At 51.8% G+C, this 282500-nt stretch overlaps 2 protein-coding genes across 3 annotated transcripts; one reads left to right on the top strand and one right to left on the bottom strand.

Moving 5' to 3' along the window:
* The first annotated feature begins 69299 nt into the window (after window positions 1-69299).
* Window positions 69300-200308, top strand: PBX1 (PBX homeobox 1). Of its 2 annotated transcripts, XM_084211588.1 has the most exons (9): window positions 69300-69689; window positions 72203-72276; window positions 171360-171604; window positions 174373-174563; window positions 176810-176945; window positions 179957-180116; window positions 187316-187428; window positions 188920-189009; window positions 195836-200308. In XM_084211588.1, the coding sequence occupies exons 1-9, from the start codon at window positions 69499-69501 to the stop codon at window positions 195926-195928; spliced, it is 1293 nt and encodes a 430-aa protein (XP_084067714.1). In that variant the 5' UTR covers window positions 69300-69498; the 3' UTR covers window positions 195929-200308. The 2 variants fall into 2 exon arrangements, with proteins under 2 accessions (XP_084067714.1, XP_084067715.1); XM_084211589.1 differs by lacking the exon at window positions 187316-187428.
* A 38265-nt stretch (window positions 200309-238573) lies between these two features.
* LMX1A (LIM homeobox transcription factor 1 alpha) lies at window positions 238574-279549 on the bottom strand (the record flags this gene model as incomplete). The annotated part of the gene is made up of 8 exons (XM_084211651.1): window positions 238574-238734; window positions 239343-239516; window positions 239637-239706; window positions 239809-239886; window positions 240392-240561; window positions 244426-244658; window positions 278696-278882; window positions 279474-279549. 8 exons carry the CDS (start codon window positions 279547-279549, stop codon window positions 238574-238576), a joined length of 1149 nt encoding a protein of 382 aa, XP_084067777.1.
* Window positions 279550-282500: the final 2951 nt, after the last annotated feature.

The following is a 282500-nucleotide window of genomic DNA, read 5'->3' as shown; positions in this document are numbered from 1 at the left end:
GCTCTTCCAGGTCTTCAGGTCCAGCTCTCACTCACATGAGATTTAAACCTTTTGGGACAACCATTTTTATCATGGAAAAGCTCTCTGGTGGCACATAAAAGGTCTGTGCATTGGGCTGCATGTTTATGGTTCAACTTCTGCCTGGAATAACCTGCCCAGGCTGGTCTGCAGGCACCTGTTTGCAGCTCAGGGTGGCTGTGGTGCCTCCTCCTCTCTTCTGAATAGCCCTATAGTTTCCTTCACCCTGTTTTCTACCCTTCTCCAACCAGTTCACTAGTGGAAGGCAAGCCTTTAAATCCAGTTTGGCTTCCTAAGAGCTTTTTTCCTCCCTCTGTCGTTGTGAAGAGTGGGAAAAAAGAGAAAGCAGAGTATTCTTACAGCTAAATGACCCATGTTTGGAAAACTGAGGCTGAGGACTTGGGGATCTTTCCTAAATGGGGTTTTATGGAATGGGAAACTCACGTCAATATTTGGGAAACACTGTTTTGTCATGAGCCTCAATGCAAACAACAATCCTTGTAGCAAAAGATTTTACCAGGCTTGTAACACGGAGATAATTTGACACCCAGTGTGGGACAGCCAAGAGCCAAAACCCTCCTCTGTCCTCACAGCTTTCTCAGTTTGCCAAACCACGTATTTGGTCCATGCCTCAAAACAAAACTGGCCAGGGCTGGCAGGCTGGGCAGCTCCTGCTCCACGGCCCTTGTGCTGAACAATCCAGGGTGTACAGCCAGCTTCCAGACGGGATTTTCCTGCAGATCCCTGGCAAAGTGGCATCTGGCTGTCCCCGGGCAAGCTGCTTCCCACCAGCACCGGTGGAAGGCAGCGCTTCAGAGACACTGAGACACCAGGGGGAAAAAAAAAGGAAAAAAAAAAAAGGGAGGAGGATCAGCTCTTCATCTGGGATGGAAATAAAGCTGGTGAAAGGATGGATGTTTTCTCTTTTGCCTTGAGGTTAGAAAACAGCAGGAAACCCTTGCTTGAAGAAAAGGCACATGGCCACCAGTGTGACTTGTGCAGGCTGTGCTGCCTTGAAGTCGGTCTGGAAACAGGGTTTGCGGCGGATAAAATTTCACAGACTTTCCATGATTTCTGACTGCAGTTTCTCTTGTGCCTGGCTTGCAGCTAAAGTGTAATTTTTGCCACATTTGCACAAGCCTGGAAGGTAGCGTTCATGCCATCAGGATCTTGGAGCTGAGTGGGACAAATACTGGTTTATCTCTACAGCTTTCCACGTGGCAATCCAAAATGGGAAAGAGTTTGTAGGAGCAGCCAGAGCTCCTGGTTTTGTCCAGGCACTCAACTCCACAAAGTCTTTGGGAAGTAAGTGATCCTTTAACCAGTGACCCCACAGCCTGCAGGACTAACTTTGCCTTTCTAGCTTATTACTAAGCACCTTTTGTGAGTAACCAAGATGTATTGAGTTGGGAGTCCCCGAGTGCGAGCAGCCAGAGATAGCTTTGACTTGTCCTTTCTTTAATTTACCTTGTGGGGCTGTGGGAAATGAGAAATCCTTCTGGCTGTCAATATTGCCAGCAGTGCTACCACTGCCATGACAGGGAAAGGGGGGTCAGTGGGGGCTGCAGGAACCAGGCACCCCTGGACCTGCATCTCAGCCTTGCACCCAGCCAGAGCTGCCATGGCCAGTGTGACAAGACTTGTGTGGATGACCTCTTGAAACTCCCATAAAATGTCTTTTTCTTCAGCTCTTGCTCCTTTTCAACTTTCCCAGGCAGATTATTCCTGTTATTTATCCTTCCTCAGCCCTTCTCCCTGACTGAAGGCTCCTCCTTTTGCAGAGGGGCTCCTTTTTGTGTCTTTGCAGGGTAAACCTCCACATTCACAAAACACTGATGGTAATGGGGAGCAGGGTGACCTGAGGGGGATCTGCTCTGCCCAGTCATGTAGGGTCTGCTGATTTGCTCTGCATCCCTGCCTCTCCCACCATCTCTCTCTCCCTTGCAGTAGCAGCCAGGACTCTCACTGGGAATGGTGCTTTGGGGTGGCCTGGACTTCCCATGCTTCCAGGACATAGAGAAGGCATCTTGGGCTGCCAGGTGACCAGGGAGAGAAGGGAACCACGGGTATCTCAATTGAGTGATACTGGAGTGATGTAAAGCAACTCAGCTGGTGTAGCTGGAAGGAGGAAGGTGATGAGAAGGTGATGTAAAGAGCTCTTGGCGTTTCCTTGGTTTTTTTCTGCCTCCCTTTCTTTGTGGCAGAGAGGAGTGCCCTGAGGGTGCTCCATGTCCTGGGAGCTTCTCTGTGCAGCACTGGAGACCTGGGGGAGCAGAGCCATTGGCCCCATGGGGACCATTTTCCTGCTTGTGCATCACAAACCTTGAGTGGGGTGTTGTGGGGATGGGATGGGGGGTTGTTGTGGGGTGCTGCTTGGTTGGAGAGGGGGTTGTTTTGGGAATGCTGCCTGGGTTCCTATCGCTCTGGTGCATGATGCTTGACGAGTGTTTTCCAAGCATGTGATATTTTCCTTGCCTGTTGGAAACTGTTGGCTTCCCTGCTCAGACATGGAAGAGCATTTGGTGCAATTCATGTTTCTCTGGCTGGGAGCAGTGTGTGAGCCCACTTTGCTGGCACTGAGCTGGGCTGGGCAATAGGGGCTGCTTTAGCTGGGGCTTTGAGACCCCCAGAGTTGAGGTTTGGAATGGAGAAGGACAGAGCCAGCCTGGCTTGCCAGGTCAGCTCTGGGACATCATTCCAGGCAGGCTGCAATGTGAGAGGCTGATTTCTCATTTATTTCCCATCCTGGTTCTGCTCACCCAGCTGCCAGCAGACACCTGGGAGAACCTTGTCACCACAGGTGGCTTCGGTCACCTCCTCTGGTGGCTCCTGGAGGGAAAGGCAACATGTCTCTTGGTTGCTTAATCATCCTGTGCGACCACCGCGGCGGGGTCGCCGCTGTCTCGTGTCCCTCCTGCGGCGGGAGGCTCCGTCCTGGTGCCATTTGTCTTCCCCACATTCCATTTATCTCCGGTGAGAAGCTTCAGCCCCGACCCATCCGAGGTGATCTCCGAGAGACAGTGATGAGTGCCTTCCCCCATCATTACGGCTCCATTTTATCACGGTGGTGATGGCAATAATGGCGCTCGTAACCCCCATCAAGTCCACTTAGCGTGGTTCATTTTCAGAAGTCACTCGATGCCTGCTGACAGGGCGGCTGGGCCGTATGAAAAGATCATTTAACCCTGATGATCCGAGGGAGCTGAGGAGCGGGAAGAGGAGCCCCGGCAGCCGAGAGGGGCTGGCATGGGGCGGGCAAGGGAAGGCCATTGATTTTGTGACAAGGGGCAAAGCCACTGTCAGCACGGCGCAGGGGGAACGTTTCAATTAGCACCGCCGGCAGAAATCCCAGGGAAGGCAGAAAAGCCTGGGCTGCCTCACCTATTATTTTAATTTATTTTATTTTTTTCTTCTTTTTTTTTTTTTAAAGCGGTGGAAAACGAACCCAAAATTAGAACCCCTATTAACAATTAGCATAATTAAAGGCGACACGTTGTAATTTCAGCAGAGAGGCGCTTCCTGATGATACGGTGGCCTGAGATAATTGCAGCCAGCGCTCGGGAAATGGACGGCGCGCTGGCCCACCTGCCACTCAGCCAGCCCTGCTATTATCCTGCCTGATGCTGCCTCACCATCAAAAGTGAAGCCATCCTCTGGTGACCTCGGAGTCCCTGGGAAATTGCCCCTGAAGCATGCTGGGTTCCAGAGGATGGGGAGGGGAACGGGCGCTCTGCTCCGCTCGGCAGCCACCAGTGGTTGCTGCTGTTGGGGCTGTGTGGTGGGGAAGATGAAACAGGAAAGCCTTATAAATATGATTTTGAGAATACAGAAACTATAAGCAAGATTGAAATGAAAGCAAGCTCTGAGATACTTTAGTTACTGAACAACTGGAAAACAATGGTCTGGCTGGCTGAAGGTAATTCCCTTCTGATCAAACAACACCCTCTGCTTGCAGACAGGTCCAAGGTCAGAGCAGACCCTGCTGGCTTGGCAGAAGGGGCCCAAACAAGAGTTTTTAGGGTTTAAAATGTAACACAGTGTGGTAATGTGATGATTCTTACAGGCTGTATGTAAATGCTGTAGGATTTGTATCTTGTACTAGATTGGTTAGTGAGAATTAGAATGTTCAGCACAGAATAAGATTTATGGTCCTGTAACGGGAACTTCTCTCTCTTTTACTCTTCCTCACTCTCTCATCCTCTGTACCACGCTCTTGCCTTCTCTCTCTTTACTTCTCTGGGGCTGCTCTGAGCTGTGTCTGGCAGCTCCCAGCAGGGCCCTGCACCCAGCCCTGTGCAATAACCCACAAGTTCCACGGCCTGGCTTCAGAGATCTCTGCTCTCCGTCCGTCCCCACCGTCCCAGCCCCTATTGCTCCTACAGCTGTGCTGAAGGCTGGGCTTGCAGTGGTGGAGGAGACCCCATGGCCGAGATGAGCCTCCCTTTTGCCTCCCTGACTCGCTGCCACGCTCAGCACAAGCTTCTCCATCCAGCCCTCTCACCGATGCCAAATCTCAGCCCCAGCATCCCTCCCTGCGTGGGCTGTTCCTCCCCAGACCGAGAGGGGGTAAAGCCAAGCCCTAGGTTAGGAGCTGTCCCCCTTTCCTTGCCACCCCACAGCCCTCACTGCCCACCAGGGACACCTTGGGGACGTGGCAGCTGTCACCTGTGATGAGGGAAGCGCCTACCAATGCTTTGAGAGCAAAGTCGCTCAGATTTGGCAAAGGACTCGCTCACGCTCTCGCTTTCAGGTTAGTTTATCTGAATAATTACACGAGAGAAGCTATCCCAGAGTGTCTTGGAATATGCAGAAATGCATTCCATCTGTGTATGCCACAGCATCAAAGTCAAAGAGCTCTCCGAAAGGAGGTCAGTCTTAATTTTGGGGTGGAGAATGGGGGAAGAAACACTAAAAATCAGAATTATATGCTGCCAAAATGACCCATTTGGGTCTGGGCCCAAAAGCTTGATTTTATTTGGGGTTTGGGATCATTTTGGATTGTAGTTTACACGAGACACTGAGAAGCTTGAAAGTGTTCAGCTGGAAGCAGAGCTGTCAATTGCGTGGCAAAGAAGTGCTTTGATCACCGGGAGAGGAACCATTTGGAGTTTTTCCTCTACTGCAGATCTAGAACTTGCCGGGGAGATTTCATCCCTGCTCGGAGGAAAGTCAGGAGAGTGGATTTTTTGCAGCCCCCGAGTCTCTAGCCGCATTCCCTGGGCTGCAGGAGGATAAATACAGGAGCTCACAGGGGAATCATGCTGCATCCCAGGGTGGGGAGTGGGGCTGGAGCAGTTTGCTCCTGATGGAAGGCAGTTACTGGCAATTTACAGCACGTTCAAGGAAGTCCCTCGGAAGAGGCTTTCAGAGTTGTTGAGTCAACACGAAACAATATATCAGTTAATGAAGTTTAATAGCACTGAATAAGAACTGCACTGCGGCTCTGGGATCCTCTTGCAAATGCAGTTAGGGTCTGGAAAAGCCAGGCTGGGAAAGCAGTCCCTTGCTCCTGTCCATATGTTGTTCCCTCCGTGCTTTGCAGCTCAGATGCCTTTAATAGCAAGCCAGTCCCACAGAGGTGATAACAGGAGCTGGCTGGTATCTCTCCTGCTCCTGCAGCATCAGCAGGATGAGGAGCCCTGGGCATTTCAGCCAGGCCTTCTCCAAATTACCTCCAAACCCCAGCTTTTTCTACTGTAAGGCCCAGGGCGGAGCTCTGCTCTCCTCTCTGTCATCCCTCTGGAAGACTTTGAGTTTTGCAGGAAAGGATTTATATGAAATTGAGGTTTCCCCTAAGCACATGTGCTCAGGAATGAAGGTTTTGGCATCACAGACAGAGATTTGCTGGTGGTAATTTCCTTTTCCTTTTCCCTTTCCTTTTCCTTTTCCTTTTCCTTTTCCCTTTCCTTTTCCTTTTCCTTTTCCTTTTCCTTTTCCTTTTCCTTTTCCTTTTCCTTTTCCTTTTCCTTTTCCTTTTCCTTTTCCTTTTCCTTTTCCTTTTCCTTTTCCTTTTCCTTTTCCTTTTCCTTTTCTCCTTTTCCTTTTCTCCTTTTCCTTTTCTCCTTCTCCTTTTCTCCTTTTCCTTTTCCTTTTCCTTTTCTTTTTCCTTTTCTCCTTTTCCTTTTCTCCTTTTCCTTTTCCTTTTCCTTCCTACCTTGCCTTTTCCCTTTTCCCTTTTCCCTTTTCCCTTTTCCCTTTTCCCTTTTCCCTTTTTTTTCCTAAAAATCTAGAGATGTTTCAGGACATCTGCAAAACTAGGGTGTGAGAGGGGAGGAAAACGAGAGATATGACAAAGGAGCTACAAAAGCACTTCCAGGATGGCAGATCCTTCCTCTGTATCCCCGTACAGATATTGCCCTGTGCTGTCACACACAGCTGGTGACTGCCACAATTCTGAAGGACTGGGGTGGGTGGCACCACCCAGGGATGAGCCCTAAGCCAGCCTCAGAGTTTTCCAATCTAATTATTTATTTTGAGCACCAACCATCCTTGGAACACCTCTGGCTGCAGAGAGGAAGAGTTTATCACATCCCCTCTCCCACTGCTCCATCGTGTCTGGCTGTCCTGATGGCAGAGCCCACCACCCCTGCTCACCTCCCACCCTGCTGGGATGCTGCTCCAGGAGCACTGAGCTCCTGCCTTTGGGCAGCCCTGACCCAGTTTTCTCTGGAGCACTGGGAGGCATTTAAGGAGTGCTGTGTCCCTGCCAAGCTCCTCTGCCAGTCTCCAGAAATCCCTGCAGGAATTTCTCTGTCTTGAGGAGGGCATTGCCTCTCCCAGCCTGGCCTTGGCTATGGCAGGGCTGGGCTGTTCCTGCAAGAAATGCAACCAAAAATATCTGTGTCAGGCAGGTCTGGTGGGGGTGGGAAAGCCACAAGGAATGTTTTGGGTTGCTCTGGTTTTGGAAGCAGCTGGTGCATGCAGGTGCTCTTTCCAAAGTCTATAGCTTGCCCTGAAGTTCTTTTTTCCTCTCTCATTGCTCCTGTGACCTCCCTCAGAAGGAAAACTGGGCCTGGTTCATCACATCTCTGTTCAAGAGCTGGGGAGGGGGACAAAGCCAGTCCCCTGAGCAGTGTCCCTGCTTGGGAAACGCTGACCAAGCAGGTGCTTGCAGGGCAGGGGGGCTCAGGGGAGCCTCGGGCAGGGCTGACTCTGCTGCTGCCCTTGGCAGGTGGGTGAGAGCAGCACCTGCTCCAGCACCACCTTACACCAGGGCTTCCAAACTCACCTGGCCATCCCCTCATCACCAGCACAAGGAGCCACCTCCAAACTCACCTGGCCACCCCAGGACAAGGAGCCACCTCCAAACTCACCTGGCCATCCCTTCATGCCCAGGACAAGGAGCACCTCCAAACTCACCTGGCCACCCCAGGACAAGGAGCACCTCCAAACTCACCTGGCCATTCCTTCATCCCCAGCACAAGGAGCCGTCTCCAAACTCACCTGGCCATCCCTTCATCACCAGGACAAGGAGCACCTCCAAACTCACCTGGCCATCCCTTCATCCCCTCTCTCTCTCCAAACTCACCTGGCCATCCCTTCATGCCCAGGACAAGGAGCCACCTCCAAACTCCCCTGGCCATGACCTGGAGCCCTCTTCTGCCTTGTGCAATCTCTTCAGCTTCCCCTGGACACCTGCAGTGGGTGTCCCTGCTGCAAACTGGCACCAGTCTGGCAGGCAGGGGGGGAGCCCAGGAGGCCCTGGAGATGTTTTGCTGGTGCTGCAAGGGCTGTGAGAGTGTGGCAGAGCCAGGGGAGGCCGTGGCACGTCCAGCACCCCAGCAATTTCAGGCAAATCCACGGATCAGAGGGGGAAAACACCCTCAGGCGCTCTCAAAGTTCAAATATTTAGAATAAATGATGCCTGACCCTTTCTCCCTCTCTTCCCTTCCCTCTCTCGCCTTCCCCAGTGCCAGTTCCCAGTAACCCAGGTCCAATAATTTGGCTGTAATAAAATGTGACTGCTGGGGCTATTTTTACGGAGCTGGCACTCATTTGCATGCCGGCTCTGTGTGGGGCCCCAGGCAATCTTTTTTTTTTCCCTCTCTCTTCCCCCTCCCCTTCCCCCCCACTTCCCTCACCCCGCTGGCATCCCTCTGATCAGAAGTGACAACAGAAACACAGCCGTATTTCCCGGAGATTTACAGAGTTAGGAGATGAAAGCTCAGAGGAACAGTTACAATGGGAAGGGGGACTCGGAGGGAAGCAGCGGGGGAAGTTCCTAAACTGATCGTTTTCAAATGTCAGCTCTGCTCTCGGGGGCTCTGGCGGCTCCAGGAGCCAGCCCGTGGCTTTGGGAAATGCCAGGAGGAAGATGAGGATGGAGGGGGCTGCTGGGGGTGTGTCAGAAATGGCTACTCACTTTTCATAGTTTAGGAAGGTTTATTAAACCTTATCAAAAACACAACAGAGGACTGAATAAAGAAAAAAGGTCACGGCGCTGGGAGCAAAAGATTTTCCCCGCCATGTGCTCAGCCCCCTCACAATGGAGGTTTTTCCTTTTCAACCCTTTAACCCCTCCCAAAGTTCTGTCCATCAACCCCTTCTTCGCTGTCCAGTAGTGGGGATCTCTTCCTCAAATCCTGACTGGAGCTGAGATGTCACCACAGTGACAAGCCAGCCCTCCCAGCTGTCCCTTGATAACCACACGAGGGGGTACAGCATAACTATAAATCTAGAAACTTTTCTTAACCTATACCCATGATGTTTGTCCATTAATTGTGAGAGTCAATCATGGCATGGCTCCTCTATCACAGGTGGAGCAGGCCAGCCCAGTCCTGCTGGGGGCTGGAGAGCCACTGCTGGCTCTGGTGGCTCCATGGGGTTCCATCCTTGGCCCCGTGCTGCTGTTGCCACCCCATCTTTTGGGGTGCCACTGGGGCTGCTGCCCCTCTGCCTTTGGATCCATCAAACAGCCCAGGAGCAGCTCCTGGCTCAGGAGCTCTGGCCTCCCTCACCCTGCCCAGCTCTGGGGCACTGCAGGGAGGAGGGTGGTGGGGACCAGGTTGAGACATGGCAGGAGCAGAAGGTACAGGAAAAGACAAGGGCTGGATTTTTGGAGAAATTCTCAGTTTGTTGCGATTTCTCTTGGGCTGGGAACCAAACAACACCCAGATAGCCTTGGGAAATAAGTGCTGCTCTCCTGATGCCCAAGGCATCTTGGAGCAGGGCTTCAAATCCACATTTAAGGGTGCCAGGAGGCTCTCTGAGGTGCTGCTGTCACCAGGCTGCAGGAGATGAGAGGTGGGGTCCTGAGGGTCCAAATTGCTGAGACCCCTGAGAAACACAAAAAGTCTCTTTTCCCAGCCCAGCACTGAAGAAGGAGTCAGAGCTCTTCAGTTCTCGGTCTCAAGGTTGTTCATTGTTCCTTATCTATAAAATTCTTTCTCCTGTCCAGCTGAGTCTGTTCAGCAGGACAGACAGAGGCACTCTGCCTGCCCTGGGGCACTGTTATCTCTTTATACTAAAAACTACGTGTACAATATTTACAATCACTTCCCAATGCCATCACCTGTGTTAGACAGTGAGCTTCTACTCTAAACCAACCCAAAAGTGCCACCATCACAGCAGAAGGTGGAGGCCAAGAAGAAGAAGGAGAAAGGCTGGACATGCCCAGATTCCTCCATCTTGCCCCCTGAACCCCCACTCTAAAAACTTTAGCAAGCAGATGGGGACAAGGGGGACCTTCCCAGCTGGGGGCTGCAGTGCAAATGCTGGGTGCCCCCTTCCTCTGGCCTGTCCTCACTCCCTCTCCCCCCACCCCCATCCCTCTCTCCTCTCTGTTTCTCTCCTCAGCACCACTGTCAAGCAACTTGATCACCTGCCAGCCCGTATTGATTTTTGCTTCCCAATCTCCAAGCTGGATGGAAGGAAAAGATTAAAAACAGTTTGTCAGTTTGAAGTTGAATAAGAATTCAGCACAAGGGATATCACAGCAGGGTTTTTTTTTTTTTTTGGGAGGGGGGCCCAAGGGGTCAAGGCCAGGGATGGTATTGGGGAGGGTGGAACCCTTTGGCACCTTCTGCTCTGGAAGGGACCTGATCCAGCATTCCTACAGCCTGGATGTGACCTCCTGCCTGCTGCTGGGGGGCTGCCTGCATCCCTCTCCCTCTGGGTGTTTTTCTGGGGGTGCCAGCAGCCCCCACAGCAGCACGTGGGACGCCTCTCCTTCCTGCTCTTGCTGGTGCCCAGCCCCAGCACTCCTGTCCCCACGTGTCCCCTCACTGCCATTAGTATTCATGTGCTGGGTCCCCTGCTGTCCTTGTCAAGACTGAGTGGGCAGAGGAAGGAAATTTGCCCTTCAAAAAATGAGAATTGTTTGAGGCGGGGAAGCTCTTCCCTCGTGCGTGTGTGTGGTTTCTTTGCCAGCCCTGGGGATGGCTGGTGGCTCACAGGCATCCCTGTGAGGGGATAAAAGGGCTTTTTGGTGGGCAGGGGCAAGGGCTGGGCATGGCACTCACATTCTCTGGAAAAATTCCTCCACCCAGGGTTTTTCTCCTGGGAAGCTGAAAGGCAGCGAGAGAGGCCTCAGAGAAAAGGGAAACAATTCTTATTTCATTTGCTTCTCCTGTGTTGTGCTCATGTGGAATGTGTTTGGGGATTGTTTACCCACAGGTGATTGTTTCACTGGATTCTGCTGTGAGTTGTTTTCACTCTTTGGCCAGTTGGTGCCAAGCTGTGTTGGGACTTTTCATTATTATATTTTTAGCATTCTGTAACTATCCTTTCTGTATTCTTTAGTATAGTATAGTATAGTATAGTATAGTATAGTATAGTATAGTATAGTATAGTATCACAGAATCACAGACTCACAGAATCACAGACTCACAGAATCACAGAATCACAGAATGATGAGGTTGGAAGAGACCTCTAAGACCATTGAGTCCAACCCATGCCCTGACACCTCAATGAGACAATAGCACCAGGGGCCATGTCCAGGCTTTTATTAACACATCCAGAGATGGTGATTCCACCACCTCCCTGGGAAGAGCATCCCAGTGCTTTATTATTCTTTCTGTGAAAAACCTTCTCCTAATATCCAACCTGTCCCTTCCCTGATGTAGCTTGAGGCTGTGCCCTCTGTGTATAGTACAGTATTCTTTAATATAATATAGTATCATAAAGTAATAAATTAGCCTTCTGGTAAGATGGAGTCAGCTGCATCATTCTCTCCCCTTGCCATGCCCTGGCAAGGCTGGGCTCTGGGAAAGGGGCAGTGTGTGCTTGCCCAGGGTATGGTACTGCAGAGGGTGATGGAGAATGCTCTGAGGCAAGAAAACCTCTTGGCTGCTTGGCTTCCACAGGCTCAGAGCTGCACTTCTTGCCAGAAATCTCCTGAAAATTCCCCACGGGGTGGGACAGGGATGGAAGTGCAGTCCTTGCTGATGTCCAGAGAGCCACAGGCCTGTGCTGCTGCCCTGGGTGAGGGCTGCTTGGCCCATCATTGCTTTTCCTCCCTGGTGAGAGCTGGAGGCTCAGGAGCCTCCTTGCTGCTCCTATTTCTGGTCAGCTGCCGAGATATATTTGCCTACTTAAAAAGGAGGGTGGATTTCCTTCCATTTATACCTGCAGGTGTGTTTTCCTTAGCTAAATAATAGATGGTTATGTGCTCAGCCAGGCTGGGCTGGCAGAGCTCCTCCAGGTCAGCAGAGCTGTGCTGGCTGACATCCAGAGGAGAGGGCCTGCTCCTTCCCAGGAGGATGGGCAGGGAGAGGATGGAAAGGAGGGTGGCCCCGTTCACAGAGGTCTGGATTGGAGCTCCTGCCTCTGTCCCAGGAGATATGGGACAAGTGATCTCAGCCAAAGCTGTGGTCTGCCCCTTGTGATGGAAGACATTGATTTGGTGGTCAGTGGGAAGAAAGTGGCTCATTCTGGGGGCCCCTCTGCCTGCTCTGGGTGGTGTGGGAGCTGGGGCAGCTGCTGGCTGTCACCAGTGGGTGGGTTTATACACTGATGTGCTCTCTGGATAAATCAAGGTGGTCTTTGGGGAGCCTGGGGCAGCGGTCCTGAGGACCTCCCCTGGTCCCATCTCTTCCCTGGAACCCCTGGACCTGTCACCCTGCTCCTCAGATCTGAGTCCCAGGGATGCTGTGGCATCTCCTGGGCAGGGGCAGAGCAAAGGAGAAGCCCTGCCTTTGCCAACATCCCAGGTGAGCACGTCAGCTGATGTCAGTGACAGACCCAGGGACCCCTGGGCTGGGAGAGCTGCAGGGCATCCTCAGCACTCAGGGCTGGCACCTGGGAAGGGGCAGCTGGACCTGCTGCTGGCCCTGGCTCCCCTCTGCCTGCAAACCAGGCTGCTGTGGGGGCTGCTGGTGGCCAGGAATGGCCAGGGGACACCAGCTGGGCTCAGGCTGAGCTGGGGAAGGCAGTGAGGCGCTGGCTGCGTGGCCCCAGCACTGGGGGAGGAGTGCAGCACTGGATCTGGGAGGCTGGCTCACCCTCTCCGTGCTGCTGGCAATCCACAGGTAAAGCTGGACCCCAAAAAGCCAGCAGTGGCCTTGGTGGATGGATGCTGTGCTTGCCCTGCTCCCAGGGCGAGGGCAAGGTGCTCTGGGGGCGGCAGGCAGGAGATGCCAGAACGAGTGAAGCACGAGAGGCTCACAGGGAAAGGTCATGGGGAGTTTTGAGTAGAAATGTCACTGCTGTTCTGTCACAAGGATCACAGAGCCAGGGTGCAGGAGGCTGGCTGGCTGAGGGCAGCCTCACCCAGCTCTGCTTGCCTGGCCCTGGGGAAGGGGCTGGGCTGGATCCCCTCCACCCAGCACCTCCCTGACTTTGAGCTGCCTTTCCCCCCCTCTCCTTCTCTCTTTTCCCAGTGCTCATCTGCTCATGGCTTTCCACCCTGGTGCCACTGAATGTGAGGTTGTGTGGAAGGGCAGTGGGGAAATCCTGCATTTGCCAATCCCAGCCAGGCTGTGCCTGCACTTTTTCCCCCTAAAAAGCACGGGCCAGGTGAGCCATTGCCCTTTGCTGAGTCTGTGGCTGCAGCTGCCAGCCTTTTCCTGTCCCTCTGCCCGTTCTGGAGTCCTCTGTGTGAGCAGAAGATGCCCCAACCCCACCACCCAACGGCAAGGAGAGCATGGGGCTGTGGAGCTGCCACATGGCCAGCACCAGCTCTGGAGCCTGCTTCTGATTTTTTTTTTTTTTAATTTTTTTCCCCAGCCTTAATTACTGAATTTCCATATCATCAATTCCCTGAGAGTCAGCACTTGACAGGGAAGGCTGTGGCTACTGTCCTTGCTGCTGCCATCAGAGAGCACCCGCTCCGTCCAGGGGACAGCTCTCAAAACGTTATTTTTATCTCTGTCTCATAAAGCCTGTTCTGTATAAATATATTTTAATTAATTAATAAATGGGATGTAATGAATTCTGGCAGGGTGACATTTGAGCATAAAGCAAGGCTTAAACAGATCCTGACATGTGTTAGCTGGGAAAACACAACACACCCGTGTGTGCACCACACACACACATAATAGATACATATATATATTATTTTTTTAAATTTTTTTTTTTGCTCATTGGGATGGTTATGCAATGTAGAGATTTGTGAGGGTCACTTTTGGGTGAGAGGTGAGAGTCACAAGTGCTGCCTCTGCCAAAGACCCACGTAGGCAGTCCCCTGGGTTGCCTCTGTCCTGAGCTGGAGAGGAGGAGGGAATAGATTGCTTCCTCTCCCAGAGACTGATGAGATGGCTTCAAAGAATGGAGGAAAATCTGGGAAAACCCCGTCTCATCCAGCCTGTGCCACTGGCCCTGTGGCTCTGCTGCACACTGGAGGAGGGGGGACCTAAATTTGTGCCAATGTCTTGGATAGGTTCCTTGTGTTCCTGCTTGCTTGTGGTCACACTCCAACCCAAGCCAGAAATAAAACCAAGTGGTGCCACGTTGGCCTGGGGAGGTGAGGATGCTGAGGGTGATGCTGTGGTGCACTGAAGAGTTTGGGGCTTTTCTGTTTCTCTAAAATGTAAGGTGGGGCAAGGAGTAATGGGTTCAAATAGAAAGAGGGAAAATTCAGGTTGGATATATGGCAGAAATTCCTGGCTGGGAGGGTGGTGAGGCCCTGGCACAGGTTGCCCATCCCTGGAAACATTCAAAACTAGGCTGGATGAGGCTCTGAGCAGCCTGGTCTAGTGCAAGGTGTCCTGGTCCATGGCAGGGAGGTTGGAACAAGATAATTTTTCAGGTCTCCTCCAACCCAAACCATTCCATGGTTCCATGAATACAGGGAAAAGCACAGAGCTCTGCTGGGGCTCCCTGCCAGCTCTGGCACTGATGGGAACTTGCTGTGGATCTGAGGGGTGGGGAGCACTGGAAACCTGAAAGAATGAGGAAGATCCCATGGCTGGTTGGGTGTTTTGGTTCCAGCTTGGTTCCAGTGGCACCCACTGGGGGAAACACCCATCACAAGAAGTCCTGTGCTTGCAGGGTGGGTAGGGGATGTGTGACATGGTGGAGTAGTGGAGACCTCACCTGCAGTTCCTCTGTGCATGTGGGGGCTGCACAAAGCCAGGAGCAGATCTGCTCTTCCAGGACTGGGCTGCAGGTCTGGATCCAAAAGTGAAGAACCTTCTCCAAGGCACTCACTGCTGTCTGAGTGCAGCCCACCTGGTGGAAGAGCAGGGTCCAATGGTGAACATTTTCCAGTCTCAGATCTTTATGACAGAAATCTTCTCCCTTCATGAAGTTGGGGCTGTGGATTTATGGCCCTGCTCTGCTGTAGCTCAGGTCAGAAAATGATGTTAGTCCCGACCATCTGTGCCTTAAAGCAGAGGTTCCACCCACGTGTATCAGGGTGTGTGAGGAGGTAAATGCACTGCAGAGGAGTCCTCCAGCAGCACAGGAGGGCTGGCAAAGACCCACAATCCTGACAGAGCTCACAATCCCTTGGGAGCAGTCCCTCTCCATGCAGCTGCCCTTGGTTATGGCCAGTCACTGCCCCCACTGGCTTTTCCTTCCTCTGCCCAACCCACCAGGACACCCACTGGGCTTTTCCCAACTCTGCCTGGGGCTTTGCAGCACATTCCCTCCATCCTGGGTCATCCCAGCACTGCATCTGCATCCTGATCTGCCTTTGGGGAATTTTGGGGGATGAAAGGGCACGTCCAGGACTCTCTGACCCGCTGCAGTTGCACATGTACACGCGCCTGATCAAAAAGGATCAAAATTGCTGTTTGATTTTCAGCTTTAGTTATGAGTTTTGGCTGCTGGAAAGATCGCAGGGAAGCAGATTTGAGGCTGGTCTCCACGTGGGAGGGGGAGGCTGGGGGGATTTTAGTGTTTTTCCTCAGTGGAATGGGTCAATATTCCTCCCCTCTCCCTCGAGTAGCTAATAATATAGTGGTTGGCTCTTCTTCGCCCAGCAGGGTTATTGTCATCCTTGCTAAAGTTTGACATTTTACACTTTAGCTAAGCACAGCCTTAGGCAAGAAGCTGCTAAGAGACAGATTTCCTTATTAAAAGAAGATGTCACCAAAAGAGCAAGTCAACAAATATGCCACTGCCCAGAAACAGCCCTGTGACTGGGAGAGCCGAGGAGGGCGAGCAGAGCCGGGGGGCTCTGGGGGGACAGCCCGAGCCATCTGGGGACACCAGGGGCCTTCACCCACTGCTGGAGACCCCCCCATGCTGTGGCACCTGTTTGCAACGAGGCTCTGGGGGCCTCATGCACAGTGAGACCATTCCCACTGTGGTCTTTTAGCTTCAGGGTGCTCATCCGGGTGTTTCTCTGAGTCTGAAAACATTTACAGGGATTTTTTTTTTTTCCCTCAATATTGCAGTCACAAAAAAAAAAATAAAAAAAGCCAGGCACAAATAGAAAGCTGCAGGCAGCTCCTTTTTGTGTATTTTTTTTTTTTAAATGTATAATCTGAGCATGCCTGGTCATGTGCCTCCTTCCCTACGCTGCTGACAATGGGGTTTTTTCCTCCCCTTTATGGAGTTTAAGGATAATACACTTAACAGCAGTTAGTGATGTCAGTGCTCTTTGGTATGGCAAATCTCTGGTGTGAGATAATCTTAGTTAATGATAAGCATTAAACAGATAGAGGTCAGTATTTTAGCATGGCTATAAATCCCACATTTACTGTGATCCAGTCAGAAGGAGGCGATCCCATTAACCTTTCCATCGTATTGATAGGATCCGTGTCCTGCCCTGGCCACTCGGGCTGGGTGGAGGGGCTGTGTGCTTCAGCCCTGCTGCCATCCTCCTCCTCCTCCTCCTGCAAGGCTCAGGGTGGTGTCCAGGGGGTGGGTGTCCCATCTGCAGCCTGATTTAAGGTGACACCGTGGGATGGGAGAGCAGCCTCTGCCACAGCAGGAGAGGGCACGGAGGTGCTGGCAGCTTTTACCCTCTGTTCTTGGAAAGAACAATGGGCACCCAAGCCAGGCATGGGGTGGGGGAGCCCCTGTGGTGCCAAAACTCTGGGATCACCACCAGTTGATTTTGGTGGGATTTTGGTGGGTCTGGACAGCTGTGAGCCCACCTTGGCTCCAATAACCGGGAGGTCCAGGCAGTGTGGAGGGGAAAAACAAGATAAAAAAAGTCAATGAAGCATCATGGTTAAGAATCAAATTGCATAAATAAAATATTTAAAGCCTCCTACAGGGCTGTTGAGTGGGGGAAGGCTGCACTTATGTACATGGGCACAGCTTTCCCTTGGTGGGGGCCTGATGGGCAGTGCCTGGGGTGAACCCACTGCTCCAAGCACCACTGGCAACCTCGGGGTCCGTGCAGAGGGGCTGGGGTGACGGGGTCTCTGCTGTGGAGATGACCCTGAGGTGTTGGAAAGTCTCTTTTCCCCAGCCCTGAGGCCAAAGAAGAAGACAGGATTCCTTGGCTCTCGTTTTCAGGGTTGTTTATTTTCTGTTATCTATAAAATTCTTCCTCTGCCCTGCTGAGATCTGTCCAGCAGGTCGGGCTGTGGCACAGTCCCTGCCCTTGGGGTGGTGTTGGCTTTTTATACAAAGAACTACCTGTACTTTATTTACAATAATTCTCCAATACCCATCACCTATGTCAGACAGTCTGTCTCTACTCCAAACCAATCAAACAGTGTCACCATCACAGCGGAAGGTGGAGAACGAGAAGAAGGAGAAGAAAGACAGGACACACCCAGATTCCTCCATCTTGCCTCTTGAACCCCCATTCTAAAACCCCAAAATTCTACTTTTTCACCCTGTGACAAATTCACTATCATTCTACTCAAACCCCTGTGGCTTGTAACTCCTCACACAGAGTTGGTAATTGTTTCCATGGGCTAAAATCGAAGGCACAGGTGTCTTTGACTCTGTGCCAAGGTCTCTGAGCCCCTTGCCAGGGTCTCAAAATCACCCAGGGCAGCCAGAGGAATGTCCTGGGTTCTGGCACATGGGGCAGGATGGAAAAGACCCGTGTGAGGATGGAGGGATGGCCACGAGGATTCCTCCAGAGGATCCCTGCAGCACCAGCCCTTGCAAACCCCCCCTGCCTCCCCAGCCCTCTCTGCTCCCAGCCCACAGCCAGGATTTGTCCTGCAGCATTACTCAGAGCCCCGGGGTTTTGCTGCACTTCAGACCACACCTTCTCCCCTTGATCAGTTCCCTTGGTTGTAGGGCAGCTCTAATTTGATCAGAGCTGGAAATCAGTGCAGGGCTGGAACCTTTTTCCCTGTCTTTCCACTGAATGGATAGAGAGGGCAGAAATAAAGGCTCCCTCGGGTTCTGGTTCATATGTCACCATGAACTGCATTAATGAATCACTGGTCCCAGAGCACATTTGTGGCTTGTTACCAGCAGATAATCCTGCACTGTGACCCAATTGCTACTTGGCTGCCCAAGAGGAGATCTTCCTCCCAGGCCCTGAGGAGCAAAGATGGGCTGGGCTGGAAGTCGCCTTCAGCTTTGGAGCTGGAGCTGATGCATTCATTAGTGAGGTTTTTCCTGGCTACTGCTTGGCTTTGGTGGGTATTTTTATTTTTTTTTTTTTAATCTTATTTTTAATGGAGAAAGGTTGGAAAAACAGCCCTGGAAAACTTGCTGCCATATCATCCCCGCGTTACTGTACAGGAGGATGCCTTCTGCCTTGATCAGCTACTGAGAGGCTCCCAGGTTATAATTTTGACATTAAGGGGCTCTCAGGCAAAGATATGGGAGTGGGAATTACAGTTCCCAGTTGCTTCAGTTGGCATGGGAAGGTGGGGCTGGCACAGGAGGGAGATGGAGGTGGTGAGGAAGCTGAGGCAAGGAGACCACGGGATGTTTGAACTCCAGAGGAGCTGAGGGGACCCCAGCAAGGGCAGCACAGCTCACCTGAGCTGTCCCCAGGCTGTTCTGCTCGGGAGGGAGCTGCCATGCCTGGTGCCCAAAAAAGTGTGCTCTGGTTCCTGAGAGCTGGCAGATAATCCAAGGCAAGTCTGAGTGCTGCTCCTCCTGCCTGCCCTCCAAAAAGCAGCCACACACACTCTCCACAGAAAAGGGACAGTGTTTTCAGCTAAGGCAGCTCTAATCCTGTAATTAGATGTTTTTTATCTGGCTCCTTATTTTGCTGGGAAGGGTGATGTTATCTCCAGCCCTTACAGGGAGCTCTGGGTGCATTTCCCAGGCCTCAGGCTTCTTCTCTGACCTTGAGCAAAGTCCCTTCATCTCCTCTCGCCCCAGTGCCCAGCCTGAGGAAAGAGAAGGGGCTGTGGATGCTTTATTTCACCCACTCCTCATCCTGCCTGGCTGATCCGTGGGCTCCCCATAAACTGATGCACCTGGCCCGTGGTGCAGCAGGAGCTGGGCAAGAAAGTCCTTCTCAGCCTCCAGGGAGGTGACTTGTCCAAGGAAACTCACAGTCCACTAAAACCAGAGGAGATCAAGGTGTGCAAGCAAAGACTGACTCACTGGCAGATAAGCTAACACTTTCTTTTATAAGAAACACCTTCATGAGTGTTTTGTCCGTGCATAGTGGAAGTGATGCAGGTCAGGAAAGTCACCAGGAGCCAGCAAATACAAGCAGCCCTTATTTACTGGAAAGTAAATTTATCTCTGCATTAAATTTTCACCAAAGAGGGTTTCATTAGGCCCACCAGGCTGGTATAAATGGGGTGCTGGAGCAGTGTTTCTCACAACCCCAGAGCTAATTTCTCACTCTGTTTTTTTGTTCCCGTTGATTTTGCACTCTGGTGCTGCCAAGTGCAGTGAGAGCAAAGCCTGCATTCAAGTCAGATTTTTTTTTTTTTTATTTCCTGCATTTGAGCAGGCCAGAATTTATACTGCTGAGGTCTCCTTAAATTAGTCCAAGAGGATTTCATTTTACAGGCCTGCTTGACTGGGATCCTTTTGGCACGATGGGCTCAGCTTTGTATACAACTGAGATTCATATTTTATGTGTGTATAAAAATCCCAGCCATGAATCTAGCAGCTTAAAACTTCACCTTCATTCTTTACAGCTCAATTCAGAGCACTCTGCACATTTCCAGCCACTTGGTCTTGCAGTTGGCTGAGCTGCAGGAAAGTGGCAGAGAAGGCTCCAAAGGGATGCTTTGCTCTCCTTGGTCACCAGTTGTGGCCTGAGAGCCCTAAAAGCCTAAAAGAACAGCTGCAGCAGTTCATGATGGTGCCTTCCCTCTTTGGGGAATCCAGTTCCAAATCTGAAGTGAGACCTGGGGGATGTTCTGGGGACTTGGGGCTGTGGCAGCAATTTAAGACTTTAAGGCACTGGGTTTCATCTGTGTCTTTGCTGCATTGGGGAATGCCTGGAGATCACCTGGAGCTGCTGTTCTCTGCTGGTGCTGGCAGCAAATGTCCTGTGGTGGCCTGTGAGCCACCAGAGCTGGGTGTAGGGGGTGCAGCAATGCAGGGGTTGCTGTGGAGTGTCCAAGCACCAAGCTCCAGTCAGGATGAACAGGCTGAATGTCCTGCCTGGGAAGAGCAAGGTTCTCTGCTGCCCAGGGCTGTGGATGGCTGAGAAAAGGCAGGTGCAGAGGAGATGGATGGTGAGAAGTGCCAAGCTGAGGTATTTGAGTAGTCCTGTGTGCACCCAGCCTGAATGCTGCTGGGCTGGTCCCAGCAGAGCTGGCTGGTTTGGGCTGAAGGCAGCCAGGCTGTGCCCAGACAACACCACCCTCTCACCCTGATTTTTTAAGATTTTCTAAGCCTTCTGATGTTGACATTATTGTAGCGAACATTCTCTCATTGTTTTGCATTCTTTTATGGAAAAGGAGAAATTTGATGGACTGCTGGTTTGTCCAGTGTCATTGGAGAGGTGGCACTGTCACCCTCCAACCCACTGTCACTTTGGGAAATCTATAAATGTTGGAGTCAGAAAATAAACTTCCTTTTTCTCCTCACCTTGAGAACAGTGGTGTGCACCTGTGTTCTTTCGTGTCCTGTAGTGACACAGCCCTGCAAGGCTGAGCTCTGGGGAAGCTGCACCAGAGCAAACAGCAGCTGGGCTGCTGCCAGCTGCATCTGGTACTGCATGGGTGGCCCTGGTGCCCATTTCCCTGCTCTCCTTGTCCTTGGATCCTGTCTTGGTTTGGAGAGCCTGCTAAGGAAGGCAGGAACCTCTCTTGAAACAGAAAATGTAAACCCCCTCCCTCTGAATTATTGTAATTTTGAAATTAAGGGGCTCTCAGGCAAAGGTCTGGCAGCAGGAATAACAGTTCTTTACTAGGAAAAATAAAAGTAAAAATAAAAGTAAGAATGCAGTAATACAAAACCCCACTGCCAGAGTGAGAGCAGGCCCTGTGCCCCTGTGTGTCAGGGTGGTGGCACAGTCCCATCCCAGGGGTGGCACAGCCCCATCCCATGGGGTGGCACAGTCCCATCCCAGGTGGTGGCACAGTCCCATCCCAGGGGTGGTGGCACAGCCCCATCCCAGGGTGGTGGCACAGTCCCATCCCAGGGGGTGGCACAGTCCCATCCCATGGTGGTGGCACAGTCCCATCCCATGGTGGTGGCACAGTCCCATCCCAGGGTGGTGGCACAGTCCCATCCCAGGGGTGGCACAGTCCCATCCCAGGGTGGTGGCACAGTCCCATCCCAGGGTGGTGGCACAGTCCCATCCCATCCCAAGTGGTGGCACAGTCCCATCCCAGGGGTGGCACAGTCCCATCCCATGGTGGCACAGTCCCATCCCATGGTGGTGGCACAGTCCCATCCCATGGGGTGGCACAGTCCCATCCCATGGTGGCACAGTCCCATCCCAGGGTGGTGGCACAGTCCCATCCCAGGGGGTGGCACAGTCCCATCCCAGGGGTGGCACAGTCCCATCCCAGGGGTGGCACAGTCCCATCCCAGGGGGCTCAGCCCTCCTGCAGTGCCAGCTGTGGCTCTGCTGCAGCAGGATCCTGCACAAGGGGGGAGTTTTCCTCTGCAGCTCCAGGGCTGCTGGAGCTGGGCCTGCTCTCCCTCTGGGAATGCAGGGCAGGAGAAAGCTGCTCCTCTGGGAATGCAGGGGGCAGAGGCTGCTGTGCTGTTCCAGGGCAGATTGGATCCAGGTAGGAATGCTTGGCTCCTGCCCTGGGCGCAGCATCTCCCCATGGGATGATGGAATTTGATCAGCCCTGCAGGGACACTCACTGGCCATGGACAGGAGATAATCAATAATGAATGGCCCATGAACAGCAGAGATCTCCTGGAGGGAGGATTGGCTGTGGGAGAGATAAAGAAAACTGCCCAGTGAACAGCAGAGAACTGCCCCAGCTCTGACAGATGGGAACTGAACACACACCCCAGCTAAATCTTGCATTTTCAGCCTAAGACAGACAGATCCACACACAGGGTGCCTCCACCTTCCCCTTGATGAGCTCAGTGGTGCAGAAGGACCAGGCTGGTATTGCTGGCTCACCTCTGGGACGATGTGGCAGGGTGAACTGGATTGGGGAACAGCAATGAGCTTGGTGTGGGGACAGCAAAATTCCTTCTGTGTGCAGACAGCAAGGATCTGCAGGGTCTGTTGGGGCACAGAGATGCTCCAAGTCTGTCTCTGTATGAGATAGCAGGGTGCTGTGGGATGCTGCTCCACAGCTCTTGCTGCTGAGATGGGGAGAGATGAGTCCTCATCAGTCATTCCCTTCGAGGTTTTCCTCTTGGCTGTGACTTCCAGCAGGGTTCAGCAGAATTAAATTTTAAAGAAGATAGGATTTAAGAATATGGATGGCCAAATGTTGGGTTTTACTTCAGGCTTTTTGGCAGTACCTGGTCTGCATTTGGTTGGCAAGCTCCTCCGTGGTTTGGCTGGGGAGGTGTGAATCCCCTCAGGCTCCCGTCAGCCTCGGCAGATCCTTCCTGGTCCTGGGAGACTGCAAAGAAAACTGGAACAAGAGCGGAAAAGGGACAGGCAGCAGGTCCCTGGTGCTTGGTGTAGGATGGTGTCGGAATTCAGGACATCCCTCTGGCTGTCCTGGATTGCCAGGACCCCTGCCAGAGCCTGGCACACAGCCCAAGGTGCCTGTGGTTGTGATTATGACCCATGGAGCAAATTACCAAGCTTAGATGAAGATCTGCAAGCCATGACAAATTCAGTAGAATGATGGTGAATTTATCACAGGGTGAAAAAATAGATTTTTGGGGTTTTTAGAGTGGGGGTTCAGGGGGCAAGATGGAGGAATCTGGGCATGTCCAGCCTTTCTCCTTCTTCTTCTTGGCCTCCACCTTCTGCTGTGATGGTGGCACTTTTGGATTGGTTTAGAGCAGAAGCTCACTGTCTAACACAGGTGATGGGCATTGGGAAGTGATTGTAAATATTGTACATGTAGTTTTTAGTATAAAGAGATAACAGTGCCCCAGGGCAGGCAGAGTGCCTCTGTCTGTCCTGCTGAACAGACTCAGCTGGACAGGAGAAAGAATTTTATAGATAAGGAACAATGAACAACCTTGAGACCGAGAACTGAAGAGCTCTGACTCCTTCTTCAGTGCTGGGCTGGGAAAAGAGACTTTGTGACACATCTGGGGGTCACTGTGAGCAGCAGAGACCCGAGAGGATGGCTGTAGCAGGAATGTCACTGCCATGTGCTCTGGGACCAAGCAGCCCATGGCCTGGGAGCGTTTTCCCACCATGAGAATCCAAAGCACACCCACTCCCTCCCCACCCCATGTTTGGTTTTCCAGTGGTTGGGTTTTATCGAGCAGTTCTTTATTGGATTTATCATGCCAGTTGTTAAAGCTTCCAGCTGCTTAAATTTACTTTCTTGTTTTCTCATTTTCTCATCTGTCTTTTCTGTGTTCTTTACAACAAAATCCACACGGCCCCCTATATCATTAACTCCACGGGCAAGTTAATCAAATTTACTGTCAGGCACTGCTATAGCTGCTGGAATGTTTCTAATTTCTTCAGAGGGGGATATTGGGCTTGCAAAGAACCAGACAGCGCCTCCACTTCTTTCTCCATAAGGCACCCTGGAGTTGCTGCAATTCCCAAGCAAGTTCAGACACTCTCTTTCCCACTGCAGCCTCTCCAGTCTCTGCCACAGCCAGCTCAGTCCAAATTTGGGGTTTGTATGATTTTCCACGGATGCCACATCTCAGCTGGGGTGATCCAGGAGACCATCCAAACTAAAGACCAACTTTTGAGCAGGAGGGCTGGGAAGTTTATCCGAACCAGAGCAACTTCCATGGGTGCAAAGAGACTCTTCAGCCTCATCCTAGGCTGGCACTTGCTGGGCAGTGGCTGCACGAGGAGCACTGTTGTTTAATTCCCATGGCATCCTTGGGCAGCTGTATTTATGGGTCACAGTGGGATGCAGAGGTGGGATGGAGGCTGTCTGGAGGGCTCGGCTGTTTGCTGCTCACTCACCCTCAGCATCCCAAGGCTGTTCTGGAGCAAGGACTCGTTTGGGTGTTGTGGCAGTCGCAGAAAATGTGGGGAATGGATCAAGGCATGGATCAGAGGGGCCTGACCCTGCTGCTGCAGGCTGCACATCCCTGGGAGCTCCTGGGGATGGAAGTGTGCTCCTGCAATGAGGCTCCACGGAGATTTGGGCCGTGCTGCCTGTGGCTGACGTGATGGTGCCTCACAGAAAGATGCTTGGGAGACCTTGTGTACCTGGGGCAGCTGCCCAGGGAAAGGCTCCAATGAACTCACATCTGCAAACGCTCAGGAGCGAGGTGGTGGGTCTGTCCAGATGATGGAGCAGGAGCTGTGTGGTTTAGCTGACTGCTGGACACTGCCTGGGGACACTTGGTGTCCCATCCCTGAGAGATCCAAAGGCAGGAAAATCTCCTCAGGTGCACGGGCTGTGGGGTTTGAGTGGGATGGAGGCACCCTGTGCACGTGTGGAGCTCTCACACAGGGAGAACCTGAGACCTTGGGGCATCTCCTGCATGTTCGAGGGGTGACACAGCTGCTGTGGGAGTGACACCTCCCAAATCACCACGGGAAAGGGAGCAGAGAGGGGCTGGGAGTGGGGGAAGGAACAGGAGGGAGAGGGCAAGGGGAGGAGGGATGGGGAGAGAGGAGTAAACAGGGATGGAATTGCAGGTAAAAATAAAGCCGAAGAAGAAGCCCAGGTGGAATTCATGCAAAGTCTCCTCATCAACACTGCGACTCCCTCCTGTCACGGGAACTGTCATCCGGGCTCGGCTCGTAATGAAAGGGAAAATATTTTATTCAGATTTATTAATTTGAAAATGAAGCCCGCCTGTCGAGAGGGGGACAGTTCTTCTCAATCTGTCATCGTTGAACCACACGCTCCTGACACCGGGATTCATTTGTCTTGTCGGCTCTGACAGTCGGATTCTCCCAGAGCTGTTCCTGGTGGATCGCCCTGGGATTTTAAACCGGATGAAACACATTCCGACAAGGAACAGCCTCTTTATTAATGCAAATTACACGAGGAGGAAAGAGCGTGAGGGAGGGAGAGAGGGAGGGAGGGTGACGCCAGCAGACGCTCTGGTTCCTCTCCCTGTATCAGTCATTTGTTATTTACATTTATACACATTTTTCAGGTTTAATAAAAGGAGATCGGGATTTTCAGTGACATTTATGGATGGATTGTTTGGGAGGGAATAAAAAAAAAAAGGGATCGTCACTAGAAATGTGTGCAAAAAAAAAAAAATTAAAAAAAATCGATGTAGGTATACATACTCACAGAGGTATGTGTGCAACTCTCTTTCCCACGGGCAGAGCTGGGTTTGGGCAGGGAGAGCACGTGGGCTTTCCCAAGGTGCAGGAGAGGTGGCTCTGAGCTGGGAAGGAGGTGGATGTGTGGCAGTGGCACCAGCCTGGTGACACTGCCCAGGTGGCCGATGGCAGCAGGGCTGTGGCATCTCCCTGCATATCCACCCTCGGTTCCAGGTGACTTTTCTGGGGTTTGTGGGGTAAGGTTTGTGCTGCCTGTGCCTGTGCAGGAAGGGCAGGGGCTGGAGGCAAGGCTCCCTCGCACCCATGGGCGATGTCCCTGCTGGCACTGTGGTTCCTGGGGATCAGGGTGACTGCCCAGGGCATGGCTGCACCTCCAACCCTGCTGCTGCTGCTGCTCCTCCACAGGGGAGACAGCGCTCACTAAACACCAGCATCCCCCAAAACCCTCCTGCCTCCCTCTTTTGGGTACAGCAGGGCTTCCAGGACAGGTTTTTGCTCGCAAGCCCTGCCTGCCCCAGAGGATCCCAGCTGTGCAGGAAGGGGGGGCTGGCTCCAGCCCCACCCCCGGGTCCCCCCAGCTCATTGGAGCTGCAGAAAACAAATGCCAGAGCCGGGAGAGTGGAGAGCCTGAACGTGTGTGTGTAATGATGTCTCCACAGTCTATAGAATGAATATTTAATAGGGCTTGTCAGCAAGATCTTATAGAGGGATTTCTGCCCTAAAATGCTCGTTAGCTCTCGCCATCTCCACGGCAGCTTCGGTGCTGGGGGTGGCTTCTGGCTGGTTCCTCACCTTCTGCCTGGATTCACCCTCCCTCCTCAGCCAGGGCTCAGCAGAGACCCCCGTTGTCACCACTGCCACCATCCGTGGTGACAGCACAGGTGCCAAGCAGCAGGTGGGAAAGCCGGAGCTGATGGGTGCCCTTCTCCCCAGGGACAGGTGGGACTCCCTGGTTTAGTGTCCCCAAATCTCACCAAGGTGGCTCTGTGTGTCCTGCAGCCCCCTGTGGGTCCCATTCCCTTGTCCCCAGATTCCCCCACCCTGCTCAAGCTCTGTCAGAGACGCTCAGGCTTGACTTGAAGGCTGCAAGTGATGGAGAATCTACCACGTTGTTAGGCAAATTGTTCTGCTGGTTAATTAGCTTCACTTTTAATGTGCTTGGAGCAATGAGAACAGTAATTCAGGGTAGGAACAGGGATGTGCAGTCAGGGCCTGGAGAGGTGTGGGAGAGGAGAATGGAGAGCCAGAGAAAAAGGACTCAAAATTAGAGCAGGGACATTTTTCAATGAATCTTGAGAGAGACAATGAGAAAAGAGAGGAGGAAAAAGAAAAGTGAAGACAAAAGGGAAAAAAAGCATTTCAGAGGGACCGATGTTATTTTTGAATTTGGGTTGAGTTTTGTGAACACTATTTTTATGACAGAAAACTAAAGAGCAGAAATAACAAAATGCCATTTGGTAGCATCCTAGAAATGCCCTCATGCACTTTTCGTTCCGAAATGGAAAGTTTTGAAATCTAAATCTTGGTCTAAAACCATTTTCTTTTAAGGAAAGGATGGGGGGAGGTGGTCACTCGATGCTTGAACCCTTCCTCAAAGGTTTTCCTGGAGTCAGTGGACTCCTTTTGGCTTGCCTACCCCTCTCTTGAAATGAGGCATGTGCCTGCCCAAAGAAGAGCCCATAACAAAGAGGTCTTGGCTCCTGCAAGTTCCTTTCTTCAGGTGGACCCACAAGTTGCTCTGAGAACAAACTCGGGGTTAATCCTCGTGGTAAAGGTGCTTAACCCAGCACGGTGGCCTCAAAAAAGCAGATTTTGCTGCCTGGGGAGCACAGGGACACTCTGGAGCTGTGCCTCAGCCGTGCTCCCCAAGGTCTGGGCCCAGGAAGCAGCAGGGATGTGTTTGGTGAGCCGTCCCCAGAGCTGCTCACCTGCAGGACAGAGCCAAGCTGGGGGCAGGGAAATGTTCCTGCAGCTGCCACAAGGCTGGGCTGATCATCAGCTGCCAGAGGTGACAGGGACATGACACCAAGGACAAGCCTGGGAGCACCTCCAGGAGCCACCTGGAGCCCTGGCCCACGCCTCAGCCCCGTCAGAGCACCTCTAGGTGCTGCTTTCAGGGACTGTCTGAAAAATCACTTCTGCCCTTGAATTCCCATTTCCTTGCAAACCCCGTGGCTAGGGCTCAGCCCTGGTGTAATAGGCATCTGCTCGGAGTAATCTCAACACCCCTCCCCAAACCTACTTAAAAAATACTGTACACTGCACCAATTTTATCTGTGGCATCGCATAAAAAAAAAAAAATCCATTAAAAGAAATAAAAGCAGGTGCAGCCTGGTGCTGCAAACACTCCTTCACTCTCATTCTCTCCCCTTCGCTCTCCCTCTCCTTCACTCCCGGTGTTTGCTAGTTTGTATGATTAATTTTATCAATTTTCCTGACCTGCTTTGCCACTGAAATAAATATGACAGCTGCAGTGCTGCCTCAATTCGTTCTCTTGCCAAGTGAGCTGCTGAGATGTGTTTTCTTGTTGATCGCAGACTTTGGTAAATATCAAGTAAATAGACTGAAGAGGATTCATTTCAGCAGCTTGGATTGTCAGGACTTCAGCCCGAGAGCACATCCTTCACCAGGGAGACAAAGGGAGAAGGAAAGCTCCTGTCCCTCCCCAAAAAAGCAATCAAGAAATCCTGGTGGTGCACCAGCCTGGCCTGCAATCAGCACTGTCAGCAGATGTCTTGGAGGAGACTCCTCAAGGCTGGGTCCTGCAAAGTCTCGGGGTCCCTGCTGCTCACAGTGACCCCCAGATGTGTCACAAAGTCTCTTTTCCCAGCCCAGCACTGAAGAAGGAGTCAGAGCTCTTCAGTTCTCGGTCTCAAGGTTGTTCATTGTTCCTTATCTATAAAATTCTTTCTCCTGTCCAGCTGAGTCTGTTCAGCAGGACAGACAGAGGCACTCTGCCTGCCCTGGGGCACTGTTATCTCTTTATACTAAAAACTATGTGTACAATATTTACAATCACTTCCCAATGCCCATCACCTGTGTTAGACAGTGAGCTTCTGCTCTAAACCAATCCAAAAGTGCCACCATCACAGCAGAAGGTGGAGGCCAAGAAGAAGAAGGAGAAAGGCTGGCCATGCCCAGAATCCTCCATCTTGCCCCCTGAACCCCCACTCTAAAAACCCAAAAAATCTATTTTTTCACCCAGTGATAAATTCACCATCATTCTACTTAAACTTTTGTGGCTTGTAATCCTCCATATAAAGGTTGGTAATTGTTTTTTCCAAGGGCTAAATCAAAGGCACAGGGGTCTTGGGCTGTGTGCCAAGGTCTCTGAGCCCCCTGGGCAGGGGCTGGAGCCCTCCAGAGGAATTTCCTGGGTTCCAACACAAAGGAGCCCCATGGCCACTCAGCTGCTGTGGGGTGTGTGGGTCAGGGGGGCAGCAGAGATGGATGTGCTGGGCACTGCCATCCCAGTCCTTTCCTACATCTCAGAACCATCACAGGGACAGTTCCTCACCTGATTTTCCACCATGGCATTGTCTCCTGTGTGGATAAAGGACACCCTGTCTCTTCTCAGCAGAGGGTGGGTTTAGGGAGCACCAAAATCCTGGCTGGTGTGGGTGATGTGAGCAGGGAGTGTTGGTGGCAGGGTGACAACCTGCCTTCAAATGAACAGGCAGTGTCCAGTACCCTGATTTACCTCTCCCACTGAAATTCAGCCAGCAGTGAGCTGAAGGCTTCCTGCCTTCCAAGGAGTCTCTCCTGGAGATCTCCTTCCATGATCAAACAATCCTTCCAGCCTGATCAGATGTTACCTGTGAGTGCACACCCAGCACTGAGCCCTGGACAGGACCCTGGAATCCCACAATCCCAGCCCTTGCACGTGGCTTTTCACAGGCAGCTCTGGCTGCTGCAGGGCTGTGGCATCACCCTGAACTCTGGGGGACCCTCCCTGTTGGTTGTACATATGGTGTACATATTGTGGTGGAGAATTTAAAGCACTAGGAGGGGAATGGTTGTGTTAGCACACCCACCAGATGGCCCCTGTGGCTGTTGTGGCAGCAGAGAGAAAGGGAAGGACTGAAATATCCCTGCTCAGTGTTCCTCAGTGATGGGGGTCTTTGCCCTCAGGACTTTTTGGTGCCTTTCAGAGAGATTTGGGATCAATCTCAAAGCCAACCTCACAGCAGCTGCATCTTCCCCAAGTGATGTTTGTGCATTTTTTTTTTTTTTGGGCAGGACTCCCCTGTGTCAGTGCCTGGAGCTCCAGAAGAAGCCAGGGCCAGAGCATCCAACCTGATTAGAGCAATGAGGAGGTGATATGGGTGTAATTTCTGGAGCAATTCCTAATGGTGGTTGTGGACAGGAGTGATGTTGCTGGGACAGCATTCAAGCACTGTGTGCTCTGCCATCTAAGAGGGGCTTTGGCTCTTTGAAAGTATTTAAGGCTATGCCTGTGGAAAAAGTAGGCATACTCCCTCAAGCATAGGAAGTATGTTTTTACAGGTATTTTACTGTAAAATACCTGTAAATACCAGTTTTCCTCCCAAAGCAGTGCTGCAGAAGAGTGCTGAGCAGAATTTAGTAGTATGGAAACCCTTGCCAGCACTGCCCCAAAAGTCCCTCCTCAGTGGGATGATGTGCTCCCAGTGTCACCAGCCCCAGCAGTACAAGTGGGCCTACTCCTCCCCAAGAAATCATGACGCTGGAAAAATTGAAAACATCATGAGGGAAATGGTTGTGTTAGCATTGGAATAATGTCAAGGACATCAGAATAAAATCCAGGTGCTGTTTTGTGCCTATGCAGACTTTGGGTGCAGTTTATGCATAAACTTTATTCCCATAAATAAAAGCCTTTTGCTGATTTCTAACAATTCTGTATCTTTAGAGACCCTGCCAGCAAGGAATGCTGCACAGAAAGTTTTGCAGCCTGATGGGAGGTAAGGATGAACCAGTTAACCAGCAAGCAGTAATTAACCAGCACAGCCCTCAGCCCTCTGCCCGCTGCAGATCTCAGCAAAGCTGCCTTCAGTTGTCACATCCAAACACAGGGAGAGAGGGGAAAAAATAGAAACTCCCAGCCTCCAAACCCAAAAAGAGAACTTGTAAATGTGACCCAAATAAACACGATGCAGGATGGCATCCTTGAGTCAGCAGAGAGCCTCAAACACCTGCTGATGCCACCTCCTCCACCCTGGAGGAGACTGCAGCATCCCAAAATCATCCCCCCAAACCTGCCACAGCCTCCAGCCAGGCTGGGAGTTGCTGAGCTTTGGCTCAAGAGCCTGAAACCAGACGGCAGGATGAAGGGGGCACGGTAAAATACCTGTAAGTGAATATAAACCCAGAGACAGAGGGCTCCCCTGCTGCCTCTGCTCCAATTTCCTGCAGATTGACTGCGCTCCCGTAGCTTTACCTTTCGGAATTATTGCATTATTACCATTACTGAGGTGATAATTTTCATTAATGACTTGCTGCTGGAAGCTGCAGAGCCCAGGACTTTCCATCAGAACCAAGGTCTGGCTGGCTGCAGGGACTCCCCTCTGGTCTCTGCACCAGCTGGGGCACTCGGGAGCCAGGGAAAAACACATCCCTGCATTTGCTGCCCTTGCACAGGGCTCCAGGTGTGTGGTGGGGCTGGGTAAAGGGGTGTCACACTGCTGGCACTCCTTGGAGGTGCTCATGGACAGAAAGGCCAGGCTGCAGCTCCAGGGTTTGGTGCAGGGCTCTGTGCTGCTGCCAGACCCGGGCTGTCCCGGGTAAAACCTCTCTGCTAGGGAACATTTTTTTGGGAGGGGATGCTGCAGCCCACTGCCAGGAGTGGTTGGACCTAGGTGGGCTGAGGTGCTCTGGGAATTGTGCTGTTGTTCTCCTCTCTCTCTATTTTGTAGAATCATTTATGTTGGAAAAGACCTCTAAAATCATCGACTCCAACCAATGCCAGGCCCACCACCAAACCATGGCCCTAAACACCACCCCTATGCATTTTTTGATCACTTCCAGGGATGGTGGATCCACCACTTCCCTGGGTAGCCTGTTCCACTGCTTGATCATGGAAGAACTTTACCTTTCCATAGCTCAGCCTTTCATGGAAGAACTTTATCCTAACACCTAAGAACTTTACCCTAAACCTACCCTGGCATAACTTGAGGCCATTTCCTCTTGAATCCAGCCAGGTTAGCGCTGCCCCAGCCAGGGCCACGGAGCCCAGTGAGTGTCCAGCACAGAGCTTACACTCAGTGTGCCTGTGCCAAAGGTCCCTGTGAGCTCCAGGGGTCCCTTCTGGCTCTTGGTGGAGCAGCACAAGGGGCGGCAGCACCACGGTCGGTGCCTCCCAAGGTGGCTCAGCAGCACCAGCCCTGCTGCCAGTGCAATGGGCTGTGCTGGCCAGACAGAACTGGGATCATGAATGCCTGGGAGCATCAGCAGTCCAGCAGGGAGCAGAGGGCAGCAGCACTCCCCTCCTTCCCACCAAGGGCTGCTGTGTTGACTGGGCATATTTTTCACTGATGCAGATCACCTTGGTCCAGCGAGGAGCTCCCGCAGCAGCTGCTCCTCATCAATTCAGATACCCCCCTCCCCTCTTCTCAAGGACTCCTGAGAGCAAGAGGCTTGTGGCTACAAAGATTTACACCCCCTCAGCAAGGGTTAACCTCATCTGGCAGCCACTATTGTCTCAGGACAACTTGTCAGTCTGTGAGAACGTGCCGTAATGGATTTGAAGTGGATTGCTTAGCCCACGGAGAGGGTGATGCTGTATTTATTGAATAGACATTAAAAAGAACATTTCTCAATTTCTCAGCACTGAACTCGAGGTCAATGGATCTTTTTGGCACTGACATGCTGAGTCAACTCCTAGCTTAAAGCTTTTAGAAGGACCAGGGTTAGATGAAAGGATTAGACTCCGTCTTTAGCGTTTCCCTGGCAAAATCGTTGGGTGCTAAATCATTTATGTTGCTTTGCAGTGGCCTCTCACTGTTACCTTGGAAAAGAAAAAAAAAAAAAACCCAACATTCTTCCCTTTTTTTGGATTGAGATGACACAGGTTGATTATTTCCCCTGTGCTGCACTGAGATGAGGTGGATCCCAAGTGAGTTGGGCTCCTAAAGCTGCTGGGCAGCTGCTGAAGGGGCTGCAGGGCCCTTTTCCCTGGAGAAGGAGGTGGCTCTGTGGAGAGATGTGGTGCCAGCCCACCCAGCTGATGCTGAGAGGGCCCATGGCTCGCTGAGTGATAACAAATTCCCTGTGCACCAGCAAGAGGGACTTTTAATAATGAGCCAGGGATTGATCACAGCAGCCCTGACAGCAGGGCTGGCCTGGCAGTCAGTCCAGAGCTGATCCCTGTGGGAGCAGGAGCTTCCCTCTGCCCCTGCCTGTGGGGCAGGATCCAGCCAGGGCTCCCTCAGGGCTCAGGGAGGTTTTGCCTGCGTGCCAGGCAGCAAACAGGATTAATTCCAGGGTTTGGAGAGGAGGGGATGAGGTTGTGCTCCACTCACAGGGCTTAAGTGGCTGCATGGCACTGGCTGCAGGAGGTGTTTCCATAGATTCCAACCTCCCTGGTGTCATCCCCATCCCTGCTGTCCCCCCACCCTTGGCTCCAGGCAATTTTGTTCAGGCCCATGAGTGTCACACTAAGGGTGGACAGGTGGGCTTGGTTCAGCCTGTCTAGCCTGAGCCAACCTCGGGAAAGGCATTTTTGGAAAGGGTGCCGGCCACCAAGAGGGTGGTGAGTGACAAGAAGCTGCTGCTGCGCATCCCTGGTGAATGGGGCTGGCTGCTGGGCAGAGACACGCTCCTGCATCGATTGCAGCTCCTCTCAGCAGGAGCTGGGAGCAGCATTCCCTGCAGCACCAGGGGAAGGCAGCCCTCTGCCAAAGCACTGCCAGATCCAGCTGAAGGTGTCCCTGCCCGTGGCACGGGGGCTGGACTGGATGACCTTTAAAGGTTCCCTGCAACCCAAACCGTTCTGTAATTCCACGAGCCTGCCTTCTCCTGCAGCCTTTCTGCCTGCAGACAGCACATCCCACGCTGGCAGCTCGTCCATGCTCTGCAGAGCCCATCCCTCAGCCCTTTTCCCAGGCCAAATCCCTGTTGCAAGCAGCACTTCCCGACCCTTCCAGGCCTTCTGGTAGCGGTGCAGCAAATAAAATGCAATCCGCCTGTATCATAAAGTCCAATAAAAATGAAACTGAACATCCACTTTGCAGACAGCAAGTACACTGTAAATTTATGAGATCATATCTCGTGGAGGACAGGGTACTTAAGGGGGGAAGGAAGGGGCTGGCAAAAATGGGAGAGAGCGGCCGAGGGGTAGTAAATATGTTTTCAATAATGAAGAGGCCCGATTACCCTCTTTGCAATAAAAACGTGCACAAGGCAGAGCTGCCGTAAAAATTACTCCCGAGCAGCCTGGCGTATTTGCACCTTGTCATCTTGTCAGCTCCGTGCAAATTTCCAAGGCGCCGGCAGCGGGTCGGCTCTGCGGGGCTGCCGAGGAGCGAGGGACGCTCCTCCCTCCCAAAAAAAAAAAAACCAACAAAAAAAACAAAACACCAGGAAAAAAAAAAAGCCATTTCCTTGACAGCCCCGGCACCACAGGTCCTGTCCGCCGCCCCCTCCCACCCTGCCACACGCACCGGCTCACCCGTAACCGTGGCAACCAGCGGGATGCAGGGATGCAGGGATGCAGGGATGCAGGGAAGGATCCCCGGGGGGCCACGTGTCCTGAGTTTCTCTCCAAACAGACGAGGGCGGTGGGAAGCACAACGGGATTGGGGATGTGGCTCCTTGTGGGCTCCACGGTGCATGGCCAAGAGCCTCGGTCACGTCAGCAGGTGACATTTCACTTTTTTTGGGAGGTGTGACGTGCCCTCCCTGGGCTGGATGGCACCACGGGCTCTCCAGGGCACACCAACAGCACTGGGTGCCACTGAGCTTCATGTGTTTAAAGCAGAAAATAGGTATTTTGTCTTGTCCCAGAAGAAACCAGAGCAAAGGCGGAGGCCTGACCTCTTCCAAGGTGCTATCTCAAGAGGTGAGTGTTGAAACTGATTGAGAGGAGGGGATATCAATAGCACAGGAGCAGCTTCAAGTAGTCTGAAAATCAGCCTGAGCTGTCCTCAAATAAACCACTGCTGGGCCCAGAAGAAAGCAATTACACAGGGGCTTAGCTGAGCTGATTTAACAAAGCTGCAGTAATTAAACCTCATACACTTCAGGCAGGGGATTCAGCTCCGAGTGCTATCAGGATCCTGTCTCGGAAGGTAAATCTTTTTGGTGTGAGCAGCTGAGAGGATTTAAACTGAGGTAATTCTCCTTTCCCTCTTTCCTGCCTCTTGGCTGAGACACTGCCCTGGTGGATGTCAGCGGGGTTAGCAAGGATTTCTTTTGTGGAGCAAAGACAGAGCAGAGCAGAACTCCCAGCCTGGAGCTGCTTGAGAGGACCCAGCAGGCACCTGACTGCTGAGGACAATTTACTGACTCGACTCTGGAGCCTCAGTGAAGAAAATCCCATCCTTTGGGGATCACAGCTGTAGGAGTGAGGGTGGGTAGGACGGTGGGAATGGACAGAGAGCAGAGATCTCTGAAGCCAGGCCGTGGAACTTGTGGGTTATTGCACAGGGCTGGGTGCAGGGCCCTGCTGGGAGCTGCCAGCCACAGCTCAGAGCAGCCCTAGAGAAGTAAAGAGAGAGAAGGCAAGAGCGTGGTACAGAGGATGAGAGAGCGAGGAAGAGTAAAAGAGAGAGAAGTTCCCGTTACAGGACCATAAATCTTCTTCTGTGCTGAACATTCTAATTCTCACTAACCAATCTAGTACAAGATACAAATCCTACAGCATTTACATACAGCCTGTAAGAATCATCACATTACCACACTGGGTTACATTTTAAACCCTAAAACCTCCTCTTTGGGCCCCTTCTGCCAAGCCAGTAGGGTCTGCTCTGACCTTGGATCTGTCTGCAAGCAGAGGGTGTTGTTTGATCAGAAGGGAATTACCTTCAGCCAGCCACACCATTGTTTTCCAGTTGTTCAGTAACTGAGGTATCTCAGAGCTTGCTTTCATTTTGTTGCCATCTTCTCAAAATCTTTTGCCAGGCAATCATATTTATAAGCCTTTCCTGTTTCATCTGCCCCAACACACGACCCCGACCGGGAGCCTGCTGAGCTCATGGGATCCTTTCTCCGGCCTTCAAGGGGCTTTGAGCCACACTGCTGAGAAAGCACCGAGTGTTGGGGCCCCTTTAGGGCCAGGGGGTGGCCAGGGCTGGGTGATCCCCCCAGAGGCAGCCCCACAGCCCTGCTGGGGAGCACGAGCCCTGACCCGCTGCTGGAAGCCCCGTCCGGCGTCCCCAAGGGAGCCGCGGGCTGTGCGGACGGAAAAAAGGAACCGTGGTGGTGGAGCTTGACCTCTCCTATTCAAACTGAGATCAAAGGAGGGCCAAGAAAGAGCAGAGGAGGCTGTGGTGCCCAGGAGCTGAATGGAAGATGAATGGGAAAGGGGTGGGGGGGAGCTGGGGGCTTGGGATTGCAACAAAGCCGCGGGATTCAATTAGGGGAGAAGTTGTTGGCGGAATTGTGGCGCTGAAGGGATGCGGTGGGGCAGGGAAGGCAGGCAAGGGGGGTTTTCCATGTCAAGGGTGCAAGTGTTTGTGTGGAGGGATAGGAAATGGTGGGATTAGGGTTCCTGGAGCTCTCCAGCTGGGGGTTAAAAGGGAAGCACTGGTGAGTGTCCAGAACACCGGGTGAAGGAGGCTTTAGTGAGGAGTTGGTGGCATCATTGGATTAATGTGGGATAACTGTTCCTGGGGAAGGAAGAATCTTTGGAGGTGTGTGGGTGACCCATCTCCATCACCAAGGTGGGGAGAACAGGGAAGAGCCTTTTTCTGATGGCTGCTCCTGCAGTAGAAGCTGGCAAGGGATGTGGAAGGTGCCGTGTTGGAACTGCTGGGAAATGACTGACCTGGTGCAGAGGTTCAGGAGAAAGGAAGGAGAACCATGTCGAGGCTCCTGGACCCCAGCACTGGCTGACCATGCCCAGGTGAGGCCCCCAGTGAAGCTGATCTGGAGGGGTGGAAATCTGTGAATGAGAGGAGAGCCTGTCATAACTTCTTGCAGGCACAGCTCAGGCCACGGTGTTGCAGGAGAAAGGGAGCGCAGGAAAAGAGCTCAGATCTGAGAAAGAAACCTGGGGGAGATGAAAAGTAGGTCAGGCCATGAAGATCAAGTACAGAAGTGCAGCATGCACACACAGAGACAAGATCAGAGAAGCCAAGGCACACGGTGAGATGCAATTAGCAAGGGACATCAAGTGTAACGAGAGGCTGCTCTAGCAGTACCTCAGCAGTTGCTGGAGGACCACAGAGGTGTTGGGTTGGTATTTGGGGACAGGGATAGCACTCAGCAGACGATGCCAAAAAAGCTGCATCACATTTGTTTTCCCCTAAGAAGGTCGGCTGTGATCCTAATTAAGAAAATACACTCAGGGAAAATACACTTAAAAAGGGAGAGAAGTAGGAAAGGGATAGTGATGAAGATTTCAGTCTGACTGCAGTTCCTAGAAAAGTACTAGGGCCTGTAATCAAACTTGTAAAAACCTAGGAGAAAACAAGGTTATGAGAGCAGGTAAGGGAAATTCAAGGGGAATTGTCAGATCTGTAGGCTCCAATTGCCTTTGTCCAGTGCAGCTGTGGCTGCCCCATCCCTGGAAGTGTTCAGGAAAGGGCTCTGAGCAACCTGGGACAGTGGAAGTGTCCCTGTCCATGGCAGGGGTTTGGAATGGGGTGATCTGTCATGTGCCTTCTGACACAACCATTCTGTGACTCTGAGTAGCAGGTCTCAGGCAAACAACAGAAGCTGAGCATCCTGAGTTTGCCAGATGCTGTTGGCAGGGTGGTCTCACAACTTTCTCATCTTCATGAAATTCTAGAGGCTGAAAAAGTGGCCAGAAATTCTGGACTTGCACAGAAAGGATTTTTTGAACAAGTGTGCACAGGGCAGCTCTGGTACCTGCTGATGCTCCTTGTTTTCATTCATGACCCAGGATGGTGGAATGGGGCTGCAGTTATTTCCAGCTGACACAAGCCTAGCTGAGCTGGAGAACCAGACTAACAGGCATAATAACTCAAATAAATGGGAAAAAGACTCTGGGGAAAGAAAAATGTGACTGGAGCAGTGCTGGTTTGGGGCTTTTAGACAGAAGCTTAGTGGGGAGTTTGGTCTGGCAGGGGAATGGGTGCTGCTTCCACACAGGTGAGCAGAATGAGATGATGGACTAAAACACATAGAGGGGGGGCTGGCCAACAGAAAAAGGGAATCCTGTAGGGAGAGGAGAGCAGGTGGGAATGGACATGGTCAGCCAGCAAACAGGACAAGGAAAATGGCCCAAGTATCCCACTTCAGGAAGGACTGGGGGAAAAAGGTGAAAAACATGCAGAGCATTAGGAAATGTTCAACAGGTTGTGCCTCACACCAGAGCTGCAAAAGCCTGGGCCAGGGGGAGCTCTCACATTTTCGTAAACCAACCTGGTGCAAGGCTAAGGGATGGAATTCTTCCCTTTCCCATCCTGTCAAGTGCAGGTCCACCAGAACTGATGGAGACACTGCAGTATGAATCCAGATCTGGGAGTTGGGAAACTCTGACAGCCCAGGAGCATTTTGGAGGGAGAGAAAGAAGAAGAAGCAGAGGCAGAAGAAGAAGAAGCAGAAGAAGAGGCAGAAGAAGAAGAAGCAGGAGGCAACTGGTTACTGAGGTGGAAGGACAGTTTTGTGATGGGCTGTGTTGGCATTTCGGCTGTGTCCCTGCTGGGTCACTGACCTACTGCACAGCCCTGGCCTGGTTCCCTGGTGTTTTCCAGTCCCCTTGCCCAAGCAAACAAGGGTCTCTCCTTGCAGGGAGGAAAGGACCTGGAGTGAGACCATCCCTTGCTCGTGCTGCACCTGGAACCAGAGGGGTCTCAGCCACTTCTCAGGCTTTTCATTCCCAATGTGCTGAGCAAGCCCCAAACCCCACGTTGTGGGAGAGCCTGGAGGAGCAGTTTCCACCAGGACACAGCTACTGCACTTTTGCAGGGAGAACATTTAATTTCAAAGCCCACCAGATCGAATGCAGCTGGGGGGTGGAGCTGTGCTTATCTCCCGCCTTGTCCAGAAGTTTGAACAGCAGAACAAACGATCTGATGGTGTTTTTTATTTTATCGTGCCTCTCCCCCTCCCCTCTACCGTGGAGACATAAACCAGAAGAAGAAGCAGAAGAGGCAGGGGCAGAGGAAGAAGAAGAGGCAGGGGCAGAGGAAGAAGAAGAGGCAGGGGCAGAGGAAGAAGAAGAGGCAGGGGCAGAGGAAGAAGAAGAGGCAGGGGCAGAAGAAGAAGAAGAGGCAGGGGCAGAAGAAGAAGCAGAAGAGAGGCAGAGGCAGAAGAAGAGGCAGGGGCAGAAGAAGAAGGAGAGGAAGAAGAGGCAGGGGCAGAAGAAGAAGGAGAGGAAGGAGAGGCAGGGGCAGAAGAAGAAGAAGGAGAGGCAGGGGCAGAAGAAGAAGAAGGAGAGGCAGGGGCAGAAGAAGAAGAAGAAGCAGAAGAGGCAGGGGCAGAAGAAGAAGGAGAGGCAGGGGCAGAAGAAGGAGGAGAAGAAGGAGAGGCAGGGGCAGAAGAAGGAGGAGAAGAAGGAGAGGCAGGGGCAGAAAAAGGAGGAGAAGAAGAGGAGGCAGGGGCAGAAGAAGAAGGAGAGGAAGAGGAGGCAGGGGCAGAAGAAGAAGAAGAGGAAGAAGAGGCAGGGGCAGAAGAAGAAGGAGAGGCAGGGGCAGAAGAAGAAGGAGAGGCAGGGGCAGAAGAAGAAGAAGAGGCAGGGGCAGAAGAAGAGGGAGAAGCAGAAGAGGCAGGGGCAGAAGAAGGAGAAGCAGAAGAGGCAGGGTAGGAAGAAGGAGAGGCAGGGGCAGAAGAAGGAGAGGCAGGGGCAGAAGAAGGAGAAGAAGAAGAGGCAGGGGCAGAAGAAGAAGGAGAAGAAGAAGAGGAGGCAGGGGCAGAAGAAGAAGAAGAGGCAGGGGCAGAAGAAGAAGGAGAAGAAGAAGAGGAGGCAGGGGCAGAAGAAGAAGAAGAGGCAGGGGCAGAAGAAGAAGGAGAAGAAGAAGAGGAGGCAGGGGCAGAAGAAGAAGAAGAGGCAGGGGCAGAAGAAGAAGGAGAAGCAGAAGAGGCAGGGGCAGAAGAAGAAGCAGAAGAGGCAGAACCAGAGACAAGAAGAAGCAGAAGAGGCAGAGGCAGCAGAAGAAGCAGAAGATGCAGAGGCAGGAGGCAACCGGTTACTGAGGAGGAAGGACAGCTTTGTGATGGGCTGTGTTGGCATCTGTAATTCTCCCTGCCTAATTGTGCTGCCCGGCCACCTGAGGGAGGAAATTCCTTCCCTGTTGCCGGCAGGGACACGGGGCCAGCGCCGCTGCCCTCGCAGCTGGCTGCCAAATCCCGAGATCCAAGCGTTCCCCGAGGTGATCATCCCCCGGGATGCTAACTGGGCTGGCCACAGAGTGCATTAAAAGGACATTCCTCCACCGCCTTGGAAGCTGTGGGAATCCTGTGGCTGTGCCCAAAGGGAAGGGGGGGAAATCACAGAGAAGTAACTGGAGCCTGGGAGCCTGTTTGTAAGGAAATTAAACTAAAAATGTGCAGAAAAACAGCCGTGGGGCTTCACATTTCAAACTCAGAGCGGTATCCAGTAGGTCTGAAAAGCTGTTTAGCATGTGAGTGCTGGCTCACAGACGGCAGGATCTTATTTTTGCTAAAATATCAGTGCTCTTCCTCTTTTGTTATAACAAAAGGGAATGGAAAGGTGACCAATTGCAAACACCCAGTGCTGGGCAAGGCGTTTCTTTCCCCATTCCTTTCCCCCCTCCTCTCACAAAACATCTCTTTTCAATAGGTTTAACCCAGAACTGCGTGTTTTGCTATGAGCGGCCGGAGAAGAAAAAAAGAAAAACAAACAAACAAACAAACCCCTCCCAAATCACAAGAACTTTAAAACTAATACTTTATATTGTCCGGGATTTTTTTTTTTTTTTTTTTTTTTTTAAAGAGAAAAAGCTCAACACTTTTGATGAAAAGGTGTCAGCCCTGCCCGGCTCCCCGAGGAAGCTCCCTCTACGGGCGATGCTGCGGCAGCGTTGCTCCAGCTCCACGCCACATCCTGCTCCAGAATGCCAGGGGTCAGCCCTGCACGATGGGCACCGACACCGCAGGAGCAGGACTTCCAGACCGTGAAACTTTTAGATTAAATCCTCTCATTTATTTTATTTTTTAATAGATAATATAGAAAAATAATGTAGATATAATTATATTATATACATTAAAATATAACATATATACTTTATGTGTGTGTATATACAATTATATTGAAAATTTTCTATATTATATAGAAAATATTATTATACGTTATATAATATATAGTATATAGTATAGAATTGTATTATATATTAAAATGAACATATTATTTTATTATATAATTCTATTATATATAAAATATATAGTATGTAATATTGTATGTAATATATTCTATATTGTATAATATATATTATATTATATTATATTATATTATATTATATTATATTATATTATATTATATTATATTATATTATATTATATTATATTATATTATATTATATTATATTATATTATATTATATTATATTATATTATATTATATATATACATTATGTGTAATAAAATATAATATATTATTGTATTATATCATTATTTTATATGCAATCTATATTATATATTATATCATTATATTATCATATATATCATTCTATTATATATAGAAATATAACATATATTATATATATATGATATATATATATTATAAAATGTATAATAATATTTTCTATATCACATAGAAAAATCACAGACCCCTTGCATTTTCATCAGGAGCAACAGGGTGCTCTAGTGCCCCCAGAAATGGTATCAGCATGGGTGCCAGGGGCTGTGCAAAGGGATGGATGTGCTCAGCTCTCAATGAAAATTTGTGTTTTGTGATGAAAATCTGCCTTTTTGTGTTGGGAAAGTGCTTCTGTATTTCTGCTCGTGAAGGAAAGGGGGGCACGGTGCCTTGGTGGGGGAAGCAAAGTCATTTGCACATTTTGCTGTCCCTGTTCAGTCCAAATTTAACAGACTCATGTGGAATACACTGGATTTTCCACCTCAGGTGCCCCTGTGATCTCTGTTAGTGCAGGTCTTTGCTAGGCTGTGGTGGAAAATGTTGGATTTTAACCCCATAGAAAGATTTGGAAAATGCTTCTACTCAGCAAAGCCAAAGTTCCAGAGCCGCCGTCAGAACGGGCATAAAACGCTACAAAGATATTTTGATTCTGAAATATTGGCACGTCCTTAGAGTAAGTTCAGGGTCAAAGGGAGAAATGCTGTAGCTGTGAAATCAAAAATTCCCTGCCTTTGTGGAAGACTTGGAGTTTGCCAGGGGCGGGAGATCTGCCAGCGAGCACTTTGCAGGGCAGAGCTGAGGCTCAGCGAGCTGGAGCAGAGCAGTCGGTGTTGGGGGCAGAGCTTTGCTCCTCTAGGGGAAAGAATCACTTTGTAAGTTTGCTGGTTCCAAAGAGAAAATTTGGGTGTGTTTTCCTGGTCTGTCACCCTCCTCCAAGAGGTGATGTGACAGCATGGGCTGGACCAGAGCTCCTCTGAAGGGTAAAACCTGACCGTGGGCCACTGCAGGATGTGAAATAAATCTGTGACTGCCAGTCCAAATCTCCCTGAATTTCTTGGGGTGTTAAGGAAGGGATGTTGAACCCCAGAACTGCCATAAAAATGCTCGCCCCCCGCTGTGGTTGGTGGTCTGTGGCCCTGGGGGTGGCAGGACAGAACAGAGGGTGCCTGGGCTCAGAGATGTCCCTGGCAACTCTGCAAAGCTGAGCTGTGTGGAGTCCTCACATTAATGTACAGCCAGGGAGAAAGGGAAAAATACTGCCATGCACAGATCCATGTTTTAAAACACTGTGTAATTTTATCTAGTTACTTTAAAACAGTTTATAGTCCTTGTTTATTAAAAAATAAAGCGGGGGGAATCCCCCATATTTCATCTCCTCTACTGACAGGCTATGGAGGAAAAAATAGATGGTTTCTTCTGCATTTAATATTTCAAACCAAGTAGACCAAAAAAGAAAAGGCAGCAATTAACCACAAGTACCAGCAATGTGTTCCTTGTGTTTCTTCTCTCTGGATTTGGCTACAAAGAATCAGTTTAGTACAAATTTATTTCCAGTCGTGTTAAACGTTTCAGCAATAATTTTCCAAGTTAGGCAGGAAGGAATTTTCCAAGTTAGTGGAGTCATGCTTGTCTTCCAGACTTCTGAGGTGGGACCCCCATCTCACATTTGCTCAGGTTTTAAAATCCTGTACAGGATGGTGAGGCGATGGTCAGCACATATCTGACCGTATGTTGGAGTAAGGGAAGGAAATTGATAAGCCTGGCAGAAGCCAAAAAAAGGGGCCAAATGGTGAAATGGGCCTTGGCTGTGATGGAGGTTCTCTAGCTATGGACATCCATATTTTATACATGCAGGGTGATGTGTTTTCCCTCTTCCCACTGTAAATTCCAGGTGAGCCCTGCCCTGTGGCTCCTGAGCACCACGGCCGAACCGTTCTGCCATCACTGCTGGCTTTCTTGCCACCTAAACAGCAGGGTCAGCTGAACCCTCGTGGGGAATGCAGCAAGGAGAGGGAGCTCCTTGCCTTCCTTCTCCACACAGCCAGCACCCAGGCTGGCAGCATCCTGTGACTAACTCTTCTAGACTGGATTTCTCCAAGGGACGACCGGCGCTTAATTTGGCTGACTCCGCGCTCTGCGGGAGCTCTCATCCACGCCAGCTTGAGTCCTAGCAAAAACCCATCATCATTAGCCCTCCAAAGGCGCAGCTCAGAAATCCTCCACCCCCGTTCCTGCAGGCTGGGCTGCTCTGTGCGTTCCCACAGACCGAAATTCCCCTGGTGGGCTCAATTACAGCAATCAGCCTTCATGCTCTTTTCCATGGCACCGCTGCCTCCCGCTCCGCACGGACACCCTGCTGGAGCAGCGGCTTTCCCACAGGTGCCAGGGGAGATGACACTGCTCATGCAGCTTCACCAGGCTCCCTGCTCTTTGGGGGCTTGTCCCTGAGGGGGTTGTCCTAACTGGAGCCGTTTGGGATGTGCCCTGGCTCTGCACTCCAAGGAGTTGGATGGAGCGGAGCGCCGAGCACGGGGCTCTCCTTGGGCAGGGTCTCCGCTCCAGCTCGCAGCAGATTTTTTTTTCCTGGTGCAAGGCAGGGCTGGGCTGGGGAGGATCTGGCCAGTGTGCATTTCTCTTTGCTAACACTTTGGCAGCCTCTCAATGAACAAACCACTAGAAAACAAATCTGGAGCAGCCCTCGGCTGCGGTGGCCAGACCTCGGCTGTTAACTGGGCTGAAGAGTACCAGCTGCTCTGCTCCTGCCCCAGGGAGGAGAGGCCCTTCTGCTGTGGTCTGGGGATGAGAAACACGCCTGAACCAGCTCCTGCAAACTGGGATGGCTTTTAGACTCCAGCTCTGGATCCAAATCTAAATTTCATGGCTTTGCATGCTGCCTGAACCAATGTCTTGGCTCCAAATATCTCTCTGCTCTAAAAGGGCAAATAATACGGTGGTGACAAACTCTTTTTCTGCCTTTGGCTCTGTGTAGCACCGACTTTGAGGTGCTCTGGCTTGGGCTTCCCCAGCTGCGCTGCTGCAGCCAGGACAGTGCTTGAGTTTAATTCCCTTTTTCCACCCCTCTGGCAGTGGGTGCTGACTGGGCAAAGTGACACGCCTGGATTTGTGCCTCAGGCTGGGAATATGTGGGTCCTGTTGCTTGAGCTGTGGGTGCTTCCCCGTGGCAGGAGCAGCTGTGCTGAAGATGGACAAACCCTCTCTGGCTGGGCATGGAGAGCCAGGATGGCTTTCCCAGCTCTCCCTGCATTGCCCATCTGACCAGCTTATCCCCACTCCCCCCTTCTGCCTGTGGACCCCCCATCACACCTTGCTGATGCTCTGTTCCTAAGCTTGGCCCCCTCCCAAACCCCATAACTTGTGTCTGTATGTCAAGCCTGAGGATGTTGTGGAGCTGACCTGTGTGGAGATGGTTTCTGGTTTGGAAGAGTTGGGTGGGTGATGCTCCAGTCCCAGGAGGGGCTCGGCAAGAGGAGGGAATGTGGTATTTTGGCTCTTGCAAGGCACTAACTTTTCTTTCTTGGAAAAGGACTGAAAAAACCCTCTCACTCTGCCTGTGTTTTCTAGCAGTGCCTGTGCAGCAGCAGGGTAATGCTGGTGCTCAGACACCAGCTGTGGTCATGCAGGGCTCTGCATCTGCTGGGTGAAAAAAGAGATATCCCTGTTATAAATGGGAAGGATTGGGTAGGAGAAGTGTATTTTCCTATTTGCATAAATTTTACTTTTTAATTTTGCTTTGCCGTGGGTGGAAGAGTGAGGGAGGAAGATTCAAAAATCTTCTCCATCCTCTTCAAAGGGGAAGCACTGGGTGACAAAGCTCAGCAGCTTTGTCCCACGTTTGCCCTTCGTGCCAGTGGCTGCAGTGGTCCCCAGCTCTTGCTGGGCTGTGACAAGCAGCAAGAAACATTCAGGGTGTGACAACAGCCTTGCCTGTCCCCTGTGCCTGGGGACACGGCCATCCCTGGACAAAAGGGTCCAGCAGCACTGAGCCGTGGCAGGGTAGGATATTACAGATGTGTTGCAAAACCCATTGGTGGGGAAGGAGATGGGTCAGCTGAAATCCTGACCAGTCCTCAGCAGCATCTCCGAGGGGCCACCACGACCCCAGAGCTGCTGGGGGAGGTGGGCTCGTCCCTTGAGCTGTGTTCCCTGGTTTGGGGCTCAGCTCCCACCCTGCTGCTGGCTCCCACCTCTTCTCTCCTCCTAGGATTCCCCTCCTGAAGCCTCCTCAACCTGCTGTGGCACCTTCTGTCAAACGCTTCACACGTTTGTCACCAAAATGTTTTGGCAGCAGCAGCATCTCTAGGTTTTGACATAATCCCGACAGGAGACTTTCTCAATTATTACTAATGGAACATTATGCTCCTCTTTGGGAACTCCTGCATGAATAAAAAGGGTCATTAATGACATCTGCACAGAGCCCGGAAATTATTAGTCAATGCTGATACAGTTTTATTTTATTTTTTTAATTTTTGCACATATATTTTCTTAAGCTCCTGCTAATTTCCCACCTTGCCTCCCACCCCCTTCTCCGAAGTCTCCCGTTCAAAGTGGAGCCGAGTGGGTTATTGTCAACGTTCTTGCTTTTGTGCAGGTAAATGCTCTTCCCCTCCCACCCTTCCTTCCCTTTTATTCCCTCTTGGCTTCTTTAAAGATTGTAGCTCTTGTTTCAGTCCCAAGAGATCCCATCACGCCTTTCTCTGGGCTAGATTTTATTGCCAGTCAAGCTCAAATATTTCTTGGACTTGGAGAAATCAATATTGCCCTGCTCCTACCAAGGCAGAGCTGGAGAAGGAGCAGCAGCTTGTGTCCTGCTGCCTGTGGACCTCAGGCTGGCCTGTCCCCATTCCTGCAGGAGGCTGGTGGCACACAAGAGACACTGGGAGAGGGCCTGGAGGTGTCCCCAAGTGCCACATAGCGTCACAGAACAGCTCAGCTTGGATTGCTCTAGAGGACTTCCTAGGCAGCGAAATCATTGGGGTTTTTTCTGTCCTTCTGCCAGGTATTCCTCTGCTCAATGCCCCTAAAAGCCACTCAGAGAAGCCTTTTTCTTCACTTATTTCCCCCAGATTTCTGCAGCAATTTGAGGAACTGGGACAGAGCCCCACAGAGATGTGACAAACAAAAGGTGTCTCTGCCCTGAGCCATATCAAATGGCTCTGCAAGTCATGGCTGCTGAGGAGGGGACAGGCACAGATGCAGGCTGCATCTGTCCCTTGTCCTGTGTTGATGACTCCAATGGCAGTGGCACGTCCAGCAGGACAAAACCCTCAGGTGACTCCTCTTGCTGCGTCACTGTGCCAGCACATGAGGTTTGGAGGCACAGGTAGGGCTGGATTTTATTCCCAAAAAGAGGAAAGGGGAGGTTTGGGAGGATGGTTAGGCTTTTGGTGGGATCTCTTGTGTCCTGTGATGTCTTCACTGACTCCAAGTTTTTCTTGTCTGAGTTGGTATCAATCAAATACAGAGCACAGAGGCTGAAGGTGGTGTTGGTCTGTACCCAGCAGGGAGGATCTCGGTGTCCTGAAGCCACTCCAAGATCCCCAACTCCACAGTGAGTGTGTCCAGTGCTGCTCCATGGCAGACTCTTCCCAAGCCGTCGGCTGTGACCTCGGGAGATGTGACTGCTGTGGGGCTTTGCTTGCCCACCAAGGCACACAAGGAGCACCAGCTGGGCCACAGGATGGGGTGGGAGATGTGGCAGTTGTCCCATGGGGCCTGGACTCACTACATGTCCCTGGGGAAGGGCAAGCAGGAAGGGCAAGGCCAGCATCCGTTCACACCTGGCACCTGGGTTAAAAGGTCGGCGTGGCAACTCTAAAAAGAAAACAACTAAACAAGAAATAGACTCCTTCAAAAGAAAAAAAAAAAAGAAAAAAAGTCCCTCAGAGAAAAGGTATTTCAACCCCTTTTTGATTTATGAGCTACTATAGGATATTGAGACGTTATTTACAATCGATATACGCTCCTGCAAGGCTCCCGCCGGAGCCATAGACCCCGCCTGCCGGAGCGGAGCCCGGTCAGCCTGCTCCTCTGGAAGTGCCAGCCATGTCCTGCTGGAGCAGGCTATAAAGCTGCACACAGCTGTATATCTTTCAGAAAATGGACCTGGTTACACGTGTCTTTGGGCAGCTGACACAGGGATATAGTTTAGGGCGAAGGCAGCGGTTCAGGAGCGGGAATCAGCGCTCCTCAGCCTCGCCAGTGGTGAAATCTCTTGCGCTCCATGGAGCGCTCCGTGGCCTTAAAGGTGCAAAATGGACTCGTTTGCTTGACTTATAATGGAATTGGGCCAATTTCGAAGCAAGCACTGGGTTTTATTCTGGGATTTTATCTCTAAAGGGGGATTTGCAAACACTTTACGGAGGTGGGGAGGGGAAAAAAAATTCATTCAGCATAAAATTGCATCCTGGCCAAATTCCAGTTTGGGTAATTACGTTCTCTTTCTGTAGTGGCTGCAGGACAAAGGGCCATTCATCACGCTCCAAAGTGCTGCAAAAGGCTCCCATGTTCCACCAGGGAAGTGCCCGCGTTTGAATCCAAGCGAGGAAGTTTTCTTCCCGTGCTCCTGGCCACTCTGGAGGGTAATGGAGCTTGGCTCTGCTTTTTAGGATCCTTTTGGGTGAGATAGAGGGGCAAGGACCTTGTCAGGAGCCGCTCAGGCTCCAGCAAATCTGGGTAAGTAGGGCGCCGAGCAAAATAGATTCCTCGCAGCCTCCCGTGGCTCGCCTTTCACCCCAAGGACATGTTTGTCTTTGCTGAGTGCCACCAGAGCTCCAGGGGATCCCGCTGGAGCAGAGGAGCTGGATTTCCTCGCTGCAAACCTCTCGTTTTGGAGAGGCCTATGAGCAAGAAACTGGGTCGCATCCAGCTGAGCAGGGCTCAAGGACTTGGGGTGCGCTCAGAAGTGGTGCAGGGGAGCCTGGGGGGATGCGGGTGCTCTGCCTTCGTCTTCCCACATCTCCATACAGCCAGAGAAGAAATATTTGCAACGCTTTCTCTCCCCCTGTCCGGCTAGAGATGGTCATGCTTAAGTAGTGCACCACAGTTTTCAGTGGAGCATTGGATATTAGGAAGGAATTCTTGACTTTGAGGGTGCTGAGGCACTGGCACAGCTTTCCCAGAGAAGCTATGGCTGCCCCATTGCTGGAAGTGTCCAAGGCCAAGCTTGGAGAAACCTGGCCCGGTGGAAGGTGTCCCTGCCCACAGCAGAGGGATTGGATTAGATGGTCTTTAGGATGCCTTCCAACACAGACCTGTGATCCTGGGATTCCTCAGCTCCCTGGTAGCTCTCTTTGCAGCCACTCCCTGTCCAGGCAGAGTGACACTCGGGAAGAGGCCAGGTGAGGAGGCAGCAGCAGGAGCAGCAGCATCTCCACGGGGTGAAGGAGCCGTGTCTGTGTGCCCCCCACCAGCTGACCTGCCAGGGAGCATCCTTGGCCTATGTGCCTCGAGAGTGTCCCTTTAAAGCAATTTGTAGACTGTTATCCTGTATCATTAACCTAATTAGTGTAATTGCCGCCATTTATGTAATGAGTATAAATACTGGAGGAATCCCATAATTAGGAGATGTAATTAGGTAATTAATAGATGACATGGTAACAAAAATCCAGGGGAAACTTTGCAAGGTGGACAGTGCCTGCGTGCGTTCCGTGCACGTGTGTGTGGCTGCTCTCGCCAGGCTCTGGCACAGACGTGCTCTGGGCTTGGCCTCAGCCTGGAGCCCCTCCAAAACCCCTGGGCAACGTGAAGGGACCTCCAGGTGACGTGAGAAGGCTCTCTTGGAGCTCTACAGACCTTGCAGAGGGGCTCTGGAGAGCCAGGATTTGCTCGAGGGGAAGGGCAGAGCTGTGGCCGTTGCCTCGCCGTACGGACACGGTTTTCCTTTTAGATCCCGGGAGAAGCAAGGTGGGTTTGGCAAGGTCTGAGATGTTCCTCAGCCCTGCTGGAAGTCCCATTTGTCCCAGAGTGCCTCTCTGCTAGGAGCACTGCTGGAAATAGCACGACAGCCAGCTCCTGCACCAAGAACCCAACCAGAGGCATGATAAGGAGCCCCAGGGTGAGCTCGGCTGCCTGATAAACTCTCATTTTAGTTCTCCTGTGGGTTTGGCTTAGAAAAGCGATTGGAGCTGGAAATCATGTCTGTGCTGTGAAGAGCTGATAAAGGAGCTTTTTTTTTAGAGTGTCATGAGTTGTGAGTGCTTGAGCTGGACCCTCTCTGGTTGTTGAAATGTTGGCTTTTTCCTGCTGCTCTCTGTTTCTTGCTCCTCCCAGCCTGTTCACACTTCTAGAGAACTTACATGTCCAGATGTATTCAAAGACAATAAGCTGCAGATAAGGAAAGCTCTTTTCTGTGTTGTTCTTTTGGTGTGTTGCTGTTGATCATCTGGTTGGCACCTGCCAGGAGGAGTCACTACCACCGGATTTCAGTACCTGAAGGGGGCCTGGAAAAAGAACTGGAGGGACTTTTGGGAAGGGGCTGTAGTTGATAGGACAAGTGGTGATGGCTTCAAATTGACAGACAGCAGGGTTAGATTGGATTTGGGGAATAAATTCCTTCTTCTGAGGATGATGCAGCACTGGAACAGGTTGCCAAGGGAAGCTGTGGATGACCCATCCCTGGAAGTGCTGAAGGCCAGGTTAGATGTGGTAGTGGAAGGTGTCCCTCCCCACAGCAAGGGCATGGAACAAGATGATATTTACGAACCCTTCCAAATCCAAACCATTCTGTGATTCTGTGAAAAGCCATACGTATCTTGGTGTAGGATGCCTCCCCTACAGAGGGCCCTGGGCTCTGCACACCACCTTGACCAGCGTACACTGGCAGATTTTGGAGAAGCCACTGACTTTGTGGCTTTGACTCTTGGCCTCTCCACCTCCCTTTTGCAGTCTGTTCTCCCCAAAGGACGAGCTATTTGCACACACAGTGGAGGAGCACTGCAGCCAGCAGGGAGTGTCCCCAAGGTGTGCATCCCTGGAAGTGCCAGCCCGCGGGAGAGGCCGGAGTTTGTGCAAGCTTTGGGTGGTCAGAGGCTGCAGAGTCCCTGGGACCAGCAGCTAGAGGGAGATATGACCTCACACTGAGGGCCAGCCTTGCCTGTGCCGTGGATTCCTGTCGTGGTGCCAAAGAAAATCCTCCCTGCTTTGGAGTGTTCAGGGTCCATGTAATGAACAGCCATAATGCAGACTTCGTTACGGAGCATCAGGAATTCTCGGGATTAAAGACTTTGAAATGGCTCCTGCTGCACTTTCTGCCAAAGTATTTCTTAGTCCCTGTCTACCTGGGAAGTTTTATCAGGTGTATCACCATCAGTGGATGTAGGTCCAGTTACACTAGAAAGGGTCTGTCTGGACATTTTAATTCCAGTATAAAAAGGGCCTTTCTTTCCTTTAGCTTGAATTTGCTTGCACATGCCCTTCACAAAACCTACTTCCTCAGTGGAAGAGCCTGCATGTTATGTTTAAATACCCACCTAGACTGCATCAAAGCCCCCTCTGCCCTAGGCCAGCAGTTCCAGCTCCTGCAGTTTCCCTGGCTCATGGATGGGGAGGTGGATTGGTGCCTGGCAGCTGCTGGGTTGGAGGTGGCTCTTTGTGTCCAAAGCCAGCACAGGGTCTTGCAGGACACTCCTGCAGTCATTCAGCTTCACCTTCCTCTGCCCCCCTCTGCTTCCCAGTCCCTTGTTCTGTGCTCCCCAGCCTCCCACTCCAACGGGATGTGTCCCATGGGGCACCATTAGCTGAAGTCTGATCCTCCTCCTTTATCCTCTTTGGGGATTTGCCTGCTGAGACACAAATTTGCAAGAACAATGTTGTGTTTTGGCTCGTTTTCCATGCAGTGAGTTCTGAGACTCTTGTGATCTCGGCTTCAAACCTGTTTGGAGGCCTTGCAGCCCCGTGCCCTCTGCAGAGCTGAGTGAAGGTGCAGCAGCTGGTCCCTGTGATTATGGAGGGTGACGACGTTTCTACATTTTGCCCTCATTTTGCCCTTGTCTTTGCCCTCGCCAGGCACCAAACATTGATTTATTCTTGTTGCCATCTCCAAGCTACTTTAACACAGACTTCCACTGTTGGTGGAGAGGGGCCATACTTTCCTTGTTCTCCTTTCATGATAGAACCCCTTTTTGCTGTGTTTCTGTCTCCCCTTCAAGGTCTAACCCTGCCTGAGTCCTGCCAACTTTCATTTTGTTCCTGTATTTCTTGATTTCAGATGTGTCTTCCTTTGCTGGTCTCTCCCCCATCTCATTTTTCCCTTTGTAGTCCTGATGATGTGTGAACACACTTTTCCTATCAAACATTGTTCCAGGCTCAAAGCCTTGTTTGAGCAGTTGTCCCACCTGGGTTTCACACTCTAAATAATAAAAAAAAAAAATTAAATTACATTTCCTCCATGTTAAAGCCCTTCAGCTCTTCAGTTGTGCCGAGTGCATTAATAGTTGCAGTTCTGCCCTAAATTTGTGCATCTTCTCTAGTGAGCTTCATTTATCTCTCCAGGATCAACCTGAAGTTGAAGGAAGAAGGACCAGCTCTTCTCCCAAGCTGTGGCCAAACAGGCATCCACAGAAAGCTACAGGTGTGAGTGCAGACCTGGGTGTAAGTACCCTACTGGGAGCAGTTGTCTGGAAGAGGGAGCAAAGCTTTAACTGGGAGCAGTGAATTATGTCTCTCTTAAGATTTCTCCTGCTTCTGAGCAAAATGGATCCAAGGAAGTCACGTGGCTCATGTCAGGCAAGAAGATTCTAATGTTGTGATTTTTTTTTCCCCTTCCTAACCATTTTTTCCTACAGATTTCTTGGAAGACAGGCTGCCAGGACAGAGTTACCAAATAATTATCCTGTGCCTCCTTAGAGTAACCTCTGCAAGAAAGTGTTTAGATAGAGAAACCATGTGAACTAGTCATTAATATCTTATAGGTCAGAGTTACGGATGTTGCATTGTGATGAAATATGTATTTCTTCCTATTTCTTAGGAAAATGGGCTTGTGAGACAGAGCAAGATTTATGATGATCTTAATTAGTTATTTCCTAGCTTTCAAAATGTTTGGGTTTGAGAGATGATATGATAGATAATTAACTTGTTGTCAGACAGCGACTTCTGAAATGAAATGTTTGTTCTCTAAATATTATTTATCTCTGTGTGCATTGTATGCATGCCATAGTGCACACACACATGTACATACAGATAAATATGTGGCTAAATATGATAAAATATGTGGATATGCACCCCTGCAGCCAGAGGAGTTGGGAACATGGATTAATGCTTCCGTGGAGGGCATCATTCCTGGTTCCCTGTCAGGCTGAGGGAAGCACACAGGATCCCAGCCCTTCCATGGGGGTTGCTGCTCTTCTTGCCGTGCTTATCCTCACCCCCCTGCTGCAAAGGTGACCCACAGAGAGTAGAGAGCCTGTTGTCCTGCCCTGCCCTTTCCTCTGGAGGGTTATGGGCTAAGGTGAAGGCCAGAGGGGTTTTCACAAACTGAGAGATTTGGGGTTGTTCATCCTGGACATCAGAAGGCTCCAAGGAGACTTTAGAACTCTTTCCAGCATCTAAAGGGACTAATAAAGAGCTGGAGAGAGAAACTGGGAGCGATAGGACAAGGCTGAATGGCTTTAAGCTGACAGAGGGCAGGGTTAAATTAGATATTAGAAAGAAATTCTTTCCTGTGAGAGTGCTGGGGCACTGGAACAGGTTGTCCAGAGAAGCTGTGGCTGCCCTATCCCTGGAAATGTTCAAGGACAGGTTGGACAGGGCTTTGAGCCACCTGGTCCAGTGGAAGGTGTCCCTATCCACAGCAAGAAGGACAGGATTAAGGTGGTTTTCAAAGTCCCTTCCAACCCAAATAATTCTGTTTCTAGGACAAGTCCTCCAAACCAGTAAGTTCCCGATACAACTGCCACTAACGCGGTGCTCGTTAAGAGCAGGGGACTTGTGATATTTTTTGCTAAACTAGTAAAGCTTAAATGAAGGGAATTATATCCTTCGTTGCTATATCCCTGAAGGACAGAGAGGGGGCTGGGGAGAGCCTTCAGGGAAGGCAGAGGGCAGGATTGCATTGACCCCAAAGGATGCTGGATGTGCTCCCTGAAGCCCTGGCTGCTGCGACGCCTCGTTGCTGCGGGGGAGCAGAGCTGCTGCAGAAGAAAAGAGGTCACCTGGAAGTTGATTTTTTTTTTTCTTTCTCTTTCTTTTGCATTTTTTCACCAGAGCTTTATAAATAACAGACAAAACCTCTGGGGAAAAGCCTCCCAACCAGCTGCCTGTTGCAAATACTCCAGGAAATGGGAGGTGGCGGGGGAAGAGGGAAGGAAGGCTAAATTTGGTGGCTTTTATTTTTAACAAGGGCTATTTCAATTGGCTTTAAACCCATGTAAAAAAAAAATTAAAAATTAAAAAATAGAGCCATGGAAAACTTTTGCCAGCACCAGAGGGGCCTGTGGAGCTGAGCACTCGCTCCGGCCAGCGCGGCACAGACGTGGGGTCTGTGCCAGCCCTTGCTCCAGGACTTGACAGCTCAGACACTGCCAAGGCCGTCACAGGGACAGGGAGCTCAGCCACAGAGATGAGGAGATATATTTCAAGGCCTTGCAAGATTTCTCCAGCAAAGCTAACAGAGGCTCAAAACTTTCCAAAGCTACCAAAGGAGGCATCTTCAAGTCCTCGCTTTTCTGCAGGACTGCTGTACTTGGTCCCTGGTGCAGCACAGTGAAGCTCAAGGTAATGAACCCAAACAGCCAAGCAGAAAGCAAATCCTTTCTCTTATTTCGCTTTTTAAAAAAAATTCTGTGACAGCTCTTTCCCTCCTGACTGGCCCTTGCTAAATCTTAAAAGAATAAAGAATTTATTCCCAATGTTTGCAACACCTGAAGTCGAGGCGTATCAAATGACTTGGCATCATCCCTCTGACGTTCCCCTGGCACTCTCCAGAGAGCAAAGGTGTTCACCTTGGTGTCCTGGCTGCATGCCAGGGTAAGTAATTACATTTGGCCTCTATAAATTAGCCCATGCTCGCAGCCAGGGAGCTGCAGCGTCATTTCCTCCTGGCTGTGCCGTGCCCGACACGCTCCACCTGGGCACTGGTTGCATCTCAGTGGAGGACAGGCACGGGGAGCAACGTGGGTTTGCTCATGGTAATGCTCCCTTAGATTGCTCTGAGGGTACAGGTGTGGCTCTCGTGGGTTTGCTCATGGTGATGCTCCCTTAGATTGCTCTGAGGGTACAGGTCTGGCTCTCGTGGGTTTGCTCAGGGTGATGCTCCCTTAGATTGCTCTGAGGTTACAGGTCTGGCTCTGAGTGCTCCTGTGCTTGGAAAGGAGAGCACAGAGCTTATGGTAAAATCAGGACCCCCAAGGCAGGAGATGATTGGCATCTGACTCCTAGGCTTTGGAATGCTGAATATTCACTTTATTAAAACCATATCATATTACATTATACTACTATTACTATTCTACATCATACTTACTTCTAACTAACTACTGAAAAACTCGTGGCTGCCTGCCACGTCCCGACACACACCCGTGGATCCAACTGGTCAATGGATCAAAACACCATCACCAGAATCCCATCAAGCAATCCCTTCAGGTAAATAATCTTCCAACACATTCCACATGTTCACTAACACAGGAGCAGCAAATGGGGTAAGAATTGTTTTGATCATTCTTTTCTCAGCTTCTCTCTGTTCAGAGGGCATGTGAATACCACAGAGAGCTGAGTGGGATCGGGCTCCCCACCCCAAGAGGGTGACCTGAGAAATCGCCACCAGTCAGCTGAACCTCAGGGACTGCCTCTCGGCTGGCAGCTAAAATTAGCTGAAATGGCACGAGGAGAATTGCTGAAACCTCCAGGAAAGTGATTTAAGGCGAGGCATGTGAGCGTGCGTTTGTCACGGGCCGCGGCACGCGCGGGCTGCTGGCACGGCGCAGGTGATGCGCAGGAGCGTGCTCAGCCCCCGAAGTCCTGAGCTGGAACTCCGTGGCTGGATTGCACACTCCACCTGTGACCTCATCCCACTGGTCCCCAGCACTGACCCAGTTTAACCCCTGCAGCTTTAGGGATCTCCAGCTGGTGTCTGGGTACAGCTTTGGAGTGCAGTTCATTTATTGTATTTTTTTTCCCCCAGAATGAACTATGTTGGAAAAGACCTTTTGAGGTCACCAAGTCCAGCCTATCGCCTAACACCTCCTCATCAACTAAACCACGGCACTGTGTGCCACATCCAGTCTTTTTATAAACACACTTCAGCACTCTCTGGTGACTCCACCACCTCCCTGGGCAGAGGATACCTGATTTAAGGTTAGGTACAATGTGTTGTTGGTCAGCTGTGTGTATTTCCCACTGCAGACACCAAGATAACCCTGTCCAGTCTGGGCTGAGATGGAGAGTGCCTTCATGGGGGAGATGATAAAGCAAACAGGGCTGGAAGGTCTAAGCAGGAGGAGATGAGATGCTACATTCCAGACTCATCATCATCCCTTTCAAAGGTCATCTGCTTGGTCTTTAATTTCTGTGGAACTGCTGGATTCTGCACCTGGGATGGGGAAATGCTGGATGTAGGGGAAGACTGTGGAGTGAGATGCTGGAAAGCAGCGCTGCAGGAGGGACCTGGAGGTCCTGGTCCATGGGAAGTTGAATGTGAGTGCCCTGGCAGCCAGGAGGGACATCCTTGTCCTGGGGAGCATCAGAAAAAACACTGCAGGCTGGGCCAGGGAGGGGATTGTCCTGCTCTGCTCTGCTCTGCTCTGGCACGGCCTCACCTTGCCTATTCAGTGCCACAACATATGAAAGATATTAAGCTGTTAGAGAGCATCCAGAGGAAGGCAGTGAAGATGGTGAAGAGCCTTGAGGGGAAGCTGTATGAGGAGTGGCTGAGGGCACTTGGTCCATTCAGCTGGAGAAGAGGAGGCTAAAGGGAGGGCTTATCACAGTCTACAAAATCCCTGTGAAGGGAAGAGGAGGGACAGGCACTGATCTCTTCTCAGGGTGACCAGTGACAGGACCTGAGGAAATGGCCTGAAGCTGTGCCATTTTTGGCACAGAGGGAGGTTTGAGTTCAATATTAGAAAAAGGGTTTTTCCCCAGAGGGTTGCTGGGCACTGGAAGGGGCTCCCCAGGGAAGTGGTCACAGCACCAAGCCTGACAGAGCTCAAGAAACATTTGGACAATACTCCTGGGGATGGTCCAGGAGTTGGACTCGATGATCCTGGTGGGTGCCTTCCAATGCAGGATATTCCACCATTCTGTGCTCCCTGTTCTCCTCTCCCCTGGATGCAGCTTCCCCAGCGTGGGTGCCCTTTTCAGGCTGGCAGCACAGGCTGTGGCTCCCCTGGTTGCCCACAGTGGAGCAGTTCCACCTTTGCATGGCTGTTCTGTGTGTGGGAAAGGATTTCAAGACACAATTGACCAAATGAAACCTCCGTAATGCTTCTAAATACTCAAACACATTAGACATGCCTGCCCAGCTCAGAGATAAATTAGAGCTATTATCACTAGAGCCCAGACAAACAAACGGAGGGCTCTCTCCAAACAAGCCATTCACTCAAGAGACTGGATTTACAAGGGTCATGGAAGCAGCATGAGCTGCAGGCCCCTGCTTTCTGCAGAAACCTGTTTAAATTGGCCATATTGACTGGTGCAGAAGGAGGGGAGAAAGCACAACTCTGCCCTTTGGGATGTGGGGAGTCACCTCCAAGCAGGGGCTGTGGTGCTGGGATGTACTAACTGGCATTTTGCTGCCTTCAGTCAAAGCTGGAAGTCAGGGACTGATGCATTTTGCTTTTCTCCTGTGTGATGGTTGGGAGATCAAAGTGTGCAGGAGCATGTCAGGGATGCCAAGGCTGCTTTGCTTTGCCCTTGGATTTTTGTGTCTGTTTCCAAGGAGGGATGGGGAGCCAAGCTGGTGGTGAGGTGGCATTGAGAGAGAGGCCAGTTCAAATCAGCACCTTGGGCAACAAGGAGAATGCCCGAAAAGGTAAATGGAAGCCAGAGCGTGTATTTTGGGCTGGGGTTTGCATGGCAGCTACAGGAAAGGAGCAGATGCAGGGACAAAAAGGAGTAAAGAAAGAGATAATGATTCTGCTGGCTGGCTGTGCTGGGCAGGCAGTGCCCTGGAGCAGGGTGGCCAGCACAGCTTGCCACGGTGGCCAGCAGCACCACGCTGGGGCCGAGCGTGACCGAGGCCGTGACTCGGAGCCTGGCCCAGGCAGGGTGTCTGGAGAAGGGCCACGGTCAGTGCAGGGTTTCAGGGCTTGGCTGGGCCCCCAAACCGACCTGGGGGAGCCTGGAGGAGCCAGGCTGGGGGGAGAAGCTGGGCTGTGACTGCAGCACCTCACCCACCCACCTGGCAGCTCCGGCAGCCACCCACGGAGGATGGGATGGAGGGTGGTATTCTCTTCTGAGGGATGCTCTTGAACACAAAAACTTGTTCCTCCACCAGAGTGGTGCTTTTTGGAAGACATCCAGTCCCCATGCACGACCTCTGACTGATGATGAATTTGCCATTTCCCTTGGTAACTGGAGCTCCTGATTAACTATCCTCCCTGCTCAAAATTGTCTTTTATTTCCCATGCAAGGTTCCCTCGCTCAGTGTTGTCAAGCCTCACTATTTATTTTGGGTTTTGCTGCTTACTGTGCCTTTTACCTGTGAGCCTAACGAACATGCCAATCTCAGCTATTTTCACTCTGTGGGTATCTGGGATCAAGTCACGACGAAGATTTTCTTTGACTGCTGAGCAGACAGAGCCCTTTCAGTCTTTTGCAGGGTTGAGCACAGGCAGAGCAGAAGCTGTGCTCACCACTGCCTTGAGCATCTCCCAGTGCATGGGATTTTATTTAAAGTCCCAGCCTCTGGACTTGCACCATTACAAGGACCTTCCTTTTTTATCTCTTTTTTTTCTGTCTTTTTTTTTTTCCCAGAAACCTGAAAACGCAACCTAAAAGACAAACAGAAATAATAATATATTGGGGATTTTTTTTTTTTTTAAAGGCATCAGGGGTTCTGTGGGTTTTTTGTTTATTGTGAGCAGAAGAGGGAGTAGATGCTGGCTTGGTGACTAATTTGCAAAGATGCAAACTTGCTGAGAAGACACCGTGGGGCTCAGGGGTATCTCCTTCTATCCTGTGTGGTTCCTGCAGGCGAGGCAAACACTGACCTGAAATTCCCACAGCTCTTCTACCTGAGATTCCCACAGCTCTACTGTGGTTTAGTTAATGTGGGTGGCCTATATGGCCTTGACAGCTCTCAATTTCTAGCCTTCATCATCTGCAGGTTCTTCTGTGTTGCTGGGCAGGCTGAAAGGCACAAGTGGCCTCACCATCAGTGTCGTGCACATGGAGAGAGATGGAGTTTATTTTCTGGCTTCCTTCGAGGGTCAGAGGTGCACTGCACTGTGTCAGCCCCTCTCAGCTGAGCTAATGTGCTTCAGTAATCCCATGGATTCGGCTTGCTTTGTCCTCCACTGTGTTTGTCACCCTCCCCATGTCTCCTGGTACAAACCAGGAATGTTTCACACTGAAACAGCAAGATGTCTTCTCTGAAAGTATTGAAATTATGTCTTCCCCCTAAATTCATTCCTCTCTTTATACTTCTTCAAAGGAAAGAAATTTGTGAAGCTGGATCCAGAGCAATAGTAGCTTTGGTGGCTGAACCAAGCTGTTTTTTGGTTGATTTAAAGCAAGTCTTCCTGATTGCAGCCTGCCCCTCTTAAATTTCTCCAGCCCTTGCAGTGAAGACCTACTTCATTCACCACTTCTAAACTTCAAGATTTGGGTACCATTATCTGTCATTTCTGCTTCTTAAAGAACTCTGGAGACTGGGAGTTTGGGAGCATTCTCCAACCCCCTGTAGATTATGTGTTATCCCTCCCATAAAAGAGTCAAGGTGGTGGTCAGGCCCTGCAATGCTTGACTGTGTACTGAATTAAAATAAAAGCTGCAGCAAACAAGGGTTTTTGATGCCTTAGGGCCTGGAAAGAAAAAAGAGGGAAGGATGTGTGTGTCCATGTGTTCCACGTGTACAGGTTCATGTTTCCTAGGAGGTGAAGGAAAACCCTGTTTGTAGCCTGTGGTTATTGTGTTTGCCTCAAACTTATCACACGAGGCCTAAATGAGGGTGTCAATAAAATATTCCATGGTGGGCATGTAAGACAGCAGTGACTTGTGTTTTATGAAATGACCCAAGGAGCAGAGAGGAGATGGGTTGTGTCCATCTGGCATGCCTTGATGAGCCATGGAGAGGCTGCTATGCCCTCATTTTCAGAGAGGAATGCTTGAAGATGCCCAGCTCTGCTCCTGTCCTGGTACCCAGGGGCTAAGGGGCAGGAGAGACACTGGCAGGGGCTTAGCTCCTTGGAAAATTATCTTGCTTATTTATGCGATGGCAAGGGAGAGCTTTGTGTTTAGAGGCCAGTGAATTAATGAATCAGAACACAAAGAATCAAACTTGTGTTCATTATTTTCTGTAAAACAAACATAGCCTTGACTTTCATTTACTGCAGAAGCGTTTGAGAGGTTATCCAAGCAGAGATCAGAGCTCCAACCCCGTTAGAAGGAGCCCGTGCCTCAGGCAGGAGACAGACAGACAGACAGACAGACAGTGTAAGGCAAACAGAAGCAGTGACTGGTGTTTGAGCACATTTAAAAGAGCCAAGGAACAGGGCTGGGAACCCCAGGCCATGGAACTACCCTCCTTCCTCCCACAGCAATGCTCCTAACGTTGACCAAGACACGCTCGTTCATGTGTTGCCCCTGGAGTCAGCGGCTGGAAAGCGCTTTATGAGGCAGCACAAACACAATGGGCTATTATTTTTAGGCTAGAGCCATTCACACATTTTCTCTGCAAAATGGGTACCCTCCCTCTTTGTTGTGTTTAGTTGTTTGTGCTTGCCTAATATTCCCTGCCCACCCAGCATCTAACAAAATGAGATGCTGGTCTTGTCTGGGGAGGTAAAATAGTGCAAATTACCCTCATCTGGAAACCCTTTGGGTCTGAACCTGAGCACTTCTGCCGTAGCTCGGTGTCCAGAGCACAGTGGAGCTAATGACCTGAGGCTGCAGGGAAGTTTGGACGCAGACTGCAGCTCCTTCTCCCAGAAATGCTCTCCTCAATGGATTAGAAGAAGCTTCCCTGGCAAACTGGGAAGGAGTCCAAGCTGGGAGCTGGTGTGATAGGAACTGACAGGGCTGGAAATTTGATTTCTGACTCTTTGTGCGTGTATTTCTCATGAAAGAAGAGGGAGAGGGAGCCGGGGGTACTTTGAATCCTGCAATCATTAAAACCAATTCCACTTTTCCTGCCCCTGCCCACCTCCTGATATGTGTGTGAAACAATCTTTACAGCTACACAGCCATCAGATGGTATCGACCCTGCGGTGGAAATTGCTATTGACTGCTGCTGGTGCTGCTCTCTGCACTTCCGTGGCTTTTAAAGCGACACTCTTCAGGTGATTTCACTTTGCACTTGATACAGCCCGAGAAGCACTGCCTGAAACGGGATGGGAAGAGCCTGTGGGGGATTTGTGTGTGCAACAAACACCGTCACCACCCCTTGGCCACAGGAAGGGTGTTTGAGCAAGTGGGAAGAGATGCTCCTGCAGAAGCCCTTGTCTAATGGGAAGATTCAGAAATTTGATTTTTTTTTTTCCCCTTAGTCCATCATGAAAGGATTCCTGTGTGTCACTACAGTTTTTTCCTGCTGCAATGGTAACACAAAGCCAAGACCATTCTTCTACCCATGTGAAGGATCCATCCACTTCTACATCAGCTGAGAACTAGATTCACTGATTTCTTGTTTTAAGGGCCACCTCTGATTCCATATTACAAATTCTCTTTCATCTGCTCTGTGTTCCAACAAAAAAAAAAAAAAAAAAAGTTGGACATCATATTTACCTTTGATGCACGTGTTTTGTGCAGCTTAAAGAGCTCCTCTCTCTGACAGAGCTGTGCCTTTGCTCCCTGACTTCAGCCACAGGGCATTGCCTGGGAGCAGCAGCTGGCCAGATGTGTCCAGTGCGTGTGCGCAAGGAGTTCCCTTTCTTGTTATCTGGAACAGTGACTGCCTAAAGCTTCCCAGCCAGCCCCTTAGCTTGAATGCAAATAACCACTGCTATTAGCTCTGAGCACTCCCTGACAGCCTTGATTTCAGGTCACAAGACTGGCAGGCTGCTGAGGTGTCAGGAGACGTGCCTGGCATTTCCCCATTCTCCAGCCCAAGCCCTAGGAACTGCTCTCCCTGCTTTACGCTGAGCCTTGATGTTCATGTGGGGAGTGTGGCTCTTCTCAGCCTGGCTCTGCCTCAGCTGAATGGGAGGAAGAGGTGGGAATAGAAAGGGCTGAATGTTGGGAGCATTTCTTGGTAGGACAGTTTGTATTCCCAGCCCCAAGCACTGAGCAGGCTGGGAAGGGAGATGGGCTTAGCTGGAATTCAGCAGAGCTGGGCAGAGCTCAGGGATTTGCTGTAGAGGCAGTAGAAGGCCTGGCCTAGGAGGGGTTTAACATACCAAACACTGCCCTGCATGCCTGGGGAGAAAGTACAGGACACTTGGGGTGAGCACATGGCCCTTTGCTGCTTTTGCATGTGCTGCTCACCCCTGGGATGGCCACAGGTGTGTCAGCTGTGAGAGGGACTGATGGCCTTTGCCTGTCTCATGGCAGGTTGCATCTCCCAGCACACTGCTCCCATTTCTCTCCTCCCACCCTGTTCCCATCCAGCTCCTGGAAGCCTAGCACTGCCTCTCCCATGGAAGCAGTGGGGACCTGGGATGACTGTTCTCCTCTCTGCTCCTCCTTGGACTCTGTCACTTTCTCTCTGTCCTGTTTAATATATTGCTCCAGACCCAGATTATCCAACCAGGGAAAGAATACTTAGCTGGGAGAAGGGGCTGGACAGCCTGGAACGAAGGAGTTGTTTCAGCTCTTTTATTTGAGGCCAGGGCAATGTGAGCCAAGTGGGATCTTCCCAGCCCGGACCTTGAAATCCAGGTCTTCTGTGAGTTAAATTGGGACTTCTAAAAATTAGAAAGCCGGGTTTTTACTGTGAGTTAAATTGGTGCTGCTTCAAATGAGATTTATTAATTTACATCCTTTGAGGACCTTCCCCAGTATGAGACTGGAGGAAAAGCAGCATTTTAGAGTTGTCAGTAGCTTTTTGATTGTTTTGTGTCCTTTTGTCTTTCCCATTGCCAGAACCACAACACCACCATTATCTTTCCAGCCCCCTGTCCCCATCCCTTGGGCACCTTGACTTTTGTGCTTGTTAAATGGAGGCTGGGAAGGATGAAGCTGCTGCTAAATAGGCCAGTGTGGGAGGCTGAAGGCTCGTTCCAGAGCAGTGTCCAGCAGCTCCACCTCCTTTGGTTGAACAGGACCTCCTTCCAAAGCCACAATCCCAGTGAACTGGCCTTTCCATTCTCAGGGCTGTGGCTCTCCCTGCCCAGCAGCTGCTGAGCTGATGGGGCTGCTGTGCCACTCCTGGAAGGGGAGTGTGGGTGGCTTTGGGCTCACTGCAAGATGTGAACAGTGTTTGCTCTGCAGGCTTTGCTCAGCCTCAGAGGCGGTGACAACCTGTCCCTTTCTGGCTTCCCCTCTGGAGAACAGTGCCTAGGAAGGGCAAGCTGCTCCCCCAGCCCAGCTTCCAGCTCCACATGTCCCACAGTAACCAGGTGCTGCTGGAGTGTACGTGTGTCCTTATCAAACAAGCAGCCTTTGATAGTTTTTCTTTCTTCCGGGCTTAACCTGCCTAAGTCTTTTTGGGGTGAGATACGATATGCGACTTGACAGCAATTCGAGGTGAGATTTTTTCCTCCTGGGAAAGCATGGCAAGAAATTAAGCTTTGCAGGTTTTCTGCCCAGTCGACCAAGCAAAGCAAAGTCCTTGGTGAACTTGGGTTGGGTCTGGGGACAGGAGAGCTACTGCTGTGATTTGTGGTTATTCTCTCCGCAGCATTGCCTCCGTAGTCACAAGTGAGAGGCAAGTGGTTTTGACACCTCTTTATGACCTGGGAGCCACAGGGAAGTAGTGGTGACTTGTGTTCTGGAAAGACAAGGTCATTGACGAGGGTGGTGCAAGCAGCTTTGGGTATGCTAGAATCCAAATATTTTCAATTCACGGGAATGAAAGTGAACATCCTACTTTTAGGCTGCTGGGTATTCGAAAGTGGGTGCTTCCCAAGGTGGTGTGCAGAACAGGGATATTACAGGGAAAGCTGTTGATAAAAGCAATAGTGAAAATGGATGTCTGGTTTGAAGCCTATCTGTCCTACAACCTTCAGGGCCTGCCAGGGGACGTGTTTCCTGGGCTGTGAAAAACCAATATGGGACACAATCATATATCAGTGATTATATCGATCACTGTCTCAGACCCGTTCAGTCCAAGGACACCAGCACCTTTTGGAGGAGGTGTTGCTCCTACTCCTGCTCTGGGAGTCTGGGGAGGATGTGGGATGTGTGGCTGGTATGTGAAGGGAGGTGACTCTCCTTTAGGGGATGCTGGGTCCATACTCAAACCAATTAGTAGAATGGAGCTGAGCAAAGTACAGGAGGGACCTGACTGATAATAAGCAAAATGCTCATATATGGGAAGTTGGGGAAGAAGCCAAATGAAAATGAAATGAAAGGCTAAGGTCCAACTACAGCAAAAAGGATGGGACAGCTGATAATAGGAAAGCCTGCAGGAACAATGGGTCAACCCCCCGGGAGAGAGGCTGAAGGAGTCTGTGAAGAAGCCAAGCAGGGGCGGGGGGAGGTTTATGGAAAAGCGTTTCAGCAAATTGGAGCTGTTGGCTTGCTCACCCCCACAGAGAGCTGTGTCTCTCACTGTGACCTCTTTGCTCAGTTCTTTGTGCTGGTGGCCAGCTTGAGAGGAGCATGGGACAGTAGGGACTACGCTCCTGACTCAGGGAGCAGCAAGGGGCTCCTTGGCACACCTCTGTATGGGAGGACACTTCTCACCAACTGTGGTGCTGCAGACGGGCCAGAGGTGTTGGTTTTATCCCTCAGCCCAGGGCTGGTGAGAACTGTCTTTGGGGACAGCCTCAAACCCCTCTTTTATGAAGGTGACACCAGAAACCTGTGGCCGAGCTTCTTCAACAGCAGCCTTTCTTAGTCTGGGAAATCCATGGAAAACTCAGGAGAGGAAAACTGACTTCTGACTGCAGATGAACTCCATAAAGACCATTTGAAGGGAGATGATGGTGTGGTGGAAAATATATCCCAAAAACCGTGAGTCTGCCTCTGAAATGCAAACAAAGTAATTCTGGTTAGCTCTAGCTCACATGAGGGAGCAGGGATTTCTCTCACAGACACTGTGCCCGAGGCAATTCCATGAGACCTTGGAGTGAGAACCTTGGCTCTTGCTGGTGGTTCCCAGAGGTAAGGCCTTAATTTCTCTTGGCTCTCCATGTCCCTGTCTGTACAAGAAGTCTGGGGATAAACCTTCTCAGTAAATCATCTGAAAACAGGCTTCCCACAACAGAGAGCCCATCCTGATGGTGGTGAAGAGGTCTGGAGGTCTCATTAGGAGTCTTGGCTTGTGGGAGCTCATGGAGAAGCTGTGGAATACACTCATGTGTTCGTACCTCTAATGTGGCTTTTTCTCTTTTTTTAAGCACTGCACAAATGTGAGACTCTCTAGATAAAAGTGAATTTAACAGCTATTTGTATCCTTTGAGGAACATCAGTACTGGTTGAAAGAGGGTAAAAGACCTTTTTTGTTGAGTCTGGAATGGACCTGCTTTTATTGGAGGACTCTATGACTGCTTTTGTTGCTATTTCCACTGACAGCTTTTACCTGACTTGTTTTCAAAATCCTTCTTGGAGGTTTTTTTATCTGTCTTGAAAAACTGCATTTTTTTGCTGAAATTCAAGTTTGGGGTCTGGAGAAATGTCCAAAATTATTTTGCAGATGGCTTGCTATGATATAGAAGTCCCAGAAATAGGACATTCCGTGGGGGAAGTCACCTGTTTATTTCCAGGAGGGTAGACAATTTATTTTAAACAATGCCATTTTCTTTTCAATTATAGACGTTTTTGTGGGAAAAAATTGCAGCAGTCTCTAAGAAGGAGCACGTGACCACAATTAAAGGATGTGCTGTGCTGTATCAGAAGGTAGTATTTAAACCAGGGAAAGTCTGAATATTGGCTATAACTCATTGTAATTATACCATCCATTTCAAACATGTAAATATGTTTGGTAGCACTTACATGTTTATGTCAGCTATTGGGAAAAGACGTTTTTCTTTTTGGTAAACTTCTGGTGGTAGGAATTTTGTTACTTGTATTTGAATAAGCAACTAACAATTTATATACCACAAATTTTTGTGTGAATAGAATTTGTTCCCCTCTCTTGTAGTTTTAGGATTTTGCCTGTGGTCAGTTTATTTGGGATAATTTCATGAATAGATAATATTAATAAACAATGTATTAATTAAGAGATGTATTTCTTAATAGAACAGACCATGGCCATGGCAGAGTTGGTGTGACACACGGGTTGAAGGTGAGGCTGGGAATGGAATGAGTGGGAATATATTTCCGGCTCTTCCCATCTTTGCTGGGATCAGTGGAATTTAGCTCATTTTGAAAGGGCTTTGAGATCCCCCAGTTGAGATCCCTCCAGAAGACCTAAAGTCTAATACACAAACCCTGCAAAAACCTGAAGGCTGATTTAACCTGGCACCTGGAGTGAAGCTGTGTCTCTGCTCAAATTGATGAGAAAACTCCCTTTGCTGCTGGGGACTGGGATCCTTCACCAGGGGAAATCATTCTGAGCCTATTTCCCGTCCCTTTGACATTTTCTGTCTTATCAAAAGCCAGAGGAGTAAGGAAGGTTAATGACTAAATTGACAAATAAACAATCAGTTCAAAGCAAGAAGATATTTCCAGGAAAATTTTAGAATTTCCTCTGGAAACCAGTTAGGAATGTAAACACTGCCACACTTCAATATAAGGGAGACCATCTATATGGCACTCATTGTGTTACAGGGACATAGAACACTCATTGTGTTACAAGGACTGTTTCTGGGAAACAGAAAGGGCTTTGGGTTTTCCATGGAAAATTTCCTGTTAGAAGAAAATTGCAGAAGAGAAAAAAATTAATTTGGTCACGGTGAATGAAGAAGGGCACGGCCAAAGCAATGCCTTAGGTAGAGCCTCTCTGATGGTGGGAGGTATGATCTGTGCACCGGCTGGCTCTGGGAGGTCAGGTTTGGGACAGCAAAGCAAAGGAGTCTCTCTTCAGCAAAAAGGAAATGTTTAAGGAGTCCCAGGCCAGGAAATTGCTTCTCATCCTAGTGGCTTTGTGAGTGTTGAGCGATGGTGACAGTGGGATGCTTCCCTTGCGCTCGGAGAGCGAGAGAGAGTGTTTGGCCTTCATTTCCAAGGGCTCCACTTTGCCACAGTAATGGTGCATTAACAACAGCTTGATTTTCATTTAATAAATAATAGGAATTACTGGCTGTGATGCGGCCAGGATTTTAAACAAGAGGCTCCCATAAACATTTTCTGCAGGAATCTGTGATAAACCAAAGATAGCTCGACGTACTCGGGGGGAGTGGGGACGCCAGACTTGGACGCTGTCCATCTGCTACGCCATTGAAACAAAACCACTTTACAATAACCACAGAGGAGAGGAAGCGAGGCAGCTTGGCACATACACTTACACTATGTGTGGTGGAAATGTTTATTCTTTATTTCAGAAAGATTTAGTGGGTGTAGAGATAATAGAGCATAGTGCTCACTTGTGTCTTGGGGAAGGAGGGGTGATGGTGTTTGGGTTTTAAGGGAGTCCAGTGTCGGCTCCCATGGGGAATATTTTTGGTAATACCTATTGCAATCTCACGCACTTGGAAGGCAGGAGGAGACAGAGGAATGAAATGTGCTTTTCAGGAGAGGTGTTGTAAAGGCCCCAGGATTAGCTATCTCTGACAGGAAGGATTTTACAGACTCCAGCAGACAGCAGAGGCAGAATCCTGGCCATTTCTGCACTGGCACGTAGATCCTCCAAGGTCCTGTGCCGGGATGCTTCCCTTGGAGCAGCTTGGAGGGTCTCCTGGCTCTTGCTTTCTCCAGCCTGATGTGCTGAGGCATCACACTGTGACTCAGAAAATAGGGAAGGATCTTCAAAACAAGAGCCAGGAGGGTCAACAGGCCACGGCACCCTACAGTCCCCAACATCACTGTCACCGTGCTCCCTTTCCCGGCGCGCATGCTCAGCTCTGCTGCACTGCCTGTCCTTGGAGCCGCTCAAAATCAAACCCAAAAGACCCTGGGCTGACCTGTGGGGGTGGGAGATTCCCTGCCAGGGTTTGAGACAGCAAACGTCTAGACTTGGTATGTGAGCAAGCAAGTGAAGGGATGAGTAAGTGTCTGAAAGTTTGGACCTTTGGAGAGGAGTCCCTTGGCTCGTTTCTTGGATACAGTTCTGCTTCCTGTGGAGCCATGGAGATGATAATATTTTTTCTCTCTTTTTTTTTTTTTCCCTTTTCAGAAAAGTAAAAAAACATACAGATATGTCTTGGGCGAGAAAGCAGAAACCTTTGAAAAATTTTGGCAAATCAAGACACATGAAGAACGTGTTGAGTGAAACATTTCAGAGCGACAAAAATCAAAACATCTCACTGCGCCTTCAACCGCTTTAAAACATTTTAATGGTTCGAAAGGAAATTTCAAAATGAAAAGTCGTGTTTTGCTTAAAATACTAGAAAGTGTTTCATTAAAAAGGAAGAGTGGAAGCAAAACAATTGCCTTGTATATTTTTTTCTCGCCAATGAATCTGACGGGTCTTTCCCCAGCCGATGGTGAAGTCAGGAGCTGGGACTAGACACATCTTCTATTGTGTTACAAGGTGCTTGGAGCTGGCATCCTTGGATCTGAGAAAGGGACAATCTGATGAAGCAATCTGCCATTGAAGAAATTCTTGAATCGCCATAACTGTTTCATTTATTAATTTTTAAATGCAAGTTTGCAGGCCAGCCCAGTCCCAGAGCCATGCTGCTGATCAGCTGGTGCCTACAGAGATCTTTCCAGACACAAGACAGACTCAAGATGCTAGGGAATGAAGAAAGGGGCTGAGGAAGTCCTTCCTTGCCAGAGTGCTGTGACATGCAGGTTGGAATGGTGGTCTTGGCGGCCTTGGGATCTCTGCTGGCTGTTGCTGTGCTGTTTGAGCAGTTGAGGGGCCATCAGATGTGGGATGTGGCACCGCTGGCCTGCGTAATGTGCTTGGACAGGCTCCGCACCCGGAAAGAGAAAGGAAAGAATCACAGGAGCAGTCCTAAATTGGAAGGGACCACAGTGGGTCATCCAGTCCAAGGTTCAGAGAGAGAAACAGCACCATGAAGACGCGCTGGTGGCTGAGATGAAAGGATCTCCCTGGGGGCTACAGTGGCCGGCAAACCCTGCTCATTCCTGGGAGATCTGGGAACAGCGTGGGGACCGACAGCCAGCTGGATGGCAGAGGGGCACTGGGGAGACACAGAGACTGCCTGGGGGGCACCAGGGGACCGAGGGGATGGGGAAGGCCGACAGGAGGGGAGGAAGGCTAAGGGGAGCTGGGATGGCTGGCTAGGGGGAGGTAAGGAAGGAGAGGCTGAGAGGAGATGGGGATGGCTGAGGGGAGGCAGAATGGCTGAGGGGAGGTGGGGGGCAGAGAGGAGCGGGAGCAGCAGCCGGGGGGCCGCGGTGCTCCCGAGGGGAGGCGGAAAGGCTGAGGCAGCGCTCGGAGGGGCGGGGAGCGCGGGCCGGGGCCCGGGCGGGGGCTGAGGGCCGGCGGGGGGCCCCGCATCCCCGGCCCGGGCCACCCCTTCCCCCCGCGGCGCCGCGCTCGGCCGGGCTCGGTCGCTTTAAGGCGCGGGCGGGGCGCGGCCCCGTCCCACCTCTGAACCCGGAGATTGACGGGCGGGCGCGCAGGGGGCGGCGCGGCCCGCGGGCCGTCCCTCCCGCCGCCGCCGCCGCCAATGGGGCCGGGGGGGCGGGCGGCGCCGCTGCCCCTTCCTCCCCCCGCCCCCGGGCTCCTCCGTGCCAGTTTGAGGAGTCCGGAGCCGAACAAAAGCAGGCGGCGAGGGCCGGAGCGGTGCGCGCAGGCCCGGCGCAGGGGGGCCCAGCCAGCCCCGAACGCGGCCCCAGGGTGGGGGAAAGTTTGGAGCCCTCCCCCGGTGCGCGGGGGCTCCGCCGCGCTCCGGCCGCGGTAGCTCCGGCGCTGCCATCGCGGGCGGCCGCCCCGCCGCGGCCAGCGCTGCCGCCGCCGCCTCCTCCTCCCCGGGCGCAGCCCCTGCCCCCGGCCCGCCCGCTGCCTCCCCGGCGCGGGGCTGAGCTGCCCTGCTTTTGGAGTCGCCGCCGTTTCCCCTCCCTTCCCCGGAACCCCCCCCTTTCCCTCCCTCCTCCTTCCCTCCCTCCCTCCTCCCTCCTCCTCCTCCTCCTCCTCCAGCAGCCAAAGGGATTTTTTCCCCTTTCTTTTTTCTCTCTCTTTTTTTTTTCCTTCCCCCCCCCCCCCCCCCCCCTTTCATTTTTCTCCTCCTCCTCTTCCTCCCCGCCGCGGAGCCGGGCGCCAGCGTGAAGGATAAATAAAAAGCGAAGAGGAAGAGGCTGGGGAGGAGGAGGAGGAGGAAGAAGGGGGGGGAGGAAAGAAGAAGAAGAAAGCGAGCAAGAAAAGAAAGCGAGGAGCCAGGCGGCCAGCCCAGCCGCGCCGCTCCCGGCAGCCAGGGCAGGAGGCGGCGGCGGAGCGGGGCCGGCGGCCGGCGATGGATGACCAGCCGCGGCTGATGCACACGCACAGCGGGGTGGGGATGCCGGGGCACCCGGGCCTGTCCCAGCACATGCAGGATGGACCAGGCGGGGCGGAGGGGGAGGCAGGCAGGAAGCAGGACATCGGAGACATCTTACAGCAGATCATGACCATCACGGACCAGAGTTTGGACGAGGCGCAGGCCAGGTGAGAGCGGCGGGGAGCGGGGGGCAGGTGCCGGGAAGTTTCCCCCGCGCCCCGGCCCGGCCTTTGTTGTCCGGCGGGGGGAGCGCGCCCGGCCGCGGGAGCATCGGGGGACGGGGGTGCTGCTGCTCCTGCTGCGGAGAAATGTGGCGAGGGAGGAAGGGGGAAAAGAAAGGGGACCGGTTAATACCCCCCCACCTTCCCCTCCCCGTTTATTATTTCCCATCTTTCTCCCACCTCCCAACTTCGGGGCGGTTTCGAGGGGTCGCCGCGCCCGCAGCCTCCCCCTCCCTCCATCCACAAACTGGGCCTGGCTTTTCCCAGCCTTTTTGGGGTGGGGGGTGTTCAGCTGCGGAGGGCCGTCGTGGTTGGGGCTCCGCTCCGAGCTCCTCCGAAAGAGCCACCAAGTGCTGCTCCGCTTTCAGGGCTGCTAATAATGTTCTTTCTTAGGCCCCTGTAGTGGTGTTATTTTTTTCCAGCGCGTTTCTGCGCTTTGAAGATGCTCATAGAAGCTTTGCCTTTTTTCTTTCTTTTTTTTCCCCCCTTAATTGCAGATGTATTTAAAAAGGAAAAAATAAGGCTGTAAGAGCCGGTATCTGAACTGCCCTGAGCTTCGGGGAGTGCAAACCTAATGTGCACCTTCCAAGGCACTACAAAAAGTTCAGGGAGGGGAGGGAAAAAAAAAAACCTCAAATGAAGGGATTGAAACAAAAAAGTTGCCCTGAATTGCCTGGGTTACACTTGATATTTCTTCTGGGCTGCAAAGCTGCTTGGTGTGTTGTCCTTCCTCCCGATATTTATGCCCCGAGTTGAAGCAGATTGCTAGAATACATCGTTCCTGGAAAAACGCACCGCACAGCCCCAAAACTCGCTGAAAAACTTGCAGAAGGATAAAAGTACCCCAAACCTCAGCTTCCATCCTCCCTGCCTCCACAGTTTCTAGAGCTCCTGCTTACCAAAAAGGCTCATTATAAGGTTGATCTTACTCATTTTCTTATGTTCTTGCAGGGGCAGAGTAGCTGTGAGGAGGAGGAAATCATTCACTTTCTCCCCGGCCAGACCCGGGGCAGTGAGGGGCTCTTCCTTTGGAAAGTTGCAGGAATCGTGTGTGTTCCTGCCTGGATAATTTAGTGTAGTTAATCAAATCAATAAAACCAAAGCAGAACAGAGCTAGGAGAAGGCTTTATGGGTTTGTCTTGCTGGTCTATTTCAGCTGCTTCCTCACAGTGCTTATTTTTTTTTTTGTAAATTATTATTATTATTATTATTTTTAATTCTGAGCTGGCAAACATGGTCTATTTATCAATAACATTTGGCTTTGCATTTCCTCCTTCCATCCTACTATTGCACGGTTGTTTTCTTGCCTTTTTTTTTTTTTTTGCTTGTTTGTTTTTTTCTTCTTTTTTTTTTTTTCCTAAATTAAGTTTTTGGAAGATGCAAAGTGCCAGCATTATTTGTAAGAGGGCCCTTACAGCGTATGTACGTGATTTGCGTATGCCCAAATGTCTGCGCCCATCTGGGTGTGCTGATAAGGGAACACTGTGGTTCTGCAAGGGTATATACCTTTGAGAGACTTCATCAGATATATAAATCTTTTTAACATGTTGTGGGTGGTGGGGTAAGTAGTGTGAATGTTTGCCAGATGTTCACATCATCTTTCGCGTGTAATTTTGGTTGGTAAACAGAAATCCCCGTAACCGGCGCCGGATAGCAACAGCCCTGTGTGCAACTGAACCCTTGGCTAAATCACCCTATGGCTCAAGAGAAAAAATTAAATCACGCTGTTTCTTCGCCTCGGCGGGCGCGTGGTGGGTTTTAAAACCAGCCAATTAAAGCGCCCCCTCCCCAAAGTCTCTCCTCAAAACCCACAGGAGAACGGTCAGCTCTGGAATAACAGCAGCCGAAAGGAGCAGCGTTGAATAGCATTCCCTCTCCTTCCCAGAAGCAGCCGGCTGTGATTTTTTTAATGTGTTTACTGGCCCTATTGTAAAGAACTAAATTTTAACACCTGCAAATAAGCTGGATGTAAGTAGCATGGAGGCAGAGGAATGGGGTTCTCTCTCCATGTGTCTTCCTGTGCTCCACGCTGGGCGCTGAAATTCCCTGAATTGACAGCTCTAAGCAGGGGTCGTTTCCAGCACTGGGGCAAGGAGGAGTTTATTTCCCCTCTGCCTCACAAATAAAGCACATGGCCTGCTGTAACATTGGAGGTGGAGGACAGGGAGAGCCCAGTGCTGTGTATGGAACGAGACAGTTGATCCGAGCTTGGCTCCCAAAAGCTGCTGGCTCTGCCGTGGAGCATCGCCTGCCTCGCGCTGGCCGTGGAGCTGCTCGGTGGTAAAGGCGCTTTTCATTCCTAAACTGGTGACATTCGTGTCCCTTGCCTTGGGTAGGTGGCTGTTTGCAGCACTGGGGGCTCAAAGCTGCCCTCCCTGCACCAGCCAGAATGAATTTGGAAAGTTGGTCCTCACGGTGACATCCTGAGCTCACCCTGCCCTCTTTTCTTTTCTCTCCAGGAAACATGCTTTAAACTGCCACAGGATGAAGCCGGCGCTTTTTAATGTCTTGTGTGAAATCAAAGAGAAAACAGGTAGGAAATCAATGCTGTTGGTTTTGCGTTGTTTTTGTTCTTTGGGGATTTTATTCCTCAAGTTTGTGCCCACCCCCCACCCCAATGCAGCACTATTTAAGTGGGGAGAAATAACTCGTTGGTATTTAATGCTTCTGGCAGTGGACTTGCATGATGTGGTTTGTGTCTAGAAGAGAAAATATCGTGGTTTAATTTCTATTGTATAGCCTTTCTTTATTTATTGCTTTTTCTGGGGAGAAAAAAAAAATCTACCCCCTTGCAATTTCTGTCTTGCTCTAGTTTCTTCTTTAAGACATGGCACTGCTTAAAAAACAAAAAAAAAAAAAATCTGAATGCAGAGTGGGTGTGTGGGAAATAATCCCAACAAAATGAAACTGTGCAGTTTTATTGCCATTAGTATTCAGGTAAACACAAAGGTTTCTTACTTTTTTTTTAAAGAAAGAGTTAAAATGCTCTTGTCTGCCAATCATCCAGGCTAGCTCATGTAAGAGCGAGTTGTCAGTTGCCTTTAGTGAAAGCAATATATTAGATTGTTAGTTACTTTAGGGTACTGTTGTTTTATGGCATGGGGTGTTCTCAGGCTTCTTTAGAAGCTAATGGCATGAGAGCGTTGGTTCTGCTGTTTCCCACTTTCCAGACCTCCTACCATGTACTAACACACTTATAACACATCCCAGGGGGGCATTTAAATTTTAAAAGCAACAATTAAAAAATAGCAGTCATCAATCAAGGGTGATCTTAAACAACAGATGCTCAGGGAAGGACATTTAGCAACATGCACCACTTATTTATGTATTTGTTGGAATCTCTCTTTTATTTTTTTTTTTTTTATATTAATGTAAAAAAAAAAAAAAAAGTGGGGGGAATGATGGAAATTTGGGGGGGTGGTTCATCTCTCCTGTTGGCTTTCTGAGCTGACCAGAGTTGATCTGTGGGCTTTCCCAAGCCGCCGTAGCTGCCTTATTTTAGCACGCTGCAAAGTACTTGACTTTTCCCCCCCTTCCCCCCTCTTTACAACAAGGACTGAAACAGTCAATAATTCATATCTAAGCCATATAAGCAAGGGCATGACATGAATGAAAGTGACAATAAATATGATTGCACACCCAGTTGATATACATTGATAGTTACACATAAAAGGGGAGCAGCTTTCAGAAACCTGAACTGGGTCTTTTTTTTTTTTTTTCCCCCCGTTCTTAAATATATATATCTAAAACCTCCCAGCATGAGCAGCTGATTGAAAATACAATTACTTGACTCCTGCAATATATATAAAATGACTAAGAGGGCCCTTTGTTAAGCGTTGTTTGTGCAGCGTGTAGCCCAGACAAAGCACCTACCGATGGCATTCGGCTCTCCCGAGTCCTCCCGGCTGCGGGGCCGCCTCTGACCTTCCCGAGGAGTCCTTCCCTACAGACTTCCCGTAAGAACCAGCAGTGGGTTTGGTATGGGAACCTCCAAACTCTTCTTTTGCTGTTAATGTGAGAGAGTCTATGTAGAGGGAAAGGTTCAGGATTTTATAGCGTTCCCCCACGCGCCTCCACAAAAAAAGGGAGCCACCGAGTTCCTTTCCCTCCTCTCTCTTTCTGCTTTAATTTTGTGTGAGCCAAGGAACCTTTGCCTGTCTCTTCTCTAAGTGTGTTTGATGCTGTATTTGATGCTCCATACGTTGCCTGTGCAGGGACACTTTTTGGCTGGGATAACTGTTTAATCTCTGCTCAGCTTCGCTATCAGCGCAGTGGCAAAGTTAGGGAGCAAGGAATCTGCTGGGACCAAACTTGGTGGGGAAAGCCGGGTAGGCTCAGGGATGCTGTGAGGTCCTGTTGAGTTGGGGAGGCATGAGGAGCTGTGCATAGCCACAGTGACAGGGTGTGATAATTCCTGTCTGCTAAGGAAAATGGAAAGAGATGGTATAGGGTGAAGCATGCTGCTGGAAATAAGGATATTCAGGTGTGAACTGGGGCTGTTTTACATTTTTATACATGCTGTTTGTTGATGTTGTGCCTGGATTGCTTGGCTTCTGTGGCTGTGCTGTGGAGGTCTCCAAAGAGGTTGATTCGAGATGGCTTTTGGAGCGTTGTTTATCTACCCTTGGATATGTTTGCGGTGAATTCTTTCACTTTGCAAATTCAAAGACCTCCTCCCCTCTCCCCCCCATCTGCATCCCCAAAAGTCACACTTCATAAGAAAGCAAACAGCCAGATGGTTTTGGTTTATTTTTATTATTTTTTTTTAATCATTGCTTTGTGGGCCCAATGCTAGGAGGAAGTTTGCCTTGTTTTTTCTGGGGCCGAGGGTACCGCCTGCGTCTGTTTGCTTACCCCTTCCTTGCGGGCAGTGGCGTGAAAGTTGAGCCAACTTCTCGCTTCCCACTTTCCATTTAGCTTCCCAGATTTTTGCATGTGTGGCGTTTGAAATCCTGGTGATTGTTTGTGGTCACTGGTGGGTGTTTGAAAGTGCGTGCGTACATCTTCCCCCCGGCGTTATGATGTGCAGAAATGTGCGTTCGGTTACCCCGCTGCCTGATTTAAGTGACTCCAGAGCCTTACAGAGACTTTACCACCATCTCTCGCAACATTATGGCTACTATTTCATAGTGTTAACCTTGTCTTGAGCAAACCCAAAGTGTCCATAAAGTTCTTACAAAAATAGGTCATCTCTACTGGCCAAAGAGTCGCCTTTAGCATTTGGGCTCTTAAGTTATTTTCAAGTATTTATTATCACTTTTAAAATTTATAATGATTTAAAAAAAAAAAAAAAAGCTCAGGGGGTTGTTTTTTGTCTGCAGACCTTTAGGGTGATATCTGTTTAAAAGTAATAAAAGTTGAGAGGTCTGATCCAGGCAGGAGTATGTAGGGGAGGAAAAAAATTGCTGCTTAAATATACATCGAAGTTGTCGGCGTTCATTTGGTGTGTTTTCACTTGCTGTTGGTCGCTTTGTTGCGAGGGAAGGGGCAGGACTGCCTTCAAATGGCTGGCTGGCTGGCTTTTTGGAATAATAATTATGGAAATGGGAGGCATTGTTGTCCTAAATACAATTGATTCCTCCATCAATAGGGATTGAAATCGGAAATTGCATTCCTGATTTATAAAAAGTTTGAAGGCAGGGGTAGGGTCTCTGTCTTTATGGCTGTTTATTTTTTTTCCCCTTGTTTTTTTTCCCCTCTCTTGGTATGTTTTTTTTTTTTTAAGCTGTTCTCTGCATGAGCAGAATAGCTAAGCAGAAGAATCAGGCAAGGCGTACGCAGACGTGGGGTCCTTGGATGGCAAACTGGAAAATATCTGCTGTCAAAATGCAGCAGCATCTATTTCAGCTGTGAGCCTTTCCCAACTCCCATCTCGTTCGGCGGGGACCGGTGGGGAGAGGCTGAGCACAGGATATATGACCATTTAATCTGATTCCTCCTCCTTAAGAGCTTTTCCCATCGTTTCACTTTCTCTGCTCATTTGGGGGAGGTGAGGGCATCGGGCAAATTCTACTTCTTAAGAAGACTCTGACTTTGTATTTGAAATCTCACAATTTTTATTTTCTTACCCTCCTCTCCCTCCTGTGTTGAAGGAATTCAGGATTAAAAGAAAAATGTACATAGCATCAATGGGGGGGATTTACAAAGTGGAATATTTATAGACAGCACTGATTAGCCGTGCAATTGTTGTTGAATAATGGGTTTGTTGTTTTTTGGGGTTTTTTTTAAATTTTAGAACATAATAGCTATATAAGGTGCCTCTTAGCTACCTTTCCCTGTGCATTATCTTCGCCAAACTTAACTCAAATCAGATCTTTGGAGGAGGTAGGATTTTTCCCCTTCTTCTCTTCCTTAACACCCCTTTGTTCTCTCCAGCTCTGTGTTCAATTAACACCCCCATCGCAGAAGTGTAGTCTTTTTTTTTTTTTCTTTATGTCTGTTACTGTATTTCACTTCTGACACCTCTCTTATTATTCTTGCCTGCTATTTCTCTCTAATATAGCAATTATGATATGGGGTTTCTTTTCTTCCTCCCTCCCTCCCCTCTTTTCCCCATGCCCCAAGTAAAACCCCACCAGGAGCAGTGTGGGGAGAAGAGGGGCAGATGTGGTGTGTGCAGTGCTGGGGTTTTTGGGGTGTGGGGCAGAGCTTTAACAGGGGTACACTGGCAAGCCCAGTGCCCCTTGGCTCAAGCATTCCTCCCGGCAGGATGGGGCAGCTTGCTTTCCTTCCCCCCAGCCCTTCCCCAGGGTATCAAATCCTGCCCTCCTCCTTATCCTGCCTTTCCACTGAGGAGGTTTCCCAAGGCGCAGGAGAGAGTTCAAAACCCCGATTTGAATTTCAATGCAATTCTTGCACCTAAGGCATCATTCTGCTGCTTGGAAAGAAAGCTCATCAGGAAAGTGCTCAGTCCTCCAGCCCTGCAGGATCCGGGTCCTTGCTCAGCTTGCTCAGCTCTGGGCAGGTCCAGCCCTCACCCGGCTGCTCTCCCTCCTGCCCTTCAAAGGGGAGGAAGCCTTTGCTTTGATATTTGTTATTACTGATTTTTTTTTTTTTTCCCTTCCAGTTGAAAGGCTTTGAAGGCAAAAGTGATGTTTCTCTCTCAGTGCCAGGCAGAGTCTGCAGGGTCCCTGGTGTGGCTGCCCTGGGGGGAAGTGAAACATTTTGGGAGAGCGGGGCCTCCAGCCCGATCCACCCTGCCTGAGGAAGCCTTGCTATAACTCACAATTAAATTGCTTCCAGAAACCTGATGTCTTCAAGGGAAAGGAGGGGAGGGAATGTGCAAGGGACTGGAAGATAGGGATGGTTTGGTAGACCTTGTCTTGGTGGAGGAGTGGCTACCTATGGGACTGGAAACCAGCCATCCTGATGGAAGGTGGGACATGTCCCAGTTGGTCCTGGCAGCTGGAAGGAGCAGGGTCTTCAGGGCTGGACCTGTCTCTAGAACAAGTCAGTTTTCTGGGCTTTTATCTCCCAGTATGGTGGTGTCCATCAGGGCTCTGCTGGGGATGGGTGGCTTTGGAGGAGCATGCTTGCAGGCAGGCTTCTCTTTTTTACTTTTAATTTCATATTTTCTTCTTCTCCCCTGGTAGCATGTGGTTGGAGCTCTTTGAATGGAGCAGGCTTAATTAGTTTAATCAAAATTGGCCTCCTGCAATCCTCCAGGGGGGGAGGTGGGAAGAACAGGGCTGCCAGTGGGCTCTTCTTCCCACCTCCTCTCCCTCAGCCCTGCCGTCAAAGCAGAGAAACCAGGGTTGGCTCTGGCGTAACACTCCTGAGGGACTCGCCATGATTTGGGCTGTACAGGAGCAAACCTTTTGCTTTTTATTTCAAAGCTTGTTTTTTGTGGGTGCCTGATGTTGAGCAAACTTGGTTGTGACTGCAGCAGAGCAGGAAGGTGCTCTTGGAGGGTCTGCTGTGTCCTGTTGCTCCCAGCCCTGTGTTTTTTCCTGGGAGATGGATGAGCCAGTCTTCCAGCTCTTGATCCTCACGCTCCCAAGTTTCCAAGCCTTTGCTTGCACTGGCTTCCCAGGTTTTGGGTGGCTTTGGGTCCAGGAGGGTTCCTGGAAGCAGCCCACTCTTCGGGTAGTTCCTGCTGACAGCACTGAACAAGGCACAGAGAAGAACAAATCTGCGTTCACTATTAATGCAAGCTGTAAAAATACCTGTATTAACCAGATGTGGGCATAAACAGCAGCTAACCAGAGCATTCTCTTCCATAAATGTTGGGTGTTTTCCCTGCTACCATGGGCCTCTCTCCAGTCCATATCCCCTCGCCTCTGCATGATCCTGGCAGCAGTCAGTTTGTGGGTGAGTCCAGGGAAAGAGATCCTGTTATTGGGCCTTGTAGCTCCAAATGAGAAACTCAGAAGATCTTTCAGACCTAAATTTCTCCTGGGAAAAGTGGTTCAAGTTCCCTTATTTGAGACCTGCAGAGGGATTTCCTCCTTGGAACGCTGAGTGTCTGCAAGCAGAGCTTTTCTAAATGCTCTCAAATGTGAGATTTATTCTTGTTAGCAGGACTCGTGCCGGCCCTGGGTTTGAGGGCAGCGGTTGTAAACAAAACACAGAGAAACTCTGAGACAGTTTCATCATGGTTTGTTTTTTTTTTTTCCCCGTCACAAGGAAATTACTGCATGCAGCAATCCTTGAGGGGAGTAGGGTGGTGGTTTAAACATAAATGGGTTTGTTTGCAGTGAGATATAGTAGGCTGTGCTGCTGCTGGTGCTTCTGCTGAATCAGAGCTGTGGATTTTGGCAGGGAGAAGGGAGGAAGACGGGATTCCTCATCTGCCTTTGCTTCAGCACCTTATTCCCCAGTTCCTCCTTTAATCCTGGAACTGCTGCCTGCTCTGCAGAGGGCTTGGTGATCCCTTGGAAATCTGCTGAGAAGCATTTTGCTACTATCTTTTTTTCCTTCTTGTGCTTGGAGCTGGGATGCTTTGGGAGACAGGAGAGCCTTTCTTGTCTGCCCTGTGCACTACAGGGGTGGTTTGCAGTTGATGCAATATATGAGGAGCCCAATAGGAGCAGGGGCTGAGTTTTCCCCTGAAGATGTGCTATTATCTATTTTCCACCTTTTTTATTATTTGTAATTTTCTTTTTTTCTTCCTGCTTTGCATTCCTATGGCAGTGAGTTTCTCTGGTAACATGTTTTGCTTTTGGGACTTGCTGTGGGGAAGGTGAGCTGCACAAAACTAGCTCCATGGCCCCCAGAGCAGGATGCCCACACTTTTGGGCTGAGTCTTCAGGCTTTTGGGTGCCGTGCAGGAAGAAGTGATGCTCCCTTGTGCTGCAGGGATGTGCCCTGTACAATGCCTAGCACAGGGGGACTCCGTGCTGGGTCAGGGTTTGGAAGGAGGTAATGTGATTTACAGCAATGGATCTGGTTAATAATCTCCAGCAGCTTCTGTATACTCAGGGGCTGCTCGTATTCCCAGCCAGGTGTTTGCAGACCAGATCAATATGGCCCTATTTGCATGGGGCTGTCTGTAATCTAATAAACCAACCTCAATCTGCATCCTTTGCTTTCCCCAAACATCCAGCGGGTCCTGGTCTGGCCAGTGTTCCCCGTGGTGGGAGAAGGTGTTTGTGAGCACTGCCTGGCTCCTGGGCTGCCATCCTGGGGTCACACATGGCAGCCCAAGGCTGCACCCTCTGCCAGAGCCCAGGCTATGCGAGCACCCCAGATTTTTGGGTGTGCATGGTGCTTTGCAGGTGACCACCTCCCCAGTGTGCCCCTAAGGCATCAATATTGGGGGTATTCAATGTGAAATCCACCTTGCCTTTGGGGAGCATCTGCTGGGAACTCCCTTGGAAACCAAAGCTGATGGTTTGGTGGGCTGGATGGTCGGCAGCTTCTGCTCAAAACTGCCTCGGAGGTGCTGCATCCCCCGGTGACTTAAATAATCCAGGGTGGCGCGTGCTATAGGGATAAATTACAGAAAGCTGTGGCCTGAGGAGGCTGTGGACTGAATACATTAGTGTGTGTTGTCAGGCCAGGCTCAGGAGGGACTCAGGTGATGCTTTCTCCCAGTGCTGGGAATCGCTTGGCCTGAAATTATTGATTTGCAACTGTGTCAAGTAAAAAAAAAAGGAATAATAATATCTCTTGGCCTTGCGTTTGTGAGCTGTGCCCCTCTATGTGTGTGTATATATATAATTTTTTTTTTTGAGCTGGAACAGAAAGCCACTTCTCCTGGCTCCTTTTCCTGGTGGGGAAGGCAAGGCAGCCAGGGAATGGGCAGCCCAGTGGAAGGTTTGGCTGCCAGGGGAGCCGTGCCCGCCGAGGAGCAGAGTGCTGCTGGTGACGCTTTGCATTTTGGGGAGCCACCACGGATAATAGAAATCCTCTGTGACACCTTGAGGGAGCCGTACATTGTCACTGTCCCCTCCCTTCCCAGCCTTTTATTTATAGGAGAAGCCTTACCCAAAATAGCTTTTTTGCTCGCCCTAAGCTCTTTCCAGCCCCCTCCGCCCTTTTTTTCCCCTTAAATCTACTGATAAATGGAAAACCCTCGGAAGAGTCAGTGCTGTGAGGAGCTGCTCTAATCTAAAATAATAACTTTGCCATTTTACTTCAGCCTTGTTGAAAAACGAGCAGAGCTGCCTTTGCAAGTGGGATCAGCCTGCTTAAATGCTGGTGCCTGGATTTTTGTTTCTCACCCGAGTAGAAGCCTGGAAACTCAGTTCATCATTTCCACATCCCATTTTTGGTTTTGCACAACCTGGCTGGCCTGCCCATCCTTGTTACCAGAAGAGGAAAATCAAGTTTCTCTCCTGGTTGGATAACATTTTCAAATTCCAGAGTGATGTCGATTAGCAGAATTAGCAGTGGCAGGTTACCCAGCAAAAATACCCTTCCAGTTGTGAAGTGTTCCTTGCTGGTTGCTGCTTCTTTCCCAACTCCAGCGGTCCCGATCCCAGATATGTCTGCACAGCATGGAGATTTTTCTCTCTTAACTCAGTGCAGTTGTTTCTTTTTGACATTTGATATTTACAAGGCTGGAGCCAAACTGAAAGTGAATCTGCCCATAACTCTACTAAATGTGCCTTTCTAATTTCAACATTAATGTTTCAAAACCCAAGCTGCTGGTGGGTGTACCTTTGCTTGTTTACACATATCTCTTTTTTTTTTTTTTTTTTTTTTTTCCCTTGTGCTGTGATTCTCTGGTGGAACATTAGGAATGATACAATACCTGGAGCCTCTGCATGGATTGGTCTCTGGGTTTCAGCTGTAAATTTGGCTTTTAACCCCTAAGTCTCTAATTTTAAAATGTTGGAAGTGTTTTAGGTTTTTTTTTTTTTTGGAGGAGGAGTCTGCTTATATGCAAAATTATTATTGTAATATATGATTCATTACAATAATATTGCATGAATTTTCAATAATATGATTGCAATATTGCAGTAAATTGCAAAAATATTATTTCAAATACTGCGATAACGTGATGAATTTGCAATACTCTGATTATTGCAAATCTCTAGACAAAAGGCTAGAGATTGCAGATCACAGGGTAAAAGGAATTAGCTGGAAAGAGTTGTGGCTGTCAATCCTGACTTGATAGCACTGGACACAGCCCTTCCCCCGGTAGCTTTAGCGTGGAGCTGGTGCTTTCCAGAAGAGTGCCTGTTCGCATTTAGGGGAGTTACAGGCAGTGGGACACGCTGCATGGTTGGAAGTGTGTTTTGAGGGGTTTTTGACCCTTGCTTTGAAGGGGTCACCTCTTTATTTCTGATCCAGATTCACGGGGGTGCAGCGTGGTGCTGTGCATGTGCCGCAGAGAGCGAGGAGCCGCTCCCGGAGCGGTTGCGTGTTTGGGGGGAGCAGGTGGCAGGAATGGTGTTTTCACTGAATGTATTATTCCCCCGGAAAATCCTGGCTGTTAGATCTGGTCAGCAGATGTGAAGTGTCGATCGCTATCGGCGGTGGGAAGGCACTTGCAATATACTTTGCTAATGGAGAAGAACCCGAGGAGCAATTCCCTGATTTACGCTTTCGGCGATGTGAAATGAAACCGTCTGAAGCGCTTTGCTGGGCGAGCTCGTAGCAGACCTCTTCTTCCTCCCTGCTTGATGCAGATTTTTCCAAAGAGGCTGTTTCTTGGCTCTGTTGCTGGGTGGACAGAGGTGGCTGAGAGGCATGGACCCCTTAAATGCGTCTGGAGGCACAAAGCATCCAGCATGGGGGAGCAGGGAGCAAGCAGCGCCTGCTGTAGCTCAGTCCAAAGCCCCGGTACAATTCTGTCCCCAAGTGGCTGAAAAGGTCATTTAGCGCAAGAGCAAACGTTTATTTTTTTTTTCCATTCCCTCAAATAGTCAAATTAGCATCCCTCCTCTGCCACAGGAGCTGCTGGAGGGGGCATCCTGAGCAGGATTATAGGTAGGAGCGCCTGGGCCTGGGCTGTTCCTCTCCCAAAGGTCCCCGGCTGCTATTTGCACATCCCAGTGTCTGACTGCGGCTGGCATTTCCCCCGTTTGCTGGAATTTACTTTCTGCCTGGCGAGGGCATTGGGTAACATTTGCACACCTGGGCTGCTTAAGCTGCGGAGGGGCTGGGGGGATGTGTTGGAGAAGGTCAGGGGTCTCTGCTTTCCTTATGGGCAGGAGGGAGCAGGGAGAGCAGCTGCTGGTGCTGTGTCCTCCCAGAGGCAGCAAGCAGGAGGGGGAAGGTAGTGTTGTGTAATGTCACAATATCTGTGCAACTGTCTGGACCTGCTCTGATGTTGGGTGGCTGCAGGCTTGGCCCTGGCTCTCAGGAGCTCAGACCCTGCTGGGTTTCCTCTTGTGCGTGGATTGGATGGGCAGTGGGTGCCTGGTTGGTTTTTATCGTGGTGGAGGGAGCTGTGTTTCCTTTTGGATAGGATTGCAGTGCATGTCTCGCAGGTGCACAGCATGGGGTGGGAGGTTTCCTTAGAAATAACTCTTCTGCACCAGGTCTAGAAGGTCCTGGGATCCTCATCTGTGGACTCTTGAGGGTAAGGATGTGCAGCAGCACAATGTCGTGGCTGGAGATTTAGAGAGACTATCCCAAGGGCAGACTGGAATTGTTTACCATGAAAAACTCATAAGTAGCATGGAAGGAGGTGAGGCACAGCAGAGCGTGCTGGTAGGGGAAGTCTTTGGTTTTTTCCTGTGTCCTGAGGCAGTGGCAAATCCACATTGATAGAAGGGCAGAATTTTATTTCCCTTTTCGTGATGTTTTTGGCTAGGCCTTACAGATGTCCTTCTGTCAAGGGGTCTGAGGGCAGGGGCCAGGACAGCAAGTGAAGCCCGTGGTGCCGCAGTGCTCCGAGACCCCGTGGGGAGCGGCGGGCACGGCTGGCAGCGCACGCCGGTGCTGCGGGCAAGGGCAGCCCGTGGACCTGCTGCATCATCCTGGGCTGGGATTGGGAAAGGAGCTGTGCAATTAGGAGAGGTCCCTGCGGTTTGTGTTTGAAAGGAGCTCCATTAGGGTAATTTTTAAGCTGCTGTTTAATCAGAAGGCTGTCTGCTAATGAGAGGGAAATGCTGGGTGGGTCTGTGCTTGTGCTGCATCCCCTTTTCCGGGTTCCTTTTGCTTTTTTTAAATTGCTTTTGCTTCACCCTTTGGGAATGCTACCCCAGAGGCACCCAGGTGCTCATCAGCACCATTGGGTAGTGCTTTCCAAGGATTTCCTTGGCCTCTTGCCTATTGTGTGTAGTGTATCCTGCTGCCTTCCTCTTGCTGCATCTCCTCCCTGTGCACAGGCACCGATGCTGGGTCTGACCCTGGTCAGGGATTGCCCTTGCAGGTTCCTGAGGGAAACCAGATCTGATGGCTCCATGGAGGGCTCCTAAGAGTCAGCAAGGAGCATGGAGGAGACCTAAATGAAGAACAAATGAGAACCATATAGAGACAAATGGGAATCAGATTTAGGAAGCAGACGAGACAACCCTTGGAAGGGGCAGGGGGGATGTTTGCTTTAATCAGTCTCCTTGGGTTTCAAGCAATAATAAAGCAGATTTGTTTTCTTTTCTTTTCCCCAGGCCCCACTTTTCCCCTCTGTTTCCTCTTGCTCTTCTCAAAACAGCCCTGGATTCATCAGCACCGACATCTCCTTCCCAAGCTCCCAAATAGGAGCTTGGGAAGGAGATGTCTACAAATAGGATTGCTGGCCAATCCAGTCAACATCCTGTCCATTTTTCCCCCCCTCTTTCTGTCTGGTTCACACTGGTGGGAACTTACTGCCTTGGGACAGGCTACCTTGGCTGAGCTGCTGGGTGCAGGTCCCTCCCACTGCCAGATGAACTTTTTGGACTTTCTGAAGCGAGCAGGAGAACAAACTCTTCCAAAAGGGCTGTGGTTTTCTGTGTGGAGTCGATGTGCCCTGGCATGCTCTGCTGTGTGCTTTAGAGGCAGTCCCCAGGGACTGGCTGTGCTTGGAGGACATCAAAAGTTTCTCCATCAGAGGTCTTGGGCAATGCCTCTGAGATGCTTGAGTGACCTCCTCACGTGTGCTCCTCTGGGATGCAGTGGTGGCTGCAAGGGAGAACCGTGCTTTTGCAGCCTTCACAGGCAGGTTGGTTCCCTGAGAATTGTGCTGCCTTCCCCTTTTTCTTCCATTTTTCCCTGGTCATTGTCTTGGTGCAGAGCTGGTGGATCTTGGGAGGGCTGGGGCCGTGCGTAGCTGTGAGTCAGTGAAGCTGAGCTTTTGATCTGTTCCACTTGCTGGTTTTGGTGGTGAGTTATTACCTTCCCAAACAGAGAGGCCTGACTGGAGCTGGGATTAGAGGTTGCTGTGACCATCTCTGCAGCTCTCCTGTACTGGGCATCACAGAAGGGATGAGATTTCACCCACCCTGAAAGAGAATGTGGGCCCTGCCTGCTGCTGTGTACCTGCTTGGGGAGATCTCACCAGTGCCTTCTCTGGGCTGCTGTGTTTATTTCCAGGTAGAGCTTTCTTGTTCAGAACTGTTTCTGTTTGCTGGTGTTTGATTGAGGGACAAGGCATCCGGGGTCATCTCCAGCATGTTCAGTATATTGCTTTCAAGCGCTCTCCTGGGTTTTGTAACCCACTTACCGTCTTATGTAGGATTCCCCATCCTGGAGAGTACATTCACCCAGTCTGCTGGGATTTCCAAGGTAGGCTGGTGGTGAACAGCCTCCAGTATATCCCTCAGATTCCCAACTGCACATGCCTCTGGCAGAGACTTCCAAGGTGGCAGAGCTGGCATTCCCAGCCAGCCTGTGGGCTGGGAGTCCCCTCTGGTGTTGAGTGGGTGATGCTGGTGCAGCGTGGTGGGGTGGTTTGTGTGGGACACCCTTCACCCCAGCGCTCAGCAGGTCTCTCATGAGTAGCAGAGTTGCCTGTGGAGTTGGAATCGTTTTCCTGCCTGGCTTGGCGCATCTTGTGTCGAGGCTTTGCCGGTCGATAATCCTCCACGGATGCTGTGTCCCATCCCAGGGCAGGCACCTTGGCTGCTGGGCAAGAGCCATTCAGGAGAAGCTGTGTGGCGGCTCTGCTGCCCAGGAGGAGCTGATTTACCTAATGTCTGCAAGAATACCACAGGGCTTTCCAGTTGTAAACTGGTTTGGCTTAGCCCTGAAAAGCAGAGTGAGGCAAAGGAGCCAAGTGTGCCCTGTGGTGGCTTTTCCAGGTCCCAGAGGTTACCACGAGGGAAATCACTTCTGCCCCGACACAGCCTGAGCCTCCTCCCTCGCTCAGAGCAGCAGAAATCATAGTTGTAAGCCTTCACCCTGGTACGTGACTGTGCTGTAGGCAGTGTTCTCTCTCAGCTCCTCCGGGTGGGTGCCAGGGGAACTCACGGGTGCTTTGGTGCCCTGGCCCTGGCTGCGTCCCAAAACTCCCTGCCCTGCACTGTATTTCATCTTCCCATGCTTCCCAGAGAGCTCTGTGTGCAAAATACTTCATGTTGCTGCCAGCAAGCTTCCCTTTACCCGTGCCACGGTGGGGCTTTTTAAAAAATTTTATTTTATTAGGAAATTCCCATTTGGTTGCTTTAAAAAGCAAGCCCTTGTGGCTGGCCCCTGGCCCGCCGCTAACAGATTTGTTTGAGAAAAGGCTGCGTTGGCATCCTGCTTTATTGAACATGCCTCCTGGGAAGGCGGTTTGAATATCCTTCTGTCTCCTCGGAGCAGGGAGCTCTCAGGACTGCCTGCCGCCATGGGGATGGGGAATGCTCTCCTCTCCCTTTCCCTCCCACCCCTTCCCCTTGTTCAAGCCTCCCTTTTCTTTTTTTTTTCCTTCCTTTTTTTTTTTTTTTTTTTTTTTTTTTTTTTGAGGAGAGAGAGCGCTGTGCACGGTGCGTCCCGCTCCATGCGGCTTTTCTCTTTCCCCACGGAGTTCATCCAAAGTTCGTATCCAGACGATGAACAAAGTAGCTCAGACCTTTTCCTGACTCCTCACCCTTTGTCCTCATCACTTAGTGACAGACAGGAATCAAATGCCACAGACAGGCTGACGGGACAGGGCTGTGTGAAAGTCCTTGGAGGAGGAGGAGTGAGTAGTGCTGCCTACATGGGGGACTCATGTTTAAACTCATCTCCCCCTCCCTGGGGAAAGACCAGAGCTACTTTTAATTTGAAGGGCAGAGGGGAGGTGCAGTGTTTTATTTTTTTTTTTAATTTTTTTTTTTTCTGTCAGAAACCGGATAAATTTTTAGCCACAATAGACGTGGGGAAGGAGGACCGGATGGAGTTAGGCTGAGTGTTTAGCACTGGGTGTGCCTCCCATTGGGAGCAGGGGAAGGAAGGGGCTACAGGCCATTATGGATCAGAGGGATGCAGGCTGCTGGTCTGCCTGCATCACCTCTCTGCCCTAGGAGCAGCCCTAGGGAGGAGGGGGTGTGTGGGGTACAGCCTGACTGTTCCTAAAGGCTGGCTTGATCTTCATTTCCCTGGCTTTGGAGCTCTCCTCTGGGTGCTGGGTGGTACCCCCTGAGGGGGCAGAGAGCTGGGCAACTGCCCAGGGTGGGCTTCTCCTTGCTGCCAGATCTGGGGAGGGACTAGACCTGCTGTTCTGGGTGCTCTGAGACTTACTTTGGCCTGTCAGGGAGGGGAAAGGAGCAATTTAGCCTGTTTGTCTAACTCATTCAGCTTCAGGACTGGGATGACTCCTGATAGGAATTTATCCCTCTTCCAGATGTCCTCCCCAGAATTCAACTTTTTTTTTTTTTAATGGAAAATAATGACAAGTCCCAGTCAAGGAAAGGGTGGAAGCACCTCATGGCAGAGATTTTGTGGAGGTTTTTACAGAAGCTGGGTTGGCTGTAGCCCAGATCTGGCAGAGTTGTGGAGGGTAAGACTTTTAATCATCCAGGGAGAGGAGGTCTCTACAAAACGTGTGGGGACCCTTTGTTCAGGCATGTTCCTCGTGAGGTGCTGTGATCCAGCAGATGTGCTGGTGCAGGGGCCACCCTCTTGTCAGGGAGATGTGAATGTCCCTTGCATAAACCAGCTGCATGGTATGAGGCACGAGTATGTCATTGGGAGGGAGGGGAAACACTGCTGTCAGAAAAGGACTTTGAAAGGACCATTTACATTTGGCCCTTAAATCCTGGGAAGTGCTGTGGGTGAGGGGTGGTTCTCCTGAGTTCATTTTGCATGTGGAGAGAGGCTGCTCATGGCTTAAATGAGCACGGTTAACTTTGTCTTCCTGTGTTGGCAGAGGAGAGACAGAACTGCTCAGCAAGCCCCAGGACTGTGTCCCTGTGTTCCCCAGGGAAGTGAGGCGACCACCTCCTTGCCCCAAGGCATAGCAGGCAGAGCCTTTATCCCAAGCCTGGCTGCAGCATTCCACATGCCTCTGGCTGCTCTCCTCAAGCCCACACTTGTGGGGGTCATCTTGGAGGCAGCAGGAAGGGGCCGGGGTGGTCCAGGGTTTGCCCTCTTTTGTTTGCTGATGTTGCAGAGCTTGCTGATCTGGGTCCTGGCCAGCGAGGCTGACTCACAGAAATCCTCTCACGAGTCTCCTACACCCTCCATTACCTGATCCGAGTGCTTCCTGGCGTGAAGGGAGCTGTGCATTTGTGCAGCTCGTGTCTGCCTCAGGCTGCTGCGGGCAGGGACCGCAGCCTGGCTGGCCCTGTCACCCTCTGCACTGCTCGCTGCCATCAGTGGTGACCATCTTCCTGACCCCGCAGACAGTCCCTAGGTGTCTTTAGAGAGGCATTTGCTCTGCTTGAGAGGTCAAAGGAAAGACCTCCTTGCTCCTTTAGTGGGGGGGGGGGTGTGTGCAGTGGAGTCCACGTGCCTCTTTAGTTGGTTTCTGTAGGGCTGCTGCCTTCCTGTTCATCAAGACAACAAGTTGGACCTAGAGGAGGATTGCAGCAATGAGGGAGTTTTTAGAATCCACAGGCTCCTTCCAGCATTCCCTATCTCTGGTCAGTGGCAGTGGGTCTGCAGGAGGTGACCACAATCGAGTCAAAATTCCCACGTTTGGTGCCGCGAATGCTGCGGTCCCCGTTGAGCAAAGGCGGGTGTGAGACTCTTGCAAATCCCCTGCCTTGCAAGCTGGGCAGTCTCCTGGAGTTCCTGCCTTGCCAGTCGTGCTGTGAGGCTCTTTGCACGCAGCTTTACCTTCTCAGGGAAGCAGCTGGGGCACGTTCCCATCTGAAGCTGTGCCCCTGTGAGGTGCTTGGGTTGGCAAAGCGCTGCTGTTGCATCAGGCTGGGCTGTGCCCAGTGAGCTTCTCATGCCTGGCAGGAGCATCGCTCAGAATAGTTCCATCTTGTGGCTCCTCTGGGGGCTTGGGGAGGTCTGTGGGTTTGTGGCTTGTTTGCATGTGCTACTCGTGGGTTTCTGTCCCCTAGGTCCTGCTGAGTTGCAAGATTTGGGTGTTAGGTGGCTTTGTGGCCTGTGGCTGCTAAGCTGTGTGTGATGTTGGGCAAGTGGTTTGCATCTTGTGTGAAGTTTGCAGGCACTCTGTGGGGAGCTGGAGAGCAGGAAGGTGCTGGTTTGGTACAATCAGGGAATCACATCCTCACTGAACTGTGGAGCAAACCTCTCTGTGTGTTCCAGGGGGCAGCCTGACCTGGTTACAGTGGCAGGGAGGCATTTTTGGGGTCTTGCAAGCCATGTCCAGAGGCTCCCTGGACAGGGGGCCATTGAGGGGCTTCACTTGACTGATCCCTTGCAGGGAGGAGCGTCCTGGATGTCCCTGGTGCCAGAGGAGTGGGAGCAGACCTGTGCAGGATTGGAGATGGAGGAGCAGTGCTCTCCCCTCTTGCAGTGAGGTTATGCCAGTGGTGGGGTAAACTCCTCTAGGATGGTGGCGGAGTTTAGGTCTCCTCTAGCCTGAGCTTCCCACTTGTGGGGCCTTGATGCAGCCTGTTGCAAAAAGAGGAAGGTGATGTCCTCAAAATGCTCTCCTAGGTGATTTAAGCACTGAGGTTTTATCACCTTTTCAGCAGAGCTGGAGTCCCACTGCTGGTAAAAATTCGCCACTTGTTCGGGTTGCGGGCTCTCCCTTAGGCAGAATTCTGCGTGCATGGGTACAGAATGAAATTGGGGGTGTTGCAGGGGAGCACTGCTGTGTGCCTCGGTAGATTCCCCATCCCAGTGAGTGTGGCAGTGTCCCCCGAGGTGTATGATGGCTTGCTGAGCCAGCCCCGCTGCCGTGTCCCCCTTGCCTGCTCTCTCCTCAAAGCAGAGCCTTTGTCAGGCGGCCAGGACTCCGCAGCCAGCCTCCCTCCAGTGCCAGCCATGCGGTGCTCGGGTCCTGGCCCCACTCCTCGCCTCTGCCCCAGCATTTATCAGCAACCTCCCTTCCCTCCCAGCCGCCAAATTCTTTCTCCGTGCCGTCATCCTCCAGCCAGAAGCCGCCCCATCCCACTCTCTCTTCCCCCCCTCCCTCCGAAACCAGCCCAGAACTGCTAGGCAAACATTTTGCCTGTTGTTATTACAGTATTCCCATCTGCATACTTAGTCATAAACCCCTTTTAATTCCAGCCTTTTTCTGGGGCGGGGTTAAGAGTTCAAACCCATCATTTTTCTTTTGGGGCTGGAGGCTTACAAAAGCAGCCCGTGGCGAGATTGTTCTGTAGGATGGGGCCGAGAGTGAGTTTAGGGAGAGGGACGGGGGGAGGGGGCTGCACACAGAAGTACTGGCTGTGCAGCCCCTCATCCCCAGGGAAGGCTTTGGATGAGGTTTGTGTGGGGCTGGCTGGGACAGGGGGTGCTCTCTGCCAGCCCCCCCTTTTCCCCTTCCAGCAGCTCCAAGGCAGAGGTGGATGTGGCTGCCCCCTTGGCGGGGCGGCGTCAAGTCACGCTGCTGCTGGTCTTGCCTCCTTTGCTGGAGTCTTTGGATAATGGAATGCCAAAAGGAGAGCTCCTGACTGTGCAGGGAGAGGAGCAGCCCTGTGCAAAGGTCTCTCTGGAAGAGCTCCCCAAGAGCAGCTCAATATTGCTGATCGTTTAGTTATCCAACAAAGATTCAGAAATCAATCAGGTCAAAATCATTCTGCCCTGTTCTCGTTCACCTCCACAGACACGCAACACCTACTACCTCCAGGAAAAACCTAAATAAAATCCCTTTTCCTCTTTCCAGAGCAACAGGCAGTGGGTGATAGTTGTGAGCACCATATTTGGCCTCATGTTCAAAGATTAAATCTGAGGAGAGAGGCTTCTGAATGGTTTTTTTGAGAGCAACTGAGGTAGCAGAGCTCAGTGAGGAATGAAGACCTCAGCAGAGAACAGCGAGATGCTAGGAGCGGGTTAGCTTGGAAAGCACGATGGGACTTCAGGAGTTCTGATACAGGTCTGGAGGGGTAAAAATAAAGAAAGTTAATAATTAGCACTAAGAACTCAGACTCCCTTTGTCAGAGTCCCTTTGCCCAGCTCTCTAAGCCCTTACTTGAGAAGGCTGTGCCCTCCGCACTTGGGGTGGTGAGGGTCCTGCTGTACGCTCTCTGGCTGTTGCTGTGCTCACCTCCCACCCCGTGCAGGCATCTCCAGGCTGGATGAGCCTGGATGTCTCTCCACATCTCCCAAAAAACATTGGGGTCCATTGCTTGTGAGCCTACCTGGACGTAGTAGGTGGCTGTAGTAACAGTTCCCTGTTGCCTGTGGGGTGTGGCTGCTTTTAATTCTCTCTGTGGCAAGGGTTCCTAGGTGCTGGCACTTCCCACCAGCCCAGTGCTACCCCATGGTGAGGAATTCCTGCCCTCCCTTGGCTTCCCTGTGGCTTGGGTGGTGCGGGGGAGGCAGAGAGCTCCTAAGGGCTGTGAGTAATTCCTGTGCAAGGTTTGGTGCCTGCATCCTGCCCCTAGAGCTGCTGCTGGACCCCTAGACTGGCTGCTGACCTGAGTCTAGTGGGAGATAATCCCTCCTTCCTGTCTGTTGCAGATAAAACACTACATCCCTGTGGGATGGGGTATGGACCAGTTATTGGATTGGAGCTTGAATGGCATTGGCATCTCCCTGTCTTTAGGCAGGTCAAGGTCTTTCCCTGCTCCCCTCCAAATTAAAAGGTCTCAAGGAGGAAAAAAAATAAGAATGTGCATTTGGGTTGACAGAAATGTTGTACAGATTTGTGCAGCTCAATTTCCCAACGTGTTTCTGTAAAGAAGAATCTCTTGCTTTGCTTTTGAGAAGCATTAAAAAAGATGGAGGCATCTCATGTTTACATATTTGAAATTAAGCCTTTACCTCCTTTATTGGAAGTATTTCTCTGAAATTTGACTTCAGTTTTAAATTACAAATACCTTTAATGACAAACGCAGTGCTCAAGTGACGCAGTTTAAAAAATCCTGAAAGAACAGGTATTTGGGTAATTGTGTTGGAAAGTTACTCAAAGGCAGGAATGAAGAAACAACTTCCACTTCTCTCTACATATCCAAGCATTCCATCTGTGGTTGTTACCCCACATGGACTATGTGATGGCTTCTCATTGTAGTTTTTCTGCCCTTTCCACTGCTTTTCTTAGGTTTATCCATGACACTGTGGATATTGAAAAGGAAAATAATCTAAACAACATGCTCTGATTTCTTAGTGGATCGGGTAGGAGCTTTCTTAAAAAGTCCTGTGGTCTTGCAGCTGTACCCAGGTGGTGGATCCCTGGCAGGATGGGTGGTCCAAATTTGCATCTAAATTTTCTTTACTGCTTGATCCCCTAAATTGCACTTCTAGGTGGAGAGATTTTAAGTTTTCTTCCCTACATGGATGCTGAACAGTTGTTAAGCTGCTGTAGAGGGAAGGAAGCTTGTCACATGAGAAATTTGGTTTTAGCCCCCATTAATCTTGGAGGCATTCGTTCTGCTGGCCTGAACACTTGGGTCTCTTGATGTGATAAGCCTCAGCCTGTGTTAGATCGGCACTTTTCTCTTTGCAAGTGCAAGGGTGGAAGGGGAAAGGTCCCGCTGTGAGCCAAAGCAGCTTGTGAGCCTTTCCACACGCCTGTGCCTGTGTGGGGAGCAGGAGGGGGGGCTGTGGAGGCTCCTTCCAGCTTCCAGCATGCCCGGGATTGTGTGCTCCTCTGCCTACCTGGCCTCAGCCTGCCTGGCAAGCCACGGCTTGCAGGGCATGGCGGGTCCTGCACACAGCCTGCCTTGCTCGCTGCAGCCTCCCCCGGCTTTGGAGGGGAGCTGGGCAGCTCACAGGCAGTCACCCACCTCTCAGCCTTCCTTAAGGGGTGCTGCTCTTTCCCTGCTGCCACGTGGAGGTTTGGGAAGCAGCTTTCCTCTCCACAAGCAGTGCTGAGCTGTGCTGGCTGCTCAGAGAGGCTCTGCAAGGTGCACACAGCGTTAATTAGACCTGTTTAACAGGAAGCTTACATCTCCAGAAAGGACTGGCTGGGCTGCCTGGTGCAGGGCAGGAGAGCGGCTCAGCCCTTGTGCAGGAGCCAAAGGAGGTGTAGGTTTGGTTTCTGGGCATGCCGTGCTGCTGAGTGATGCTGGTCAGGTCACTGTGCTCCCCTGCTGGCCTGCCTGTGCTGCAGGGACATGTGTATCTGCAGATCCTAGGGCTCTTTGATCGATTACAGCAGCTCGGGTTGTTGCAGAGGAGGGAGCCCGCCTGTTGTCCTCTGCCTGCAGCCTTGCCTTGTGCAGTGAGGGTTTTCTGGCAAGAGGAGAGCACTGCTGGAGTTGGTTTTGAGTTTTCTTCAGGAGAACAGAGACCCCACTGATCCCAGAGGTTGTTTGAGATCTTTTCTCTCTTCCATATCTCCATCCTCAAGGTAGATGCATCCTCAGGATTTGGATGCTTGCAGGCGTTGCTCCCTGCAGGTGCCAGCAGGGACATTGCAACACCATGTCCTGCCTCCCACACAGAGCTGCTCCAGCAGGAGGGGAGCTGCTGCGTGGAAGGGCACTGGGGTTACATGATCTGTGTTTGAAGATTTCATTAAATCAGGATTAATTTAGTGCTGTTTCTGTGTACAGTTTCACATTCTTCTGCAAACGGGCACCTTGTCTGTGCCAGGAATTGGAAACATGGAGTATGCACGCTCTTCCTCTTCCCGTCTCCTTTTATTTGAAAATGAGAGGGCTTGTGAGATTTTTTCCCCCCCCACCCTGTGCTCACCTATGCCTTTTGCCTTTCTGCTGCCTAGTGCCTTAATTGCAGCTGAGGAAATGACGTGCCAGTAAATCCTGGGAGAGGTTGGCCGTGCCACATGCCAGCCCCAGGACGTGGACGCGCCATCCTGGCTCCAGCTCCCTCCCGACCACGAGCACGTTTCCATCACTGCTCCTTCAAGCTCTCTCCCTCTCTCCTTAACGTGCTGCTTGTGTAATTGTTGGCTGTTTGTCCGCTAATGATTATAAATTAGCGGCCGAGTGTATAAAAAGTTAATGAAGTTCTGTTGGTGGAACCATTACGCCTTCCCAGGCTGGCACGTACAGGTCGGCCGAGCCGGTAAGAAAAGCCAGACACCGAGTCCGGCCTTTCAGGGGATCAGGTTTCAGCTCGCTTGCTCTTTCCTGCTGTGTTTTTTTTTCTTGCTGGATGGAGCCAAAGTTGAGCGCTGGGAATGCCAAAAAGGTGGCAGGTGATATTTTCTCCGCTGTGGAGCGCAAAGAATCACCACAGTGCTTGGATTCCTCCTGCCATCACTTATTTCCAGCCCTCTTGTTCCACTGTCCCAAGGGCACATCCTCTGCTTGTCTCAATCCTGGCTCTTTCAGGACAAGGGTCTGAGGATACCCTGGACTCGTCAGTTCTGGCCTGTAGCACATGGGCTTTTTGGGTTGAACCCAAATATCTCAGACCCCTTCAGCTTCTGCTGCTTTGCTTCTTGAGCATCTAACCATGATCTGGCAGTAACAGTTTCTTCTATCACAGAGCTCGTGTACAAGGTGTAGGATGGGTGTTGGAGGAGATGGCATGACCATACAGGTATAAATCTACCTGCTATAAACCGCCCACCCCCTTAGTTTTTTTTCCTCAACACTCAGAACTTGGCAGGACTTTAGGTGTGTGCCCTGGCATTTCTCTGGGTGGAGGCAGGCTTGGCATAGGGCTTGCTAAAATGAGCCGAGTGGCTTTGGGAAGAGAGTGCTGATAAAAAAAGAAGGCGTCCTCCTTGCTGTGGTGAGATTTTTTTGGAGGTGTCTCTTGGGCTCTGGCACCCCTTTCCTGAAAGAGCTGTGGAAACTTGGCAGGAAGGCTGTCTTGTGTCATCCTCATGAAAATTCAGTTGAATTGGGAGCAGATACTCGTCTGCTCGGCAGGTCTCCGAGGAGCCCGCACAACATTTTGGCAGCCAAACCCTGGAGAGTGGCTGCCAGCCCCGTAGAGCTGCAGGAGAGGGGTCCCCTCTGGTCATTCCTCAGTGGAACTTGTTTGGAGCAGTGGCTGCTGTGGAGTGGGAAGAGGGGGGAAATGTAGCTCGTGTAGCTCCTGGGAGACAGAGCAAGGTCTGCAGGGTCAGAGAGACTGTGGGATCCTGCAGTGGATGCATGATCTGTGGCGTGGCCATGCCATGTGGTGCCTGAGTGCCTTGGAGAAAGTGCCATCTTTTCTGCCAGACTCTGTTTTTTCCCAGATGAGATGATCTGTGCTCTTGTGGTGCTCAAAGTGTGAACACCAGTCTCCTGGCCTTCTTCCAGGCTGAGTGATTGCTTTCAGCATCCCTTATTTTTCCCCTGCTGGGCTGTGCTCAGCAGGGCTCCTTCCCGGGCCTGGTGGGTTTCCCTCCTCCTTCTCCCAAGGAATGGTGAAGGTTGCAAGGGTGCTGGAAGGATGGCAGGAGGAGCATGAGCCTTGCCAGACCTCCAAGGGGTGTTTTGGGGTGGGCTGGAGCCACTGGCCAAGCTGCCAATGTGGATAGCCAGCACAGGGCTGGGGAGAAGCTCCTTGCAGTTGGCAGGAGCCTTCCCTTTGACTTGGCTGGGGCTCGGATAGGCTCTGATTTTGGGATTTTGGGAAGGACTCAGCGAACCTCTGTGTCCAGCTGCTGGCACGGGGATTAGCGGCGGTAGGCGTGGGTGAAATCTGGAGCTGAGCAGTGTGGCAGCAGCCCGGTGGCCTTGGGCACGTGGTGGGGATTAGGGGCAGGAGTCCTCCCTGCTGGCTGCATCCCTGCTGCTGGCTGGCTCTTCAGGGCTGGGCCGGGGGTTTTGGGGTCTGCACATCCCTCCCTCAGCAGGGGAGACCCACGGATTTGGTTGGAAAACGCTCCTCCCGTGGAGGAGACGACAGCCAGGAGCTGCTGCTTGTTGCTGGGGAGCTGCCAGTGCTGAGGAGGGGTGACTGGGAGAGCCCCCAGCCCCTGCTCCCAGGGCTCATGCCTGCCTCTGCCCTGGGCTGGTTTTCCGGGGCGCAGGCATTCCAGGAATTTGTAAGGAATTAGGGAGCGGGTGGGGAAGAGCGGGAAGACTCCTGCAACATGAACCATCTGGCCTCTTCAGTCTCTGCGCGCGGCAGTGTCTGGGATGAAGGAACTGATCGAAACCAGACATTGTTTGAGACAATAAAACCGTATTACACGTTAATGAGAAAATACATCGGGGAGCCGAGGGCCTGGGGCGAGCTGGGTGTTCTCCTCCCTCTCCCCTCGACCCCTGCCTGGCCTGGTGCTGTGCTGCCCACGGGCAGGGGCAGCTCCTTCTCCTCTGCCGTGGGGTTGCTCAGCAAACCAGAGTGCTGCGAGCAGGCAGGGTTTAGGCAAGGCATGCTTGGTTGGGGCACGTTGTCCCGTGTCCCTGTCTTGGAGGGGAAAGCACCATCCCAGCAGGAAGGCAAAAAGCAACCCTGCAGCGTTTCTGGTCATGGGGGCTCCATTTGTGCCTCCTCCACTCTCACTTGCCTCAGGCTCCTGTGTTCTTCTCGAAGTAAATGGAGTGGGTTAGGGCTTGTTCCCTGGCTGTGAGGCGAGTGGCCCAGCCTGCCTCCCATCCACCTGGCCCTGCACGCCCTGAGTGCTGTGGGAGAGCCCCACAGCCTGTGCCTGGCCCTGCTGCATTCACAGCCTTGGGGAGCCTGGAGCTCTGCTGCTTATGAGACCCTGATTTCCTTCCCATTCTTCAACTCCTGCCTTTTCCTGGGGTGGGCAGATGCTCTCTGCCTCAGGATGTGGGGGCTTGCTTCAGTGTGGGGGCTTGGCAGAACCCCTCTTGGGTTTCCTTCTCACCCTTCAGAGCTGGGCTCCCTCTGGGCGTGGGGCTCTGCATGTCCCATGCCCCACATCCCCTCCTGTGAGGGAGTTGGGTACCCTTGGGAAGGACACCAGGATGGATCCTCACCTGGAGGAAACTATTGACTCATCCTGGCTTAAAGTCAGGCTTTAGTGATAGTGATCCAGTGGCTGGGCTTTCAGGCTTCCTGCCACCTTTTTTTTTTTTTTTTTTTTTTTTTTGGGTTTCTCTTTTTTTGTGTTTTTTGTTTTTAATCCTAGGAGTGGCCAAAATTTATAAGTAATGGAGAAACAAGAGTTTTGAAGGTGGGGATGGAGAAGCAGAGTGGTTGTGTGGGGGGTGACATGTCTGGAGTCTGCACCTCCCAGCCGAACATTTTTGGAGATCTTTCTTCACCTCAGGCAGGAGCAGGAAGCTGATGGTCCATGACAAAGGCCCCTTTTCTTCTCAGGGCTGGTGTTTTCATAGTGTTGGGTTACATCCCCCTCACTTTGGGGGTGGGCGGGAAGGGGGCATTGATAGATCCTGACACAGCTACATGATGTAATGTTATTTTTTCGGTACCAAAACGAGGCAATTTTTCACTCAAGGTCAGCAGAATTTATGTCAAGCCCTGCTGGAGGGAGGGAGCCCGGGCTGGGGGTACAGGATGGGGTGTCTGACCCAACCCTGCACCCCCACACCCCCTCTAACCCTGCCTCAAACACTGCTGCAGAGGTAACAAGGACATCACCCCCAGACTTTTCCCCACTCCCCCTACCCCTTGCCTCGTGCTTGAGCTAAAATATTTTAATTAAAACGGATTCTGTTGGGAGCGTGGAGCCAGGGAAGCCCGCTGCAGACCCTGCTTTTGGTCACTGGGCCCTCAACATCTGTTTCCTATTGAAAGCTCCTTTGGAAAGGAGAGCTGGCCCCTCCTCCCATCCCCAGATTCAGTCCCTTTGGAGACCAACAGGCAGCCCAGCTTTCTAAGGGTTTGTCCCCCTCCCAGCCTTCTTCCAGCCTAGCCTAGCTAAAGTTTAGCTTAAATAAAAATAAACAAGCAGAGTTGATTGCAGGCAGCAGGGAGGCTCACGTCCTGTTATCGATGTGATCCCCCCCCAGTGTTGCTGGGGGTGAAGATGGGGTCTCCACACTCACCCAGCAGGGAGGGAGAAAAAAATCAGTAGCTTTGATGCTGGGGGGCTGAAAAAGTAGGATTGGTTGTGGGGATGGGAAAAGCTGTTTGTGTGTTACGAACAAGAGATCTGCCTATTCAGGATGCCACCGGTGTGAGAATTTTGGCTCATTGGTGTGGTGCCTGCCCTGGCTGTGGTTTGCATTTTGGGCATCAGTGAAACTTTGTTTGCTCTTTCCAGCTGAGGTGGTCTCAAGATGTGGAGAGCTCTGGAGTAGCTGTGGTCTGGGTGGGAAGATGTTAGGAAAAACCACCCCACGTGGGTGCAGTGGTTGTTTGTGGGTCCTGCTGGGGTCAGGTCTCCTGTTCCTCAGGACCATCAATGCAGTCTTCCACAATGTGCTAAAATTGTTGGTGTTTTGGGAGAGGCAGTTCCTGTGAAGAAATGTGGCTGTGTGAGTTTTGGGGAAACTGGTGCACTTTGGGGAGGGAGCACTTGGACCCCCATATGTAGGAACATGATGTGATATCAGTGACCATCATGGCTTGGAAAAGGCAGAGCCTGGACCACCTCATGCTGAACAGTCTGGGGAAGGCAGAGGCTGTGTCAGGCAGTGTTCTGCTCAACAACCGGGTGAGATCTGATGGACTTGGTGCAGCGTGGGAAGGAAGAAAAGTCACCAAGGCTTTTCCAGAGCTCCAGCAGAGATGGTCATGGGCCTATAACCTGTCTGGCCTGGTTGCATGACAGATATACTGGTAAAGGCACTCTGCAGGGGATAGCAAGTGAAATGGGTGTAGGATTTGAATGGATTTGTTGATGTTAAGGCTGTTTGCCTTAGTTATTTTTATTTTATAGCCAGCCAGTTTGTAGTCTGGATCCTCTTCTCCTTGATCCCTCCTTCAGTCTCTGGAACTGAAACATCCTGGGCTGGGGGCTGTGGGAGCTGTCAAGGCCAGGCCTGTCTGGAGGAGCTGCACCCCTTGTGAGACAGTGCCATGTCCCCAGCGTGGCTGGGAGGGAGTTCAGCAGAGGGACAGGAGATGGGTGGGTCGGAGAAGGGAGGTCAGAGGACCACGATTCCGGGAAGGTCGCCGCACTGCTGGCGTTCGCCCTTGAAAGCCGGAGGTTGCAGGCATGTCCAGATGTGGAGAGGTCAACCCAGTGCCCTCCTGCACAGGGAGGGGAGAGGTTCCTCCCTGGCCATTTTAGGGGTGTGCTGCCGCCATTTGGAAGCATGGGAGAGGGGGGTAATGGTGATTGGAAAACTAGAGGGGAAAAAAATATAAACCTGTAACCTGTGAGAGCTGATTCTCACCATTTTAAAGGGTTTTAAAGAAGGTTGTTTCTCTTCCCTTTCCTGGAACTTTTTCCTGACCTCTTTCAAATTGAACAGCTTTATCAAATGTTAGTGGTTTTTCTTTTTTGTGGTTGTTGCTTTTGGCTTGAAAGGCAGGAGGCCAACAAAAGCAGTTTGTGCTGTGCTGACTGCCATAACCCCCCTCTCCCCAAAACAGTGGATGCTTTCCAGTGTCCATATTTGAGTGCAGTGTTCTGGTTGGGGTGGCAGGGCAGGGATTCTGCTTGGGACTGAACAAATACATCTGCTTGTTTAGGGAGACCTCCTGGTCTTTCTCTGGAGTGTTGCTGACCTCCTTGCAAAATGTCTGGAGGTGGGTGGTACCCAGTTGTGTGGTGACTGAAGAAGGGAGATCTGGCTGAAATGATGAGATGAGCAAGTCTTGGTTCCCCGGTGCCATTCCATCTCCTAGCACAGGTCAGGCTCCTCTAACACTCTCCCGATGGCAAGAGACGGGTCAGGGACACCCTGTGACTTTCCCAGAACCATTCCCAGACATGAGTGGTAGGGAATTAAGCCCCTTCCTTAGGATTCCTGCTCCTATAGGCTACCATCCTGCACTCTGCTGCCCTGTATTTTATCTTCTTGGTGATAGTTTCCTGGCTGTGATGCTCCTCTGATATCGAGACCAGCTGCCGCGTGAAGGCGCGCGCATGTGCAGGCTGCGAAGGTTGTGCGTATGAATGAGTAAAAACTTGGAAAGAGTCTTTAACACCGCCTGTATCTCATGGAAGAGGAATTTTTTGATGAAGACTCACAAAATCATCCATCTTCCCCCTGTTGTTTTGGCAGTGGTGTTGCCCACGAGGATGCGTTCTGCGCGTTCCTTAGGGACCTGTGGGGGTCTCTCCAGATGAGTGCGTAAAAGCCCCCAGGCTGCCTTTGCCGAGTTTGTTTTATGTCTTTGTTCTAATGAAAGTTGTGTTCTGCTTCCCATTTCCAAGCTGTTGCTGCGGTGGTGGTGGTGTTTGCTCTCAGCAGCTGAAGAAAAGCTCTTGGTTGTTTCCTCCCCCCCCACCTTTGCATTAACATCTGGACAAAGATAAATGCACATGCGGGCTGTTTTCACTCACTTCGGTATCTTTGCAGCTTTAATGAAAAGATCATTTCTGCCGTGAAGGAGCAGTGGCCTGGATTGCAGAGGGGTTTGCTCCCCACCTCTCCCCAGACAGCGAGGGAGCAACGTGTTGGGAACAAACTCTGCAAACTTGGCGCAGGCGGGGGGAGCGTAAGTGAAAGCTAATTGGAAGCAGCCCTGACTTGCACTCTGCTGGAGCTATTTACAATATCTTTCATGCGGTGACTTATTGAGTTATTCTCTCAAAGGGAAAAAAAGAAAAGGCCCTGCTTATTTATAGCAACGGTGGTAACCACTGATACATGAGCTGGCTTGGGCATGGAAGCATCTGTCCTGGTCAAAGCCTTGCGTGTTAATTCACATCTCTTCCCCGGATGCATTGGAGCACCTCTGCAGGTATTGTCCCATCTGAGCACTGGAGGCCTCTCAGGCTTTTATGTTCTTGACCAAGGTCCTGTTCCTTGTACCATCCCAGGCTGTTGTGTCCAGCACCCTTCATCTCCTGCTGTGTGATGCTGGTGGGTGGTGGTTTTCCATCCTCAGGTTAGCGGGGGTGGTTGCTCAGTGCTGTGCAGACTGAGCTGCTGGGGTGAGGCTGGTGCTTGGCAGTGCCTCAGACCGCTTTTGTCTTGGGGCTGGGGGGAGGGAGAGCTTAATGCTGGTTTCAGGAGGGAGGAATATGGGTGGTTTGCACTGGATTTTGGGTGCAGGGTGCTCCTTGCAGGGAGCGGGGCTGACCTGAATAGGTGTGAAGGGTGTCCTGGAGTCAGCCAGACAGGAAGGGTTCAGCTGGGGCCACAGATCTGTGCCATGGGCTCCTGTGGACCTTGGCCACGGCTCCCATTTTACCCAGATCCTGATGGTAATGGTTCAGGTCTGTCATCCTGACTCATCCATGTACCTGTGCTGTATCCAGATCATGGGAATGTTATCTTAGTCTGTGAAAGACACGCAGTGTGTGTATTTGCCCTCCTGGAAATGCTTGTTTCACCTTCCGCATCACCCTGGTTTCCCAGCAATCGGCTTCTGCCCCTGCTTCTCGCTGATCTTGTTGTTATTTTTTTTTTAAGCCTGGCACTGATGCTTTTGATGTTCCCAGCCTCCTATCTCTGCACGGCTCCTGCAGTACCAGCCCCGTGCCTTTCATTACCGCATTAACAAACTCGAGTCGTGCCTAACGAGGACGCCTCATACGTTATGCTAATGATCAAGAGACATGTTAATGATATTTTAGAAGCCTAATTAGTGGAATATATAACTATATGCAATTTGGTAATGGACTGTGACAAGAAGTTGTTAAAAGGGGGCTTGACAAATCCAGTTGCATGTGGCCTCAGACAAACAGTTGCTGAGAATAGATGAAGAGGAGCGGGGTCTCTGCATGCGTGCGGGTGCTTGCGTCTCTCTTCCCCATGCTAAGGGGTGTGTTTCTTGGCGCCTGCACTCGTCAGCCTGACTGACACAAGCTGGTTTCTTGGCTCTAAATTTTCTATTCTGCTTCTTGAACTGACGTGACCAAAGCTTCAATTTATGGGCACAGTAATTTTCTCGCTCCATCTGTCGATATCTGCACGAATACGTATAAAATACAGTCGGTCTGTCTGCGCTGAGGGTGGCCAGAGCTGTGGTTCTTCACTGCTTAGGAAGAGGCAGAGGAGTTTGTGTGCTGAATGTGCCCTCTGAACATCTCATTTAATGGCAGCTCTTCCCAAGAGCTGGGCTATGGGAGAGACCCACAAGTTGTGCAGGACTTGTGTCAAGCAGGTCCTGAAAGCACCACCTTTGATGTGAAACCTCAGCAGGAGGTGAGCTCCTTGGTTTCTCTTCCCTGAACAGTGGAGAGCGTAGTCTGGCTGTAGAAACCTCTCCATGGGCAGTGCAGGATACTTTTCAGATGGTTTTGGCTGACGTGCTTTGCGCCAGCTTTGAAAGCTGCTTGCCTGGTTCAAGGCCAGTGCTGAGTGCTTGGAGATCTGAAGTTCAGTCTTGGCTGGACCAAAGGTAGTTTGAACCTTTAAAAAAGGCAGTCTGGATATAGTCTTGAAGAAGTTCCAGCTGGAGGGTGTGATTTGGTGGCATCTCTGAGAACTGGTTCATGGGGTCTGTCCAGTGGGGATGTGAAAAACACAAATCTGTGTCTCATGCTTCCCATGTCATGGATGGGAGCAGAGACAGCAGGCGGGTGGTTGTTGCCCATCCCAGTGCACACCACCTGAGGTGGCAGGCTGCTTCTTTGTGTGTCGGACATCTCCTCTGCTTGGCAGAAAAGGAGCTGCCTTCCTGCATCCCACGGGAGAGGTGAAACCTGGTTTCTCTTCCAGCCTCTGCTCCATCACTGCCGCATGACCTGCGGCAACTTGTGTTGCTGCTGTGCTGGAGCCTCTCATGTAGGGAGGAGGTGGCTGTCCTTGTCTGACAGCAATGGGGGCAAAGGGTTAACGGTATTAATTCCCATTGCTTATGAAACAGTGCCAATTATTAGATCTTATTTCATGATATCAAGCCTAATTTTTGTCTGTCCTTAATGACTTCCCAGTTTTCCCAGCTGTATCCTGAGACCTGCACCGTTTCATTACTTTGTGCCTCTTCACATGTATGAGTTATGTACCTGCCCTAAAATCAAGACTTTAATAAGATTAAATTCCCATTAAAACTCACACTTTCTTATTATGTGAATATATGCACTGTGCCTCTCTCTGGGAGGAGGTGCCGAACTGGAGGGACAGGGAAAGAGGTGCATGGCCTTTCAGAGGGTTTCCAAGTAGAGGGCTGGGTGAGAGGAGTGGGATCACTTGGTCCTGCTCTGAGTGGGGGTGTGCTCCCATCCCAGGTGTCTCTGTGGTCTGGGGGACACTGCCTGTTCCATCCAGGAGCACAGATGGATCTGTGATGGGAATCTGACCCCAGAGCAGCTTACTGCCAATGGGGCTGCTTGAAACATTTGAATTAAGAATTCGCAGCTGCTTTGAAGCTCAGAAAACTTTCATCCCGTTGATTTTTCTCCTCCCTTTAAAATACATTTTTTCAAAAAGATGTTAAATTTCTTTTACTTATTTGGTTTCTTTTCCCCCTGCTAATAACTAAATTATAATGAGGCTCCCAGTGGGATTTAAAAATATTAAGGAGAAAAAAAAAAAAAAACCCTGCAGAAATTATTCCCCCCCTTATTTTCTTTCCAGTGCGATCCGTTCTGCATAATAGCTCTTTGTCTGGCTGGCAGATAGGCACGGGGGAGGCCAGGAGCTGTGGCGATGCAGCAGAAGAGTTCTGTGCCATCCTCAGCCAAATGGCACAAAGTCCCCTTTGGGGGGACAGTGCAAACTCTGCACCAGGGGGTTTTTGTGCCTCGGGACCCCCCTGCCTAGTCTGTGCTGAGGCTCAGATGAGCTCACCTCGCCCAACATTCCTGCCACGAGACAGGTATAATAAAGCAGGGGAATCTTTACACTCCGCGATTTCATTCCACGGATCAAAGATCAAAGCAGAGGAATACATAGTGACCATAAAATTAACTGCTTTTTCAATTTTACAATGCTTTCGGTGATAAAGAATCATATAAATTTAATATTAATTAAACACTTAGCTTTTAACCTCCTCTTGCATCTACTTTTGGCTCCTTGTTGGGGAAAAATTAATTGGGCATCTTAAATCTTGTGTTACTAAATGCTTTGACAGGGGGTTTCGAAAGCACTTAGAACTCGAGCAAAATGTCTTTGCTCCATTCGTCCTTCCACTCACCTAATTGAAAATCTTAGAGGGGAAAGGGAGGGGGCAGGGAAGAAGAAAGGGGGAAAAAGTACCATTTTATGGGTTTGTTTCTTGAAAGGCAAAAAAAAAATAGGGGGGGAAGGAGAAAGGCATAACTTATAGCTGCTCTTACGTTCTTGGCTTTAATTCAATCCCCGTCACACTTAACACCTTGCAAAATGGAAGCCATTGATCTCCTATTGCAGATGGCCTATTGATCGGGAGCTGCCGCTCGCTCCCGTGCCTTCCTTCCCTCCATCTCCAAATTCTCCTCTGCAGAAACCTCTCCCTGTGGCACATGGGTCGTGTGGGCAAGACATAAACACGAGTCCGTGCCTCTCCCTGCCGTGTGGGGATGTGTATGATCAGCTCCCCACCATTGCAATGCATCTGCCTTTGGGGGAGAGCCCAGCAAGTGGCTTTTTAGTGGCAAACGGCAGCACTTCATGAATGTGTGAGGAATGAATTGCAAAATAGTACCCTCACGATCCAAACCGGAAAGATTCAGTGGGAGGAAAGCCCTTGGAAATCAGTAATGTTGCACAAGACCTGAGGAGCACAGCGGAGAGCAAATTAGATGTGTTACTTGCAGTGTGGTTTGGCAAAAAGGGTAGCAGTGGGCTTTCTGGGCTGCAGAGGCCACACTTGATAGAGCAGGAGAGATCTTAGTTCCTTTTCCTTACTGGCTATGGCATGTGTCTCCAGACATCTTACTAATGCAGCGATACTGGTGAAATGAAGGGAGTTTGGAGAGCTCCAGATGTGTGGAATCAGAGCTAGGAAGTTACAAAGAGCAATTCTCCCTTGGTGGTGGAGCCTCATTAATTTCTATGGCAGAGCAGGAGACCCACCAGCAGCCACTCTGCGAGGGGGTGTTAGGTGCTTGTACATGGTAGGAAACACCTGGATCAAGAAAAACCAAGAAAGTCAATTAATGAGCAACAGGATGTTGAGTAGAAGCTTGTTGGACAAATGATGCTTTACCTGTTTGTACTGATTCTTTGCACAGCACCAGAGTTTCATAGGATTTTTTGGGAAAACAAAAGTGTAACAGCGACGAAGACCTTCTAGAGGAATCTCTCTCATGGTCTTGGCTGCAGATTGTGGAGAGTCACATTCATGGAGCTGCACAAGCATGATGCAGTAGTTGGTACTCTATTTGGGATTCTCCATCTGAGTTGGAACCCAAAACTCCCCCTTGATTTTGGGGATGCCTGAAGAATTTTTTTTCCAAAAAAAGAAGCAGCCCCCCTTTTGCCAAGTTCAAGGAGCGAGTATTGCTGCTTTTCTTCTCCCTGAATGAGCTTGATGGAGTGTCAGATAGTGAGGAATTATTGAATGAGTAACACAGACCTACCCCTGGACTAGGAACTGGACAGTGAAATTCTGGATGGAGAAAAAATGATTGAAAAATGGGGCCAGAAACAGGGTCTGAGTAGACTTGCAGGGGATTATACTGTGGGGGGCAAAAGCTGTGAGGGGCTGGGGATATTTTGCAGCACACTGTATGATTGACTCTGTTCTACATAGCTCCTCTTCCGTGTCAAGATCCCAGTTCCTGGCAAGGCTCATTTTAAACTGGGGAAATGGAGGGAAGCAGAATAACCTGGTGCAGATCACCATGGGCATATCCCTGGAGGATGGTCTCTTGATTTATTTTCTCTCTCTCTCTCTTTTTTTTTTTTTTTTAAATTGTTACTAAATTTCTTTGAGCATTTTCCCTTCCCGTTCTTGGCTAGTTGTACATTTTTAAGAGGGGAATCTCATGCTTGATGCTGAGAACCATGTGGTCCAGCAGAGCAGTTTAAGGACTCATAGTTTAAAGTGTGCAAGGCTCTTCACTGGAGGCTTGCAGCCTCTGTGTCCAGCAGTGTTAGGATAACAAGGTAGGGCCAACAGGATCTCTCCTCTGCCTCTTTAGGCTGTTGGAAAAGCCACCACAGTCATGGCACTGGTTCTCTGTGGCCAAGCAGTGCCCTCATGCCTCTCTCCCAGGCCATACCCTTGGAGAACAGGAACTGCACCTCATTCTTTGCTGGCTCCCTCAGTTCAGCCCTGGGAGAATGAGCTGTGGTGTGTCTGGACTTTGCCTGATGGGGTCTTGCCCTTTACTCCTGAGTGAAAGGGCTGACACTTGGACTCAGTGTTTTCATGGATTGATTTACTCTAAAAAATGTCTTGGGTTAGATGGAAGGCATTAGAGGAGGACTGGGGAGTGTACATGCTGCAGTGACTCCATGTGAGCTCTCACAAAAGGTGTTTGGGAGGGATAAGGGACGTTCCCATCTTGAGGTGTGTAGACAGATCCGAGGCTCTGTGTATTTGGGATGTAGGACTGTTTAATAAACACATTGCAACTTGGCATGTGTTTTCAAACAGGACTAGATGAAGAATGTGGCAAAGACACCTCTGAAGTTTGGTGCTAAGCATCCCTGTCACCATGGGCCCTTGCTTGCTTTTGTCTTAAGCTCAAATACTACCAGTGCTGGGCTAGAGGCTGCAGTTGCTTAAATAAAAGGTTTAGGTTACCCCAGCTCTCTGTATGCAGCTGTGGAAATGCTTTGATACGGCTTATCCTCCAGGATCCATAAGAAAAGTCATTGAGAAACAGCATTGCTCCAGCGAGGCTTTTCTAAGTAGTCCTTTGTGCTTTGGAGTGTGAGATAACGTTAAGGGGAGAACACGGAGCGCTGCCGTCCCCAGCAGCTGCACTGAATACAGGAAAGTGCTGCTGGGCCCTCCTTGCTTCCCTCTCCCCAAAAGCTCCAGTTTTAAAGTTTCCCATGTCTTTAGGATTGCTGGCAGCAGAGAGAGGTCTCCTGGATTAGAGGTGACCTCAGGGCATGGGTGAACAACACCTTGCTGTACCCTGCTGTGTCATAGAGAACATGAAAGAGCCTGGCATGATGGCACAGCTTGTGTGGGAGCTTTGCAATGGTCAGAGGGGCAATGCTGGAAAGGAGATGGGGGGGGGGAAATACAATGGGGGATTGACAGGGGGCTTAAACCAGGCTGTTCCTGCTGGTGGTGGAGCTCTACCCATTTACACTAGCTGGGACTCTCATGTTTCTCTGCCATGTGGCCGCAGCTGTGTGCGGGGACATCAAGCGCAGAGCTGCTGGGTTTGGCTTGTGTTTAAACCCCTCTGGTAATGTTCCTGGATTTCCCAAGTCTTGCTTTTTGGAGAAGCTGCATCGCTAGCCAGCTTTTAAAAGGAGGTTTGAGGTCTTGAACGGCTCAGCTGCTTTTAAAAATGTTGGTGTTTCTTCAGGATCTTAGTTCCTGATCAGAGGTGTGCAGAGTGTGTGCCTACAGTGTGCCTATGTGCACGTGCAGCCTGTGGTGGATGTAACTCAAGCCTTGTCAAGATGATTTCATGCTTTAACAAAACTTTGACTAATTTGGAGTTTGGTAAGAAGAGGAAACATTTCAACTTTGCTCCTGAGGCAGAGCAGCTTTGGGTGGTGGGTTGCTGCGGTGCCAAAGAGGCTCTGAGCAGCATGGAGATGTTCGGGGCATGTTTGCAAATGCAGAAAAGGTAGACCTGCAGTAAGGTTTATCTAAAAACCCCAAACCTTTGGATTTCAGCAGCAGCAGGACATAGACCAAGCCTAAACCTGCTCATCCTGTTGATCCCCTGGCCTGCAGTGCTTGGGATGAGTGTTTGAAAAGATGGCATGGATCACCCTTGCCTGTACCCTGGATGGAAGCCTGCCATCCTGGCAAGGCACTCCTGGCTGAGCATACCCCCACACATTTTCATTCTGGGGGGCTATAATGAACCTTCAAGTGCTGAGTTTTTGCCTCCTGTGTTCAGGCTCTCATCAGTGCAGCGCAGCAAGGGCCTGAAGGCAGCTACAGCTCAGCACCGGTCACTTTGCCAGTGCTGGCAGGAGGAAGAAAGTGTTTGAATTTGGGTCAGTCACTCACCAGTGCTCCTCAGGGAGACTCTGGTTTCTGTTCATACAAGAGTGGGATTGCCCGGTTGTGTTCAGAAAGGCTTGAGAAACGTGCAGGAGTTCTTGTTACCTGCTTCAGCCATGGAAAATTAACTCTGAGCATGCATTTTGCTCTGGGGAACTTTGCAGTCTTTTGCTCTTAATTCATGGTATTTTCTAGCTAGCTTCCCCCTCTAGTCTCTTTTCCATAAAAGTAAGTGAAAGAAAAAAAGGCAGTCAGTGGAGAGAAGAGGAGAAAGTGGCTGCAAAAAGGCTGATCCACCAGCAAGGGGCATAAACCTGTTTGTCAAGCCCTCGGTCCTGCTGAGAGCTGGAATGGGCTGTTCAGTCCTCTAAGGGGGATTGAAACCACCCTTGTTGGGGCTGCCCTGCCCCTTGGCTGTTCCACATTTCCATCCCCATCCACCCGAGGCCCATTTCTCTGTGGCCTCAACACGTGCGGCATCATGTCCTTCTTGTATTCTCATGCCTTTGTAGGGTGTAAAAAGCTCTGTTCTGTGACCAGGCACATGGAGAGGAAAGGAGACCCTGCCACCCTTCTTGGGCAGCTTGTGGGGACATCATCTGGCCTCCCCTGTCCTCTTCTTGCCCACCACCCCCCTGCTCCTGCCATCGGAAGGAGGGAAAGAAAAGGAGAAACAACCATATGAAAAAAATGTTAATTTATTAATCACGGAATATATAGCAGTTCATCTGAAATGCTGTTGCTATGCCAACACCCTGGGAGTTTATTTTCTTAATCCAGGAGCGAAGCGTTTGGTCCCCCGCTCTCCTGCTGAGCTATTTGAATATGTTGCTGCTGCCGCCATATCTGTTTAAAAGGGAGAAGGAGGGGAAAAAAGGAGGAAAAAAAAAAAATAAAGTAGGCTAAACCACCAAAGCAGTCAGATGCAAAGCAGTAAGAAGCCTTTCTCAGTACGACTTAGTAAAAATGACACAAATTAATATACTCTACTTAAACCAGACCAAGATTAATGCTTCTCTTTCAGAGCAGCTTAGTCCAACTGTCACTCGACAAGCGTTCGTCGGACAAAATCAACACTAATCAACATTTATTCCTCTCTTGCCCTTGGGTCTGAGGAGCGTAGAGCGGGCTGCGCCATTCTCCGGCTCGTCTCGCCACGCTTTTCACCCTCCATCCAGCTTCGCCATATATCACCCTTCCTCTCTGTGCTTCTGCTTGTACGGATCCACACGCTCAGCTATCAGGCTACATTAGAGGCATGATAGATTTTCTGTTTTAATTTACATCTATTATATTACAACATAACAGATCTTGATTCAGTGGAGATCGGTGTCTCCTATAGCCAGACTCTTTGGGAGGGTTTCTGCATGAACTTTTTGAGGCCGGTCTCAAAGTGGCTTCAGGTGGACTCTTCTTCCTCTTCTCACTTGTGAGTGCTGAGTGAAGGTGTTGGGCACCCTGCTCAGGGAAACCTGTGCTTGTGTTGGCTGACTTGTCATGTTGCTGCGAGGTGATGGCTTTGGAGGGGACAGGCAGTTGAGTACTGGATTCTTCTTTTTCTCTGAGCTGCTTTGTGACTAAAGCCTGGAGGAGCTCTTGCTGATGCCCTGTGCCACAGACCCCTTATTGGGGTGGAGGGGAAGAGGCTTGAACCCAGCTGTTGATGTTGGGAGAATAAGGTCGCAGCATACCCATAGGGCATCCTCCCATTTCCTGTGCAGGGATGCTGAAGCCATGAGTGTCTGGCACACGCAGGGTGGCAGGGTTTTGTGACGATTCATGGCTCATTCCTGGTCACCGAGGTGCTGCTTCCTGCCATCCCTTTGGAGCAGGGAAAGGACAGGTCTGACCTGAAGTCTGGCTGATTTCTCAAGATGTTGGTGCGGTAATGCTCCAGCTGGCTTTGCTGTTGAGCATTACATTTGTCTTCTCTGGTTGTCTGGAGGGTCAGTGGGGAAGAGAAAAAGGCAGAAGAGTGGAAGAAACTGGAGCACGTTGTATTCATTTCCTCTCCGATGAGCGGAAAACCGGTGAAGGTCATGATGCTGCTGTGCCCAGCTCTGTGATTTTGAAGAGCTCTTCCTGTCCTTGCAGCACTGGGTTATTAAAATGGGAGGTGGGGAGTCCCTCCTCCACCTTCCCATTTCTGCACTTTGTGTTCAATGGTGATTTTTTTTTTTTTCCCCTGATTTGTTTCATAGAGCACTCATTTGGGGTTTGGGTGGTCTGTATTTGACTTTTTTCCAGGCCCACATAGCCACAAGCTTGGGTAAGACTTTGTCTTACAGTCACCTAGATGGGAGTGTGTGAGGTTTCTGGGCAGACTAAAATCAAAGTGGTTCTTGCTCTCCTTAGTAGCCTGTTCTTCAGGTTGTGTACAGGTGTAAATCCATCTGATTTGAAGGTGGTAGACTCAGCTTTTCAGTAGAGTCTAATAACAGTTTAAAATATCCATCAAGGGTGCTCCTGTTCCAGTGGTAGATAAAGAATCATTCTGCAGGTGTCTGCCCCAGCCCTTCCACTGTTGATTTAGGGTGTGAGGGGCCAGTGGGGTGTTGAGCCTCCCAGTAAGTTGGTGCTGATGTGGTTTCCATCCATTCTGCTCCTGCCAGTGGTGGGTAACATGCTGAGGTTGCCCTTTATTTGGATGGTGTTATGGGTAATCCTAAATCTAGAGGTTACTAGAGGTTTTGAATTCATTGCCTTGGGGTCCAACATATAATATCTTGATTGCTATGGCTTAGCTTGTCTCCATAGCATGCTGTGGATGATGGATCGGCAGTCTGAGGGATGGGATCCATGTAGGAAGCTGCTGTCAGGTCTCCAAAATCAAAGCAGAGCTCCATGATCTTGCCAGGAATTCTGTGTTCCTTTTCCGCTGTAGGTCCCTTGTGCCCTGTTGCTACAATCTAGGTTGGAAAGTTGTGATTTCTCCTTTTATCCTGGGAACACTTAGGTCTGTGCAGGCTGTGGCACAGAGGTGCTTCCCTATTCAGCCCTTGTGGCACCAAGCAGAGGCTGCTGGCTGGCAGAGCACCGGTGCGCGCTCCTTCCCAGCCCGGGCTGGACTCAAGGCTGGGCTCAGGGAGCTGGTGGGATCTCCCTCTGCCTCTTCCCCTCTCTCTCTCTCTCTGTGCTGGTGTGAATGAAGATTTGATTAATGCGGGCACTTTAGCACAAGTGCCATTTTCCAGGCTGTAGCTCTTGGCACGGGGAGCGCTGCCGGGCCGGAGCGGAGGAGAGCTGCAGCCGCATCTGCGCGCGCCGGGCGCTTTACGGCGCGCCTGGAGAGGAGTGCCCTGCTCCCCTCCCTGCTCCTCATTGCCGAGCTGTAAAGTAAATGGTGCTTGGTATAATTTTGCACTTACAGGACTGCAACTTAATTTAAAAACAGCCCCAAACTCCAGGAACAGGAGGGGGCTCTGTAGCCAGCTCGTCTCTTCAAACCCACCTCGTTAATTTTAATGGTGGGAGAAATTCTCCAGCCAAGGAGAGAGGCGAGGGAGAGATGCTGAACTTGGAGTGCCAGCAGCCCTCGGGGATGGGAGGACAGCAGTAAGCCCCAGCCCGTGGGAGACTGGCCAGGGACAGACTTCTCTGTCAAGTCCTGGCTCTTCTGATGACTTCTAAATTATCCAGGCTCCCACTCCAGCTCCAAACAATGGTCTGGAGCAAAGGCATGGTGGCACCATGAGCCTGCGTGGGGGATTGGTTGCTCCAAGGCTGCTCCAGGCTGTGGGGCTTTGCCAGCTCCTCGGGGAGGTTTTGGAACGGAGATAGCGTGTAGGAATTAATGCTGTTTGTAAAGCACTTGGTAGATGGGAAGAGCTATAGGAGAGCTGTAATTAATAGAAGCTGGCTAATTTAATGTTCTGCCTTGACATCATCTCAGCTGATATATATGTAAAGAAAAGCACCTCCATTAGTGCTGGGGAAAATCATTCCCCCTCCAGTGCCGAGGGTAAAGCAACCAGATTTATTTCTCTTTATTGTGTCCAGGAACCGAAATCCACGCATCTGAGTCTTGGAAGAGGCTGTGCCTGTGAGAGAGCAAAGCTTTGCAGAACATTTTTGTTTTGGACAGATGCCCAAGTGTCCTATGGCTGAGGTGCTGCCACTGCAGTGGCAGAGGACAGCCCAGCTCAGGGTTGGGGGAGAAGTTTGGGGCCATCATGATCAGTGAGCTCTTTATGAAGGCTGCATGGGTCTGGAATAAACTGGTTTTTACTGGGAAGAGGGGCAAATTTGTTAGGTGGATGGCTCTGTGCCAGCCAGGTTTGCCATGGGATTGAGCCTTTTATCCAGGTCCTGGGGAAGCTGAGGAAGAGGGCATTTCCTTGATGGCAGCATATGAACTATCAACTGAGGGATGACGTTTCTCCTGCCCTCAGTGGGATTCCCAAGGAGATTTGGAGGCAACCAGTATGAAATGAGTGAAGGGAAACTGGTTCTATCTGCTGTGCATGAATTGTTATTGCAAAACTGAAAGATCTGGGTGCTGATTCTTTTCCTTCCGGGATGTCTTGTGTTAAGCCAGATCTGGGCTGTTGGGAATGCCTGACGCTGCAGTACTCTTACTGCAGTAAGAGTTCAGTGACATATTTATACTGCAGAAAGTCTTGCTTTTGTTTTGTTTGAGGATCTAGTGTAAGCTGCATCTCTTTAATCCATGCTCTCATTTACTTTGCTGCTCTGGAATAGGGTGAAGTGGAGGAAATCTCCACTTTTTGCTTTTCTTTTAACTGCTGTAAACCCATTCTCTAGTTTTCTGGTAGCATGCCCTGTAGCTGTGTCTGAAGAGAGCTGGTCAGCACAACCCTCCCACCCTCTTCTCCCAGGGTAAACCAGAATCCATATATAGCTCTTGGAGAGGCTTTCTCTGATGCTGGCTGGTTTCTGTCCAGCTTTGGATGTGCTAGGCTCGCTGGGAAGCCGGGCTATTTCCTGCACCTGAATATGGCATTGGGGCCTGCCCAAGTCTGAAGCCATTGGCCTTATATGCATAGAACAGGCAGCTTCTATATAAATGTTTTTATAAGGGCTATAAACCGTAGTGCTTTGGAGTGTGAGCCAAGCTCTGCATGCTGAGCTTGGAAGAAACTTCCCTGTGAGCATCTCATCCCGAGCTCCTTCTCCATCGGCCTTCTTGTGATGGCATGTGCAAACTGGGGAGCTGCCTGCACCAGGACTGGCGTGGCAGGAGCAGGCAGAGGGGATGGGGAGTCAGGGCAAGGCTTACCCCGCTCTTGTTGGATGCAGCCCTGAAGGAGCTGGGGTGTGAAACCAGACACCTCGCCTGGAAAGTTTGTGGGTGTCTGTGTGTGTGCACATAGCCACGGCCCCCCAAGGGCATCAGCTCTCTCAGTGAGTGACCTTCTCCCAGGTCACCGCCTGCCAGGGTCACTTGGCTGCTCAGCTGCATGTCAGGGATGCTTTTCCCTGCTGCTGAAAGAGCAAAGGAGAGATCCTGCTGGAGGAGGGGAGGGCTGGCATCCCCCACTGGCCGGCTGTGTCTGGACCTGGTCCAGAGGAGGTGTGAGAGGAGCTGGGGAAGGGGGGGGTGGCTGTGCAGCAGTCACACTGGTTAGTGCGGCATTTCATGAGCCTGAACTGGCCCCCAGGGCTGCCCGCGCCTCAGTTTCCCCAAATGTAAAGCCAGTGATCTTGCAAACCAACTCACCCCTTTTTCTTGGTGCAAAACACCATTGAGACTTGGTTGAAAAGTGCCAAGGGAGCCTGTGCAGCAGGTAAGCCATGAGTGATGGTCTAGGTAGAAAGCCTAGCTGCCAAGGCTGACTTTTTCCTGATGGAGATGCAAAGCCACTGCTGGAGCAGGTCTCCCTGCAGGAGGCAGTCCGACCCATCTGTGTTTAATGGGGACCACACAACACGGCAGCTGGCCCTGGGCCCAGAGATATTCTTGTAACTTAATAGCGCCCTGCAGAGTCAAACACTGCTGTAAAGTGGGGGTACAGATTTTTTAAAAGGTATTTAGAAGCCTGGGGCTACTGAGAGGGGTCCTGTGGACTGTTTAAAAGCTGTATGCTGCCCACCTTGGTTGTCTGTCCTTACGTATTCCCGAGCCACCGGGATCATGTTCCTCCAGTGAGCGCCTGGCTCGGGGCCGCAGGGCTAACAGGTGCTGTCCTCTGCCGGGGCCTCGCCTGCAGGCAGGGATGACTCAGCCTCAAAAGGTCTCCAAAATGAGTCAAAGTGATTGGGGAGCTTGTGGTCTAGGGTTTCCAGCAGGACAGGCGCTGGATGATTTTGTGTAAGATGGATAGAGGTGTTGGCCCTACGCAAGGTCTTCTCCACAGCAGGCGTGCTGTGTGTGATCTTGGAAAAATTAGGTGATCCATGGGGGGACATTGCTCAAGGCCACACATTTCTCCTTTTCAGTAAAGCAGGGTAGGGGGACAAGCCTTCCTTGGCAGAGGGATCTGTGGAGAGGGTTTGACAGTGCTCTGAAGTGTGCTTGGGGTATGGAGGGGAGCTGGATCTGCCTGGTGGCCCAGCACAGCTGCTGCAGGCCATGTGCCCTGAGTGTGAAGGGGAAGCTCTTGGGAGGAGCTGGAAGGAGATGTGCCCAGCCTGCCAGGTGGATGTGTGGAGTGCTGAGGCTGGGAGCTGGAGGGACATCCATCACCCTGCCCAGCTGGCTGCTGGAGAGGTGTCAGAAGGCAACAGCTTTCTGTCGCCACTGACCTGGGCTGGGGTTGAACTTCTGACCTGGAGATAAAAGCCTTTCCCCTCCCTCCCTGGCTCCTGTGCCATTTTCCTCAAATTGCCCAGGCTTTCCAACCCACATCCTACCAGGCTTACAATGGAAAAAGATGACTTATCGTGCTGCTGCCCTTCTGCATCCCATTCCCCTGGTACCTTCACCATGAGACCATTTGCTCTACCAAAAACCTGCCTGCCTCCTGCTTTCCTTCCTCATCCTCCACTTGCCACGGCTTTAGCACTCATTCCACAGAAACCTGACAGCAGATGTGGTGTGCCAAGGTGAAGAGAGAGGGGCTGGTGGTCCTTTGGCTCTGGCGGGAGCTATTGGAGAGCACTGGGGGATAACGTAGTTCCATGCTGCAGAGGGAACTCTGTGAAATCTGTAGAGATTTTGGCTTTTGTTGGGTCCTCGGAGCCCCCAGAGCTGGACAGGCATAAGCATGAAGGTGGGAGAGGCCTCCCTGTGCTTCCCCTCCCTCTCCATCCTGCAGAGGGAAGGGATGAGCTGGGGAGTGAGAAACAAAGTCCATGCAAATGTGCGTTATGTCTGCCGCTAATTTTGTGATTGGAAACAGCAACAAAGGGAGGTGGTGCAGCATGAGGATGGTTTAACCTTGATAAAACAGTGATTTCACCAAGGATGATGTTCTCCCATCTATCTTCATCCATCAAGGCGCTGCTGAAATATGCTGATGAAGCCTGTGGATAGGAGTACAGTGCAGTTAAATGGGGCGTTGCAAACTCTCTCTGTACCCCCGTGACAAGGTGGCGTTGCTTAGTGTCCAAATGTAGGGCTGGGAACAGCACGATCCACTGCCTTTTGCTCCATGGGCTGGGGTGGGATGCAGCCAGGGCTGCGTCCCCTCTGTGGAGAGTCAGAGATGGCAGTGGCACCTCAGCACACGGCTTAATTTCCTCCTTTCCTCTAGTGCCACGGAGAGCCGGGAGCGCAGAAGCAGTAAACAAATTCAGCTTCACTGTAAAAATGCCTTGCCCTCCCTAGCAGAGGGAGACATTCGTTCCTGAGCGGTACCAGGTGTGCAGGTAAGGCAGGCAATGGTCCTGTTGGCTTCAGCAAAGCATTAACTGGTGGGTCTGGTCTGTGGGGGAGTCAGGAAATCCCAGGGCTTTGCTGTTTGTTCGGCTACCGCGCGTTTCGCCTGCGCGTGCTGTGTCGGAGGAGCAGCAATTAAGCTTTATTTATCTGGGCTTTCCCAGCTTGCCGGTGGGAAGTGGTGCTACGTGGGTGTGAGCACCGTGTGTGAACTTCTCCTCAAGTTTGGGGATTAGCAGCACGGGCCAAGTGCCACAGTCTTTTTTGGTCAGGTATCTGGGGGAGGTTTGCTGGCCGTGTGCGAGTGTAAATGTTGATAGGTCAGTGGTAAACTGAGCCCTGTAAGCCAAGCTGCTGCTGTCCCCAATCCCTCTGGGACTATGGCCATGGACGTGGCTGCAGCACTTCCAGCTTGAGTTTCAGCAGTGGTGTCCCCGTGTCTGAGCTGGGCTGTTCCAATGCTGGAGTGAGCCGGCATCTCCTCGCCTTGGGAAGGTGGAGCTGGCAGGGAGAGTCGTGCCATTCCTGCCATGCTGCAGAGAAATAATCTGGTGCTGCTGGTGGCATGGGCCCATCCTGACTCTAGGAGGAACTGAGGGTTCAGAGTCCTCCCTGAGTGCAGGCATGGCTCATCTCCTGCCAACTTCTCCTTTTGCAACTGGGTTTATCTTCCTACGTTGTGCTTTCAGGAGCTGGCAGGGTGTGAGTGCTACCTCCAGGCCTCCTTCCAGACTTGAGCTTGCAAGAAGGTAAAGCTATGTGCAATGCTTCTGCAGTCAGCAGGGCTCTGACACTGCTCCAGAGCTTTCCTCCATAAATAGCCCAGACAGGCGGATGCCTCCTCACAGACCAGACGTGTGGTGAAGGCTGGAGAGCTGGCTCTGGACCTGCAGAAGGGACATGTCCATCCAGAGCATCACAAAGCTGGCATAACCTGCCGTGAGAGGGTAGAAAGCCTGAGCAGAGCTGCCACCCCCACTGAGGCAGTGACCGGAATGCTGGGATTTCACTGTTGAAGTTCCCTCTGTCTTGGATCTTTTGGGCATCCTGGTTTTTCTGCTCCATGCCAGCCTTGGAGCATTCTTTGGGCTCTCAGGATGCTGAGTAACATACACTGAGACCATCCTCAGCCTGACTACTTCCAGGCACAGGCAACAACATAGACACAGCAAAGATTTTGAGCACACAAGGTCTTTATCTCACTAGCAAACTCGCTGCTTGTTGGTAGCTCAGAGTTTGTGGTGGCCTCCCTCCTCCTCAGCCATCTCGTGAGACACTTTGGGAGTTGGAGTGATGTGCTGGTCAACTCTAAGCAAGGCTGTTTCTTCCCCTCCTCAGCCTCTTGTGTTCCCATTCTCCTATTGCTGCTTCCACTCCTGATGCTTTCGGGAGCATTTGGGGGAAAAAAAAAAAGTTGACAAAAGAAATGAATTATGCATAAGGAATTAATTTCCTTGATGAATAGGGACTTACAAACTCAATTGCCATTCGCTTTCAAGGAATGCTTGGGGGAGGGGGGGGGCAGAAGGAATAAAAGCAGAGGATGGAGCAGTGGCTGAGTGGCTGAGCCTGGAAGTGTTCCTGGCCTTTAAGTGGACTTTGGGAAACAGCCCTGGGTCATTTAAACCATATGATGGGTCTTGTATTCCCATCAACGTGGGGGGTTATTTGCTGGAGTAAAAATCAGGGTGGCAAAGATGCAGCAAATCTTGCAGTGCATGTGTTGGTAAGTGCCATTTTTGATCTGGAATGGAAGGAGAAGAGGGACAGATGATGATTTGGATATTTTAATAGATGGAGAAACGGAGTCAGGTGTGCACATGTGAGTTGTTCAGATTAGATACAGGCCAACAGTCAATACAGGAGTGGTACTCAGTGCTCTTGTTTTCCAGAATTTTGCCTTTTTTCCCTCGTGTGCCCTTCCCTCCTGCATGCTGCTGTGTCCTGGGAGCAGAGCCAACAACTGGGAGCACTAAAAGCAGTGGAGTGAAAATGCTGTAAAAGAGCCTTCTGGAAACTTTGCCCAGCCAGAAAAACTTGCCCCCAAACCCAAGCAAAAAATTCAGATTCCTGATGGGAAGAGAGCGTCTGTCAACCCGAGTGATCTGCTGGGCATTAAGCTCTTGTGCTGTGTGTCTGTGTTCATGGGAAACACAGAGGGATGAGGCAGGTCAGTGTTTTGGAGGACAGGAAACCCTGGTGTTGCTCTTGGGCTGAGAAGTATTTCAGCTTGCAGAGCATCAGGAGCATTGCAGGAGAGTCTGACCTGGCTGGCTTGTGCTGGCAGGAGAGTCTGGCCTGCTTGTGCTGGCTGGTGCATTGGAGAAGTGATGGGCAGAGCGGAGGCACCGAGAGGAGCTGAGCTGGGCCCTGAGCTAGACAGAGATCCTTCTTCTAGAGGATCCTGCAGCTTTCCTGCCCTTTGCAACTTGCCTGTTGCCCCTCAAACATGACAGTCTCCGTAGGAATGATGTACCTGAGTACTCGTGGACTTGGGATGAGGGTTTGCAGTAAGGCATTGCACACCTGCTTATTGCATATTGAATGCTGCCAGGATCAAAGAGGGCAGTGAGCGCTGGCAGAAGCTGTGCCAGAGCCATGGATTCCTGTAGCCAGAACACCAACCCTGTGACACACTGGAGTGTGCTCCTCTCCCCCTTGGTTGCTGCTGTGATGAGCCTGGGGGATTTGTGCCATACTTGTCTCACCCTGTTCCCCCTTCCCTGGGCTGTCTGGAGGAGGGAGAGGGGTACCCCAGGCATAGATGGCATCCCCAGAACCCCCACCCAGCGACCAGGCACGGAGTTTGGGATCATGCAGGCTGGCTGGGAGGAGGTGTGACTGCCTGGGGAAGGGTGCTTTCATCACGGGAAGGGTGGTTTAATTGCTGCTTTTCTTTCCCATCCCCTTCTCAGGCGCCCTCCCCTTTGCCGGGCTGAGGGCAGAGGGGATCCGCGGGCAGGGGGCTTTGGAAGCTGTCGCTTTGCATTGCACGGCTGGGGAAAGGTCTCTACCTGCCTTATTTTGTCCCTTTTGCTGTCAGTGCTGACAGTGCTCATGTTTATTTCATCCTGCGTGGCGGCTGTCTCGTTTCCCTATCCTCCGATGTCATTAGCGCGCCGAGAGCGGGCCCTGCAGTGCTCAGCCTAATGAATTCCGCTGTGGCTCCTCTCTCCCCACCTCGTTACCAAAGCTCAAGGTGTCAAATTAAACCTGGCCGGGGAAAGGAGAGAGGGAACAAGGCGCTAAAGGAGGAGGGGAGGGGGAGGGTGTGTGCTGTAGGGGTTCCTTTGATTCCAGGGTTTCCCCTTTTCCCAGCTATTTTTCCTTTTAAGCTGCTTCTCTTGCAGCTGGGGTTTCTCTTAGAGGTTGGATGTGTTGTCACACCTGAGGTGGTGACTTTGTCCTTGGTCCTGAGTCCTCTTCTGTGGGGGTGGAAGGAGGGATGGCCTCCTCTGCAGGGTACATCTTGGCTTTGAGCAACCTGGGCTAATGGAACGTGTCCCTGCCCATGGCAGGGGCTTGCAACGAGGTGATCTTTAAGGTCCCTTCCAACCAAAACCATTCTGGGATTCCTCAGCCCCTGCTCTGTCTTGTCCCCACAGGAGACAGCAGTGAGTGTCAGAGTGCTGTTTTAAAAACCAAGTGGCTGTTTCTCAGCTCCTGCTCCACCTTCTGGGCTGTGCCCTCAAGCTGGGATGTGTTTTGCAAGTGGCTGTAAATGAAAGCTGCCATCCCCTGTCTCTGAGAGCTGGTGAATTTGAAGTGAGCTCCTGTCTGCCTTGAGAGTAGGGGTACTAAAAGCCACGCTGGCAGTCTCCCATCAGCTCTGAGGCCATGCTCTGCTGGGTCATGTTTCATTTTTCTTTGGTATTACTCATCCCTGGTTTGCCCAGCCCCTGGCACAGAAAGCTTGGGGATTCCCTGCCCTCCCTAACCAGGGAGTCCAGCCCTTTGGGGATGACTGGACCATGGAGGACACCTGGAGTGATGGCAGCCTGTCCCCAGCACCCCCCCTACCTCATCCATCTTAGCTCTCATTGATTTAAAATAGTTTTGTAATATAATTATCTCCTCGTGGATGGGCTTTCTCATTATGTCAGCTGCTTCAGCTGTGGGGAGCATATTAATATGGGATTAGTGCCATGGTGGGGCGTGCCAGCAGGGGCAGGGAGGGACAGCCCTCTCCACTGTGACTGTTTCTGGTGTCCCCCCATGCTGTGGGGTGACCACAGGCTGTGCTGAGTCTGGGATCACCTGGGGACAGAGGAGCAGAGCAAGAGCCAAGGCAGGGACAGGGCCTTTCTAGGATAGCTGGGACCCTTTTGCAACCCAGGTTTGTCTTCTCAGGGCCACTGGTGGATGCTGCTGGGAGGATTTGGCTTGGAGAACACCAGCTTGGGTGACAAAGTGGCCCTGGGGTCCCTCCAGTGACCTCCTGCCCTGGTGTCCTCGCTGGGTGTGAAGCTGTGACAGTCTGTGGCATTTGTTTTTGCTTTGCCTCGTTTGCTGGAAGGGGAGCACATGGTGAGAGGGGACAACAGGTTTGTCCCTCTGCATGAGGTGGAGCACTGTCACTGCCTGCCTGGGGAACCTGGATCCTGGTCCCCCATCCTGGAGAACAGAGGAGGGACCCCAGACCTGCTCTACTGCCTACAGCAGCAAATTTTGGGTGAAAGGAATGTAAGGGAGAAGGCTCAGATTGGGGAGAAGGCAGAAGTGTCTGTGTCTGTGTCCTCACAGCTTGCTGGACACGGGACTGTTTTAACTGGTGGGCTCAGGACCCATGGCCTGGAGCTGTGGCTCGTGGCAGTGGCTTTTAACCCTGTGCTGGAGTCCAGGGCACAGCTGGGTGTGCCGGGAGGTGAGGAGCAATTTCACGTGCAATTGGAACTGCAAAGGGACAGCGGAGGGAGGCTGGATTTAATCACCTCAGCTGGCCCTGGGCCAGGACCACCAGGGTTCAAACACCTCTCCATTGCAGGAGATGCCAGGGGAGTATAAATTGACATAATTCATTAACTGTTTGGTGCTTCTTGGTGTGTTGTCCCTGCAGTGTCTGGGTGCTCCCGACTCGGGGGGAGCATTTTGGGGACCTTTGAGGCTGTTTAGGAAAGCAGGTGAAAGCCAGTGGGCCTGGGCAGCTCCTGAGGCCACCATGTGTATTATTTGAAGGTTCTCCAAAGCTGCCTGCTGGTGAGGAAGGTGTTCTGGGATGGGTTGAGCTGTGGCTTCTGGTACACTGGGCACTTCTTCAGTAAGTTGGTGCAGGAGGTGAATGGATCTTTCAAGCCCAGCTCAGACTCTCCCCATGCCTGCTGCTTGAGAAGGATTTGGACCAAAGATGCTGTGGAGGCCAGACAAGCCCCTCTGGCAGCACCTGGCTTGCCAGCTGCCATATTTAGTTAGTATGGGCCTTGATGGGCTCCCTGGACTGGTATGGCACTGAAGATCTGAAGAGGAGTTAAGTGATGTGAAAACTTGCAGAAGGTGCAATCTGAGATAAAGCAGAAATGTTTTCCCTGCACTATGCTGTGAAAAGGCAAGAGAAAAAGAAAAGCACTCATTCAGTCTGATTTGCCTCAGCCACAGATATTATGGACATACCCCTTTTTACTATGCAGCCAAAAGGGGTAAGTGTGGCCCAAACTGGACTCAGCATGACTGTCAACCTGGTCATGGAGGGTATTGCCACTTTTCCTGGCCACAGGAGGTGTTGAAATGCAGCCAAGCCATCTTGATCAGCTGGCTGGTAATGGTGCAACTGTCTCCTCCTCCTCTGAAGATGTGGAGAGTGAAAGCTCACGAGGTCTGAACAGCATCATTTTCAGGGAAAGCCTGAAGGCAAGTACCTGTGTGGTGTGGGTATCTCAGGCTGGCTGTTCCACCAGGCTGAAGGTGGACCCACCTGTGTCAAAGCCTGGTGGCAGCTGCCTGAGGAAGAACCAAAAAAAGGAGAGAGCCAGAGTGAAGTCCCCCTTTGCTGGTGTACCTCCCAAATCCCAGCAGTGAGCAGCAATGTGTTTGGTGATGCTCAGCAGAAATTCTCTCACCCAGCTTGAACGGCTTTTGTTTGGCTCTGTGTGTAAACCTTCTTGTGTGGCTGGGGACAGGTCCCTCTGCACTGTGCCTCAGTTTCCCCATGTGGGCAGAGGGGTTGGTAAGGGTTTGCTTCTGCTGTGGAGTGCAGTGGAGACCAGTTCAGTCAAGCACTTTGAAGTCCTCTGATGAAAAGCACCGGAGAAGGAGAGAGGCTTATTAATTGTTGTTGAGAATTATCTGTCAGCCCCACGTGAGGAGCTGCTGGCTGAAATTCTGCTGTCTGCTCTTCCTAGCAGAAGGTAGTGACAGTAGTGAGATGATGAGAGTGGGGCTGTCATTCTCACAGAAATTGGTCCTGAAGGCTGAAAACCTCCAGATTTCTGGGAGCAGAATGTCCACGTTGTGAAGGGCGACGTGGCTCTCTCCTGGCACACCACTGTGAAGACTTGGCCGGCATTTCCTTTCAGGTACCAGTGGAGCCATGAAATACACAGGTACTTTTTGGCTGTTGGTGGCCTTCCTCTTCTGGGATGGAGCTGCTGCCTGGGTTTTGGGTGCTTGACACTTGTGTTGATAGCAGCTCATGGGAAACTTAGGCGCAGGTCTGTCGGCACAAACAGGGAGTTGACACTGTGTGCAAAACGGATGGCTCTTTGGAAGGCTGGGTTTGTGCCTGACTCAGTGACCTGATCAGCTCCTCCAGAGTGTTAAAACACAGCATTCTCTGCAGCTGTGAGACCCGTGCTGGAGCAGCAATGAACCTCTGGTCTCTCTCACACTCTGGTTGGATTCATGCGCGTTGCAGAGTCCGCAGCGCTGCTGGAGGGGAGGTTGGGGTGGGAGCTGCAGGTGCTGTGTCTGCATCGGTGCTGCTGCCCAAAGAACCTGTCCCTTCCACCTTGGGGAAGGAGGCACAGACTCCTCTTGGAGAGCCGTGGAGGAGATTGCTGGGGGACAGAAGGCTTTTCTTCCCTCAAGCCAGCTCATCATCACCTCTGTGCTTTCATCCTATTGAAGGGCTGGAGCATTGGTTTGGCCTGCAGGGTCTGACCTTTCTGGTGGGGTGGGTTGTCTTCCTCAGCCCAGAGGGAATTTGGAGCTGGGAACTTGACTGTTGCAGGCGATGTATCCCATAGTTTGGAAGCAGGGAGATCTCCGCGCTCAGAAGCTGAGGCAGACAGGGAAGAGCAGAAGTATGCGCTGGTGACAAACCTTGGTAGGACAGCACAGCCCCTGGCAGTGAAGGCCTTGGAGAGCTGGCTGACCTCAAACAAGGTGTGTGGGTGAGCACTGATGCTGTGATCAGAGTCTGGGCCATCCCCTGGCTCTGCTGAAGCACCAACTTCCTCCCTGCTTGTGCTGGTGCCCATGTGCATTCCTGTCCACCCACTCTAGCCAGGCTCAGCGGTTCTTTTCTGCTGCAGACTGGGATCTCCCAAACCTGTCTCCTCCTTGGGATCTGTCTCCTTCCCCCAGCCCTGTCCCGTGCTTTCACACCCTGCCATGACACTGAACATCTTTCTCATGGACGAATTTGGCAGTGCCAGGCCCAGTTTTCTTGCCAGTGTGGCAACAGACACGGCTCTCAGCTTGTTAGACTGAAAGAATGTGCCGTTTTAATTAATGATATGTAAATATCCTTGAATGGGCCGCATTTGCATATTAAGAGAGATTTGCGGAATCTGCGGAGTAATATATTTTAATTAAGGATTAATTAAAAATAATGGGAATTTCATTTCGCCTGGCAGAATCTGTTTAGATCTTCGCACACGTCTGCTCGGGAGCCCGGCCGGCGCGCGCCGCCGGTGCCGCGGTCCGCGATGGGGCCGGCCCCGGTGCCGCTCCTGGCCGGGCCCGGCACCGCCGGCACGGCCCGAGGCCGGCGCCCCCTCGGCCGCACGGCTTTTGGGGCTGCTTTTTGATATTCTTTATGGCAAAATAAGCAAATGGCTGTGAGACACGGAACACTAGTTGTGTTGGCAATTATGTTAATAGCATGCTATTAGGCTATGATTCTATATGAGCAATTGGGGAGAAGAAATGCCTTACTGAGAGAGAATGATACAACAGACGTCTGTCTTATTGATATAGCTCCAGAGGAGCTTTCTGCGTAATTACACTCGGCCACTTTTCGGAGGTGGGAGAGAGGCTGTGGCCACGGGGTGGAGGGGAGAGTGGCCCCCTGCATGTGCCCGCATCTGAGGCAGCGATGTGTTGGGATGTCCCCATGATGGTTCCGGGAGGGATTTGTTACCCAGCTGCAGTGGGCTGGGTGTCCGACACACCGAGTGTCCGGTGAGCTGCTCGGTGCTTTGCTCTGCGTGGTCTTGCAGAAAGGCTTTGTCCTGCATGAGTGGCCAAAGGGTCACAGGGGTGCTCTGGGGACCTTGACTGGACACTGTAGTTTGGTTGTTTTGATGCCTCAGGTTTGAGCTTTTGTGTTTTTCAGGTTCTGTGCTGCTTTAGTGTGTGGGTCTGAGCTTCAAATGAGGGGATGGTGAGCTCTGTGCACAGAGCAGGGAGACAAAACAATTCCTGCTCCAGCTGGGCACCAGGGACAAATGATCCAAATCTCAGGCCCAAGAGCACAAACAATGTGGGCTGAAGGGAGAAAAACAAGGATGGGACTGCATGGACTAAAGCTGGAGTTGGACAATTGTGCTGCCCAAGGTGGATCTATTGAGGCTTCCTAATAAATACCTCCTTTATTCTTTAGCTCCATCTAGTCTCTGTTCTAGGTCAGCCTTCACAAGGCATCGCTTTAAACCATGGCGATGGGGAGCATCAATGGGGAACCTCGTGGCTTCTTTAGGAAAGTTGGCTGCCAAGCCAGGCAGGTAGACAGGCGGCTCTGGTGGGACTGGCGTGGCTCTTGAGGGCTTGAGGTAGGTGGGGAGCAGCAGAGGAGAGCAGGGAAGGGCTGGGGTGCTGCTCCCTCCATCCCACCGCCTTTTCCCGGCGCTAAGCCGGCTGCAGCATATCGAATGCAAATGGAGAAAATGCAGTTTGTGGTAAGTGTCCGCTAATAAATAACCTCAGAGTCTTCTCCCTATCAGCCGGTGACATCCTGCATTTCTCTTCCCCGCCGCACCAGCCCAAGACATTTAATGATGTGGTGCTCCTTACGGGATGTGCCGCCCATGCTAAATACCTCCAGCCTGCACAAAATGGTGGGCAGGGAGCCGGGCCGGGCCCCGCGGCGCTCCCCCGCCGCCCCGGGCACGGGGGTCAGCGCTGCCGGCCCCTCCCGGCCCCTCCTGGCCCCTCCGCCGCGCTCGCCCGCGGTCGCTGGAGGATTTCATTAACTGCGCCAAGTAAAAAATAATCAATTTCAGATGTTCCCAGTGTTTGTGGTAATGGTCTCTCTAACCATTCTGATTAGCCGAGTGAAATGGAATTTTTCTTTTAAATTACAGCGCGTTGACGTTAAATATAGGGAAACTTTGTGTGTGCAGGGGGAGGGGACAGGCTCTCCACATTCATCCCTGTCCTTCTCCCCCCGACTCCATCACTCCCCTTATCTTTCCATCACCCCCTCCCCAGTCACTCCGAAATCTCCAGTGACTTCTTTCTGCTGCCCACCAGACTGGATTGTTTTTCTACACTGGGCTTTGTGAAACGTTTTCTGGTATTTCAAACTGGTGGGGGTGCATTTCCCCCTTTTTTAACATTTATTTTTTAAATTTTTTAATATTTTTCACAATGCTTTTGGGCTGGGGCCAGTGCTGCCACCAGGCTGGGCTTCTTCCCTTCATCCTCCTGGCTTCTTCCCTCCATCCTCTGGGCTGTGCACACAGTGTTGCTTCAGTGTTGCTACTCTCCCGTTTTGCTTCCCATTTTCCTTTTGGATCCTGAGCAGTGCAGTCCAGAGTGAAACAGAGAGAGTCTTGACCATGTGCCTTGGGGATGATGCTGGGCTCCTTCCTCCTCGCCTTCACTCCCTGCACCCCTTCTCTCTCCCTAGGCTGCGTTTTTCAGACTCCGACCAAGCCTGCAGCAGCCCTTCCATTATTAATTCTATTTTTTAAATTTATTTTTCATGTCTTTTGCCCCCACCTCCCTCTACTGGCCCTGTGGCCAGCACATGGTGGAAGCCAATGTGGCAGGGCTTTGGACTTCTCCTTTTGATAAGCTGTCATCCCCTGGCCTCGTGCAGGGATTTGATCAGAGCGCTCTCTCGACCCCGTGGAAGACATTAAACACCCTCCCAGACCCTTTTCTCTGTCTCCATCTCTGAACCTTTCACTCTCCTTTAATGAGAATTTCTCCTAATTATTTCAGTGGCTGCAGCACAGGGACCGCAGTGTAGTTAGATCTTGATACCAGGACGTGACTGTTATGCTGATAAAGGCAAAAGATCAATAATTTAGGCCCTAGCGTTAATGGCAGAGCTGAGAGCTTAAGTGTCTGTATTCAGGTTTAGTCCTGAAGGTTCCTGGAGTATTAATGATTTCCAGAGGAATTCCCCCCCTTTCCCTTTCCCTGTGCTGCTGTTGCTTTTTCCCTAGTCCTGTCTTTAAACCCCCTTTCTCCTCATATTTTTATTTAATTTTGTTTTGTTTTTCCTCATTGTTTCCCTGCTCTGCAGCCATTCTGCTTTACTCTTGGGTCGCCCTTTCCACAGTTTGTCCTCTGTGTTAGGAAGCCAAGGAAAGAGGGGAACCTCAGTCAGGAAGAAGCATTGGAGGGGGGAAGCAAAAAAATGATCAATTCCTTTTCGTTTTGCTTTGGAGACTGCATGATTGCCTTCTGGAGGTCTCTGTGATGGAGGTGGTGGTGCAGGTGGGGTTCTGCCTTCTTGCTTGCTGGATTTTCTCCCCCAGGCCAGCGTGTCTGAGCAGATCCAGAGCCTACTGGAAGTGTTTGGAGGCCCAGGGTGGAAAGGGGGAAGTCTGAGAGAAGAGAGAGGGGTAGGAAACATAAACCAGTTTTCTAGTGGTCTCTAAGCACTTTCTTCATAGTTTCTTTTTTTTTTTTTTCCAGCCTGTTAGTACTTGAGAATTCAGGAAATACTGAGTTGATTTGAAGAAAGATGACAAATGATGAAGGGAAATTGGGGGATAAAGACTGTAACTTAGCCATGAGGAGCCCTGCCTGGGAAACACTGCTACATGCATTAGCTGGTTAATAGGAATTTTGCCTGGGTTATCTCCGTCCTGATTAGGGAAGTAAGGCTTAGGGGTGTGTGGATGTTATGGCTTTTTGGTTTGTTTGGCACCCTGGGGTGTCCTTTGCTGCAAAGGGAATGGGAAGGATTTCTTTAGAGTTGCAGAGCATCCCTCTCCTGCAGTTCTCCAGGTCTCTCCTGAGGACCTCTCCTTCTCTGCCATCCCCAGTCCAAGATCTGGGCAGGAAGTGGCAGAGCTTCCTCTGTCCTAGCAGTGTCAAGAAGCATCTTGTATGTCCTGAGTGCCACAAACCAGCCTCCCCAGAGGAGCTGGAAATACTGCTTTGTGTTTTCTAAGGGTGTCTTGAGCCATGGGGAAAACCTCACTGCTGAGTCCTGCTCTTTGCTGAGGATCAGCACTGCTCTGTGCCGTGCTTTCTTTTCTGATACCGTGTGTTGTGATTCTTATGGAGCTTTGAAGGGGGAAAAAAAGTCCAAAAATGCAAGTACTGCACTGAAGCTGGCAGCACTGCCAATGCCACTGAGCTCTTTGTTCCAGCTGCAGAGCTGCTATCTGCTCTGGTTTGTTCTCTTTCTCTTTGCTGGCAGCTGAAGGGTCACGCTGGCATCCTGGGCACACAGTGCTCCTTTGCATAGCCACCAACAGGCAGAGCAGGCTGGGCCTTGCTAAACACTCCTGGAGCTCCACGGTCCAGCTGGCTCCTCCTCGCCAGCTCGCCTTGGCAGGGCGAGCCTGAGTATAAATTAGTTTCAACTTATTGTAGTCACTGAAGTATAGAAATATAGCTGGGGACATGCAGGGAAAACATCTGGGCAGTGCAAAAGGGCTTGTTGGCTTTTATGGGATGGCATTAGTTGGGGCTGGGAGTGAGTAACCTCAACAGCAGGTTTTTTTGTTTTGAAAAGTAAAGAAGTGCTTGAGTGCTGCCTAGTTCTGTGCTGTTTACAAGAACACGTTTATTTATTTTTGTGCACACTCATCATTGCATGTCTAGGAATACTGATGTGGAATGAGGGGAATGTGAGCTGTTGGCCTGGTGTATGAGAAGCTGTGTTGTAGAGGTGTTCCAGGTAGTGAAGGAACCTCATTCAGGGTAAGGGGCCACATGTTACACGTCCTCATGGAGGGTAAGGGGTGATTTATCCTCATCCCAAATACTTCCTTTGATTACTGATAAAAGGGACACTGACCTTGTTGGGATGTGACCACCAGGGCCAGTTCCCTGGTGTCACAGGAGGTCATCTCCTTATTGATGACAACCTGTTATCCAGGCAAGAAGCTTGAGCACCATCTTCAGTGTCACCTTGTATTTCCTCCTTGTTTTTCCAAGCAAGTCCCCGTTCTTTCCCCTGGGCAGGAGGTACAACAGCCACCTGATGTTCCTGCTTGAGTTAGGTGTTTACCCCTGGGTGTTTGATAGCCAAATCCAGTTGACTTCAGTAGGAAGGTATCTCAGGCTGCCCAAGGTGTGTGTTGGATTTGCCAGACTCACTTAGGAGGTTGGTTTTTGGATGCTCTGGCCATAGGTTGAGTATTTTTAGCAAGCTTTGGAGAGAAGAATACTTCTAGGGACAAATATGAGTAGCTGTAGGTTTTTCAAGCCACCAAACTGGTGGTGGAGTAGGGGGAGGATTGCCCAAAGCTCTGCTGATATTTGTGGTGGGTAGCCCTGGGGAGCAGGTATTTGTATCAGAAATGTTAATAGAGAGGCTGAATTGAATCGTGCACGCTGTCGGGGGAGCAGTAAAAGCCATTTACAAAAGAAGCCAAGAGAAGATCAGTAGAAATGCACACAAACCCTAAAAATCCCAATGTGACGCCTGAATAATCACCCATTTGTCTGGGGAAAGAGATTAATCCAGCCAGGGTTCAGTTTAACAGGATTATTGAATGGGGTGGGAGGGAAGCAGAGGGAAAAAGGCTCTGGGATTTTTCCATATGACTTCAGACCATGGATCTTTCTTTTCCAATGGCCCCAGCAGGATGGGGAAGTGTCAGGAGTCGGGCTGGCTTTGCTGGATGTCAGTGGGTGAGCTGTGGTGGCACAGTTGGGATCACTGAGGTCTGGCCTGGTCCTTCCCTCTGTGTTGCCTCACCGGCCAGTTTGGAGCTCTTTGGGGGTGCCTGATGGAATATGCTCCTTGTGAGGAGCTGAAATTGGCAATTCAGCAGGTTTGAACCCTACCCAGCCAGCAATATGAAGTCCAGCTGTGTCACTGTGGGGGCTGCCATCAGGTCATCTGTGTCCTTTGCAGTGCTACTGAAAGTGTTTGTCTTTGGAGAGGTCAGGACAGAGAAATGGGGGGAATTTTTGGGAGGAACACAGACCTTCATCAGCCTCTGCTGAAGGGTATGGAGGGAACTTCTGATGGGGCTGGAGTAACCATTCAGTCACCAAGGGACCATCCTACCTCGTGAATCACCTGGTGTTGATGAAAACCATTTCACTGGTTTTGGGTCCTAGAAGGTGTTTGGGAACAAGATGTTTTCTGTCTGTCAGTGCTTGTGCCCCTGATCATGGCAACTCTCCTGTCATAAACTCCTTTCTAGGCATTAGTGTGTTTTCTTCTTAAAGCAGCTTTTTACCCTTAAAAACAGAGAGATGCATGGATGAGAAAGGAGACAGTGCTGCTGCCTCCACCATGTCCCCACAAAGCAGATCACACAAAACAAAGCAAAAGGAGAAATGTTCTTGTGTCATTGCCTACATTTATGTGTGTGTCTGTGTCCCTTTGTGCATGCTTCATGTTAAACAGCTGCAGTTGCTCTACAGTGCTCCCAGAGAGCTGTTAATGTATGTCAGGTACTGAAACTTCTTAAAAGCCTACCTTATGTGTGGGATATCTGGCATATTTGGTGATCAGGAAAAGAAGCAGGAGGATAAAAGTGCAAGGGAAAACAAGGGGGCAGCTGTGGCTGTCCATTGTGCAGCATCTTCCTCCCTGCCCTCCCCTGTCCTGGCTCTTCAGGTGAATATCTATTTGTTAGTCTTTTGATGGGATCTCTCTTTTTTGGAAGAGGGAGAGCTGTGCTGGAGTTGCCATCTTTTGGATGGTGGTGGATGTGTTTAGGCTGGGGTGGGATAAGCAAGTTCCATGGCACTCACACCTCACTGTTTCTTAAAGGCATCATTTTCCTGTTTCTGTGCATCTTAATCCACAGCTTACTTTAAAAAAGCTTTTCTGCAAGCAGCATCACCTCTTACAGGTGTGTGAGAGGAATAACGTGGTGTTGCCTTCCTTTCTTCAGCATGTCCTGCTCTCCTGTGCTGTGCAGCAGAACCCTGTGTCCTTTTCCAGGCCGTACTTGCTTCTTGTTTTCCCACTCCCAGATGGCTCTGGGACTCTGACACTTCCCACTCTCCATGCCCACCTTGCTCCCTCCACTGCTCAATTTTGCCAGCTCCATTTATTCAGCCATGCCTGCAATGAGCTGAGGGCTGGGCATGGAAAGAAGACACAGCCATCTGCATCCATACCTGCATTTCCCTGGGGAATGCTGTGAGCGTTTTCTCACAGTGTAGCCTGTGTATCTCCAGAACCCCACTGACCACAAATCTGCCCAAATGCTTGAAGCTGGGAGCTGGTGGAGGTGTTCTTCCTAGAACAGTGGTTGTTCTGGAAGGAGGTCGCTGTGGTGGAGCCTCAGCAGCACATCTGGTGCCCTGTCCCTACAAGGCCAGCCCTGTGCACTGGGCAGGATGTTTGCTTTTGGTACCACACTGAGAATCCTCTGTCTTCAAGATGGGGATACAGAGGTGGAAGGCTGAGGAGATTCCTGGAAGATTCAGGAGTCTTCCAGCACTGATACTGTCCTTCCAGCTCTGGCACATCCCATGCTTCAGTGTAGTTGCTAATACTCCTCAGAGCCTGTTCCTGAGGAACAGTGTTTCCCTGCCTTGGCTGGGAGCTTTCCTTCAATGATTCTGTGGGATGCCTGAAGACTGCACCCCAAGGCAAGCAGCCAGGTGGGGCTGCCTCTTTCCTAATGTCTGCTCCTTCTTAAGTCATTTAAATAGCAAATGAACTCCAGCATTCTCTGCAGAAGGGTGAGGCTGGGGCTCTGCTTGTCCGTTTTTTTCCCCATGCCAGGGATGTGCTGAGCCAGGGATGAGTGATTGGGAATCAACAAGGTGTTTAAACACCAGAATTGAAATTAATGTCCCCTCATTGCTGGTGAGGTTGCCAATACATTACAGCAAGCACCTTCCCAAAGTGAAATGAATGCTTGTTTATCCTCATGAAATATACATCAAAACATGTTGGTGGGAGAGGCTGCTAACGAGAACCGGACGGCTTTCCCTTAACTCCCATCTGGGAGCAGGCACTGCTCCACTCCTTTCCTTCCCTCTCTGGGCCTGAGTTTTGAAGCCTACCCTATCCACAGCTGTGTATCCAAAAGCATTAATACAGCCTTAATGAAAACTCTGGTTGATCTGTCCAAAGATATTGATGAGTGGTCCTCAATGGTATTAATCTTCTCATTGCGGGAGGAAATGAAGGCAGCGAGCGGGGCCGTCAGGTGCTGCAGGAAGAGGAGGGTGAGCCAGGAGCAGGGATGGTCACAGCCAGCCTGGCCCTGCCTCCAGGGCTGCACCTTCTCCTGCTTCTGCCTGGCTTTTTCTTTTTTTTTTTTTTTTTTTCTTTTTTTTTTTTGTTTCTCTCAGAAACTGGAAATGAAGGGTGGACTGCGCGACGCAATTCCAGGCCGGTATTTAACATTCAAATCATTAAATTTCCGCCAATAAATCCATTACTGTTAATTATATTGAAGGGGCTAACGATCCGTCAACAATATTCCGCCATCGATTCCCATTCCCGTCCAATGGCTTCCTCACCTCCAGCCCCTGCCAGGACGTGTTTTTGGGGGGTTCCCCCCCTGCTTTGCAGCTTTCCCCGTGGCACGGTGCTCCTGCCATCCCCTTCTCCCCGAGCGCAGGCTGCTCCTCGATAGGAACACGCTACACTTCTTTATGGCTTATGGCAAACTGCCTTGATTACTTCTACTGTTGTACCCATTATGTGAATTAAATATGTATTCAGTTGCATGCTGCTTGCGTTGTTATTGCAGGGTGACATATGGTAGTGACTCAATTAGAATGAAACTAGCATTAGATAACCCTTCTGATTACATGCATCCCAGCCCGCTCGGCAGCCTGGCTGCTGCTGCCTCGCCTGATCTCCCGTTAGCACCCGGCTGCAGGTCCCATTAGCCATCAGCAGAGCCAGAGGTGGGTTTCAGGCAGGAGGAGGCTGTGCAGGATGAGTCTGTGGCCCGTGGGTGCCGTGGTGCTGCCTGCAGCAGGAGGGATGCTGGCACCGATGCTCGCAGTGATGCTCACAACGGTGCGGCGACGCGTTGTTTGCACACTGGGCTTTCCGTCCCAACCCGCTTTACCTTTCCTCGGCAGCAGTGCCTGTGTGTTTCAGAACCCAGAAATTCCCAAGCACAGGGTATGTCCACTAATGGGAAGCAGTGCCACCCCTTCCAAGTTGGCATCAGGATGAAGCTTCCAGTGTTTGATGTTGTCCTCAAAGCAGCAGCGGAAAGCACCTAAGTTTGGTTTGGTACGTGGCTGCTTGTGGCTGCTGAATGGCACCAAGCTTTCTGTAAAGGAAAGGGATCAAATGGTCAGTGGTGGTTTTTTCCTGCCTTCTCTCTCTCTGTGAAAGTGCCTGGTGGGAATGTCTTGGCAGGAACTGGGTTTATATGGCTTTCAGCAGGGCAGTGCTGGGTGGCTTTGGCACTGCTGCCCTCTGGTGCCACACTGGCTGCTCCCTGGGGAGCCCTGGTGCACCTTCATTGGAACTAGAGCATCTTCTGCCTCCTCAGTTTCCTTGTGCCCTGCAAAAAACAGCCTGAATTTTACATGTCTTGAAGCTAGGAAGGCTGGGTTTCCCTGCACGCTGCTTCCATCACTTCTGTCCATTGGAGGGCTCTGCTGCAGGCACAGCAGAAGATGCTGCTGGTCCTGCAGGCAAGTCTCCAGCCTTGAATTTTGGTAACCAAAACCTGGAAGGTTTGGCTTTTCCACACAACAGCCACACTTGCTGTGTCTATCCACAGGGCATTGGGTCTCCCCAGAGCTTGGAGACTGAATAAAACCAACTGTGAGCTCTCCCCCTTGCTGCAAACCCACTGATTTTGCTTTATAGCTCTGAGAATTGTTTGTCAGCAAATCCTGATGCAAAAGTAAATAGGAAATGGATTAATTGTATAAGCATGTGTGGGTTTCAGAAACAAATCCCAGCCTGTTTGCAAACATTTCTCTCTAGGGGTTGCTCTCTGGTTAGTCCCAGCGCCCAGTTTCCCCTCTGGTGTTGGGCAAAGGAAGGGCCTTTTTTTTTTTTATTTTAATAAAGCAAATAATGGCAGCAATCAACGAGGAAATAACATACTTCCCAGTGACAGGACTGAGCTAAATACAAATTTTATCTGGGTACATATATAGCTATTGAGAGGGATGTTTATGAATGGGAAATAATACAGCTCGACAAAAAAACCCCCAAACATTTGTGCGTTTTTCCACATCACAGCTCAAGTGTTTGGTTTGCACCTTTCATTCTTTGTATTTCTCGTGCCTGTTCCCTGTGAGCCTGTGTGGGGGTGTGTGTACACAGGGGCTGCACACACATTAGGCTGTCAGACCACTGCGGGAAGCTTCATTCTTGCTTTTGCCAAGTGGGAAGTTTCTTTTCGCAGCGGAATAAAGGCCTTTCCCAGCAGAGAACCAGCAGGCTGTGGTAAGGTGGTTGCTCCTGGAGCCCTAATCCTTTAGCTCATTTCAGACAGGAGCCCAAATCCCATTAGCATCCTTCCAGGCTCAGGGTTTTCTGAGCAGCTCTGGGGGCTTTGCAGCTTAGCGGAGCTCGTGGTGCAGAGGACAGGCAGGGTCTGGCCTGTGAACCACAACTGTGGTGGGTTCTGCATGAGCCCTCCCAGCTCTGGGGGAATCGTGGGGAGGATGCTCTTGTGCAAACATTGTTTCTGTTTGAGGTCAGTCAGATTTTGGGTGCTCAGCAGAGCTTGGTGCTGGTGTTACTGTGGGGTCCTGAGGTGATGCTCTCCCTTACCAGGAGTCAGAGCACCAGCTTCAGTTTCCAAACCCTGGTTGCTGCGTGTGTTTTCCTCCCCAGGCAGAGGTGGCAGGGTGAGCTGGGGTTGGTATGGAGCTCTCGGAGCAGGATCTGTCCCTTTGTTGCTTGCCTTGCTATTGCTCGGGTGGCTTTGGGCTAGAAAACCGTCAGCTCATACAAATGACTGACAGCAGCCAGCGTCAGCCCTTGGCAGGTATGTAAACAAAAGAGGGAACTGTTTTCTGCTTGCTCTTTTCTTTTTTCCTTCTTTTTTGTTTTGTTTGTTTTTAATTTTTTTGGTTTGTTTTGTTCACTTGAAAGCGATGTGGGGTGATGTCACCCTCTGCATATCCCCATTCCGGGCTGATTGAGGGCCTTGCCTGGTGTCAAGCTGCAGGGTATCAGCTTGATTTTAAAGCTGCTTTACACAAAGGAGTTGGAGAAGCAGGTAACTGGGGGGCTGCAGGGACAGTTACCTGCTCCCTGTGTTTTCTGAGCCCTCCAAACCTCCCTCTCCTCTGAGCATCCCCTCCAGCCTCATCCTTTGACTGCTGGCGGGTGCATCCCTGCTGGTTTCTGCAAAGCTGCCTGGTGAGCACTGCTCCCAGATCTGCAGGCTGTCAAGGGCTGTGTCTCTCTCCAATTGATTGGAAAAGTTCTTGTGCATCTAATTATTTTTAAATTCTTTTTTCCCAGTGAAGATCACCACCTGAGCAGGTCTCTGTTTGTCAGGTTGGCGTGGCTCATGCAGAAGGGAGGTGAGCTTGAAAATAGGGACTTAAACACCAATGCAGTCCTATCAAGGAAAAGTGAAAATACTGAGAAAAGTGCATTTTTTTTCTGCTGGACTTTTGCTTTCTAAAGTGCTAGGCAGTTTCCTAAGGTGGTATTTATTATTTTTGAGTTTGTTATTTTAAGCTGGCAGTACTTACTTGGGTGGGTTCCCCATTGCCCTCCGTGCTGCTGGGTGCTGGGGCCACCTGTGCAGCTGCAGAAGGGAGCAGGCAAACCCCTGGCATGGCAGCCTGGTTTCAACCCCAGGGAATTTCACAGGAGTGAAAGGAGATGGAAAACACTGTGAGGCCACTGAGCCACGAGCTGGAGTGGATTATCTAAGTGGATTAGGGATTCCTGACCGGGGCTGGTGTGCAGCAGATGGGCTTTTGCCTGCTGCTGCTGTGGGGTTATGGTGGCCAGTGGTGGGTTGAATCCTCCATCTCCAATATCTGCAACCCCTCTGCCCTCGCTGCCTGGCCTCCACTCCCCCCAGAGAGCTTTTGTGACTGCTGCCCAGCCTGTTCCTGCCCTTGGCTGTGGGCAGCTGCCTGCACTCACTCACCTCAGTGGTGTTGAAGGGCAGCTGGGCTATGGTGCCCTGTCCCCCTGTTTTAAGCCATTGTGTCCCCAGGGGATCTGGGCACAGGGTGAGGGCAGCAGGCTGCCTGTTCCATTGCACTGAAGCACCGTGCTCACCTCTGAGGATCTTTTAGGTGGGAAGGAAACTCAGTCCAGTCTCTCTCCACATGTAAGATGCCTGCACTATTTCCCCTTTTTTCCTCTCGCTTTCCTATTTTTTCCCTTCCTCAAAAAAAAAAAAAAAAAAAAAAAAAGAATAAACTAAACCCCCAGCAGAAAGCAAGCTGTGATACTGTCGGGCCTGGCGTTGATGTTATTTATTTTCCTCAGTTGCTGCTCTGGAAGCCTGGAGTTGACAGAGCGGTTTTGTAGAATAGAAACATTATAGACTGTTACTGTCAGAGTGTTAAATGTGATGGATAGAGAAATACAGGGGAGGGAGGGGACTTTACACTAGCCATGTCTGCCAGCGAGGGTGCTCATGGGAGAATAAACCATCCGCATATAAGAAATGAATGAGGTAATGTGGCGGGAGGTAATGGACTCTTGCAACAGAGATGTGCCTTGCTGGCTGGACTTAACCCTTGCCACGCCACCCTGGTGGCACAGGGGGCCCTGAGGGTGCTTGCCCTGCTCACCTGTGGCCCTGAGATCCGGCCAGTTCTGGGCCAGCACGTCAAGGTGTGGTGGGAAGAGCTGGGTTGTCCCTGTGGAGCAAGGGAGCTCTGCCTGAATCCATGCAGACCCTGTAGCTGTGTTGTGAGGGCTCCGACAAAGGAGGAATGATGAGGAGTCATCTATTGATATCAGAAAGTTAATTAATTATTTTATTACATTATCTTATTCTATGCATCTAAAACTGAATTTGTTAAGTATTTAATTTTGTATACAATTGCACATGCTGCAGTGAATTTTGTGACTGTCACGCTCAGTCCCCCCACACACACACACGCACTCTTGGCCCTGACAGGCCAAGGAAATAAAACACCATCACTTTGGGTAAACAATCTCCATATTGCATTCTACTTTTGTACAAACACGGGCACAGCAAATGATAAGAATTGTATTTTCTTTCTCTGAGGTTCAGAGAATGCAAAACCCAGAAATATTTTTGGTAAGAATTGTGCCTTGCTTTTCTCTGTGAAGAGAAATGTGGGGCTACAGACCCCGCTCCCCCCCAGCAGTTTGTCACAAGCCCAGGATGGAGAATCTTTGGTGAGCACCAACAGATGTATTGATCACCCATTAGCAAAGGAGCCTGTGCAGCTGTTTTTCAGCAGCAGCCCAGTGGCTGGCTTGGGATCTGTCTGGGCTTGGAGGGTGGGTTTGGAGGTCCTGGAGTTCAGCCAGCAAGGTGAAGAGCACAGGGTGGGAGAACAGGTAGCCCTTGACTCTTGGCAGTGGAGAGGTGCTGGGAAGCTGAGGGGCTTCACCTGCATTCATGGCTGGCTGTGCAGAGTGCTGAGTGGGGATCCAGAGCCAAAACCCCACGGTGTTTGTTTGTGTTTGAAATGTCATTTCTTGTGTTTGGAGGGATGGGCTGGGCGGGGAGAGCCTGTGGTGGTTGGTGCCCTCCAGCTCTGTGGTTGTGTCGTGGGAGGGAGGGCAGGCTGTGTGTATCTGTGGCCTCTTTTTCTGGTTCACACTGATGATTTTTCCAGTCATCTACGTAGCTGACAAATTGTGTTTTGAAGGCTAATGAGAGCTTGGTGCTTGTTTCCCTCGCCCCTTCTCACAGAGTCTTTCCGTAGTTCTCCCTGTGAGGAGATCCCATGGATGGCGTTTCCTCAGGACCACAGGCGCAGAATGGTTTGCCTTGGAGAAGGGACCTTGAAGATCATCTCATTCTAAGCCTCCTGCCGCAGGCAGGGTCACTTTCCAGGAGATTAGTCTGCTCAAAGCCTCGTCTAACCTGCTTGAACACTCCCAGGGATGCAACAACCTATGCCAGGGACTCCCCGCCCTCGCAGCAAAAAATTTCTTCCCAATCCTTAGTCCAAACCTGCCCTCTGTCAGTTTGAAGCCATTCCCTCTTGTCCCAGCCCTGGAATAAAGCCTCAGTCTTTCTTCCAAGGCGGCTGGGCTTGCAGGGGTGAGGAGCCCCAGGGCGGGGGGCAGCCCTGGCAGCTCTCTCTGCCCCTTCCCTTCACGCCTGGCTGGGCGTCCGGCCTGACTGCGCAAAGTTTGTCGTAGCCAGCATGTGTGAGTAATCCAATTACTTCCTTGTGCATTTTACCCTTGCTGACACCATCTTATCTCCAGCTCATGGAGATTCATTCATGTCCTTGAAGGAGGCCCTCAGCCTCCACGAGTCCTTGCTAGTCCCCGTTGCTCACGTTCTCGTCAAACCCGGCGCTGCTCACGCTCTGAGCCTGGAAATAAACTTATTAAACAGCGGTGGGCAAACCTCCTGCATCGCTGGTCTTGTTGAAAAAGCCGTTTATTTCTACTCTCTGCCACCTCTTAACCAACCTTTAGTCCTTCCTTCTTTATAGAGGAGTTAAATTTGTCAACCGATGGAACTTTGGGGGGCTCCGAACGATGCCGGAGGTGCCTCCTGTTGCTGGGTGCACAGCAACTGTAATAGATTAGCCAGGTACGTTTCTTCTTCCTTACGGGCACTGCTAGTTAATCTCGGTGGTATCGTGTCCATCTCAAGGTTTTATCCTATCTATTTATCATCTTAGCCTGTACTGAAGTGAGACTCAGAAGTCGGTGAATCTGTGGCTCATCTCACTCCATTTTTTAAAAATAGGGTATGACACTTTGTGTCCTCTAGTGTAATGAGAGATTGAGCTGCTAATGAAAATATGCAATCATTTTATTTCTGAGTCCCTGCAGAACTCTAAGGCAGGTATTATCTGGTCCTGGTGACTCCTCATTTTTCATTTTCCAAACGTGCTTTACCATCACTTCTTCTGACATCTCAATCTCTGATTGAGCCTCATCTTTGCCACCTGAAAGATGGCCCCTGCTTGTGGATCCTGTGGTGTTGAGGGTAGGGTTCTCCTGCATCCTTGCACCCAGTGGCCACTGCCACAGCCCCTCCTGCACCAATAGGCCCTACATGGATGATGCCAAGGTCCAGCCTTGCTGTTGGTTTTTTGGCAAAATTTATCCTCGTGTTCATTTGTGAGCTCCTAGCTAGTTAAAGAGTAAAACTGGTTAAAGCATCATCTGTTTGTGATATGAGTGAGTTTGAGGATTTCACTTTTATTTGCCTGCTGCTTCTTTGAGGTCTGGATCAGATTTCTTAGGGGTTCAGTGGGAATCCCCAGAATGTTTCTGTCCAGGAGGTGTCTGTATACTCTGGCTGCCACCACTTGGACCTGGAGATAGTGGTGCTGGACCTGCCCTTGCAGAGATGCAGGAGGAGCTGATCTCAACTCAAAGTCTCTTTCTTGTGAAGAAGCAGTGAGGGCTGCCTTGCCCTGGCCTGCAGCCTCAGTGTGAGCCACAGGTACATCACCATCCCTTGTTGGATTGCAGCTGCTCTTACCCCAGCAGCCAGTCCACAAATCCCTTCTCCTCTTTTTTTTTTTTTTCTTTTTTTTTTTGAGTTTTGCTCTCCAAATCAGCTTGATTTGGCAAAAGGCTTCCATTGCAGCACGTCACAGGTAATTTATTCCCGGGTGCTGTAATCTGAAGGAAAGCAGAGCGAGGGACCTCCAGTCACGCAAAAAGTTAAGTATTCTTGCTTTCGCTGACAGTACAAAGGTGTCATATACGAGAAGGATTGACACAGACCAAAGGGTCTTGTGGGAAATATGATAATAACTATAAAGAAGACAGATTATTCCCCAGTTGCCAACATTCAAACCTTTTTACAGTCAGTTCAAACATATAAAACTTTATTGCTGTAGCAGAAAGGGGAACAATTTCTGGTTGCACAGCTTTCCCAGGGCTGGGTTTATACTGTCTGTGTTATTGCTCTATAGTGGCATTTTAAAGTTTATTGAACAAGACTTTTACAATTGAAGGAAGTATATAAAACTGTAAATTTATTAGATTTTTCAGGATAAGTGCCCTTTCTAGTTGTGCTCAAGAATTCGGAGCTACAAGAAACTGCTAGTTACAAGACTTATTAATATTAAAGACTGAGAGAGTGCACATTTTATACCTTAACTGATCTAAAAAATAATATTATGATATTACTGAAAATCTGAGCTGTCACCGAGCAGGGTGCGTGGAGCATTTGTATGGTTTGTGTATGTATAAATAGTTGCTACCTACATGCAGATAGAGGGGTGTGTGTGTGTGTCTGGGTACGCCTCCGGGGGTGTCCCTGCTCCAGGAGGGTGTGTGCACACACCACGTGGAAGCACACAAGTGCCTGTGTGTGTTTGAGCATATATGTATATATAAATCTGTGTATTTCTGTGCTATATTTTATTTTTATACGGGTTTATTTCCCGTATCCTGCAGCGCTTTCCAGTATGGAGCCTTGGTGTGCACGGAAGGCTTTAGGTGATGCATAAATACAATTAATGAGGTGCCTGGGTGGGTTTGATGGTTTTATCATGCTTGGTTGATGTGGTGTTCACAGGCATCTCTGTGTAACTCGGGGATGAAGGCCTCTAGTATGTAAAACTCCACAATTTATAGCATGTTCAACATTCACCTGGTCTTTTGTGCCTAAAATCAGTGAGTACACGAGTGACAGTGGGGCAGTGTGTTCCTGAAGGAATGCCTGCCCCCCATCCCTTCTCCTTTGGGCTGTGGCTGACTAACACTGATCATAAATTCGCAGGGACTGGATTCTCTGGTCGGCACATTTGCTCGGGGCTGCTTATGCAGCAAATCTGGGCTGCAGTGCTGCCAGAGACAGCCCTCGGAGAGCTCAGTGCAGTCTGAGGGGAAGCCTGCTCTTGAGGGGTTCCTGCTGTAAGCTTGGAGATCTTTTCACCTAAATGTGTGAATGGAATTAAAATAAGCCATAGATCTGCTCTTCTGCCTGTGGTGCATCACCTGCCCGCTGTGGTGGCCAGTGCCACCGTGGGGACATCTGAGAGGAGTTTGCTGTGGGCTGGGGGTACCTCGCTGGGGCAAAGACCCTCTTTAGGTGCCTCTCTGCAGGGCTTGGGGCTGGGAATCCATCCCCAGCTCAGGAGGAGAGCTTTTCTCCACTGCTCTGCACAGAAGTAGGTTCAACTTTGGCATCTGTGGTGGCAACTTGCAAGGGGCAGCAGTGGGTGCTCTGAGGCTTAGCAGGAGCACCACGGACTGGCAGCGAAGGCAAGGAAGTCAATAAGCCCTGAATCTTTTATGAGACCTTGGATATTCTGATCACAGCTCTGCTGGCACTGAGATAGGAATACAGATTATCTGAGAAAGCATCCGTGACTTGAAGCTCAGTCCTGGGTCTTCCTGAGGTTTTTAGCTTGTCTCCACAACATTTTGCTGTAAAGTTGTCTTTTTTTGGGGGGGTGTTTTCCCTTTTCTTCTGCTTTTTCCTGCAGCAGGAATGGAGCTGAGGTGGGATTTCTAGAAGCTAGGTCTGGCTGGAGAAGAAAAGAAGGTTAGTGTGGCTAATGGGGCTGTAAGAGTGTTATCTCTGAGTATTGTTAATAACAAAACTGAGCAGCAGCACCACACGCCGGGAATTGGAAGAAAAGGAAACCCTCGGATCCCTTGTAATCCCGTGTTGCACAGCGCTGGAATTGCAAGGGTTCTCACTGAATTCATTTCAGGTTTGGAGAGAAAAGAAGGGAGGAAAAGAAGGAGGATGGGGAGGGGAGAAAAAAAAAAAAAGACCCCTGCACTGAGATGAATTTATGCCTAAGCTTGTCTTGGGAATGCAAATGTGTTTAAGACTCTCTGAGCTAAACCACCCCTTTTGGGAAGAGGGAGGGAGGAAAGGGGGAAAAAAAATAAGTATGACACAGAAGGGACACTGAGAGAATATGAAATGAGGGTTTGCCGCCCCTCCTCCCATGCCCTGCCTGCTGCCGAGCTGGCACACGGGCAGGCAGCGGGGGGATGTGGCACCCGAGGGGGATCCAGGCCCCTGGGTGCTGTGCTCTGACCTCCATCCCTGCAGAGGAACGGGCAGGGAGGTGTCCCCCTTGCATCACAGCAGCCTGAAGCCCCCAGCCCCTTGCAGCCTGGCTGGGAGGTGTGACAAGGCCACTCTGGTGTCACCGCGTTCCACCTGCAGAGAGGTGAGGGTGCTGCCCGCCCGTGTCCCACGGGAACCGGGCAGGGTGGGACACCCTTCCAGGGATGCTCATCCAGGCTCTGCACAGGCCAGGGGAGCAGCAGGGAGAGGAGCAAAGCAGCAGCAAGCAGGAGGGAGGAGGGCTGCAGGAGGAGATGGAGCCCACTGCCAATTGGGCAGTTGTGTGTGTTGTCTGGAGGCTGCTGCTAACCACTCGTTACAATTAAAATGAAGTGTCCGTCAGCGGCTATCTTCGCTGTGTGGCCCATATGTTTCTGAGCTGATACTGTCCGGATTATTCTGTTTGGGAGAACGATAATGGCTGTTTATAACCTTGGCAAAGACTGAGCCCTAATCAGGCTGGAGCACATTTTCACCGACTGGCTGATAACGGGCTGTTAGCTGCCTTATCGCTGGGGAGAGATAGGCCAAAATAAGCAGATCTGTGAGCACAGGAGCCCAACCAAGAGGCACATACCCTGGCCTGGCCTTTATTTTTAGATGCTCTTTTCTTTTTTCTTTTTTTTCTTCTTTTCCTGGCTGATTTCAGAGAGAAGAGGAGATTATTTCAGCAGAAGGGGAGGGAGGTGATGGGTTTTGTTCACTTCAGTAAATGAGGTGGCGAGAAAGGCATGAAAAAATAACACGGGGGGGTGGTATGGCTTTCCATGTGCCCCTCAATTACCCTGTGGTGCCCCCAAGCCTCTGAGGGAATCTCCTTCTTTGGGAATAAGAGTGGAGTACATCCTTCCTCACAGCATCCCTCCTTCCCTTGCTTTCTGATTGCTTGGTCCTTTTTTCTCTGGGGCTGCCTCTCCCAAATGGAGAAGTGGGCTGGTTTTGGGGTGGAATTGGTTTTGTGTGAGAGGGAGGGAAATTTGAAAGAGGGCGGTTCTGCTGATCATCTTTTCTGAGAAAAGATGATTTATAGCAGCAAGACCTGTGCATTCCTGCTGCAGACACCATGTTGGGCCAGAGCATCTTGAAATCATGGGTGATTGGATACCTAAAGAGCCCAATTTCCCTGAAGGAAGCCTCACGTTGAGGTTGGCTGGAGCATCTTCCCAGCAGCTGGATTAGCCCAGTGCTGTTTGTGGGGCAGGTGCTTTATCCCAGCCATGCCATCCTCTTCCTTGGCATAGCCCGAGTCCTGCTCCATCGCACCTGTGTCACTGCTCTCGAATCTTCCAGGGAAAACGGTCCAGATCTCCCAGTGCTGCTCCTCCCTCCCTCCCTCCCTCCCTCTCTCCACTGCTCAGGCTGCATTCTCTGCCTTGAAGTCTCAGGCAGGTGTTCAAATAAATAATGCAGCTAAAAATACCTTTTGGCAGCAGCTGGGAGTTGTTGCGAGTGGCGCTGCCGGAGTGGTGGGAATACAGCATCCCGGCTCCACGGGCAGGTGTGTCTGTGTGCTCCAGAAAAACCAGAGCAGGCGCTGCAGGACGAGGCTCCCTTGCCTCCTGGGCCCACTGTGGCCCCACTGACAAGGAGGTGGCATCACCTTCACTGTGGTTGGCTTCCAGGGGTAGGAAAGGGACCCAGCAGCTCCATCCCAGCTCCTGGAGGAGTGTCACACCAGCCCTGCGCTCTGGCTGTGGCAGGAAGGGATAATTTGCTCTGTGGTAGCATCTCAAACCATTTGCCCTTTGGGGAGCGCTTAGCAGGCTGGATCACGCAGCTGGCTCCAGGGAAGGGTGCTGAGCCCTTCCCAGTTGCCTCCAGGTGCTGAGAGAGAACCCAGCACCTCAGGCTTTCAGTCTGGTCTGCTGAAATTGGCTGTTTAAAAACCTCCCCCAAAAACCATTTGCTGGCTGCACTTTGCTAGGGAGTCAAGCCAGCTGAATGTAGCTCCTGATGGATTTTCCTGTGCCCTTCACCTGCCTGGACCTTGATCTGGCAGCCCAGGGGGTGCACAGGACTCCCTGTCCACTAGCTCTCATCTCCTGGCACTGCTTGGAGACCTTTTGAGAACTGCCCTGGCAGCAAATTGTTGGACGACAGATTTAATTATTGCAACAGAAATGTTGCTGGGGGCAGTTGGCCACAAACAAAACTGACCTTGGTTTTTTCCTCTTGCCCAACTGGTAACAAACCTTCACTGCTCCCGAAGGTCAGAGCTGCTCCTGATGCGCAGAGGGGGAGGAGGAGGAGGGATGCTCGGCTGTGTCCGTGCATTTTTGGTGAGGCCTGGCCACTTTCTGCACCACTTGTGGGCCTTTTGGTGGGTCACCCTCGTGCTTCTCATTTTGTAGAGCAAAGTGGTGTGCTAATGAATCCTAGAGAAGTCATGCAGGAGTGCAAGGACAGGGACTGGAAAAGCTGGGGTGCTCCTGGGTTTCATGCTGCTCTGTGAGGGCTGAGACCTGCTCCTGATCACCCTTCAGAACTTGCAGGTGCCCTTGCTTTTCTGGAAGCAGGGGAGCTGCAGGTGGGGCTGACGTGGTGGCTGAGGGTCACTGGTGGTCTGGGCAGTGCTGGAGTGATGCTCGAGTCCCGCGGTGCTGCCGCCTCATTGCGGCTTTGGCCACAGCTCCTTTTGAGATCCGAAAAGATGAAGCCAAATGGCGTGTTGGAAAACCTTCCCAGCTCTGAGGGAGATGCTGTCTAGGAATTGCTGGCTGCTTTTCCCTGCTTCTCCATGCTTTTTGGGTGTATTTGACCTGTTTTGACAGCAGAAATGCAATCCCGGTGCAAAATCAGCTCAGGGTTGGACAACTTTTGGAGGGAAAACACGGTCCAGCTGTGGCATGGTGACCCAGCTGTGGTGTGGTGGTCCGGTGCGTGCCCCCCCAAACCCGTCTGCTGTGACTTATCTCAGTCCCCAGGGCTGGGGGGTTTGCTGTGGCTCTCCAGCCTGCTGCTGGCCCATGAAATGCAGTCAGAACTCCGCAGATGCCACGAGCCAGGGCAAGCTGACTCTTCCCATCTCATCCTGCAGAGAACAAACAGAGCTCAAGGTAAAGCGCTGAAATTTCACCGTGACCTTTTCTTAAAGCATTATAATCAAGTTGAACGTTTCCAGTTGTCCCACTAATGTTTGCCCCATGGGGGAAGGCGTCCTGCTTTGAGGGAGGATGTTTGTGGCGACGAGCGTGCCGGCCCCGGGAGCTCGTGGCGCTGGATGCCAAGTGCCTGCTGGGGCTGGGGAGGCGGGGGGCAGAGGGGCTGCTCCCTGCCTCCTGCTGTAATGCAGCCAGGGGAGGGAATCTGCTGAACGCTCTGCATCTGCTCCAGCCTTTGCTCAGGGCTCTCCAACACATGGATTGTAAAGCACGCAGCGCCTGGCGTGTCGCCGGGCACCCGCCAGGCCTCCCACGTGTGATTCCTGGGCTTGGCTGGGGCTGGGGGCTTGGCAGCTCCTGCCTTGGGGGGCAGCTTGGGATGGGATTGTGGGCAACTGGCTCAGTCCAAGGGTGCGGGGGCAGAGAGAAGTCCAGTTTGGACATCAGAGGAAGCGTTTCTGGGGGGAAGGGATGAGTTGTATTTATGCTGCTGTGTCTGCTAGACCTGTCTTTCTCGTGTGGTCGTGGGCTCTTTCTGCTGGTGCTTTGGAGTGCTGGGTCTGGGGGCACAGTGTTCAACCTTCAGCTTGAGCAAGCAACTGCTCCTCCTGTGTCCCCTGGTCCCTGTGACTGGAGTGGCACAGACACTGGAGTTTCAGTGCCCTCCAAGTGAAGAAGGTGACGCTGTCTGTCTCCATGATGAAGTCTCCCAGAGTGAAACAAGGGGTGACTAAAGTGCTCCCTGAAGGTTTCCCTCCAAGCACAGCGTGTTTCCTCTAGGACTGAGAGGGGAATCCAGCTCACACCGTGGAGGGAAGATGCTTTTGCAGACCCTTCCCCATTCCAGATTCTCTCACTGGGTTTGGCTCAGAACGCCCTTCACCACCTGGAATGGTTTTCAGGTCCCCACCTAATTTTTGAGAGATAATAGAGGGATGAAGGATGGAGACAGTCATCCCACATGTGTGGGGGTGCTGATGGCTTGAGCAGCAGCCCTGGAGGAGTTGCACGGGGCCTTCCAGACCCAGCCAGCCACCCATGGGGCTGCAGACTGCCCTTGGCTCTCACCAGCCTCCCCAGCTTGCAGCTGGCCCCGGAGCAGCTGGGTGCCCACAGCCCCATCCCTGTGTGGGGTGAGCCCTTCCCTCCCCTGCACTGTGCCTGCTGTATCCCAAAGCACCTCCCTTTGTCCTGGGAAGCAGGGTCCCCTCGGGCTGCCTGGCTCTGCTGACATTTAGCTTGCACCATGCATATGGATGAGGAGCAGGCGGAGGGTGATGGGGGGCTGGCCCCGCGACCCCGCAGACACCAAGCTGCTGCTGCTGCTGCATGTGGCTCCAGGGGGCTTTGGTTTTATTTTTGAATTCTCTCTTTGAAATGTTCCAACAATCCCCGTTCAGATTTGGCCGGGAAGGAAGGCAGGCTGGCTGGGTGGGGTGCTGCTGCTTCCCAGGGGCTTCCTCCAGGCAGCAGCTCTGTTCACACAAGGCATTGGATGCAGCTGTAGTGTTCCCAGCAAAGCTGTGTTTGAAGCATGGAAAATCGAGTTCATCGCACTGTTGAAGTCTTGTCTGAATCAGCTGCCATGCAGTTTTTTTGGGTTTTATGGTCTGGGCGATGCTTGGGACCTTTGGGAGCAGCATTATCCTGTCTGGTTGGTCCCAAATGGTGGCTCGTGAAGTGCTAGTGTTGGGGGCTGCATGCTGGGGGCTTTCAGGGTGGCACATCCTGGGTGATCTTGCTTTCTTCTCCTCCTGTGCATACCCAGAGTGTCTGAAGACATGATTGTGCCCTACTTGATGGTTTCCAGAGTGTGCATGGTGCTCCTGAGCACAGCATTCCCTGCTGCTGCCCTTGGAGCAGAGTCCAGCCTGGTTTTCGTGGGCAGGTAGCTTCACATCCTGGAGCTGAGCTGTGGGCACAGCGATTTGGCAAGCTGCTGCCATGGCTCAGCTGCAGTCACCCCCTGGGAGGTGGGATGGTTGGGAAACCAAAGCTTGGGGCTGCTAAGTGGGCTAGGATTGAAGGCAGTGGTCTCCGTGAGAGCCCACAGCAGGGCAGGGAGGTGAAGCATGCCCTGCAGAGCCGTGTGACAGGCAGGCAGGTCTGCTCTGTGCATGTGCCTGCTCGGGTTGTTCCTCACTCCCAGACACTAATTGCTGATGGAGCAGCAGTGTCCCCTCCCCACATCCCTGCCCACCCCCATGTCCCCGAGCCGGCTCCGGGTGCCTTCCTCCCCGAGGTGACACCGCTCCCTCCTCCTGGGCAGGTCTCCCTTGCACAAAATGGCTCCCTCCGAGCTCCCCCCGCTGCCCCTTCCTCCCCTTCCCCAAAACTTTCTTGCTCTGGGGTTCGCCGCAGAGCTGTCCTCCGTCTGAGTTGTTCCCGGCTGTCAGAGGTTATATATATCCGCTCTGCTCATGCTCATCCTCTGTAACCATTTTCTGCTACAGAATCTTCTGGCTGCTCGTTGAAGCCTTAATCCGTAATGCAGCGATCAATGGGTGTGCGCCTTTACCACTCGGATGCTCATTTTTTAATCCCCACTGCCTCCTTCAATGTCATCCCTTCCCATTTTTCTTTATAGAATTTCAGGTCTACTGTACCTGCTGATTACTTAGCGGAGACCGCTGGACATCTCCCTTAATTAATTCCATCGATTTCTCAAATCCCACAAGGTTTGGGGTCCTTAGATTTCTGAAGCAGCTAAATGGAATGTCTAAATTCCGACATTTTCCCTCTATAAATTGTTTTGCCAGGGAGACGCTGGGAGGCAGCGCTCCAGCTTTATTTATTTGGAGGCGACGTTAGCCCCGGAGCCCTCCCCGTCCTTGCTGCGGGCGTTGGGAGGGGATGCTGCTCACCCTCATCGCCCTCATCCCCGGGGTGCTCCTGCAGAACCCCAGTCCTCTGCTGCCGTGCATCCTTCTGGTGAAAGGAGCGGGGTGGGACCAGCCTCAGGAAGGGAATAAAGCTCCTGGAAAGGGCCTATTAACCAGTTGGGCCCTCGCCGCGTGCGGCTGGGGAAGACTCTGTTGCTATGCGCAGGGAGCTTAATTTTATTATTACTCTCTGCTATTTAATGTCTGTCTCTCAGGCAGCTGGTGATGTTTTAATGAAGCTGGAATTGCGTAGTCTGTAGCGCTGGATAATCGTAAGCTGCCGAGTCAGAATCAAATTAATAATTCATGAAATTAAAGTGTATAATTAATTTGAACCGTGCAGATGAGTAGGGACCCGAGTCTTCGGCCTGAAAGGAGCGCACACATGTCTGTGAAACGTGCGTGTGCTGGTCTGCAAGGAGGGGCAGATCTGCCACCTCTTACCTCCCCAGCCCAGGGCCTCGGGCCACGCTGCCCTCCTGGCCTGTATGGCATTGGAGGCTCAGTGTTAGTTGGTTTTATTTGGGGTTTGTTTATGTGGGGTTTATTCCCCACACACACATTTTATTTTCAGGTTAAAATTTCGACACTAGCATTCAGTCCAAAAAAAAAGGTGGTGTATTGATGGCTGGGGAATGTTATTGGGTATGGCTGCATCTGCCATCCCCTGGAGAGAGGAGGAGCGAGATGTGCCTCTCCCTTTCCTTGGTATTTATGTGGTTGTGTTTGTTTTCTCTGGAAATGGAGCAACCACTGGGTCGTTTTTTGAAGGGCTCCTGCAGCAAAAAGTCCTGAGTGACTGTTTGGGTCTGAAAAGATGGAGAGGGTCAGCTCAGTGTGGTTCAGTTACCCAGCATGGCAGGGATGTTTCCCATGGTGGTTCCCCGGTAATTTCTAGTGCAAAGAGCAGCTTTGTGTCTTCCCAACACCTTAAGTAAAAGCCAGAGGGACTCACAGGGCCACCATGAAGGATGCAGGCTGGGAATTTTGTTGCAGGCAGGTTGGGGCAACTGGGCTGAGCAGCACTGGCTGCTTTGGGAGCTTTTGGCTCTGTGTTTAGTTGGATCCCATGGCAGCGTTGTTGATCCATCTTGCAGGAGGCACTGACCCAGTCCTCACATTCCTACAAGTCTTTGCTGGCAACCAGAAGAGGTTTCACAGCTTCAGCCGTGTTGTCTGCTGGGGAGAGGGGTCTTGTTGCACCCTGATCCAACATGGGACAGTTCATAACTGTCTTGGGAGCCATTTCTCTGGAGCTTCTCAGTGCACAGGGAAGGGTTTTCCTTGTGTGTGCAGAGCACCAAGTAAAATTGGAAGAAATTTGGATGTGGGACATGCACAAGCTGAAATGGAACATCCACTTGGGTCTTGGGAAATGCCAGTCCTACCATGAGTGTTGAGTTGTCCATGCACTGAAAACTTGATTATTCACCCAAGCTGAGATGTTGAATATTTTGCAGCTTTGAAGGCTGCACTTTTAGCATCCATGGTCTGAGGGGAAACAGGCCCAGCCAGGCTTTCCTGCCTTTACTATTAAATCATCCAGGGTCATCATTGCTTCTGCAGCAGAGTAATGTACTGCTCTCTTTCTGCCTGGCCAGAGCAGGCTTTGCCCATTCAGTTACAGCTTCCCAATTTATGTTATTTTTGTGCAAGGCAAAATGTTGGCACTGTGGATTTGGGGCATGAATTTCTTGAAGACATTTGTGAGGCAATCTTTTATTCATACGAATTTAAATTTATTTTTTTTTAAGCCAAAAATCTGGCTGCAGCAAGATAATGTGATTTGCTGTAAATGCCATGGCTGTGAAGGATCTCAAGCACAAAGCTGATGGAATATCTACTTAGAAAACTATTGAATGAAAGCAAAATTGCACTGAGAGGACGGTGTGAGTTCATTTTGGAGGAGTGTATCAAGACCCCTCCCCACTTTTTTAAGTTGGTTGCAAAGTCCTTTTTCCCCTGATGGGCACACAATGTTCTTGCTCCAGGCACAGCCATCTCGAGCAGTATCCATGTCTAGGGACCTGCCTGGGTTGGGAAGGGGAGATTTCATGCAGCATCACTTCAGTTTGCTTGATCTTTCCTGCTCTGTTTGATGGCTGGTGGCCATGGTGGCTGAGAAACACCACATTTCTTCTTAAAAGGGGAGGAAAGCTGTGAATTCCCCTTTCTCCAACCCAGACAGGGACAGCAGGGTGTATTTCTGTCTGGGCAGTTGGTGGACACTGACTGCTTTGTAGCTGTTCCAGTGTTTCAGTGGTACAGGGCAGTCCTGCCCAGTGCAGAGTAAAAGCAGAGGTGGAGAAACCACCTTTCTTTTTTTTTTTTTTCTTTTTTTTTTCTTCTCTTTTTTTTTCTTCTAGGCTCTTGTGCAGGCAGGAAATTCAAAAGGTTGCTTTTATTTTGCAGTCAGAAGCGAATGTAACTCTTTTTCATGTTTCATTAAATGAGGTTCTTCTGATCATTTCCAGGGCCTGTTGCAGCTGTTGGCTTTGGCAATTCTGAATGGTTTTAGTTCCAGAGGAAAGACAATATTTCAGTATTGAAGGGGTTTTTAACACTGCCTGTCTAGGTTTCAGGAGCTTGAATACACCAGCCATGAACCCTGTATGATGGAAAGGCAAGATACACAGCACCTTCATGCTCATTAATTGCATGCAATTAAGCCCTGAAGCTTTTGCAATACCTACTGAAATCAGGCAATTACTTTTGGACCATCATGGTTGCAATTCTGCTTTTGGAATCTCATTTCTGCTTTTGAAATCCCAGTCTCCCTGCCTTGGTGGAAATCCCAGGGTTTGGGGTGCTGGTGAGTGGCGTAATTTGAGGACCAGGAGTGTATAAGATATTTTTATGAATTTTCCCCAATATTTTTCTAGCAGCTCAGAGTCAGCCATACATCCTGGCCATGTGGGAGGAAGGCATGAAGGCAAGTCAGGCCACCACAACTTGCTCCCTGAGCTTTTGTTCCAGTGTTCCAACACAACAAGCCGTAGCCTGTTTCACCTCTCTGTCTTGTGCTTTCTCCATTGTAGGAAGAAAGGGAAGGGCAGGATTTCCCCCTCCCTCTGAGCATGGCTCAACATCAGCAAAGGCACTGGGTAAATGCTGATTGGTATTAATAATAACCTGCCCTTTTTTGCTAATGTGCTCCCCTTTGGAGTTCTGGTCTTCATTATTATTATTATTATTATTATTATTATTATTATTATTATTATTATTATTATTATTATTATTATTATTATTATTATTATTGCTGTAGCTATTACAACACAAGGTTCAGGGAAGCTGAGGAGTTGAGCTGGCTGCCTCCATCTCTCTGCCTCCATCCTGCTCCATCATCCCCTGCCTGTGGGGTGGGTGGTTTAGGTGCCAAGCCCTGAGCAGTCCCTGCTCCCTGGAGGATGTGAAGGAGCCCGGCAGCTCCCTGGCCCCGTGCTGGTTCCCCACCAGGTGGGGATGGTGGGAGACCCTCGGCTCTCGGCTCAGAGCTGCTGCCTCCTCCTCCTCCTCTCACATCCAGGCAGCTCTGCGGGGGCAGCTGGGGAGGGAGAAGGGGGCAGGGGGAGTGAGCGTGGGAGGGGTGCCCGGCAGAAGGGGTTAGTGCCAAACACAAATAAAAACACGATGCAAATGAGCCGCTTGCAACAGGTAGCCTTAATCAGATGCTGTCAGATGAATTCAGCATCTCTCCGATTGTCGCCTGCACTAGCCTCCCATTCGGAAGCCCTCATCTGCTCCAGATGTGGTTTAATTTACTGCGACTTGGCTAATTACTGTAATTAAGGATTAATTACTGTTAATTACTTTCACATAAACTCAACGCCAGTCAAAGAGCGGAGCCTTATGAAGCCTGCCACGGCAGCGAGCACAGCCGCGGCAGCCTGGGTGGGCCCGCCGGCTCCTCGGGGCCATCCCGAGCCGGTGCCCACCGTCCCCGGCATCGACCCCTGCCCCACGGATCACCCAGCCCCTGCCCGGCCCTCCCGAGGCTGGCAGGCAGACATGGCAGGGCTCCAGATGGCATCCGGCATGCCAGCCACCGTTATTATCGTTAATAATTAGATAGAGCGGGGATTTGCTGCGCAAACCCTGCTTAGGAAGGGGAGGCCGGCGGCGTCTCCGGCAGGCTCTGGAAAGATGCAACAGATTAATACCTTTGCCATGCTCAGCCCTTGCCAGTGCTCCCACCTGCTGGGTCTTCCACCACCCTGTGCCCAGCCAGGGCCTTCCTCCAGTGCCTCAGTAGGGACTCCCCTTCCTGAGGTCCTTCAATAAGAGATGCAAAATTCTAATGCTTCCCCCAGCGTCACGCAAGCAAAAGGTGTTTTGGCAAACAAGGGAAGGAACCAGCCCTGTATCTAAGGGAACAGGAACAGGGAAAACCTGTGGTGGGTGAGGGAAGGAGCGCCAAAATGATTCATGGACAGTGCAGCGTGTAGTGTTCCCATGGGGAGCAAGTGTCTGCTGGTGCTGCCCTGCTTCCCTGGCTCACTTAGACTTGTTAGGCTCCATATCTATTGGCCTTATTAGTTTTAAAAGTCCTGGGGCTTTTTCCATTACAGCAGAGGGAGGAAAAGCCTTGGAAGGTGGGATGTGAGGTGTGATGGTGGCAGCAGAGGCAGGAGTGGGCCGTGCCCCGTCCTCACCCGTCGCCTGCAGCCCTGGCCTGGTCTCATGGCCACGCGTGTAATATGAAGGCAGGATGGGAGAGAAAAATTGGCATGATTAGATGGGTATTGTTCTATTAGATCTCTGCCTGCTTGCTTTTGTGTCTCAGTATTTGAAGATGAAACATATTCATTTAGCTCCCAGGATGAATGGTTTTAATAAGGGGAGCAAGATGAGGTGGGGTAGTCCTGATGACTTCAGAGACCCATCAGCTCTCCCCCTAAGGCCATTTTGGTGATGACATGGGCCACACGACCATTAATGCTGCAATCAGGACAAGTTTTCCGTGTCCATGCGAATCCTTCAGCTGGGAAGAGCGTGTTTTGGAGCCCAGGAGGAGATGTGTATCAGCAGTAATCAGATTGAGCCTGCAGGGAGGGCAGGCAGGGGGTGAAGCTCCCTGGATGTGCTTCCTGGGGGCAGGCGAGGGGAAGCAGAGATGCAGGCAGACCGCCCAGCTGGAGTCTGCTGGATTTCCACCTTGCCAGCATCCCAGCCCTGCACTGATGCCATCCTGATGAGGGGCTGAGACCTGGCAGTGCTCATCAGTTATTTCAGCAGCACCCACCCTGTGCCATCCCACCCGGCCCCATCCGCCTCCAGGCTGGCTGTGGCCTGCTTAAGCCCCGAATCAAGATCATTGCCGTGATCAGGAGCGTGTCTGGGGGCAGGGCAGGGGACACCGAGGGGGCTGTGGTGCCCACACAGCCTGGCCTGGCCGGGTGGGAGCCGGGGATGGGGGAGCACGCTCCGGTGAGCGAGCGGGGAGCCGCGGCTGTCAGCTCTGCTCAGCCCTGCTGTCAGGCACAGGCATGCCCAGGCCCTCATTGCTTTAATTGACACCTTCCTCTGCCATCCCACGCTCCCATCCCCGTCCTGGCCATCCCAGCCCCATCCTGGCTTCCTTCTCCTCTCCAGGAGGAAGCTGGGGTGTTGTTACAGGACACAAAATAAAACGACACGCACACTGGAACCTCTAAGGTAAAAAGAAGGGAAATTTATTTTTTGATTTTTACGTTTAGAGATTTTTTTAAAGTGACAGCGGATTGGAGGATAAAAGAGCTACTTCTCTGTTGACACTGGACAAATCAAGAGTCTATCAAATTTTTCTTTTTCTAGAAAAGAATGTAAAACAATAATCTGCATGAGAATCTTCATTACGAGAATGTAAACATCAGAAGGTTTAGAAGAACAGGGTGACAGGGTATGGTCCAGCCCTCTGCCTTGTCACCATGCCCCTGGAGCCAAGGCTGGGGGAAAAGTGAGGAGACCAAGGGCTGGACCAGGATGGGCTCAGGAGGGTGGCCAGCATCCCTCACGTGACAGTTTTGTACATGCTGATCTTCCCAAAGGTTGGAACATCCCCTGAGGATTTCCTTGCCCCTTTCCTTTACCAGGGCACTGCAGAAATGTCTCGTGGCAGCACTCTCAGGTAATTGCTGCCCATGGAAGGACCAGAGCCTGAAGAAGACCCGTAGGATCTCTGGTCACGCTTTGTTGTTTTGGAGATGTGTCATAAGTGAGGAGGAGCAAGGGCTGGTTGCTCTTGGAGCATGTTCTGGCTGTGCTGCAAGGCTTTGTGAAGCCCATAGGAGGGGAGGAAAGATGGAGGTGGAGGAGCTGGTAGGATGGCTCCATCTTCCCCAGTCATCTCCTGTGCAGATCGTGCCAGACACACAGGTTGTCCTGCTGAAGGCCAGGAGAGTTGGCCACTTTCTGGGCCAGGAGCAGGGCAGATGGCCATGAGGTACTCGTGGTTTGGGGCTGGTGTCCCTTTCCTGGAGGGGACAGCAAAGGCATCTTGTCTCTCCCAAATGAGCAGGAAGCAGCAGAGCTCATGTTGGTCAGGAGCTGCAGGCACAGCCTGTGACACTGCGTGAACAGGACAAAGGCTTCCTCTAGAAAGTTGCTGTTTAGGGGGAAGTTCCTGTTTGGAAAATGCCACCTCACAAGCTCCAGGTGTATTAGTTCTGGGGAAGATGAGGTGTGCAATGACTGGAACTGGTGCTTGGACCAACCATGATGGCAGCCACTGCTGTTAGGTGTGTGCCAGTGAATCCTGTCCCATCCTTTTCCATAACTTGACCTCTACCCAGCACCCCACAACTCGCCTACCCCAGGCTGCAGACAGATTCCACAGCTGGTCCTTCTGTTGAATGGGGGCTTCAGAAAACTTTGCTGGGACCATGGTTGGTCCTGCAAGGAGCAGCCCCAGCTCTTTGCCTGGGCCTGCTGGGAGCCTGCCATGCAAATAAAAACTGTGCCCTTCTTCCCCATTTGTCCTCATTGGGGGGGTCTTGTGAGCTGAGGTGCCTCCAGCATTTCTCCCAGGTGGCCAGTGCAGGCAACAGGGAGAGATCTCCCGTGGACTGCTCCGTCTTTGCTCTCTGCATTAAAGTTGGGAGCCCTTTGATGTCTGCTTCTGCAGCTCAGATTCTGCCAGGAGGCTCAGAGCAGCCTGTGTAATTAGCCCAGAAAAATGCCTCTTTCATGTGGGTCGGGGGAACCCAAGCAGAGAAGAGATTTCCAAGGGCTTTGTTCTTCTGCAGGGAAATGTTCAGGCTTTGGTGGGTTTCGAGAGAGCTCTTCTCACCCTTCCCTTTTTCTCCCACTGTGGGTTGGAGCTCGGGGTGTTGGCAGGGAAAGCACTCGTGGCAAGCTGCTGCTCCATGGGAGACAGGCCCTTCGGTGCTGGACTGCAGTTTGGGTACATGCAGAAGCAAGGGATCAGCCGGAGCCATGCTCCAGCTGGCCCAGGGGAGGAGAAAAAACAAGCCAGATATTGCAGGATTGCTTCCCACAGCTTCAGTTTTCTTCCTTATTTGCCTAAGAATCACTCAAGGCAGGCCCTGCTCTTCCAAGCCCTGCTGGTCCCTGCCTGCAGGCGCTGCTGCTGCACCAGTGCAGGGGTGTAAATCTTGGGGGTGTAAATCAGAGCAGGGTGATCCCTCTCTGGCAGTGGGTTCGTGCTCCTGATCAGCTCTCCAGCTGGTTTTTGCCAGGGCTGGGTGGTGGTCGAGGATGGCAGCTCCATGTTTGCTGTCCTGCTGGGGTGTGGAGAGCCATCGTGGCTGTGCTGTGACTCCAGACATCCTTTCTCACACCAGGAGTTTGCTAAAACACAGGAGACCCTTCAGGGTTGCTTTGGCACAGCAGGTTGCAGTTTTCAGCCTCATCTTTCACCTGCCTTTCCCTCTGCCCTTAAATCAGTGCCAGCAGATCCATGGCAAACAGGCCATGGGCTTTCCCCTTGCTTTTGGTACAGGTAGGGCACCTCACTGCCTCCACCAAACCTTTTTGCTGCCCTGGATGTGCCTTTGTCCCTTTCTTGCCTTTTTATGTTGTGGGGTTTTTTTATTTGTTTTGTTTTGTTTTGTTTTGTTTTTTTGAGGGAGGCAAATACATTGCTTTTCACACCCTGTAGGGGACCCATCCAGGTTGCAACAGGAAGTAGCAAAGAGGTGCCAGTGATGCTCCAGCAGCAAAGGTGATGCCCTCCTGCCCTAGGAGGAGGATTCATTGGCAAAGTGGTTTTCAGGATCCTGAGGACTTGGTTTGGGAATAAATACCTATATCAAGGTGATAGTAAGGGTGTGCTCTAATCTCCCTTGTGTGACAGGATCTCCCTGCTATAAAATCAGCAAAAGGCACAGACATACTGAAACCTGAGCACTAAATGGATTTTATTTTCCCCCTGCATTTTCTTCCCTGGGATTTAAAGCAACCCCAACCCACCTCACCCAACAAACCCAAAACCAACAGATTTCTCCTCAGACCAGGACTGTGCCATCTGCTGGGGCCGATTCTCCCATTTATATCTCTTGCTTAAAGACCTTGTGCCATGTTCCTGCCTGGAAGGGAGCCGTGGGGCCTCCCTGGGGATCCCCCTTCTCTTCCTGGGTCTGATTCCTTTCATCTTTTACTCAGGGATGAATGGATGCAACGGAGCCCCCTGCATGTGGGGTCCCAGCACCGTGCATGTGAACCTACAGGGTGTGGGTTATAGATGGGATTCTGGTATTTAGATCACATTAATGAGCATACAGGAGAGCAGGGAAGATGGATCATTTATGGTTACGATCTGGCTACTGTCAAAATAGGGTGTTATTTTGACGCTCGCTTTGTCTTTGCTCTCCGAGCAAAATGAAGATAGTTTCTTAGCAACAAAACTGTTGTTCGCAAACAACGCCGGTGAAAAACAACCCCCCAGGAAAAAAGGAGGCAGCCTCAAAAGCACTGCTCCTTGTGTGTGTCCCCTGACCATTAATTAAGTGCAGAATGTCCTGCTGGGTGCAGGTACATGTCCATGGTCGTGGTGTCGTGCCAGCACTGCCCTGGTCCCTGCTGGCATGGGGTATGATCGCAGTTCCTTTGGCAGAAGGGTAAACTGAGGCAGCTTGGCAAGAGCATTACAGGGTGGTCTTTAGGTGACGTGGGAGGGTTTGAGCTTCTGCTGGGTTCTGCTTGCCACGTGGCAGCTGGCAGGCTCTGCCTCAGACCTTTCTTGGTCAAGGTCTTCTCCAGGGTCTTGTCCCTGCATCTGAGATGGATTGCAGAAGGAGGGCGGGAGGGAGCTCTGCCCCGAGCCATTCTGGCAGCAGCTCTCCCCTGCAGTTTGGAGCATCTCTCCTTGGAAGGAGGCGCTGGGCCTGGTGTCTGTGCTGACGTTGGAGTCCATGAGAGCAGGCGGTTCCTCCAGCCAAGTATCTGCCAGGCTGTGTCGGGAGAACTTTTATCATTTCTGTCACAGACATCACAACTCGCTTGTCTTACCATACATCTTCCTAAATGTGACAGAATATTCAGCTGTTATTAATTGAATACTCTCTAATTTAACTGCTTAGCAGGACAGAGAGCGACTGGTTTGTCTCAGCACCGAGAGCTGCTGTCAGGCACGCAGGAGGTTTTGGGGTGCAGAGAAGTTATTTGGGGAGCGAAATGGGGGCTTTTTTTTTTTTTTTTTTTTTTTTTTGCATCTCCCCCCAATGCCACCTTGCATGGGACTGATCCTCATCCTGCCAGGGAGGGGCTCCAGCATCTGCTGTGGCTCCCAGTCCTGGGGCACGTGGCCAAGCCTAAGATGGAGATGCTGATGGCATTGCTGCCCCTCCGTCCCATCCTGACATTACCATCCAGGGTTAGAGAGGAAGGGACATCCTGGGAGCATGGCCAGGAGCTGGTGATGCTCCCTGGGTGCCCTGGATGGAAGAGTGATTTGGACTGGCTTGTCCCAGTCTCCATTCAGGTGGGTAAATACCTTCTTCTCCAGAGAGCTGCTGGAAGCAAAGCTCAGTCCTTGCCTGTTCTCCTTGATGGAGTCACATGCCCGCTGTGGCCTGGCCATCCCCTGGCAGATCCCTGTTACAACTCCTTGTCTTCCTCCTCCTTCTTTACATCCACATCCAGAGATGTCCCATTTGCAGACTGGATGTCATTTTAGGGTTGCTGGGTTATCCTTTGGAGGATGCAGGAGGCAGCTCTCCTTGCTGTCACCTGGGCAGCGGGCTGGTGGGGGACCGTCCCCTCCACCCTCCCCAGGCCCATGCCTGCTTGCACACACACGTGTGTGTCACATCTCTCTGCTGCTCTCCCAGAAAGTTCAAACCCAGAGTCAAGTTTATTGTTTCTATCTCGTTTATTTTAAGTATAGTTTTACACTTTATTATATGCTGTGACATCTTAAATGGAGCCTGTCACTCTATCTTGACTACTGCTAGGGGCTACAGCCACTTACTGTGTCAGGCTTTTCGGCAGCCCTGATTAACGATATCAATGGATCCCAGCACAGGCACAAGCACCAAAATCAAGGGGTGATTTGCATACTCAAATGGTGCAACACATCAAAAGGCTGCAGCCCGTGCAGGTATTGCACTGGCACAGCCCAGGGATGCACATTCCTGCTGTCCTGTGCAGGGGATCTGTACGTGCTGGTAAGTGCTGTGCACACCTAAGTCTATTTATTCAGTGTCTTCAGCCTAAAGGAAAAGCCTTGCCCTTTCTAGCAGGAGTTTTTTCACTTCCCTGGACAACATATCAATTAGGATAGTGAAATGGAATAATATTGTTCTTTCTCCTGCGCCTGTTGGGATATGTTGCAGAATTACCCGTGCAAATGCTTTTTTTTCCCTGAAAGTAACATTTTGTTAGGTTAATTCATGCACTGGAGAAACAAACTTTCTGTTCTTCCAGTCCAATCTCCACTTACAAGTCAGGTTTTTGTAACCCTGTCATTGAAATGCGAGGTAGCCTACAGTAATTTGAATATTTCATTCTGCCGGCTGCTAATGCACTCTGCATTACAGATGGTACTTGCTCCATCCTTCTGGACTGGGTTCAATTATAAATGAAAGTAGGGAGCTGAGATTTGTCTTTTTGTCTGTGCTTAGTTGGAATAACACAATAAAGCTTGATGGGTAAGAATTCCTCAAGCTGCCTCTTCTTTGCCTGCGACGTCTCCGGTGTAGCTTTCTTCTCTGATAGCGGATCCCGCTTGCCTTTCAAGTCGAGCTTGGAGTATTAGGCTTGGCAGTGGTGGGGTTTTTCACAAGGAATTTTTGGCTCAGATGTCTCCTTTTTGGAAGTGCTTAGTTCAGTCCTCTTTCTAGCTGTTTATTTACCGGGCTCTGCATCCCCCTGTGCGTCCCAGGCCAGGAGTGGTGGGAGAAGCCTGCTCTAGGCTATGCAAGAAGGGTCGTGCGTGGCTTTTGGGGTGGTGGGGTTGCCTTCCCTCCCTGTTGACAGGGTCAGCAACCTGGTCTGCAGCCACAGAGAAGCAGTGGGGATGCAGAGCAGCCCTCCTCCATCCCAGGGTTGCTGCCATGGACTCTTCCCAAAGGCCCTAGGAATAAAAGGGCCCCTAGAGATCCAAAGAAAACATTTACCTCTGCTTGGTGATTAGCAGAAAGGGGGGTTGGAAGCCTCCAGCCCAGCTGCACAAGGGCTCTCTATTACATACAGATGCCTTTTGCGAGCTCCTTGGCCATCCCGGCCGGTAAAAGCAATATTGCCAAGGGAGTCGGAGGAGGTGAGGGCAGGGCTTTCAATTTGGTTTTACATTTACAAGGACCAGATGGCCTCGCTGGAGATGATCTTTGATCTGGGACGCAGCCGGAGTTGGGCAAAGATTTTTTTTTTCCTGGGTTTTTTTTTTTTTCTGCTCCCTTTTTAATCTCGCTGGTGCTGGCGGGGCCTCTCCCGCAGGAGCAGGGAGAGCTCCTTGTCCGTGTGTCTGTCTGCTGGGGCTGGGTGTGAGCCCCCTGTGCCCGTGGGGATGGGAGAGTCACTGGTGAAGCCCTGAGCGGGGTTGTCCGAGGTTGAAGGCAGAGCTGGATCCCGTTACACCACCGCCCCACAGCACGGAAATCTGCGTCAACAGCCTCTTGCATGGAATATAATTAAACACACGCAGGCGCCTCGGAACAGAAATGCCACTAATTGATCATTTTCAAATTTTTTCCCCCGCTTTTTCTGGCGTCTCGCACCCTCCCCGCCACACGGACGTGTGGTGACTCTCTCCTCCTGCCTTGCCTTGCCTTGCCTTGCCTTGCCTTGCCTTGCCTTGCCTTGCCTTGCCTTGCCTTGCCTTGCCTTGCCTTGCCTTGCCTTGCCTTGCCAGTTCTGGGTTTCTTTCTTCCCCCCACATGTTTTGAATGGAGCAGGAGCGAAGGCAGCCGATCCTATTTCACAAGCGCTTGGACTCGCAGCACTCTCCCTCCTGTCCAAACAGATCGTTTACAGAAGGGGCCTCTATTTAAAGAAGGAACTGAACGTTCAGAGCTGTTTTCTGGCCCTAAAACGCTGCCGAGCGGCTGTTGCCTCTCAAAGAGCCGGGCTTTGTCTGGCACGCCCGAGGACCGGGTCCGACGCCAGGCTCAGCAGGTCGGCGCGGTGGCGCGAGGGACTGAGCATCGTGCAGAAAATGTGCTCCTTTGTTTGCTGCCATCACAGCAGAGCTGGGTTCAGGATGGCATCTTATCCACGGGAGCTTGGTGGAGTGTGTAGGTTTGGGCAAACCTCGCCTCTCTGTGGTGGTGTGGCTGGGATAAACTTGGGAAGCAAGTAAATGGAAAGGGAGCGTTCAGATGGGTTTTGGTGGGATCTGTGTATGGCATGGAGAGAAAGACCCAGAATCGTAGAATCATTGAGGTTGGAAAAGACCTCAGTGTTTTTGTTTGCTGCCATCACTGGATGGCAGCAGAGCTGGGTTCAGGATGGCATCTTATCCACGGGAGCTTGGTGTGGAGTGTGTAGGTTTGGGCAGACCTCACCTCTCTGTGGTGGTGTGGCTGGGAAAAGCTTGGGAAGCAAGTAAATGGAAAGGGAGTGTTCAGATGGGTTTTGGTGGGATCTGTGTATGGCATGGAGAGAAAGACCCAGAATCGTAGAATCACTGAGGTTGGAAAAGACCTTCAGGATCATCGAGTCCATCTGTTAACCCAGCACTGCCAGCTCCACCACTAAACTCTGTCCCTAAGAGCCACATCTGCCTGTCTTCTGAATACCTCCAGGGGTGGTGACTCCACCTTGTGTGTAAGGGAAGCCTGCAAGGAGTTAAAAAGGAACATGAATTTCTGGAGAGCTGTGCTACTTCAAAACCACCCAGGGGTGACATGAATACAGGCTCCAGGGAGGCTGGGTCTGGTCCTGTCATCTTGGTGTCGTCTGTAACACTGAAAGTGGGTGCCTGAAATTGTCCAGTGGTGAATATGCTGCATGTAAATGGATGCAACAGGAGTTGGGGTGGGATTTTTGATGGCTTTGGTTGTGGTTGCTCCTCTTGCTTTGCACTTCACCTATAGATGTATAACTTATTTTCACATTTTTTGTGGAGAAGGCTTTGAGTTGCCCGCTGCCATGGCTGGCAAGAGGTGCACGTGTGGAGAGATGGTTTCTAATGCTTCTGGAACAGGAGACCCTGCCAGTCAGGGTTCAGCAGTGTCCAGCCTCTCCTCCACAAGGCAGAGACCTCAGAGGAGACTGTGACCCATGGTGACACTTCTGATCCACTCGTACTCAACAATGCTTGCCAGCTCCCCTTGTCCATGGCCGTAGGTTTCCTACTGCAAAACCCATCCCGGAGGAGGTTTTACACTGGGTGGAGAATCCTTGCTTCATAGTTACTTCTCCCTTCTCCTTCATGTCCCTCTTGTTCTCATGCACCAAAAAACCCTGAGGATACCCTGCTCCTGCAGCCACATCCTTCAATACCAGGGAATGAGGCTGTCTTCAAGTGAGCCAAAGAGTGACAAGGGCCACGCTCAGCTCCTGTTGCTGCTGGAGATGGGAAGGTGTTCTGGGCAGAAAATGTGCCTGTAAGTGGGAGGTGGGGAGGTCCCTTGGCAGTGGGAGCAGTTCCCTGTCTGTCTCCAGCTTTTGTAGAGATGTTTGTTGTGGTTCTGTGCTCCCCGCTTCGGGAGAGAGAAAGGGAGGGGAGAGTGTATTCCATGCAATGCCTTGGCTCCAGTACCTGGAAGATCTTTCCAATATTGCACAAGATCCTGAATCTAGCCCATGGCAAGGCCATCAGCTTGGCAGCACTCTTGGGGGTGTAATGGGCAGCAGGTACCTTCAGAGTATTTAGCAAACCTGAGACTTGAGTGGGACATTGCCATCTCTTAGCTCCAAGCCAGCTTTCCTTGGATGGAGTCTCATGGGTTATCTTTTTTGAAGGATTACAGGAGAAAGGAATCTGAAACTCAGCTTTTCAACCTGGGCTTCTGCCATTCTTTCCACTTAGGACTTTGATGCCCCAGCCACTATGTGCATGGAGCAGCCTTTTGCAGACAGTGCATCCAGGGAAGATGACCTTTGGAGAGGGGAACAGGCTGGAAGGGCAGCTTCCTTCTGGGATAAAACCTCTCTTTGTTTGTTCTCAGTTTCAGGGCTTTGCCTGGGGCGGTTGAAGTGGGACCCTTGTCCTCAGAGGAGCTCTGGAGGCCCCAGCTTCTCATTAACAGATTCAGCTCATTCAAAGAACCCGTTTCTTTTCAGTGAGGAGAATTCATATGCAAAGCACCTCGAAGATCCCAGCCCAACCTCCCTTCAGAGGAGGGGTTTATGGCTGGACCTGACCTGGGAGCAATCTCATCCTTTGTTTGTGATTTGTTCCTGCAGGGTTTAGGCAGCCCCAGGTCCATGGTGCCAGGTCCTCATTTCCTTGAGTGAGGACGATGGTTTATTCTGTCCCTGAGACCATTTGTTCTCTTGGTGCTGCCTTGGGGACTCAGATCCATTTCCCAAACTCCACCAGGAAAAGGTGAAGTCCTGGAACAGGCTGTCTTGGAGGGACTGAAGCTTTTCTCCATGGTGTGTGCTGCTCCCCTGAGCCAGGCCAGCCTGTGGTCAGTGAGCTGGGTCTGCTCAAATCTGGTCCAGCAGCAGAGCAGTGGTGAACCTGACTCTGCTTTCCTTTAACTCCTGCCACTGCTGGCTGCTCTGGGCAGCAGGAGGTTGGTCCTGGCTGTGGTGGGGTGGAGGAGGCTGGGTGGAGATGGCCATGCACATCTGTGCCTTACGGTGCAGCCATTGCACCTGGAGAGTTGGAGATGTGCTGGGCTTGCCCATGCAGGTAAGGGATTGATTCTGATTCAGGACTCTGGCTGGAGCCTGCTAATCCTGCCCTGCTCAGCAAAGGGAAAGCTGTTTTGTGAGCTCAGAGTGTGGGATTGCTCCAGGCAGCTTCAGCATCACTCCCCATCATCAGCCTGCTCCCTCAGACCCTGAGCATGGCCTGGGATTTGGGAGGTGCTCAGAGGGGCTGGGGGGGTGACCTGTGCATGGCCAAGATTTATCTGTGCTCTTCTAAGGACAGAGTATGCCAGTAAGACACATTGAGCCCCCTGAGCCCAGAGTTTGGCTCTGGGGTGATGGGTTATTTGCAGTATATTACTGGGGGAAGCAGATGTGCTTAATTAGGTGGAGTTGTGAGGGTTTGTGCTTTGTGGGACACAGCAGAGGCAGGCTTGAAGCTGCTGTGAGTGGGAGGGGAGGAAGTGGTTTGTCCACTGGTGGGGTGTTAGGCTCTGGTTGCCTTGTCTTTAATGTGTGGAAGCACTTCCAGCCTGCTTTCTGCTGCTAAAGGCTCTGTGTGTGGTGCAGAAGGTGCTACCTGTCCCCAAATATCAGCTTTGAAAATTCCAGCTGGGGAATCTTGCTGCCCAAGCCCCCCAGCCTGCAGCAATGCATCCACGAGGAAATGTGGATTTTGGCATCAGGACTGCAAGGAGAAAACCAGAAAATACTTAAATTTGAACCACAGTCATCCATATCAATAACTGGGTGTGTGGGGCTGGGATCAGAAGTTTGTATACCAGGCCATGGGCTAAACTGGTCAGCAGGAGCAGGGTACAAGGAAAGACTGGAAAGATGAACTCATCTGTGTTCATTCAGCTTCCCCATGGAGTCACATTTCACAGAGAATCTGGTTTTCAGTAATCACAGCGACATTTTGCTTTATTTTTTCGGCTATTTTTGATCATTGTCCACTTTGGGGGGGAGATATTTTTTCCACAGAATATGTTAGTAATAATTTTCCAGATCTTTTGATCATTTTGCTGCCAGATCCTCTCTCCCTGTGGCAGCTCATTTGGCATTTGGGATGGGGTTAGGAGAAAACTGGTGCAGACTCTTTGCCAGCACTATGAAATAAGTGTCTCTCTTCTGCAGCTTCCGTGGCACATCCAAGCTGCACCCTCCTGAAGTGATGGAGAGCTGCTGCTGGGAGCTGAGAAACTTTTTGGCATGTGATAAATTCCCTTCTCCCATTTCCTACACCCCAAAGTTAAGATTTGAGGGAGATGCAGCTCTTTTTTTCTTTTTTTAATGTTGGATTCAGGAAATAATTTGGACACTTCCACCCCAGAAAGATGGGGAGTTACTATTTTTCAAAGTTACGTTTTTAAAGCAGTTTAATTGGTTTGAAATTGACCCAAATTTTTATTTAAACAAGAAAGAGAGAGAGGGAGAGAGAGGAAATTGATAAAATGAAGTGGGAGGAGATTTCATTTTTGATTCAGGAAGCATTTTTGATTGATCTGAATTTGAGTTGTGATGCAAGTTTCCAAACTGGTGGTGGGTAGGAGGGATCTGGGGGAAGTGCTGCTGCCCTGAGCATCTGATGCTTCTGTTGGGTTGGCCCTGGCTGGAACTGACCTCTAGGACTGCATGGATCATTACTCTGAACTGATGTGACTTGCTGCTGTCTCTCTGGGAGTATCTTATCACAGTTTTATGGACTGCAGGAACATTTCTGCACCTTTCAAAGTATCTCTGCTTTGTTTCCAAAGAGCCCTGAACACTCCTGTGTTGGGAAAAGAGGTGGGTTTACAATGATCCAGGGTGGCTTTGCAGTGCTTATGGGGTACAAGCCTCTCTCTTGATTTGTTGCTGGGATTTTTTGGTTTATTTTATGGCTTTACACAGTGAAAATTGGTGACAGAAATGGCCCATTGGTTTCACAGAGTTCCTCCTTTTGCTGGGAAATAAATAAAATAACTAGATGCACAAAAAGCCGTTTTGCCAGCTGAATTTTTCCATGCCTCATCTCACGGCAGCCTGTTTTGGAAAATTTCAGCAAAAATCTGTTCATCCATTTGTAAGTTTTGGAAAGGTTGATGTGAGGAGGGGAACTTTAATGTCAATTTTAAGGAAAAAAACATGAGCTTCTCTTAATTCCTGCTCCCCTGAAGGGCGTGTGTCTGTGTATTTAGAAATTCCAGCTCCTGTTTATGTTGGAAATAGGTAATTGCACTTTGACCTTGGTTTTCTCAGTGGCTTTATGTGAAAATGGTGAATATATTCAAGCAAGGTTTAAAACTCCCGTGATTATTTGACATTGAAGTGCTCCACCTTTGCTACAAAGACTGTGATTCCCATTGAAGGTGGACACTTTGCCAGGAAGGGATTTCTGTTGTGTCCCATGGACCTTGGACCCAGCCAGGAGCGCTTCAGTAACCTCCACAAAGCTCTGGGAGTTCATTTCTTCTGAGCTTTGGGTATTGAAGGCAACTTTGTGTTTAAAGAGAGCACTGTGAGGGGGTGGTGAGGCACAGGTTGGACAGGGCTTGGAACAACCTGAAGTAGTAGAAGATATCCCTCCCTGTAGCAGAGGGTTGGAATGAGGTGATCTTTTAAGATCTTTTCCAACCTAAACACTTCCAGGATTCACTGATAGGATCCAAGACTCTGGATTTTCCTTGCTGTGGGGGATTTGCTGTTTCAGAAGAAAGTAGGCTGCAAGTACACTTGGATAGGAGAAAAACCCAAGGGTTTAGGTAGGTGCATGGAGTCTGGCAAGTCCTCTGCACAGAGAAAGTTTGGGAAGAGCAGCTCAAGCCTATGGCATCGTGGATCAGCCAAGGAAGCAAACCCCAAACCCCAGTTCTCCTGACTTGCTTGCAACTACACATAAGGAAGATGCAGTCCCTGAACATTAAATTGTCCTCCAGTATGAGGTAGGTGGGAGTATTCTTGTCCCAAGTTCAGTCTTCTGATTCTCAGCCTTCACAAATGTAGTCTCAGGCTTGAGGGAATGTTGAGATAGGCTTAAAGTGAGGTGATTAGTTACTGGTTTTGCTGGGAGAGGCATTTGTTGGCATTGTAGCTGTCCCTGTGTTTGCTGGCTTTTGTTTAAACCTGGAGCTGTAAAAAATATGTTTAAAAAAACCAACATTTTCCAGTGATGTTGTGTGAGTCTTGAAGCTGGGTCTCCCCAAGTAGATGTTGCTGATCCTAAATCCTAAAAAGCTGGAAGAGAGCTGATGTCCCAGGTGTGTTTCAAAGCCAGGCTGTTTGCTGCATGGAGTTTTGGGGTTCCCAGGGAGAAACTGCCACGTCCTCGTTGTCTGTACCACCCTCAGGGGCAGCCACTGTTCCAGGAAAGGGTTTGGGCTGCACCTTGGTTTTGGTTTGGGTGGTGTTGGGGCAGATGAGTGCCTTGGTGCAGGGGGAGCAGGCACCTCACCCACCTGAGGCCGTGTGAGAGGACAGAGAGAGCAGCCTGAAGCGCTCCACCAGCATGGACAGCTCTGGTTTCCCCATGAGAAAGTCACACCTAAGGCCCCCTCCCAGCCTGACCAGAGGAATTGTCTGTCCTCCTCTCCCAAAACTCCATTGTTGGGTGGGTTGTTCCCGCCTCCCAGTACATCTTGGGCACAGTGGAGGCAGGAAAAGAAAACCCTTCTGAAAATCACAACGTAATTACTCCCATCTGCTCCAGCACTGCTTCCCATTTCTGCCTGCCAGGATGCTTGTCTCCAATGCTAAGTAGCACATTATTTTCGATAAGTTGCAATCATTTACTTGAAATCTCCTTCTCCTTTAAAATGTCCCTCTGGAAAGGCAATTCAGCAAGTTGGGAATGGGCAGAAACAAGCAGGGATAAACCCCTGCAGGAGCAGCCGAGCTGGGGTGGGAGGGCAGGTGCTCCTCCTGAGCTCACTGAAAGCACCCAGCAGGTTCCTCTGCAGGGAGGGTTTGTGTGAATGCCCAGCCACCAGATCCAGCCCCTGGCTGGTGGTGTCAGCAAAGGGGGCTGCAGAGGAACTGCCAGCTCACATCGTCAGAACTCACACAGAATTCACAGAACGACCAGGTTGGAAGAGACCTACAAGATCATCGAGTCCAGCCCAGCCCCAACACCTCAACTAAACCCTGGCACCCAGTGCCACATCCAGGCTTTGTTAAACACCCCCAGGGATGGTGACTCCACCACCTCCCTGGGCAGAACATTCCACAACTTTATCACCATTTCTGTGAAAAGCTTCTTCCTGATATCCAGCCTGTATTTCCCTTGGTGCAGCTCAGGCTGTGTGCTCTGGTTGTGTCAGTGCTGCTGGAGAAAGAGCCCAGCCCAGCTGAGCACAGGCACCTTTCAGGAGCTGCAGGGAGTGATGAGGTCAGAGGGAATCTTAACCAGGAATCTTAACCAGGAATCTTAACCAGGCAGTCACAGGAATTCTGCAGGACTGTGCTTTTGACTGCTGAAGTCAGCAGAGGAAGAGCCACTGGCTCTGGGGGACCAGTCCCTTCATTGTCACAGCTTGGCTTGGCATCTTGTCTCACCAGCACACCCTCTTGTGAGGGGCTGTATGGAGTCTGGCCCTGCTTCCCACATCTCCCCAGCCTGAAGACACTGACCAGCAGGATAAATTGCCCTTTCTAGAAGGAAGATGGAGCTGGAAGGTCCTTTGCTGTTGTCACTGCTAAGCCAGAGTCTCCTGCTTAGCTTCTGCCATCACCCCCAGCATGTTTGGTTGCTTTCATCATGTAGTTCTGTCTCTGTTGCCTGCACACCTCTAATTTGGAGGGTTTGGAAGGGGTGGAGAGGGAAGAGTTGCTAAGTGGAAGTATTTTGGTGTGGCCTTGGAGAAGAGAGATGACTGTGGGGCGAGCTCCTGTGCTTCTCAGATTCCTTTGGAAAAATGCTCCAGAAAAATGGAGTAAATAAGGTAGGGGATGGTGGCATGGACACCAGAGGAGCCTGGTGCCTTCCTTTGTGGATTTCTTAGGTATCTTCACAGCCCCAGGCCATGCCCAGAGTGGTGTCTGTTCCAAAGGTGTCTGGCCATGCTCTCCCTCCTGCCCTGGCTGTACTCAGAGCCCTTTGTACCTGCATGACCTGAGGGGACACCAGGCACAGGGGACATGTGGGGTGCTGGCTGCTCATCTCACACCAATATGAGCTGGCTGCTTTGCAGATGCTCCTTGGAGCATCCGGGAGCTTTGGTGGCTCAAGGCACCTTCCAGCCTGTGTCCCTGAATCTCAGGCAGGGCACAGAGCCAAGGAGCTGCTTTTGGCTCTGTCTTCTCACCTGCTTTCCTGAGGTTAGTCCTGTCACCACTTCCCACCTCCTGCAGCCACACCACAGAGCCAGCCCAGGGATGTGCTCTGCACCCCGTGGGAGAAGGAGCGAGTGTGGGAGCTGGGAGCTGTTTTCCAGCTGTGGAATGGGTCTCTGTGACCATGCCTGGACCACAGGCTGGTGGCTCCGTGGTCCCCAGGTGCTCCAGCTGCTGCCATCAGGGATGGTGACCCTGTGACAGCCACATTCCAGCTGGGGGGACAGGGCACGTGCCTTGGGTTTGCTTTTAAAACACACCCATATCTGTATATATATATAACACACATCCATGTGTATGTATATGTGTGTGTGTATATATATAATTTTTTAAAATTTTTTTTGTTGTTGTGTGTATATATTTACATCTAAAAACGCATTTTGATCAGCAGGGCACCTGAGTGAGGGCTGAGCACCATCTAGTGGCAAGCACCACAGCTCCAGAGGCTGCCAAGCCAGCAGGAAATCAGCCAAGGACAGAAAGTCTTGCAGGAATTCTCCTCCCCCCCGGCTGCCAATCTTTTTGTTATCCCTTTTTTCCCCCTTTCTTTAATTAGGAGCAGCAAATGGGGGTCCTGAGGATGCCTGGGTGCCTACATGCCTGTAGCCCCTTGGACCACTGAGGACCATTCTGCTTCATTTTTTCTGTTTTAATTTGGTGGGAGTGCTGGGTTCTTTTGCCACCAGCTGCCTGGGCATTACAGATTGGGTGCTGCCAAACCCATCCCAAACTCCTCATCCCATCACAGGGAGCAGTTTGGAGTCTGGGAGCTTCCAAGGAGCCCAACATCCCAGGCATCCTGGCAGGAGACGAGTCAGAGCTGGGTCCAGCACTGGGAAGATAAAAAAGGAGCTTTTAAATAATCATTTTGTCTTCTCCTTGGCTGAGCACAGCCTTTCAGGGATAAATAAGCAGCATCAGTCCTGCTTAGACACGTTGGCCTTTCCATTTATTTACTCCCAGGCTTTATTGTGAGTGAGCAGCCGAGCCCAGGCTGGGTTCAGGTCTCTGCTGTGGGGGACACATCTCCTGCTCTGGGTGCTGGTCTGTGCATGTGGCACAGGAATAAAGCTCCCAGGAACACACAGCACTTTGCATCAGGAAACAGCTCTCTAAACATAAACTAATTAATCACTCGTGCCTACCTGTCAGGTCAATGATTCCTGAGATTTTTAATCTAAAAATATTTCCCTTTTGAAATCCAGATGCGCCTGTTTTGGCAACTCTGCTTTTGATTTGTTTATTTGAGGTGGTTTTTAATATGTTTTTTATTTTTAACCTGTGTTGCTTTGCTTTTGTATTTGGGCTTTTGATGTGCTTTAATTGACTGATTTTTATTTATTTTTTTGTTCGGGAAGAATAGGAATTTATTCTCTTTAATTTTCATGGCAAGTCTCTCTCCCTGCTGCATCCTGTCAACTTTTCTCTTCTTTTTTTAAGGGATTTGGCTACTTTTGCCTCATATTTCAGTTTATGGACCATAGACCCCAAACCATTTTCTTGATGAAATCTGTCCTCTCCCCTTGGATCTATAAATCATGGCTGGGTGCCATGGGAAGCCTCCCGTGGTGGGGGGAGATGCTGGTCCTGTCTCCTGAGGGCTCAGCTTCAAATTTGGCACTCAGCCCTCATTCCTCCATATAGAAATGATCCTCCCTAGAGTGGAATTATTTATTTTTAGTTCCAGTTTTACTGTTCTTAGGCTTTTTTTATGCCCACCTTCCCACCTTTGTTGACAGTGCATATTTTAATCACAAAAAATGCCAATAAATGCATGAATGAGTAACTGGTCCAAATGTATGAATAAAATAAAATTAAATGAATGAGTGAAATATCCTGAAAATAGTAATTTCAGTAGGCTTTGAGGCTTTTTAGAAAAGCTCTTTTTAGTCTTAACCAAACCTCTCAACAGGGTCATTTACTTCAATTTTATACTGATAATAGCTGTATCTTTAACTTATTGCAGAGTAGGGAAGACCATACCCGGTGGTTGCTGGGGTTTTTTAGCTGCTGTGATTTTATTTCTTGTTGCTAACAGATCTTCCCCTACTTTTTTATTTTAAATGACAGGAATAATCACTTGGTCTTGTTTGTGCCAGGGATTGGGAGGGAGTCAAATTCATCTCAGGTGTCAGCAGGCATGGCTTTATCAAAATCCACACAGCATCGCCCAGCTCTGGATGTGCAAAGAGTGTGTGCTCGTGGGGTGTTTGTGCTCAGAGCCCCTGCGCCAGATGAGATGGGGAAATACCATTGTTTTCCCTCAGGAAATGCCTTTTTAAATTCTCTCATCAAGGATTTCTTTTATTTATGTCATTTATTATGCAGCTGTGCATGTGGAAATCTCTCAGGTTATCATTCCATGTTCAAACACCGACCTTGGAGGGGGACATGGGGGGAGCACCTCTATTTTTCAGACATGGGACATCCCAAGCTGTTGGGTTGTTTTTCCAGGAAAGCCCTCATAGGATAACTTTTATTTGGAGCAGTAATTTAGGCAGGGAGCACAAAGATGGGAGGAAGATTCTTTTTTTGAAAAGTCACTTTGGGAGGATTGATTAATCATTGCTCCTTTTCTCAGCATCAGCGGAATGACTGGATTCTTAAAGAAAAGGCATTTTTCCAGGAATAAAATTTATTTCATCCATGTTTTTTACATGTTCCCAGTGCATGGCTAAAAGCATGGACTTCAAGCCCTCTCCACAGCCCGTATTTCAGGATGTGGAAACCAAGGCATGGCTGCCCCGGGCTCTGTGCATCTTTCTCTGCCATCTGGGGTTGATGTAAATGACATGTTGGGTGACATGAGAGGACCCCTGAGCGAGATGGAATCAGGGCTACAGACCTCCCTTCCAACTTCCCATCTCATGCTTGAGTCTGGATATGGTCCCTATCGCTTCTGGCAGCAAGCATGGGTACATTTGTCGGGTTTTTTTGGTTGCTGTTGCTAGGAGTTTTGCTGCTTGTTCGAGCAGAAAGTGTGGCTTTGTGGGCTAGCTCTGTGGTGAGCTCACTGCCAGGTCTGCCCTACTTCTGTCCTGCGGGAAGGAGCAGGGAGAGGAGCAGGGAGCTGCAGTGCCAAGTAGTGATGAGTGAAGCCAGGCTTGGTGCTGAGTACTTGCAGCATCAGGATGCCTTTTGGGGAACCTGTTGGGAAGGATGAAAGTTTGACAGGAAAGTCTCACAGATATGTGTGCTTAGCAGAAAGATTTTTGAATGTAAAATCTGAAGAAGGAATAGAGATGGAAGCAAGTTTTGATATAGAAGAGAAGAATTGCTGAGCCAGTCTTACTGGATAACCAAGGAGGCAAAGGGTGTGTTAGTTAGAAGGGGATTTTATGGCTTAGAGCAAAGGATAAACCCACCTCAAACAAGATGTTTTTACCAAGCAGAAAGATGGCACAGGCAAACAAGTCAGCAAATGTGGCAAGTAGAAAAAAGGTCTCAGAATTTTCTACTGCAAGAAAACTGAAAAAGAACTTCTGCCTTAAACTGTAATGTACTGACTGTTAGTGATTGGAGAGCAGTAACATGAATATGGTAATGAGAGCAGTTATGATAGGCTACAGATAATAGTCAAGGGATAGATTGGTTCTACTGTATTAAGAGGCTCAGCAAAGGAAAGTCTAGAATGCATTGTAACAAAACCAAAGGGTCTCCAGGCTCTGTCACCCACCACCCTGGGCTGCTGTAAGGTCTTGGATGGAATAAACTGCATTTTGTAATGCAGTTCTTGGATGTAATAAACTGGCGTCCCACATTCCTCATCCAGGCTCTCACAGGATCCTGTTGAGAAGGGACAAAACCCCTGCTAACGGGGCCAGTCCAGCTTGGGACGAGCTTCCCTGAATTCAAACCCAGGTGTGACTCAGGCTTTCCTCTCCCCATTGTGTCTCCTGCAGTGCTGAGCATCCGGGGGGCGCAGGAGGAGGAGCCCACGGACCCCCAGCTGATGAGGTTAGACAACATGCTGCTGGCAGAGGGGGTGGCGGGCCCCGAAAAGGGAGGGGGCTCGGCCGCCGCTGCCGCCGCCGCCGCCGCGTCCGGAGGAGCCGGCTCCGACAACTCAGTGGAGCACTCGGACTACAGAGCCAAACTGTCCCAGATCAGACAGATCTACCACACGGAGCTGGAGAAGTACGAGCAGGTAACAGGCTCCTTCGTGGTGGGGCTGGTGGGAGCAGAGCCTGGATCTGCACAGCTGGATCGCTGCTGGCAGCTGTGGTTAGGGGTGCGCGGGCTCTGGGTGTTGGAGTGACAGCGTGGTTTTTGTAGGGTTGGCTGGGTTGGGGTTTTTTGCTGGGTGGGTATTGATGCAGGGTGGCCCCAATGTAAGGAATAATGTGCTCTGACTTCATGATTCAGAAGGCTGAACAATTGTTTTATTAATCTGTACTATATTACATTAATACAATACTAAAGTATATACTCAAGAGATACGCTACGCTACGCTACGCTACGCTACTCTACTCTACTCTACTCTACTCTACTCTACTAAAGAGATACTAAAAAATCTGTCTGCAGACAGCCAGGACACAGCTTTGACCCAACTGGCCAAGGAATCAAAACAACCTTCACTGGTGTCCAGTGAACAAATCACTTTGGGTAAACCATCTCCATAACACATTGCACATGTGCCAAGCAACAGGAGCAGTGAATAGAGATAAGAATTGTTTTCTCTTCTTCTCTGAGGTTATCACTGCCTTCCTCAGGAAAAATCCTTGGGAAGTTGTGCCTGCTGCTCTCTGTTAAGAGAGCTATGGCCACAGTATGGGTTGCCCCTTGGATTTTCACTTTTCACTCCTTCCCTGATATCTTACCAGAAAAGGCCTCTCTGATATGATGGCCTCAGTGATGACAACTGTCCAAGCAAGACTTGAATCAGAATCTTCTTGAATATATTTTCTCCTTGAAATGCTCTCTTTCCAGCAGCTGGATGGTCTTGGTCTCCTTGTTGGGTCTGAGCCATGGTGGGAATTCAGCTTGGAAGGGTGGGGTAAGACACAGCAAGTCAAGGGCATGTCACCAGTCCACAAATCCAGTGTTTCTTTCCCCTGCCAGTTCCTTTTTCCTCACCATGGTGTGGGAGCTGCAGACACTGTCCCAGAGCAGCCACCCACATCCCAGGAGCTCCAAAGGCTTCTCCAGCCATCACTCTCCCCTGGTTTTTGGGGCTTGCTTCTGGGAATCAGAGGATCCCATCATGCCAATGGGGTGCTCATGGGGATGAGGGAGAGGAAAGTGAAGTGGCCTCAAAATCCCCCCCTTGTCCCCTGGCTCCTCTCTGTGCCCTGTCCTCAAGGCACAGCATGGGGACAGCAGGAGCAGCCAGCCAGTGCTGTGCCAGCAGAAAACTAACTGGGATTGTTCCCTTCTTGCCCTTATTTATCAGGGCTCCTGCCTCGGTCAGGCTTTAATTATTATCCTTATTTCCTTCTTACCTGATGTGCCAAGAGCACAGAGCAGGGTCAGGTCTCTCTGGAAGCTGCTCCTGGGAAGCACAAGGGGCTCTGCAGGACACGGGGTGGGGCTGTAGGAGGAGGGGCAGTGGGTCAAAAGGTTCATGGACCTCCTGAGATAAATCTGTACCTCCTCCAGTCACAGCCAGGAAAACAGTGGCTGGCACTTCTTCATGCTTTTTGTGAATCCCAGGGCTTCATCTGCCCCAGCTGCATCCATGATCCCCCTGGGAGGAAAGAAATCAGCTCCTGTTTTTCCCAGGATGTTTGTTGGGAGTCTCTCACACCCTGTGCTTGGCAGAGCAGGGAGATTTCTCTCTCCCTGATGCCTATTTTGGGCTTAGCTAGAAACAGAGGCCAGACAAAGTTAAAAGGATAAAAATGGACGTATTTAATGAAGGGCCTTCAGGTGGGGCAGACAAAGCCTCCCCAAGGGGCTACACCCAAATTGAACCATGTCATGAGTTTTTCAGACAGATACAAGTGTAGTCTGTTTACATATCAAGGTTAATTCTCCAAGTACAGCTTCAGGTAATGAAGTCAGATACCTGCAGTTTGCTACCCTCCCAATTCACTTTTGTTTATGCTTTTTGGGGCCTGAGGCAGAGAGGGTGTCCTTGGATCTCAGGCCTAGAAGGATTTTTTTGTCTGACCAAAACGTGAAGAGAGTTAACTAACACTCTATATGGAGTTCAGAGTTATACACTAATGCAGTACAGGATCTGAAAAATACAAAAGCTAAAATCCTGAGTCATCATCCCCTGAGCACCAGCATGTTCTTGCTCTGAGCCTGCTCTGGAAAGCCCCAGCCAGCAACGCCTGTGTGGGGGTATCAGTTGTTGGTTTTTTTGGGTTTGGATTGAAGGTACTTGAGATAGTAGTTTGTGTTTATTATTTTTTATCAGTAAAACAGTCTCATTATTGTGAGTTCAGCAGCTGTTCATTAGAAGGCACAAAATGGCCAACAATCTCTTGGTACAAGGTCTCCTAAGACTGAACTATCCAATTAAGAGCTGACACCTGGATTATTTTCCCTTTTAACCCACTAACTGATCCCAAAGAGCCCCAATGGGGACTTTTCTGCCCAATTACAAAATGCCACCCAAACCCATGGAGAAGGAGGAAGAAGCAGCATGAAGAAGAAGCCCAGGATGACACCCTGTGCCCTCCATCCTGCTTCCATCCACAGCACACTAAAAACCCCAAACCCTCAATTTCTCACCCAGTGACACACCTGCACTGCTCTCTCTCTGTTTCACACTTTTGTGGGTTCCAGTCTATCTTGAAGTCTGGGAAACTTTCTCCATGAGTGAGGGTCAGAGTCAGTGCTGCCCTGGGGGTCAGGGCACCCCAGAGCAGACAGAGAAATATTCCCAGTGCCCTGGCTTCCCACACCTCAACACCACCGAATGACCTTCCCATCCTGGGGTTTCTTTTGCTTTTCCTGCCGTGCCAGGCGTGCAACGAGTTCACCACGCACGTGATGAACCTGCTGCGCGAGCAGAGCCGGACCCGGCCCATCTCGCCCAAGGAGATCGAGCGCATGGTGAGCATCATCCACCGCAAGTTCAGCTCCATCCAGATGCAGCTGAAGCAGAGCACGTGCGAGGCCGTCATGATCCTGCGCTCGCGGTTCCTGGACGCACGGTGAGCACACATCCCGCCATTCCTCCCTGCAGGGATCCATAAAACCAGAGGGGTTTGGGAAAGCAGAGACAGCAGAACTGGGATTGGAGCTGAGCAGTAGCCGTGAGATTGGTCAGCAGAAAAATTGTGTAAAAAGTAGAACAGCAAGGACAAATAGAACAGTGGTCTGTGTATTAATGCTTGTCTAGAATAACTCCCTAAGCTACAGAAAAGTAATTCTAGCGAGATGTTAGGAAGTTCTAAGCTTAATAATGGAGCTCTGTGCATTGTGTTTGAAGGCTCACAAGCAGGTATTGTATCCAAAATAAGCAAGCATTGTTTAACCAAAGGTACCTGTGCTTACAGTGCTTGGATAGAACCACTGTCAGTGTGCTTCTGCTTTGTGTGATTGGTCAAAGAACTTTTAAAGTGAGTTGTAACATTGAGTTCTTTGTCTGCTGCCTGGGATGTGAGCTGATGGCACCTTCCCATTGTCATAACCATGGAATGAGAATGATGCTGGAAAATACAATAGCTCAAGGCAACTTCCCAAGCAGTCCTGTCCTGTTTGTGATTTGTACACAGCCCCCAGCCAGTGATAAATGGTTTTGTGTGAGGAGGGGAGTGTCCAGGAGGTTTGTTGGGCAGTTTTGGTTCTGGAGTAAAATGAAGGCCCAGCAGAAGGGCTGTGTCTTGAGTGTCTTGGTTTGGAAAGACAGGTGCCTGCTAAGGAAGGCAGGAACCTCCCCTGAAATGGAGAATGGAAACCCTCCCCACCCCTCCAAATTGCTATGAATTTTAAATTAAGGCAGAAAATATGGGAGCAGGAAATAATAGTTCTTTACTAGAGAAGAAAATAAAAGGATAAAATAAACAATGCAGTAAACCAAAAACAACACTAACAGAGTCAGAACACAACCTGACACCCTGTGGGTCAGGGTGCTGGCAGCAGTCCCATTGGAATTGTGGCTGCAGCCCTCCTGGAGTGTCAGGTGTGGTTCTGTTGGAGCAGGGATCCTGCAGAAAAGGTGCAGTCTGCCTCTGAAGATCCAGTGGGAGAAAAGGCAGCTGCTGTTCCTCTGGGAAATCCAGTGGAGAAGCCCTGCAGTTATTCCAGAATCTCCAGATTATATCCGGGTAGCAATGCTTGGCTCCTCCCTCTGGGCTCACATCTCACAGTGGGATGCTGTAGCTCTTATCAGCCATGCAGTGACATTCAATAGCCTGTTATCAGCAGGTGTTCCCTCCCCAGGGAGGAGTGGGTGTGGAAGAGATAAGGAAAACTGCCCACTTAATAGAAGACAACTGCCCTACAGATGGCAAATAGAATACATCTTGCCTTGCAATCTGGGACATTGAGCCAGAGGGGTTTTTGGTCTTTCTTTTTTGTCATGGTTTAGTTGAGGTGTTAGAGCATGGATTGGACTCGATGATCTTGAAGGTCTCTTCCAACCTAGTCATTCTGGGAATTCTGGGAATTCTTTATCCCTTAGTGGTCTGTGGCTCAGCAGGGGAGGGGACTGCAATTCAGAACATCCATGAGTGAGGCTCCCAGCTGTACCTTGGGAATTGTACATCCTGGTTTTGCTTTGGCAGAAGGAAATCCTGTGGCACACTGCAACAAGCTTCCGTGGTGAAAACGTGCACTTCAGTTAGGGATGAAAGTTTATCCTCCAGGCCATCCTGTCCCCCATTCTTTTCCCACTGTTTTTATTGTCCCAGATTTTCAAATTGCTGTAAAATTATTTCATTTCCCAAGCTGGTTAGGTGCAGACTGCAGCTTGGGCTGTAGCTTGCTGTGGGGAGGAGAGGCAGCTGCACCAGGGGTGCAAGGAAGGAGATGGCAGACAGGTAATAATGCCTAGGTGTGAATGGAACAGACTTCCCCAAGGATATATCCAGCTCTGCTTCCTCAGCACAGAGCTTTGCAGAGTAGCACTGTCTTTGGTCACGACAGCCAGGTGTCAGGAGTCACCTTCCCAGGTGGAGGGGCTGGATGCCAGTTTTCAGACTCTGCTGTGAGCTGGAGGATGCAGTGATGAATTTGAGATGGAGGCTTGTTTGCTTTGAGAGGTGCTGAGAGAGCAGTCACCAGCCAGGGGCAGATCAGAAACTTCCTGGCCGTGAGTCTTGCACTCCATGCAAGCAGAGGGGGGAGGGAGGAAGGTGGGAAACTCAAGAGTATTTAAAATGCATCCTATTTTTGGATCCCTGGTGCTCATTCCCTTTCCTTTTCCTTCTGTTTCCCACTCTTTCTTCACGTGAAGGCGGAAGAGACGAAACTTCAACAAGCAAGCCACAGAAATCCTGAATGAGTATTTCTATTCCCATCTCAGCAACCCTTATCCCAGTGAGGAAGCCAAAGAAGAGCTAGCCAAGAAATGTGGCATCACAGTCTCACAGGTGAGAGAGCTCAAAGCCTGGACTAGTGGGAAACCTCAGCATGGGGAAGGGTATTCCAGACCTCAGACCAGTCAGCCGTGTCCAGTGTTGAGCATTTAATCATTAAATCAGTTCAGTGCAGGTTAGTGAGAGTGGGTGGGAGTGCAGATGGCACTTGCAGATTGAAGCCATGGATGGAAAAGGAAAGTCTGAGGGTGGATTTAGGAGGTATGAAGGCTCCACGGAGCTGTGTGTGCAGCCAAGGTGTTGACAACCCAGAAATTATTTGGCAGCACCCAGAGGGGCAAAGTCTCCTCAAGGAATTAGTGCTGGCCTGGCCTGCAAGAAGAGCTTGTTTGATCTGAAAGTCCTTTCTTCAGGGGATTCAGTAGGAAGAGTTGTGTGGGTTTTGCTTCATAAGATAGAATGGACAAGTCCAGGTGGGAAAGATCTGGGTGCAAGAGTTAGAGTTTGTGCTCAGTGAGGGTGGGATTTCTCAGGGTCATTTCTCTCAGTCATTACCCTTGTGCTGCAGAACATGACATCTCCCTGACTTGCACATCCCTCAGAACCTGGTGGTTAGTAATGACAAAATGAATTATTTCCATATGTTCAAGGAAGCCACATAGTTCCTGGAGTCTGTAGCTTTGACCTGGGAGCTGCTGTGATTTGTGAGGAGCGCAGCCAGCCCTTGAAACGTTCAGCCATACATTGCTCAGGCCTGCCCTTCTTTATTTCATCTCTTTTAGGAGCAGGCTGTGTGATTGAGAGCCAGTCTTTGTGGCCTGTGGTAGGCTTGTCCTCACATGAGCTTAGCAGCCCCTCTAGGCTCCCGTGGCATTCCCTGCCTTGGGCTGCTTCCCAGCCCCAGGCACGTGCTTGCTCGTCACTTGAGTAAACTGCAGACAGCAGCAGCATCTGGTGTCCTTGTGGGAGCGTGTCTGCCTTCAGCAGGAGCAGCAGCATCCAGGGGAAGGTGTCATCACCGTGCTGAGTGCCTGCTGAGTGACTCCAGTTGCCTCCCCAGGGCTGGAAGACCCAAACGTTGCTTCTTCCCAGAGTTACCTACAGGAAGACAGCACATATTGGCTTAAGGAAAGCTCCAGCTGTCCCAGTGCTTCCCCCTCTCACTTCTAATTCATCTGTTCACACTTACAACCTCTCCTTTGCAAAGACAGAATGCCCAGGAGAAGTGCTGCACTCAGGAGGGGGTTTTGAGCATGCTGTATCAGGGCTGCTTTGTCCCTGTCTCCAGGATCTGCCTCCCTTCTTCATCCAATAAGGCAGAAACAAACACACATCCAGGTCTGGATTTGCTGAGACTAAGTGGGAACACAGGTCCTATGAATGTGTGCAAGTCCTGAGCAGAGCTGATCTGAACTCAGAGTCTGACCAGATTAGGCAGGTGCTTTACAGATTTTACAATGCAGATAGGTTGTGGTGGCTGTATACTCCAACCTCCTGCCCTGTGGTGCTCAGGGTTCACCCAGGATGGGAGGCCAGAAGAGCAGTCATGAGGCGATGTCCATGTGAAAAGACCATGGAGGAGCACATTGTCACTGGTGACAAAGCTGCACCAAGAGGTGGAGTGCAGCTCCTTGCCAACAGCACCAGCTCCTGGTGGTGCCATCAAAATGTTTGCTCCCAGATCTGGGCTGGGTGCTGATCTGAGTCTCTGCAGGTTATATTTTCTCTTTCCTGCTCTGCAGGGTTGGATACCTGTAGCTCAGTATCCATTAAACTGGTGGTGGATGAAGCCACTTCTGTGTGGAAGCTGCTGGATGCTTTAATAAGCACTGCAGATAGAAAGCACAGGAATAAAAGCTTATGGGTTTCACTTATCATCACCAAGCCCAAGCTTTCCCTGAGATAAGGAAGAAATCCTGGGCTCCAAAGGATGAACATCCATTATTGTATTCTGTGTCTTCAGCTCTTGCTCAGTTTATTTAGAAGAGGGAGCACTGATGTACTTGCTCACCAGCAAGCAAAGGGAGAATGCCCGTGGAATCTCACCAAAGGGGTTGGTCTTGCTAGCTCAGGATTGCAGCTCCAAGCAATCCTAGGAGTGTTGGAACTCTTTTGGGAGAGCTGCAGCATCCTCCTCATTTGCCCATTCTCTTTATCCTGATAAGCTCTCTCAAACAAAGTCAGTAGTGGCTGGAAGTGGTCTTCTGCTTAGAGATCTGCACATAGGAAGGCATTCCCCTGGTTCTCTGTGTTCAGTGCTGATGAAGAAGAAGCTGAGAGCTGCTTCTCAAGCTGTAGGGTTGAATCTTTCCCATGTCTGAAATAGTTCAGTGTGAGATAGTGCCCACGAGTGAACAGGAATATCATCAGCATGTCTCTGGGCAAACACAGTGGAAACATCTTCCACCCTTCCCAAGCACAAACTTCTTTCCTGGGACCAAAATTGGGCTTTAGGACAAGTCCTGTGCTCCTTCTCCATCCTTCCCCTGAAGTTCCTGGTTCATGCAGTAGTGGCTCATGCTAATCCTTGCAGAGCCAAGCTCAGTTGGACAAAGAGCATCCACTTCTGGCTTTGTGCCCTGATTCCCCTCAGATGGATCAAAAGAGAGCTTTGCTGATACTGAGGCAATTCTGTGTGTCAGCCAGGCCCCAGTCAATTCTCTGATCAATCAGGGCACCTATCCTATCAAAAGGATACTGAGGAGGAGGCAAATAAAAATGACACACACCTGTTCTCTAATTGTGCAACTTTGGTGTCTTTGTGATTCTTTAGGATGGATTCTTTGAATCCATCTTAAGGTTTTTGTGGGGTGGGTCTGGTGGTTCCTGTGGAGCATCCCATCTATAGCAGAGCCAGCTACACCCACACAAACCCAGTGCTCCTGAGGGTCTCCCATCACCTTTCCTGGGCTTTGTGTGGCACACACGGGTGGAAGGTGCTTGGAGAACTTAGCAGGGAAAGAATCTGCCCTGGTTAAGCTGAACTAAGCCACCTTCCTCACCCAGGTGCCCTTGGCAGAGCTGAAACCTTAACTTGTCCTTGTCTTCTCTTGAACCTGCTCTAGGTATCAAACTGGTTTGGAAATAAGAGAATCCGGTACAAGAAGAACATAGGTAAATTTCAAGAGGAAGCCAATATTTATGCTGCCAAAACGGCTGTCACGGCTACCAACGTGTCAGCCCATGGAAGCCAGGCTAACTCACCCTCAACTCCCAATTCAGCTGGTTAGTTTTTATCTTTCTTTTATTTTGGGTTGTCAGTGTTCGTGTTTTTGTTCGTTCTCCCCTCTCCCTCTCTTGTTTTCTCCTTTTGGGTGTTTCAGCTTTTATTCTCTGGGTCTGGTTTGCTCACTTTTGTGGTCTTAAAAAAAAGCAAAAAAGGGAAATGGTTTGGTGAGGGGTTTTTTTTGGGGGGGGGGTTTTACTTTATTTTCTTCTCTTTTTCCCCTCCCTATTTTCTTTTTTTTTTTTTCCTCTTCCCCTTATGTGTCCTGTTTTTTGTTGGAAAAAAGGATGTGATCATACCTTGTGACTGGTGGTGCTGTGGTGGGGGTTATATGCATGGATGGTAAACACAAAACCAGAAAAGTGGTCCACAAACCATGGCTGGGATTGCTTGCACTTTGGGGGGAGAAAAAAAGTAATAGAAGAGTTATTGTGTAATGATTTTATTTCACTGGGGCTGAAAGCATGAGTGATCCTAATGGACAAACCCCAGCATTTCTGAGATGTCCTAGCTCATGTCATTTTGGGGGTTGTTTTGGGTAAATTTTTATCCTTTGATTTTCTTTCTGTTGTGGTTATCTCTTTGATTGCTTACATGACAGTGTCTGGATCACCTGCAAGAGTGTGCTCTGTGTGAATTTTATTTTCCCTTTGTGTCAGTGCAATCCAGAGAAATTCATGGGTCCTTCCCTTCCCTTTCCCCTCTTCCTTCCCATTTGCTGTGGTTTCTCTTTGTTTGTTTTGAGAGTCAAAGGCACAGAGCACTTTGCCCAGATTTCAACTCCTCTGCTAGAGAACGATGCTCAGTTCATGCCTGGTGCCTGCTGCAAGGTTGGCCAACCCAAAAACCATCAGGGGCTGCTGATCCAAGAGCAATGGAAAACTGGGATTTGTTTACAAGGAGAGGAAAAAAAATAACTTCATGGGTGCCATATACTTTGTAACCCATGCAAATATCTGTGTGCCTGTTTTCTTTTTAGGGGTGGGAGGGAATATGGGAATGTGCCACTCTGGAGCCTTTGAGCTGAGTGTTTGCTCACGGTGCCCTTCCCCAGGGATGTGATGCTTGGTGTTATCAGAGAGGCAGGAAGGGAGCAAAGAGAATGGTGGGCAGCAGGATGTTACACAGGCTGTGCAGATGCTGGCTGCCATCAGGACATGCTTCTGTAGTGAGCACAACCCTGCTTGTGCAGGTATCAGAGGAATCACACTCCAGAAACACCCCTGGCTCTGGAGGATTTGAGTGCCAGGGGTCAAACAAAGGGAGGAAGCAGTGACATGGGTCTCTGGCTGGGACAGTCACTCCCACCTCTTCCTCACCCAGTGCTGTCTGCTCTGGCTCAGGTGCTCTGAGGGCTTGGGTGGACGCAGCAGAGCTCTGCAGAGACAGTTTGCTGGAGTTTTGTTTGATTCTTTTTGGTTTGGGGATTTTTGTTCCCCTCCCAGTCTCTCAACTGATGAAGAATTAACTGCATTTTCAAAAATGTTGTTCTTTCCAAAGAGCTCACACAAAATACCTGGTCAGGTGGGTTTTCCTGATGTTACACCCCCTGTAGAAAAGGCTGGAGGGAATTAATTCTGCTGGAGAGGGCAGAGCTCTGTGTGTTGAGGGAGAGAGAGGCCTGCTGCCTGTAATGCTGTCCTGCAGCCCACATCAGTCTGGACCAAAGAGATGCAGCTTTCCTTCTTCTTCTCTTTCTTCAGCTGGAGTCACATCCAAAGGTCTGGAATAGCAAGGGAACAGCTTCAGATTGCCTGAGTGGGTTTGGATCTGGGCTGCACATAGGAGAATAAGCATTTCCTCAGTGCCTGACCAGTTAAATAGTGCTCCAGAGCAAGGCTGTTTCCTCGCCTTCCCCACAGGCAGTAACATGGTTGTTTCAGAGATAAATTGGCCAGTGCTCTGCAGTAAACAGCTGAGATAATCCCTGGATAACACTGCTCTTTCAAGAAAGGACAAACAGTGCTGTTATTAACGGGGAAAACTTGAGCTCCTGGGTCCTCTTTGTGGCACACTTGCCTGCAGTCTGGAGTCATTGACCTCTTTTCGCGTGCCTGAAGTGTCAGCGGTGCTGAAGCAGTGTGAGAGGAGCCTGCAGGCCACAGGAGATCCTCCTTCTGCTTGGAAATAAAGTATTCCTCACCTGGCCCAGGTCCCACACCCTGCCTGTAATGCTGCAGCAGTGGCAGAGCAGCAGGGAGGCCCCGATTGCTCTGGGTCAGCTTGCAGAGGTGGTGGGTTTGGTGTCCTTGTAGGTCCTCACCTGAGAAGACAGCTGGAATTGTGTGGGATTTTTATCTCCTGACAGTTGAGATCCTCCCAGCTGAACCACACAGATGTAACAGCTCGGTCAAGCATCCCTGCATTGTCACATTTTGGGACAAAGACACGTCATGTAATCTCCCCTGCTTCAGATTGTCCTGTGGGTCCTCGCAGCAAGAAGCAAACCTGCACATGGTCGGGCTGAAATACCTGTCTGAGAAAGATTGGGACAATTGTGTCCAGGACCATGAGCCATCAAATGTGCTGAATTCTCCAGGGAGGGTCATGGAAGCCAATGAAGAGGTGAAGGCCTAAGATGGCCAATGCCTCTCCTTCTACACCACGGACTCCTTTCTGTTCCCAGATCATTGGCTGACACTTTGGTGAGGAAGTAGCCTGAACAATGATAGGACTTTCTGGGAATTTGTAGGATTTCCTGGTTTACATATATTATAGAGCACGTGTAAAGAAAGTAAGCAGAGGACAGGTCATGAGAAAGAAATGACCAGCAGTGCAGTCCCTGGAGGGCCGTGGTGTTGGAAGAGGAGGTGGAGCAGGATGCAGTGAGACCTGGGACAGGAGCTAAATTCATTTCTGCTGTGGCCAGGCAGGCCCATCTGTTCTCTCATTGATGCCCATGTTACTGGAGATCGGTGAATGGCTACAGTCAGTCAAAGAGATTGGCCACACATTGACAAGGGCAAGGATTGCATCTGTCTGGCCATCTGGCAGGCTGAGAGCAGGGTCCCCCATCCTCAGTCACCCAGGCCTGAATGTCAAACACCTTTTCATCCCGAATCGCGCGGTTGGGCTTTATCGGCCAGATGTTCAAATAAGCTGAGAAGTCTGGCTCATTTGGGCTAACAACTCCCCATCCTCACTTTGATTTCCTGGACAATATCAGCACAAAAACCACATGGCAAATGAAAGCTGTTTTATGTGGGCAGAGCCTTTTGCCAGCTAGAGTCCTCAAGGGCCACGCACAGGTGATAACATCCAGTGAAATCTTGAATGCAGAGCGGCCAAAATTGTCCTGAGCTGGTTTTTTATCCTTTTGTTTTGTAAAAATCTTCTTGTGAAGCTGCTGCTGGGAAATGTACTTCATGGGGCACAGGTGTCTTCTCTGCCTTCCTCCATTTGTGTCCAGAACACACCGCTGGAGAGGACTCTGCTTCTGCAGAGCCTGTGCTGGTCATTTCTTCACTGTCCTCAGTGTTTGGCAAGTGAAAAAGAGCAAATGTCCAGCTGGACCATCCCTGGCTTTTGGGCCTGCACTGTGGCTTTGTCCAGCTAAGGAGCTACATAGTCCATCACCACATTCTTCCCTCATTTTTGGCCACAGTAGGGACACCACAAAAAGTCACAGGAGGCGTAAATCTTGTGCTCTCTGTGCACGTGTGTCATTGCTGTTGGCTTCAATTAGGAATCTTGTACGCATGACCAAAGTCACTTCAGAGGTTCAGCTGGATCCCTCTCCTTGGTGGTAGGTGGGATGAGGCAGCAGAGGAGGATGCCTTGATTTCAGCTCCACTGGACACCATTGCCATGTTTGTTTATTCATGGTACCATTTGAATTGTCAGATACTTTAGAGAAAAGTACTTACTAGAGGTCCTGGAAAATTGGAGGTGGAAGTTGAGACTGTCAGAACGCAGAAGAGGAGAAGCTGGAGAAGAAGCTCTCTGAAGAGCTGAAAAAGCGGTGCAAGAAGTACCAGCCACCAAGTTCGTTAAGGTTTTTGAAATGGGGGTAAAATTGAGGTGGGCTTTGCTCATCAGAGGTGTCAGGGGTGGAAGAAATCTCTTAGCAGGCATTGTTTTGATGTAGGTTTTGACCCAGGGCAAGATTTGACTGCCAGAGTTTGCTCAGACATTTTCAGCACTCTTTTTAAAGCTGGTGCTGATAGAAACTCAACACCAAGGAATAGTGGGGATAAGTCTTGGCTTTAAAAAGATGTCTGGATGCTGAAGATGAAACACTCTTCCACACTGCTGCAGCCGTGGGTTTTCTGATAGGTTTTTTTATCCACAATAATTCCAGGTACTTCCACACCAAGATCAGAGCACTTTCCTCCTGGACTCACATCTTGAAAAATGTGAAGAGTAATGGAAAATTGAGATTGAGAAGCTCAAAGATGAGCCTCTCTCATTCACAACCTCTCAATTCCTGAAGAACCCCAGACCAAATTACAACCACCCAAGAAGCCTTTGATGCATTTAGGAAAGGATCCTTTCAGAGGGACGGGTTAGATTTACAATGGGGCCTCCTCTAGTGGAAGGACTTGTATTCCTGGATCTTATCTCTGTGGAGGATATCAGAGTCTAAATTTTCAGGGCTCTTCACTCTGCTGCCCCCTCTCCCAGCTGGGTGCATCAGCCCCTTTTAGCTGTGTCCCAGACTTTGGGCTGCTGTGATTTTGGGCGTGGTGAGTGCAGAGACAGCCGAGTGCTGAAGCAGCAGCAGCAGCAGCGTGGCAGTGCAGAGGGCTCTGCAATTACACCTCTGATCCAAATGCATCCATACGTGGGGGCCATTGGTATGCGCATATTTATCTCTGCATCCACATCAGCAGCAAGACATATTTACTGTTTAGATATGCACATATATTGTAAAAACACCCCTTGCCAATAGCAGTGTATATCTTGTAAGTGACATTTCCAGCGCTCCTCATGATTTCCAAGACACCGTCGCTCTTCAGAACTAGAGTTTGTGGCTGTTTGTTTATTTTTATTTCCTCCCTCCCAGTCTCAATTTTATGGCCAGGTTTGTTAAGTTTCAATAAAATATCAGTTAAGTTTATGGCATTTTTATTTGTTATTGTTGTTGTAATTTTCTTTTGGTAGGGGAAGGTGGGATGAAATGTTGCTCAGCTGGGGGCAGAGTGATAGCAGTGCCATGCCAGGTGCTTAGGGATTCCAGAGTCCTCTCTCCAGCTCTGCCACTGAGCATTTGTGTGATATCAAAGATTTCTGCTCACCTCAAAAGAAGAGGAAATAGTCTCTGCTTCTCGTGAGTGGTAGCTGCAGAGTCTTTTGGTTCTCAGCAACAGAAAACGGGGTCGGAAGCATCTTTGTGTGTGTGAAACGTGCCCATTTTCACGCTTTAAGTTGAGCACTGTCAGAGTGGGCTGGCCACAGTCTGCCAGCTCAATTCTCTAGGTTTTTTGCCTTCAAAGTAGCAAGTAACCTGAGAGGTTGGGAAGTGACAGGAGCCCTTTGCCAGCAGAGCAGAGGAGGTGATGGTTACAGCTGCCTCCTGACTAGTCCCGGTTATTTTACGCAGCGCTGTGGGATTGCTCTCTGGAACAGGTTGGGCAGGTTGACAGTGAGCACAGACAATGAGCTATTCCTGGCTTCACAGAGCAGCTGTGGGAGGGTCCTGATCCAAGACTCACTGTGTTCAAGATGAGTCTTTCTCTTGGCTGTCTTGGGTGTTGTATCTAGCAGTGATGCTTCTGCTTTCCTTGGATTCTGAGAACTGCCAGCTCCTGACAAAAGAGCTGGTCACTAAGAGAGCAACAGAGAATGTAGTGAACATGAAGTCTCCAGCATAGACCTCCCACCTGCTCCCTGACCTGTGTCAGAGGTGGCTTCCTTCAGAGGAGCCTTCCTGGGCGCAGCTGGGATCTGTCCCTGTTTCCTCCCTGTCCAGCAGAGGGAGGAGGGCTGCCAGGCATTTCTCAGAGCGTACGCATGAGCCATAGCTGGGCAATTCCACCAGGACTGTGGTTGCCAGTCTTCCGAGCTGGAAATGGCAGTGTAGATGGTGAGAGCATATTTGGGACTGGAGCTGAAAGCATAGCTGACCTGGGCCCCTGAAGTCTCTCCTTTCCAAGGCTAACGTCATGTATAACTAAACCTTGCACGTTGAGCTGTCTCACACTTAACGCGCTGATCTGCACGATAAATTCTGAAATAATACCATAAAACCTTTTTTATTTATTTTTAACCCCCTTGCTGCCTTCCCTGCCTTACAGTTACATGATGGGTTTGTTTCTCCTGTTAAGTGGTTGAGGAGGTGCTCAGATATCTCTCAAACTGGAATCATAAAACTTATTTCTGCAAAGGCAGGATTTACTTTTTCTTTTCATTTGTGATTTTTTTCCTCCTGATCCCACCCAGTTGTCTTCACTGCTACAATTTTTTAGCGTAACACCGACAACTGGTGCATGCAGTGGGGAATTTGCTTACAGAGCTTCTTCTGGGGCAGCTGGCCCAGGAGGGCTGTGACACCCTCGTGTTCTCTCACAGTGAAAGACTTTTGTGATGGGCACTGGGAGTCTAACTCAGGTGCCTTCACATTTTTGTCAGCCTTTGCTCCTGGTGCTGTGCAGTTCCCACCAGGGATGGGTTCCTGATGTCCTGAAGGCAAACCCCACGCACCACTCCCGTGTGGCTCAGCCAAAGCTCCAGCCGTGGGGCTGGATGGGCTCTGGATGTCTCACCCTGCAGGGAGCAGTACGGGCTAGGATTACCCACCCTGTCTGAGTTTCTCAGCATGGGCTTGGTTCACCTGCTGCAAAGGCTTCTGCTCTTGATAGCAGGGCTTGTCTGGGTAATTCTGGTCTCCAGTACAGTCTGCTGGGTGGACACCTCCAACAACCAAGATCCTTCAGAGCTGTCTGAAGGATTCTAATGCTGTCCGAGTCCTCCAGGCTGTGTTTTGTTTATCTCAGTCAAAAGCATGAAGAATCCTTCCTCCAGCTGAGGAGCTGTTGAAGAATGTTCTTGGCATTGAGCTGTAACAACATGTGGCTTTGAATAACCTCAAGAGTGCATCCTTTTATTTTTGCTTGCTCTGTTCTTCATACTACTAACCCTGACTGTGTGTTTTTGTTTTTGTGGTTGCTTTGCATGTTGTTCCTTCCTCTTGGCTGAGAGTCATGGGGTGGATCTTTTTCCTTTCTGTGATTCAGGTGCCTCACTCTTTCCTTTCCAGGTTCTTCCAGTTCTTTTAACATGTCAAACTCTGGAGATTTGTTCATGAGCGTGCAGTCTCTCAATGGGGATTCTTACCAAGGGGCCCAGGTTGGAGCCAACGTGCAGTCACAGGTAGGGACCCATCCGATGTACTGCCAGTGAATGCATTAGTGTTGGAGGAGCCTTTGATTGTATTGGCACTTCTCCCTCCCGTCTGAAAAGAGCAAATCTCAACCAGCACAAATCAACCAACCAACACTTAAAAAAAAAGGAAAACCAAACCAAAAAAACAACCAAAAAAAAAAAAAAAAAAGACAACAGGAACAACCACCAAAAGAAAAAAACCAACCAAAAAAAAAACCAACCAAAAAACAATCCAAAAGAAACCAAAACCAAACACCCAACCAAACCAACAACCATGGTCTTGAGGAGACTTGCCCACACTTTGTGAATGCATTTGGCTCTGGCTTGATAGTCGTACTAGGAGGAGAGAAGGCACAGAGAATAGGCACAAAGTCAAACAAAAGCAGCTCAGGTTTAGGTTCTGCTTGCTTTATTCTTCCAAGGGAATGGGCCAGATGTTTGGACTGGTGTCTCGTTTTCCAAGACTTCCACCTACTCCTTTGATGCCAAGCTAGGTGTCTGCTGAAAGGCAATAAATGTTCAAATATGTAGATAATTTTTTTAATTTATTTTTTTATAATTAAAAGCCACCCTTGACCATCTCCCCAAAGCACAGGCACTCACACCACCCCTGTACATACCAAGAGGAGAGAGCAAGGGAGCTTTGAGCAGCAATGCTGAAACATCAACCCATGCTTGGGGCAAAAAGAAAGAATTTTAAATAGCCAGGATCTCAGTCAGATCTTCCACCTCCCATCCAATGTCCAGATAAGCCACGAGTCCCCTCTCTGGGGTCTAAGGCTCTGTTCTGTGCTGAGAGACGACAGCCACTCTGACACTTCTGCATTGGGCAAGGAGAACTCTCTAAAGCTGAGGCAGCTCCGCCGTGGGGCTGGACGTGGAGCACACATCATCCATGGGTACCACTGCTGGGGCTGGGCTGGGGGTGTGAGGGACAGGAACGGGGCACCCAGAGGAGAGTTGCTGGCGCCTTTGCCATGGTAGGTATATTTCCTTTCTGAGCCCTCCACAGTAGAGGTGCTCAGCCAGCTCCAAAGATCTCCTTCTGCTCCCCTGAGCAGTGCTTGGGGTCCAGGGTGGAAGGGGGTAGGGGTAGGAAGGTGGGTCCGTGAACACGATGCTGGAGATGGCTGCAACAATGTGCTCCAGGAGATGCCACCCCACACTTGTCATGCTGTTCTCCCTCCCCACTCTTTTTGTCAAAGGACATGGGACCAAGGAGAGTGTGACAGGGCTGCTGGGGCGGGCAGGGGACGGTGAGGGAGGCAGGAGAGGTCCTCTGGCTCATCTCTCTCCACAAGACCAGCTGCGGCTCTCTGTGATCCCTCTTTGAATGTACACCTTTATTACGATGGTGACCACGATCATTGTCATTCGTGTTTGTTTGCTTTTATCTTGCCAAAGATGAACGGAAGCAGCTTTGATCACTAACCTTTCCTTCCCTCTAATTCGTGTCTTTGTTGTTGTTGGTCTGTTTAGGTGGATACCCTTCGCCATGTTATCAGCCAGACAGGAGGATACAGTGACGGACTCGCGGCAAGTCAGATGTATAGTCCGCAGGGCATCAGTGTAAGGAAAAAAAACAGGCTCGGGTTCTGGTCTTTTGGGTTGTTTTTTTATCATTTTCATTCTCTCACTACCAATTATTTCAAAGCCATAGGGCTCAGAATGCCACTTAGTAGGACTTGTCTTTGCTTTTACGGTCACCTAGTTTATTGCTTCTGTATCGGTCACGCCAGCGGCGGAGCTTTGCCCACAAAAAAAGTGGCAAAGCCGGGGCAGGCTGCGTGCAGGCAGCTGGCGTCTCGGACTGTCACAGCCCATCAGCGTCCGCCCGCCACCTGCGGCCGCGCGCGCCCGCCCCACGGGAGCTGCTAAACAGGTGACACCTCCCGGAGCCATGGTGGGCAATGTCACCCGGCCCGGAGGTGGCTCCGTCCTGGTGGCACCGTCCCGGATGGTTAAAAATAGCCCATCCCTGGCCAGGCTCTGAGAGCGCGGGGTTGGCGGCGATGGCGGTCGCGAATAAAAGGAGGAAAAAATCCCACAAAGCCAACCGGCGTCAACCCAAGGAAACCTCGCCCAAGCAGGCTGGGGGAGGATGCGAGGGGGAGGGCGGTCTCTGGAGCATCTTCTCCTTGTTCTTGGGTGCGCTGGCGGGTTCTGACTAGCATGAAAATTCGTAGCGACAAGCTGTGTCGCACAGGGGGAAATCGATCAGACACACACAAGGAGAACCCAGTGTAGATTCGGGACAGCAATCCAACTTCATTTCTCAGATCAATCGTCCACCATCTCAGCAGCAGTGACAGCAAGCTGGGAGAGGAGGGCAGCCTGGAAAAGGAGGCTGTGAGCGCTGAGTGGGTGGTGGCAGTGGTGTCCGGGGTGGCGCAGAGGAGGAGGCAGCTGGCCCTGGACACGGGGATGCTGATGGGTGAGATTGGGTGGTCTTGAACTGGTCAGAGAGGTGGTGATCCTCCGGGTGGGATGGTGGTCCTGCAGCTGAGATGCCAGCACGGTGGCATCGCCAGCCAGTCCCATCACTCTCCAGTCCACGGGGCCATTTGTCACCTGGCGTGTGACCATCTTGCAGGACGGCCACCAGCAGCATGCAGAGAGGGGTGCCCTGGGACGGGGGGCTCTGCTCCCCTCTCCTGCGGGCGCCGGGGCTTAGTGGGCGGCTTGACGTCAGGAGGCAGAGGCAGGGAGGATTTGTGAAGTAATGTAATTGAACATGTGCAGATAATTATGTCTCATTACATAAGCCCCTTGCAAAAACAGCACTTGGAAATGCCACATGAAAGAGCCTATCGTTCCGCATTAATTTCTCCGTGTGCTGAATTTATTCCCTTTCTGGCTTTTTAATACTTGGAGAGTAAATGAATCGCAGGCTGATCATGATAAGAGATGATACTTTTGTATAAATTAAAATACCCCCAAGGAAAGAGGCTGAGCTGATTACAGTTGCAGTTGGCTTGGAAAATAACAGTGGGCTGGGTTAAGCCAAAATTTGGGGGGGAGGGTTGCTGGCGGGGATTTTGAGGCAGGGAGGGGGTGACTGGGGAGAGGAGAAGGAAGAGAGAGCGAAAACTCAAAAGCTGAATAGGATAAGGAAAGCTGGGCTGGTGTTTGTGGCTGTGGTTCTCTGTGGGAGAACCAATGTTCTCATGAGCAGCAATGAGAGCTGGTGAACTGAGAGTGGCAGGGGCTCGGCAGTTCCCTCTGTACATCCCAAGCGGTGATCTGGCATGTTTGGCATCTGTTGTCTTCTCAGGCTGGTTTTCAGGGAGGGCAGGAGCCCAAACTGACCCATACTGGATGTTGTCAAGAGAGGGGCAGGTTGGCAAAGGGTCTGCACCGTGTGGGTGACTCAATTCCCCACGAAGCTGTGGTAGGCATGGGGAATGAGGGAAGGAGTCCAGAGCTGAGCAGTCTAGGAAGCACCTTCTGGATTGCCTGTTTGTTTCCCCGGTATCCCAGCCAGCGTGCTCCAGCCTGATTGTCACTTAATGTCTTCCCATCCATTGAGGTCCCTCGGTGGATCCCAGTTTGTCCACCCTGAGGTGTGGCTGCCCTTTTGGAAGCATTGGTGCTGGGGAACTCCTCGGTGCGGGCAGGGTGACCGTGTCCAACAGGCAGGGCTTCCCTGCCTTTCCCTGAACCCTTCCATGCCGAGGAGGAATGCGGAGCAGAGCTGATTGTGACACGGAAAGCTGCCGTCCCCACATCACCCGAGCGTCCCCGTGAGCTGCTGGAAGGAGATGAGCCGAAACCTAGTCAAGAGCCCTGTCACAATGATGTCTGCACGGGGCTGAGGTTAAGTCATCCCTGGAGCCCGTCAGCACCGGGAAGTCAGCGGCAGGTTGCCCAGCTCCACTGCTGGAAACCTTGGCAGGGGAGAGAGACAGCGCTCGAGGTTTGCCTTCCTTGATGGAGGATGAATTTTTAAATGCGTGTAAGTCGTGACAGCTGAGGAGAGGGATCTACCCACGGCCCAGTTCCCTGGGAGGCTGTGCTGCTGTGGCTGACAGGCTGCTCCGAGGGCAGGAAGGGCTGGAGCTGGTTCTGCATCGTTAGCAGGATAATGGGCAGCGTCCCAGCCAGCGCCAGCGCTGTGACTCACGGCTGAGGCAGAGGCAGAACTGAGCCTTCTCCTCCTCAGGTGGGGACAGCACCCCTCCCAGCAAGGGATGGGGACACTGACAGTGGAGGGGTAGTGGAGAGGAGCTGTCCTGTGGATACCCAGCCTTGGGTCACACTGAGAAGAAGCAGAGACCTGCCCTCCTTTCGGGAGGTTTGGGGTGTTAGCCACCCCTTTGGGCAGACTTTGAGGCTGTAGGGTTTTGCACCATGAGGTGAGAGTGTTTCGTGTTTGGGCTGTCTGGACAGTGTTTGTTCATGGGGGTCCACATGTGTATCCAGGAGGTCCCCCAAGAGCAGGGATTTCAAAGCATTTAGGAAAGCTCAGGTTCTGTTGGGTTCCAGTAAAAGTTGCATGTTTGTTGCCACAGTCCTCTGGAGTGTCCTACTCCAAAACATCACCTTTCCTGCCACTGCCCTATGGCTGTAGATCCACCAAGTGTTCTACTTCCCCCATGTGCTACTGAATGAGTGAACTATAGTCATCTTAAAGCCCTTTCAGAAATTTGGTTTTGGACTTTATTTAATTTACACATGATTTAAATGTGTAAAATGATGAGCTGTTCTTAAAGTTCATCAGAGAGTGAAGGTTTTGATTTAGAACTTGTGCTGTGCAGACCTGTGCCTGTTCCCAGAGCAGTGTGTGTGTGTATGTGTGACCTGGATGGTGGTGGCCAGTGGCAGGGAGTTTTGGATCCACTCTCGTCAGCCAGGATTGGTACAGTCAGAAGCTGAGAGCTCCTGATTTGACCTGAGATCTTTTGCTCCAAGAAGTTGAGCCTTGGGAAAAAAGTTGTTGCTCTGTTCCTCAGCCAGCTGCAGTTCACCATCATGGTCAAGTTTTGGTTGGTGGTCCTGACCAGCTGGGGGATGGAAGTTGGTCTGGCAGTGTTTCAGTGCACACCTTGGTGTGTTCTGATGGCCAGGAATGCCTGGGAAGGGATGTCCTGACCAGGCTGGATTCTCTGTGTGTGATAAGACCTTCAGTGCATATTGTAAGGAGGTCCTGATAAAAGCTCTTAAGAGCTCAGAGGTCTGAAAAGGTGTTGAGGCTGCTCTGTCAGACTGGCTGGTGACTGGTGCGTTTGGAGGCTGAGCTGATGCCCTGTGCCATTGTTGGGGGGACAAGGATTTGGTCACAGTGGGTGGGGCGCCGAGACAGCCTCCTTGCTAAGCAGAAGGAGTCTGTAAAAATTGGCAGAAAGGCATCTCCCAGCCCCACTTGGGAGGCCCAGGCAGGGAGCCAGCCAGACATGCTGGAGGTGACAAAACTGCTGAGACCTGTGGAATTGGGCATCAAAACCAGTGGCTTCAGCAGTCTTTCACTGGGGCTCCATATTTGGACAGTCACCAAGGCTTTGCCTGTGCTTTGGCACCAGCAGGTGACATCTGAAGAGATGTCCTGGAGACCACTGCTCTGTCTTTGGCATCTGCCCCTCCTGAAGAAGTCACAGCCGTGTGCAGGGGCTCTGCAAGGAGGAGCAGCCTCCTCCAGACTCCCTTCCCTTGTCTTTGAGGGAGATTCCAACTGAGGTACTACAGTCAAACCCCATGGCATGCCTTGCTTGGAAGAGGCAGAGCCATCTGGGTGGAACTGGATGGATCCCACACATGGCTTGCTCCATGCAGTGATGGAGTAAACTCCAGGCTGAGTGGGGATGGTGCCTGCATGCCCTCTGCCTGGGGAAGGATCCAGCCTCCTCATGGAGGACTTTCCATACCGAAGGATGGTGTCAGGATGTCACAGCCAACCTTGGCTCAGAGCCAACCTTGGGTCCTCCTTTCTATCTTGACCCAACACTTACGGCCTTCCCAGGCCACACTGGCTTCTCCCCAACATCCCCTTGGCTTCCTACTAGTTGTGTTCATCCACACAAACTCCTGAAGCACGGGAAGGCTCATTCCCAATCTGCAGTACCTTCCAAGGATTTTGGGTGCCGAACGTGGAGCTGCCGCTCGATTGCTTCTGTGGCTGGCAGGCAAAAAAGAAAAGGCTAAAAATAGTTGAGCACAATAGGGCCAGAGCCCTGCTCCTCCACAGGCCCCCGCCGCTCTCCTCTCCCCCCTCCTGCTCCTGTAACGACCCTGCAAACACTAAATGGCATCTGAGTGCATTAAGCAGCAAACTCTCCGGTGACATAGCAATTACGGCTCTGAAATAGATTTGGTGCGTCACGCAAGATAAGGGTTTTGAAAGTTTCTGTTGTGATTATAGCTTGTAACTCCAACAAATAACAGGCTTGGTAATAAGAGGCTGCCAGCACAGCTATTGTGGTTCTCTCTCACTGATGGCACGTAAATTGCTATTAATGTCCTAAGTGTACTTGAATATGCCAGTCTCGGGGCGGCGGAGTTGGCTCTGTGTCTCTCTTTACGCGGCCTGTCATTGTCGGGCTGATAATCTACAGTAATTGCTGCCTCTTGCAGCGGTCCAAGATGTGTAAGGGTGGGTATTGCCTCTTGGGGAGCTCAGGGATGGTGGGTCAGGGTGCAAGGTGGTGGGGGCAGTGGGCATGGGGTGCACGGGGCCGGTGATGCTCGTGCATCGTCTGGTGTCACACTTGCACCCGAGGTAGAGCAGAGTGGGGTTTGCTAACCTATGAGCAAGCTGAGGTCGTGATTCCTGCTTCCCTTGCTGTTGCCTGAGCCCCTTTCCTGCCATGCAGGTATGGAAGAGCGCACGGGCACAGCAAGGGGTGTGCGCACACCTCTTGTCTTGTTTGCCTGGTGCGTGTCCCGCTGTGAGGTGGTGTGACTCCTCCAGTGTGGCTTCTCCTGCCTGTCAGCTCTTTGCTCCCATCACAGCAGCCTCTCAGGCAGGCAGGGGCTGAGCAGCAGGTGCCTTAAGGAGCTGGAGCAGAGGTTAGATGGAGTTAAGAGGAATAAAGTGGGTATTTATAGACGTGCCTTCAAAGGCCACACCCTGGCAGTCAGTGCCACAGTCGTGACTCTGCCCAGATGGCTCCAAGATGGAAGCAAAGGAGGGCTTGGTCGCAAGATCTCACATTTTTATAAGTTGTAGTCTATTTGCCTCTAGGAGTTAACTGTCCATTAATAGCTTCAAATGATGAAGTTTCATCCTCCTTGCTTGCTTGCCACCCTCCTCTTTTCACAGCGTTTATGCTTTGGGCCTGAAGTTTGAGGAGATTGTCCTTGAGTCTGCAGCTAGAACAGGATTGTTTTGTCTTCAGCACCCTGTGAAGAGATCCCAGTAACACTTAATATAAAGCTAAAAGCTGCTCCCCAAAGCAGGACAGAAACACTTAAACCCTAAGGTATCACTGGGGCGGGGAGTTTTCCTCCCCTCAGCCCTGTGGGGTGTGCAGGGTCCCAGCTGGCAGGGCCAGCTCTGGAGCATGCAGCAGGCAGTGGGACAGGCCAGGCAGGCAGAGTGGGCAGAGCAGCCCGGGCGTGTCTAAAGCGGGACAGCCGCTGCTGCCAACTGGAGCTGGGGCAGTGCTCGGGAAGGATTAATTTGCCAAGCACTGAATCAATGTCAGAGCAAGCAGAGGAGGTTGGGTGCGACATCTGCTCCTCTCCAAAGGGGATGGCAGCAGCAGAGGAGCAGCTTCTGTGCGCTGCCGGCTCCTGCCCGCCGCAGCCGGGGCCCTCCGGTAGCTCAGCTCTGGAGCGCCTGGAGAATTTGGCTCTGCATCTGTTTTTAGGAGAAGAAACAAGTTGTCTGCCATGGTTTGCTGCATGAACCCTCAGATGGGATATAGTGTTGGCACCTCTGTCGAGCTGTGGCTCGGTTTGCCTCGTTGAGGCGGGGATGTGGAGCTTTTCTGGGGGACGCAGCACAGCTCAGCAGTTCCATGGGACCCGGTATTGCTTGTTCTGCATATTCACAGCACTTGGGTTCAGATAACATTCAGGCTGCTGGTTCTGTTTGCTGTTTTCTCTCTTCTGTATGAGGAAGAATTATAATCAGGGTTAAAAAACTCCAAACAACCAGAGCTCAGGGTTCTGGAGAAATACACTGTTTTTTTTTTTTAAGGGATGAGCTTTCTGTCAGCACTTGCAGTTTATCAAAATCTGTTTTCAACAGAAACATTTCTGCCCTGTGATGGAGCCTGATGGAGCCCTGTGGTCTGGGGTGGGATGGGGAAGTCAGAGGGGACATCTTTGCCTCCTACACCCGTCCCAGCGGAGGGAGAAGGGGGCGGATCTGAGGTGGATGGGTGCCTCGGGTAGGGCTGCTTGTGCCTTGCATGGGGTGACTGATGTCCCTGTGTGTGTGTGTCCCTTCCTTCAGGCTAATGGAGGTTGGCAAGACGCTACTACCCCATCGTCGGTGACCTCCCCCACAGAAGGCCCTGGCAGCGTTCACTCTGATACCTCCAACTGATCTCCCAGCAAATTGCATCCCTGGCTGAGCCGGCCCCGGCGGGGGCGGGAGAGGAGGGGGCCTCTCCTAACACCGCAGCAGTCAGACTGGAGGTGAACCCAATCAGCACACACAAGAAGACTCCTTCTCTTCTCTTCGTCGGGATGCTTTTTTCAGCCAATCTGGACACTTCTTTATACTCTCTTCCCTTTCTTTTCTGGGTAGAAGCCGCTCTCCCCCTCCCCACCGCCGCCACAACACCGCTCCCTTCCCCTCCCCGCTTCCCACCCAAGGTAGAAGGATTTTAAGGAGGAAAAGCAAAAATCCAGCACCACCACACAAAGCGAGCCCAGAGCAGTGTACAGCCTCATGCTGGGTGTCTTTCTGAGGAGCTACAAATGTGCCTCAGTCACGTCTCGCTCCCTCGCTAGCAGGCAGCCCCTGCCCCCCTTCCTTTCACGCTACCTCTCCATAGGGAATTGCCACCGTAGGGAATCTGCTCCCTCCTCATCTCCGCAGCTTCCCTCACTCAGCCCCGCCCTGGTGAGCTGTCCCTCGGCTGCTGCAGGCCCAGGGCAGGTGGCACAGCCCCCGTGCACGTAGAAGGAGCCAGCGTGCTCCCCCTCGCTTCCAAAAGGTACCAGCAGTTCCCATTGCCAGCCCTGGGGAAATTCCCAGTGCCAGCCCTACTCGGCCAAGCATCCTGCCACTGGCTGCTGGGATCTGGATGAGCTGTGGAGCCCTGCTGTCCCGCCTGCCTGTTGTTGGAGGGGAGAAGAGGAGGGAAGGAAGGGAGGCAGAGGCAGGTGAGAAGCGGCCATGGCTGATAACACCTCCACGGAGCTGTGTGGGCTCAGGCACGGAGGGCTGGTGGGACACCAGCAGCTCTCTCACAGCACCTGGAGAGGCTGCTGGTGGAGGGCAGTGCCACGGGGGGTTGGCTCCCGTTTCCAGGAGCTGGGTTCCCCAGTTCAGGCAGGACCCACAGAGGTTTGTGCCACCCCCTGTGTTCCCAAAGCCCTGCCAAGCCAGCAGTGAGGGATGGGCAGCAGAATGGCAGGGGCTGGAAGTGCTGGGGCGAGTGTCCTGGGTGCTTTTGGTAACTCCTCACACCACAGGTTTGCTCTGTAGGACGGGTGGCTGCCCCGCTGGGGCATGTCTGGGTGCTGGAGCTGCTGGTTCCACCCCAGGAGTTCCCTGGGCAGTGGCCATGGAAGGACTCACAGGACTTTCTGCCCAGCTTTTCTGCTCCACTCTTGGGACAAGCAGTGGTGGCTGGCAGGCGAGGCTTCATCCTGCCCCTCCAGGCTGGTGCTGGGAGGATGTGGCTGTCGTGGAAGAGCAGGAAGAGGCAGCACCAGCTTCCCTGGGCAGCGGGCTGAGCTTCCTGCCAGGGTGGGACTTGTGGCCATCGGTTCTTTCAGTGGGCACGAGGAGGCTGAGCCAGCCTGCATCAAGACCCTGGGTGTGGTGGGGACTGGTGTGGGTGCAGGATGTCTGGCACCTCGTGGTGGATGCCAGGATCCCCTGGGATCAGCACCTCACGCTGTTGAATGTCCGTGCCCACCCTGCTTGTGCTGGTCTCGAGGTGGGAACTGCCGGCGCGGAGCAGCATTAAACAGAAACCATTTCAAATTAGAGCTCTGCCAAAAATGCTTCCACCCTTCTGCTGGAAAAAATCATGGTCCTTGGTGATATGGCTGCAGCTCCAGCACGCTGTCACCTTGCAGCACAGGGGTGTCATGTGTCCAGCAGTGACACTCCCTGCTCCTTTTGCATCCCTGCCAGGAGTGGGCAGAGCAGGATGTGACATGAGGGGCCCGGGGCTGCCTCCCCCCCGTGTGCTAAGGGCATGCAGGAGGTTGTTTTCCTGCAAGGACAGTTGGGAGATGCTGCCCACCTTCCCACTTTCCTCCTCGTCTTCCCGTGGCCTCCCTCAGCGCTGCCTTTTGTCCACTTCCAGCTTATTTTCTATGGACCTGTCCTGGCAAAGCGCTCCAGGGACACAGGACTGGCTCAGGCCTCTCCTGCTGAGCCACAGCAGTGCTGCAGGAATGCCAGCATCCCTTTGGAAAGCACCTGGGAATGAGCCAAGCCATGGCCTGCTGGAGCCAGCCCACGCTGGGGCTGCTCCCCTGCCCAGGCTGCCCCTCTCTCCTCCACGGTACTTTGCAAATCCCCTCCTGGGTTCCCCACTTGGTCCCTCCAGTTTGTGTTTGCTTGCCTTTTTCTTTGCTATTTTATTTTATTTTATTTTAATTTTTGGGTTTTGTTTCTCCTCCCCATTCTCCTCCCTTCCTCCAGCCCTGAGTGTTGTGGGGTTTTTTTTTCTTCTTCTTCTTTTTTTTTTAATTATTATTTCTCTTTTCTGCCCAGAAAAACCTGACTTCGATACCAAAAAAAAAAAAAAACAAAACAAAACAAAAAAAAAAAAACACAAAAAAACACAAACAAAAAAAAAAACCTGCAGAAACTCAAAAAAAATAAAAATGAAAAAAAAATCACAAAAAAAAAACTCGACGATTCTTTCAGCTTTATTAACATTTTCCATTGTTTCTTGCGATTTGTGTCTCGTTCTTTGTAGTATTGATGATAACGAACATTTGATAATGAATGTTCTTGTATATTCAGATAAAGGAGAAAAAAAAAAACCAAAAACGCAGTCGGAATTTAATAGTGTTTATAATAAAAGAATAAAAAATGACCCTCTTAGCACGCAAAATTGAACAGGGGGAAGGTCCCATCCCTGTTCTTTCTGTGGCAACAAGCGCTTCATTCCTGTATAGTTTATAACATCAAACTACCTACATTCATCCTCCTTTTTTTTGTTTGTTTGTTTTTTCCCATGGTTTGGGGTTTTTTTTTTTCCATTTTCTCGCATTTGTGAATTAGTTCAAGAATGCTAGAAAAGTGTAGAATTGTGCACACTCATTTCTTCTTACACAATGTTTAAAAAGTGACGGTAATTCATTTTGTAAAACTTTAAAAAGAAAAAAAATGGTTGGAATAGTGAGCATTAATAGGTACAGTCTAACACTTTATGTTTCTTAACGTTGAGACCCAGAAATGAACCTTTTTGTTGGTTTGTTTTTGTTTTTTTTTTTAATTTTTGCCTTGTTTGGGATGGGGGGGAGGGGGCTTTGATGATGATGATGATGATGATGATGATGGTGATGATGATGATGATGATGATGATGATGCTGAGTTTATTTTGACCTGTCCAAGACTATGGCCTTGCCACCTCCCCTGCGCTTTTGAGCTGTGACCAGAGTGATGTGAAAAGTGACGGTGGTGTTCTTGGGGGGAGAGTTTCTCCCCGCTCCTTTCAGGTCCCAGCTCCAGAGGATCCTCGTGGGGCTGCTCTGGGGCTGAGCAGTGGGATTTCATCTCCCAAAAGAGATGGAATTCCCAGGGGTTTTGGGGAGGAGGGTTCCACAGGTTCCACCCTCTATTCTGGGGGAGGGAAGCGATGATGAAAGGGCAGGAATCCTTCCCAAAACACCTGGATGGTTGGTTCTCTTCCCTGGATCCCAGTGTCCCAAAACTGAGGGATTCAGGGTAAGGAATGTCCCAGCCTCACCTTGCCTGGACCTTGCTGGAGATGAGGTGTCAGAGCCTGACCCCAAGCCCTGAGCTGGGACGAGGCCAGAATGTCCCAAATCCAGCCCCAAATCCCCGTGGATGCAGGGTGGGGTTCAGGGAGGAGCCCTGAGGAAGGTGCTGGTTTGGCATCACTTCGGTTTTCTCCTAAAACATTTTCCTGCTCCTCCCAAAAAAAACCTGAGCTTTTCACATCACTGAGCAGTTTAGGGTTTGGGGTGTTCCTTTTAATCCCAAGGTTTCCTGGAGTCCTTTTGTTTTCGTACACCTTTATTATTATTATTATTTTATTATTATTAAGAGGATGTAAATCAGACATTGCCTGGGGGGTTGGTTTTGTCGGTTTGCTTTTTTTGTTCTTGCAAAGCCCTTTCTATCCCTTGTAAAGGTGATTCACTTTGGAGTTGCTTTTTTCTTTTCTTTCTTTTCTATTTTTTTTCTCCCCATCTTTTTGTTTTTTCTTTCTTCCTAATGGATTCCAAATAGTAAAAAAAAAAAAGAAAAAAAGGAAAAAAAAAAAGAAAAACCCTTAAAGAAAAAAAGGAAAAAAAAAAAAAGACTCTCTGTTCCAACCTGGTTTTGAAACTTTTCTGCTTCTGTAAAGAAAAAAAAAGGCCTCTGTCTTTCTGATCCCAATTGAAACTTTTATGTTCTATGACGATACTAACAAGGTGTAGGTTTTACAGTTTCCTGATTTGTACTGGTAATGCATATTCCAAATAAATAGTTTCTTTTGTTGCAAAAAAAAAAAAAAAATCAAAAAAAACCAAAACCCTGAAACCAAAGCTGGTGTGTTTTTTGGGGAGGAAAAAGAAGAAAATGAGATATCCTGGGGGTTTGCCCAGGAGGTGCAGGAAGGGTTTGGGGTGCAGAGTTGGGGGTGAACAAAGGCAATAAATACCCTGATGCTGGGGTGGTGTGAGCCACAGGGATGTGGTTTGGGATTCTGCCTGAGGCATCCCTGCTGCCTGCCCCCGTGCCTCATTTTCCCTGGGCATGCAGAGGTGAGATCTCCTGGACACGAGGATTTACCCATGGAAAAAAAAAAAAAAAAAAAAAAAAAAAAAACCAAATACTAAAACAAAACAAAAACCCAAGAAAACAAAAAAATAATAACCCCCACCAAACAACCAAAACCCACATCCAAACAAAACCAAAACCAAAAAGTAAAAAAAAAAAAAAAGAAAAAGAAAAAAATAATTTTACTTTTTAAAATCATTTATAATTGTAAAAAGAGCTGGTGCATAGGATGAAAACCAGGACAGCTCTGCTTTGTCCCTAGAGATTTCAGAGGCACTGGGGGGTGGCTGTGATTCTGTGCCCCCGGCACCCCTCGGGATGAATCCCCGGCAGGGCAGCCGGGGATGCTGGAGCTGTCTCCCCACGCTGCTCCCCCATGGATTTCTTGTCAATGATTATTCCATCTCCAGCCTGACCTTTCTCTTCTAAATAACACGGCAATATCAGCTCGGGCCAGCCTCCAGCTCGGGCTGCAAATTAACTGTATCGCTCTCCGGCAGAGCCCCCCGAGCCGCCCGCCCCAGGAATTATCTCCCTCCTAATTCCAGTTTAAATATCAGCCTGCTCCCAGCTGTTCCCTTCTCATCAAGGCTCAGCCCGGCTCCAAACAGGGAAATGTTAAGTCCCGGTGGTGGGATGGCCCCGGCGGTGCTGGAGGAGGATTTTGGGGCTGGGGGAGGTTCTGCCGCTCGTTCTTTGCTGACAAGGTGGAGGTTTTGCAGTCTCCTGATTTGTGCTGGTAATGCATATTCCAAATAAAATAGTTTCTTTTGTTGCAGAAAGAAAAAAAGAAACTAATCCAAAACCCTGAAGCCAAAGCTGGTGTGGTTTTTAGGGGTGGAAAAAGAAGAAAATGAGATATCCTGGGGGTTTGCCCAGGAGGTGCAGGAAGGGTTTGGGGTGCAGAGGTGGGGGTGAACAAAGGCAATAAATACCCTGATGCTGGGGTGGTGTGAGCCACAGGGATGTGGTTTGGGATTCTGCCTGAGGCATCCCTGCTGCCTGCTCCCGTGCCTCAGTTTCCCTGGGCATGCAGAGGTGAGATCTCCTGGACACGAGGATTTACCCATGCAAAAAAAAAAAAAAAAATCAAAAACCCAAAAACCAAATACAAAAACAAAACAAAACAAAACAAAAAACCTAAAAAACCCCTGGCTCCTTGCCCAGCTCGGGTCTTGGCCCCTCTCTGCCGAAATCAGGGGGTTTGAGGTGGGAAAAGGGCACTTGGAGCCTCCCTGTGCAGCATCCTCCCTGCCTTCCTCCCTCTGTTCCCCCTGCCTGGCTGCCCATGGATGAAAGGGAAACCCACAAACGCCAAACTGGATTATTTGCCCCTTCCTGGCCATCTCCATCCCCCTCTCTGCATCCACATTGTTTTCCCTTCTCCCCTGCCACTCACTCATCTGTAGGATTTTTTTAATTTTATTTTTCCCCCTCTGTTTCCCCGTTTTTGGGCAACCAAGTTCAGCAAACCCCGAGGGGCGACTCCTGCGCTTTTCCATTTCACGTTGCAATATTTTTGACCAGAAATCACAGGGAAAAAAGGCAGGGCATGCACAGAGCCCCATGTAATTCCCACAGCAGAAGCTTCAAAAGGGTTTTTGGTGAGCAGACAGCCCAGGCTGGCGACACACACCCACATTATTAATAATCCTTCCCTCCTAACCGAGGGGCTGGGAGGTGTTAAAGTTACAGTTGGCAGTAAAGCCCCGTCTACTGGCAGGAGAATTTAATATATAGCAGAAGTTTCCCCTATAAAAAGCCAGGGTTATGTTTTCCTCCAGTTCACCAGGAGTCTATAACTTACGACCTCCATAAATGTGAGTGGGTCTCACAAGTCAGCCCATCAGTCTTTGGAGTAATTCTGCTTTGTAGTAAAATATTTTATTGTGCCTTGGATGCAGCAGCCCGCCCTACCCTGCTCGGGGTGGGTGGCTGTCCCCACGTCCCTCCTGTGCCAGCACCCTGGGGAGGGGGTGGAGGGCCTGAAAAAGAAAATTCAATTTTAAAAACGTAATAAAATAAAAGGAGATTAAAATAAGATTACAACGCAGTAAAGGAAAAGAATAAAATGATATTAGAAGATTTTAAAAAAATACAGGTAAAATAAAATGAATGTAAGATAAATTTAAATTGAACGAAATAAACCCAAAGCAGAATAATAAAATTGGGATGGGATGGGATGGGATGGGATGGAATGGAATGGAATGGAATGGAATGGAATGGAATAGAATAGAATAGAATAGAATAGAATAGAATAGAATAGAATAGAATAGAATAGAGAATAGAGTAGAGAATAGAATAGAGAATAGAGAATAGAATATAGAATAGAATAGAATAGAATAGAATAGAATAGAATAGAATAGAATAGAATAGAATAGAATAGAATAGAAACGAAACAGAAACAAAATGTCTTACCCCCCGGGCATGAGCTATTGAGAATGTGTGCTGCACCTTTTAATTATTGCTAATGAGGTAGAGTTTTAATCGATTTACGGGGGGATTGTGGCATCTCCGTGTGCTGGCAGTGCCGGGGGTGCTCGGTGGTGGGAGAGGAGGAGGAGGAGGGCGAGGATGAAACCCAGAGGAAGGGCAGCAGATGGACGGCACAAAGGCAGGGCTGGACCGGAGCTGAAGCAGAAGAAAAATATATATCAAAAACCAGGAAAATAAAAAAAAAAAAGAAAAATAAAAAAGAGGAAAAAGGAATGTCATCGCTGCCTTAGCAGCTCGCCCATCCTCTGGGCCACCAAAGGCTCCCTGCCTGCAGCCATCGCTGACCCCAGGCAGGGCAGCCGAGGTGGGCAGGGAGAGCCCAGGTAATTAAAAATGCAAATGAACGCTGGGGCCGCGCGGCTGCCGGCGCCTTCGGAAGGTGCAAATTACAAAAGGGCTTTATCCGCTCCCCCTGTGCCCCTGGCTGGGTCTGTCCTCTGCTCCCAGGAGCCTCCCGAGCGGAGGAAAGGGGCAGGAAAAAGGATGAGAGAAAAGAAAGATCATCTCAAAAGAAAAGAAAGAAGTTCCCCTGATTTTTGTTGTGTTGTTTTCGGTTTTTGCGGGGTTTTTCCCCTTTGTTTTCTCCCCAGCGTTTTGTGGGGAAGATGATTCTTTAGAATGCAAAGGAAAGAGACATCACCAGAAGCAAACAGCCCCTAAAACAAATTCCACAGGGGCTAAAGCAGCCCAGCCCCCTGCCACAGACACCTCAGTCCTGCCCCAAAAATTCCATGTACGCTTGGAAACGCGGCAAAATCCCAGCTGCAACGCGCCCAGCGTGGGGAATAAAGTCAGGACTGGCTTTGGGGTGATCCGTGGGGGCCGTGTCCAGACAGAACCCCAAAGTGAAGCTGATCCCCCCGACCCCTCCGAAAGCAGGCGGGTTTTGCCCGATCCTCGTGGGTTCGGGGCAGTTTGGCTGCAGGGACCGCGCCAGCGATTCTCGCACTCGCTGACTCAGCTCCAGCGCAGCTCCCTTGTCCTGCTGCTAATTAGGCTCCAGCCTCTCATCTCGTTAATAAGCTTCCAGTTCATTTACATAGGAAAAAAAAAAAAAAAGAAGAAAAAGAAAAGCGGGGGGGGGAAGAATGAAAGCAAGCGGCTCGTTTTACCTTCAACATGTGGCTAATGCTTATTAAAATGTTTAACCTTTTATCATGGCACAGAAGCATCTGTTCCAGCAGATCCCGGGGCTTTTCCTGCCTGCCAGCCTCTCCCAGGACACCTTCCCCACCCCTGCAGGCCCCGGGGCCATGGGGACATGCGGGAATTTCAGCTCCCCGGGTCGGTGTCTGTGCTTTGCAGCATTTCCAGAGCCTGGCTGGGGCACTGAGTGGGTAAATCCCACGGGGCAGCCCCAAAACTCGTTCTTTGCAGCCGTTTCACGGAACACCTTTCCCAGCTGAACATGAAGGGCTCTGCTAGCCAGCCCCTGCTCCTGCCCACACTCCTCTCCTACAAAAATCCCCCCTCTGAGATGCCCCCACCGAGACCCCTCCTCTCCTCCCGAGACCCTCTCTCCTTTCAAAACCCACCCCTAGCAAGACCCTTCCCCTCCTATTGAGACCCCCCTCTCCTGTTGACCCCCCTTTCCTATTGAAACCCCTCTTTCCTATTGACCCCCCCCCTTTTTTCCTATTAAAACCCCTCTTTCCTATTGAGACCCCCCCTTTCTATCAAGATCTCCCTCTCTTACTGAGATCCCCCCCTCCCCTATCAAGTCTCAAGAAAGACCATTTTAAAAGAAGTTTCCCTGATTTTTGTTGTGTTGTTTTTTGATTTGGTTTTTTGGTTGGTTTTTTTTTTTTTCCCCTTTGTTTTCTTCCCAGCGTTTTGTGGGGAAAATGATTCTTTAGAATCATTTAGAATAATTTCTAAGAGATGCTTTAGAATCGTTTAGAATCCGTCTGTGAGCCCCTGGGATCTCTGCTGCTGAGGCCAAGGGATGAGTTCTGTGCTGGGAAATGCAGGAGGGAAAACTCTGGAGGAGCAGGAGCAGCTCTGGGTGCTGGGGTGCCAGTGCCAGTGCCACCCTCGGGGGCCACACATGTCACAGCAGCCTTGGTGGCAGCGCAGGCTGGAGTGGGACAAGCCCTGCTTGATGGAAGGGGCACAGTGGGCTCGGGAAGGCTGTGGCTGAGTGGTTTTGATCAGGCACAGGGGGAAACGAGGAGGGACAGGCACAATCTGCACTCAGATCACCTCAGCCCGGTTCCTCCATCCCCCTCTCTGCAGGCAGTGCAGGTGGCACTGAGACAATGTCCCCGTGTGTCCCACCCGGGCAGGCACCTGACATCCCCCTCTGGATGTCACAAGGCTGCTCTGATGCTTCCAGCAGAGCTCGGGCTCACCAAGTGCTTCTGCAGCTCCTCCCTGCCAGATCAGCAGACACTGCAGCCTCTGGGGTCACCCTCGGCTTGGTGGCACTTTCCTGGGGTCACCCTCGGCTTGGTGGCACTTTCCTGGGGTCACCCTCAGCTTGGTGGCACTTTCCTGCATGGGACAACCCAGCTGTGCTTTGTCCTTCCCCACCCTCCCACGTTTGTACCCAGGTCTCAAGACATATTTTCCTCCCAACTGGAGGAAAAGGTTCTCAAGGGGCCACTCTGGCTCAATGGAAAACAAAATAATTAAGCTTTTTTTTTTTTTTTTTTGCTTATTAGTGGAGACAGGCTTATTAGAGATATTTGGTGCTGATGACACGTGTGTGCTCTGCTCCTGTGGAAAACTGCCTTGAAATAAATGGGTGTGCAGCTCAGCTGCTGCCATGCCTTTAACCAGCACTTCCCACACATTATACAAACTTAATTGGCTCTAAAGTCCTGCTTGTTTTTTGCTTTCTGACATCTACTGACACAAACACCCCCTCCCCTTCATTCAGTCCTGGCTGCTCCCTCCTCCCCAGCACTCTGTGGGGAGCTGAGCACGGGGGTGATGAGGCTTGCCCTGCCCTTGGAGACACCCCAACACCTCCTCAAAGTGAATTTGGACCAGTTTAACAGAAGAGGAGCCAGGAGGTCGTTTCTGCTCATCTGCAGGGGGTTTCTCACCACAGCATGAGGGTTCCCTCAAAAAGTTTCACTCCCAGGGCAAGAGGAAGGACAAGGATGTCACCCTTGGGTGCTGGTGTTGCAGAGCTGCTGCTGCTCACGTTGGTGCTTCAGGCTCCAGGGGTAACTCTTAACCTCAGTGATAGGAGGTTTTAAACTGACAGAGGGCTGGGATTAAATATTAGGAATAAATATTAGGAAAAAATCTTCCCTGTGAGGGTGGTGAGGCCCTGGCACAGGTTGCCTGCAGAAGCTGTGGATGCCCCACCCCTGGAGGTGTCCAAGGCCAGGCTGGATGGGGCTTGGAGCAGCCTGGGATGGTGGAAGGTGTCCCTGCCCATGACAGGGTATTGGAGCCAGGGGATCTTTAAGCTCCCTTCCATTCCATGATTCCCTGACACAGCCAGCAGATCCTGAGCCACTCTCTCAGGGTGAGACCCCCAGCTCAGCCTTTAGTGCCACCCCCTCCATCCCCAGTTATTCCAAGCGGGCTCCTTGCTGATCCCTGGCTGCCAGGCAGGGAAACGCTGCTCTGCAGGGATGGATCCGAACTCAGCACCAGGCTGGGGACCGGCACCTCCCGGAGCCCAGCGCCGGCAGCAGCATCGCCTTTGTCTCCTTCCAGAGACCTGAAAGCTTGACATGTGCTGGGAGGAGAGAAATCCCACCCGGGCCAGGGGCTGCCGAGGAGACTTTGAAGCTGATAGCGGCTGAAGGCTTGCGGGGAGCATCCCGGGAGCCCCCGCCGCGCTGGCCAGGTGGAGGCGCGCCCGCAGGCGCACCTGTCCGCGGAGATCAGGGCTCCGGCCTGTCTGCTGCACGTCCTGTGAAGGTCACCCGGGCTGTCCCTGTCCGCGGGCTCTCTCCCGGCTGTGCAGACGCTGCCTTTTGTTGGGAGGTAATAGCCGGAGTGTGACTGCAGCAATAACTCTTCTCCCCGGCGGGATGGCTGCGGCCGGCTCGGCTGCTCCGTGCGCTCCAGCTGCCTGAGCATCTCCAGCACCCCTGACGGTGCAGGGCAGGGAGGGGATGCCCCATCCCGCTGTGCCCAGCAGCAGGGAGGTGGGGAGCTGGAAATGGGAGCCAAACGCGAGCCAGGAGCACGCGGGTGCTGTATTGCATTAAATAGTTATTTAGTCGTTTGCACTGGGTGTTTGGCCATTTGCACTGCTCACATGGTTTGTATCCTATGCACAGGCACTGCTGCGAAGCAGAGGGACAGCCTGTGTCCTGCTGTGGCCCCTGGGGACAGGAGCAGCAGGAAAGGGCACCTTGCACTGTGCCACTCTTGCTGTGGCACAGTCAGCAAAGGGAGGTGCCTGTGCTGTTGGCAGCACCCAAAAAAGCAACCCCACCGAGCCAAACCACTTCACTCTTGGACTGCTGAGGCTGGGGCCTCACCCAGTTCTTCCCTTCAACTCTTGGGAGGTGCCCAGAGCATCCTGGCCAGGGTAGGAGACGGACAAAGGGACAGGCTGGCACCCCCACGGCTGCACATCCAAGATCTCCCCTCGCAGCCTGGTTTGCTACACCTGGGCTGCCTCCCTCTGGCACAGGGCGCTGCAGAGCCCAGCTGACACCCTCGGCCTGAGCCCTCCCAACCCACGCCAGAGGGAAGCTCCAAAGCCAAAGAAAATCCTCTCCAGGGCTTCTGGGATGGACCAGCACCCTCATTTCGGGCCCTACCCGCGCTGCCCCTGCTGTGGCAGGGTGATTTTCGGGCCACCGAGCCCCACGGGCGCTGCCACCACCCCTGTGCCGGGCACCTGCCCGTCCAAGGCTCGGCAGCGGCAGCGGGACGGCCGCTCCCCCTGCCCTTTGATCCTCCCCATCAGTGACAGCTTCCCCGAGGATGTTTTGTTGGTGGTGTCACCCTTGACCATTAGCTCTTCACGCATGACTATAACGTGACATCTCTGATGCGGTGCCGCCAGCAGCCCGCCACTTCAGGGAGCAATTAAAGCCGAATGAGTCACTGCGGGCGGGAGCAGCTCTGACCACACGTCCCCATCGCCCTCCCAGTCCCCAGCCCCCGCTGCCCAAACTTCCCCGGAATACCCTCTGCCCACCTCCCGGGTCGAGGTAAGGGCGGTAGGATGGGCCAGAACCAGCAGAAGGTGACCCATCCCTGGCCGGGGGGTTTTCAGGGGCATCCCGAATGTTCTGTCCTTGGGAACATCCCATCCTGGTGGCCTTCATCGAGATATTCCCTGCTCCTGTGCCGTTGTTATTTGAAGAGCAGGGAGGCCCAGGCAGTGGGGCTTTCATGCGATTAGCTGCTGAGATGAACGTTAATTAGTTTTCAATTTCCATAAAGTACCCCACTGACAGAAAGATTAGTTAAACCCGCTCACGACTGCAGAGGATCACTCGGAAATTGGGAAGGGGTGGGGGAGGGGAGGGGGGTCGCAGGTAGAGGGGGGAGGATGGAAAAGAGGGTCTGAGCTGCATCGCTGAGCCTTGCAGGGCTCGAGGAGGCAGCTGGACTCTGCCGGCTGCCCGTGAGAAATATCGGGTACATAGATGTGTGATAAGTGGAAAAAGAAAATCCGGGGATATTTCTGGGGCCAGACCCCACAGAAAAGGCGTGTTCCTCCGCCAGGTCTCTGAGAGGGGAGGCTGAGCCACCTCACCTGGCCACAGCACCCCCGGCAAACACAGCCCTCGAGCCCCGGGCAAGGGCTGGTGGTGTTTTGTTGCTCTTGTGCATGTCCCCCCCTGCCCAAAACCCCCTCCAGAGCAGCACCCCCTGTGCGAGCCCGTGCGACCCGGGGGTGCTGCAGATCCGCCGCGTGACAGCGAAGGAAGTGAATTGCAAATGACATTTCATTAACGGCTGGAATAAAGCTGTTTTCCCTCTTTTCTGCTACGCCCGAAAGCCACCGTAACCTTCTGCACAAAGTGCTCTTCAAACCCCAGCCCGAGCCAGCCGAGGCGGCTGGGGGGCTCTTACGAGAGGGGGTTTGCCCCCCGAGGTCCTTCCCCATCGGTTTCCAGCTTTTGGGATGGAGAGGAAAACAGCGGGTGCGGAGGTGCCGATGCCCCAGGAGGCGCGTCCGTGCTCTGGAGCCGGGCAGAAGGATGCCTAAACATTTTTGGAACAGGTCTGGGCTCCAAAAGGCAGGGAGAGCGTGCCCACCTGGGGAAAGGTGTTTAGTGCTCGGGGCAGGGTGGCAAAGCGGGGCCGAGCGGCAGCCCCGCGCTCCGCACGCCCCGGGGGCCGGAGCCCGAGCGGAGCGGGGACAGCGCCGGGACCGCGGCCGGACGGAGCGGCGAGCGGCGGGTCCCGGGCTGTGCTGCCCTCGGCGGGGCCGTGCCAGCTGCCGGCGGTGGCCGCGGTGCCCTTGGAGAGCGCAGCTGTGCCCCTGCCACGCCAGCTGCCACCCGGGCACCGCTCCGCGCTGGGCGGCGGGGGCAGCGCCGCCCGGCCCGCATCCCGCCCGAAACACCCCAGAAACACCGGCGGTGGGGTCCCTCGGCCGGCAGCGAGGGTTTCCCCCCGTGCAGGGACAGGGACCCCGCTCCGCCAGCCGCGGGGCCGGGCGGGGCCGGGGCTCCTTTCGGGGCGAGCGGCTCCCGCTGCCCGCTGCCGCCTTTGACGTTATTCGGCCGGACAGAGGGATGTCTGCGCGAATCATTTTCAACGCTCTTCCATATTCATAATGGGCTAAATATAGGGGAGCAAAGTGGGACCTGGCGGGCAAAGCCCTCCCCGTGGTCAGAGCCGATGACTTCTCCGCCGAGATGAAATGCTGGCGTCAGCCCCGCCGCGGCCCCGGGGCCGGGGGAGCCGCACCCCGCCAGCCCCCCGACCACGGCGCAGTTGTGCAGGGTTTTTTTGGTTTCTGCTTTCTTTTTTTATTTTTTTTTATTTTTTTTTTTCCTTTTAGCTCCCGGTGGCCAAATTCAAAATCGCGTTTTTGAGCCGGTCGAGGGAGTCGGAGGAGCAGCCCGGGAGGGGTCTGGCAGCCCTGGCACACCCCGCCCTGCCCCCGGTCCTCTTCTTCATTAAGCGAGAAGGTTAATGATTTCAATTAGGGAGGAGGCAAGAAGCTAAATGAGTATAAATAAAGCTCTTTCTGAGCCGTGGCGGGGAATGGGCAGGAAAGAATGGGCAGGAAGGGTGTGGGGGGAAAAGAGGTTTATAGGGCCAGAGTGGGGCTCCCACAGAAAAATACCCACAGCAGGAGAAAGTGCTGCCCATCCCACTGTGCCTCCAACCATCCCAGGCTGAAGTGCTTACAGAAATATCCTCGAAGTAGTGGCTTCTGCCTCCCCTCCTGACATTCCCCAAGGAATAAAGTCCCCATGAGTAGAGGCCCTGGCTCTCCTTCAGCCCTGGCAGAGCCCCACTTGCTCTCTGGCTCCAGCAGTCCTTAGCCATGCCTGTGGCCAAAGCTGTCCTCAGCTTGATTAGCACCAAGGAAAAATACTGTGCAAAGTTAGGACTAGCCCCATATTATGGGAAAAGGTACAGGTTTCCTGAGGTTTCCCAGGGCCTTGGCAGCTGTAGTGAAGCTGGCACTGTACACAGAGAAGACAGTGGGTGTCATCAAGAATTTGCCATGTTGTGGATAACTCCTAATAAAGTATATTCCAGAGTAAATCTGCTGGTTCCCCTCGCTGAGGTGTCCCTGGTGAGGGCTGGGAAGGTGAGCCAAGGCAGAGCATCCCAGGAAACTCCAGTGGAAGGAGCCTGGGGGGTGCCCCTCCTTGTTCCCACTGCCCTGAACCCTGGCAGGTTTCCTGGATGGGTTTTTCAGCAGGTGCCCAGCGACAGCCGTGGGGTGTGATGGCTCCTGGGGACAATGGGAAAGCCCAGGCTGCCACAGAGGTGTGTGGCTGAGTCCTGGGTAAAGTCACATTCAGGGGTATGACCACGGGAAGCAGGTTCAATTTCCTCCCCTGCTGTGAGTTTGCAATTCAGTGTGAGACAGGGTGAGAAAAGGAACGGAGGGGGTGGCTGTTCTGGGCCTTGAATTAACATATTTTGGGGCACCTGGTGTTCAAACAGCAGAGCGTGTCCCTTCCAGCACAAACAGATCAGCTGGGCTGCTTTAGCAGAGACTCAGAGTTTGTGTTTCACGTGGGCAGTTCCACTGAATGCAAAGCACAGCAGGCACAGGAGGTTTTGTGTGTGTGTGCCTGTGTCTGCCCCTGCCACAGCACAGAAACACAGGCACCACTGTCCAAACCTGCCAGAACCAGCCCACCAGCCCAGTGCAGACACATCTCCTGGTGCCTCAGGGACCCCAGAGCATCTCTGCCCTCTCCAACCCCACCTGGACTCACCAGCAGGGGCTGGCTCCTGGTCCAGAGGTGGGGAAAACCCTGAGTTCATCCCAGCAGCAGGGATGGGAATGGTCCATGAGGCTGGCACTGGCCAGGGCTGCAGGATGCCAGTGCCAGGGGGATGATGGTGCTGCTCAGCTGCTGCAGTGACAAGTCATGCCCTTGGTGTCCTCCAGGACGTTTTCCCTTTGTGAGAAACTCAGCAGTATCTTTTCCCTGAAAGAAATTTTTAAGAAAGTATTCCATGACTCATGGAAGAGGTAAGATAAAGTACAGCCCCCACACTTGAATAGATATGTGGCTATTTTAATAGATGAGGCAATAAATAAAACCTGGTAGACATTATTCAAGTTTTCATTCATTTTTGATAGGAAAAAATTACTCCTTTTCCTCCATAAATATAAAAAAAAAAATTCTCACTGGGGAGCTGGGAGCTCCCAGCACAATTTCCAGGTCACCCAGTTTTACCCTAAGGCACCTGAAATGCTCTTTAAAACCCCAACTCTGGGAGCTGAGAGCTTAGGTGCCAGTAACCATGACAAAGTTCCCAGGTGCCAAGCACCCTAAAAGCTCCAGCCCTGGGAGGATTTATTTTAATTATCCTGAATCACTTAAGCCATGCAGAGTTTAAAAATCAGCGTTGCCCTGATCTCAGCAAGGCTGAGCCCGGCAGCACAGGGGTTAAGTGCCAAACACAGGGATGTCTCAAGAGGCTCAGGTAAGGACGGTTCTCTTCTCAGGGCCAGCCACAGCACAGCAATCTGAGTCCCAAAACTCAGCCCTGGACCTCCCAAACGCCTTTGAGTTCACCTCTGAGATACATTTAGTAACTCGCCTTAATATTGATGCCCTCCACACAGGGAAGGACTCGGCCTTGGCCAGCATAATTATGTGTTCAATATTAACAGTCTCCATCTGTCACAGCTCCCTGGTGCCTGCCCCTCCTCATCCTGCAGGACTCAGCCACAGCTCCAGAGCTCTCCAGCCTGCCAGCCCCTGGAGAAGAAGCCAAGGTGGGTTTTGAGACCATCTCCAAGAAGTTTAGGGGTGAGGCTGAAGCAGCAGGAGGTGTCCCAGTGCTCCCCCAGTTTCCCAGTTCCTCTCAATTCATCAGTCTCCTCCTGCCTGGAGCATCTGGCCAAAGGAGAGTGGCACTTGGTGGCCAGATGACCTGACCCAAGAGGGTGATGCAGCCATGGACCTGCCCCAAGGGAAATACAGGCTGGATATCAGGATGAAGCTTTTCACAGCAAGGGTGATAAAGTTCTGGAATGTTCTGCCCTGGAGGTGGTGGAGTCCCCATCCCTGGGGGTGTTTAACAAAGCCTGGATGTGGCACTGGGTGCCAGGGTTGAGTTGAGGTGTTGGGGCTGGGCTGGACTCGATGATCTTGGAGGTCTCTTCCAACCCAGTGATTCTGTGAATTCTGTGAATATCTCACACAGCTTCAGGGAAATATCATCAAGGAGCTCCTTGATGTGGGGTGCTGCAGGCTCAGGACGCTTTTGTGGGGCTGCAGATGGTCCCAGCCGTGCACCCCAAATTTCTTCTTCCCCAGTACCATGGGGAGCTCACTTGTTTGGACACCCACAGGTGCACAGGCCCTGTGTGCTGGGGGATGTGGGGGACACAGAGAGGGCCCAAGGGCTCTGTCTCCATGCCATGCAGGAACCCCTCAGGGGTCACCCAGGGCTGGGCAGTGACCTTGTCCAGGGAGGTCACACCATCCCCATCAGCACATCGGTGACACCAGCATCCCCCCACCCACTGCAGTGTCCAGCAGGATGGCAGAGCAAGATAAAAGGGCTTTTCCTGGCTGGTCCTTTCTTCTATTAGGGCCTTTTCCTCTGGGTAAGCCTGAAGTCTGCCTCTTTCCTGGCTGTTATTAAAAGTCAGGGCTAAAATCCCTTTGGGAATGGGGAAGGCAGATAATCCTCACTCCTCCTGACCTTCTTTCCCTTCTCGCTTTGCAGGCTTATTGCAGCTCCCCAGGAGTACCTGCTCTGTTTGTTATAATCCTTCTCCTCCAGAAAAAAAGACCCTCAAAACCCACATTTGCACTGGGGATCAGCCAGAAGGGTGCCAGCAGCTGAAGCCAGCTGCCCCCCAAGCACCCCATCACCCACCCGGGCTGGATGGGTGATGCCTTCACAAAGAGCAGCTGGCAATATACATCTTAAACCTACTAGAAGGCCAAAAATGAGAGGGAAAAAATTAAAAAATAATAATAAAAGGCCTTAAACAGCAGCAGTGGGAGGGAGGGTGTGTGTCTGCCTCTGCTCCTCCCAAAGCCCCCAAACCCCGGGGTTGGACACCGAGAAAGCGCTGCCGCAGCCCCGCAGGGGCAGGGGATGGGAGAGCAGCCGGGCAGAGCCGCATCCCCAGCCCCTCCTGCGCTGGGACCGGAGCCTTTTCGGGCAGGTTCATCGCTCCTGGGGTCGGGGATGTGGAAATCCCAGCTCTGCCGGGCGGGTTGTGCGTGGCTCCAGCTACCTCTAGTGGAAAGCAGGCAGAAGCGGCCGCTCCAAGGGGCTCAGCATCCCCCTGCTCGGGAGTTCCAGCTGCGGAAAAAAACAAAAACAAACACTTCAAACAAACACTTCACCCCTTAATTCTCTGCCCAAACACAGGTTTTGTGACTGGATGTAGGAATTGTTGTGGGTTTGGGGGGCTTTTCTCTTCCAGGAACACCCAGGAGCTGCTCACCCCACTAGGCTGGGCTGGCTGGAGGAGCTCCCTGCGGTCCAAAGGCTCAGTGAGCTGCTCCCAGGGATTTTGCAGGAGCACAAGGATCAGAGACCTGTTTTTCCCGGGGTGACAGGCTTGGCAGGGCTCTGAGACCTTCCTGTGGGGACACCCTGGGAGCAGAAGGGTGGGCACCCCTCTCCTGGTGTCACCAGCCTCTGAGACACATCAGCACTGACACCTGGATATCAGTCAGGAAAAGCAGTGTTCAGGCAGGAGCTCCTCACTGGCAGCACTGCAATCAGCAGAAGCTCACTGCAGAGGTGGATGGTGGCAAGGAGATGCCAAAAACCACCAGGGATGAGCAGGACAAGCTTTCCTCTGCTTTCCTCTGTGTGCCCTTCCACTGGATTTTCTAGCTGTAACCCCATGGACACCAAATCTCTAGCCTGGAAACCTCTTGTATTTTCCACCAGCTCTGAAGTGGTTTTATTTCAAAAAAAAAAAGAGAAGTTACTTATTCACAGGGATCCAGGAGCTGACACTTCCCAAAAGGTCCCCACACTCATTGCCCTTGACAAGAGCAGGGCAGCAAGAGGAGGCAGCAGCTGCAGCCCCTCAATTCCACAGCCCCACAGGGCTCTGCCCCCAGCAGCAATCGCTGTCCACACGGCCTTCAAAGCTGTATACACAAATAAAAGTATAAAGAAACGGGAATAGTTTACCTCCAGTAAGCTCTGGCCCTGCCTGGAAGACACTTATTAAAAATAAAGGTGGGCCAGGCAGCTGGGAAGAGTGGCAGCCAGAGCAGAAAGCACTTTTTCACCTGAAGGCGAGGAAAGGAGGCTGTGCCATTCCCCCCAGCCCTGCCCCAGGTCCAGAAATCCCTGAAAACCATTGCAAAAAAATGGTTAACAAGCTCCAAGTGTCAGGGACAAGTGGGGCTGATGGGAAGGATTAGGCATTAATGAGAGCCATCTTCCAAAGCATCCATCACTCTGCTTTCACGGGTTCCTTAATGCGCTGGGAACTCTGCCATCGCTGGGTTCTTTTTATTTAAAGCAGAGATAAAAAGCTGGAGATGTATTAATATTAATTAAGAGACAGACATTCACAGAAACTTTCTTTACCCCGTGTCACACCCAGCTCTCAGTCCCACTGCAGGGAACAAGCTGACTTTTTTTTTTTTTTTTCCCAGAAAGAACGGAATTGTTCTGCAGAATTTATGAGTCTTTGTCACTTCTGCTGGGACTTTTATCCCACAGGGCAGGAAGAGAAGGCTGCACCAGATGAAAGCTGCTCACAACCCAGCTCTCTGTCCTGGGGTGTCTTGCAAATATTTCCATTTTTTCATGAAATTCCCTGTGGAATTTCTGAAATGGGAGGGGGGGAAAAAACCCCAAAGCCTGGTGCTGATGTTGAAATAAGATCTTAATTTTTGAAAAGTGGGAAGAAAGAAGTTGGAGGGGAATGGGAAATGCTGTAATGTTTCCCTCATTAGGGCAGTGAGCTGAGGGTTTTAGGTAAGAAAGCTGCTGGATGCTGTGAGGCAGAGCTGGTGCCTGGGCTGATTGAAGGGCTTGGAAGGAGGGTCAGGCTGGGAGAGAAGCAAAGGCAGAAAAGCTCATTTGGAACAGGGAAACTGAGGCACAGAGGCTTTCCTCACCCTGGGATGAACATCCCCCTCCCTACAGGTCGGAGGGATGAGCGAGCAGGAACGTTACAGGACACCAGGCTGGTGGACATGATGGATAAATTGATAAATGGATAAATTGATAAATGGCACAGGCCAGCAGAGCCCTGGGCTGGGGGAGAGCCCCTCTCTCATCCCTCAGCCATGGAACAGCACCCCAAGGGTGTCCCACTGCCTAATTTTACCCTTGGTTGCCTTGAGCCCAGCTTCAGAAATAAATTTTTTAAAAAATCATAAACGAAGCCTTGTAACCTTCTGGAAAACTTTAGACAGCTGAAATAATGCAGGCAGAGAAGAGACCAAGAGTGGTAAGTGAAAATACCGGGCTCAGTTCGGGGGGACTCCGCGGATTTGCTGCGGGGCAAAGGCGATCCTGAGGTCGGTGGTGAATCCCAAGGATGCGGCTGGGGGCGCCTCTGCCCTGCCCAGCCGGTGCCACCCTCCTTGTCCCCCGTGTGTCGTTCGGGACTCGGCCACCAGATGGAGGCTTCAGCCCGCGGAGAGGAGCAGGGCAGCCCCAGAGCCCCCCGAGAGCTCTACGGCCAGCTGGGCTGTCCCCAAGCCCTGGGGACACGCCCGGGCTGCCCAGGCGCTGTGGGGATGGATGGATGGATGGATGGATGGATGGATGGATGGATGGATGGATGGATGGATGGATGGATGGATGGATGGACGGAGAGCATTCCCAAGGTCAGCATTCCTGAAGGTGATGGTGCATCCTGATCCTCCCCTCCTGGAGCTGGGTCAGCTGCTGCAAAACCTCCTGGTTCAGTTCAGGGGAAAGCTGGAGGAAACAGGAGGGGATTCCTCACCCCCTTCCCAACACCGCTGCCCCCTCGCCTGGCTCGGTTTTTCTCTGTAAAAAGTTTTGTTATTTTACCTTTTATCAGAACTTTTCTGCCACAGAAGCCATCCTGCTGATTTTATGCCTTCTAAGGTAGCTGAGCTATCTTGGGTGTGATATAAATCTCCAAGAGCTTGTGAGACCTGGCTTGAAGAGACCAATGTATCAGCAGGAGCCCAGGAACACACTGTGAGGGCAAAAGGGGCTGGAGCGACCCCACAAGATACTCCTGGCTGGGGGAAAACTGTCAGGAATTTCAATCAGACATTCCCAGCAAAAAACATCGTGTTTCAGCAAAATTGTGACACTCTCCACTTGTTTTTTGTTGGTTTTTTTTTTTCATCTGGCTAGCAGGGAAATTGGGGAAAAGCAGTCAGATGGACCCAGAGGACACAGCCCCAAGCTGTGTCAGGGAAGGGACAGGTTGGATATTAGGAGAAGGATTTTCACAGAAAGAATAATAAAGCACTGGGATGCTCTTCCCAGGGAGGTGGTGGAATCACCATCTCTGGATGTGTTAATAAAAGCCTGGACATGGCCCCTGGTGCTATGGTCTGGTTGAGGTGTCAGGGCATGGGTTGGACTCGATGATGTTGGAGGTCTCTTCCAACCTCACTATTCTGTGATTCTGTGATTCTGTGATTCTGTGAGTCTGTGAGTCTGGGATTCTGTGATTCTGTGAGTCTGTGAGTCTGTGAGTCTGTGAGTCTGTGAGTCTGTGAGTCTGTGAGTCTGTGATTCAGCCTGGGTGGATGCTGAGCTGAATTGGAGCAGCAGCACGTGGCTGTGCAGGGCACGCAGGACAGCATCCCAAAGGAAAACAAACCCTGCTCTCTGTGCCATTTAGAAGGTGCAGATCTTTCCAGGGGGAAGGGAATTCCCCTCTCCTGCCTGTCTGAACCCCTCAGAGCTGCAAGCACAGATACTGTGTGTGTGTCCCTGTCCCCTGGGGTCCCCGATTTCCTTGGCCATGGGGATGCCAAGGAATGACCCCACTGATTTTTAGGGTGGCTGTGTCTGTCTGAGGGCTGAGAACGAATCTTTCCCAACCTCTTTCTTGCAGCAGCCAAAAACCTGACTGCAGGGTGACCCAGGTGGCAGCGGGGACAAACACCGGCCGCCACCCGGGTGGTGCCACCCGGGCGGGGCAGGGCGCCGTGGCGGAGGTGATTCATTAGCTGAACGTGTGCCGGCCCGCACATCTGCCCCTCGCCAGCCAGGTGTCCCCGCGGTGTCACCGCTTTGCCGCTCACCTCCTTCCCCGACGTGATCGGCGGCGACATCCGCGCCAGCTGCTCCGAGCGGGCACCGCCCGCCGCTCCCCGCTCGCCAGCCCGGCCGCGGCAGCTCCAGCGCTGTGTCCCCATCGTCACCTGCGTGGCACCTGCGTGTCCCTCCCTCTCGGGGTCTCAGCTGCTCACAGTGACCCCCAGATGTGTCACAAAGTCTCTTTTCCCAGCCCAGCACTGAAGAAGGAGTCAGAGCTCTTCAGTTCTCGGTCTCAAGGTTGTTCATTGTTCCTTATCTATAAAATTCTTTCTCCTGTCCAGCTGAGTCTGTTCAGCAGGACAGACAGAGGCACTCTGCCTGCCCCTGGGGCACTGTTATCTTTTATACTAAAAACTACGTGTACAATATTTACAATCACTTCCCAATGCCATCACCTGTGTTAGACAGTGAGCTTCTACTCTAAACCAATCCAAAAGTGCCACCATCACAGCAGAAGGTGGAGGCCAAGAAGAAGAAGGAGAAAGGCTGGACATGCCCAGATTCCTCCATCTTGCCCCCTGAACCCCCACTCTAAAAACCCCCAAAAATCTATTTTTTCACCCTGTGATAAATTCACCATCATTCTACTTAAACTTTTGTGGCTTGCAATCCTTCACATAAAGGTTGGCAATTGTTTTTTCCAAGGGCTAAATCAAAGGCACAGGGGTGTTGGGCTGTGTGCCAAGGTCTCTGAGCCCCCTGGGCAGGGGCTGGAGCCCTCCAGGGCAGCCAGAGGGATTTCCTGCGCTCCCACACCTCCCAGCCAGTCCCCAATGCTGAGGCAGGAGGTGAGCAGCAGCCCTTCCCTATCCTGCCTTGCAAACCTTTGGATGCCAGGAGGCTGGTGGCACACGGGTTTCTCGTGCTGCATTAGTAATTAATACAATCATTAATAGCGTGCTGGGGGTGATTGGCTCAGCAAAGCCGCTTGCAGCTGCTCTTGGTTGAGGTGGGATGGTGACAAGTGCTTGGAGCCTCTGAACCAGTGCTCGGCAGGCAGAGAAAGACACACACACAACTGGCACACACCACGCTGCCCTGGTCGCTGGCACAAACACAGATGGGCTTTTTATCCTTTAAAGAATTCTTAAAGAGCTCCTGTGAGCCTTTGTTGTGTGAGTTCCTTTTTGGGATGCTCTGGTGTGGTGGTGTGAGGGTCCCCAGGACAAGGTGAGAGATGAGGATTTGACTCCGAGTTCTCAGAATGCTGTGATATTGTATTAAAAGAAATTATATACTAAAACTATACTAAAGTATAGAGAAAGGATGCAGACAGAAGGCTGGACAAGAATGGAAAAATCCTGTGACTGACCAGAGTCTGACACAGCTGGACTGGGATTGGTCCTTAATTAAAAACAATTCACATGGAACCAATCAAAGCTGCACCTCTTGGTGAGCAACCTCCAGTCCCCATTCCAAGCAATCAGATAATTATTCTTTACATTTCTTTTCTGAGGCTTCTCAGGAGAAGAATCCTGGCAAAGGGATTTTTCCAGAAAATACCACAGTGACACTCTGGGATCTCACTGTTCCTGGGTGCACCATCTAGAGTCCCATCCTCTCCCTCAGCAGAGCCAGTGCTGGAAAACCCCTGCTCAGCATCATTCCTGATTTCCCAAGGCAGGCCCCAGGAAGTGCTTCCCCCGAGCGAGGCAGCCTGGCTCAGCCTTCCTCCCACAGCCGTCCTCATCACACCCCTTCCCTTCGCCTGCCTGTTTGCACAAAACTTGTAGGAACTTAATTATCTCTGAGACTTCTCCCCCTGTCAAAGCAGGCTGCAACGGGCCAGCAGCCTTCAAGAGATGATAACAGGGACGGACAGGCGGCGAGCATCCTCTGCGAGCAAGGTCAAAACCATCCCTCCCTCCTCTCTCCTCCCTCCCGCCGCAGCCGGGGCCAAACCCAGGCGTGAGGGCAGCGCCATCCCTGCCTCACCTCTCCCGCAGCCACAAGTGGGAATTGGGAGGACGAGGAGGAGAGAGATGCTGCTGCCGGCCGTCAAGCAGCGGGCCGGTAATAACCTCATGATGAGGCTGGAGCTGGCGGGCAGGGGGGGCAGGTGCCGTCCTTCTGCTCGGCCGGCAGCTTGCGGAGCCGCGGAGATGTCAGGCTGGCTCCTGCCTCTCACCTTGCTGCTCATTAGCTCCCCGCCGAGCTGCCGTGCGGGCAGATGGGGCAGGGCCCCACCGCCGTGCCGGGCGTGCTGCGGGCACCGCTGCCCGCACAGATCCCAAACACACCCCACCGTGTGCCCCGCAGGGGAGGGATGCTCGACCCGGGGCTGGGAGCACAGATCCCTGCACAGATCCCAAACACACCCCACCGTGTGCCCCGCAGGGGAGGGATGCTCCTCCCGGGGCTGGGAGCACAGATCCCTGCACAGATCCCAAACACATCCCCCCGTGTGCCCCGCAGGGGAGGGATGCTCGTCCCGGGGCTGGGAGCAGAGATCCCTGCACAGATCCCAAACACATCCCCCCGTGTGCCCCGCAGGGGAGGGATGCTCGTCCCGGGGCTGGGAGCACAGATCCCTGCACAGATCCCTGCACAGATCCCAAACACATCCCCCCGTGTGCCCCACAGGGGAGGGATGCTCGTCCCGGGGCTGGGAGCACAGATCCCTGCACAGATCCCTGCACAGATCCCAAACACACCCCACCGTGTGCCCCGCAGGGGAGGGATGCTCGTCCCGGAGCTGGGAGCACAGATCCCTGCACAGATCCCTGCACAGATCCCAAACACATCCTCCCGTGTGCCCTGCAGGGAAGGGATGCTCGTCCCGGGGCTGGGAGCAGAGATCCCTGCACAGATCCCTGCACAGATCCCAAACACACAAACACATCCTCCCGTGTGCCCCGCAGGGAAGGGATGCTCGCCCCGGGGCAGGCTGTGGGCAGGGCCCTCCGCAGGAGGAGGATGAGGATGGGCGGCTGGCTCGCAGCTGCCTGCCCGAGGCGATCCCCGAGTATCCCGGTGGGTGGGGTGTCTGTCAGGAGGGTGAGCTGGAAGGAGGAGAGCTCTGGTGGCTCTGGGCAATGTCACAGCCTCGGTGCTCCTGGCAGGGCCGTGTCCTAGGACAAGGGGACGGCCGGGTGCTGTGCTCAGGGTGCCCAGGGGGCTGAGTCCAACGAGTCACCCTGGGGACCAAGGGTGGTCCTGGGCAGTCCCAGGATGCATTCCCTGCCAAAGCAAGGCACACAACTTCCAGCAAGAGCAGCCAGAGCTCTGGGTGCTCCAAAGCAGGAGAGGGATCATAAGTCACCAGCCAGAAGGGACAAGCACAAGCAGGGGGAAAGGGATGGGACTGGTTGGTCAAGTCCTTCTAGATCCCATCTCCAGGAAAGGGACTCCTACACGCTTCTCCCACATCCCACACATCTGCTGTGTTTCCATGGCAAGAGATAGATCTGGAAGCACAGCCCTGTGCTTTTGGCAAGAACAAAGCAAAGCACAAGCCGCTGCGTTTGTCCAGAATGAACAACACTTCCAGGATGGACAGATATTCCCATCCAGAGCAAGAGCTGAGCCCACTATGGAGAGCAAGTGCTCCCTGCCATTTATTGCCTAAGGATCAAATTGCTTGAGCATCTCCAGCAAGCCAGACCCAGCAGGAGCATCACCAGGTGTGGGGCAGTCACTTTTGGAGGCCACAGGCTCCCAGCACCCCAGGGGCACCCACACTGCAGCTGTGCTGCCAAGGGGGCTGTGTAAGACCCCCAGGAACGCCGTGGGAATGAGAACCTGGAGAATGCAAGGATGCCCTCCCAGGCTGGAGCGCCCCGTGGTGCTCTCTCATCCCCTCTGGTGATGTGGAGGAAGGGCACTGTGCAGCCCTGGAGCTGCAGCAGGGCAGTGGTGGTGCCCTGTCAGTGTGGCAGGAGATGACCTCGTGCATTCCTCTTATCCCAGAGCCGGAGAAGTTTTGTCATGGTCAGGATATCCAGGCACCCCTCTTTGATCTTGGCTGCCCTGCCACACCTGGATCAGAAGCACCACTGAATTAAGGGAAGGTGGGGAGGGGACTGTCCCCACCCCTGCACTCTGCCAGCCCTTTGCCCCCTCTGCTGTGCCCAGCTTTTGCTGCCACTCCTCACCAGAAATGTCCAGCTGTCTTTCTAAGCACCGTGGTTTTCCCCTCTCCCTGGGGCAGTTTGTCTGCTGCTCCCACTGCAGTGACCCACAGAGCCCTGAGCAGCTTCTCTGGGCTCCTGGCCATGCTGGGGGGTGGCCTTGCTCCTGCTGCAACCATGGTGATGGTCACACCACCCAGAGCCACAGCCCCAAACTGGCCTCCTCAAGCTAATATTTGCCTAAAGCAGCATTCAGGATCACCATGGATGAGCCCTCTCTGCTGTCCTAAAACAAGCCAGCACACCTCTGCACCGAAACTGCAGAGGTCCCAACAGCAGCCATCTGCCAAGCTGTGGCTGTTCACATCAGGGGACAACCTGGCTGTGGAAATAGGAAATTTTTATTATTTTTTTAATGTTATCCTGCACTTGAATAAAGCCTATTTTGGAGGAGCAGCACAAATGCCCCCTCAGTGCCCTCCAATTCCCCCAGATCCAGGCCAAGGAGCTGGCTCAGACGTGCCAGCCCCAGCAGAGCTGAGAAAACCCCTCTCCCCCAGCCATTCTTAAGCAGACACTGAGGTTTGGACCAAAATAACGGGTTTATCAAGCTGACCAGCTCAGATCATTGCTCAGCTCAGCCTGCATAGAAGAGTCACCACTGAAAGACCCAGATGGAGGTATTCCAAAGACCTTAGCAACAGCATTGTTGAAATAAAAAAACAAAGCCTCAAAATTAAGTTCCCCTAACTTTTTTTTTCCTCTTATCAAAATGCAGTTATTTTCTGTTTATTTATAGATGACAGAGCTGAGGAAACCCCTCTGCCCCAGAGCCCCCAGAGTTTATTGGGGTGCTCAACCCCACAGAGCAGATCTGGGGGTCACAGCCTCGAACAAGCAGCACCCACTGGGGCAGAAGGAGCCTTTTCTGCTCCTTTTTGTGCAGGCAGGCTGCAGTGGCAGGGAAGGAGCTTCAGAGGCACACCATACCTGTGCAGAGCTGGGGGGGTGGGGGAGAGCACGGAGCTATTAATTAAAATTGCTCAGTCAGATGCTATAGAGAGATTAGTTGTCACTTTGTGTTAATGGCAAGCTTGGCAACGCCGCGAGAAGGGGCAGGACTGCCCGCCGTCCCCTCAGCTGTTCAAGTGCCACACTTACACCCAGCCAGAATGACTAATTGGCAGGTTTTGTCCAACAGAAGCCCCCTTGTTATTGGGAAGAGAGCAGTGCCTTAATGAAGGAGAGGGAGGAAGGGGATGTGTGGGCATAGAGAAGCTGCAGCCACCTCGGTGGCAGGGGTGGCTGGAGGGGCAGACCTGCCATCCTGTCCTTGGGGCTGGAAAAGCCCAGAGCCAGGGAATGGCACAGCACCACCAAACCCACAGTCAGCCCCAGAGCTGGGTGCCTGGGAGGAGATGGAAATATCTCCCAGCTCAGGGGTTGATCCTAGGGCTGGACTCCCCAGCTCTGTGCTTCATCCTCCTTCTCAGGGGTCAGATTCTCTCTGGTTTGTGTTCTTGCCTCCTCTTTCTTGCTACAGGGAGGAAGGGAGCACAGAAAAATGCTTGGGGAAGCTCCCAAATGGCAGCTCCAGGAGAGCATCACAGCCTGGGCTGCTGGAGGGTGCTCAGTGCAGGCTGGGCAGGCGCAGGACCCACCCAGGGCATGGGATGTATTCTAGCTGTAATTTCTCCCCTTCTCTCCCACTGAGGCGGCCTTCCAAATTTCTATACCCAAATTAACTCTTTTTCGATGTGGAAAGAGATCTGGGCCCTCTGTCCAGAGAGCTGGGACAGAGATGTGCTGAGCTGTGTGCCCGTGGAAAAAGTCTTTTCTACAGTCTGTAGAAAACCTTTTGGTGGACACTGGTGTCAACAACACAGAAAAGCACAGAGCAGTTTGGTATTAGCCCTGCAATCTTCTTAAGGATTGGTGTCAATGGGCAGTGTTTCTGTCCTCTGATGTACAACCATGCCCTGAAGGAGGAGGAACCAGGGGGAAATGCTCTTCTCCCCATTTTACAGCAGGAAATTCAGATATGGGACCACAAAGCTCTAGAGGTGCTTTGTGGCCCCACTCCAGCACACTCAGATTTATGCACCTTGAATCCTGTCCTGGTTGGTTTGACAAGGTGCCCCTTGGAGAAATGATGGGTGTAAAACTGAGGTACAGCATGGCTGTGCCCCCCACCCCAGGGGCTGGCCCAGATATCCCCACCCAGGTGTTTTCCTGAGCTTTTCAAACTGATCAGCCTGTTCAGCCTAACCAACACAGATCTCACAGGCCTGATTCTGCCTGGAATAACTGGTTCTTCCCCACCCCAAATTCAGCTTTATTGTGTGAATTCTGGGCAACAGGGAGCACGTGGGGATGCTGATGTGGAGCAGCAAGGCTTTTCTTCTCCCCCAGGCACTAGTTTGAGGAACTAGCTGAAACCCATTGAAAATGAGCCTTGTATGAGGGGTATCAGCAAGTTTCCAAGCTGCCCTGCTGCCCCAAGGTGTAACCCTCTGATGGCCATGGAGCAGGCAGCTGAAGCCCCAGCGCTGCTGAACATGCACACTCAGTGGGAAGGTGAGGGGTGGAGGGGCTCTCACCCCTCTGGCACCTCCAGGTAGCCCCAGGCCAACAGCAACTTGCCCCAAGAGACTTGGGGGTGCCAGGAGTTCAGCAGGAACCTCGGGTGGGAAGCAGCTCTTTAACTTGGACTGAACTGCATAGCTCTGGGGTGGGATGGAAAGCTGTTCAGGCACGTTGTGCACGCAGCAAAGCTGGAATTTCTTCACAGCAGCTAGTCTAAAGCTAAGTTGGACGTGAATTAAACCTAAAGCCATGGCTAGTGGAGTCATTTCAGCCCAAATCCAAGCTCTGTGCTTCCATACCTGTTTGTGGCTGCCCAGCTGGGCTCTCTCTTAAGTCAGCTCAGTCATCCCCCTGCAGCCACCACTGCAAGCTGAGAGTGTCACCAGCCCCCAGGCTGTCTGGGGTGGAGGGGAGGCAGACAGGTCACCAGCAGCATTTTGGGCACACAGAAATTCCCACAGCACCAGTGTCCTTCACAGCTCCCAACAGCCTGTCCCTGAGCACAGTTTTGGAAGGTCACTGAATAATGCCTTTAAGGAGTCCTGCAAGTCTCCCCCTTGGCCCCAGGGTGCCAGTGAAGCTGGTGTGTCATTCCTTAGCACTGCTCCAGGACAGTCCAGAGCAGAATGCCAACCTTCTCCATGTACCTCTCCCTACTGATGGTTTCCTTTTTGTTGTTTTACTTTTTTCCCAATTTTACCATTTCACATGTCCTTGCTAAGCAGATTTCTGCAAGCTCCTCATTGCCCATCAGGAGGGACAAGACAGGGTTGTATCCTGAGGGTTTTGCTTCCTTTGCAACCCAAACTTCTGCAAACTTTTTTTTTTTTACTTAATCCTTTGTTCCCAAGATGTGACACTGACCAAACTAGACCCAAGCAAGGAAAGCATTGCGTTGCACTGGAAAAAAAAAGCCCAAAATCAACACAAACGCTGCTGGATCCAAACTTTTCCTTTGTTCTCTGCTTTTGGCCACTCTGAGCCTCTCACTGCCGTCCCCCATGCAGCAGTTACCTGTCACAGAAGACACTTTGTTCATGTGTTTGAGGCCAAGTTCTAATCACTGAATGTAATAGGGCAAGATGAGTGATAGATTGACACAATTAATTTCCATGTTCTCACTAGTAACATTGATTTTAGGGCACTCAGTCTTTACAAGTCACTGAATGCAAGGGAAAACTTGGCTCTCATCTGTTCAGCAAAGGTCAAAAGGGTGCTCAGATCTTCCTATGGGAGCTCAGCTGCTCAAATGCCCTTCAGGGCTTTGACTCCTGCCCCCCTGTGAAGCCAGGAATTGCCTCTGGCTGCATTTGCTGAGGAAGAGCCCCCTGACAAGGTTGTGTGGACACATCTGTGGAGCTCCTTGGATGCTCAAGGCTTCCCTCAGCCTGTCCATCCACAGAGCAGAAGCAGGGGTTGAGTTCCACTGGCTGTTCATCTTCTAAAGGCCATCTCCAGTGCCCAGTCCTGTTCCATCTTCCCTAACCAGGAGCTGAAGTTGTGATTTGCTCCTGCTGTGATGGCTCTTGCAGCTCTCACCAGCAGAACATCCACCTGCCCTTCCCTTCCCAGCCCAGCTGGAAGGACACAGGTCCCATGAGAGCAGTCATGTGGTTGAGAGAGGTCCCATCAGGACTTTACACTGCTGGGAAAACCATTCTGCTCCTCAGAAATGGGGGAGTCTGTTCCAGCCCTGGTTGTGTCCTGCTCCATGGCTCGGGGACTCCAGGGTGGGATCTGGCCTGATTTTTCTCCTGGCAGAGAGCACAGTGAGTGGTGCTGTTAAAGCAGCCTATGAAGCCTGCTGCCATGGCCCATTTTGGGGGAAACCAGAGCTCTTTAGCAGATTGTAACAAAGAGATTACTTTCAAATTCCTTCCTCGGAGCATCCAGCCCAAGATCCTGTACAGTGGATATTTTTGCCCCTGACGAAGGAGAGGAATGATGAGGAGGACTCTATTTTATTAGAAGGTTAATTAATTACTTTATTATGCTATATTATTCTATACTATATTACACTACATCTAGAACGAGTCTGCCAAGCCCTCCACTGCACTCATCTCGTGACTGTCAGCAGACAGTCCCAACACACACTTGGTTTTGATAGGCCAAGGAAATAAAACACCATCACTTTGGGTGAACAATTTTTATATTTCATTTTGCTTTTGTTCAAATGAGGTAAGAATTGTTTTGATCATTCTCTGAGGTTCAGAGGACGTGCACCCCACAAACATTCCTGGCAGGATCACCTTGCTTTTCTCTGCGAGGAGAACCGGGGTGACAACCCTGGGCTGGCCAAACCCGCTGGCCAAAGCTGTCTCCATCTTCCCCCATCCCCTGGCTGCCCCATCCTCTGCTCTGCACCCCTCCTTCGTGCCCTGCCGTGGAACAAAGCCCGTCCTAAGAGAGCCAGCCCTAAGCCAGCAGGTGAGCGCGGCTCAAAGCAGCCGTGCTATGCGCGGCATCCCCGCGGATTCACCTGTGCCGCCCAGACAGTGAGGGATTGTTTGGAGCAAAACACTGTGCAATCAAGTGCAGATAGCAGAGGCAATGGGGTCAGGCAGGCTGCCTGGGGCATCTTTCATCTCCAGCTTGGGGAGGTGGGGTGTAAAGTGTGTGCTGGCTGGGCCCGAGGTGGGCTCAAAGGCGCCCTTGTTCTGCCAGCTATCTGCCATCTCTCTGATGTCACACGTTTCATTCGGGCAGCTCACTTCAAAGGGCCCCTTCTCGTGCTCCCTCCCTCCCTTTCTCTCTTCTGGTTTGGATTTTGCTATTGGAGGGGTAATAGCCCAGCTTTCTAAAAATGCATATTGCTGTACAATTAAAAAAAAACCACAAAGATTCTTAAAGAGCAGCTGCTCGAGTTAACCCAGTTCAAAGCAGGGCACGGCTGGGACAGTCACCAGGAAGCCAGGGTCTCTCATTCTCCTTCCCAGCAGCAAACCTAAACTCATCCTGGCTCACCAGCACCCCAAATCCTCCTCCACTGACAAGAGGCTCCTCTTTGTATCTCCATCCACCATCCATTTGGTGCAGGTCCCTTTGCACCCTGGCTCCTGCCAGCCGCATGTGCAGCCCCTATCAGAGGTCCAGTTTTGGCTAGAGTTTCTAGCAAGCCCTGCTCGAGCCACACCAAGCAGCACCTCAGCAGAGCTGTGGCATCAGGACACGCAGCATCCAGCTCCACAGCCCTTGCTGGGTGCCTTGAGGCACGTCCTGCAGGCGGGAGGCCAAAATTCCAGCCAGAAAAGCAGCCACCATGTGTTGGCCATGCCAAGACAAGACATCTTGCTCAGCTGCAGCCTCTTGTTGAACAACTGTCTCTCTGCCAAGCTACACAAACTTGTCCAACGCTGCACAAGAGAAAGATGGCATTTCAAAGGGCTAATCAGGCTCTGGATGCAAACTGCCTACTGGGAAAATGTGCATCCCAGTAAGTGAAGCCTAAAGAGCAGAACGCATCCAGACACAGCCAAAATAAGTACTAGGTGGCTTCTAGTTTTTGAGTTTAGAGAGTTTGGCAAGGACAGTTTCGAGCTTTTTTTCCCCTCACCTGGAATTTATCCAGTAGAGCCAATCTCTTCCTGCACACACCATGCTTCCAGAAGCTGGGGAAAAAAGCTGTGGGAGGAAAGGAGTGGAGGGTGTGCAGGTACCCAGCAGAGTCCCAGAGATGCTGGACAGGAGCTGTTTGAGCTGCCCCACGTCAGCACACCCCTGCACACGGCAGCCACTTCCCCACATGGACATCTGGCAGCTGCTCCCTGGCTCACCTCCTCGCTGGGGGCATCCCAGTTTTGGTGACAGCAGTGGGAAAAGGTGCATCAACATTCGAATAAAAAGATGAGAAGTTCAGTAGAGGGAACTGAGAAAGCAAATCTTGGAGCGTCACATCAACTGACCTATACAAGGGTGCCTGGGCCTCAGGCCATAACTTTTCTAGATGGAGCCAAGCCTGCCTGAAGGGCAGCTGGCAGCTTGTCTCAGGGGTGCTCTGATCCTCAGCTGCCCCCCCAAGTCTCCCTGGCTTCTGCTCACGCCCCAGCACCCTGCCCTGGACAGGCAGGAGCTGAGATGCGCTGCCGCCCCTCCTCTGCCTGGAGCCTGCTGGGGCACCTGCAGCCCCACCCTGAGCATCCCCTGGCCCCACAAGGAGAGGGGATGCAGTTTGCATCCAGGAAGCCGCTCTGGGGCCTTGGGGAGCGTCATGGCAGAAATCCCTGGAGGCCATTCCTTAATGCTGACAGCTGGGAGAGGGGCAGGGGCGCGCTGAATGCCGGCGGTGCAAGCAGCAGCCTTCGCTCCCCATCCCCAGCATCCACAGGAGGATTTAAAGGACTCACAGAACTTACTGGCAGGTATTAAAAGTTCACTGGGGCTGTAATAGCAATCTGTCAGCCTGCTGCTAATCCGTCTTGACAGAAACTTTATAAGAAGCTGAAGCGTGTTAAATAGTCCCGGAGTTTAAGCAGAGCAAGCACAAGGAGGGTGGTTTAAAGCAGAGGGTGTTTCCAGGGACCTCTGACCAAAAGCCCATGGACCAGCTCCGGATTTGACTCCTTAAATGTCTCCTCTGGAGGAGAAAAAGAAGGGATGTTTAGAAAAGGGCCAGACAGCAGCACCCTGAGCAGCGGAGGTGCTGTCCCGCGGGCAGCCGGGGCACGGGCACAATAGCGGCTCTGTGCGCCGGGGACAGCGCACGGAGGGTACTCAGGGCCACCATCTGATGCACCTGCGCTCACCTCCCAGTCAAGAATGCAAATAATTCCCATCTGCAAATCCTGGGAAAGCCATTAGGGTGAAACCGGATCCGCTGGGCCCACGAGGGAAGTTTGCCCGCGCGCTGCCGCGGTTTCGGGGACGGTTGTGTCACCTGGGAGTGACAGAGCCCTCAGCCTGGGCTGGGCCATACAGGTGGCCTGTGGAAAGCTGTGCTTTGTGTCTCCCAGCCCACAGATGTGAACAGACAAGGCAACCAGGTGCAGCTGATGCCTTAAGTTTTAGCTTTCATATTTTTTAGGTTCTGTACTGCGTTAGTTTATAACTGAACTTCATGTAAGGTGTTGGCAATTTTTCTTCTCACAGCTCAGTCACACAGAGCAATCCTTTTCCAGCCCCAGAACCAAGGGCACTACTGCAGCTTCAGGCCCAAAAAGTGCAAACAACAGGGAATTGAGGAGAGCAGACTGGGAGGGTGGGACTGCATCACCTGGAGCTGGAATTGGACAATTAACCCCAAGATGGAAATGGACCAAAACTTATAAAAGTGTAAAACTCGTGACTCAGGGTCCATCTTGGGTAGAGCAGACATGGCTGGGGGAGGCTGGAGTGTGCTGGCACTGCTCTCAGTGCTCCCTGCAGTGGGTTTGCTCTGGAGCAGATGGCAAAGTTTCATCACCATCCCTGTCCTTCGCTGCTCTAAGACTTTTGTCTTGTAGATGGGAGTCCTGCTCCCTCTCTGAGGCATCCCACACTCCAGCAGGAGCAGTGATTATTAGGGTGACTCAAGACCTGCTCACAGGAAGAGTTTTGCACACTGTTAAACTCTCAGTGAGAGCCTCCAGAGGTCTTTTCCAGCCTCACATTCACTACAGCTCGCTGCTGCTAGAAGGAAAACTAAAGGAATTTTTGCACCCTGCCAAGACAGAGACGCCTGGATCAGAGGAAAATAAGTCCCATAAATAGCAGCATACCCAGTAGAGAGGAGTGAGCAGTGGCAGCAATACATCTCCACACTCCAGCACACCCCATGTGCTTGTGGGTCTCAAATCAGCTGAGCAAAACTCCCGGGGCTCCTCCAGCAGAGAAACCTGTTGGCCAGAAGGACTCAGTAGCAGCCCAGCTACTGGGAAGCCTGGTCTGCCATGGCTTTGTGAATTCCTCTGGTGGGCAGCCACAAGCCCTTCCTCACACCTCACCTGCAGGTGTGACATTGTGGCAGGGCTTGCCAACGCAATTCCCACCGTCCAGCAAGGGATGTGCTCCCACTGAAAACTCCCCATGGAGCAGGAGGGAACTAGAGGACAGATTTATAAATCTTTTCAGCATCCCTTTATGCAAGACCCAGAGAAGCTTAACCCCCAAATTATTTTGGCAAGGAGCTGACGGTTGCTTAAGCCTTGCCCAAACAGAAAAGCAAGGTGGGAACATTTGCTGTGAAAGAAAAGAGAAAGACCACTTGCCTTGCTGGGAATGCAAGGTGGGACCTGTAAATAGCAGCTAAAAAGGGAATATGTGTGCTTGGGTGAAAGTTTGAGTAAGCTCATGACAGATGTCAGCAGGGAGATGCAGACCAGGTAATCTGCTTTAAAGCCCTCAGGTGCTTCTTGTGGAAGTTTCTATTTTCTTCTATTCTTCTATTCAATTCTTCTATTCTTATATTCTATTCTACTTCTATTTTCTTTCTAAGGCGCTTCTTACTAAGGAAGCACCTCGAAAAAATCACAGAGGAATACACAAGTTCGTGCCTTTTTCTTTTTTTCTTCTTCTTCTTTTTTATTTTTTTTTCCAAGCCCCGCTTCCCCTCAGCCCCGTTGTCATCGTCTTCCCCGGGAGCTGAGCTGCTCCCAAGAAACCAGATCCCCCCCGGCACAAAGCACCTACTGTGCTGGCCGCGATGCTATCGGGAGGGGCTGGCCGGGTGCACACGGTCAGGCAGCACCTAAGCTCGGGTGGCCCGGGCTTTTGGGATGAAACAAGACCCCTCCTCCTCCTCCCCCAGCACGCCGCAGCTCTGAGGCCATCGTGGGGAGGACTGAAAATGCAGCATCTCCTTTGCTTGTTGGTATTTCAGGGGGAAGCTCCAGCCCACCAGGTGCTTGTGCCCATCCCTTCAGCACTGCCACAAACATTTGCGAGCTCCTGGCTGGAGGTGAGCTGGTCATATCGACAGCAGGTTTTTGTTTCGAGGCAAGGAAAAAGTAAGCAAGTCGAGGAAACAGCTGTTAAACTGCAGGAATAATCAATTAGGAGGCAATTTCATCATTTTGAATAAGCTTGCTCATAATTAAAAGCCTCCTGAAGGAAGTGATTATGCTCTAATTGATGGGAACTGCAAAGCCCAGGGAAGAGGCAGAGCGATGGTTTGTACAACCATTTCTGGGGCACGGCTCTCACCACTGCTGCCCAGCATGCTGCAGAGTTTTTGAGGATGGCACCTGCCCTCAGGCTCCTTCATGGCTCTATCTCCTTGCCAAAGACTCTCTGATGTTTTTCCCTGGATTCATTGCCCTTTCCCCATCTCACACTCCCAGGTAGCCCATCCTGGCACAGGAAAGCCACTGGTCAAACACCAGCCACGCTGCTCCCCTTCCCTGCCTCCGTTTGCAGATGGCTCAGCCAGCTGGTGCTGAGAATTGGCCCCATTTCTCACAGCTTAAACCCGAGGGTCCAAACAGGCTTTCAGGTGGTTCCTGGTGCCTCTGCTTAGGCCTCCTCACCAGCCATGGTGGGACTGCTCCTTTTGTCCTACAGGGAAGTGGCCACCCCTCTTCCCCAGCCTCCTTCCTCCCAGCTGACATCCCCTTTTTAATCTCTGCCACTGTCCTGTAACCACCATGTCCTGCCCGAGCTTCCCACCCTGTCTCCAGCTCTGACACCCCAAGCCTTTGTTGAAAAAGCCCTTTTGGCCCCATGGGATCAGGCTCCACGTGCCCCAGCCCCCGGGTCTTCTGCTGGGATGTCACCGCTCCTTCCTCAGCCCTCCGCCCTCTCCAGGAGGAGACAGAGCAGCCAACAGTCAGTTACAGCTCCTGGCAGGCTCCAGCTAATCCTTTTGGAAGGGTTTCACCAGCCTCCTCTCCCCTGGCTCCTCAGGGGCTCTCTGGTTACTTCCCAAATACCTCCACGCACTCGGCAGCAGAGCCAAACCCTCCGAGCCTGGGACACCAGTGTGAGGTTGTCAGGACAACGCAAGCAGCCACCCAAGGCACAGGTGTTCCGCTGCATCTCCAGTTCCATGACCTCATGCTGCATTTTCCAGGCAGTCCCTGCCTCTCTGAGCAGAGCTGCTCACTGTTTCCCCTCTCCTCCTCCTCCTCCTCCTCCTCGCTGTCTCATGCACAGCCCCGGGGCTCTCCGTGCTCGCGTGTTATTTTGAGCTGGTGTTGAGCACAGACTTGTTTCCTCGCAGATGCTCTTGGGAATGTGCAGAAAAAGCCTAAGGCTCGGTGGATACCTCCCTGCACAGCCCCTCCTCTCCCAGGCAGATCCTATTGCATCTGTTCTGCAAGGAGCAGAGGTGAGGGAGCCGGAGCTGCTGGGGGCCAGCCCGCTCCAGAGCCCTGAGCTGAGATGCCAAAGCTCAGCTCTGCAGAGCACTGCTCCTGTCTGGGGGCTCTGAGAGCCCTAAATAAGATGGGTTAGGAGAAACTGGCTGGGGCTCTTCACCCCATCCAAAGCCATCAAATCGACAGGTATTGTAAATCAAAGGGGAGAGAGGGACATCCGACTCCATGGATATCAGAAGGCTGATTAATTACTTTATTACACTATATTATTCTATACATGCACAACACTGCCAAGCACTCAACTGCTCACAGTGCCCAGAATCTCGTGGCTGTCCCCACACACACACACAGGCCAAGGAAACAAAACCCCATCCCTGTGGGTAAACAATCTCCATGCTGCATTCCACTGCGGCACAAACACGGGCACAGCAAGGGATAAGAATTGTGTTCTCCCTTCCTCTGAGGTTCAGAGAATGTGAACCCCAGAAATCCTTGGGAAGAGCTGTGCCTTGCTTTTCTCTGGGAAGAGAAATGTGGCGACAGGCAGGGCTGTAGGGCAGAGCCTTCTGGGGTTCACCACCAGCTCCCCATCATCCCTTCACCTCGGGGATTCACCTCCTGCCACAGATTCACCCTGCCCTGAGGCTCCAGCCCAGCAGGCATCCCTCTGAATGAGCCCCCTGTTCCCGGGGTCATCAGAGGAGAAATCTGATCCCCCCTCTGAAGCAGCAGCTCCCAGGGCCCGGGGCAGTGGGAATCTGCTGCTCCTCACTGAAAGTGCCGTGGGTATTTGATCACTCCGAGTGTTTTGACATGGTTTGCAGTTGGATACGCTCGTCCTCAGCCTGTGAACTTAGACCTGCCAATCAGGCAGGCACATGTCAGCCTCCACACCGGTGTCTAGGAGGTCTGCAGCTGACACGATAACCTTTTCATGGCCAACACAGTTGCCACTTAGAGGAATGGAGACAAGAATTTGGTCTGATCTCCGACGAGATAAGCAGCTGTTATTCACCTTTTTACACCTGAGGAGCTTCTAACCCTTTTCTTGCCTTTCCATCACAAGTCTTTGCCATTTTATAAAGAGTTTTTTTTTTGTTCTTTTTTCAAATAAATTTTCCAGCAGTGGAAGAAAAGACGTAGAAAATGCAAGGAACAGCTTTGGACAGCTGGTGTTACCTGGGATCTTGCTCACAGACCTAGCATAAAGCCAAGGCTCTGGTCCTCAGTGGTTTGAGCCCTATCATGTATCACAAGACAAGCGTTTCCTAATGATGGGTGACATTTAGTGCCCAGAAGAGTGTCAGTGTAGGTACCAAACATCTGGCAAATTATTCACACTGGAAAGGTGACAGGAACAACCAAAGCTTTGGAATTTTCCCACCAAAAAAAAAAAAACCAAAACAAAAACAAAAACAAGCCAAAACAACAATAACAACAACAAAAAAAGAATTTGTCACCTCTCAGGTCCAGTTCCAGGAAAGGACCCTGCCTATGGGCTCCTTGGGATTTGAGCCCTCCCCACCTCCTGCATGCAGAGAGATGACCCATGGGTGTGGGCACACAAGAAATTCTCCTGCAGGTTCTTCTGTCCCAGGACGTGCCCACATCCCACCAGCAAGCAGCCCCCAAACTCTCAGGGCAGCAAGAGGCTGCAGAGCTGGCCCTGACCTGAGTTGTGTCCCCCCTGCACAGGATCTTTGCTGGGTTTGGGGGCTCCTCCTGCCCACAGCCAGCTGGAGGGAGCCAGCACAGCTCTGCTGGCTGCAGTTACGTGCTGAGCCAGGGCACTCACAGCAAGGCAAGGCTCCAGCCCTTCCCTGGAGGTGGTTTTCCTAGACAGCAAGGTCACATCCTTCCAGGAAGGTTGCTTGCTCCAGCTCCTGTGTCTGTGCACTACAAGCCTCCAACAAATACCTAAAAACAGCACCAAGACTCAAACACCCAGCTGCAAACCCAGCCAGCGCTGGCCAATGCCATGTTGATTTTCATTCCAGGCTGCATCTGCAGCCGTCCATTCACAAAGAGCCAGTTAATTAACATAATATCACTCAGAGCTGGCTGCCTATCAGCATCATCTAATCAGTGTCCTCAACTGACAAGTAATCTCTGACTTGATCTCTCCTTGGCCACCGAGCAGTGCCTGAACAGAAGCAGCTTTGTCTGGAGCCCCTGGAGACACAAAGGTCAGCTCCCAATCCCTACCTGGCATTGCCCTTGCCTTGGAGAGCAAGGTGGAACCTGTTTGCACCTCAGACCTTTGCTCTTTTCTCCCTGCCTTGGACAAAGGGGGTGTCACCTGTCCTAGGGAGCTGAGAGTGGGCTCAGACACGGAGCACAGCGTGCCCCACGAGAGGACACCCCAGGGGGACAAAGCAAGGGACACCTGACCCACCAAACCCACCCAGCCTGTCACCTGCCACGCAGGGACTCCACCACCTGCAGGAGATAAAGCCCAGCCAGTTCTGCTTTGGCAGGATCCATCCACACCCTGAAATGAGGAGCGGGAGGATATGAAATCCAGATGACAGGAGGACCCACATCTGCTGCTCCGTGGCAAGATTGCAAACTGGGCCCTGTGTCAAGCACTGGGCCAACTGGCAAAAGAACAGGTTTAAAACCAAGAATCCTCCTGATTTTGCCCGACAGAAATCTGCCCTCATCCATAATTCTGATCCTTTCCCAAAAACTACATGCTCTATGTAACAATTGTATACATACATCCAAATTTGCATCAGGAGACTGTTATTATAGGGTGTCATTACATTTTTGCAAGATTTTAAAAGTAGGCAAGCAGTCTGTATGACATGGGGGGTTTTTATTTGGGGGAAACAATTTAGCAAGTGTAAATTGGCAGTTGGGCTGATGAAAAACCAGGCTGATGCACCTGAGCATTTTTCAAACAGGAGATAGCTGTAGGTGGGGAAGACAAACCTTTTATCTTTAAAACATTAATAACAAAACCCCACAAATTTAAACACGTTTTTAAGAAGTATCCAAGTGAGAGGAATTTTTGAGGCAGCTTCAATAACCACTAAGGGAAACCTATTTTAACTTTGCAAGCCTGGGTGGTGTTAACCCAGCCATTGCCTAGAGCTGATCCTACAAATCATGCTGGTTTGATGGGCCACAGCAGCTCCTCCACACCCCCTGTAATCCAGATCTGCCCTATTTTCACCAGCAAAGTATTTCTCCAAGACCACCAAGCCTGATGTTAGAGAAACCTCAAGCTGTAATTTCCCCACAACCCTTTTCCCTGCTGCTGTCTTGAGACAGAGCAAAACCCCAAACCAACCCAGGCATCCAGGCTGTTCTTGGGCCGCTCTTTATTTCACAACTTAGGGGAAAAAAAAGATGTTTTCTTCTTACAGTCACACCATTTTAGAATTTTATTTTTTTCCTGCAGGTTGGAATTAGAAAACATTTCCTAGCACAGGAGCTGCAGAGCAGGGACTGATGATGGGCACGAAGGAGCACACTCAGAAAATGAGCTGTGGACCCCCATTTGCTGGCATATTTGTGGAACCTCTCTGTGTCTGGAAGCCGTGGTAAGAGCAATTCCTTTTGGGAAACACCCACCCATCCCTTTAGGGCAGTCCTAACACGGAGTTGCTCATGGTCCTAACGTGGAGGGCTGGTGCTCATGAAGAGCTAGTCCAGGGGAGAGCTGGGTGAAGACCCCCAGCAAGCCCCTCTCTGCCACCTTGGGTGGGGGTCAGAGACAGGTGTCCCACCTTCCAGACCCACAGAGGACACTCCAGGGGCCAGTCCAGTCCCAGAACACAGAATATGATGACGTCCTGGCACAGGTTGCCTGCAGAAGTTGTGGATGCCCCACCCTTGGAGGTGTCCAAGGCCAGGCTGGATGGGGCTTGGAGCAACCTGGGATGGTGGAAGGTGTCCCTGCCCATGACAGGGTATTGGAGCCAGGGGATCTTTAAGCTCCCTTCTATTCCATGATTCCCTGACACAGCCAGCAGATCCTGAGCCACTCTCTCAGGGTGAGACCCCCAGCGTAGCCCCCCGTGCCTTTAGTGCCACCCCCTCCATCCCCAGTTATTCCAAGGGGGCTCCTGGCTGAGCTCTGGCTGCCAGGGCAGAATGTTTGATATCAAAAACCCATCAAGCAAAACCTTCTCACCACACCCTACCCAAGACCTCGCTTCCTTTGGAGTCACCTCCAACCCTTCCCTCTCCCAATCAAGAGGACACAACCACGCAAGAAAACACCAGAAAACACCAGGCTTTTTTTTTTTCCTTTTTTTTTCTTTCTTTAACAGAGATTTTTTTTTTTTCCTTTTGTTTTTTTTAAATTTCATCTGGGTGCGTGATTTCTGACAGCGCTGTCAGCATCTCCCGCCGGGTCAGCCACCTGCAGACCCTGCTACATTCAGTGTCAGACAGGATGGCAGTGACCAGCCAGTGTTTTGTTCTGAGCCTCACAGTCACTTGCACGTCTCTCTCTATGGGCTTGTCGCTTACACCGTTCGTGAACAGCAGCACAAAAGGACACGACGCATGAAAACCAGAGTGGGGATGAGCTGAGGGCCACCTGAAAGAGAACTTCCCCCGGGTTCCCACAGGTCTGGCAGGGAAAGGCAGGGCTGTCCCTCCTTTCTGCTTCCCCCCAGGGCTGGGGGCTCGGGCTGCAGCGTGTCCCAGCGCCAGGACACCAGCTGACACTGGCCTGGCAGCCAGACTGGAGGATGTGGGATGGGGTCGCTGCTGGAGGCAGGCTGGGACCTGCAGGGGAAGGCAAAGGGGATGTGGAGAAGCACGGCTGAGCCCCGCTGGGCTGGGTGTCCGCCAGCTGCAGCACGTCCACGCCACACGGGGCTCCTGGACAGGACCACGCTGTCCCCATCAATCTGCTGGCAAAGAGCAGGATTCTGGAGCCAGCTCTGCTCTGTGTTTCAACTGCACCTCGAAACCAGTGGGGCGACCTGAGAACACGGAAAATAACCGACCCCAAAAGCCAAACCTGTTGCCTGAAATGAACTGATGTTCCTTCCCTGCCACTGGGCTTTTGCAACCTAAACATAACGTTTATAAAAAGTAAAATTATTTCCTCTTATAACTTAAGTGCATTGAGTATTTCCTTAAATATGGTTCACACTGAAAATAAAGTTACTTTTGCTGTACAGTAAATTTCTGATAGACTTAGAAATAAACTTTTTGTTGATACAATCTGGCAGGCGTGGCCGTGCAGCGCAGCACTCCCAGCCACACGGCTCTGCACGCACACAGGCGTGCCCACACACACACACATCCACACACACAGCCCCCATCCTCGGGGACAGGGACAATGCTAGGGGTTTCTAGCTCTCTATATTCACATGGGAATATCTATCTTAAAAGTCCCTACGTTTAAGCAGCGGGCACTCAAACTGGTTGATGGAACGGAGGGGGAAAAAACCAAACCCTGCAGTGACAGAGAGTTCCTCTCCTGTTTCCCCAGATCGTTGTCAGCTTTTCAGATTTCAAAGCCCAGCTGATGCTGCAGGCTTTCCCCGTGAAGATCAGCAGTTTGCTCTTTCTAAAGGTGGGATACAGCGCTGGGATGCTCCGACAGGAGAATCCCCCTCCCCTGCCGAAACGAGAAATTCGTGTCCCCGTCTGAAATTTGAAAATCCACCAGCCAGCTGCAAAAACCACTCCTGTCCCTAATCCTAGGCTCCTAAGAGAAACATGAAACTATGCAACCCATAACTTAACTCTCTCCTTGGGAATCCCAAGCTACAACATTATTTGACGGCATCCCAGCAGAGCTGCTCCCCTCCCTCCCTCCCGACCCCAGGAGCTCTGCGGCCCCTCCTGGGGGGACCACGCTGGGCTCAGGAGGTGAAGTAGGAGTTCTGCATGGAGTACAGGTGGTCGATGGGGTTTCCCACTCGTGCCTGGAGTGGCCCTGCATCTGCTGTTCCGAGGAAGCAGTCCCCCAGGTTGCTCAGTGAGGTATCGTCGCTGTCCAGGTCGTGGAAGAGGGGCTCGGCACCTTGGGAAGCAAGGAAGGGACAGGGAGGGTTCAGAGCCTGCTCCAGCACCTCCACGGTGCCTGCTGCCCCCAGCCTTTCTAGTGATGCCTTGGGATTTCTGCTTTTCTATTTTTCAGAGCCTGTACTGCTTTGGTGTGTAACTCTAAACTCCATACAGAGTGTTAGCTGCTGTCTTCACATTTTGGTCAGACAAAACAACCCCTCTGGGCCTGAAATTCAAGGGCACCCTACAGCCTCAGGCCCTGAAAAGTATGACCAAAAAGTGAAACGGGGAGGAGCAAACTGGGGGAATATGACTTCATTACCTGAAGCTGTAATTGGAGGATCAACCCCTGATATGGAAATGGACCAAACTTATAAAAATTGTCTGAAAAACCATTGTCCATCCTGGGTGTAGCCCCTTGGGGAGGCTTCATCTGCCCTCAATGTACCTGAAGGCCCTTCACTAAATATCTGCTTTTATTCCTTTAACTTTGCCTGGCTTCTGTTTTTAGCTAAGCCCTAAAAGGCATCAGTAGCACAAGGCATTTAGGAGCGAGGGGACCCCACCACAACCCAGCATCTCTCTGAAGGAGAGAGGGCAGAGAGAGCCTCCCCAGAGCCCTACCGTAGGGATGCATGTGGTCTCCGGGCATTTGGGGCGGGGTGAGCCCTTGCCGGAAAGGGTCGGAGCCGTAGACGCTCTGCTCCATGCCCAGCAGCTGCTGCGGCGGGGGCAGGGCGGTGTAAGGGTTCAGCATCCCCTCCAGCCCCGGGCCGCCGCCGCCGCCGTTCGTCTGGGCTGCAAGATAACACCGAGATAAGATCAAGTCGTTGGCCGCTGCTTTTTGGGTGGCTGAGCTCTGCTGAGAAGCCCGGAGAGGGCTGGGAGATGGGGAAACCTGGAGGGTGAGGAGGGTACCTGAGCTCAGGCGCTGCGTGTTCTGCTGGTCCTGCTGCTGCTGCTGCTGCCTCCTGGCGAGCTTCTTCATCTGGGAGAGAGGAAAGGGGGAAAACCAGAATGAAATCATCCCCTGGCCAAAGCCAGGAGGGAGGGAGCCCCAGCAATGGGTGCTGGCACCCCTGGTACCCACCTTGGCTCGCTGGTTCTGGAACCAGACCTGCACCACACGGACACTGAGCCCCGTCTCTGCCGCCAGCGTCTCCCGCACCTGGAGGGAGAGAAGAGCGACAGTGGCGTCCCTCAGTACTGCAATGGCCCCAAGGAGGGGAGAGAAAGATGCATCTGACTCCATGGACATCAGAAGGCTGATTAATTACTTTATTATACTACATTATATACATTACACCTAAACCGAATCTGCCAAGCACTCATCTCTGCACACACCTGCTCACAGTGCCCAGAATCTCGTGGCTGTCACCCTCAGTCCCCACACACACACACAGAGCTGGCCCTGACAGGCCAAGGAAACAAAACCCCATCCCTGTGGGTAAACAATCTCCATGCTGCATTCCACTGCGGCACAAACACGGGCACAGCAAGGGATAAGAATTGTGTTCTCCCTTTCTCTGAGGGTCAGAGAATGTGAACCCCAGAAATCCTTGGGAAGAGCTGTGCCTTGCTTTTCACTGGGAAGGCTCAGATCAGCCAGGACAAGGCCATGCTCAGCACCCAGGACATCTCCAAGAGCTGGGCACGGGCCCTTCTCCCCATACCTTCCTGCAGGGCTTGGAGGAGACCTCAAACGACGCCTTGAACGCCCTCCGCTGCTGCGTGGTCAGGATGGTCCGTGGCCTCTTGGGCCGTTTGTGATCCTTCCCGTCCTCAGCGCCCTTCCCCGAGGCCTGGCCCAGCTTGCAGATGCTGTCCTCATCATCACTTTTGCCTAAGGATGAAAAAAAAGCAGGTCCTTTACAGAAAACAGGAGGCACACACCATCTCCAGCCAGCATGGTCCAAATAATGTGAGAGGTTTAAAACAAGCTGGTGTTGGTGGGGATCTTGTTCTGAGTATGTGAGAAGGTTTGGGAGTGGGGGAGAGCTACTGGCACTTGAAGTCTGTGACTGCTCAGCCACTAGATGTGGTTTTGGGGTTCTTCTTTTCCCCCAAGTCTGCACAGCTGCAATGTGAAACCCTGGCACAGCTGATTTTCCCTCCACCAGAGCCAGATCTCTGCCTGCTTCACAGGGATTTCCAGCCAGGCCACAGCTGGGGACACATCTGGACAGAAACACACAGGTGACATCACCCAGGTGAGGGGCCAGCAGTTGTCCAGGACCACTGTGCCCCTGGGGCTGTCCCCCAGCCCAGGTGGGGACAGAGATTGGGTCCCTGTGCCCAGGCAGGCCAGGCTGGGGAGGTCAGGGGGATGGGTGAGCAGGGATGCTCAGAAAGGGCAACGTGTTAGACGAGAACCATGTTAGCCAAGAACTCCTCAGGTTCTCCTGACCTGCTCTACCATGGAGAACAGCTCCCTTCAGAGCACAGGCTTTTATTCATACATGTAAGGGGCACCTTTCTGCCTGTTATTTCCTTCTTTCTGTGAAGTTTTAAATCTCCCTGGACAGGGAGATTTCAGCCTTCACCCCTCAGCTACTCACTGTGATGTGCTGCCCCTGTGTTCCCAGGCACTGGGGTGTATCTCCCTGCTGCTCTCCACCACATCAGGAAGGACAAACTGATGTTTCCTTGCACGTCCCAGCCCGAGGGATGCCGCACTGGAGCAGGTGTACCAGTCCCCAGGGGAGGCCCGAGCTGTGGAGCCTCTGATGGAGCTGAGCAGCGGCTCCTGCTGCTGCTGCCTCCTTCCCAGTGCCAGGTCCCTGCTCTGCCAAGCTGCTGGCTTTCCTGAATGCTGAAGGAGTTTAATTTCGATGGAAAGGTAGAGATTTTTACCAGTCGTGGCAGAAGGAATGCCAACTGGCGCCTGAACCCATCTGCACCCGGGCTCGGGGTCAGCACCCCGCTCCCCTGCAGCCCAGGAGGGGCAGAGCCACAGGCTCCATCAGGTCCATGATGCTCAAAACCCACTCCAAGGGGGAAAACCCGCTCAGAGCAGCCTCTCCAAGCCCTCCCCCCGCCAACACCTGCTCCCCAAATCCCTCCCAGTGTCAAAGGGAAAGAAGGAAAAGTGAAGCCGGATTTGGCGGGGTATTACTTTTAATTAACTCTCCCTTTCAAGCCTTTCCCCACTGAGGAGGGGGGGGAGAAATTAATGAGTGTCTGGGGCTGCCCTGACGTCACCTGGGAAGGGGCCGGGGCCATGGATATTGTGGATATTGTGGATATTGTGGATATTGTGGATATTGTGCGGCGTGCCCCCGCTCCGACCTGCCGAGCCCACATCCCGCCGCCGGGGCCGGGACATTCCTCGCCCGGGAGGATTTAGGGAGAGCAGAAACGTTAGGACGTTTTTAATTGGAAAGCAGGGTCCTCTTTCAGAGGGGCTTGTTTACTCAGGCTGGGCGGCGGAGGCTCGGGGGAGGCAGTAATTGAAGCGAGGGTTGGGGAGATTACAGACAACATATGGCTCGCTTTTTATCTGCGCTTTCTCATAAAGTGGCCCTTGGTGTGCCGAGGGGGAGAGGGAGGGAGGGAGGGAGGGAGCCTGGGGGGCTTCAAAGCAGCCGGGGGGGGGGACAGGGAAGAGGCTGGAGGTGCTCATCACATGCTGCTGGTGACGGGCATCCGGAGAGGGGACACCACCCTGCATCTCCTGGCACGGCGGCGCTGGGTCTGGGGGGAGGAGAAGGCACCGAGCATCCACGGGGGATGTGGGCCTGGGCTGGTCCCTGCTGTGTCATTGTCCCCAGCATTGTCCCAAGACAAAGCTGGGAGCCACCAAAAGCAGCCAGGGACAAGCTATGGGGTCTGTGGGGAGATGGCAAGGGCTGGGACCCCCCAGCCAGAGGCTGCCAGGCCATGGCAGGGGCTTTGGGTTGGGTTTCTGATCAGCCGAGGGGTTGCCTTGCCCTTTTGACTCTCACACTGGCCCTTCACATCCCTCAGGTCTCAGCTGGAGTTTCCACCAAAATAAGTTTTTCCCCTGGAGGTTTTTGCTAAGCTGAGGCTCTTGGTTTGGCCGGAGCTGCTGGCACTGGGGCTGGACCAGAGGCTGATGAGTCACTGGGGAGGAAAAGCTCCCCTACCTTTCCCCAGATGCCCTTTTCCCCCACTAGGAACAAACCCAAACCATTGTGGCTGATTTGCTTTCTCTTCTGCGTGACATCTCCCCATTGGTTCCTATTTTAACTGCAAAGGGTTTGTATTTCCCAGAAGAAAAAATAGTAATTTTTCAATCAGTTAAGGACTTTCCCAGGGCTAAGGGAAGAGCCAGTGCCAGTGGGCTGGGTCCTCCTGCACACCTGCCTCTCCAGCTCCTCCAGGGTTGGACCATCACTCACCAGCCCCCCTCAGCCACCTCCTCCCACGGACTCACTCTGATTTCTAAACATCACCACTGTTAATTGCAAGGAGCACTTTTTTCTCCTGAGCAAGCAGGATTGCAGGGCTCACAGAGAACCCACACAGGCAGTGCTGTGCTGCAAGAGAGATGGGCTTTCGCTGCAGAGGAGCTCAATATTAAAGAGAAATACAGACTCTGGGCAATTTTTGCTCCCTATCTTATGAAAAACCTCCCCATCCCTTCACAAATGTTCTCCTGTTACAGCACTCCAGGGACAGGGAGCACCAGGCTTTGTGGTGTCCCTGCTTCACACCTTAACAACACACTCCCAGTCCTGATTTCTACTTTTTTTTTAATCCAGTGCTTTGCTCCAGCAGGGAAAAGACAGCCCCACTTGCCCCCCCACCCCATCACAGCTGCTGGCAGACTTTTCCAGAGCAGAGAATTTCCAAGGTAAATCCTTTCCCTCCACAAAGCAGACTTTTCCCCAGCGAGGGATTTTAAGGAGAACTGAGAGACTGGTGAGGAGCAGGGCTCTGTAGGGACGGTGTCATCCTGAGGATTTTGGCCAGCAGATCATCAGATCATTTCCACCCTCCCAGTCCCCAGCCCTGGGCCTTCTCACTAAACTTGCCTTCCTGGGAAACATTCAGGTTTCATTTGCAGGTAACACATTTTAATGCTGCTCTGATCAACCTAACCCAGTGGTGACACCCTGGCTGGAGCAGGATGCTGGCCCCCTGCCCACTTCCAGCCACAGGGCCACCTCCCCTGCAGCCCCCCCCAGCTCTGCAGTGTCCCCACAGTGTCCCCACGCTGGGTCAGCAGGCTGGCTCTGGCCATCAGCTGCTGCTGCCTGCTGCCAGCTCATGTTTCAGCTCTGTGCCTCAGTTTCCCCTTGTTATTAAAAGGGGTGACTATAGCAGAAGCAGCTCCCTTCTTGCTCTCAGCCTTTCCAGGGACAGGAACAGGCACAGGGCAGGGACAAAGGGTTAGCCCTAGCTTTAGCCAGTGGCCAGCTCTCCCTCCCACATCTGGGGAAGCTGCACACCCCTCGGACGGCGTGCTGCTGCTCTGCACAGGCCAGGAGCACAAACCCCTCCAGAAACGAGCCTCAGAGCATCCTCCAGCCGGTCCATAGAGCATCCTCCAGCCGGTCCACAGAGCATCCTCCAGCCCTCAGCGCTGAGCTCCCTGCTCAAGCCCTGACCAGCGAGGTGCCTGGGGGATCTCACAGAGCTTACCCCCTCAGACCCACGGGCAGAAGCTCAGGGCAGCGAGCCCAGACCTCACCTCCAGAGCCCTGCGGGGCCAGGGAGACGCCGGGCGCGGGCGGCCCCTTACCAGAATCCGACAGAGCCGGGCTCACCAAGCTCAGCAGCTCCCGCTCCTTCTCGTAGTCGCCCTTACAGAGGAGCTGCCCCTCCTTCAGCACGAACTCGTCGCCCTTCTGCAGGCGCCGCTCGCAGACGCAGCAGCAGAAGCAGTGCAGGTGGTAGACGCTCTTCTGGGCGCGCATCACCAGCTCGCTGGGCGCCACGGCCTCCAGGCAGCCCGCGCACTTCACCGCGAACAGCCTGCGGGGCGAGCCACACCAACAGAGATGTCTGAGGGGATGGAAGCGGATATCAAAGCGCTATCAAAGCGCGATCAAAGCGGGATCAAACCTCTTTGCCACACCCAGCCCGCCTCCGGGACGGGGCGGCCGCGGCGGGGAGGAGATCGTCACCGTGATGTTTTACGGAGAATCCCTTCGCCAGGGTTTTCCTCCTGAGAAGCCTCAGAAAAGAAATGTAAACTATAATTATCTGATTGCTTGGAATGGGGTCTGGAGGTAGGCTGTATTGGGGAACACCCTCTTTTTCCATGTGTTTGCCCATCTGATGTGTCTCTGGAATAAAGGGAGAACGTTCCCACGTGGAGAAGAGCGCGTCCGCTCCTTTGCTCTCATCTGTGTGAGATGGTGTGGGCTGGGGTCAATAGCCAGCCAGAGTGCACCCAACCAGCCCTCCCAGACATGGTCTTACAGAGGTTGTTTACCATGAGGTGCATCTTTGATTGGTTCCATGTGAATTGTTTTTCATTAAAGATCAATCCCAGTCCAGCTGTGTTGGACTCTGATCAGTCACAGGTTTTTATTACTATTCATTCCTTTCTAGCTTTCTGATGCATCCTCTCTCTTTCTTTAGTATTGTTTTAGTGTATCATTTCTTTTAATATAATATAATATGATAAAATAATAAATCAGCCTTCTGACAACTTGGGAGTCAGTTCTCATCTCCCACCCCGTCCTGGGGACCCTCACAACACCTCCCCAGAGAGCTGGATCAGCACAGTGTGACCATAAACTGATGAAGAAGCAATGCCCAGAAAACAAAGGTTATCAAACCCAACAGCCCAGGTACCACCACCACCACAAGACAGCACTCCACACGAGTTCTATCAAGCCAGCTCCCCATTGTCACCTCCCTCCAGCTCATGCCTAGACCCAAGGAGATGCTGGAGACAGCAGTGGGGTCTGGGAGTTCATCTGTGCCTCTCCACAAGCACCTGCAGAAAGTATCCCCACCCCATCCCTCTGGCCCCATCCTCACTTGCACAGGAACGGACACATATCAGGAATGTCTAATATATATCATAAAAATCCAGAATTTCATAATAAATATCATAGCATAAAAATCAGAAACACATCAGGAATGTCTAATATATCATAAAAATCTGGAATTTCATAATAAATATCATAGCATAAAAATATCATAGAAATCAGAAACACATCAGGAATGTCTAATATATCGTAGAAATCTCCAAGACAGCAAATCTGGGGTTAAGGCCAGCGCCAGACTGAAGACTTGATGTGTCAAAAGGAAAAGGAAAAGCTCAGCTTGTTCCTTGACATTGATGTGACAGCGTTTGAGGCGTCCCTAATTAAACTGTTCCCAGGTTTCAAGACTCTGGCTGTAGACTTAAAAGCCAATAATAATAACAACAGCAATAACACTTTAGGGTGGAACAGAGCTTTTCTTTCTCCCAGTTTAAATGTCCTTACTGAGAATGATCAATGATTTACAGCTGGGGGAAACTGAGGTGAGAAGAGCAGAGGGGGCAGCATCAGTGTTGGCTTCAGAGGACTTGGAGGCACCTGGAATTAACCTCAGGCATGGATATTTTCAATAAATGGGATGACCAACAGAGATGTTTGAAGGTATCAAACCAGAACCTCTTTGCCACACCCAGATATCTGAGTTCTTGGCTTGGACATCACACAGAAAAAAACCCACTGTTTACCCAGCCTCGTCCGAAATATCTGTGGGAACTGGACATTATTATTCCCCTGTCTTGGTGACTTTGGCCCAGAAAGAGAAGTCAAAAGTCAGCACACATCCTGCAGAGGTTACCTCCGAGCTTTCAACCCCATCTTTTTTTTTTTTGGCTGTTACAAAAACCCACATAGGAAATGTGCTGAATCAGCTAAGAAGCAGAGGACCAGATATATGCAAAACCCTCAAGGGAAAACCACCAGAAAATAGGAATTGTTTGAAAAAGTGCCTTCTTCCTCCCAGGTTTTCCCCAAACTGTATTGGGGTCTGGTGCAACACTCTCCCCTTTGCCAGCCAAATCCTGGGCACGCTCAGCAAAACGTGGCATTCCCAAAGCAATTGGAAAGGGGTGTCACAAAGCTTTTATAAAACACTGTCATCACTACAGAAAGTGGGAAATTGTCAAATAAAAAGGTGAGGGAGTTCAAATTGCCATTAGCAGCTTTTCTTTTTCTACCTTCAGCTTTAATTCTCCAAGTTTACCTACAGCTGCCTGTCCCCAAGATGCATTTCCAACATCCCTGTGACTGCCCTGGGAAGAGAAGGAGGTGCATTCCCTTGAAAGCATCCCTTCTGAAGGGTCACATTTTTAATTCTTCCAGCTCAAACATACACTGGCTTGCATTAATATTTCTGTAGTCACTTCATCTTTAATTATGTCTCTTTTATGTCAAAGTGGAGGATATTTGTATTCGTCTGGCAACACATTCTCATCCTGTTTAAATGATGTTTAAGCCCTACCTGTTGGGATTACCAACTGCTCTCAGTACTAAAACATTGATGAGATATTACATTACTGCCATCTAATCTCCAGGAATAAATGTGCCCAAAATTTGTTTCCCAGGCACTTATTAGAGAGCCACCAACCTTTGCCAACCAGGCACAGCAGCACCACCCTAGCAGTGGATGTTTCCAATCCCAAAGTGTGCTGCACCGCAGGAAGGTGTGAGATTTAGGAAATTTAGGTAAATTTAGCCATTCCTAGGTGGCTGAATAAATGACTTTATTTCCAAAGCAGCTCCCACTGAAGGATGCTGTTCAGTCCAGGTGTCTTTCACTGCCCAGTGCAGGACTCCCCCATCCCTGGGCAATGGGAGCTGCAGAGAAATCCCCACAAAACCAAAAAGAGCTCCTTATAAACACACAATAAACTGAGACCTCAGGCACTAAAAGGTCACAGGCAGAAAAAGCACGATCTGGCACAGGCAGTAATGGAGAGAGAGCAAAGGGTCCTGCTGGTGTCTCAACTCCCTTGAGACCCAGACCCTAGCAATTAATTTAACATTTTAGCCTGAGTGAGACACACCAGCCTGGATCCACAGAGGTTTTCCTCCATCTCTGGGACCTTCAGCTGCATGCCCAGCTCCCTCCTGCTTCACTTATGGCATTTTAGGGATGCTTTAGTTCTCAGTAGGGTTTTTTGGTTTTTTTTCCCTTTCATAACCTGTGGTTCCAAAGTTAAGTCAGGCCTGACTGGCAGCACTGGGTTTGTTTAGCCAGGTGGGAAGCTGGCCAGGGCACCAGACTGGGATGCTTGGTGGAGAACCAGGCTGCCACCAGCAGCTCAGTAAACACCTCACTGAAGCACTGACAGCGAGCATTTGTAAATAAAACCAACACACTCAACTCAGGGGGAACTGGAACAAAAAGACAGCGATGTGAGCAATTTTTATCACCACACACAGCCTTTTGCGTCTGATATTAAAAATATTCCTATTCTTGTTTTGATTAATTTTTTTTTTGACGTTTAGGTCTCTTTTGAAATGACAAGCTGCACTTTTGAAGCCGAAAGGGACTGGTGGTGGCTTTCAGGAAAATCTTGTATTTGTATGGTGCTCATCTGGCCACACAGTTAAATATTTGGACATTTCCAAAAGCGCAACACTTCTGGCGGCGTTAGGCACATCCCCCAGGATGCAGCCCCACTCCTCCAAGCCATTCCTCCATCCCAGACCTCTCCTTTGGGGTTTCCCATCCACGCAGCATCACCAAAACCTAAAAAATACCGACACACGGCCCAAGCCTCCTCTGGGACGCTGCACCCCGCGTTCCCTCCCGCTGGCCGGGGTGCAGCCCATGCTCCCGGCAGAGCCGCCAGCGCCTCTTTCCCCCTTTCTGCGGAGGTGACAGGCTGGAAGGGGCCCTGATTGACGGGCGCTGCCCGGCTGCTGTCTGCCTGCGTGCCCCGCATACAAACGCGGCCCCGCCGAGCCTCCCGGGGCGGGGACGCCGATATTAAATCGGGAAGGACAAATCTCAATCGGCGAGCGGGGAGGATGTGGCAGCGCTGCTTCCCTCCCTGCCTGCAACAGGGATGGGTGAGAGGGGCCGGGGCAGCCCCCGGGTGACCCGGGATGGGCACCATCCACAGGGATGCTGGGTTTTCCAACACACCTGGGCACAGACCTGCCCGCCCAGCCCATGTTGTGATCACGGCTCAGGAGGAGCCCGAGCAGGTCCTCGCTTGTTGGAATCCTGGATGCTGAGAATTTTAAATGTTCTGTGCTGAAGTGGCATTGACCACTCCATCAGGAGGTGCTGGGAGCTCCAGCCATGAATCCCACCAAGGCCACGATCCTGGCGCGGGGATGAGCCAAGGATCAGCCCAAGGGGTGCTGGAGGAGGCTGGCAGTGAGTGCCAGCAATGAGCCACGGGGAGTGAGGACATCAGATTGGCACTTGGTCATCTTCTCACCCACTGCCACTCACTGGAAGGGGGGACATCAGCACCGGGTCCTTGAGAGGCTGGCAGTGCAAAAATGGGACAGCCACTTGCTGTCAACCTGGGAATGAGCCACTGCCCTGCTGCTGCTGGGCTCACAACACCCTGTCCCTGCTCAGGGAGCCACAGGAGGAGGCAGAGGGCATGGACCATGGCCAGGGGATGGTGACAGTGAGGGTGTCCCCCAGCTGCAGCCATGGGGCACCCCGTGGACCCTCGCTCCTGGCAGGAAGGGGACCCACACCACGGAGCGACTCAGTGTCCAGCCCAGCACTGTGGAGAGCAGGCTGGCACATCCTGGCCATGGGCAGCACAATCCAGAGGGCAGCTCCACACCAGGGATCACCTCCAAACCCACACTGTGCCTCCAGGCTCCCCAGATGACGGAGGAAAGCGCCCACAGCCGCCCTCACTTCCCTCCCTGTGCACCCCAAGCTCTCTGGTGGGACAGAGGAGGGATGTTTTCCCCGGGGCTCTTCTCCTGACCCTTCCCTGTCTCCCAGCTCCCTCCCCCCCGAGGCGGACAAGTGTTCGCTTTACTGCCTGGCAACGGGGCCGGGGCTAAGCTTGCTAAAATATGAGTGTTTTTTGGCTGGAGTACCAGAAGGCTGCAGTCCTACAGAGAGAAAAAAATTGAGCACTCCATGCCATGGCTCCAGAAAGGGGGAGAATTAGGTTTCACACCGAGCAGGCTGGACCATGGCATTCTTTAGTTAATGCTTAACAAACGCCCAAACAAAAGCAGCCAACTTCGCTGCATGTTTGTAAAATGTATTCTCAGCAGATTCAGGTTTATTGGAGAATTCGCTCGCTCTGCAGCAAGTGGCGTTTTTCCTTTTTTTTTTTTTTTTTCTGTCCTTTAATTTCCCTTCTCCTCCCTCCCCCCCCCAGCTCAAGCCCTTCTCATTCCTGCTGCCTGAATGCATCTTCCAACACTTTGAGGGGACATGGCAACCGAGCTAAAACGGGCTTATTTCACCCCAGGGGCTGATGTGAGCTCGCCTCCGTGGCCCTGGGGTGCAAGCTCTCCCCGGGGTTCAGCTGAGCTGCTGCTGCCAACAGGGAAGGGGGAGCCCAAAAAGCCAAGATTTGGCTTCTGGCAGATTCACCCCTGGTGAATCACTGATTCACTTGGCTGGTGGCTGTGTGCTCCGAGAGGGAGGGAGGAGAAGCCTGAGAGTCCTGGTTTTGGCCTTTCTTCACCTAGCCCAGCTCTCTCGGGGTCCTAACCCAGGGGTTCTACCCCATCCAGCATCCCACTGTGCCATGCATCCTCAGAGAGCCCATCATGGCAGAGGAGGCCAGAAAGCACAGCTTGCTCCCAAAGGCAGAGCCAGTATCGGGTGTGGGGAGGGGGCAGCCCCATCTGGAGACCCAAAGGTTTTGAAGAGGTTAAATCATGGGGTCCGTGCTTGGGTGATGAGGGACACGCTGGGGAGCTGCTGGCAGAGAGGAAAGGGGGGCCAGCAGAGGAGAGGGGGGTGATGCTGGGCTGTTCAACCCTCCTTCTGCTACATGGGAACCATCTGAGCTTTCCCAGGAAAGGGCACCTTCGCCCCTGACTCCTGGATGGGGTCCAAAAGTGGTCACTTAACACCTCCTGGAGCCTCCGGAGACCACAGCAGGGGCACTGCTACAATGATGGGGTTAAGTAAACAGACAAACGAAGCCTTCCCAGTGAGCAGCCGCTGCCAAAACACACCAGCAGCCCTCCCTGTGTCCAAGGAGAAGGTGGAGCAAGTGCACATCTTCCAAGGCTGCTCTGTGTTGCTCCATTTCTGCTCAAGGACACGCTAATAAGACTTTCAGCAACAAGGTCCTACAGCAGCTGATGGCTCTGTCCCCTCTCCAAGAGCCTGATAAAAATCCTCTGCTTGATGGCAGGAGTGGCCACAAAGTGATCTCCCCAGCAAGGCCAGAAGGCCAAGACCAAAATGCTGATTTTCCTTCCCATTTCCCTGAAGACCCATTCTTTTTGTGGCCCCACACCCTCAATAACAGCGTGGAGCATCAGAGAGGGACTTGGTCCCATCCCAGCACCAGGTTGTAGAGGCACAGGCAGGAGGAGGAGAGGCACACACAATCCCACATCCAGGCCCAAATGCCATCCCAGTGAAGCCAACCCAAGGATCAATCCCATCCAGCCCACAGCCCAGCAGTCCTGCATCCAAGCAATGCATCTCCCACCAAGCTGAATTTTGAGCAGCGACCCCCCTCATCCCTCCCCATGCCCCCAAGAAAACAAGGATAATTGAAAAACCACAATATCACTAGTCAAATTTAATATTGAGAGTGAGTGAGCGGGAGCCAGAGGTCAGAATTAATTACACCCCACCATATTTCAGCACGCTGCCGCAGCTCCGTGTCCTTTCCTTGGGGAGCAGTGCTTCCACAGAGAGGTCGACAGACATTATTAGAAAGGACTGATTTAAACGTACCCCCAGGAGCTTTTCAGCTTGTCTCTTCAGAGCCTTTGTTTGTACTGAGATTAATGGAGAGGCAAATGATGGAAAAGCAAAGTCACCAGGAGCAGGAGGATGTGCCATTGCTGCCACCACCACCCCGATTTGGCTGGCAGGAATAACCGGGAGAGAAGGAAACGCTGCTCTCATGTCATTCATTTTGTGGATAAAAATCTTGAAAAGATCTTGAAAACTATTCTTTTTGTTTGTTTGTTTGTTTTCCAAGAAAAAGATATCCTGGCTGAAACCTCCTGCAGGCTGGCTTTCCTACCCCCTTGGGGATTTTACACACATGCTGGTTTTTTGACGTGCTGTACCACCGTGGGGGAAGGAGTTATTTTCATTCTACTCCAGATTAATGTATTCCTCTTGCAAGTCATTATATTTGTTTCTGATTTTTTTTTCTAAACCTCCTGTGATGGAAAATTAATACAGACACAAGCCAAAATTAAACCTTTCTATTTTCCATTCAGATTTTCAAACGGAGAGTTACAAATAATAATTTAAAAAAAAAACCAAAACAAAAAACAACAACAAAGGAAAGATAGAGCATTCCGATCAAAACAGAAATCTCATTCCTTGGGCACAGCCAATTCTTTACTGGTTCCAGCCCTGAACAACCTGATCCACATGCAAGTGAGCCGTGCTCCAAGCAGAAGAAGGACTGAGATTTCCAGTCCTTTCCAGCCCCAGCTCCCTTGTGAGGCCACAAATTCACCTCCACCTTGCACCAACAGGTTCAAAAAGGGATCAGACGAATCCAGGGGACTGAGTTCAACACCTGCCTGGACCTGCAAGTCCAACCTCACCTTTAGGACCCCCCAAATCCCAAATCCTCCAGGGCTCCCCTGGCCTTGCCAGGCTTTCCTGGAGCATCCCCACGGAGCCCAGCGCGGGTCCAGCCGGGAGCCTCGACTGCTCTTGAGTCTCCTAGGCTACAATCAAGGCTTGCCTTTCCCTTTATTAAACAGCAACCCCACGTTCCCCCCAAGGGCTCTGGGAGCATCCAGGGATGGGTTTGCAGGAGCTGCCGTTTCCCAGGCGTTTAACATTCACCGGGGCTGTTTGCGCCGACGTGCCGACGCGGCAAATTCTCATTAGGAGGCGGCCAATATCCTGTGGAGCTTCCCGGCGCTCCGGTGGCCATAAAAATCGCTGGGCTGTATAAAAGCTAAACAGAGTAAACCCACTTGGACACAGGGAGCAGCTGCTTCGGAGCAGCTCGGCAAACAGAGATCGGCGGGAGCGCGCCGGGCGCTGCCGGCAGGGAGATAGCGCTCCTCTCCCGCCCCGCTCATTTCTTGCCTTATCTTTTATTTCCCTCACCCTCGCGCAGGGTTTTGCATAAATATCACCTGCGTGTGTTGTCGAGTTGTTGGGATGGGGTTGAGGGTTTGTTGGGGTTTTTTTTTTTCCTCCCCCACCCCTCAGCAGCATCTCCGCAATGGGAAGCAGCTGCTGCGGCTAACGGGCTGCTCCGGAGCAAATCTGCGCTCTCATGGAGATATCTCAGAAGAATCATCCTTCATACATAGCTCTGTGCACTAGAGAGCACTATAACATGTGTTTCCATGAAGTTTGTTAACTCCTCAGCTAAACAAGCGTGCTGGAAATGCCAGAGGAATATGCTCTGGAATGAATGGAAATACTCGTCTGAGAAGACATTAAATTTAAGCCATCTTTTTTCTCTCCCCCCTCCTCGCTCCGCTGAGCTCATGCTGCTGCTCCCCCCTGGTGCGTGCTCTCAGGATGGGGTTTCGGGAGAAACAAATGTTTGGGGTGTGTTTTGCAGCCTCGTGGCTCTTGAGACAGGGATGAGATAACAGATGAGGGTACACGGGGGGCATTTCATGCCATCGGTGGTCTGGGGATGCAGAGGCAGAGCCAGCCCAGCAGCTCATCCTCTGTGATCCCTGCAAGAGATCTGCTCCCAAATGACATCTCACATGTGGAAAATCAGAGCTGTGCCCTTCGTGGGCCTGAGCATCAGCTTCTGGGAGGTACAGAGCATCCCAGAGGGGCTCAGTCTTACAATAAGAGGGATAAAACCTCAGGAAAATTTGAGGGTTTTTTATTAAGAGTTCAAAATTTGCTTGAGCTTCTCTAGAGCTTTTTCCTCTTCAGTCCAAGGAAGTTCACATTTTTAGCCAATGTTCTCTTGAAAATTCAGCAATCCACCAAATCTAAACCTCTTTTTGACTTTTGTGTAGTGAATGGATTTCAAGGTGGTTCCAGTAGCCTCCAGAAAAGGCTCTAACTGATGCCAGTAAATGACTTCTCAGATCCTGATGCCAATCAGAAGGGTCAATATATCCATCACTGGGGGAAGATGCTCAAAAGGCTCCAAAGCAGCCTGAAGATGCTCAGCACTGGCCCTGTTTAAGAGCTTCTCCATAAAATCATTTTTCTTTGTTCTACTTGCTCTATTTTATACATAGATATGTGTGTGTGTATATATATATATATATATATATATATATATATATATATACATACACACACACATGTGTGCATGAGGTATTTTTCTCTGAAAAATCTTAGCTTTACACAGAGATTTTTAAATTCAGCCATGAGCCTAAGTTCAAGTCACACTGCAGGGCTGTGCCCAGGGATGCTGAGCCATCTGGCAAAGAGGGACTCGGGTGCTTTGCTCCATCCAGCCAAAGCCCTGGCTGGATGCCATCTCACCACTCCTGACCTAAAATGTTTTTCTGGAGCTTTTTGATGTAAAAAACATCAGGGACGTGGCAGCAAAGAGCAGAGACCCCTCCAAGAGGAGCCAAGGGTGCAGGCTGTCCCCTGTGCCACCACTGGGTTTATGCCACAGTCATAGCTGCAGGGCTACAGGGACCGTGCCCAGCTTGCCAGGCTACCTGAGACAGGTCTGGGTGCTGTCAAGGCAGCAGGATGAGCTTTTGATGAATTGGATGGCAAAAGCAAACATGCTTTCTCTAGGAAACAGGTTGCTGCCACTCGTCTGCTCAGGGTTATCGCAGCATCGGGGGCAGCAGCCCTTCCCAGCAGCCTCCCTCTGCCGTGGAGGCAGGATATTACTTTGTTGCTTATTCATTTTATTGCTTCTCCTTTCTAAATATTTGCTTGGCAGGGGAAGGATTCCCTTTACACCTTATCTGTTCTTACAGGTCAATTGAATTTCTGGCGCTCTCAATCCCTCTTTCCCTCCAATTGCATTTGCAAAACAAATATTGATTGTACCAATTAGCTGCGAACCCCTCGCAGAAGATATCCCAAAGCCTTCCTTCAGGAGAAGGCTCTCCCGGCCAGGGGATGTGCCACTGGGATGGAAACCCACTGCCAGAGTGGCAGTGCCACAAATTCCACCCTCCAGCAGTCAGAAATGTGTCCAGGTAGGAGGTTAGAACTGACCACTGATAGGTTTTTGCTCAATCACATTCTTTAAATGAAAAAAAAAATTAAAATAAAGGTTTTCCCTCAAAACGTCTTGTGGGAACCCAGGGCACTGGGGATATTTCCCTGTCTGCTCTGGGGTGCCCTGACCCCCAGGGCAGCACTGACTCTGACCCTCACTCATGGAGAAAGTTTCCCAGACTTCAAGATAGACTGGAACCCACAAAAGTGTGAAATAGATTATAGAGAGCAGTGCAGGTGTGTCACTGGGTGAGAAATTGAGGGTTTGGGGTTTTTAGTGTGCTGTGGATGGAAGCAGGATGGAGGGCACAGGGTGTCATCCTGGGCTTCTTCTTCATGCTGCTTCTTCCTCCTTCTCCATGGGTTTGGGTGGCATTTTGTAATTGGGCAGAAAAGTCCCCACTGGGGCTCTTTGGGATCAGTTATTGGGTTAAAAGGGAAAATAATCCAGGTGTCAGTTCTTAATTGGACAGTTCAGTCTTAGTTGGCCATTTTGTGCCCTCTGATGAAAAGCTGCCCAACTCACAGCAGTGAGATGTTTTACTGATAAGAAATAATAAACACCTAAGTCCAAACATGAATTAACTGTCTGAAGTGCCTTCAATCCAGACCCAGAAAAACCAACGACTGGAACCCCCACAAAGTCTGTAGGGTTTGCCTGTGCAGTGCTGGGCTCTTCTAAGCTGCCCCACCAAAAGCAACATCCAACCCAAGCTTCACCACACTGATTTCACTGCTCCAGGTTTCATCTGAGTTCCTTCAAAGGTTTTGTGAAAATCTACAACTGCCACAGGGAGAAAGGAAAGACACCTGGGTGGACAAAACAGCCTTAAAAACTTGCTGGGTTTTGCTCTGATGAAGCCCAAACAAATGTGAAGAGAACAAATGAGACGACCGGGTCGCACAGCCACGGCGGGGATCCCTCCCCTCGCACGCAGAGCCACCAGCCCTTGGTGACCCCCACCTTCTGCCAGCTGCCACAGGGACAGGGATGGCAGTGCCAGCTCTGGTGTCACTCCAGCAGGAGCTGTGACACAGCCCCAGGGCTCCCAGCCCACCGGGGGCCACTCGAAAAGCGTTCAGAGCACACTGTTAAATGTGTTCTGCCTGTGTCAAAAGTCACAGCCCGAGGCAAAGGCACAGGGGGTGCAGGCTGATGGATGAGCTGATGGATGAGCTGATGGATGAGCCACGGAGGTGGGACATGCATCAGCAGGGCAGGGGATCACCCTGCTGCAGCAGTGCAGGAGACACTCTGGGCAGCCACTGGTCCATCCCAGTGAGGATTCCCAGGCTGCCAGGGATGCCCAGTTACAAAAAAGCCTCTTTTCCCAGGTGCCCCCCTCAAAACAATGCTGCAAATCCCAGGAAGCAGGGAAAGCTCACATTCCCCACCACCTCCCCTGCAGCCCAGGCAAAGCAGATTGCCCAGCCAGCTCTGGAGTGCAGGACTGGCCCAGCATCAGGGAGAAATGCTTTTCCCCCCCAAAACAGGGATACTTTTTTCTCCACATTTCTCTGAATCACAGCAGGGTGAGTTCAGGCTCCCACTGAAGCACTGGGGTAAAATGAGGCAAGAAGACAGAGCAGGGCCCCCCCATACCAGGCCAGGTACCCACGAGGGGTCAGGTCACCCCAGCAGGCTGGGCTGAGGCCAGGACAGAGTTGGGGATGTACAAGAAGCTGACACACAAATATGAGCCAGTCCCATCTGATGACAGCATGCACACATCCAGCATCCCGGGGTGGAGGGTGGGAAGCAGATGCCTGGTTAGAGAAAGGAGGGACCAGCCACAAACCACTCATGCTCCTCTGCAGCTTGGACAAGTCTGAGGCTGCTTGGCCCCGTGTTTTGGGGCCAGGCCCATGTGTCTGGTTCAAAGCAGCTGAATTGAGCCCAAAGTCTCATTGACTCAGCCTGCCTGGAGCTGGGTCTGCCACCAGGCTGTTTCATCCCAACATGAAGCCCATGTTCCCCTTTGTGGCTACAAGGAACTCGGGGCCAGAGTGAGGAAGCAGCCCTCAGAATTTCACCTGCAATGGGTGACAGCCGGTGCTGGAGGCTCTGTGCCCCCATCTTTTCACTTTTCCCCTGATACCCCCTCCCATTTAAACTGATCTCCACGGGTTGCACCAGGAATGGGAGCTCTCAGGCTGGCAAGTGCCACCAGCTTGGAAACGACAAAGCAGAGGCAGAAAGCTTGGTATTTACCCTCCATCCATGTCAAATGACACGATGGGCAAACCAAGGTCAGGAGCAGGAATTTGTTTTGCCAGCCCGTCTCCCGGAGCAGAGGCAGCCTGAATCCCCCTCCCTCGCACCAAGCAACACGTGTGTGCCCTGTTCCCTGCTGGTGGCACCCCTCAGAAGACGTCACCATGCCACCTCCCAGCCCTGCTGAACCCTCTAAAGGTCAGCACCAAAGGCATGTCCACCACATATGGTTATCAGTTCTCCGTGGGTCCGTCCATCCCTCCACTACAGCTGGGTGAACAATTCACAGCGCATAAATTTATCCAGCAGATCTCAGCCCACGTGCTGTTTGCTAACAGTCTGTAGAGAGGCTATATTTTATCCCTTTGGGTTTCTTGGCCAGCATTCAAGCTCCTGACCCTGATTTATTCGCAATCGGTCAAGAGCCACATTTCATCTCCGCAGGCCACGTCTGCGCGCAGCTATTCCGAGCACGTGGCTCCGTGTCCCGCAGCAGAGCCGGGACACCTCGCCACAGGGCAGCCCCAGCTCTCTGCAGCACCTCCAAGAGGTAACCAGGGGGTTTTGTGCTCCAGAACGGGCTCTGCGGGGGCAAAGCTGGGCTGCTGAGAGCAAACCGCGCCTGCCGTGTGCACGAAGGTGGCGAGAGCTCCAGGGCTGGCTCCCTGCCTGTCCCCGTCCCATCTCCCCATCTCCTGGCCTACCCCTCTGCCTATTTATAGCCACGGGAGACCTTTGCACAGTGCCCCAGCAGCCAGAGGGTTGAGTGAATAGGTGGGATGGCAAATGCCAGCCTTCAGCTTTCCAAAATCCTTTCCCTTCTGCCTCCCGAGGGAGCTGCCATGGAGAGCCAGTCGTGAGCCTGCCCTGGAGACAAAACCTTGGAGCAGCCAGGAGGTGTCTCTCAGAGCTGCACCCATCACCAGCGTGGTCCTGGGGGGTTTATAAAGCACCCTGGGCTGGGTCTTTGCTAGGGGAGAAATCTCACTGACACACGTGAGCATTCCTCTGTGAAACCGAACCAAAAGGTGAGGGGAGAGGCACAGGGGAATCAGGGAATTCAGGGAAGGCCCAGAGGAATCAGGGATTCAGGGAAAAACAGTGAAGCATCAGGGTTAGTACTGTGAAGGATCAGGAGTAGATCTATCTGACATCTTCATTGGCAATGGCAATTAGGGACTAATTACCATGTTAATAACATTCATAGAAGATAATAAACTGGAGAGGATGGAAGGGAGCAAAGCAATCTGAAGGGGACCCTGGAGAGATTAAAAAAAAAATAACAAAGGAAATTCACCTTGGAAAAATGCAGCTTCTGCAGTTCAGGGAAAAAACATCCGGAGCAGATGCTGCGGGAGGAGGAGGAGGAGGAAGGCGGGAGCAGGGAAGCGGAAAGAGGCTCGGTGTGGGAGCACAAGGGAAGGCAGCCCCCTGCTCCCTGGAGAAGGAGCAGAGCAGCCTGCATGGATTCACCAGGCCGTGGGAGAAGGAGCAGCACCTCGTGGTGGCAGAGCATCCTGCTGGGCTGGGCTTTTCTTGTAGGAAAAAATAATGCCCAGAGCAGAGCCACTGAACTAAACCTGGCTTTGCCTGGAGCTGTTTCCCCTCTCACATAGACACCTCCCCTCCTGGCTCCCAGGTGGATTGGACACCCATGGGAAGGTGAGAGGTGGCAGAGCTGTCACCTTCCCCCCGGGTGGGCACGGCAGAGGGACAGCAGTCGGTGTGGGGAGCTGCAAAAGGAGAGCCCCCACACCCCAGCTGGACATGGAAGCAATTCCTCTCCTGCTCTGCAGAGCCCCAGCTCTCAGTGCACAGCCTCTCCTGGCCAGCATGGACACGTATGGATGTCCCAAGTATGGACAAGTATGAGTGTCAGATGGCCCTGTTCCCTGGGAGGCTGAAGCCCCCCTTGTCTCCTCTGTCCCCAAAGCCCCCAGATCTGCTTGTGACAACGGCCCCATGACTGTCTGATGGGACATGGGACACAGGGTGCACCCTGAGGGTGGCACTCCTGGGCGATTCCAGTCCTGGCTACACTTAATAGCGAAATGGAGAGAACTGTTTCCTTGTAACAAAATCCTGTAATTACTCAAATGACCAAAATGAAGCAAGCAGAGTGCCTTTCTTACAGGGATCCTCATGGACCTGCTCCTCCTTTCTTACAGGGATCCTCGTGGATCTGCTCCTCCTTTCTTACAGGGATCCTCATGGACCTGCTCCTCCTTTCTTACAGGGATCCTCATGGACCTGCTCCTCCTTTCTTATAGGGATCCTCATGGACCTGCTCCTCCTTTCTTATAGGGATCCTCATGGAGCTGCTCCTCCTTTCTTACAGGGATCCTCATGGACCTGCTCCTCCTTTCTTACAAGGATCCTCATGGACCTGCTCCTCCTTTCTTACAGGGATCCTCGTGGACCTGCTCCTCCTTTCTTACAGGGATCCTCATGGACCTGCTCCTCCTTTCTTACAGGGATCCTCGTGGATCTGCTCCTCCTTTCTTACAGGGATCCTGATGGACCTGCTCCTCCTTTCTTACAGGGATCCTCGTGGACCTGCTCCTCCTTTCTTACAGGGATCCTCATGGACCTGCTCCTCCTTTCTTACAGGGATCCTCATGGACCTGCTCCTCCTTTCTTACAGGGATCCTGATGGACCTGCTCCTCCTTTCTTACAGGGATCCTCACGGACCTGCTCCTCCTGGCACAAACCACGTAGGTGCAAAACCAGGCAGGATGAAAGAACTCACAGTCAGGGGGATGGAGGGGATGGAGGGGATGGAGGGTGGCTGCCTCTCTCACCCTGCTCTGGGTGTCCTGGGAGACACAAAGAACACTGCACAAAGCAACAGTCTCCATCTCTCCCTTCCCATGGCAGGAGGGGTTTTGCCCATCCCCAAGATGCAGAGGGGGAAGAGGAGAGCTCAGAGAGTCTCCTGATCTCTGCTGCACCTGCAGCTCTCCTTGTGCCAAACAAAAAGCAGCAGCCAGCAGGACTGCAGGAAAGGGCTGGGCCTATTAAAACCCCCTTCATCCTGGGACACAACTGCTCCTCTGCCCCTCAGCTGGAGCCCCACACCACCAAACTGCCCAGCTGGGCATCCCTGGGAGTGCCTGACTCCTCTGCCAGTGCCTGACAGTCCCGGCAGACCAACCAGGACTGAGTCCCTTGTCCCCACTGCCTGGTGACAAGGAAGGTCACACCAGCTGTGTCACGATGTCCCCTCCAAAGAGCTGCTGTCACCCCGGATGTCTGAGCACTGCAGCCCTCCCCTGGAGCATCTGGAGGGTGTAAAACTACAAGCAGCTCAGAGGAAAGCCCAAATTCTAACCCAGCAGGACCAGAGCTTCAGCATGCAAGAACTCTGGGCCGTGCAGCTGCCCCACGCTGGGAAGGGGCAAGAGTTTTACTACCCAAAGGGGAACTGAAGTGGTTCCTGATGCTTGAGTACTTGGAGGCAGGCAGGGAGGAGGGGAGAAGCTTTTCCATGATTTGTGGGCTGTTCTCAGGCTGTCCCTGCTGCCAGGTCTTGGGCAATTTGATGACTTTTGTTGCAAACTGGAAGAACGGGAGACATATGTGAAGGAGGAAACTTGCATTCCTCTCGCCTAAGAAATCCCTTCTCACTTTCCCCCAAATCACACATACACCCAATCCCAGCCTCTCTGGGCTGGCTTGGACACCAGCTCCCCTCCCACACCCAGATGACCTACTCATCCAGAAATGGCCAGGGCCTGAGGCTGGGGCGTTATCCTCCTCTCCTTCCCTTCCCATGTCCTGCCTGCACAGCCCTGCTGACAGCCAGGGCAGGCAGGGGAACCCTTCACCTTCCACTGCTGAGCCAAGCCACGGAAAACACCAGAAAAAGACAGCCTCTCCCAGCAGCATCAGTGCAAAGGGAACCCCAAGCCCCCAAAATTCACCCCACCCCTCCAGGAGCTGCATGCCAAGCACCTCCACACCTCCTCCTCCTCCTCCAGAGATGTCTCCAGTGGCTTGCAAACATGGATGTTTTATTTCTCTGTCCTTGTTCCCAGAAAAAAAATCCACACCTGGCACTCTCTGCCTGCAGGAATGGTGATCCCCAAGGCAGGCAGGGGTGTGACTCACTGGGTGGTTGGACACAGTGGCACCACAGACCAACATTTCTGCCTTGATTTCCACAGCACCTCCCCTCCCCAGGCGGCTCTTCCGTGCCTGGGAGTCCTCTGTGGGATGCAGAGGGGGGAAAGGACTCACACCAGGCTGATCCACGGGGGTGGCATCACCACCTCAGGCCACAGGGAAGAAGCCAAAGGCAGCCCCAGACCCTGTGAAAGCCTGCAGGCAAGGAGGAAAACCACCTGAGCAGGGACAGAGCCCAGATCAAAGGCACACTGCTGGCAGATCCTCCCTGCTGCTTTGCACAGGGTCACCTCTGAAGCCTAATGAGCACCTTGGTGGGCTGCTCCTGGGCTGGCAATGCCAAGGGTGCCAGCATGGAAAGGTCCCTCCAAGCCACCTCCTGAGAGGGAGAAAGGAAGGGACTCCTTTCAAAAGAAGCATCACAACTGCTGGGTGATTCCCACCTCTAACTGGGCATCACAGAAAGCATCTGTGCTTTGGAGGCTGATGAAAACCTGCCTCCAGAAGAAAACCCAGCCTCCCCAGGGCCAGCCCTGCCATCCTGGGGAGCTTCTCAGTGGTGAAAAGGTGAAGCTGGGACCTCACAGGAGAACTGTGGGGAAAAGCCCAGCAGAGCTGGGTTAGGCAAGACCCTGCAATCTGGCCACGGGGCGTTTGCCTCTGCAATCTTGGCTTTGCAACGGGTTCCCAGGTCCATTTAACACAGCCAGACAGAAAATTGGACACCAACGCCTGCTCAGTGCACGGAGAGCCACCCTGCTCCAAGCCCATCTCGCTGGGGCCTCCTGAATTTCCTTTCCCCCTTTTTAAATGGAGAATAAAGTCGAAGCCCAAGCTCAGACCCAGATCAAGCACAACCTGACACGTGCTCAAGAAGGAGGACCAGCAGCAGAAGTGGAGCACAGCCCTCTCACACAGACTTTTCCATCCCCACCTCCACGCCCAGCTGAACACGGGGCTTCCCGGCTGGGGTGGGACTCTTCTGGGTCAGAGCAGAGAAAGCTCTGGGGTGGATCCCACCATTTCCTATTCCAGGAAGGCCAGAACCACTTTGAACTCTGTCTTTCTGCTGGACAGAGCAAAACCACACACCCCAGTGCTGGTTTAGCCTCACACCTTCCCCGGTGTCATCCTGAAATCATCACTGAAGTCATCATCTGTGTGCCAGGCAATTCCACAGCCGATGGACAAGCGGGATGGGATCTGCTACAGCACCCTTCACAGGCAGGCAAATATCAGCCACCAGATTTGGTCTTTCAAGCCCCAGTGCCTTGCCCCAGGCAGCCAGCAAGACTATTATTAGGACTGGAGGCAGCCTGGCCTCTGACTGCTTTCCCTGCAAGCACTGCCCTATGGAAGGATGTGCAATTCCCACCACGGTACCCTCATTGCATAGATATTGGATTTGGGAAATACTTTTTTCTTTTTTTTTCTTTTTTTCTTTTTTTTTTTTTTTTGCTGCAGGCAAAACAGCTCCTTTCCCACACCTGCCCTTTCAAATGAGAGCTGTTTAACACTGTTTAAAAAAAACAAAACCCAAACCATCGGCATCCCTAAAGCTGGCCCGGCCCCATCCCTGCGGTGGGGGAAGAGCAAAGCAGAGGAGGGAGCAAGGAAATGAAAGGCCTTGCTGGAGCGGGGGGAGGCAGCAAGCAGCCCCACGGGCCAGCAGCTCCCTGTGAAATAGCTCAGCAGCCCCATCCCCGAGCTGGGGAGCCGGCAAGGAGGGGCTGGGGTCCCCCAGAAACCTGCACACAGCTCCAGGACAGCTCACGGTGGGAGAGGAGAGATGCATTACACACCAGGGCAGGTTGTGAAAGCCAGACCTTGCTCTAAAGGTTAAACATCTTTGTGAAGCATCCCCCTGAGCTGGGCTGAGCTCAGCAGAGGCACAGGACCCCCAGGGCACTCCCAGAAAAGGCTGCAAGGCACTGAGCATCCTCAAGCCAGCACCACCAGCCCCATCCCGGGCTGCTCCTCCAGGAACCCCTGTGGCTTTACAACACACCTTTGGACATAGCAGGACCCCATTTTTCTCCCCCCAGTGAAGCAAACCCTTGGATAATCTCATTTTCCAGGTTGTAAACTCCCTCACCAGTGGCTGAGGACACGTGGGGGCCTCCCCTCACCACTGCTGCTCTGATGATCTCAAGGCCCTCGATGGGGAATCGTGCCCGGTTTCTGCAAACTATGATCTAACCTAATTCCCTCCATCCCATTACTTCAGAATTTACAACACACAACCTCCCCTGAAAATGGTTTCTGGTAAATTCTTTGAAAGCTCTTCTGGTGCTCGCATCATCGTCAGGGTCAGCCAGGCATTAATGGCAAAGCATTTACGTGCCAGGTAACTCGCTCCCCAGCAAGAGAGTTTGCTCATGCCTTTTAAACTCAGGAAGCAATTAATAGTTGCCACAAAAGCGACCAGTGCTTGTCTTGGGTGAGGGCCATAAAGGCCTGACTTGCCCTGGGGAATTCTGATGCTTCCATCTCAGCAGGCACCTCCCAGGAGCGTGGTGGTTGCAGAGGTAAATCCTTAATGGTGGATACCTGATGCTGGGAAATCTTCATGCTCCCTCTAAGCTGAGGAGCTGAGGCTCCAGCTTCCTGAGCCAGCTCGAGGGGACCATTTCAGGGAGCAGCACTGCCAGCATCAAAGTCAAACCAACACGAGACCCAAGCACCTTCTGGTTTCTTCCTCTCCAGGCAAGGACTTCATTCAACTCCCTCATTTTGGGACTTGCAGCTTCAAAAGAAAAAAGGTCAACAGGAAATGCTGTGGATGAAGCCAGGATTCCAGCAGAATCCATGGATCTGATAGAAAGGTGGAAAACTTTGGTCCCTGGAACTCAGCATCCTCTGCTCACACCAAAACCCCAGTCCCTGGAGTCCAACCAAGTCTATTCACACCAAAAAAAAAAAACTGCTCCCCAGAGAGCCCAATATTCTCTGATCACACTGAAAACCCAGTCCCTGGAGCCCAGCATCTTCCCCTTACACCAAAAACCCTGCTCCTTAGATCCCAGCAAGCTCCCCTCGCACACAGAAAACCCCCAGACTCTGCTCCCCAGAGTCCAGCACGTTCTGCTGTCACCAAAAACACCATCCCTGGAGCTCAGCATCCTCCACTCCCACTGAACAACTGCCACACCTGGAAAGCAGAGGCACACCACAGCGCTCCCTCCCTCCTGACCAGCACAGATGTCACTCAGGGACAGACGATCCACTCACTGCCTCCCCCTAAAAACATCAGTGGAGACCCCCAGGTTTTAGGAGACATCCCTTTCCACGCTGGCCCCCTCACAGCCATCAGAAAACAATGATTTCCAGGCTCACCCCTCTGCACTAGACTTCAACCAGCTGCAGACAGGCCCGTGCATATCCTCTTCCTAATCCTTCATGCACAATCCCTAGACAGTCCCTGGCTTTTATTATTTTCTGGCAGGAGAGAGCACCACGTTAACCCCCGTGTGCAGGCTGCAGCCTGAGCATCTCTCAGCACATCCCAGCCTGGGTCCACATTATAAATGAAACGTTTGTGTAACAAGAGAACTGGTGAGGGCCAATTGCCCATTAATATTTGAAACCTTTAATTCTTAATTCTTATTTAACAGCCTGTCCTAACAGCCCCTTCTAATTCCTTGATACAATGATGGGCCTCAAACATTTATTTATTGGTAAGAGGCTCTTCCCTTTGGGATGGATGTGCTTTTCCTCAGGGGGGTTGAAAGCCATGGGACAGAGCAGGCAGGAGCATCGCTGATTATTCACCATGACACAGACCCTGCACTTCTCACCTCTGCCAGACCCTTCTCTACTCAGCAGTTCCCTTAGCTGCAGGGATACAACATAAACTCCTTACTGGGAAATGTTTTAAGGCTAGGAGAACGAGGGAATATTGCCTGTAAGTACCCTGGAAGGTCCTGTCCTTGGCCTGATGCTGCAGAACTCTCGGGGAACAGAGCTGAACCTGCCCAAGTTCTGGCTGAGGGCAGCGGTTTGCAGGTGTGGGGACAGCGTGCTGGGGGCACACAAGACATGGGCAGGGTTTGTATCCCAGGAGCACACCCTGCCAGGAGACATCCTCAGATGTGGGCTGCAGCCTCTCCATGTGGCTGAAAACATCCCAAGCTCCCAAGGTTGCTGGAGGCTTTGCCCCAGTAGAGAGCAGAGCCTGGTGAGAGGCACAGGAGGCAGGAAGGGCTGCAGCCTCACCAGGTGGGGGAAAGCAGCCCCCAGCTCCAAGCCTGGGCTCCTGAGGGGACAGAGGCTCTGCCCCAGGAGGGAGCTGAGCCCAGGAGAGGCACAGAAGGCAGGAAGGGCTGCAGCCAGGAGCTGCCCCTGTGGCCCCAAGCTCAGCCCTGACCTTGAGGCGCAGGGCGGGCGGCCGGCATCGTATGACCCGTTACAAAACACAGCGGGCTCTGCTCAGAGGTTACACACTGCAGGACAAATTTAACACCCCACAGCCTTCCCAATCCCACTGGAAGAATTCCTGGCAGGGGCTCAGAAATCGCCCACTACTGTAAGTGGCCGAGTGCCACCGTGTTGGTTTGGCTCCGGACACACGAGGAGGACCTGGCTCCTTACTCCTGGAGGGAGAGATGCTTCAGCTGATGGAGGACACCAGGCAGGATGATGAAACCCCCAGGAGCAGGTGGGCCTGGAACCAGAGAGCGAGGGGAATGTGGAAAAGATGCTGCTCCCAAATGCCTTCACTTGTTCCAGGAAGGAATTTAAGGGCTGCAATTAAAAGTTTGCATTGAGGCCAGCCTGACGGTGCAGCATTCCCCATGAAGCGATCCTTGGGGTGAATGATGACGGCATCCTCACTCAGAAGGACAAGCAGATGGCATCAAGGCACCCTCAAAGGATGCCCAGTCCAATACCAGGGGGCTCCCTGGCCCAGCCACGAGGAGGAGAGGCTCAAGAGGAGGAGACCCTGTCCTTGCTGCCATCCTTCCAACCGCACACGGGCTCCCCCAGAGCCGTTTATGGAGACGGAGCACATGGATGCTGCTCCAAAGAGGAGCTGGGGAAGGGGCAGGCCAGGCAGGGTGAGAGAGCCTCTCCCAGCAGCAGATCTGCTCTCAGCTCAGCAGCAAGCCAGACCCTGCCACTCCCTCCTCCTCCTGCTCTCCTTCCCTCTCCTCCCGCCCAGCCCCAGCCCCGCCGCGCTGGAGCAGCCAGAGTCAGCGCTGCCGATGCTGCTGCGGGGCCCCCAGCCAGCCCCGGCTGGAACCTCGGGATAAAAACATCAGCTCGGGAACACAGCAACGGGAAAAACACTCAGGCAGCCACGTGTGAGCACACGGGGACTCCTGAAGCAGGGGAGCTCCCCCTCGAGCGCTGAGGTTTGCAGCAATGAGCACTTTGGACTCGTGATTCCAATGGAAGAGGGATCCTGGGTTTGGTGTTTCCTTCCAGCTCTCAGGAACACTGCTGCTCCCATCTGAGTTTGGCCTCAGCTCTACAGCCAGTGCCCACGCCTGGCCAGGTGAGGATGCTCAGGGTGGGGCTTTGGGTGCCCCCAGCACCCGAGGATGAGAAAAGCCCAGGGTGGAAGCACCAGCGTGGAGGCAATGCAGCAAAGATAAGATGACAGAAAATGTCGTTGGGCCAGTGGCTATTTTTATCTGCAAGGACCAACACTTAATACTCTCCTATCTCCCACAAAATGTCACTTGAGCTCCAGCAGAAAGTTTACACCACTTGCAGACAAGGGCTGAAACCCGAGCACGTAATCCCTGCTCCAGTCAAAAGTTTTAGTGGGATTCACAGCGTCTGGGTGGGGAAGCTGAGGAATAAAAAAACCAAAAACCCCTTCCCCTGAGAAATGGTGGCTGAGGCAGCAGAGAGACAGGACAGGCAGGTCCCCTCCTGGCACCATGCACTCCCCTGCAGGGTCACCTGGCGTATTTGCAGGGATTTTGTGAGCCCTGGAGCTACCTTGTGGCCTCCTCACCAGCTCAACCAGAATTTAAGTACCCTCAAAGGGTCCTCAGCAGAAGGGGGAATAGGGAAAGCAAAGCATTCACCACCCCACTCTCCAAACACCACAGCCCCAAGGGAGAGGAAGGGCTGGGAGGAGTGGGGTGGGTCAGGCAGAGCCCACGGCGGGGTTTTGCAGAGGGTCCTCACCAAGATATCACCCTCCTTGGCCATCCCCCACTCTGCAGCAAGCATCTCTGACTCCTTCAAACGCTCCCCCCTCTCCTCTCCCACCTCCCTCCCTCTCACCCCAAAGGCCAGACCCTGACGTGCCTGGGGTGGAAGGAAAGGAGGCTTCCCTCACTTAATAAAGCCAAGGTAGAGCAATGCTGTTATTAACAGCAGCCTGCCCACGGCAGGAATATTGCAGCAGCAGTCCCAGGGGAGCACCCAGGCACTGCCCTGACAGCAGAGGCAATAAGGCAGCCCCAGCACTGCCCTGTGATATTGCAGCTAGTGCAAACACCGGGGCGCCCTCCCAGATCCCCCCCTGCATCACAAGCAGGCTCAGTATTAGGGAAGAATGGATATGGGGTCAGGCATGGAATAGCTGGGATTTGGGACAGCACCCTCTTCCCAGAGGGGCAAAAGAGCAGGGGTGAAAAGAGCTCCAGGCATGGCAAAACACGGTGCAGCACAGGGGTGCTCAGAAAATTAAGGTACCACACCAAGGGCTTCCATGGAAACTCAAAGGAGGTGGATTTTCCCCGGGATAAAAGGCAGAAGCTCATGTGTGTCGTGGAGCTGCCCCCAGGAGGTTTTTTTCACATCACTCTCTCTGTTTTTTAAATTAAAAAGAGTGGGCAAAGCATTCAGGATGGAGGTACAGGCAAGGAGAGGAGCCAGCAGAGGACAGGGGTGGGGGAGCCCTGCTGGGCTCTGCAGCCCCTGGAAATGCTGCAGGATGCTGAGGAAAGGGGGATGGCCGTGGCTTCCCAGAGGGACACACAGCACCTTGGAGGAATCAAATAATAGACATTGACAAGGAAAACCCACCCCAGCAGCCCCAGAAATCTTCTCTTAAAGCAAGGAGTGGGGTAAGAAACCGTGGGGAATACACTGGAGAGGCAAAACTCGCATTCCTGAGATGGCCAAGAAGTGATCACATCCATCTCCCTCCATCTCCAATTCCTAAGATCCATTTCTGAAGCATCACCAGCCAAGAAACTTTGGTTGATTGGACGTGGTTAAAGCGAAAAGCTCACGCAGAAAACCTTATAGCTGCAACTTAAATAGTCTCCACAAACATCTTGCATATTTTCAAGGACACTAAGGAAATTCACATTTTTCCCCCCGTATTTTAGACTTTAAAAAATGCCTCAAGGGAAAAAGTTATTTAGAACTACTTAGGAAATACAAAGGATAAAAAAGCCTGTAATTATTTCTCTGCCAAGGGCTTGTCAGTTTGAAAATCCCCGCTCTTGAACCACTAATCCTCATGGAAAAAAAAACGCAGCTTCGGCAAGATGCGCCGTTGGTTGGCTTTTGCTGCACTTTTCTGGCACAAGGGAACTAAAGGGAAAGGCACAGATTTGGGTGTTGTTTCATCAGCACCCCTCACCCACAACGTGCCTGATACACGTCCTTGGCTGACGAGGGAGACCTGCAAAGCATCACTCCAAAATGAGGCTGCTCTGCCTGAGAGTGGTGCTCTGCAGGCATCAGGCTGGGGAGGGAAGGATCACGGCTGATGCTTGGAGACAGAATTGCCAAAACAGGCAAAAATAAATCAGTTCAAGGTGGGGGTATACTTACTTTAAAAGCCAAGGATTCAGGGAGTTCCTGGGATGTTTTCTTATGTGGTTGGAAATAGCATAAAGACATTATTGGCAGGGAAACTGCACTTCCTCTGGAGGATGGGGATGGGCCATCCCAGCAGAACTGAGATTTGGGCCTCTGGTTTAGCAGCCAGATTCATCACTCCACATCCTCCTGCATCAGTGCCTCTGAACCTGGCTGGCCACGGAGCAACAAAACAATGCCACGGAACTTGCTGTGTCCCACGCAGCCCTCCCCAGCCTGGAGCATCTCCCACAGGAGCTGGCTGAGCCATCCAGGTCCTGCTGCATGCCAGCACCTCCACCACCCGCCTTTGGGGCTGCACAGGGCATCTTGGCACAGCAGGGGCCAGAAAAACTTTGTCTCTGCCACGGGCAGCCTTCCCACTGCCAAGGATAAACATCTCACACGGAGCTACACTCACCACACAGGGCCCTCCACCCACCCTCACCCATCTCTGATGTCTTCTTTCATCACTTTCTCCTAATCCATCTCCACAACAGCTTCTCCCATCAGCCCGCGGGGTTTAATGTCCTTGAGGTAATGCATGCAGGAAGCCTCTCCTCCTTTCTGCTTAAGCCTCCTTCCCAGATCCAGAGCTGAAACAAGCTCAGACTCAAGAGCCTGACCTCCAAGGCTTTAAGCCTCATTAAACTTTTACTCCAGCCCACTGAGGTTGCTCTCTCAGCCTCTCCTAATGATGGCTGCAGAGGGAAGGAGCAGCACCCACCTGAGCAGGCATCAAGAAGTTTCAGACACTTCATGATTTCCTAACCAAGCTCCCACACCCCCAGCATCACTTAAAATTATCTGCTTGATAGCACTCCTGCGAGCTGCTGGGCAGGGGAGATGCCAGGATATAAATCACCCAGGATTTCAGTTCCCTCACCATCACCAACCCAGCTGACCACCCTCTGGCACAGGTGAGGCTCCAGGCACAAAAGCCTGAGCCACCCCACCACTCCAGAGCCCACAGACACCCAAGCCAAGAGGATGGCCGGCTTCAAGGACAGGTGAGCAACATCTTGCTCTCCCTGCAGCCAAAACCTGGAGTTCTGCATTTCCATGGGGCAGTTCAGACCTTGGCTTGGCTGAATCCTGTGTGAGCCTCCTCCTCCCCCTCAGCCCTTGCAGGAACATGGTGTGGATGGAAGGGGAAAGGAGGTTGTCATCCCCTCTTCAGCATCCAGCAAGAATTGGGGTCCTGCACACCTGACAGCAGAGCACAGCTGGCATTCCCTCCTCTCCTGCTGACTCTCCAAGACCAGAAACAGAAAAGATGCCCACAAAAGGTGCCCCAGAAGCAGGCTGGAGGGCAGCTCCCACCCAGGCTCAACACAGAAATCATCAGGCAGGAATTTTGGGGCTGTTCGTCAACAAACGCCCACCTCCACTAGCAGCACCCATTAATTTATTCATCTCAATCACCCCTGTGGAGGCCACTGCAAACATGTGACACTGCCCTCCTCCCATTTAGATAAATCACTGCAGGGGTTAATAGCCCTTTTCATAGCTAAGATGCAGTTTTCCAGAATTAAAGGCTTAGCAGGGCCAGCAAATTCCAAGCAGAAATTTTGCCAACAAAAGCATCCCTGTGATTTTACAATGGCAGGGGTTGGAGGCAAGAAATGACAACACTGACTCTTTCAAATAAAAAAAGCTGCTGCAGCTGAAAACTGCCTTCAGGTCCCTTAACCTGTTTCTCTCTCCTTTCCAAGTTTTTCCAGCCAAAAGCTTCCCCGAGCTTTCAGCAGCAAAGAGAAAATTCCCACCGTCCTCTTCCTGCTCAGCCACCTTGGGCAATGCTATGCAGCGAAAAATCAACTTATAGCATGGCCCCACTGGCCCCAGGCAGGAAGGAAGGACACACAGGCTCCAGGTCCATCCAAGGATCTCTGAAGCACAACATCAGAGGAGAGGATGCACCTCCCAAAGAGATCAATTGTATCCAAACAATGGATTCCCAGGAATCGCCCTCGCCTCTTATGCTTTTAAGACCCCACTTTGCTCCCTTACAGGGCAGGGAACCTTGCCCAGAGGGATTTCAGGGGCTCTCCACCCCACTGGGATGGTGGTTGTCATTCCAGAGGAACAGGGGAGGGGGATTTTGCACGGCAGGGGCGGGGGGCAACGGGCCGGGGAGCGATGGTCCCGTGAAAAGGGATTTGTTCCGCTGTCAAGGACGGCGTTAGGAAAAGAAACCCACGAGGGAAGGAGAGGGGTGGGGAGCAGAGAGAGACAATGTAGGGACAGCAGTGACACGGAGACAGCTCGGGAGGATGAATGCTCACAAAGCACAAGGGCTGGCAGAGGAAGCATCCTCCAGCATCCTCTGCCCTTCCAGGCGCTGGCCCCGAGGAAGAGCGGGATGTCTCCGTGCAGGGACAGCCACGCATCCACTGCCACGGAGCCACAGGGACCCTCTGGCCTCACTGCCTGCTGGGATACAGAGGAGAGGGGCTCTCCTAATGATCTGTGCCTTCTCCTGTCAATCTGTACCCTAACCATGTGCCTGGGAGGAGCTGCAACACCAACTCTGGCTCACCTGTGGTCCAAGGTAGCCAAGGTGTGGAAAACACAAAGGCGGGTGTGACATAAAAATCAGGCAGATCTGGAGAGACACAGAGGACTCAAATCCAGTGCTCAAATTCACCCAGAGAGATGCTGTAAGCACTAATGATGATGAAAGGAGCATTTTTAAGCTAGATTTGTATTTCCAGCTCCATTTCACGGGGGACAGAAGAAAGAACTGTCAGTTCTTTCTCTTGTGTGCAACCATGGTCCATTGTACCCAGACCAGGCACTAGTGCAGAAGACCTGACCCCAAAAACCAGGATTATGCTCATGGGCACTTGAAACACTCTACTGAAAACAGTAATGCAGTGCAGCAGGAGAAAATAAATTATTTGCACTGAACACAACATGATTTCATCCCTGCACTCAGAAACTCACACGTCACCCTCCTGAAAACTCCAACATTTGTGGGAGAAACTCCCGTTTTCAGCCAGCCAGCCTACAAAACGTGGAACACCTGAAGGATCCCTAACAAGCTTCTGTTAATAAGACCCCAGAAAACTCCCAGATAAGCAAGAAGACTGAGCCACCAGACAGAAAACCCCCCAAATAAAGGGGACTGGGGTGCCATCAGCCCAGCACTGTGCCCTGCACAGCCCCAGCACGGCACAGCTCAGCCTGCCCCACGCCTTTTGCAAAAGCTTTGGCATCTGGCTGTCCGTAAATATTTGAGGTGGGAAGCCAGGAATTACAGAACCCCTCTCCTGGGCAACCAAGGTTTGACCATCTTTAAAAAAAAAAAAACTACAAAAACAAACAGCAAACCTCAAACAGAGCTGCAATGAGATGCCTGCTGGTTTCACAGAGACATGTAAGACAACACTGGTGCATCCTTTGCCCCTGAGGGCCAACAACCCCAGGAGAAGATAACCACGGACCAGCTGGATTCTTTCTGCCAGGAAGCAGGATTCCAACCAGGATAAAAGTATTGAGGAACAAAACTAGGGGTTGTCATAGGGTTTGCCACGACAGGGAGCGCTGCTAGCCCCCCTCACCTTTCCCCTTCTGAAATCTCAAACACACAGGAATTCACATTTCTCATGAAAACACATTTATGTTAAAAAAAAAAAAAAGAAGAAAATTAAGCTGGCTTGACCCCAGTATTTTTGCCTGGTAAAATCCAAGTATTTTCTCCCCGCTTTAAATATCTTCCTCACTACTGCTACAGAGGAGGTGCTTGATTGAAGCAGGTAAAGGCACAGTCCTCCAGCCCAGGCCCCAACCCTGCTTCACGTTTGCTTCTGCAGAGGGCACAAGACAGAGACAAGAGAGCACAAAGAGACAAAGAACACCTTGAGAAGAAAAATACCCGGGACAATTCTCATTCCCACCTCCCCCAGACATGCTCCAGCACTGAGTGTTGAGGACCCCCTTGGCTGCACACCACGAGGTTCACCAGAAGTGGGGAACTGTGGATCCAGATCCAAACTGCTGGGTCTTCCCCCTTCTCAGCCAGGAGCAGGACCTGAACCCTTGTGAGCAGGAGATCAGCCCTAGACCCCAAATTCCCTTTTCTCCTGCTCCAAGGCAGAGGGGCCTTTGGGATCCCCCTTGCCACACCCTGGGGTGAGCGTGCAGCACCAAATTCAGAAACTGCTGTGGATCTGGGCACGTTGAGGCCAGCCCAGTGCTGCCAGCAGGGTTGGGGACAGCCAGCAGGGATCAGCGTCCCCGGCAGCACACGCGGCAAATCCTGCCCGCACGCTGGGCAGCCGGCAGCACAGCCCACACCCAGCACTGCCCCCCGCTCCCAAATCAGCTGGCCTGGCCACACCAGCAGGTCCAGAGCCTGCTGCAGGGCTCCCCAAGGAAGCACAAACCCAAGTGGGGGTCCCTGAAACCCCCGGCTTGGCACATCCCTGCCTGCGCCGGGCGGCTGCGAGCAGGTGAGGAGCCGGCGAGGCGAGGGCTGGCGAGCTGGGGCAGGAGAGGACCCCAGCTGTCTCTCCAGCTGGTGGAGACAAAATTCTCATCACAACGAAACAAACCCCTCTTTCTTCCCCAGCCGATTTCTTTTTGGTGCCTTTGTCAGGACTGCAAAAACCTGAAGCGATTCCCACAGCTTGAAGAGCCACACTGGGGGCTGAGCAGGGAGCACCAGCTCGTAGGGTGGGGGGAAAAAGGTAAAAAAAAATAAATCATGGTATGTCCAAAATAAGCTGGCAGAAACCATAAAGAGTCCCAAGGATGCTCAGGTTGTGACTCTGATGGTACTGGCCTGGAGTCTCCAGGATCCCACTGCCAGTCCCCACCAGGGAGGGAGAGCTGACAAGTCCATTCAACTGCCTAGCTCCAAATCTTCCAAACCCCACTCGCTTCCAGGCCTTTCAATGAAACATTAATTGTAAGACAAATCTAATTAAGGGCTGAGAGAAGGGGCAAGATGCCAAATCTCTCCCTTCCCTCTGGAAAGGGGGAGTCCCACAACTGAGAGGATAGGGCTTGTCCTGGTGGGGATTCGGCTGCCCCACAGCCACGCTCCTCCCAGCCCACAGAGAGGCAGCACTATTCCTCCAGGAGCTGTGGGTGAGGACAGAGAGGTGTTTGCTACAGGAGGAGAGGTGCTAGGCAGGGATGGAGAGCAGGCAAGAAGCATGGGAAGGGGTAGAGGGAAAGACGGAGAGATGGGGAAAGAGAGACCACCACGAGGGACGCTGTGCCACGGAGCTGGCGTGTGCTCTGCCAACCCGTCCAGGCCAGCCTGACTGCTCCCAGTGCCTGGCCAGCTGGAGAAACCCAAGTCAGCATCATCCTCTCCACAGGATGCCCTACAAGAAGGGAAACGGGCCTCCAGAGAACATGCTGGACTGCAGCTGGGCTGACCTGAGCCTCTCTGGAGGGACAGTTCTCCCCCATCAGCCACAAAAAGCACAGAAATTCCCACTTCTCCAAGCGAGAGAAGGCAAGGTGAGAGGCTGCAAGCCACCAGGACAAACCCACCCCACCACAGGAACTCTCCAGCTGGTGGGACCAGGCTGTGTTGAAGTGTCCAGCACTGCCTCCATTCGATCCATCTGGGATTATTCCCCCCACAGCCCTTCCGGGCTGGGAAAGCAGCGCCAGGTAATTGTGCAATTCCACGACCCACGTTAAGCAGAATAAACAGCCACCATGCTCCAAACCTCTTCTCCCTCTCTCCTCTACAGCAGCAGCTGCCAGAGGAGCCTCCAGCGGGCCAGAGGGGGCTACCCTGAGCCCGCAGATCCATCCCTGGCCTGGCAGGACCGCGCTGCTGAGGACTGAGGCTCATCCCCCACGCGAAGACGCCAGGTTTGATTTTAAAACCCAACGCCGACGAGCTCCTTCGCACGCGCGCACACCGGGAGGGTGGAAGGATTTTTATTTCTCTTCCCTTTGCAACCGGACACAACTCCAGATTTTAACTCACGGAGGAGGAGGAGGAGCACCCACTCAAGCTCACGACTCCGGGGTTTTGGAGGCAGGCGAGGAGAGCCCCGCGTGGAAGCTGGCAGCAGCACAGAGCCATCACGCCGTGCGAAGACAGGGCGAGCATCACACAACTGCCTGCCTCGGCCGGGGAGCCCGGCACGGCGGTGGCGGCTCGGGGGCTGCAGCCGCCCCTCCGCTGCCGGCGCCCACATGCCAGGCCTGCTCCGAGATGTGCTGGCCATCTGCTCCTGCCAGCCGGGGCTGGGGCCGGGGCTCTGCGCCGTGGCTGGGGATGTGCCAAGCCGTCCCGCCGTCGCCACGCTCCCCAGCTGCGCCCCCCGTCATGACCGCACCGCTGTCAGCGCTGCCGGCCCCCAGAACCTGCCGTGGGGATCTTCCCGTGCCTCCAGGTCCTCCCTACAGCCCTGGCTCTGCTTGGCCAGTGCATACCTACTGTGAAACACCACTAGGCAAGAGGGGGCTCAACGATTCCCATGCAGATTTTAAAGCTCCAGAGTAGCCCTGCTCTTCCCATGGCTTCCAGCACTCCTCCCTGTTTATGGCCAGGTTGGTGTTGCCCCCCCAGATCCACCACCGCAGGGGCCCCACAGCCGGGGCACGTCCCCAGGGCCACTCTGCAGCCGGGGAGCCGGCCAGGGCGAAGACTGAACCTTGTCATAGTTGAGACTTATCAGGTTTGGACAAGCGCCGGGGGCTGCCGCGGGATTCGGGATGTTCTGTAACGAGCGTCCTCTGCCCCAAATAGACGCCGTCCCAGGGGCACAGGCTTGAGCCGTCCCTCTCCAGGAGCACTCCCTGTCAGTGCTGGGGAAACTGCTCCAAGAGTGACCCCCAGCTCCCCAAGTTCCCACACAGCATCCCTATCCAAAACACCCGTGGGCCCTGAGCCGTGGCACCCCAAAGAGATGCCAAGACCTGACCTGGCACCCACGACCTTTAATCCATCCCTTTCCAAGTCCTCTCCCAAGTTCTTCCTCTTTGTGAAAGACAAAGAAATGTAAAACATGTGTTTTAACAAATTACTCCTCGATTTCTAGAGTCCAGCCGAGTCAGATGCTCGCTCAGACCCGTCCGTAACACTTTCCATGGGTGTATTTATAACCGAAGGCATAGCTGCCGTCCCGCGCTCCCTCATTAACCCTCTGCGGCCTTGTCGCAGACAGAGCTCAGAGAGCGCAGAGACCTGCCGGAAAATTCTGCACCTACTACTCCCGGGGAAAACACCCCAACGTTCACCATCGGGAAGAGAAATCCCTTCTTTAATTTAAAAATAAATAAAAAAATAAATAAAAAAACCCACAGCCAAACACAACCGTGGAACTCCGACGCCGCGACCGCGGCAGGTCGGATCCCGGCCGCTTCCCTGACACCCCCAGCATTCCACACGCAGCCCTCCCACCCGGAGAGGCCTCCGGAGCCCGGCTACGCCGCTGCCACCGGGAGGATCCTCGGCTTTCCACTGCAAGGAGTGTCAGTCACTTGTGATAATTAACCAGCTCGAGATAATGAGCTCAGCCTGAGAGCAGCGGCTCTTCCTCCGCGCGTTTCGCTCGCAAATCCCCGCTACTGGCCAAGGCAGGCACGGCGCTCCTGCACCCAGAAAAATGCTCAGTCCAAAGGCAGGATGGGCATTTGGGAAAAGAAAGAGGGATTTTTGGTAAATAAAGAGTGTTATATAAAGCTCAGCAGAGCCCAAAGGGAGCAGTTCTTTGGGGCTCTGCATCCTTGCCATTGCCAGGTAAGGAGTCGCACCAGCGGCACAGCAGAGTCCTGCAGGGAGGATGAAAGGAAAAGGGACACAAACCTGCACCCCCGTGCTAGAATATTTAATATTAAATGCAAGGGGACAACGAGATGATGGCAAGAAGCAGGCAGGGGCGGGAGGGGAAGAGGCCAGCAGCGAGTTAGGGTTAAAACCATCACACCTCAGGAAACCGCCCGTCACAGAGCCTCAGCCTCCCGGCTCGAGCAAAAGTCACCAACTCAAACACAGCCGAGAAATAACCAGAAAAAATGGCGCTACTACTGGACCTCAGGAAAAATTTGTGACATTTTTTCCCTGCGATCATCCTTGTCCATCCCAACAGTGAGATAGATGGGCACAGCAAGAAGCCAACTGCGGCACCGATTTCTTTCACGGCCAACAGACATCAGAGGAGGGTTTCAGGTTGGAGCCACTTCAAGAGCTCACAAGCTGCAGTCAAGAGTAAAATCCACATGTGCTGCAAGCTGGAAAGGCATTTCTGGGTGACAGTCACCCCAGTTTCCCCTTGATGGTCCAAACAAAAATACGGATAAAGCAGAAAATGAGAATTGAACCGTGGTGGAAATGTATGGGAACCAGTAGCCAAATTTCTACAGACAAACGAGCAGCGCACCCAATCTCAACAATTTTTTTGCCTACAAAAACCCACCCCATGGCGCAGCTCTCTCCTTTCCACTCTCACAGCAGCTAATTCTTCCGCTCTTTCGTAAACATTTGAAAACAAGGTCACGCGCACAAATTCTGCTTTCAATTTGCCTTGTATCCATAGTGATTAAACTCAGACCCACAATACGGGATTTAAAGGACAAAAAAAAAAAAACCAACAAAAACACCCAAAAAACCCCAAAACCCCAACTTTAAGAAGGCCTGGAGCTGGGCTAGACCCCGGCACGCTCAGCAGCTCGGCGAAGGCCAGGGATGAGAGCACCAGCAATCACCGTTTTCTGCTATAAAAAAGGGAATTAAATTGCAGGGCTTTGACAGCCGTGCTATCGCCATAGTGAGGGATGTGGCCCCCCACCTACACCCTCCTCAAGAAACAACCAGCCCCGAGGCAAGAAAAATTTAACAGCTCCCAAAGTCGGCCGGGCAGCGGGGTCCGGAAAGGACAGCAAGAGCGGGATGAGCAGGAAAAAACGAAAGCAGCTGCAGGGGAGGAAAGACTCAGCAGCCTTCTCCCCATTCCCACTGGAACGGTTTTGCTTTTAAAAAAGAAAAATTATTTTCTCACTGTCTTTCTCCTAACCCCACACTTCCAAAGGGGAAAGCGTCAGGGCCGGGAGGCTTTAAAACCCAAATTTCTTCACCATCGCAGACCTGGATGCAGGAAAAGCCTCTGTGTGACAGTCAACATTCTGAATTCAGCAGGGCCTTCCCTGGTTCCTGCCGAGTGCCTCAGTTTCCCCACCAACCAGGGGGGAGAGCAATAGCATTTCCCTGCCTGTGAGGATATTAGGATGATAGCCTCGCCCAGGACCAGGTCAGGGAGGATATAACTTCCCTCCTGCAGATGCTCCGTAGGAAAATAAAGCCAGGGGAAAATGCTTGGCCCCATCCCCGCGCAGACCTGGGGTTACCGTGGCTCCCAACAAAACATCCTCAATTCCCAGGGCACAACCTGAGCACAACGAAACACCTCTGAAAAGGGGAGAACCAGGGGGCAACGAGACCGCGGGGCAGAAGCACAACTCGCCGCGCTGCACGGCAAGGGCTGGCACCTCCAGGGAAACACGGGGCAGGGGAAGCGGGGAGCAGCACCCGGACACCAGTCCCCCCCCTCACAAGCTTTCGCAGGGCACTGGGGCTTTGTGGGCGGTGAGAGCAGAGCGAAGGGGGCTCCCCGAGGGACAAGCGACACTTACTTCTCATAGTCCAGCTTGCAGTAGAGCTTCTTGTCGCGGTAGAAGCAGGTGGTCTGCAGGGGCTCCTTGCAGGACGCGCACTGGACGCACTGCTCATGCCACAGGCTGTCGTTCAGGCGCAGCAAGAACCGGTCCAAAATCACTCGCTGACACCCTTCGCACACCGACTTGGGGGTCGCGGCTCTGCCTGCGGGGAAGGAGCCGGGGCTGGGGTGGGCGGAGGGAAAGGCGGCCGGGGAGACGGGCCGGGCGAGGGACGGACGGACGGAGGGTCCCGCGGTTCTCGCTTCTCCCGCACAGGCTCGTGGGTCGCGGGGGGACGGGGGTGTGCGGGGAGCTGCTGCGGAATCCAGGAGGGACCTGTGCCGTAGGGCAGCTCCGGGGCGGGCACATCGCCCCCAATTTCGTTCCTCTTGGAAAGGCGGCAGCGGAGCCGCAGCTCAGAGAGAGGGCGACGGTTTGAAACCGATATTAAAACGAAGATAAAAAGAAAAAATGAATTATTTATTGCTCGATACGAAGGATAGCCCTTCGTTACGAGGGGCGTTTAGGGGGACACACAATTTAATGCAATCGCGGAACGAAGCGGGGGCAGCGAAGGCGGGCGCCGGGGGCACGCTCCGGGCGAAGGCAGCGGCGCGGCGCCGGGCAGGACCGAGCCGGGGAAAGGCGTCCCCGGGCCTCCCGAACCCCCCGTGCCCATCCATCGCTCGGGCCCGCCCGGCCGTGCCCCGCCCTATGGGGTCCCCAGGAGGGCAAGCGGGGCGCCCCGACTTACCCAGCAAGGAGGAGAAGGGGGTCGCGGGGTCCAGGGCGCTCTGCAAACTCTCCTCCATCTTCAGCCCGTCCAGCATGGTGGGGAGCCGGGCCGGGCGAGGGGCCGCGCCGCCCGCCTGCCAACACAGCCCGGACGCACCGCGCTCAGCCCGGCCGCCGGCCCCGCCGCCCCGGCCGGGGCTTCCCCGCCCCGGCTGCCCGCCCGCTCCCGGCGCCGCGCTCCCTCCTCCCTCCCAACGGGAGAACCCCTCGGGCCCCCCGTTCCGGCTGCGCAGCCGCTGCCCCGGCCGAGCTCGCAGCAGCCCCCCAGCCCCGCGGCCCCGACGTGGGGAGGCCGCCGGAGCCGGGCCCCCGCAGCCGCGGGAGGGAGGATGCGGGACGGGAGGATGCGGGGCTGCCGTCGGCGGCGCTCGGCCGCTTACCTGGGGCGGCCCGGGCGGTGCCTTCCTGCGAGGAGCCGGCGGGAGAGGCGTCGGCAGCCACCGCTCCTGGGGGGTCTTGCGGCGGCTCCTGCCTCCCCGGCTGTAGCGCAGCCCCCCGCCTCCCCGCCGCCGGCGCTGCCCGGGGTGCGGAGCGAGCCGCGGCTCCCTGGACGGCTCCGGAGAGGAGCGCACCAACCTGCGGGGAAGCGCCCGTCCGACTGCTGCCAAGGCACATTTCCTGGAGCTGATACCTCCCTGCCCGACCCCCACCCCCTGCCCTCCCCTCTCCACCCCACTCGAAATAAGTTTCCTCCCCGCTCTCCTGCCTGGCTGCAGGCACCGGCCCCGCCACGCCTCGAGGGGCCGTCGGCCTTTCCCGGCTCCGGGGTGCACGGCTCGGCCTGGCCGCTCCGGCTCCGCTCCGCTCCCTGGTTTCTTTTTCCTTCTTTTCTTAGAAAGCCAAAAAGAAGGAAAGAAAAAAAAAAAAAGAAAAAAAAAGAAAAAAAAAAAAGGTAGAGGGTGGTGCCCCACCACAGAGTCTCTCCCAGTAATGAAACCGGCTGGAAATCAAGTCCCCCTTCCAGGAAAAGCCCAGGCCGGCAGTTTTTGGGGAAAGTCGGTCCCCTGCCCGGGGCGGTCCCCGGCGGGGATGCGCTCCCCCGCGCTGCGCATCGCCCCGGGCGCCTCGCTCCCGCTGCTCCGGAGTGTTTAAAGAAAATGAGTGCTGGGAGGAGGAAAACAAAAAAGAAATAACAACAACAACAACAACAAATCCCAGCACCAAAGTCGGAGAGCTGCCCCGGAGGGCTCGTCTCCAGTGATCCCTGGCGCCGAGCGGGGCTCGGTGCGCTCCGGGCGCGGGTTCCGCGGGGCCGAAGGGGGAAGCGGCCCCGGAGAAGCAGAGCTCCGTCTCCGCCAAACCGCATCGGTTTCGGGGAGGGGAAACCCGCGGAGGAACGGTCCCGCCCGGCCGGGGAAGATGAAACTTGGAGCCTTCCCGCAGCCCCGGCAGTTTCCCGTCCTTCGCGGCTCTCCCTTCCCTCCTGCTTGTGAGGTTTCGCTGTTTCTCGGGGAGTTTCACGGCCCCGCAGGTCGGAGCGCTCTGCAGCGGGGCTGGGGCCGCGTACCTGCCGCTGCTGGAGCAGCCCGGACGGGAATCCACGGCTTCCCCGGCACGGAGGAAGGCTGGGTCCCCCGTCTCCAGCCGGCGAGCAGGGGAACGGCCGCAGAGCTGCGAGGGACCCGCTTTAGGATCGCGGAGGATGGGAGGCTTTTAGGGACCTCACCTCCTGTGCTCGCCGCTGACCTTGGCACCAGGGGCAGATGCGCTCCCAGCCTCTCTGTGGGGCATCCTCGTCACCGAGTGCTCCCCACACCCAGATGACGTGGGTGATGCAGGGACCGAGGTCGTGTCCTCTGGGAATTCGTAGGAAGGAGAGAGGCCACAGGTTAGCACAGGCAGCCCACCGCCCTGCCAAAATCCCACGGGAGAGGGCAACACGGTCCTGGGACAGCCCTACTGCATCCCAGCGTGACTCCACCGGGAGTTCGGGCAGGAAAGCCTTGGTGCTATCACACGGGTCAGTGTCAAACAGCTCTGACCACTCACATCCAGCAGGGCTGGGCTGCAGCAGGGAGGCACTGGGCTCTGGCACCTTTGTCTTTGGCTCTCCTGAAGGTCTCCGAGCAGCTACAACCAAATGTCAGAGCAGCCAGATCCACTGGAGCCACCTTGCCGAGACACCAGCCCAGCAAGGACTGACTGCAGCATGACCAGGGGCTCCAAGCGCTGCCTGCTGCTCTTCCCCACCCTGTCCATCCCACAGAGCTGTGCAGGGCAGATTTTCCTTTCACGGCCAGGGAGTGGCAGCCCCGTGGGGTGGGAGTACCATCCACGAGCAGGGCTAAAATCTGTGTCCCTGTGCAGGGCACTTCGCTTGCAGACTCAGACCGCCCACATGATTTTCCCTGCTCAGAGATGCAGGAGCAGCTGGGAGGGAAGTCATTCTTTCCTGGATGTTGCCACCCCATGGTTTTTCTCCTCCTCTTCTCCATACAGGGAGGGTTTGGAGACTGTCTCACCTCGCAGCTCTCATGTACAATTCCCAGCTTGGTCTATGAAGACCAGGTTTGGGGGCTGAGGCAAGTGTGTAACACCAGGGTGTTGCTGCTCATGATTTACACATCCACCAGCTCCCACACAGCTCAGAGGTACTGGAGCACACCTGGCCTCGTGCAAAAGGTGACCACCAGGTGAACCAGTAAAATATGCAAGAAATACACTCCAAACCCCCCCAAAGTGCAACTTCAACATGGGCAGTGGCCCTACAAAATATAGGGGGCTCACTACAGCTTCTGAGGACCAGTTTCCATTATTAGCTCACCCAGAGCTGAACTAGGGGCAACATCAGCAACCAAAGAGAATTAAACCAGAGGAAAAGCAGGTCTTCCCTTTTTCCTTCTAGCTGTAGGGTCTGCAGGCAGCCAGGTGTTGCAAGAAGTGGGTGGTGCTGGAGAAGGGCATTAAACAGAAGCTGCTGACTGAATGAGCAAGGCCACGGCGTTTGGCAGAGGGGCTGCACATCTTCCCCAGCCCTGCTGGGGCT

The sequence above is a fragment of the Fringilla coelebs genome, assembly GCF_963513975.1.
Source record: "Fringilla coelebs genome assembly, chromosome: 9".
Classification (NCBI taxonomy): domain Eukaryota; kingdom Metazoa; phylum Chordata; class Aves; order Passeriformes; family Fringillidae; genus Fringilla; species Fringilla coelebs.
The sequence above is the reverse complement of the archived record's forward strand: the minus strand, read 5'-3'. Positions and strand labels throughout refer to the sequence as shown.

Coding starts and splice junctions, on each gene's coding strand:
- PBX1 (XM_084211588.1), top strand. CDS start 69,499: ATGGATGACCAGCCGCGGCTGATGCACACGCACAGCGGGGTGGGGATG. Junction 72,277..171,359: donor TGAAATCAAAGAGAAAACAG/GTAGGAAATCAA, acceptor TGTCTCCTGCAG/TGCTGAGCATCCGGGGGGCG. Junction 171,605..174,372: donor AGCTGGAGAAGTACGAGCAG/GTAACAGGCTCC, acceptor CTGCCGTGCCAG/GCGTGCAACGAGTTCACCAC.